This window comes from Zalophus californianus, chromosome 8, assembly GCF_009762305.2.
Source record: "Zalophus californianus isolate mZalCal1 chromosome 8, mZalCal1.pri.v2, whole genome shotgun sequence".
NCBI classification, from domain to species: domain Eukaryota; kingdom Metazoa; phylum Chordata; class Mammalia; order Carnivora; family Otariidae; genus Zalophus; species Zalophus californianus.
This window is the reverse complement of record NC_045602.1, coordinates 127,698,160-127,971,362: the sequence shown is the minus strand read 5'-3', so window position 1 is coordinate 127,971,362 and position 273,203 is coordinate 127,698,160. Positions and strand designations below refer to the sequence as shown.

Genomic DNA, 273,203 nt, shown 5'->3' with positions numbered 1-273,203 from the left:
CATATAAATCTGTGGTTCTCCTCGGTGCTGTGCACGGGGCAGGGTGTTTGGGGTGTCTGACAGGTAGAGACGGAGATCACCAGTGTCACACAGCCTACAAGGGAGCGTAAGAAGACACAAGTCTGGCCCGAGGGCCCCTTGCCTTCTATCCCACCTCCAGTGATGTCACAACACCATTGGTGATGCCCCCTGGAGCCCTTCCTTTCACACGGCCTGCAACCGCCCCAGGGAGCCTGCATCCCTGCCACCCCCAAGGGAGCCGTGGTGCTGAGCAGGGCTCCTGCAAGGACAGTGTCTTTCTTGAAAACCCCCAGAAATTTCCCAGGCAGCATGCTCAAATGCTCTGGTCTCAGCTCAAACATCTCAGGAGGCCCTTCCCCACCGCCTGGCGTACAGGAGCCCCCCTCTCTCTATTTGATGTTTTTTACAACACTTTCTGGCCTTTTGCACTTATTGACTTACATGCTGTCAGACTAGGCTATAGGCCACAAAGGGGCAACAGTCTCCCCAGGGCCTGGTCCAGAGCCAGGTAGAATGTTTCATGGCCATAAATTCCATTGCTATAATGCAACTTTGCAGCTCTTCTCATCAGGAAATGAAGTTTGTTTCTCCACCCCCTTGGACTAGTTTTGTGACTTGCCTTGACTAATGGAATGTGGTGAAAGTGAGCCTGTGCATCAAGAGGCCTCAGATGCTCAGGAGCATACTGAAGAACGAGCACATGGAGAAAGAGGCCGAGTCATTCCAGTTGTCCCAGAGCTCCCAGCTGAGCCCAGCCCCCAGCCAACTCACCAGCTGATTACAGCACCTTGAAGAACCCTTGTGAGGCAGCAGAACTGCCCAGCCAACCCACAGAATAGCAGAAAGCAACACATTATTGCTAGGTTAACCCACTATATTTGGGGGTTGTTTGTTACACAGCAATGCATCACTGAGACACCTCTCAATCCTTATGTGTTGAATGAATGTGTGAATGAATGGATGTGTGAAACTCTCAAAAAATGCAGTATAATTCATGGAATGATGTGTTTTGTGTCATTCCCCACACTGAGGTCAGGCCATGTCACTACCCTGCTGAAAAACCCACAGTTCCTCTCAATTGCCCTTGGAATTGACTCTAAGTATCTCACCATGCCTGATTTCTCTGCCCTCATCTCTCTTTTCCCTTCTTCCTCCTCGGGACTCTCCCACCACTCTGGATTCCTTTTTGTTCCCATTAAGGGCTTGGCTTATGCGCCTCCCAGTCAATGCTTCTCAATGAAGCCGGTACCAACCCGAGGGACCTTTTGAAATTTTATTGTCATGAGAGGGGAGTAGGATTGCTTGACAACATCCTCTAGAGAGCTGGACAATCCTACGTAGTCTCACGTGGCTGGAGTAGACATTCTTGGAGGTGAAAAACCTATTAATTGTCATCTGAACCTAGAACGTACATCTGCTTGACATATAAATACAAAGTGTTTTTCATAGTCTGAATATATATCGAATCTTCCGGGAATGCAATTATTACTGTAATTCAAGAGAAAACTGCATTTTGTCTGGAACTTTACCAAATGTTGTTCTCAGTTTCGAAACCACATCACTACCATTTACGCCGGCCCTGGTATTTGAGTTGTCACAACAGCACCTCCCATCAGTCTGCAATTGTCATAATCCAGGGAATTCTACTTGTAGGTTCCAGCATCTGACTGCTTTATTATATCTTTTATTGTAATTGTGCTTTGGCATTTATATACTGGAATTAAATTTGCAGATTGTACATTGCTTTCCTTTTGTTTTGTCTTTGTTTTTTGTTACTTTTTTTTAAAAAGAGAGTGAGTAGTGAGTGAGAGAGTGAGAGAGAGGGAACACAAGCAGGAGAGGGGCAGAGGGAAAGGAGGAAGCAGGCTCCCCACTGAGCAGAGAGCTTGACACAGGGCTCGATCCCAGGACCCTGGGATCATGACCTGAACCAAAGGCAGACACTTAACCAACTGAGCCACCCAGGCACCCCTTTTGTTAGCTTTTTAAAAATTATGTCTGTAGAAAGATTCTGTAATCTACAAATTTTGTTTCAGAACAGTTAACTGAGGGCTTGTGATTATAAAAAAGGGACTGTGGTGTCTATTGGGGTTGGAAAGCACATCTGGCTGATACCTTCCATCATTCTGTTTCCAGCTCAAGGTCACCCACAAGGGAGGCTTTCACCAACCTCCCTGTCATACCACCCCCACCCCCACCACTGGATTCCACATCATCTTGATTTATTTTCTTTATTGCACTGAACTTAATTTGAAATGGGGGTGTTTATTTACCTGTGTCTTAGTTATCTATTGCTGCATCATTACCTGGACCTGCAAAACTACCTGAACACTTAATGGCTGAAAATCAAACATTTTTGGGGGCACCTGGGTGACTCAGTCTGTTGAGTGTCCAACTCTTGATTTTGGCTCAGGTCATGATCTCAGGGTCGTGAGATCCATCCCCAGCCCACTTGCTCTCTCTCTCTTAAAAAAAAAAATCAAACATTTATTACCTCACAGTTTCTGTGGAATTTGAGAGCAGCGTGGGTGGTTCTGGCTCAGGAGCTCCCAAGAGTTGTAGTCAAGCTGTCAGCTGGGGCTGCAGTCATCTGAAGGCTTGACTGGGGCTGGAGGAACTGCTTCCAAGGTGCCTCACTCACATGGCTGTTGGCTACAGGCCTCAGTTATTCCCTTCACCATGGAGCTGCTTGAATGTGCTTGTGACATCAGGCACCTCACTTTCCCCAGCAAGTGACCCAAGAGGAAAAAAGGAAAGAACAGCCATAGGAAGATGCCGCAATTTAATTATGACTTCATCTCTGCGGTGGCTCGCCATGCAGACTGATCAAGGGTGCTGTTGGAGACTTGACTGTGGTTGACGTAAATGTCAGTGGTGTGGTTTTGCAATGGGGAATGACATTTGTTAAAGTTGTAGGCAAAATACAGTTTTCCCTTGATTTGCCTAGAGTTGATTTAGAAGTGAATGACTAAGTCCAGCCCACACTGAAGAGGAGAAAAGTTGGGCTCCACCTTTTAAAGGAAAGGTCTGTTTTCACATGAGTTTGCTTACCATCTCCTCTCCCCCAGGTAGAACATGCATTAATGTAGAGACATTGTCTTGTTCACAGCTCTATGGCCAGAGCACCTAAGAGGTGCTCAATAGCTATTTATGGGTGAATGGCGCTGGGTGGATTGGGGTCCACAGGATTTAATAATTTCATCAGCAAGGGGCACCTGGGTGGCTCAGGTGTTAAGCGTCTACCTTCCGGCTCAGGTCATGATCCCAGGGTCCTGGGATTGAGCCCCACATCAGGCTCCCTCCTTGCTGGGAAGCCTGCTTCTCCCTCCCCCACTCCCTCTGCTTGTGCTCCTGCTATTGCTATCTCTCTCTCTGTCAAATAAATAAATAAAATCTTTAAAAAAATTTCATCAGCAAGTTATTTGTGGGTGACTTCTGTATTTCTATGGTAGGCACAATAACGGTCCCCAAAGATAGCCACATCTCAATCTCCTGAACTTGTGAAAACTACAGAGCAAAAGGGACTTTTTTTTTTTTTTAAGATTTTATTTATTTATTTGAGAGAGAGAGAGAGAGCATGAGCAGGGAGCAGGGGTAGAGGGAGAAGCAGACTCCCTGATGAGCAAGGAACCCAATGTGGGGCTCAATCCCAGGACCCTGGGATCACAACCTGAGCCAAAGGCAGACACCCAATCGACTGAGCCACCCAGGCGCCCCTGTTTCTTTCTTTCTTCTTTTTTTAAGTATCTCTATGCCCAGCATGGGGCTTGAACTCACAACCCTGGGACAAGAGTCACAAGCTCTACTGACTGAGCCAGCCAGACACACCACAAAAGGGACTTTGAAGGTGCAATTAAGTTAAGGGTTTTGAGGGGCGCCTGGGTGGCTCAGTCGTTAAGCGTCTGCCTTCGGCTCAGGTCATGATCCCAGGGTCCTGGGATCGAGCCCCGCATCGGGCTCCCCGCTCCGCGGGAAGCCTGCTTCTCCCTCTCCCACTCCCCCTGCTTGTGTTCCCCCTCTCACTGTGTCTCTCACTGTCGGATAAATAAAATCTTTAAAAAAAAAAAGTTAAGGGTTTTGAGATGTGGAAATTATCCTGAATTATCCTGACTGGCTTAATATAATCATAACGGTCCTTCTAAGAGGGACACAGGAGGGCCAGAGTCAGAAGAAGTTAAGATGTTGGAAGCAGAGGTGGTGGTGTTATGGGGCCATAAGCCGAGGAATACAGGCAGCCTCTAGAAGCTGGAAAAGGTGGAGAAATGGGATCGAGGCCTCCACAAGGAACATCACCCTGCTGATTCTTCGTACACCTCTGCCCTCCCAAACACCTCTGCCCTCCAAATGTGAGAGAATAAATAGGTGTTGTGTTAAGCCACTAAATTTGTGGTAATTTGTCACAGAAGTTAAATTTGAATTTCAGATAAACAATGAACACTTTCTTTGAGTGTAAGTATGTCCCATGCAATAACTGGGACATTGTTATATTTCTTTAAAAAATCACTGTTTACCTGAAATTAAAATACAGCTAGAGTGTATATATACATATATGTATATATATATATAACTGGAGGGGTGCCTGGCTGGATCATTTGGAAAAGCATGCAACTCTTGATCTTGGGGTCACGAGTTCAAGCCCCATGGTGGGTGTAGAAATTACATTAAAAAATAAAATAAATTGGGGTACCTGGGGGGCTCAGTTGGTTAAATGTCTCCCTTTGGCTCAGGTCGTGATCTCAGGGTCCTGGGATCGAGTCCTGCATCGAGCCCTCTCTCAGTAGGGGAGTCTGCTCCTCCCTCTCCCTCTGTGCTCTCTCTCTCTCTCTTTCTCACTCTCTTTCTCAAATAAATAAAAAATAAAATAAAATTGGATATATTGTGTTTTATCTAACAGTCCCCTCCCAGTCTCACTTTGCCAGCAGCCATATTGGACCCATGAAGCAATCTGAAATAGAAGTTTTTCTCAGCAGAGCAACAAGAGAGAAGGTGCCTGGATCCCTGACATGCTGGAGAGTCATGCCTGTTCTGGGGTGCTTACCTATTGGCTTTTACATGAGAAAGACATAAGCACCTTTTATTTTTGCTTCCCTGTCTCTTGCCACTGAACCTAGTCCTAACTAATAAGATTGGCCACCAGAAGCGTCTGTTCTGACTCCTGCTTTCCTCTGAGTAATGTCTCAACTCGGTAGCATGAGCCAATCACCGAAGGTCCTTATGGCCATGCCTACAGCGGGCCTTTCCAGCTGCCAGTCTGGTGTCTTCCCGCTATACACAGACTCTTTATATGCCTCGCCATCCTGGATGGCCTGCCCCTGTCCCCACAGGGCTTCTGTGTGTCACTGTTCTCCTTGAAACATTTATTTTCTGTGTTTATTTTAAGGCAAAACTCAAACACAGCCTCCCCTGATTCCTGTCTCAGGGCTGAGGAGGGTGCTTGGGGCAGAAGCCCTGTTTGGTGGGGGCCTTATATTTAGGGAAAGCCTCAAAGGTAGACTTGTAAGAGTCTCTCCAAAGGAAGTTATGTATGTATCAATTGTATTCTGTTTGTGTACATGTGTCTAGTTGCACTAAAAAAAAAAAAAGTTAACTTGTGTGGTGTAAATATTTAAGACACCACCGTTGTGGGGTTTTGCTGTTTATTTGTTTGCCTCTGGATCATGGTTTGGACTCCCTGAGACAAGGATTCGAGTGTGTTCAGGAGGTGATCCCAGGATACAGCAGCAGGGGAGGGTGGATGGAGCCAATGCAGGTGTGATATCAAGCCAGTCACCACCGAGGGTAATCTGGGGCTCCATCCCCCTGGAGACCTCTGGGAGCCAATATAGAGGCAGTAGAGCTCTCATCCCAGAGAAGAGATGAGAAAGCCAGGGCATTCATTCGACTAGTTCCCATCCGTTATTGCCTAAGGGCTGCTTCTCGGGGCTTGGATTCTGACACTGTCCTGCACCCCGGCTGACCAAGCCCCATGGCCCATGGGAAGCAGCCTCCTCCAGCTAGGAGGGGTGAGGGCCCAGGGCAGATGGCTGGGGCACCGGCAATGCCTGCTATATGCTGTTTGGGTATTTCCTGTTTTTAAATATGCCAGACCCTTGGCCTGAGTGCTCTCCTGGGACACAGAGGTGTGCTCGGCCAAGCACAGGGCAGACCGGAAGTGCCAGTGGGTTGGTACCCTGGGGAGAGCCACCTAATGATGAACAGAGAGGTCTGCGGCATGTTCTACTGTTTCCCAGAGGTCCTCAGGGCTCACTGGCCAGATAGCACACCCCACCGAGGCTTCCTTCCCCTCCGTGTCTCACTTCCCTACTCGCCTACTGGCGACTCCCAAATATACCATGGGCACCCAAATCCCTACTTCAGAATGTGCTTCCGGGGAACCCAATTGCGGTATACAGAACGATAGCTGCCCAAGGATACCCATGTCCTGATCCCCGAGACCTGTGAAAACGTGACCTTACATGGCAATGGGATGAAAATAAGGATCTTGAGATGGGAAGATTATTCCGGATTATCTGGGTGGGTTTAACTATAATCACAAGAGTCCTTATAGGGGCGTTGGGGTGGCTCAGTTGGTTAAGCATCTGACTCTTGGTCTCGGCTCAGGTCATGCATGATCTTGGGGTTGTGAGATTGAGCCCAGCATCTGTGCTCAGCAGGGAATCTGCTTGAGATTCTTTCTCTCTCTTTCCCTCTGCCCCCCCCCCCCGCTTTCTCTTTCTCTAAAATAAATAAAATAAAATAAAGTAAAAAGGAGCCCTTGTAAGTGAAAGAGGTAGAGGCAGAGATCAGAGGAATGTTACCACTGACTTTGAAGATGGAAGGGGGCTGCAAGCCAACAGATGCAGGCTGCCTCTAGAATTTGCAATAGGCAGGAAAACAGATTCTCCCCTAGAACTTCTAGAAGGGAACACAGCCCTGCCTGCCAGCACCTTGAATTTGGCCCAGTGAGACCCACTTCAGACTTCTGACTTCTAGAACAAGTCAGGTAATAAATTTGTGGTATTTTACACCACTAAGTTTGTGGCAATTTGTTACAATTTACCCCAAAACTTAGCGGCTTAAGACAACGATTTATTATTTCTCACAATTCTGCGCTTGCCCAGGATCAGCTGGGTGGTTCTTCTGTCGTGCGTGGTGTTGGCTAGATCTGCAGTCAGCAGGGCTCACACAGGGCCGAGACATCCGGAATGGTTTGCTCACACATCGGGTGCCTTGGGGAGGACAGCTGAGGTGCTGGGACAGTTGGGGCAACTGGCCTCTCTCCTCGTAGACTCAGGGTCTTGTCCCTGTGTGACCTCACCACGTGGTCTCCCGGCAGGGTAGCCAGCCTTCTCATGCAGAGGCTCAGGGCTCCCCAAAGCGCGAAAACCGAAGCTACCAGGGCTTCTTGAGGCTGAGTCTTGGGAAGGTACAGCATCCTTTCCACTGCATCCTGTGGGTTAAATCAAGGCAGGAGATCAGGCCAGAATGGATGTTTGAGGAGCCACGCGGCGCATGTGAATACTAAGAAGCTGGCCGATGGAGGTCATTTGTGACAACTGCCACACTGCTCTTTCCCAAACGCCCGAGGGTCTCTTGGGACTGATTGTAGTGGAGAAATCCCACCCACTTGTTCTCAAAAGAAGAAGTATGGTGCACTGGTAAAGAGCGCAGACACCAGACACGCATGGTCTGGGTTCGAGTCCTGCCTTTGCCTACTTGCTGGCTGGGTCACCCCGGGCCAGTTACCCTCTCCCCTCCCGGTTCCTTCATCAATGCCTTCATCATGCAGGGCCTGGCTTGTGGCATCTCTTGTGAGGAGAATACGAGTTAATGTGTATCAAGCCTCTAACACATGACATGGCACATAGCAGGTATTCTGTGTTGGTTCTTACTCAGAGGGCCAGTTTTTTACTTTATCTGCAGATACTGGTTGGCAGAGCCCTGTCTGCAGTTTGGGAGAGGGTACAAAGAGGAAAAGGCAGGGTCTCCAGAATCGTATGCTCTATTATCGTTTGGGGGTAGGGGGTGGAAAATAAGACACAGTCAAGGATGAAATGACACAAGAAATAAAGTATCACGTAGGCAAATCTGTAGATACAGAAAGAGGACCAGTGGTTTTCAGGCACTACAGGGGAGGGGCGTGGAGAGCGACTGCTAATGGGAGTTTCTTTTGCAGGTGATGAAGATGTTCCAAAATTAGATTGTGGTAATGGTTGCACAAGTCTCAGTACACCAGAAAGCCCTGAATTGTACACCTTTAAAGGGATACATTGTATGATATGTGACTTCAATCTCAACAAAGCTGTTTAAGATAAAGAAAATACAGGGGACACATAAACTCCACAATGCAGAAATCTGCGAGCTAAGAGTGGCTAGCTCATCCGGTGCTTCCCACTGGCCAGGACTATTCTATGTACTTTGCTTCAGTGAACTCATCTAATCCTCACAACTACCCCAGGACATATGTATGAATATTACCCCCTTTCACAGAAGAGAAAACTGAGGCTCTCTGAGGCTTCTTGTCCAAGGTCACACCATTTAGGAGAGTCACAGAGGAGGGCGGGAGCTGGATATGGGCAGTGCTTTGGCCTAACTTGGGTGGAGAGGAGAGGGAAAGACATTTCCTTCTGTTCCATCACCTTATGGTTCTTGCATTCTGTTCTAGGCCCTGGGGATACTTCAGTGAACAAAACGCCCGAGTCCTTACCTTGATTGAGCTTAATATCTAGTGCGGAAAAACAGACAATAAACACATAGACTAATGTGGGGCTGGTTAAAGCCTTATTTGTGTATTTTAAGTTTTTACTGGAAATTAGTTGTGGTGGTAGTCTTAAAGTACGTCCACAAAATCTTTGACACTCTGCCTTGAAACTCAGTGGGCATTTGAGACTGTATCAACTCAAAAACTATGTCGCCATGGGGCTTCTGAGGCTAGGTCATAAAAAGGTGATCTAGGGGCGCGCGGGTAGCTTAGTTGGTTGTGTCGACCTTCTGCTCAGGTCATGATCTCAGAGTCCTGGGATTGAGCCCCATGTCCAGCTCCCTGCTCAGTGGGGAGTCTGCTTGTCTCCATCTCCCTCTGCCACTCCTCCCCCTGCTTGTGCTCTCTAGCTCACGTGTGCTCGCTCTCAAATAAATAAATAAAATATTTTTAAATAAATAAATAAATAGGGCGCCTGGGTGGCTCAGTCGGTTAAGCATCTGCCTTCAGCTCAGGTCATGATCCCAGAGTCCTGGGATCGAGTCCCGCATCGGGCTCCCTGCTCAGCGGGGAGTCTGCTTCTCCCTCTGACCCTCCCCCCTCTCATGTGCTCTCTCTGTCTCCCTCTCATTCTCGCTCTCAAATAAATAAATAAAATCTTTTAAAAAATAAAAATAAATGAATAAATAAATAAAAGGTGATATCGTCTCCACCCTGTTCATGGGAACAGTTGTGCCCGAACCCTGGAGTTGCCATGTAACCAGGCACACCTCCCTGAGTCCACCACACTGCGAGGAAGCCCAGAAGAGCCCAGGCAGAGATCCCCCCACAGAGGGAGCTGCCAGGCCACCCCCTGCAGAGGAAGAGTAGTGTGTTATAAACTCCAACTCCAAGACTGCGCCTTCCAGTAGATATTCTTCACAAGCAAAGCCAGCCTCCCTGAAACCACTTGGTATCTCCACTTGTCTTTCCATTAGAAGGGGAAGCACAACCCTCCACCCCACTTCCATCCTCAACCTTGGTGCAATTTGTATCTCGGCCACCAGAGGGCGACAATGTTCAAGAAGTTCAGACGGACTCACCACCTGGTCCTGTTTTACTCCTCTCTGAAAAAGAGGTGGGGAAAAGGTTTTGGCCTCATCATTTTGCCTTAGACTCCTTCTCATGAGCGGCCTTGGCGCCAGAAGAAAGTCTGATAGCGATGTCACGTGTGAGTCTGGCACTGGCTTAGGTGATCCCTCACCACAGTTTTCCATGAGCCCACCTCTCAAAGCACGGGGACTTTTCCATACATATTTTCATCACCAGCCTTAGGGGAAAATCAGCCACGTTGGATTATGATACACCCCTACGTCTGCCCTGTGCCCTCCTCCCCCATCTATGACTTTCTCTATTGTCCCCTTTCCTCTTTTCTGTGCTTTCAGCAGTGGGAGCTTACACTTTCCTCTTTGGGACAGGAAAGCAAAGAGGACTATTTTTTCTTATCTTGAGTTCATCTACAGCTGTCCCCCGTGTCTCCTTCCCTGAAATTCTCCAAGGGGATTTAGGAGCTTGCGGGGGAGGCGGCTTCTCAGAGCCTCACAGACCCCAGCCCTGTGGTACCTGCTGTCCTAGGTGCATCTTCCTTTTGTTCCTTCATGATGGTGCTTGGACCCCACAAATCTCCTGAGCTTCTGAGGGCTGCTGCTTCCTTCCCAAACATGCTCAGGTGGCAGGCAGTGAAGGGCTAATTTCCAAGCTGGCCTCTGTCAGAGGTGATGGTTCTCAAGGGCCTCTGGGGCACAGGAGGAGAGGGGACCAAACCCACCGACTCTTTTTGTTGATGCCCCAACTGGAAGAGATTATTTGGCAATAAAACCTCTGTTCCTAAAGGCACCAAGACTCTAGGAGTTGCAGACTCTGTCTGGTCTGGTAAAAATGATCTCCCAGACTTGTGAGGCATGTGGAATTCACCTCGGCTTGCTCAGGTCTCTGCCCCCCATCTGTCTTCCACAGTCAAAACCAGTTTCTGTCTCTGAGTTCTCTTGTTGCTTGTGCCTCAATTAAAGCCATTATCTTGTTTTTTTCTCCCCAAAGATTTTATTTATTTATTTGCGAGAGAGAGCACGAGCAGGGGGGAGGAGTCGAGGGAGAGGGAAAAGCAGGCTCCCCATGGAGCAGGGAGCCCAACGTGGGGCTCAATCCCCAAGACCCTGGGATCATGACCTGAGCTGAAGATAGGCACTTAACTGACTGAGCCACCCAGAAGCCCCCATTATCCTGGTTTTTGCTTTTCTCGGAGCCTGAAGCTCCTTAGGGTCAGAACCTCTTTTTGCACATCTCAGAATTCCCTAAAGTTGGGGTACCCAACATCCCCCTGCTTCACACACACACACACACACACACACACACACACACACACACAGCCTTGCTAGACTGTGAGGAGGTGTGTTGTATTATTGTCATTTTTTAAGCCCGTTCATGGTACTTTGGAAAACAACAGTGTAGTGAAATTTGCATAAATTTAAACAACTGCTGTTTATTCTGATATTTTCATCTCTTGCCCTTGTTGTGGGTAGTGGTGGTGGTGGCAGTTAACACGTTCTTTCTTCGTAAAGTAATAATGAAAATATTTCTTTGATCTTAAAGTCTTTACTTGGCGATATAAAAAGTACATCATCTTATGTAGGTTGCCCAATCATTTGTTTTGTTCTTAGGAATTTTTACTGGCCTTGAGAAGTCCAAAAGGCTGGGAGCTGTTGTCCGACCACAGCTGGTGCAGTCCCCAGAGCAGAGAACATTCAATTGCCATATGTCACGGCAATGCCACCCTGCAGTGTGTACCCAAGAGGATTGAAAACAAGGTCCACAAACTCCTGTACAAGAATGTTCATTGCGGCACTATTCACAACAACCAAACAGTGAAACAACCCAAGTGTCCATCGACTGCTGGATGGATAAACAAGATGTGGTGTCTCCATACAATGGAGAATTATTTGGCCATAAAAAGGAATGAAGTATTGGAGCACACTACCATGGGATGAACCTTGAAAACGTCACACTCAGTGAAAGACATCAGATGTGAAAGGATGAAGGTTGCATGATTCAACTTCTATGAAATATCTAGAAGGCACAAATTCATAGAGACGCGGAAAATAGGTTACATGTTCCCAGAGGTTTAGGGGAGAGGGCAATGGGTAGTGATTGTTTCATGGGTACAGAGTTTCTGTTTGGAGTGACAAAAAATTTGGACATAGTGCTGATGGTTGTACAAGTTTATGAATGTAATTGATGCCACTCAACCGTGCCCTTAAAAATGACAAATATTAGGGGCACCTGAGTGGCTCAGTTGGTTAAGCGTCTGCCTTCGGCTCAGGTCAAGATCTCGGGGTCCTGGGATGGAGCCCCACGTCGGGCGCCCTGCTCAGCGGGGAGTCTGCTTCTCCCTCTCCCTCTGCACCACCCTCCCCCACTTGTGCTCGCTGTCTCTCAAACAAACGAATAAAATCTTTTTTTAAAAATGACAAATTTTTTATTACATATATTTTACCACAATAAAAAAATGTGGAAACGATCAAAATGTCCACCAGCTCGTGAGTGGTTAAAAAAATATGGTATATCCATACACTAGAAGAGTATCGGCAGCTAAAAGGAACAAAATGCTGATTATATGAATATCAAGAAAAGGCAGATGTGGAGACAGAGAAAGGAGATTAGAGTCGCCTGGGGCTGGGGTCGGGGGGTGGGGAGTGATGGCAAACGGGCCTGAGGGATCTTCTCAGGGTGATGGCAATGTTCTAGAATTGCGGTAATGGCTGCACAACTTTACACATTTCACAAATGTATAAAGTGAATTGTAGAGTTAAAATGAGGGGATTGCATGGTATGTAAGCTACATCTCAATAAAGCTGTTTTTAAAAAAGAAGGAAATGACAAGTGTCAGTGAGGATTTAGAGAAATTGGAACCCTCGTGCATTGCTGGTGGGAATGTATAATGGTGCAGCTGCTAGGAATACAGTACGGTGGTTCCTCAAAAAAATTAAACATAGAAACTACCAGATGATCCAGCAGTTGCACTTCTGGGTATATATCCAAAAGAACTGAAAGCAGGGACTTGAACAGACATTTATACACCCATGTTCGTAGCAACATTATTATTAATTTTAAATAATTTATTTATTTGAGAGAAAGAGAGATAGCACACAAGCAGGGGGGAGGAGCAGGGGGAGAGGGAGAAGCAGACTCCCCGCTGAGCAGGGACCCCCCCCCCACATGGGGCTCGATCTCAGGACCCTGAGATCATGACCCAAGCCGAAGGCAGAGGCTTAACCGACAGAGCCACCCAGGCGCCCCCATAGCAACATTATTCACAGTGGCCAAAAGGTGAGAGCAACCAAGTGTCCATTGACAGACGAATGGATAAACAAAGCGTAGAAGAGCCATACAATAGAATATTATTCAGTCTTAAGAAGGACGGGAATTCTGACGCAGGCTACAGCCTGGATGAACCCTGAAAGACACCACGTTGAGCGCAACAGCTCAGAAGAGGACACATACTATATGATTCCACTTCTAGGAGGTGCGTGGGGGTAGTCAGACCCATAGAGACAGTAAGTGGATCCCTGGGTGCTATGGGCTGGGAGGGGGTCAGTGTTTCACGGGGATGGTTTTCAGTCGGCAAAGATGAAAAAGTTCTGCAGCTGGGTGGTGGTGATGGGTGCACAACAGAGATAATGTACTCAATGCCACCTAGCCGTAGTCTTAAAAATGGCTAAAATGGTAAATTTTATGTTCTGAGCATTTTACCACAATTAAAAATAGAAAAGTAGGGAGTAAGCAACTGTGTCACATGCTGCTGAGTGGTCCAAGTTATGGACAGATCCATCACAAGGATAGGAAACTACAGACTAATAGCCTTATGAATATAGATGCAAATATCCTCAACAAAATACTAGCAAACTGAATCTAGGAACATATGAAAAAGATTACACGCCAGAAATGTATCCTAGGAATGCGAAGTTGACTTAACATTCAAAAATCAATTAATATAATGAACCATATCAGCAGACTAACGGATAAAAACCACATGATCATCCCACAGGTACAGAAAAAGCATTTGACAATATCCAATAGCCTTTTATGATTAAAAAAAAAAACCAAAACACTAAATGATCTATGAACAGAAGGGACTTCTTCAACCCAATGAAGGACATCCGCAAAAATCCTACAGCTAACATCCTCCTTAATGATGAAAGAATGGACGCTTTCTACCTGAGATCAGGAATAAGACAAGACTGTCTGCTCTCACCACATCTAGTAAATACTGTACTGGACATTCTAGCTGGGTCAGTCAGGTAAGAAAAAGAAATAAAAGGCATCCGGATTGGAAAGGAAGAAGTAAGACCGTTCTACTTGCAAATGACATCATCTTGTATATTATGAATGGTAAGGCATTCATTTAAAAACAATTAGAACTAATAAAGCAATACAGTGAGTTTGCAGGATATGACTGATGTAAAAATCAATTAAATCTCTATAAAATACCAATAAAAACTTTTCAAATGAAATTAAGTAAAAATTCCACTTACATTAGCATCAAAAAGAATAAAGCATTTAGGAATAAATTTACAGACGAATTACAAAGCTTGTACTCTGAAAGCTACAAAACATTGTTGAAAGAAATCAGGGAAGACCTAAGCAGGTGGAAAGACATCCCGTTTTTGGGGACTGGAAGACTTAATATTGCTCTGGAGACAATACTCTCTAAATTGATCTACAGATTCAAAGCAATTCCTATAAAAATCCTAGCTGGCTACTTTTTAGTTAGCCAGCAGATCCTAAAATTCAGGTGGAAATGCAAGGGTTCCAGGATAACCAAAACAACCTTGAAAAAGAACAAAGTTGGAGGGCTCACAATTCCTGAGTTCAAAACTTAGTACAAGGCTATGGTAATCAAGACGGTGTGGTATTGGCATGAGGATAGGCATGTCAGTCAGTGGAATAGATTGAAAGAGTATAAATAAATCCTTACATTTATTAGTTAGTTGCTTTTTTTTTTTTTAAGAGTATAAACCTAGAGGGTTGTGAGATGGAGCCCCACGTCAGGCTTTGTGCTCGGCGTGGAGTCCGCTTGAGATTCTCTCTCCCTCTTCCTCTGCCCCCCGACTCGTGCTCACTCTCTAAAATAAAATAAAATAAATAAATCTTTTAAAAAAAAGTAAAAACAAAACAAAACACGGGGTTAGCATTTAACCCAGCCATTCCACCCCTAGGTGTATACCCAAGAGAAGTGAAAACATGTATTCACACAAAAAACTTGTACGTGAAGGTTCATATCAGCCTTATCGCAATAGCCAAAAATTGGAAACAACCAAAGTGTCCATCAATTGATGATTGGATAAACAAAATGTGGTCTATCCGTAAAATGGAAGATTCTTTGGCTGTAGGAAGGTATGAAGTACTGATGCATCCTACAACATGAATGTACCTTGAACACATTATGCCAGGTAAAGAAGCTAGTCACACACACAAAACATATCGTATGATTCCACTTACGAAATTTACAGAAGGTAAATGCATAGAGTCAGAAAGTAGGTGAGTGGTTGCTTAGGGCTGGGGCTGGAAGAAGGAGGTGCGACTACCAATAAGTATGACGTTTCTTTTTTTTAATTTTATTTAAATTCCATTAATTAACATACAGTGCATTATTAGTTTCAGAGGTAGAGGTCAGTGATTCATCAGTTGCATATAACATCCAGTGCTCATTACATAAAGTGCCCTCCTTAATGCCCATCACCCAGTTACCCCATCCCCATCCCCACCCACCCCCCAGCAACCCTCAGTTTGTTTCTGATGATTGAGGTTTGTCTCCCTCTCTGATTTGGAGGTATGACGTTTCTTTTGGGGGTGATGGAAGTACTCTAAAATAGATCGTGGTGATGGTTGTATGACTGCAAGAAACCAGTGAATTGTACGCTTTCAGAGGGTCAGCTGCATGGTGTGTGAATTCTATCTCAGTAGAGCCATTAAAAAATCAGTTAACAAATATGGAAAGTAGATAAAAAGGCCAAAAATGTTGAGGAAGTAGTTGTGATAGAAACTGCCCGTCAGTTAAACTTTAAAGCAAGGTTATTAAAGGAACATTTAAAAAAGCAATTGTAGGAAAGGATTTATTGCAGAGTTTAAATTCTTTTTTTAGTATGGAAAAATTTTAAACATACAGCAAAGTACAGGGAAACATATGAAAACTTCCATGTCTCTCTCACCTCGTACAGCAGTTATCAACTCATGGCCCATCTGGTTTTAGCTATACTCCCACCCACCCCCTCACCCCCAAGTTTTGAAACACATCCCAGAATCAAGTTGTTCCATTAATGCAGGAATATTGTTAAGGATATTGTCCACCACATCCCGTGTCTTCCTCATGAAGACCTGTGGGTAGACTTTCTTTTTAACCCGTGTACAGGAGAAGATAAGTATTTCATCATGGATTCCTTTCTGCTATTGTCATTAGGATGCTCAGAGACAATTTCATAGCCAGACACCTGAAAAGCCTTTGTGGATAGGCGATACTGTCGACCAGATGAACTCCTGGCTTTATTTCATTTTCTCACCTATAGGGGAAGCTACTAGTGGTTTATTTGTTATCTATTCTCCTTTCTTTCCTACTAGGAAAGAGCCCCGATTTTATTTGGGGTGACATTGAGCAGAGCTAAAAGACAGCATTTCTTGGTCCCCTATGTAGCTAGGGCTAAATCCTGGCTAATGATTTATAAATAGAAGTTTGGGGCTAGGAGTTCTAAGAGGCTCCTTAAAGAAAGCTGGGATTGCAGGGTTTTCTCCCTTCCTTCTTCCTGCTACCTGGAAGGTGACTGCAATTGCTGGAGTTCCTGTAGCCATCTTGCACCATGAGGTGGCCTTGAGGATGGAAGCCACATCCTAAGGATAATAAAGTGGGATGCTAGAAGGAGCCTCTGTTCTCAGTTCTGTGGAGCTGCCACACCAGTTCTGAACTCCCTTCCCCCAAATTTTATTTACGTAAGAGAGAAATAAACATCTAAGTTGCTGAGGCCACTTTTATTTCTGGTCACTCTGACCAGCAGCTGAGCACAATACTTTATCAGATAGACTGCTCCTTATTTTTTCTTCTCCCTGATTCCCTCATCTATTGATTTCATCTTGTACGTATTTTTATAAAACCACTTTAAATCCTTTATGGACTTAGAGTCAAAATAAATAATTTATTAAATGGCAGCATTACACAATCGAGCACATGGGTTCTTATTTCAAAGAGCAACAACAAAAACCATTTGCAGACAAAAAGTAAAACTGTGTCTTGTGATTCGCAAAACTGAAGTTTGAATCAGGAAGGAAATCCGTTGCTTATTACCAGAAAGATGGGCACCACATGGAAAATCAATTTCCAACAGAGAGAGTTTTTAAAATTTTTGAAAAGCTGAACAAAAACGGACCATATGTCCCACTGTGCAGGAAGGGTTAGGCCATCCATAGTGTGTTAAGACAAAGGAATATCAGATTGCCACAGAAGATGACAAACATGACTGTGATGTGGAAATCATGGAAGGTGCTCCCCAAGGTAACAGGAGGAGAGAAAGCAAGACCTGGCCCGTGCCCATGCCTGCTTAGTCATCGCTGTGCAAAATTATGTCTCTGGTATCATGAGGCTCAGAGGAGGTTACACAGTTAACAATAATTGGTGATTCGAGGAATGGAGGGTGGGGCTCTTATTTTGTGGAGCTATTGATAATTCAGTGTTTCCATTTAATGCGTGCGTATTGAAGAGTTAATAGATGTACCCAGAGGTGATCTAAAAAATGCGTAGCATGGAGGGAGCCTCAGTCAGAGAGTAGGGTGCCGGAGGCCCCTGCCAGCCCTGGTTTTCACACTTTAGGTGCCAGATTGTAGGACGGGCTGGAGGATCCCAAGAGAGAAGTTGAGCACATCCTGGAGAGCCAGGGAGTACTTGGGAGATTGGGAGCGATGCTCTTTATCAACCATTACAGAAGTATTTCAGTATTTTAACAACCCTTGTGGTTGTACTGGTACCAAGTAAATATCAGCTCTGATTATACGGAAGTTTAAATATTTTTTTCTTAAGTTAAAGTTTTAAAAGTGAAAACAGATTTAAATATGTGTGTAAAAGATGGAATCGTAAAATGCTACTAACTCCTGCTTTTTGAGCATTTGTTGTGCTAAGCACTTTATAATTCACAATTTCATTTAACCCTTATACCAGCAGCCCTGAAATGTGATCTTTTGGTTACAAGTGACTGAAATCTAATTCCAATTGGCTTGAGCAAAGAAGGAGAGCTACCAAGGTATGTAACTAAAAAGTCTCGTGGGATTCAGGCACGGCTGAATCCAGGGGCTCAAAGATATCACCAGAATTCAGTTTTCCCTCTCCTTCCATCACTGCTCTGCTTTCCCAGGTGTTTCTCAAGTAGACTCTCTCTCCACATGGTAGTTCTGGTGGTTTGATGCCTATACTATCCTTCTAACAACATCAGCATAAAGAGAGCTTTTTATTTCTAATCATCCTAATGAAAGTTTCAGGATTGAATCTCAGTAGATTGGCTTGGGTTTCATGCCCATCCCTGACCCAACGTCTGTGCTTGGTTCTGGAACACCACTAGAACACTCTGGCCAGTCACAAGTCCATCTCCGGATCTGGGGCGGGGTCAACACTTCTTGAAACACATGAGAGTGACCAAGTTGCAAGGAAAAGGGAAAGGCTGACCAGACACACTATCAGATGTCTACTACAAGTGTCCCCATTTTTAGTAACAAGAAAACTGAAGCCTAACTGTGTGTGGATCAGAAGGGAGGACAGCCTGGCTAGAACACAATGAGCACAGTGAGATCACTGGGAAAGGTGTCAGTAAAGGCAGGGGTGCAGGTCCTTTAGGACCTTAGAGCCCGTTGGAAGGACTTGGGCTTTTGCTCTGAGGGGGAAGGAAGGCTCAGAGCAGAGGAGAGAAGTGATCCCATAGAGGTTTTAGAAAGAATCATTCTAGCTGCTCTGGTGTTCAAATGTAAAATACTGTATTTCTTTCTCTAGCTTTTCCTGTCTAATCATGCAACAAATGTGAAATGGACATGGGACCCAGGCCCAGCCAATCAGCACTTTCCACTTCCCCGGCTAGTGATTGTGTCCGGTCCAGCAAGATCCAGTCCAGGCACTTTCCGCTGGAACTATTCAAAGTACCGGTGTGGCGAAAGATAGGAGTTTCGCCACGAAGAGCCACCACATAGTACAATTTCACCTGAGAAAGAGGTCGACACAAAGGACACAGAACAAGTGATGGGGAGGAAGAAAATCTAACCTCGATGACATCGGCTGACCTCTAGATCCAGCCCAGCGTGATGTCATTCAAGCCCTGGATTTCTTAGTTCTGTGAGTTAATATATTCCACTTTTCACTGGAGCCCTCTTGAGCTGGGTTCTAATACTTACAACCGAAAGAATCCTGAGAGGACATGGACACTGACTGAGCCCCACTGTGTGCTTGTTCCAGAGCCAGAAGCCAGGATGCTTTTGACTAGTGCCTTGCTCCCTAACAAGTTCACAGTGGAGCAAAATAAAGAACCTGTCCCTGTCTCTGTCCAGATCATAGACTCCTGGGCAAGGACAGTCTTAAAGGTCACTCCCAAGAGCATTTCGCTCTTCGTAGAGCCCTTGGTAGCTGCTCCCTAAGTGTGCCTAACAGTTTGCTTGAGGGTGGGACTCCCAACAACAACAACAAAAAATGTTAAAAATCCAGGGTGGCTGGGAAACCTGCCTGCCTTGCAGGCCAGATTACATGTCCCGGAGCCCCCCACAGACCCCTGGCCAGCACCGAACCAGGACGCAAAAGGAGGGTAAACAAGAAAAGCTTTATTCCCTTTCTTTGATTCCAAGGAGGAGTTTGCCTGATATGATCAGCACTTGGCCACCTCCTACCATCTTTCATGTCACATCGGGTTTCATCTGGGTCCTCTGAGGGCTGATCCTGCAGCCAGAGCTGTCTCCAGAGGACTCTGGTTGGCTCCCATCCTGTCCACCTGAGGCCAGGTGGATGAGAAAAACAGTTTTCCGTCTTCTGTCTCAACAGCCGACCCGGGCTGGAGCCCGCTGGGGAAAGAGCTTCTTGACTCAGGGACTGGGGTAGGGTTACAGGATCTGTCACCCCCATCTGCCACCTCGCCCTCCCCAAAAGGTGTGTCTTTGTGTGAGGGAGAGGGGAAGGGCCCCAAACGCCTTGCTCTAGTCCCCTTGGGGTGAGAGAGCAGGGAGGCGAGCCCAGTCTATTATTAGGAGACATGTGATCCCACTGTTCTTCATGTTTGTGTCTGGGCGGCTCTGCCTCCCTGATGCCCCTCTCCTCCAGGAACCCAAGCTCACGTCCTTCCCAACCTGTTCTCGCCGCCCACTGGGCACTTTGAGAACACCCTGTCTTCTCTGCCTCTGTGGTGCTTTCTGCCCGTCCGTCTTCCCTCCCGTCCTTGCTTCGTGAGCTCCCATTCATTCCTCAGGACCTAGCCCTGGCGGCACCTGTAAGGCGGTCCACATCCCAGCCCCTCTTCTACCTCTTCTCCGAGCCCGAACCACAGACACATCAGATTTTGTCTCTTGTGTGACTTGTCTAAACTCCATGGAAAGGGCTTCTCAAGTTTTGCTATCCCAGGTACCCTTTTGAAAACTTGAAATTTTTAGCTATAGACCTTAATGGATTAAATCATACGCAGAGTCATCACACGGTTTTCCGGGTAGCTACCTGGCCCTGTCCCTGAGCCCCTGGCTGCCCTGACCTCGCTCTCTTATATGCTCCTGAAGCCGCTCTTTCGCTCACATAAATGTACAATTTTCCTCTGGCACCAGCTCGTGGGCATGCCACGCCTCTGCCCTCCTGTCCACCTGCCCAGCCCAGCTCAGCGCAAGTCCTTGCATGCCCCGGCCCCTGGCGGCCACCCAGCCTCTCTCTTCCCCTCCCCCACTTGCACCCCCCACTCTTTGCCTTACCACCCAGGTATCCCTCCTCTTTCTCTGATGGCAAGCCCTCTCCTGCTTCAAATCAAGGCGTCCCCACTTGCTGTTCCCTTAGTCTTTGCCTAATTCCCACTCAGCCTTCAGGTTTCCGCTGGAATGTTACCTGCTCAAGAAGCCTTCCCTGACACCCCCCCCCCAGTCTAAATTAAGCCCCCTGGTGACACATTCATATTGCATGGGCTCCTGCGGGAAGTGTAGCAATATTACCATTTGCAATTCATGCAAGAGTTCTTTCAACTTTCTCTAAACGCTACCCTTCCCCCCCCCCGTTTTTTCATGTTAGCTGGTTACCCCCCCCCCGTTTTTTCATGTTAGCTGGTTAAGGCTTGTGTCATCCCCAGGGCTGAGCGGGGATATCAGCCCCTGGTTGAGCTTGCATTCGCAATTCAGTTCTTAGGGGGACAGATAATAAAACTTTCTGGAGGTGCCCCCCACACAGCCAGCACATCCTGCCATGCTGTTAAACTGCCTCCAGAGACTCCTTGTTTCTTTGGCTTAATCATAAATGACCCAAAGGTGAGTGTCTTTGTCCTCTACAGCGTGTCTCCCAAAGCCCCTAACGCAAGTCTGGTCACAGTGAACACTCGTCTTTCCTTTTCCCGAAACTCACCATCCCCAACATAACACACACACACACACACACACACACACACACACACACACACACACACACACACCCCTTTTCCTCTGTGGTCCATAAGGCAGGCATGGTGAGCTGGTGACAACAACTTTGGTGGGAAAACTCAAACCCCCTTTTATTTTATTTTTTTGGCTTAATTTAATTTTATTTATTTATTTAAGATTTTATTTATTCATTGACAGAGAGAGGCACAGTGAGAGAGGGAACACAAGCAGCGGGAGTGGGAGAGGGAGAAGCAGGCTTCCCACAGAGCAGGAAGCCCGACTCGACTCGGGGCTCAATCCCAGGACCCTGGGATCATGACCTGAGCTGAAGGCAGACGCTTAACGACTGAGCTACCGAGGCACCCCCCCCCATGCCTGTCTTGCCCCCTTGTTCAAGGAGCTTACAATCTAGTTGCACGGACACAATATAAATACAAAGGAATCTTCTCTTTTTTTGCTTAGGCTCACTTCCTCTGAGCGTCTCACAGCCTCAGTGTTTTGGTAAGCGGAGCCAAAGATTCTAATGTTCAAGGTACTTATTTTGTGTCCACTGTGATTACCAAGTGCAATTCAAAGTGGGGTCTATTATTATCCCCGTATTATAGTTGAAGACACAGGAGCTGAAAAAGGACGATGATCCAAAGTCCGAAACAGCTTGTGAGGGAGATTGGGCCAGAGTTGGGGTTCGGGCTGGGATCTGGATCCAAAGCTGCATCCTGGGTTCTCGTTACAGACTCCCTTCTGCAATCAGAGACTTCCTCAAGCACTTAGTGAAGGGTTTTAGGTTAAATGAACAGAAATAAGTAAGATTTTGTGGTTGGTTATTACACATCAAGAGCTGGCTAATACATCTGAGAGGTGGGCACCTGCTGGATTTGAGGGCAGCTCCATCCACATTCACTGTCTGCACAGAAGCAGGACTTTTTCCACTCATTGAACTGACAAAGGCTCCAGGTAACTCTGCAGGAGCCCTGGTTTCTCCCTTCCTTCCTTCCTTCCTTCCTTCCTTCCTTCCTTCCTTCCTTCCTTCCTTCCTTCTTAAAGATTTATTTATTTGGAGGAGCCTGGGTGGCTCAGTTGGTTAAGTGTCTGCCTTTGGCTTGGGTCATAATCCTGGAGTCCTGGGATCAAGCCTGGCATCAGACTTCCAGGGAGTGTGCTTGTCCCTCTGACCCTCCCCTCCTCATGCTCTCTCTCACTCTCTCTCTCTCTCTCAAATAAATAAATAAAAATCTTTGAAGATTTATTTATTTGAGAGAGAAAGAGAGAGAAAACACAAGCGGGAGGGGCAGAGGAGAGAGAGAATCTCAAGCAGGCTCCACACTCAGCACAAACCTGATGTGGGGCTTGATCTCACGACCCTGAGATCCCCACCTGAGCTGAAGCCAATAGTCCAGCGTTTAACTGACTGTGCCACCCAGGCGCCCCAGAAGTCCCAATTTCTTACCACCAAAGCTGAGCACTCCCCCAAGCTGGTTGTCAGCCAGGAAGTGGGTCAGGGACAGGCTTAGGCACCAGGCAGTTGAGATTTGAGTTCTGACTCTGCCATTCAATCGCTGTGCACCTTGAGGCAAGTCAACCCACATTTCTGGGCGTTGAAGGGTGGGAGCTGGTAAAATTTGGCCTAGGGTAGCCCACAGACACGTTTATTTGGATGGCACATGGTTTTATTTTGATTCGTTTTAGTTTATTTGGCAACATTAATAAGGTGTTTGTGAGGGAAGAGCCACTGATACATAACTGGCCGGAGTGGATCTTGGTGCCTCTAGGAGGGGACAAGTTGGCAAATTTATTACATCTTAAAAATGCACACACAGAAATTCTACTTTTTTGGAATTTGGCCCACAGACACACTTGCACATGTGAGAAATGATAGACGTTGGAGGTCACTCAGGCAGTATTGTTTGTAAGGCAAGAGTTCTGAAAAATAGCCCAGTGCCTCCCCAGCAGGGGATGGGTTAGATCAAATATGGATCATCCACACATTGGAATATTATGAAGCTGGAAAAAAAGTCAAGGGCACTGCCTAGGTACTGATAAGGAAACTTCTCTAGGATATACTGTTAAGTGAAAAAGCCAGGTATAAACCAAAGTTCTCATTATGTTCTCTTTTGTCTAAAGAAAAGAAATATGTATGTATATGTTACTATTTGCTTGTATAATTTTTTTTTAAAGATTTTATGTATTTGAGAGAGAGGGAGCGCATGAAAGGGGGGAGGGTCGGAGGGAGAAGCAGACTCCTTGCTGAGCAGGGAGCCCGATGCGGGGCTTGATCCTGGGACTCCAGGATCATGACCTGAGCCGAAGGCAGTCGCTTAACCCACTGAGCCCACCCAGGTCCCCCTGCTTGTACAATTATAAAGAAACCTTAAGTATTCAAGAAAAGCTGGGGTGCCTGGGTGGCTCAGTTGTTAAGCGTCTGCCTTTGGCTCAGGTCATGATTCCAGGGTCCCGGGATCGAGTCCCGTGTCGGGCTCCCTGCTCAGCGGAGAGAGTCTGTTTCTCCTTCTCCCCACTGCTTTTGCTCACTCTCACTTTCTCTCTCAAATAAATAAAATCTTTAAAAACATTTTTTAAAAAAGTATTCAAGAAAAGTCAATTAACTGTTACCTTTCGGCGTAGGAGACTGGAGTGGGAGGGAGACTTCTTCTGTTTACCTTTTCAAAATGTTTTGAATTTTGAAAAAAAAACCCACACCACACCACACTTAAAACATCAGATGTTTTCAGATTTAGATGATGTAGCAACCCTGCAGGCAAGGGCCAGCTTCAAGCTGGGTGGTGAGTGCTTCCCAGATGGGCAAACTCTGGTTTGCCACAGTCCCCACCACTCCCTGTTGTCTCCCTGACCCCAGTCTGTTGCCATCTATCATTTTGTTCACTGTAGCTTTTCTTAGACTAGAACTAAGAGAAAAGCGAAACACTTCTTATACCCAGGTCTCCATCAAAGGCGGCAGGCGCATTGCACAACGATGTGAAAGTATTAAATCACTACACTAGGGATGCCTGGGTGGCTCAGTCCTTAAGCGTCTGCCTTCGGCTCAGGTCATGATCCCAGGGTCCTGGGATCGAGCCCCACATCGAGCTCCCTGCTCAGCGGGAAGGCTGTTTCTCCCTCTCCCACTCCCCCTACTTGTGTTCCCTCTCTCGCTGTCTCTCTCTGTCAAATAAATAAATAAATAAATAAATAAATTCTTAAAAAAAAAATCACTACACTACATTTACACTCAAAAACAGTTAAGATGGTAGGGGCGCCTGGGTGGCTCAGTCGGTTCAGTGTCAGACTCTTCGATTTCAGCTCAGGTCTTGATCTCGGGGTCCTGGGATTGAGCCCCGTGTCAGGCTCTGCGCTCAGCGAGGAGTCCGCTGGAGATTATCTCTCTCTCTCTCTCTCTCCCCCTCTGCCCTCCCCCCAGAGCTCATGCGCTCGCTCTCTCTTGCTCTTTCTCAAAATAAATAAATAAATCACTAGAAAAATGATTAAGATGGGGGCGCCTGGGTGGCTAAGTCGTTAAGCATCTGCCTTCGGCTCAGGTCATGATCCCAGGGTCCTGGGATCGAGTCTCACATTGGGCTCCTGGCTCAGTGGGGAGCTTGCTTCTCCCTCTCCCACTCCCCCTGCTTGTGTTCTCTCTCTCGCTGTGTCTCTCTCTGTCAAATAAATAAATACAATCTTAAAAAAAAGGAAAGAAAATATTATAAAAAGATAAATAAAAAATTAAAAAATGATTAAGATGGTAAATTTTATGTTATGTGTATCTTACTACAGTTGGTTTTTTTGTTTTTTTTTTTCTAAAGATTTTATTTATTCATCTGAGAGAGAGAGAGAATGAGAGATAGAGAGCACGAGAGGGAAGAGGGTCAGAGGGAGAAGCAGACTCCCCGCTGAGCAGGGAGCCCGATGCGGGACTCGATCCCGGGACTCCAGGATCATGACCTGAGCCGAAGGCAGTCGCTTAACCAACTGAGCCACCCAGGCGCCCCTGTTTTTTTTTTTTTTATATGGCAGGCTCTATACCTGCAGGTAGATGCATAGATGGTTCCTAGTACCAACAAAAGTTCCAGAGCCGATTATCATCAGCCCAGCTTGGCCCGTGTGCTGGCTCTGTGGCCTGGGCGATGGAAAGGCCAATCTGCTTCTCTTACAGACATTGCCTGTGTGACCGACCCCTCGAGTTTGTAACTCTGAAGTCGGTGGTTTCACGTTCTCTCCTGCCTCCATGCATCCTGAAATGCTTTTGCCCCTAACTTGCTGTGTGACCTTGGACAAACCACTTGCCCTCTCTGGGCCTCTACTGCTCCATCTGTTAAATGAGAAGCTTGAAGTGGATTGTCTCAGAGGCTCTTCAGCCCTTAGCATCTCCCGGCTGATTTCTCCTTGAGCAGTGCTCCCGTCACTGTCTCCAAAGAGATGAAGTGGGCTCGGGCAGGGGAGTGGGGAGCAGCGGCCTTCCTCTCATGTTGGGGATGTGTGGGCTGCAGTGGGAGGTTCTCTTTTCTTACTTTCTTTTTTATTTTTTAGCCAGAAAGTTATTTTAAACCCTAAGTGGGGAGCTGCTAAAAGCTACACGCCTCAGATCTCCCATGCTACAACCTCTTCTGGGGAGAGAGTGAGCAGAATTCTTTTTTTTTTTTTTTAAAGATTTTATTTATTTATTTATTTAACTGACAGAGAGAGACAGGAAGAGAGGGAACACAAGCAGGGGGAGTGAGAGAGGGAGAAGCAGACTTCCTGCTGAGCAGGGAGCCCGATGCGGGGCTCGATCCCAGGACCCTGGGATCATGACCTGAGCCGAAGGCAGTCGCTTAACCAACTGAGCCACCCAGGCGCCCCATGAGCAGAATTCTTAATTCTTACTGTTCTCCCCCCACTCCCCCTCCCGGATCCCGAGGGAGGGGCGATTCCTTCTATTCATCCTTTGCCCTGCTGAGTCACAAAACTGAAAACACTTGTCTTCTGGTCTCTGGCAGCCGCTAGGAAACCAGCGGCCCTCAAACTTGTAGACTCAGGCGGCTCCCGGGAACTCTTGTTCAAATGCAGATTCTCGTTCAGCAGGTCTGGGGTGAGGCTGAGGGCGTAATGTTCTAGCAGTCTCCCCTGTGATGCCCATGAGCAGTGAGGTCCTGAAGGACGACGCCCCGGTTGCTGTGAGCTTAGAAAATCCTAGCTAGAAAGTCACCTGAAAACCACTCACCCGCTCCTTCTCATTTTGAATGTGCCCTGCTCCTCTATTTTAAATAATAGAGGAGCAGGGCACTTCTTCAAGCGTGTGATACATGCACAAGGCAAAAATAAATAAATCTAATGCTTCGAGAAGGCATACACTGAAGTTAGTCACCCTCTATCCTGCCCCCCATCATTTCAGAAGCACCCTTGTTACAGTCTCTTGTATGAATCCTCCTGAGAGATTATGTGCACAATGATAATTGTTAGCCTAGCTATTCTTTATTGACCAATGCCTGTGTCCTTGGCACTGAACAGAGCCCCTTATGGAAATTACTTAATTTAAGCTTTCCAACAAGCCCAGCGATGAGGACACAATTTTACAGTTGAGGAAGCTGAAGCACAGAGAGGTTGAGCGTTTTGCTCTTCATGACACAGCCAAGGAGGGCCAGAATTGGTCTGCCTGGCCCCAGGTCCTGGCCCTCTTTCAGGTTTCAACGCCCCTGTAGACTTGCCCCCCTCCACTTTTGTGACCGCCGAGACAGCATATAATGTTCTGAAACTTGCTTTCCCCCCTGACCAATTTCTCTTGGAGAGAGCTCAATCACAGTACACGAGGGAGAGCTGCCTTTTTCTTTTGACAAATAGCATAGAATTTCTTTGCAAATATAGACCTTACTCATTTAACCAAGGACCTCTTTGGGGGATGGGAGAAAGATGGGTCATTCCAGTCCTTTCACTACTAACTGCTGTAATGTGTAGGTCTGTACATATATCATGCCACACATGTGTGAGGGTATTTGTAGGTTAAACTCTAGGGCCCGGAATGGGCGTGTCAAAGGCCATGTTCCTTTAAAGTTGGATCGTTGATGTCAATGTCAGTTGCTTTCCAAAACACCTAGAGCAATAGGCTCTCACCCCAGAGCCGCACCTACACCGTTTTATAAACTTTTGGCTTTTTCTGCTGCTGCTTTTGAGCTGACCTGCAGGAAGCAGAGTTGGACGAGGCTGCCCTTCCTTGCCTGCTGGTCAAAAACACCAGCTGAGGTGTGTGGCTTTGAGATCATTTTCCATACCCAGTGACTCTGTTCTCGCGGTAAGGTTAGCCTGCTCCTCCAGAGAGCAGCATTTGTCATCAGGGATTTAATGGCTTAAAAATAAAGGGGATTGGATTGCACTCAGGAGCCCTGGGCAGCCTCGAGCCCTGGCAGTAGCTCTGAACCCTTTCCCCCAAACCGTGGGACCACAGCTAAGAGACTGGGGGAAGCCACAACGAATAATGAAGTTTGGCTTCTCAGCTCCTTGAAAGGCAGAGGGGCCCCCGACACAAAGGTGAAGTTCAGAAGCTGAAGAGCAGGGTTAAGCCCAAGCTCTGCCACCGACTCTCCATCTAAATGACCTCCCCTTACTGTAGAGTGGTGGTAAGCCTGCAGACTCAGGAGCCCCAAGACCTGGGTCCACATCCTGCTTCCTCCATGTTTGAGCTATGCCACCTTAGGTTAATGATTTAACCTTCTGTACCCCAGTTTCCCCATCTGCGAAACTGGGGTAATGATGGCTAGCATAATTGTGAGAATTAACTGCCTTAATGTACATAAAGATTTTGGAACAACATCTGGCACAAAGTACACAATAAATATTAGCTATTCTTTCATTATTCATATTATTTATTTACTTACTTGATTTTTGTTTGTCTGGAATGTTAACTCCAGGAGGGCAGAGACCTCAACTCCTTATTCCCAGAGACGTCCCCTGTCCCAGCACAGTGCCTGCACGTAGTAGGTTCTCTATCAATATTCACTGGAGGAATGAGTGAATTGGACACTTTACTTCCCCTCCTTGAGCCTCAGTTTCCTTCTTTGTAAATGAGAGATTCTTATTTTGTTCATTATGCTCATCTTTGTTTTCCTAATCTATGGTGATCATTTATCATTGCTTTTTGCAACTGGAGAAAAAAGTCATAAAAATGGATAAGCCCTTATTCATAATTGCTGAAACTTGAAAGCAACCAACATTTCCTTCACTAGGTGAGGGGATCGACAAACTGGTACATCCAGACAATGGAATGTTATTCAGCGCTAAGAAGAAATAAGCTATCAAAGCTAGGAAAGGACATGGTAGAATCCTTTTTTTAAATTAAAAAAAATTTTTAAAAATTCGTTTGAGAGAGAGAGAGTAAGAGAGAGCACGAGCAGGGGTAGGGCCAGAGGGAGAGGGAGAAGGAGACTCCCCGCTGAACATGGAGTCCGGGACCCTGGGGTCGTGACTGAAGCTGAAGGCAGACGCGTAATCGAATGAGCCACCCAGGCACCCCAGGACACGGTAGAATCTTAAAAGCCTGTTACTAAGTGAAACAAACCAGTCTGGAAAGGCTACGTAGGATATGATCCCAACTGTATGACATTCTGGAAAAGGCAAAACTATGGTGACCATGAAAAGAACAGTGGTTGCCAAGGGCCTGGGGGGAGGGAAGGAAGGGATGAACAGGCAGAGCACAGGATTTTTAGGGCAGTGAAACCATTTTGCATGATACTGCAATGATAAAATATGTGTTATTACACATCTGTCCAAACCCATAGAATATACAACACAGAATGAACCCTACTGTAAGCCATGAGCTTAGTTGATGATGTACCACTATGGCTTTAAGGTTGGCTCTCAGTGTAAACAAACATGCCATGCTAACACAAGATGTTAGTAACAGGGGGAAGTTAGGGGGGCGGTGAGCGGGTATAGGGGAATGCTCCGCACTTTCCCCTCGATTTTTCTGTACCCCTAAAATGGCTTTTTAAAAAGTCTATTAATTAAAAAAAAGTATAGGCTCAGTTTGAAAACTTTGATTAATTGGCTTTTTTTGTTGGTTTGCTTTTATAGCTATTTGACCCTCAGGGGTTCTCATCCACATTGCAGATTTTTAGAACGTGGTGACAGGGACACAGGTAACCAAAGGACAGAGCTTATTTGATGAATCTCCATCCTGTCATTACGTTTTCTAGACAACTGCACATGGATACGGGAGGGGGCATTCCTTTATTCCTAGGGCCTGGGTCAGTGCACACATCTAGAGTTCCATCTCTTCCATGACAAATTTCTGGAGCTCTTTGAGGTTCCAAAGAGCACATTTGTGAAGCCCACTGCTTGGATATGCTTGTGAATGCTGATGGCATGTTCTCTGGTCATCACCTCCTTGAGGGCCTTCTTGTTCCCAACCTTCTTTGCGGAAGCCATTCTGCCTGGCCCAGGTTGGAAAAGAAGAGCACAGTGGATTTTTGATTAACTGGCTTTTAAATCACACGCGCGCGCGCGCACACACACACACACACACACACACACACACACACACACACAAGCCCTACACCGCCCTACACTGGCAAGTATAGTTTCCAATTCATTCTTTTCATATATGCTTTGAGTTTTAGGACACGAGTTCAAGACCTAACAAAATGTTTAGACCGTGGTGATGGCATTGTACAACTTGGAGATTTCACAGATGAGAAAAATCGAGGCTTGGAGAGAGGAAGTGACTTGTCCAAGGTCACATCACGAGAAGTGAGAGAACTGAGAGAACTGAAATTTACCCCCGGTCTGCTCATCACCAACGTGTGGGCTCTGCCTCAGTTACGTCCTCTATAAAATGGGGTTACAAGAGTGTCTACGTCCTCCGACTGTTGTGAGGTATAAATGACATAATGTGCAAAGCACTTCGGAGAAAGCCTGGTGCATAGTACATGCTCAGTTAAAGCCAGCCATTATTAGTTTTCATTTGTAGTGAAGAGGAGGAGGAAGAAAGGATATTCGTTCATATTCCTCCTGTTTGGATTTTATCAGGGCAGAATCACAAGACTTTAATAAGGGTATATTTTGTTTTTATTATTTTTTTTTTTTACTTTCCATAAGCTTTGAGGTGGAGAGTGGGAGGGAGGTTATTGTTTGAAGGCCCCCCCAGTAAGGCACACGGTCCACTGTAGGCTTTCTTCCCTTTCCGCTGGGAACCCCAAAAAACTGAGGTTGAAGTCGAGCAGTGAGAGAGCAGTGGGGGTGTTGAGACCCTGTTGTGGTGCCCCCCTATTTAGGGAACTTGTCTGCAGAATGCTGGGCTTAGGAGCTGAGAAACGGGAGGTCGCAGAGATCACGTGTCCCATGATCAGAAATGCCAAAGCTGTGTTTTCAAAGAAAACTTCCCCCAAGAAACTCTAGTGAAGCTCTTCTTGAAGTCAAAGGTTCTTCAGGTGTCATCTTGTCCAACTTGCAGACTACACCAGTTACAGGGCCCTGGCAGGGAAGGTTCAGGACTGGAGCGAACTGGGGAGCATGGACTTTCCCCCGGGGGTGCTGCCTCCAGATGGCAGTGACCACCAAGGAGCAGAGCCCCAGGTGGCCGGACGCTCTCAATTTTAAATCTTGTGTGGGACAAACAAGACATGTCTGGGGGTCAGATATTGTTCCTGGGCACTTCTGAAGTCCAAGCCATCACTGGGAAAGATGGGGAAACTGAGGCCCAAGCAGATAGAGTGAATCGTTCAAGGTCCCTCAAAGCCAGTAATAGAACGCCATTTCTGTCAACCTCCTTTCACTGCTGTGCTGTTCTGGGACCAAAGGGGGGTCACTGAGAGTCTGTGATGGATTCTCTTGGGGTCACAGAGGCCTGCTCCAGACTCTTAATGTACAGAGGGGGCTGGATGGGGCCATAGGGCTGCTGGAGGTGCAGTCAACCCCCATCCTTCCTGTCGGAGAATGAGACCTCCTCTCTGGGCCCCAGTGAAGGGGCAGGGGCATCTTTTTCTTTAAAAATATATATATTTTTAAATTGTGGCAAAATACACCTAACACAAAGTTTACCATCATAACCATTTTTAAGCATTCGGTTTAGTGGTATTAAATACATTCATACTGTTGTGCAAACATCCCCACCACCCATCTCCGGAACTCTCTTCATCTGGCAGGACTGGAATCCCGTCCCCACTAAACAGCAACTCCCCAGTGCTTCCCCTGCCCGGCTCCTGGTGCTCCCCCCAACTCTACTTTCTGTCTTCATGAATTTGCCTATTCTAGGGACCTCACAGAAGTGGAGTCATACAATATTTGCCCTTGTGTGACAAGGCTTGTTCCACTTGGCATAGAGTCTTCAAGATTCATCCACGTTGTAGCCTGGGTCAGAATTCCCTTCCTTTTTAAGGCTGGATAATGTTCTGTTGTATGAATAGACCACATTTTGCTTATTGATTTATCTATCGATGAACACTTGGGTTGCTTCAGCCTTTTGGCTACTGTGAATAATGCCGCTGTGAATGTGGGTGTATAAATATCTGTTTGAGTCCCTGCATTTGTTTATTTATTAAAGATTATATTTATTTATTTGAGAGAGAGAGAGAGAAAGAGAGAGCGCGCGCGCATGTGGGGGGGAGGGGCAGAAGGAGAGGGAGAAAGAGTCTTAAGCCGACTCCACATTGAGCAAGGAGCCCGATGTGGGGCCCGATCCCAGGACCCTGAGATCACGACCTGAGCTGAAACCAAGCGTCCGATGCTTAACCAACTGCGCCACCCAAGCGCCCCTGAGTCCCTGCTTTTAATTCTTTTGGGTATATATTCAGAAGAGGAATTGCTGGATCATATGGTAATTCTATTTTTAATTTTTTGAGGAACCACCATACTGTTTTTCAGAGGCTGCTTCATTTTGCATTCCTACCAGCAAAGCACAAGGGTTCCAATTTCTCCACATCTCTACCGACACCTGCTATTTTCTCTTATTTTGATAGCAGCCGTGCTCATGGGTGTTTGATGATGCAGGGCATCCTGATTTCTGTCTGGAAGGTCCTGAAGGGCAGTTCCAGAGCAGTCATGGGGGTCTTCCGGGTGGCATCTCATGGGGCGCAGGGGGGTGGTTAGATGACCAGATCTGTGCTAAACCAGTGATGGCAGAACACCAGTGCTGGTTTTGTTGTTGTAGTTGTTTTGATTTAGCGGGCCTTTTAAAGTTTATAACAATCACCAAGTTTTCTAAGAACCTCTCCATTTCCATGAGGCATGAGTGTTTTTGTGCGGTAAAACTGTAAAGTACTTAATACAGTGCATAGGATACAGTAAGAGCTCAATAAATGTGACCCAGAGGCAGGGGTGAGGGAGGGGATGAAATGGATGAAGGGAGTCCAAAGGTATAAAGTTCCAGAGAGAAAATAAGTCGTGATGTGATGTACAGCATGGTCACTAGAGTTGCATATTCGAAAAGTTGCTGAGAGTAGATCTTACAAGTTCGGATCAGGAGAAAAAGATTTGTAAGGAGAAGAAGAAAAAGATGTGTGGTGATGGATGTTAACTAGACTTATGGTGGTGGTCATTTTGCAGCACTTACAAATATCAAATCACTATATTGCCTGCTAGAAACTAGTATAATGTTACATGTTAAGTATATCTCAGTTAAAAAAAAAAAAGACAAGACTTCAGCTCCCTACATCAAGAAAGATCACCCCAAGGAGGGATTTTGGAGGTTTGCTGGCGATTTGGTGGGGGATGTTAGGAGGCCCCGGGGTTCCGCAGAGGCTGTCCCTGCTGCTTGGCTAGTTTGGGCCCCCCTCATTCTGGACCCTGTCACCTCCTAGCACCAGGAGTAAGGGAAGATGAGACCGCTGCGGCTCCTGGGGGCCTGTCACCCAGGCCAGGGCTGATAAGCCCCCCACACCAGATCAGGCCCGTGTTCTCTGCCCTTCTATCTAGTCTGCGGCAGATTGACTCCTGGCGGACTACTCTGCTCTGTTTTCTCTCCCCCACAGTCTCTGTTTCTATCCCTGTCTCTGTCTCTGTCTCTCTCTTCTCATCCTTAACTCCTGCTGTTGTTGGGGGCAGGGAAGATGCAAATTCACCTGCTGCTGAGGGGCTCCCAGAGAGTGTGAACTTGAGAAGCTGAGGTGAAGGTCTGCCCTGTGTGTGAGCAAGGTGGTGGACGCTGAGGGAGTCTGTGCGAAATCAGGGCCCAGGAGGGCAAGCTAGAGGCGCACGCTGGGAGTACAACCGGGAACTTCCAGAGTCAGGCTGGGGATGTACTGGGATGTGAGCAAGGTCAGAGGGAGTTGTAGGAGAGGGAGCTTTGGTTCTGAAGAAGGAGACCTGAGTTTTAAGGCTCAGCTCTGCCACCAACCATAGAGCCCTGGACTTAGGACCGAATCCACATGCCTCACAGCGGCCTGCAAGGCCCTGCCGCCACACCTCTAATCTCATCCCTCCCGCCCCTCCCCCTGGTCTGCTCCGCTCTCACCTTACTGGCCTTTCTTTTCTGTTCTGCCAGCACCAAACTTGTTCCTACGCCAGGGCTTTTGCATTTGCTGTCCTTTGGTCTGGAACCCTCTTCTGCCTGGCTCTGGACATGGCAGGTTGCATCTCAAGCTACAGGCCCTCCTCCTATGTCATCTCAACTGGGGCCCTTCTCTGACCACCCTAAATTAGTCCTGCCAGATCCTTTGTTTATTTCATCCCTAGCACTTGGCATTCTCTAAAATTATCTTGTTCATGACATTGTATTCTTTTCTTTTTTTTAAGGTCTTTAAAAATGTATTTGAGAGAGCACGAGCAGAGGGGAGGGGCAGAGGGAGAGAGAGAAGCAGACTCCCCGCTGAGCAGGGAGTCTGATGTGGGTCTCGATCCCGGGACCCTGAGATCCTGACCCGAGTTGAAGGCAGATGCTTAACCGACTGAGCCACCCAGGTGCCCCCATGGCATTATTTTCTATGTGGCCTGCTCCTCACCACTTTCCTGGTCCACTGTAATGCATATCTGCTGACTGAACAGATAAACCTGCTCTATAGTCTCCCATGAGCTATTTCACTCTTCTGAGCCTCGGTTTTGTGGAAAAGTAACAAAGAGCCCAGCCTTCTCTAACCCTTGCTCAGCAAGTTGTGAAGACTTGAGAAAATTAGGGGAATGTTTTGAAAAGCACAAAGGAGAAGTCACTTGGTGAGAGCAGAGAGACCCATCTGGGGGAGAAATTGCTCATTTAACATACTGAATTTGCTTTGCAAAGTGTTACTCTTCACAGCCAACCCTCAAGCAAACAGTCTCACCTTCTTTTTACCCTTGGGGAAGTAACAACTTCTTAAGGAGATAAGAATATTGATTTTATTTACTCTGATCTGCACCTGTGAGTGGGATGGTTCACGATTTGTTGCACTCTTCAGCCAAGTCTTGAAAACTGGGGCTCTAGCAGGAACTTGCTGGGTGACCTTGGGCAGGCCTCCTCCCCTCTCTGGACTGTACCTTTTCTATCCCTTGAATGAGAGAATGAAAATGTTTGAAACTTGGGCTCTCCCAGTGCTGATATTTACGATAACACAGCCTCTCCAGGAGGGAGAAGAAACCACACTGACCCAAAGTGCCCTTGGCATGGGCCTTGGCCAACGTGTCCATTAGTAACACTGATTGTCCCTGCGCTCCTTCTCAAAGCACTTTCCCATCCATTAGCCGGGAGGGAGGTGGGGCAGCAGGCTGCTGTCTTTATTCCACTTCGGCAGAGAAAGAAGGGGGAGAGAAGCAAGACCTTGCCTGCCTGTCCAAACTCAATGCCTACCATTCTCGCCCCTCGTTGTGTCCTCAGGGCCTTTGCACATGCCCTTCACGCTTCAACCTGGAATATTCTTTCCCCAACTACCCTCACTTTATTAGCTCTGAGCTCAAATGTCTCCAGGAGGCCTTCCCTCATCACCTTTTTGAAAAATAAGAGGCCTCCAAAAGAATAAATAAAATAACAGCCCTCCCACACTTATTACTCTCCGTGCCCTTACTCTATTTTCTTTCTTTCTTTCTTTCTTTTTTTTAGGATTTTATTTATTTATTTGACAGAGAGAGAGAGAAAGAGAGAAAGCAAGGATGAGCAGGGGGAGAGGGAGAAGAAGGCTCCTCGCTGAGCAGGGAGCCCGATGCGGGGCTGGATCCCAGAACGCTGGGATCATGACCTGAGCCAAAGGCAGACGCTTAACCAACTGAGCCACCCGGGCACCCCTGTTTTATTTTTCTCAAAACTTGACTTTAGATGATGTCTCCATTTTTTAATTGTCTGTCTCCTCCCCTAGAATGTCAGCTCCGCAAGATGGGGCTTTCTGTCTGTCTTGTTCAGTGCTGTGTTTCCCAATCCCCAATGGAACAGTGTGAATGCTTACTAAATAACTGTTGAATTGAATTAATCTCCTGGGGACGCAGAAGTGGAAGTGACCTTGAAAGACAAATTTCATCTGTTCCTCTGCCACCACGCTGGACTTGGTGGCCTGTGTGGGTGTCTATTCTGGGAAAGAACCTCTCAGCAGAAATGAAGATTCTCAATGTCTTTAAGAAAACAAAGTGGTTTTAATCATGACCAAGATCTGCATACTTTCTTTGCTGGCCCTACCTTGCCTTCTTACAGAGCTTGAGAGGAACAGGAAAAAAGACAAGTTATTTAGGTTATGTGCTGCAGATGAATGATACGGGCAAACGGCTAAAAAGAGAGATTTGATTCCTTCTTGCATGGGACTGAGGGTTTCTGTGCCCCATTCTAGACTGCTGGCTGACAATGAGCGTGACCATTATATTTACATGATGATCTTCACAAGGGTTAGTGTTATGTGCAAGGCTTCATGGGCAGGGCTTTCAGTACTTCATCACTAAGCCTCAAACCAGCCCTGAAAGGTGGGGTTGCTGGGATGATTCTCCTATTACAGGTGAGGAAACAGGCACGAAGCACAGGTGCCAATGTAAGTGACCCCTGAAAACCCCCTTTCAAGGGATGAGAGGTTCAGAGCTGGGGCTCTGGAGTCAGGCTGCCTGCCTCAGCCAGGGGCTCTAGGACCTTGGGTGAATTAATAAGCTGCCTTGTATCTCAGTCTCCTTATCTGGAAAATGGGGCTAATGCTGCTGATGCTGGGGTCATTGAAGGTTTACTGACTTGAGTCTGTTGACGTGCTTAGCATAGAGACGGACACAAGGTAGGTGCTCAATGTTTGTTAGTTATTTGCATTATCATTTCCTTGTGCACTTTTTTTTCTCTCTTTGTCACCGCTATACATGCACACATACACGTCCAAGTACCTGGTGGGCTTCCTGGAGGGAGAGGGTCTGCCAGTCAGCCAGGCAGAGCCAGCTGAGCTCCAGACCCAGAGTCAGGCTTAGATCTCCTCCTCTGGCAGGAAATCCCCCACTTACAGGGAGTGACAGCCTCCTGCAGCCTTTCCCACCCTCCCCCAACCCCCACACTCATGCCAGCCTTGCACACAGGTCATGTGCCTGTCCCTCGGCTCGTGTGTGACTCAGCCCGGCAGCTGGACCAGATGGTGGGGGAGTTGGAGATGAGCACTGCCAGGGGTTGCTCAGAGAAGCTGCCTAACTGCAAAGGTCAAGGTATTGGGTTTCCTTCTTGCGCGGCGCCCTGGGAGGTACGCACGAGACCCGCAGAGACCAGGCTGGCGGTTGTCTCACCTCTGCTCCCCCCCGGGCTTCACGTTATAATTAGTCTTTTCGTGTGTGCACTTGACAGTTTGTGAGGTGTTTTCCCCACCCCTTGGGGTCCCCGGGGCAGCCAGTGTTGTTTTGATCATCCCCATGAAATGGGGCTCATCGAGGCTGAATATCTTGCTCTATGTCCCTGGGCAAGCAGAACGGGGATCCAACTGAGGTTTACAGCGTGTCAGCCCAGGGTGCTGGCCAACACTCCGCACAGACTGTCCTCAGAGCTGTATGCAAGCGTCTCTGTGTGTGTATGTGCATGCGTGGGTACGCACACATATATGGTGTGCCAAGGAAGGAGCTGACCCTCCCTGGGACGTGCAGCTCAGCTTTTCTGATGGTCTGATTTTATGTGTGAGCATTCCAAGTATGCAGCGAGTCTTTTTGTTTGTGTATCATTATACTCCAAATTTTAAATTTATTTTTTGGACAGGTAATCTATTCACAGAGTTCAAAATCCATATGGGTACAGTAAAATGTCACCCTTTCTCCCCTGGATCCCTCTGCTCAGTTCCCCTCTCCGGAGGCACTCCGTTATCACTTTCTCCTGCTGGGCTATTCTGTGTTTCTGCAAGTCAATGTGAACATAAATACCCACCCTTCCTGCAAGGTGACTCTGTACAAATGGTTGAACACTCCACTCACTGTTCTGCATCTTGCTTTTTTGTTTGTTTGTTTGTTTTTTGTTTAATAATATGTCCCAGGGGTCATTCCATACCAGCACATAAGGAGCTGCTTTGATACTTTTCATGACTGTGGAAGGCTCCACTGGAGGGAATCACCTATGTGACTGGCCCTCTATTGATGGACATTTAGGTGATCTCCAATACTTGTAATGACAGACATGGTACAAAGGATCATTTTGTATGTGCATCACTGGGTGTGTGTGTTTCTAGGGGGGATGTAGTACCTTGCTACTGAAAATGCCCCACGACCAGTAGCTGGGCATCCAGTAGGGCATTAGAACTGCAACGTCATGCGCTCCACCCCAGAACTACTGGATCAGGACCTGCATTTTTAAAAAAGTGCCCAGGGAATTTGTATTATGCACATTAAAGTTTAAGAAGTGCTGGTCTGGAAGACAGATTCCCAGAAGTGGAATGGCTGGGTCAGGAGGTAGGGTATATCAATAATTTTGACGGGTACAGCCAAATTCACATCTGCGGAGCTTGATTCAATACATTCTCACCTGTAACGCATAAGCCTCTTGCTAGAATCTTGAAAAAGAATCCATATCCAGTGCCACAAACTACGGAGAGTAGGATTCAAGGGGCCTGGGGTGGGCCTGAATTTGCATTTCATACGCTCCCCGCTTCATTCTGGTTCAACCACGTTTGAGAACAACTGGTCTAAATACATTCCTACTTCTTTTTTTAAAAAAAAAAGATTTTATTTATTCATTTGAGAGAGAGACAGAGAGAGCACAAGTGGGGAGAAGCGGAGGGCGAGGGAGAAGCAAGGAGCCTGGGCAGGGGCTCGATCCCAGGACCCTGGGATCATGACCTGAGCAGAAGGCAGATGCTTAACAACTGAGCCACCCAGGCGCCCCTCCAGTGGCTTCTTTAAAGGGTTCCTGGGCAGCATGGCTCTACTGATCTTTAAGTCTCTGTCGAGGGGGGTGCCTGGGTGGCTCAGTTGGTTAAGCAACTGCCTTCGGCTCAGGTCATGATCCCAGGGTCCTGGGATCGAGCCCCGCATCGGGCTCCCTGCTCCGCGGGAAGCCTGCTTCTCCCTCTCCCACTCCCCCTGCTTGTGTTCCCTCTCTCTCCGTCTCTCTCTTTCTCTGTCAATTAAATAAATAAAATCTTTAAAAAAAAAAAAGTCTCTGTCGAGGGATGGCAAACTCAAATGCCCACGGAGGCCTGATAGGACTAGTGACTGCAGTGGGCTGAGTTAGGTTTATATGACATCAAAGTAAAAAGAGAATTAGAAAAAGTACAAACCAGGTAAAACATATGTGGGTGGAAATTGGTCCCTGGTCCACGAGTCTGTGGCCTCGGGTGCCCTCGTGGTGCCTCTTTTTTTTTTGGTCTGTTTAGGTTAAATAATCTCGACTTGCCTGGGGAGGATTCGGGGACCCCTCCCTCACGCGTGTTGGGGACCTCAGGGATCCCCACTTTACCGAGGAGAAACCTGGGCCCGGAGCGTGCAAGGGGTGGTCTGGGTTCCCGCAGAAAAGTTGAATCCGTGTTTGGTGACTGTCAGACAGAGTGCTCAGTGTGGGGGGATGGGAGCCTGCACAAGAAGGCCCAGGTCCTCGTGAAGGGGGACCGGGGACAGCACAGAGTCAGCAAGTAGTGGCCAGCGAAGGGACAGTGAGCGATAGGAGTTGCTCCCGCGTCCAGAGGGGGTCCCTGAACCCCGGGAAGATTTCACAGAGGAGCTAAGGCTGAGAAAGTCGTTGGTGGTTTTTGGTTTTTGTACATCTCAAAAAGGGATTCAGACCGGGGTCGGCAAACGTTTCCTGTCAAGGCCAGATAGCGAATATTTCAGACTTTGCAGGACTCCGGTCTCTGTCACAACCACACTGCTGGGCTGGTCCAGCGCGGAAGCAGCCACAGACAACAGGTCAACCGGTGGGTGTGACTGTGGGCCAATACAACTTGACTGATGGACCTTCAAATTGGAATTTTATAGAATTTTCACATGTCACGAAGTGATCTTTTGACTCCCAAGTCCCTCCCCACCCAGCCATTTTAAAAATGTAAAAACCATTCGTAGCTCTCACGCCCGAAGCCAGGCGGTGGGCTGGATCTGGCTGGGGATGGTGGGGGTTGGAGTTTGCCGACCCCTGATTTAGAAGATGAGGAGGAGTTTGCCCAGCAGATGGGAAAAGGGTGTTCCAGGCACTGAGGGTGGCAGGTGCAGGGACAGGGAAGTGGCAGGGGAGAAAAAAGGATTTAACAGAGAAATTGGGGTCAAGATGCCGGGCTCCTGGTTTTTAATGTGGTGCTGTCACCTGCCCAGCTGGAAGACTAGGGTGAACAGCACTGGGGGCGGGGGGGGGGGCGGGCGGCCCCTCCTTTTCTAGCTCCTGCCCAGTGTTGCCAAATTCTTCTGATGGCCTAGGAGAAGTTGGACGCATGCTCATTGCACAAATATGCTCGAGGGCCCACTGTGTGCCAGGCTTGCTGCAGACGCTCGAGAGTCCCAGGGCGGGGGTGTGTGGGGTGGTCAAAGCGGGCTGAAGACACTGCTTGCAAACGGATGTGGGACAGATGTGAACAAAACAGACAGACCATGTGTCCTGGTGATAAATGCTCTGGGCGAAACGGAAGGCAGGGCAGGGGGTAGAAGTGTCAGGAGCGGTGCTAACTTTTACACCGGGGGGGAAAAGGGGAACCTGCGCATTCGGGTAAAGGCTGCAAAGATTCCCAGAATGAGCTGTGGGGTACCCTTTCCCCAGGAGAAGAGCAGTCCAGGCTGAGGGAGAAGCAAGCGCAAAGGCCCCAAGGAATGAGACTGCCTGGAATGTTCTAGGGACAGCGAGGGGCCTGTGTGGCTTGAGCAGAGGGTGTAAGGGGCAGACTAGAAGGAACTAAGGGCAGAGAGGTAATGTGGACAGACCATGTAGGACTTTGTAGGCCATTGTGAGGACTTTTGTTCTGAGCAGGTGGGAGCCATGGAAGGTTCTGAGCAGAGGAGGGAGATCATCTGACTTAGGTCCTCACGGTACCCCTCTGGCTGCCTGTGGAGAATGGACGGTAGGTGAGGGAGAGAGGAGGTGGGAAGGAGCCACGGGACTCTGGACATTTGCCTTTTGAAGGTGGAGCCATGTGTAGGTTGTGGGGTGTGAGAAAGTGAGATCTTACTGTGAAAGCTTCCTATATGTCACTGGTGGCAACCAAGTCAAATTTGAAATCGTCTCCCTGTGGGCCGTGAAAACCCTTCATAGGCTGCCCCTTTGCAGCCTCTTTCGATCCAGGCCTGTCTCCTGTGTTTTAACTTTTTCATTATGACTTTACCTTTTTCTTGTTCCTCTGCCTTTTCCCCAGTAGGCTGGAATCCACCCTGAATGAAAGGGAGGGGGAGGGGTGTGCCTTGTATTTCTTGGTATCTCGTGATGAAACGAGTGAGTGTGGGGTGGGTGGGTGAGGGGCCTTTTCCCTTCCCATGGTTAACCGTTCCGTAGACATTTGTGCAACATCTAACTGTGGCATGAACGTTCAGACAGTCAGGCCCTGAATGTCCCAGCCCCAGCTCCCATCCTTTCAGACTCTGTGGTCATGGCTTTTGAAAAAATGTTCCCCCTAAACCTGCTTGGATCTGTGATCCTTAAAAAAAAAAACCAAAAAACAAAAAACAACCCCCCCCAACACACACAAAAAAACACCTTTTTTTCCACCCTCCTTTCAGGTCCAGTCCAGTCTGGCCAGATTCTCAGGAGAATACTGACCATCCTGACCAACTCCTTCGCCCCGGGGCTCCGGCCCTGTCCCTGTCCTTCTGCAGCTGGCTTCTGGCTCTACGTCCCTCCCAAAGGTCCCCTGCCACAAGGCTCTCCTAGGTCTTCACTGCACTCACTTCTGGGGCTTTTGTTCTGTTCAGCAAACGGCTCTTGTCTCGGGAAACTCTGCTCTCTCTTGGTTCTGTAAAGCTGCTCTCACCTGGGTCCCCACCCCCTTACACCTCCTGGTCCTCCCCCATCTCTCCTTTCTCCAAAACACTTGCCCCTAGGTCAGCCAATGGAAAAGTCAAGGCCTGGGGCCTGGGAGGTAGAGAGAAGGACTAAAGTGAGCTGAGTGTGTTCTTTAGACACAAACACACTTTGGTTGTTAAATAAGAATAGTAGATGACACTTACTGAATATTTAACAAGGGCCCAGCCCTGCTCTAAGCATTTTGCATATGTGTTAATTCTCCTAACAACCCCGTTGAGGTGGTTATTATCATTGTTCCGGTTTTCCAGTTAGGGAAACTGAGGCACAGAGACGTTGGGTAACTAGTCCGAGGTCATACAGCTTTTCAGGGGTCGAGCCATAATTTGAATCCAGGGTGTCTGACTCCCGTGTGTCCGAACATAATCACACTCCACTACAACTTTGATGGTACCTTCTCCCCACCAGCCTCCTTTTGCCAAATCAGAGAAATTCTATCCGTTTACCATTAACTCCCCCCTACCGCTCCTCACCGTGTCTCAAGTGGACAACGTCTCGATCTCCTTGCAGTATCTGGTGGTAGAAATCCTGTCCCTTTGGCTGATTTTATTAAAATTTACGGTGTGCAGACCCTGTGACCCAATCGTTCCCTTCTTCTGGAGAGAAATACTGTGTCCGAGGGGGCAAGCACAGGATGTTCACGCCAGTAGTGCTCCTAATAATAAGAAATCGGAAGCAAACTAACTGTCCAACCATAGGGTAATGAAAAAGAAATTGTGCATATTCCTATTACAGAATGCTATGAAGCAGGCTAAAAAAGGCAATAGAGCTCTAAATATTGACGTGGAAAGATCTATGACAGGTTCCAGAGGGGGAAAAAAAAGCAAGTTGCAGAACAATACATACACTATTCTTGCATTCCACAGATATTTATGGAGCATTGCTCTAGGCCTGACACTGTCCTCGGCACTGGGAATACAGCCGTGAACAAAACAAACTCCTTACCCTAGCTGAGCTAATGTCCTACCTAGGGGGGCGGTAAAGGCAGGAAATACATGCTATGTTGGGTGTGGTAAGTATAATCGAGAAATATATAACGGGAGATGTTTTCCCATTTTTGTAAAAAGCATCGCCACAAAATAATACTATATGTGTTCTGTGGGTATTTATTTATGTAGAAAAAAGCCCAGGAAAAGGTCTGCAAGGAAGCATTCCAAACAGCTGTGTTATTCTGGGGGGGGGTGGGGGGGATGGTGGATGCCAGACGGTGACCTGTATATTACTTGTGTAATGGAAAGTTCATGGTAATAAGTAGCTGGAACCCTCACACAGTGCTGGTGGGATTATAAAATGGTACAACCACCTTAGAAAACTGATGGCAATTTCTGATCAAAATTAAACATGGGACTCGGCAATGCCCCTTCTAAGGTGTTTGCTTAAGAAAACTGAACACTGTGTCCACACACAGATTTGTCCGACGATGTTTATAACGGCTTTATGCACAGTAGCCCCAAAGTGGAGACCCAGGGTGACTGAATGCTCTGTAACTCCACACACTAGAGCACTACTCAGCAATGAAAACGCAACAAACTACTGGCACATAGGTGAATCCAAAAGCATTTTGCTGAATGAAAGAAGCCAGGCCCAAAAGAACACATATCATCTGATTCCAATTCTATGACAGGCAAAACAAATCTACAGTGCTAGAAACAGAAGGATGGTTGCCTGGGGGCGGGGGAGGGGGGTGGGTAATGGGTTGACTGGAAAGGGACCCGAGGGACTTTCGGGGCATGATGGAAATGTTCCAGATCTTGATTGGAGGGGTATACACATGATGTGGGCATTTGTCAAAATTCACTGAATCATATGCTTCAGATCTGTGCATTTCACTATACATATTTCCTACCTTAATAATAATAAAATAACCACCAGACCTTGGGGAGGCAGCTCTGACATGTTAGGAACGCTTACTTCTAAATGGTGGAAATATAGGTGATTTTCATTTTCTCCTTTATGCTCATCTGGGTTTTTCCAAGGTTTCAGCAACGCATATATTCCTTTAGTGATCAGGAAAAAAAAGTTTAAAAAAAATGACACGGCCTGTGCATTTATTAAAAAAAAAAGAAGAAGAAGAACAGGGGCGCCTGGGTGGCTCAGTGGGTTAAGTGTCTGAATTCGGCTCAGGTCATGATCCCAGGGTCCTGCTCAGCAGGGAGACTGCTTCTCCCTCTCCCTCTGCCTGTTACTGCCCCTGTTTGTGCTCTCTCTCTCTCTCTCTCTCTGTCAAATAAATAATAAAAAAAATCTTAAAAAAAAAAGAACATAGGCTTCTTTTGAGCAACTTTTATTTATTTAGTCATTTCGAGGGTTTTTTGTTTTTTGTTTTTTTAAAAAGGAAAGGAAGAGGGAAGAAGGGGAGGAAAGGAATCCTCTCTGTCATTTTGTTTTGTTTTATTTTACTTTCAACAAATATTAACTGGGAAGCAGCAATCTTCAGTGTTGAGTACTATGGAAAATGACAATCATTCCAGGCAACAGATTCTGCAATCAAGAAGCTTACAATTGTGTTGAGCTCCTGAGCAATCCTCTCAGCCCTTTTAGAGTGCTTGAAAAAGGCCCCCTCCTTTATGAAGCCTTCCTTGATTTCTCCCTCAAACTTCTGCCACTGCACACAGAACTCCTCCTACCTCCACCCGGCCCTTGGAGGACAGGGTGCTTTGCTTGTCTCTGAATCCCCAGACCCTAGCGCTGTGCTTTGCAGGAGGTGAGTTCTCTGCCCAGGCTCTGTGCACTTAGTTTTTTAGAAAGCCCCAAAGCAGGCCCCGGGGCGTGGGTAGGTCCCTAGCTTTTTACACTTTCACCCTACCCTGAACCCATCCGGGGTAGATGAGGAACCGAGAGGGTGACCTCCCAGCCTCTGGGGGGTGAGAACAGATACTTAGGGGAGTCCCAGAGGCTTTGTAGAAACTCCTGCCTCCCCTTGAAAGGTCAAGCTGGCCATCTCTGGCCTGCCTTCTCCCCTTTTCGGGTTTTCTTGACCTAGAAAGAGACACGTGCACGGGTGGGGGCTGCGACCCGCCGCAGGCAGAAGTGTCACGCGCACATCTGCCTCCCCTCCTGCCCCTCTGGCTTGCCCGGGAGCTCAGGCGCCCTAGCCTCCGGGCTGGGCGAGAGTGTGTTTGCCGGCGCAAGGGTTGGCCTGGGAGCAACTGGGCCACTCGCATTGTTTGCTGTCTCGGGCAACACAATAGAAGTTTTGCAGAGCTGCAGGGAGCGTCTACAAAGTGCCCTCCTCCGAGAGCGAGGCGCTGGGCCGCGGCGTGTCGGCGGCTTTTTATCTTTGGATCCAGGCGAAGGTGTGGAGGGGCAGGGCAAGAGCAGGGGCAGAGACAGTTGTTGCAGCGTCGGCTTTTCGCGAGGGGCGGTGGTCGGGTGAGATGCACAAGAGGCCAGGCTGCAGGATAAGGGGGCGGGGGTGGGGGGTGGGGAGCACCTCCATTCATAAAGTGGGCAGGGAGTCCCCTTCGAACCAGAGCGCTGTTGAAAGTCCCGTAGGGGAGGGAATCAGAAGGCACAGATGGGATACTGTTCCTCACCACCAGCAAGATCTTTGCTTTCTATCTCGAAATTCCAGATTCAGACCCTTCTCCATCTGCAGCATTGCCAGTCAGGGCCAAGCCAGGCTCTTCCCCGCCACGTTCCCCCCCCCCACCGCCCCCCACCATATACAGCATGGTCTTTAGCTAGTCTCTCTGTTTCCTATAATTCTGGCTCTGATTTACTTGCTGTGTGACCCTGGGCAAGTCACTTCACCTCTCTGTGCCTCACATCTATAAAATGGTAATGATTATAGTGGCACCATAACATTCTCATTGTTATGAGGATTTAATGAGGAACAGATCCTTGTATTTCAAATGAAAATATAGAAAGTATTTATTTATTTATTTTTAAAAGATTTATTTTTAGAGAGAGAGAGAGAGAGAGAGTGGGGGGAGGGGCAGAGCGAGAGGGAGAGAACCCCAAGCAGACTCCCTGCCTAGTGTGAACCCCACGCCTGCCGATCCACCACCATGAGATCATGACCTGAGCTGAAACCAAGCGTTGGTCTCTCAACCGACTGAACCACCCCAGGTGCCCCTTTTTATTATTTTTTAAGTGATCTAAGCTCAGTGTGGGGTTTGAACTTACCACCCCCAGATCAAGAGTCACATGCTCCTGGAGCCTGGGTGGCTCAGTCTGTTAAGTGGCTGCTTTCAGCTCAGGTCGTGATCCTGGGGTCCTGCGATGGAGCCCCACATTGGGCTCCCTGCTCAGCGGGGAGTCTGCTTCTCTCCCCCCTCTCCATGCTCTGTCTCTTACTCTCTCTGTCAAATAAATAAACAAAATCTTTAAAAAAAAAAAAAGAGTTGCATGCTCTATAACTGAGCCAGCCAGGTGACCCTGAAAATATAGAAAGTTTTTAGAACAGTGCTTGGCACACAGTATGTATTACAAAAGGGTTAGTTATGATCATTTTTATTATTGAGGACTGTTCTCCACTGAACAGCACAATCGTTTAAAAACCAGAATCAGGTCGTATCATGCCTTTGTTTTAATACCTCCCCTGGCTGCCCACTGCATTTAGCATGAAATCCATGCATTTACCTGTCTCCACATCACCTTTCTGACTTTTTTTGTTAAAGATTTTACTCATTTATTTGAGAGAGAGAGAGAGAGAACGAGTGGGGGGGGCAGAAGGAGAAGCATACTCCCCACCCAGCAGGGAGCCTGATATGGGGCTCTATCCCAGGACCCTGAGATCATGACACCAGTCGAAAACAGACGCCTAACCCACTGAGCCACCCAGGCGCCCGACGTTTCTGACCTCTTTTCCTACCATTCATTACATTATTCATTTCTCCCACCTCACTGTCCTCCTTGCTGTTCCTGGAATGTTCCAAGTTTTGCGCTTGTCATTTTTTTTTTTTTTTCCTCAGCTCTTCTCATGCTTTGTAGCTGGTTCTGGCTCAGCATTGAGATCTCACCTTAATTATTCCCTTCCCAGGGGAGTCATCCTGGGTCACCCTATCTAGGGATGTGCCTTCCTGTATTTCTCTATGAAAACATCTTGTATATTTCTTAGCTGTCATTGATTATGTGTTTTGTTTTTTTTTTTTTGTTTAGTATATCTCTCCCCTAAATAGAATATAAGCTTCACAAAAGATGGAACTTTGTCTTAGTCACTGTTTTTTCTCCTACATCTAGCATAATGCCTAGTACATACTGGGTGCTCAGTAAATACGAGTTGGTTAAATGAGCAAAGGAATGAGAAAATTACTCTAGGATTACTCATGAAAGAGACCATAGATGGTAATGCCATCCATCTGGTAGGACAGTGGATAAAGTCTTTTGGGGAATGTGGAGATAATTGGTTCAAGTGTGGACTTTTTTCTTTTTGTTTTATTGAAGATTAATTAACGTACAGTGTTATAATCGTTTCAGGTGTACAATAATTCTATACATTTCTCAGTGCTCAGCAAGATAAGTGTACTCAATCCCCTTTATCTATTTCAACCATCCCCTGACCCTGGGACATGTTTCTGAGGTGCCTGAGGGACGCTTGGAAAGATGTCCACTCTGCACCCCACATGGGTCTGAAGCCGTCTGAGGAGCGAAGCCATGGCTCGCGCTCTTTCTGGAAGTTTCGCCATTCATGGGATATATTCATCAGGAAAATTTTTTCTACAAGTAAATCAAGACCCAACTCCGTGTGGTTTAAACAATGGCAGTCCGAGGCTTGGTTAATTCAGTGATTCAACAGCAGCATTCAGGGATCCAGATTCTTTCTCTCTTTCTGTCTGCCAGGATGGCACAGTCTTTCCTCGTGGTTCCTAAATGGCTGCCATGGCTCCAGACATTGAGTCTTCATATAACATCCATAGGCCAGAAGAACAGAAGAGATCACTCTCCTTTCCTGTGTCCTATTTTAAGAGGGACAAACACTTGAAGCTTCCAGTGGACTTCCATGAATGAAACTGCACATTTGGGCACTTGGGTAGCTCAGGTGGTTAGACGTCTGCCTTTGGCTCAGGTCATGATCTCCGGGTCCTGGGATCAAGCCCCTCGTCGGGCTTCTTGCTTAGCAGGAAGTCTGCTTCTCTTGCTCGCTCTCTCCTCCCTCTGCCCCTCCCCACTGTTCGTTCTTTCTCTCTTTCTCTCTCAAATAAAATCTAAAAAAAAAAAAAAAGAAGAAGAAGAAACTTCACATTTATTGGCTAAGAATGTGTCATATGCCTGTTCCCTATGATTGGCTAGGACTATTCAAGATTTTCCCATTGGGGATAGAAGGGGCACATTCTCTCCAGAAGCATATGGAAGCCAAATTTGGAGTTTTGATAGAAAGAGGGGGAAATGGTTGTTGAGTTTGCAACCAATGGTATCTTCAGTGGGTATAGAAGAAGAAGTCTGAGAAAGCCCCAGGAAGTGGCAGTGGGAGAGAATGAAGAGAATGGCTGGGGTGGGGGGGGGGAGTTGGCAGGGTACCCCCAGCACTTTCCAGCAAAACAGAAGGAGGGAGAAATTCATTGTGCTGAATGCTGCTGAATAATGGAGTAAAATAAGGATGGAGAAATAGCTGTTAGTTTTGGACTTGGAGGTCCAAACTGGTGACCTTGATGAGAGCAGTTTCGGTGGAATGATGGATGTCTCTAGAATCCATGGCTGCATCCTGACTTTTGCTTCCCAACTCCGTGCTTTACCTTTGCTTTCCTGGATTCTTAGAACAGCTTCCTCACTGATCCCTGGGACATGGGAAGACCGGTGTCATGTTGCAGAGGTCTTTCCATGCCAATCAGAGCAAATTATAATTATATCAGTCAACAGTAGGGAACCACTGGAGGGACTTGAGCAAGGGAATAACTTGATCATAGCTGCCCTTTATGGAGGCTAACCTGAGAGAGTGGTACAGGCTGGAGCGGAGGCTAGTGAGACTGGCGGCCACAAGAACCTCCCTTGTCCTTTGCGTTTGCCTGCCAGCATCCATTCCCCCATCTTCTAGCGCTAGAGCCTCAGTGGACCTTTGGTAACACTCCCTCTCCACTTTCAGTCCACAAGTTTCGGGAGGAACCCACCTTCCTCTCCTCTCTAGTGGAAGACACCTAACCCAGGCCTGGCTGTTCAGAGTCCGTGATTGGACAGATGACCCAATCCTGGCTAATCACACAGCTTTGCAAAATAGGCTTTTGGGGTAAACAAAACAAAACAAAAAACCAAAACCGTTTCTTTGAGTACCTGGATCCAGCTGTACCTAGTGAAGCTAGTGTAGACTTTGTTACTTACCTGAGCCAATATAGTCCTTGGTTCACTTGAACTGGTGTGAACTGGATTTCTGCCACTTGGATCTTAAGAATCCTTGAATAGGTAATAATAATCCTTGAATAAATAATAATAATAATGAATAATCCTTGAATAAAGTAATCCAGGGATCTGAGAGATGAGAGTTCTGGATATGGACAAAGGGAGAGCCAAAGTTGACTTTGGAGAGTAATGGGGCTTCTTAAGATTGGACAAGTATGGGAAACCATTCATTCATTTATTCAACACACCGATTGAGTACCCTACACAGTGCCAGGCTCTTTACTAGACTGTGGAGAATCAGCGGTGAGCCAAATAGATAAAAGCCCTTACCTATTTGAGCCATGGCTCAGTAAACATTAGCTACATTCATTCTGTTATTATGATTATCAGCATCATCCCCATTTATCGATGCAGAAACTGAGGTCCCAAGAGGTGACATCAAACAGCCAGTGAGGGCCCGAGTGGAACTCTGACTTCATCTCTTTATAATTTCCAAATGGGCTCTGTCCACCCCACTAGGCAGGAGAGAGAAAACACACCCACGTGGAAATGACTTCACGTTCCAGAAAGAACGCCACAAATTGGTTGATGGGAGTAGAATAGGAATTTTCTACAGAGAGGCTGTGGGAATCCACTGCAGGGCAGAAATGTGATCAGAAAAGGGTGAGATTTGATTTGCAAATCATAGTGGTTTTAGAACTGGAAGAAGGTCTTTGAGATCAGATGAATCAAGCCGGCTTTCTGAAAAGAGAGCGGCTTGTGTCAGGGTCTGAAGAGAAAGGTATTGGTAGGAGAATGTGTGTGTCTGTGGTCCCCTTATCGCCCCATGTGCCACATCCTCAGTCTGACGCTCAATCAATTATTTTTTTCTTTCCTTTTTTTGTTGGCGCCTGATGAGACTGGGGAATGGAGTCCTGGTTAGTGATGACAGCTTTTGTTGCTGTTGATGAAATCATTAGCCCCCTGCCAATGGCACCCAGACCCTGCAGGTCTGCAGGCTGGAGATATACACATAATGATGCATTAAAAAAATTCTCCAACAGGAGCTGTGTGACTCATACACATTTCTGCTAGAAGAATAAAAATACTAGGAGTGAAAGATAGATTAGTCACTGGAACACAGTTTGCTTTTGAGAACTGAATCCCCCACAGTTGCCCTGTTCCTCATTAGCTTCTGAAATTTGGAAACCAAACCTGAAACTGATGCCTACCAGGGAGGTGGGATGAAGCCCGGTTAGGTGGGTGTGGAGCTTGGGGGGCAGAGGGTAGGCTCGATGGAGCAGGACTGGATTCCCCCTGGTATGACAGTTCAGTTGCACAGGTTGTGCACTGCTGGCTCCTGTTCTGATTGGTCTTTGCCTGCGCTGTTCAGTGGGACCACCTCTAAATTAAAGCCATACGTTCATTCATTCACCAACTCATTTACTCATTCAGTTGGTCTACTTCAGGCAAGGTAATGTGTGAGGCTCTGTGTGGGACCCCAAAATAGATTGAGAAAAGGAGCTTACCAAAGAGCTAAGACCAGAAAACATGACAACAATGTCTACATGGAGATTTAGAGAAAGGAGAGATCTCTTTTTCTGTCTAGCTCAGGGCTGTGGCCCACAGGCTATTGTTTTTATGAATAAAGTTTTATTGGCAACCAGTCACACCTAGTCATTTACGTATTATCTATGTCAGGTCTACAAGAGCGGAATTGAATAGTTGCAACAGAGACTGTATAAGCCTTAAAGACTGAAATATATACTAGCTGGCCCTTTACAGAAGTTTGCCGACTCTTGGTCTAGCATAAGTCAGGGATTTGCAGTTGTAAACAACAGACTCCACTTTAGTAAATTTTATTACTGTCTATGGGGGGCTCACAGAATCTCAAGGGTGCCCCGGAAGCCAGTCTTAGAGGTCATGCCCCCGAGAACAATGCCCAAACCATTCTGTGGGATGACTCCAGCGATGGCCCCACTGAGCACAGACATTCCAACCGGCAATGCCAACTCTGGGTAGCTGAATACCAAAGCTTTTGCTGTCATTGCCCCCCCAAAGCTGGATGCCTCTGCCATTGCTTCGGTCAGGTAAGCAAAATACATACAAACCCTATAGCCCAGCAATTCCATTTCTGGTAGACAACCTAAAAAACCTTGATCACAGATGCAAATGGAAATATGTGTGAGGATGTTCATTGTAGCATTGCTTCATGGAGTTAGGGTAATAGTGTCTAGCACTAGGAAATGGATAAGAAGACTATGGTTTGATTGGTTAGGGTTAATGTTAGCCATTATAATAAACACACCCTAAAATATGTAGAGTGTCAGGCCCAATGGAAGTTTTATTTTTTGTTCATAGAACAGTCCAAAGTGAATGTTACTGGTCAGTGGTCTGGCTCCCTCCATGCAGGCACTCAGACCCAGGCTGAGGGGGGCTCTGCCACCTTCAACCCATGGCTTCCAAGGTCACTCTGGAGTTGTCGTCCCAAACAGCTTAGAAGGAAAATAAACAGGGAGGAGTGGACACAGAGAGATTTCGTGGCCAGGATGGAGACAATGCACACTTCTTCTGTGGGCATCCATGGGCTAAAGCTCGGCTCTGTGGCTCCACCCACCTGCAGGGGGCCCTGGGAAATGTAGTCCTTCAGTGTGTCCTGGAAGAGCAGGAAATTGCATTTGGGGAACAGCAAAACAGTCTGTACCACAGTGATGCGCACACAGTGGAATACCGAGCAGCAGTTGCAAGTGGACATTTACAGACGGCAACAAGGAGCCATCTCGAAAACATGATATTGAGTGAAAAAGGTAAGATAGTTTCAGAAGTATAGCTCTACACCATTTGCGTAGAAATTTAAAAATAATCATAAATGACACTTTATCTTGATCTCTTTATATCTTTTTCACTATGTCTATTTGGATACACATATATCCAAACAAACGTATGTATGGCAGATGGATAGAAGGAACATACTTCAAATATACCCAAGTGGGTGTCCATGGGGGAGAGGGAAACAGGAGACGCTGAGAGGAGTGGTGAAGGCAAAACTAAGAAAAATAAAACAAAATAGAGGCCACACTAGCACACTGCTGATGGTGTGCCATGGCCTGAGGAGCATGATTAACTACTTTTTGCATCTGAGGTCCAAATTAAAAGAAGAGGTGGGGGAAAGCAACATATTAAAGGATAAAAGTAGGGGCGTCTGGGAGGCTCAGTTGGTTAAGCGTCTGCCTTCAGCTCAGTTCATGGTCCCAGAGTCCTGGGATCGAGTCCTGCACTGGGCTGCCTGCTCAGCAGGGCGTCTCCCCCTCCCGCTGCCCCTCCCCCCCACTCATGCTCTCTCTTGCTCTCTCTCTCAAATCAATCAATCAATCCTTAAAAAAATAAAGAATAAAAGTATACACATCTACTGTAGAAAATTTGGGAAATGTAAGTGTAGAGAAAAAACAAATACCTGCAATTCCACTGCTCAGATGTGTCTATTCTTGTTATTTTTATATATTTCCTTCCTGTCTTTTTTGTACGACTCTGTAATATATATTGACAATACTGACATCACAGTCTGCATGTAATTTATATTCTGCTCTTTTCCTCCCCATTTATCCATGTACCGTGAGCATTTTCCTATTCCACTGAACATTCTTTGATAGCAGATTTTTTTTTTTTTTTTAAGTAGGTTCCACACCCAGCGTGGAGCCCAACACCGGCTCAAACTCACGACTCTGAGATCAAGACCTGAACTGAGATCAAGAGTCGGATGCTCAACCGACTGAGCCACTGGGCACCCCTGATAACAGCAGATTTTTAAATGGCTAATTAATTTTCCGATTGTGAAGATACTATAATATCATTAGTGAGAATGTTGGTCCGTTCCAATATAGCGCTAAGTATCACTGTAGTGAACATCTTTGTGCATCAGAGTTTGCCTGAGTGTGTGACTGTTTTGTCCTTTAGAGTCCCCGAAGGAGAAGAACTTGGTCAAAGTGTATGGATGTAGGTGTGTCTATTTATTTTTAAGGCTTTTGGTACATTTTTAAGTTGGAAAACAGAGAACATATAGAGAAAAGGGCCTAAGACATATGCCCATAAATATGAATCAGAATACATTATTATAAAGTGAACCTCTGTGAAATCACCACCAGGGGCAAGAAATCGACCGCTGCCGGCCCCCTGAAGCCCCTGTGTGGCTCATTCAAATCCCAAGACCCCTCCTCCCCAGCCCTGGGAGGAAGCCACTGCCCTGACTTGCATGGTAAACACTGTGCTCTTTTCTTTATAGTTTTCCCGTCCAAGTGTGCGCCTCTGAGTGCTGGTCTGACGTTGTCCGCTTCAGAGCGCCGTGTGAGTGGAATCCTGCTTCACGTGCTCTTTTCTGTCCGGCTTCTCTGGCTCAGCATTATCTTTCAGAAATTCATCCATTTTGCCGCATGGAGCTATATGTAGTTCTTTCTCTGTCATAACCTCTCTTTTGTTTTCTGTGAATTGGTTTAAGTTGTTTTTTTTTTTTTTCTTTTCTTTTTTTGCTTTGGTTTCACATTTCTGAGCACCTCAGGCTGGGCGGTAGGGGAAGAAATTCCTTTCATTTGTGCAGGGCTCTTCGTGTTTGCAAGCATTTTGGGGTCTGTAAGGTCTCCATTTGTGCTTGCATTCCCTTGGAGAGCTGGCAGAGACAGGCTTCTTAGTGTCCCCACTTAACAGATGGGGAAGCTGAGGCTTGGAGCCGTGAAGGAAATGACTGAACCGGGACTGGGAGCGAGGTCATGGGAGACTCCACCGCTGTGTCCAGTCTTCTTAAGGAAGCCAGGGAAACTCAGGAAATTGGAAATGGACTCTCTCCAGTTCTGCTCTGATGTCCACTCGCTGGCTGCCCCAGCTCTGAATGTTGGTGCAGCCCGGGCCTCTGTCCTTGTCTCTTCTGCCACGTGCCCTTCCTGGGTGATCTTGCCCAATCTTGTGGCTTTAATTATCATTACATACTGACAATGCCTACATTCTTATCTATGGGCTGGCCTCCCCCGAACCCTGGGCTTGTGGATCTAACTACCCACTCAACACCTGGCTATTGATTTTGACATCTAACACAGCCAAAGCCAACTTCTCCACCTTCTCGCCCAGACCTGCCCCTCCCACAGGCTTCCCCATCATGGTCAATTCCCACCCCATCCAAGGCCAAAAACCTTGGAGTCCTGTTTAACTCCCTCTGTCACCTCCAGCACTTCAACAAATCCTGCAGGCTCTAGCTTTAGGATACATCTGGAATAGACCATTTTTCCCCCTCTCTCCTGATATCAGCCTGGTGCAAACCATCAACATCTCTTGCCTGGACTGGTGTAGTATCCTCCTCACAGGTCTCACTGCTTCTGACCTCGCCCCCTTGCTGTCTCCTCCAACAGAGTAATCAGAGCGATCCTGTTAGAACCCGTTGGATCCCACGTCTCCTCTGCTCAGAACCTCCCGTGGCTTCCACCACTCGGAGAAAGAGCCAACATCTGCACCGCTTTACCTACACAGCTCAACCATTCAGCTTCCCTGTCTGGCCTCAGGGAGTCTCCTACAGCTGCCTCGCCTTCCCCTTGCTTTCTCGGCTCCTGGCTCTTCCTGTCTCCAAGCCCCAGCACCTGCTACTTGCTCTGCCTGGAGCACATGCGGGGCCTCCTCCCTCACCTTTCACTCCTTTGCTAAAATGTCACCTCCTTTCTCTTCCCCTCTGAGGCTGTGCTGGCCCAGCACTCTCTGCTGTGTCCCCGCTCTGTTTCCCCGTGGCCCTAACTGCCATCTGGCAGACTCTGTGGTTGACTCCCAGGGGTCCTTATTCCCCACCTCTTCTGCCACTCGCCTGTCAGCTCCCAGAGGGCAAGGACCCTTGCCTGTTTCCTTCATGGCTCTCAGTGCCTAGAACAGTGCCAGGCATCCCATTGAGCTTTCTCTCAACCTGGAGTCCAAAGAGAGTCCTGGAGGTATTCATTCAGGCCCTTAACTCATATTTAGGTGTGCCTGGCACCACTTTGTGGCGGCGGAAACGAGATTCTCACAGTCCACTGGCAATACCTGGGAGTGGCTTGGCGCGGATTTCGGGTCAGACACACCTGGGTGGCCACACTCTGGCCGATCAGGTAGGAGTGGAAGTGATGTGTGAAACTGCCAGTTCGGGGGCATACAAGGACCAGGCATTCCCTTCGCCATCCCTCTTTCTCTTTCCGCTGGTTGAGATGTGGCGCCATCTTGGAGTGCTCAGTGAACACCCCATGTCAGGGATGGTGCAGCCACAAGTCGGAAGGAGCCTGGGCCCCAACATGATGGGGCCTCCATACCTACCGGCTTTGGGTTCTTCATGCCCAGACTATCACACGAGAGAGAAAGAAGCTCTACTTAGAAAAATTTATTACTATTAGGGTCTCCCATCACAGTGGCTCTCTCAATCTGAACTAATACAGTGACCCTGATTGGGTTCCTTGCTGAGCCTTGGGTTTCTCATCTGTAAAAAAAGGGACGATAATATAATAATAATTACCATGAGGGGCAGTTGTGAGAATTTGCTGCCCAATCTTACCAGCGCCTGGTGCACGGTGAGAAATGGTAACCAGTTGGCTTTAGAACTTCTTTCCTTTGCAAGGCTGCAGGAATGGAATTTGCCTAGGAAATTTGGAAGGAAGACTGGCTGCAGCACAAACGGCGTTTGGAGAGGGCGTGGCTGTTTGTGTTTCTGCTGGCTAAAGGGGAAACTGTCAGCTTTCCATAAAAGTTGCCACTGGGATTGCCAGGTGTCTGGATTTGGCCTGGGCAGCCCTATTTTTGAGCTTTCAGGCCAGGAAACAAACTGAAAAAGGAAAAAACAAAAAAACAAAAAAACAACAAAAAAACCCCAGACATATAAATGTGTCTGTTGAAAGCAGTATGTCTGTTGAAACCATCTGGCATCCTGGCTGCAGAATTTCAAGATACACCAGCCGGGTCAATCTCTGGTCTTGACTAAGTTGTAGAATTTACCTTTTATGCACCGATCTTTTTCTGAAAAAATTTTAAAAGATTTTCTTTTTTTTTTAAATTATTTTATTATTTTTTAAGTAGGTTCCATGCTAGGCGTGGAGCCCAACGCGGAGCTTGAACCCACGACCCTGAGATTAAGACCTGAGCTGAAATCAAGAGTCAGACGCTTAACTCACGGAGCTACCCAGGTGCCCTAAAGATTTTATTTTTAAGTAATTTCTACACCCACTGAGGGGCTCAAACTCACAACCCAGAGAACAAGAGTCACATGCTCTGCTGACTGAGCCAGCCAGCCATCCCCTGAAGCTTTCTTTTTTTTTTTTCTTAACTTTTGCCCCCAGTCCAGCCTTCACGTTACAATCCTTAGGTCTTTGCTTCATTGGGAAAGCAAGGTGGTGGAGAGCAGCACCTTGCGGGGACATCTGCATTTTAAGAGAGAACTGGAAAGAGCATAGTGCTTATTTCAAAGGATAGGGTGAGCATAATCATCCAAAGCAGGATGTTATTAATAATTATTTTGGGACAATAGGCACAAACTGGGGTTGTCCCATGCAAACTGGGTGTTTAGTCTTCCTTCTTTCCTTTCCTTTTTTTTTTTTTTAAGTTTATTTATTTTAGAGGGAGAGAGCAAGTGTGCACAAATGGGAGCAGGGGCAGAGGGAGAGAAACCCGAGTAGACTCCGTACAGAGCACGGAGCTGGACAGGGGGCTTGATCCCATGACCCTGAGATCATGACCTGAGCTGAAATCAAAAGTCAGACCCTCAACTGACTGAGCCACCCAGGTGTCCCTGGTCTTCCTTTCAGTAGAGGAATCAGTTCATCTAAGTGGAGAGAAATCTAGGGAAAGGGAGGCATATCGGTTGGGATGACTTTGGCTGCAAATGAAGGAAGCATGACTCACCTGGCTTAAACAATAAGGACATTTTATCATCTTTTAATACAAGAAGTCCAAAGGCAGAGCGGTTCCATGGTTGGTTAATTCAGGGGCTTGATGACATCAAAGATTGAGATTCTTTCCCTCTGTCATTTTGTCATCTTCAGCTGGTCAGCAATGACTGTCCTCATGGTGTCAAGATGGCTGCCACACCTCAAACATCATTGCTTTACCCAGTTCTACTAGCTAACACTGAATTGAGTGTCAGGCAGCATTCTAAGCACTTTGGATCTATTAAGTATTTTAATCCATACAACCCATGAAATAGGACCTCTTATTGACCCCATTTTACAGATAGACACATCAAAGCCCAGAGAGACTAAGTCACTTGCACAAAGCCACACAGTTAGGAAGCTGGTGGGGCTGGGATTTGAACCCAAGTAGCTGGTCCCTAGGGCTACAACAATGTCCAAAGCCTGGGAAAAATGAACGCATGTATATCAGTGGCAGAGCTGGGATTCAAACCAAGGGTCCTAAGCATTTCCTTCTTTGTTTCCTCCAGGCTATGCTTCCAAAACTTCCTGGCAGGAATATGATTTGGCAAAGCTCTGGAGCCCTGACTTAATCTGATATCCATTATGTTCGAATCAGATCTTGAGCCAGGGTCCTCTGGAGAGATCTGCTTCTAACAGCAAGGCTTCCTTTGGGGAAGTTTTGACCTGGACAGTCGGGGGTGGTTCACCTAGGACTATAAGGAAGGGAATATTTTGGTTTGAAGAAATGAACCCTGGCCTGTATTGAGTTCAGTTGTCCAGCTATTCCGGCCAATGCCAAGGGTGGAGTTGCCTCTCTTCTCAGAAAGCTGCTCTTGGTGCTCAGAATGGGGAAAAGACTTTCTGGGCAGTTGGCCTGACTTACTGGGAACTCATTTGCATTTGGGAAATGATTGCACTCCTGGGCAGTCCTTAACTCACTTCTCATTGGTTTGTTCAACTTGGGATGGACAAAAAACCACCCCTTGTTTTTCCTTGCTTTATCTTCTTTATTTTTTCTTTGGAGCAGAGCTTGGGAAGGCAGCCTTCAAATCCTGATCCTGCAGAATCTGAGAGGCTCATCAGGGAATAAGGAACTGTCTGATGTTTCCAAGCAGCACTAACTTTCCTGCACCTGTGAAACACACGCAGCAGAAATGAAAGGGTATTTCCCACTATTTGCAAAGTACATGGCAATAGAAACTCTAAAATTGTCCCTGTAGAAGAGAATTTCCCTATCCTTATCATCACGCCCCCCACCCTGCTCAACTAAAAGATTTTTTTTTTTCCTCTCTCTCGCTCTTTTGGGGAATGTTTCCCAGCTATAGCCTATTTTAGGCCCTACCCTGGAGACACACTGGTTCTAAGGGCTCCCTATTGAAGATCCTGGAGGGTGTGGGGGGAGGTGATGGGGAAGAAGGTAGGAGAGGTCAAGGCCGAAACATGGCTAGGAAAAGAAATCTCCCCAGGTTTGTGGTTGCTTAGTCATGTTTGGTTCAGTGAGTCGCTCTGTGCCAGGATTAGCTGGGAGGCAGCCAGGCCCTGGACCAAGGGAGTCCCCATTGATCACACCAGTGCGGAGCTCCCTGTCTGAATCATAAGACCTGGGGTAGGCAGCGACCTGAGCAGAGGCCTGGAGATGCCACCAAGAAATTCTGGAGAAGCTGACAAGATCTCATTTGTTTATTGGTTGATTATTAATTTGATTATTTTCCTTCTCCTGGAAGCAGGAGAAGGAAAGCACCAACAGGTGCTTCTGTGTTACTGCTCTATCCCAGCCTGGGGCACAGTAGGGCTTCCCTAAACACTCCTTGATTGAACAACAAAACTTGCTGTCTTTCGATGTTTCATTCATCACTGTCTGCCCCTCCCCTGCTGGAAAAATGTCAGCTCCTCGAGGGCCCGAACGTCATCGGTCACGTTCACTTCTTTAGTCCTAGCCGCTCACCCAAGGTCCAGCATGGAGTAGGTGCTTGTGGCAGACACTTCCCTCTTGAGAACAGAACCCCAAGTTGATCGGGCAGCCATGTCCCAGATGGGGCAGAGCTGCTGTAAATTGATAGTGACAAGTCTGCTCTTGGTCAGGGACTAAGTAAGGGTGATCACATGACCTGTGAAAATGTAAGAGAAAGCCTGCCTTGGACTTGTGTTGGCGGGGGGGGGGGGGGGGGGGGGAATGTTGCCATTGAAACAGCCATCTTGAGACTCTGAGGCCCCAAAGCTGGGAAGGCAAGTCACATGATGAGCATAGCAGGGTCGAACGTCCTTGGTCCTTGACATTGCGAGTCCCGAACCAGCCAGACGAACCCATCTCCTCTGGACCTCTTGTTAAATAAACAATGTCCTTACATTTGAACCCACCAGCAGCCCATTTTTCTTCTCCTTGTAGCCCCAAATGCATCCGAGTGGACTCAGCACACAATCCAAATAAAAGCCTTTACTTGCTGAGCGCTTACTGTCTGCTCCAAGCCCTTTCCACATATTAACTCAGGAATCTTTGCAACAACCTTATGATGTAGGTACAGCTATTGTCCACAGTTCATGGAAGAGGAAAAGGAGGTGCAGAGATCTTAAGTAATTTATTAAAAGTTGTATCATCTTTCAGTGGGGATGAAACATCCCAGGGGAATCGGACAGAATGTAGAAGAGATGGGAGATGGGCCAGGGGTGACCTCCATCCACAAGTGAGGAAATGTTTGGAGTCCTTTTGGCAGTGTGGGCCAACTCTTGGATGAGGCATGGGATCTGTGTGTGTGCGCGCATGAGGACAGACAGCTGAAGCTGGGAGTCACAGCTTCCGTAGTCACAGCTGGGAAGGGGACTAACATTTGTTGAGCACCTACTACGTACCAGGGGTCTGTGTCAGGAACTTTTTATCAGTGGTTCTCAACTGGGGGCGATTCTGTCTCTCAGGGGACATTTGGCACTGTCTGGTGACATTTTTGGTTGTCACAGCTGGAGTGACGCACAGGATGGCTTGCTACAACTAAGACTTATGTGGCTCTAAATGTCAATAGCCCTGAGGTTGAGAAATCCTGCTTTACGTACATGTTTTTTTTTTTTTTCTCTTATAAAGACTCCCATTTTACAGATAATGCAACTGAGGTTCAGAGGGGGTGAAGTGTCTTAGCCAAGGTCACCCAGCCGCTTAGAGTTGGAGCTGGGGTACAAACCAGTTTCATTCCACAGCCATATGTTCCCACTATGTTCTCTCCTTGTGGTAGATAGGATTAATTTAAAGATGGGACATCTGAGGCTCAGAGAGGTGCTGTGACTAGTCTAAGGTCACACAGCAGAGCTCCTCAGAAACCTCTACATCTTTTGGACGTAATCGACTCCACTACCTACACCTGGCAGACTCACCTACCGCACACCCTTTACTGCCTGCCCAGAAGAACTTCACTCACTCGAGGCCCACATCAAATGCCACCACCTTGTCCACAGTTCCAAAGACACATTTCCTAGACGGCAGAGGCCACCCAACTCTCTCCCAGAGTCCTGAGGAACTTGGAGTATTTGCCCAGGCCAACAGGAGAACAGTCTTGGGTGTCTGGAACAGAAGATAAATAAGCAGTCGTGTTCTTGCCTAAAGGATGATTACAGACTAGAGGGGGCATATGAATCATTTAATCCACTGCTGAGACAGTACAATCCCTGGGGGGGACTAGGGGAAGATTTGGGATTTCGTGGACAGTTTGGAGAATGGGGCCAGGCCAATAAGAGCAGTTTGCACATGAATAACAATAATAATAAAGGACAAACATAGAGAATTTTCTAGGTACTGGGCACTGTTCCAACTATGTCCTGTGGACTAACACATAACCCTGTGTGGGACCCTACAAGGTAGGTAGCAGTATCATTCCCATTGTATTGATGAGAACACTAAGGCTCTTGAGGCAAGGAAACCAGCCCAAGGTGACCCACTAGCAAGTGAGGGAGATAGAATTCAAACCTGAGCAGCTTACTCTAGGGCCCAGAGTTCCGTCACCTCTCCATGCCTTCCTGTGAGGCAGGTGAGGACATTAGTCAAGCGGTTCTGGTGATGATCAAGGTCACACAGAGCAGCCTAGAGCAGCAGCCGGGTTTCCCAAGGCCTTTTCCCCGGGTGGTGGGTGGTTGGGGGGGGGCGCGGACAGAGCAGCTGCTACTTGATAACTCGAGAGCAGATACTAATTCCTTCTGGGAAAGGTGGAAGGAGCAGGGTCGTCTCTTGGGGGCAAAGAAGTTCCGAAAGAAAGGGACAAAAACGGAAGGAAGGAGAGGGCAAGAGAAACGGAGGGACAGAGAGCCGCGCGTCTTCCTTCCCCAAGGTCGTGGCAGCGCCCGAGGGCACCCAAAGGGCTAAGTGTCCCAGAGGCTGGCACGGCCCGGCAAGGGGCCGCCCCCCCTTTCTTCCCGGGCCGGCGAGGTCGCGCGGGCCGGGGCGGGCTGGCCGCTTTTCGAGCCGGGCTTGTGTCAGCCCGAGCGGCGGCAGCCAGCGGCCGCCGCGGCCGGACCTGCGTGCGTGTGCCTGCGCGCGGTGGGTGTCGCGTGTGGCGGGTGGGAGTGGCGTAGCCCGCGGCGGGGGAGGGGGCCACGCGTCCGGGCGCGGAGTTGGCGCGTGGGCAGTGGCGCGCGCGCCGCCTCGGGGTCCCTGGCCTCCGCGGCGCCCCTGCCGGAGGGTTCCCGCCCGAGCGCCCCGACTCCGGCCGCTCTCAGCTTCCGACGTAGCCGCCGAGCGCCGGCGGCGCGTCTCCAAGGGGCCCGGCGCGCGCGCGGAGCGCCTCTGCGGCCCGAGAGCGGCGTGGCACTTGGCAGACGCTCCCTTGGCGGCGGGGGCGGTGGCGGCGGCGGGACCCGCCGTCTGGGAGCCCCGAGGGCCAGCCCCCTCCCGCCCCTCGTCCAGCCTCCGCGCGGTGCCTCCGCCCCCGGCCCCGGCCGCCCGCCCCCAGTCCCGCCCGCCCGCCGCGCCAGGCGCCGGGCCCGCCGCTGAGCCCGGCCCGCCGGCGCGCCCCGTCCGGGATGGGGCGCCTGGACGCCTGAGTCGCCGTTCGGCGCGACCTTCGCGCGGGGGAAGGAGCAGGCGCCGCGCGGCCGCGCTAGAATGGAGGGACCCGGCGGCAGCGATCCCAGCGGCGACGGGGCTGGGGACGGTGCCCACCCGGACCCCCGGGCCCCTGGCGCCGCTGCGCCCAGCTCTGGCCCGTGCGCGGCCGCCCGGGATTCCGAGCGCCAGCTGCGCCTCCGCCTCTGCGTCCTCAATGAGATCTTGGGCACCGAGAGGGACTACGTGGGCACCTTGCGCTTCTTGCAATCGGTGAGTGTCGCCCGGGGCGCGCGGGGACAGCTTCTGTTCCGGCCGCCAGCCCTGCTTTGGAGCGCAGGGGCCTCCAGCGCGGGGCGGTCCCCACAACCTGTGGCAGAGGTCCCTGGGGGTCGCGAGAGTCGCCTCAGGGGCGCCCTACCGGGCGCACAGACAAATGGAAAAATCCGGGCTCCTCCAGAGCTGGGCTGTCGCCTCCTTGGCCGGCCAGCGGTCCAAGCCCGGACTCGGGGTCTCCCGCACTCCGTTTCCCCTCTGCACGCTGCCCTTTTGTCTTTTTCTTTTCCCCTCCCGCCTTTCAAATAGTTTTAAAATTAGTTACATCCGCGAGGTAGGGGCTCTGGGACCCAGGCGCCGGGAGCTTGCGCTCCTGCGTCCCCCCCCCACCCCTCCGTGGCGATTTCTTCGCCACCTAGTGCACCACCGACTACTCATCCGGGACGGATCCTAGACATCCTAGAGCCCAGCGCCCCTCCGAGAGGAGGATTCAACCCAGAGCCCGGGAGAGGGATGGAGATCCCACAAACCCACAAAACCTCAGGGTAGGACCCCTTTCCCCAGTGCACACGCTTTTGCTGGAGCTTGGGGAGAGTGGGTTTCAAACTCAAGACTTGGCAGTCCAGGTCCCACCCCCATCTCTAAGTGGCAAAACCACCGCGTCAGACTCTAAAATAACAGTTGAGCGCTTACTATGTGGCAGGCACTTAACGTGTCATTAGGAGGTTTAGCCTTCCGAGTGGCCCATGAAGTAGGGACAAGTATTTGCCCCATTTTTTAGATGGGAGAGTTTAGCTCCAGCGAGGCTGAGTAACTTTTGCCCAGAATGACACAGCTGGTTAATTGGGGATACCGGGTTTTGAACCAGGGCGGTCCCAGCCGGTGCTCCAAACTACTATGGTGCGTTTCTTTTTCTTTTCTTCTTTCTTTCTTTTTTTTTTTTTAAATTCCCCCCGTGAGAAGGAGGAAGGGGCCACTTCCCTACTCTCCTAGGAAGTGAGAAAAGTGGCCAGAGGGTAGAGGGGGTGGGCCTGGGGCCAAGCCTCGCTGGAAGTTAGGAGACTCTGAGGGCTTTAATCTACATGCCTCCTGCTGGGACCTCATTTACTCTCTTCTTGGCTCTAGGAAGTCTTTTAATCCTGGTTCAGGAAGAGCTGGTGGGGGTGGTGGTTGTACCTCCAGAAACCCCAGAGCCTGGCTCTGCAGCTCCCAGTCTCTGGGGGAAAGAGGGAGCCCTCTGGCATCCTCTGGGGTCCCCATTGGCTTGGAGGTACAGCTGAGGCTGTGTGAAGTCCTAGTTACAACACAGGGAGGAGAAAGCCCTTCTCTCTGTGAAAAGAGGTGTGTGTTGGGGGGGGGCTTGGGGGATTGGGGAGTTGTGCGGTGGCATTGAAAACCATTTGGCTAAAGGACCCTTCTAGAAAGGCCTGTGAGAATAAGGCACGGTTGGCATTTCTTTCCCATCTCTCCCTTTCTCATAGTTAAAAAAATAAAAAGGAATCTGTTCAGTTTGAAGCTGGCAGTTTCTGATATAAAGATGTAGACAGCTCTGATATCTCTGAGCAATGTCAAATTCTCGGGAACTCCTTACTGCTCCTTCTGAACCACTCCCTCCTCCTCAGTCTGGAAGGGGAAGAGGAAAGACAAACCAATTTTTATATTAACGGGTAAGAAAATATACCTCTTCCTCCCACACCCTTGCCTAGATGGTGTGGTGCATTTCAGAACAGATAACAGACTGTGTTTGAGTTAACTGTGGTTTCAAATTGTCCACTTGTAGAGTCTGAGGTTGCTGGAATAATGGAAATTGATTGGAATCAACCATTCTTTCTATTAAAGAAACAGGAAAAAAAAAAACAACGGATTTCCGTACTTCCACATTATTGAGTTCATCAATTTTTGTTAGGATTGACCTGTCTGTTCTGAGATGAGCTGGTTCTTAGACCAGTCATGCTCCCTGCCGTGGCCTCCGTTTTTCCACCTGTAAACCCAGGGGAGGAGAATCCAGGCTGCTTTTCTGCCTTGTCCTTTCGGGTGTCCCCAGGCTGGTGCCGGAAACGGACTGATTGTGTAACCTGACCAGCCATACCTTGTTCTTGAGCCACAGGAGGCCTGTCTTGTTTTGTTCCATCAGAAATGCCCCCTAAACAACCCCAGGGCCTTTCAGTTTTGAAAACCCAGGGCTTAGCTTCAGGAACTGCTAATTACCAAGGCTTTCCACGCAGTGAGGCTGGCAGCCTGCAGGTTGTTCTCTTCTGTCTTCCCACTCTCTCCTCCGAGCCTTTATACTTGGTAAGGGAAGAATGCTCGGTAATCCCTGCTTTTAATTCCATGAGGCAGAGGCGGGTCTTGAAGGGCTGTCCTGGCCTTCCTGTGTCCCCTAGTTTTAAGGTCCTGTTGTCAGTAGAAATGACGGAAAAATGTGGGACATGCAGAAGGGCCAGCTCCCGGTTCCTGCCCTCAAGGAGGGGACAATCTAGTTGATGGTGGCAAAGTGGATGCTTACAGAAATTCAAATCCAAGTCTCTGGAGCTAGACTGCTTGGGTTTGAGTCCTTGGGCTGTATGACCTTAGGCAAGTGGCTTAACCTTTCTGAGCCGCACTTTCCTCATCTGTGAAATAGGAGTTGATAATAGATCTTATCTTACAGGGTTTTCAAGAGGATACGTCAGTTATATAAATATATATAAAGCACTTAGAACAGTGCCTGGCAGGTAGTATGGTATATAAATATGAGTTATCATCATTAACTTTTCTGTTATATGATGATGAAATAATACAGATGATTAGGGTTAAAGGATTCCAGCTTCCAGTGAGCAGAAGTCAGGGAGGGCTGCCTGGAGGAAGTGAGGTCTGAGTCAGCACTGAAAGGAGGACAGGGACCTGAGTGAATTTCCTTTTGACTGTCTAAACTCCGGAACTAGTGGTTTTTTTGTTTGTTTGTTTTTTCCGATTCTGGGGCTCTGTGGTTCTTCCAGAATCTCCCCACCTTTCCCCATTACCTTCAGGAACTGGTTTACACCCCTCCCCATCTCCAAGGGGGACTGATGACTTTGGTGCCATGTTTTGTGTATGTTTATGTAAGAGGCACGGGAAGGCAAGGACAGCCCTCTTGTAGAGATGCTAGATCTTTCTTGGGGGATACCACAGAGATTGTAGGAGAAAGTGCCCTGGGTTTTGACTCAGAACCTTGGATTTTAACGTTGAGAAGCCCTGGCCGTGTTGGGTGTTCCCTGTGTGTTCTTGGGCAGTGTTAACAATGATAATAACAATTCTAGTCATTACCGTGTAGGATTCATTATTGATAGTTCTGGGCACTTCACATGTACCCATTTGTTTGATCTTTCCGCTACCCCATGAAGGGAGTGTTCTTATTACCCCCGTGACACGTGAGGAAGTTGTGGCAAAGATAGTTTAAGTGGGCTGCCCTGGGCCACGTAGATAGCAGTGCCAGGCTCTGGTCGCAGGCTGCCCACCCCAGAGCGCATGTCCCTAGGCACCTCGCAGACTGTCTCTGGCTTATAAAGGGCTTGGCCCATGATTTCTTAAGGTGGCAGAACTGAGGTCTGTGTGACCCTGACCTTCTGCCTGCACATCCTCTGGTTACTTCTCCTGTGTGGCTCCTGTTCTGTCTTCTGCAGAATGGGCAGAACTCTAGAAGAATGGAAGTGGCAGGCTGCCAGCTTCCTCCTCTGTGCTCAATGTCTGTCCATGACGTGAGGGTTGAATGGGGTGCTCTGGAGCCAGGCTGCTGGTGTTTGCATCGTGGCTTTCCCCCACATTGACTGCGTGTGGGCCTGGGAAGGTCACTAGCCTGCTCAGTGCCTCAGTTTCCCCATCTGTACAATGGGAACAGTATAGCACCTGTGTCATAGCGGTGTTGTGACGCTTGAATGAACGTGACCTTGAAGCTGTTAGCACTGTGCCAGGCACATAGCTGATATGCTCTGGTGGCTTTTTCGGGGATGTGCAGCAGTGGGGGTCTGTTTGGGGTTGTCAGAGGGGATTGTCTGTTTGGGGTTCACAGTCTCCCCCCTCCCACTTAAAGAGGAAGCTGATTGAATCTTGGGCCCGCTTGCCTCTTGGTTGGATTGGTTTGGGGTCCCTGCTTGCAGGTGGGGAGACCTCAGGGGCAGGTGCCAACGCATCCTACGATTGGTGTGCCAGCCAGGCAGGGGTGGGAAGACAGGAGCCTGAGGGGATGGTAGAGAGACCCCTGGGTAACGGTTGGTCAGCAGGCTCCTGAAGGGCTGCCCTTGGCTGGGGACAGAGACCTCTGTCACTCCCACGCATCCAGAGGGTCTGCTCAATCGGCTGAGGATCGGGGTGTCGGCAGAAAGCTCCCAGAATGCTTTCTGGTTCTGCTTTTTTGGGGGTAGGAGACCAGAGCTTCTCTTCTCATTGGAGCTCTGCTTGCCAAAACAAGAAACTGTGGTTTTGTGTTGTCAGTGTTTTTTTTGAAGATTTTTTTTTGCTGCTGGTCTTGCACTAGAGAGAAATGCCAGGAGGCGGGGTGGGGGTCACATTTTAAATTCTGTAGTCACTGAAACAGAGTGACCTACTCAGTGACTTCAGGGATTTTCACGACAGCGTGTTGCAAAACGTAGGAGCTGAGAAGTGTGTATAACCACAATTTTGCTTTGGGAAAATAAACGATAATCATAGCATAACACGTGTCGTATGTAGGACACTATGGGCCCTTAGGGACGAGGATGCAAGGATGTCTATCTTGTGGAGAAAGGCAAGTGGGAAGATAATAAAGGGAAAAATCTACTCAGAAATCTCATTTATAATACTGTTTTCATATAAAATTATGCATATGTATGTGAACATATATGTTACAAAACTCTGACAGAAAGAATTCTATTTCAGCATGATTATTAGCTTAATGTAACAGCAATAATAATAATTCGCTAACACTTATGAAGTACTGAATGTTTGCAAGCCCCGTATAAAGCATTCTCTGTGTATCAACTCTGAAGTGCTAGGTATTGTGCTTCCCATTTTACAAATGAAACCAAGGCACAGAGAGGCCAAGTCAGTTTTGCAAGGTCACACAGCCTGACAGAGCTGGGATTCCAGCCTAGGTAGTCTGGCCGCATAACCCACGTTCTTGACCGCTTTCCTGAACTTCCCAAGATGATGCTGTGTTCATGACCAAAATTAACTGCCTTTGTGAGACCTCCGGCTGCCCATGTGGACAAGAATTAAGCCCAAAGGTCCAAATTATCGGAGCTTCAGGATGCCGGGCCACTTTGTATTGGACAGAACACCATTAGGAAGTCAGGGGAAATCTTTTGATGATAAAGACCTCAGTTGTCAGCAGGAGTGGTGGGGGCATCTTTTGTGCAGGGCAAACAGAGCTGTCCACAGGGAAATCCAAAAAGAAATTAGACTGCTTTTCTCAGTGTGCAGGTAGTTTGGGAACACCTGCTGTATAGTCTGGCAGCGTTCTAGGCCAGAAAAGGCAGCTGTCAACAGGGCAGATGTAGCTCTTGTCCTGCGGAGAAGGACAACCCAACAGAGATGCTACATCCCATGCATTTGAATGAGTGTGTTCTTCAAATGAGCATCCCGGGCGCCCATTCACTATTATTGGGTGTTTTCCCTCATAACCATTTATCTGTCACTTAAAAAAGAGAGGCACGGAGTTGGTGTCCCTGGCTTCAGGGCACCCCTTTCTTAGAGGGTGTCCCCCTTTATCAGGCCGCTGAGCAGAAGACCTGTTGAGCTTGGGCCACTCCCTCAGATCAAGAAACCCACATCCTCTTTGCTTCACAGTGTGCCCCCCCCCGCCCCCCAGCTTTTGTAAGAGGTGTCTCTGAAACTGGGCATGCCTGCCTGTAGAAGAACTGAACCTCTCAGATTCTTGTGATTTCTCTTCTCCAGCTCTCTGGCTGGAATCCTGGTAGGAGGTGGGTAATCGAGGTGGGCTGGTCCTCAAACCAGGGTGCCTTGTTCCTCAGGTACAGGGCTGGGCCCCAGCTGGTTCTTGCCCCAGAGTTTTGGAGACATAGAACTTGAGAGCAAGTGGCTGGGGGGGGGGGGGGGGGTTGTGGGAGGGAGGAGAGGGGCGTCTGAAACTCCTTGTTTTGCAGGTGAGACCCTAGAGGGACCCCCTGCAGAAGTTGTGGCCCCCAGAGGGAGGTGAGCTCTGGTCAAGGGTGGTGGCCCTGGGGCTGGTCAGGGTTCCATCCTGAGAATTCTGGGAGAAGAGTTCCCGGGATTTGTGTTTTAGCCTGGCTCAAAGGTCCCTCTTAAAGAGGTTCCACAGGGGGCATTTCAGCCCTAGCTGCCGGTCTGGGGCTAATCCCTCCATACTTCAGCCCTTGGCACTGCTGAAATATTGGGGCGGGATCACTGTCCATTGTGGGAGGCTGTCCTGTGCATTGTAGGATGTTTAACAGCAGTCCTGCCCTCTCCCCACTAGATGCCTATAGCGCCCTTCTCCCTCAGTTGGCACAATCAAAAAATGTCTCCAGATATTGTCACATGTGCCCCAGGGGGACCGAATAACCCCTGGCTACAAGCTCCTTTGACCACCAGCTCTGCTTTCAGACCATTTCAGGGCATTTATATGCGTATGCAGAGACACATGGAATTGCTGTGTCTGAGTGTGTATGTGCTTACCTGAGTGCCATGATAGGGTCGCTCTTTTCATCCAGCCTTGTGTCTCGGGTTCATGGATTTTAGAAGCCAAACGGCCTGGGGTCGAATCCCCGCTCTGCCCCCATGTGGCCTCGGGCAAGTCCTTTTGCCTCCCTGAGTCCTGGGCTCCCTGTCGCCGATGGAGGTGATGGGAGCCCTTAGGGGATTGCCGCAAGGACCAAGTGCAGTCACCCGTGGGAAGGGCCTGCAGAGCCGAGCGCTGAGCCGAGGTCAGGGCTACCCCGGTACCTGCTGCCCGCTCTCCTGCTATCTGAGAGGAACCCCGAGGAAGGAAGGAAGGAAGTCTTCCAGCCTCCTAGCCCTGTGTCAAGTTTATTTGTATTTTCTCGGCTCCTCGAGGACCAGAAGGGGCTCAGCCTGCTCCTCTTTTGTCTTGTGGTCGGACACTCAATCTGTGTTTACCCGCCTGGTTCCTTCCCCAGGGTGGGACTGACAGACGATCCCTTGTGTCTGGGCCAGGGGAGGCAAGGCTATTTCAGGCTGGCGGGACTAGGGCCACCAAAGTCTGGTGGAAGCAGGTGGCCATGAGCCACCAGGATCTGGGGGCTTGTATTTTCCCCCTTGCAGGGAGGTGGTGGGCAGCTTCCGTAAGGAGCTGCTCCCAGCTGCAGCAGCAGCAGCAGCGAGGCTAGGGCCAGTGGGGGCTGTGGGCGGTTGGTGCTTTCATTCACTCATTCACTTCTTCATTCCATACATGGACTCTGGGCTCGGTGCTGGCACATGGCCAGAACAAGATGGATAAGGCCCCTGCCCTCGTGGAATCTTTAGACAATACAAAGAGAGATCACTTGAATAGGTGGCGACAGATGCAATGATTATATTCACTGAGGCCCTCCTATGCTTTGTGTGGATTATCTCTTTGAGCCCTTGCAACAACTCTTGTGCCGATTTTGTGGATGGGGCAACTAAGGCCCAGAGAAATGGAGTAACTTGCTCAAGTCTACTCAGCTGGGGAGTGGATGCACCAAGAAGGAAATAAAATGAAGATGTGCTGGTGATGGGGATGGTGGCATCTCCTTGAGATGGGGTGGTCAGGGAAGGCCTCTCTGAAGAGGTGGCATCTGAGCTGAGTCCTGGGGTTGAGAAGGAGCCAGCTGTAGAGAGCGTTGAGAAGAGTGTGTTCCGGGTAGAGGGGGGGGCAGCATGTGCAAAGGCCCTGAAGCAGGACCATGCTTGGCTTGTTTGAGGAACAGCAGGAGGCCAGGATGGCGGAGTTGGGGAGATGAAGTTGGTGTGGTATGGGACTCATGCATGGTGAGCACTGTGGGTTTGATTCTCGGTGGAGTGGAGGGTTTTCAGCAGGGGTGTGGCATGGTCTCATTGATGATCTGGAAATTGTACTGCACGGGGGTCTTCCCAAGATCTCAGCAGCCACCTCCTGCCTCTGGCCTGGACACTCATCCAGGAGGGAGGACCATACCTTCCCCTCGCCAGGCGGATCCCCAGACCCTCAGGGTGGGCTGCTGTGTGACCCAGGGCTATTTCCATCCCTTCTGGGTCTCAGCCTCCATGAGTGCTGTGTCTGAGCTGACCACACCTGATGAAGAATTTGGATCCCTGTTCATGACCAGGGCGTAAGCAGGCTGTGTGGGTGGCCCCTGGTGAGAGGGCTGTTGATTTATGATGGGTCTCTGCTTCCTGTGAGAGAGGAAGGTACCCCCTGTTTTCTGTTCAGGAAACTAATTTGCATGATTAAAAACTGTTTGGCAGTACCTTTGCCTCCACCCGACTCATAGCCACCTTAACAACACTTTCCTGTGTGATATATTAGGTCTCACCTCTGCCCTGTAGTGTTGGGGAACATAGTTTTCAAACCCACTTCACAGGTGAGGAAGACTGAGGCACAGAAAGTGAAATGCCTTGCCCAAGGACACCCGGTCGAGAAGCAGCCAGGACGATTACAGTTGCCTGCTCTGCTCTCACCTGGGCCTGCCCCAATCTGCCCTCCATACACAGCCACAGGGGTCCAGTTAGAGCTTGAGTCAGTTCTCACCACTGCCCTGCTCAGAGCCCTCCCGTGGCTCCCGCCTCCCTCAGAGTAAAAGCAAAGTCCTCAGGATGGCCTGGAAAGTTCTGTCTCCTCTCCTGTTAGTCTGTCTTCTTCTTTCTCATACAGTTTTTTTTTTTTAATTGAGATATGATTCACACACCATAAACCTCACCCTTTCAAAGTGTATGATTCAGTGGTTTTGAGTATTTTCGCAAAGTTGTGCAATTATCACCGCTACCTAATTCCAGAATCTCCTTTCGCTCCTCCTCCCTCCCCCCACCCCTGCCCCCCCAGCCACACATGTCCTTTCTCCTGCCTCATGGTCTTCTCACTGGTTCTGTCTGGGATGCTCTTCTCCCACTATCCCTGTGGCTCACTCTGGCCTGTTCCCGAGGAGGTCTTTTGCTGACCACCCCTCCCCCTTTCGAAATTGTACTCCACCCCCACCTCGCTGCTTCCTATCTCCTTCTGCTTCCCTGCTACCACCTGACACACTAGATGGCTGACCGACTTACTGTTTATTGTTTGTCTCACTCACCCGAGTGTCAGCTCCAAGAGGACAGGCCATGTCTTCTGTTCCATTCACTTTGTCAGGCACCAAGAACATTGCCTGGCACGTAGTAGGTGCTCATTAAATATTTGTTGGATGAAAAAATTCACTTTTCCTCAGTATACGTGTGTATGTTTTCTTATGTAAGAGGACATAATTGTCTTGATTGATCTAACGGCTAAATGCTTTTGTGCAGACGTTTGGGGACCTGGGACTAAGACAGTCTCGTGCTCTCAAACATGACCAAAGGTGGCGTGTGGGCTGAGGGCCCGGTCTGCTGTGTTTGCTGATCGGTCCCCACCACCCAGCCCTCGTTAGCTTCGGGCAAGGGAGTAGATGAGTGACAAGGGGATGAATGAGACACAGTTTGGGTCCTGCTACGTTCTTAATGAGTGGCCTTGACTTTGGGGCATGCGGAGCCCAGTATGGGGAGTGGCTACAGACTGGTGTCCTTATCACATCAGGAGGTCAGAGGGAGCTCCCTGCGGTCCCAGCCACCAGCTGATGGCTGGCCAGACTGTTGCTGGGTGGTTTTGAAGATTTATTTCCCCTTGATCACAGAGGTAATAATATAAAGTGGCAGGGTGTGTGTCAAAAGCACATTCCCTCCTGTCCATTCAGCCACAAGCATTCCTTCATGGAGCCAAGGATGGTAAAATGTTTTGCGCGTATACCTGGCTATAGGTATTCTATATTTCTACGTAGGTGCAGAGGACTAGACACAGAACCCTCGTATGCCATATTTATGGGCAATTTCATACATTTGTTTTTAAAGTTATTTTTGGGGTGACTTTTTATTTTGACATGTCAAGAATACAGAGCCGCCTGTATCCCCTTCACCCAGATTCACCAATCCTTAGCTGTGGGCTACCTTTGCTTTTAATCCTCCCCTCCTCCTTCCCCTCTCCCACCTGCCTCCCTCAACCCCGTATAGACGCAAATGCGTGCACACGCACACGCACACACGTACGTTATTACAATTATCATGACTTTGATCCATTTGAGAATAACTGCAGATATGATGCCCCTCAGTCATTCAGCATGTATCTCTTAAGGACGCAGATGTTCTCTTTACTGTAACCATAGTACACTGAACAAAATCAGGAAATTTAACATTGATACTAGTTTATATGATCTACAATCTGTATTCAGATTTCACCTGTTTCCCCAACAGTGTCCTTTATACCTAGCTCCCCTCCGCTGTCGTCCCCATTCCAGGGTCCGGTCCTACTGCCTGGATCCTGTCCCTCTGGTGATTTTGTGTGTGGTTTTGACCCCTTGGTGCGGGCAGCAGAAACTCTTCGCTGAGATGTGGTTCTGCCAGTGCTTGTCCTTGGCCACCACTTCTCAGCTCTGTGACCTGGGGCAGCGGACTCTTGGGCCTCAGTTTACTTAGCTGTAAAATAGGCAGTTTACTTAGCTGTAAAATGGGGAAGTTGCTGTTCCTACCTGACAGGCTTGTTGTATCTTCACACACATTTTACTGAGCATCTGCTGGGCACCTGGGTCTGCTGTAGATGCTGGGGGTACTGCAGCCCAGCGCAGGCAAACATGCGGGCCCTCGGGGGGCTCCCGCTGCTGTGGCCGCTGAGGAGAAAGGATTAGCCGGGCATGGTGCTGGCTCCCAGGGGCGCCCGCCGTGTGTTGGCCATCTTTGCTCTCACCACACTCATTGTAGAACCTTGGGCGATGAGGACCCTTGCAGACGACAGCCAGTGTCACCTCTTGTTAGATTTGTCCTTGTTTGCCTTTGTTTTAGCCTGGGAGTAACCCCACTGCCCACACGATATTGTATCTTTCTCCTCTGGTCTCTTCTGGGGGATTCCTCCCAAGTTTGCACCAAGCCTTCTTCATCGCCGAGCCTCTGATGGCTTTGTAATGGTATGTGGGGGCTTCGTAGTGAAACGTGGGCTCCCCACTACCCAGGTCGGATGCTGACTCCTTAGTGGCTGTGTCATCAAGGGCCATCTGCTTCACCGGTGTGTGCCTCAGTGTCCTCTCTCCTGAAATAGTGCTGTTTTCTCCATCAGTGGGGGAGTTAGATGAAGTAACATCTGGAAAGCTCACGCAGCTGCCCAGCACACGGGGGCTGCTTCAAGTGTATTAGTTAGAATTCCAGTCATTCCACTGATAAACATGAAATATTATGTGAATACAATTATTATTTGTATTATTTTATTTATTTATTTAAAGATTTTATTTATTTATTTGACAGAGAGAGAGAGACAGCGAGAGAGGGAACACAAGCAGGGGGAGTGGGAGAGGGAGAAGCAGGCTTCCTGCTGAGCAGGGAGCCCGATGCGGGACTCGATCCCAGGACTCCGGGATCGTGACCTGAGCCGAAGGCAGATGCTTAACGACTGAGCCAACCAGGCGCCCTAATTATTTTATTTTTTTTTAAAAAGATTTTATTTATTTATTTGCAAGAGAGAGAGGGAGCACGAGTGGGAGGGGCAGAGGGAGAAGGGAGAGAACACCAAGCAGACTCCCCACTGAGCGCGGAACCTGACACGGGGCTCGACCCCACGGCCCTGAGATCCATGACCTGAGCCGAAACCAAGAGTTGGATGCTCAACTGACTGAGCCACCTAGGTGCCCCTATTATTATTATTACTTAAACATTTATCTTAGATTGTGCGTTTACATGGTTTCCAGTTTGTCAAACTGGCAGACCATGTGCATTGTCTTTGTTCAAGCTGCCAGCTCTTATATCCATCTAGTAACTGAGGGCTGAAGAAGCCTTGGTTCAAACCTTTTGGTTTTTACTAACCCAAAGAAGTCACTCACTGGCAGCTAGAGTCCTAGAATCAGCTTGTAAGAGCTGGAAGAGACCAAGACATCTTCTCACTCATTTGTCTCATTTTTCCAGAGGGAGAAACTGAGACTCAGAGCTGTTCCAAGCCTGACTTGGCCCAGGCTCACCAAGTGAGCTTGTGGCTGAGATGGAATTTGAACCCAGGTTTCTTGTCTCCTGTCCTGTGATTGTTCTGCTTTGTCCAACAGCTAAGACACCTTGGAGGACAGAGGGAGGCTTAAGTCATGTCCAGATGAGTCAGAGGGCTCCCACGTGCCTGCAGGGTTCCTGTGTCCCTGGGAAACATCACTCCCAGACTCTTTGACATGAGGGCCCTATAAGTGTGGGGTGTATGTGTTGGATTGGGGGGGGCCCATGCTGTGTCCCAGGTCCTGTGCTCACTGCTGAGGACACAGATGTGATGAAAACAGAGCTGCTTACTCTTATTCAACGTCCATGGGGCCACAGAACCTTGGGTTTCCAGCTGGAGGTCCTCACGCCGCATCAGGCCCATAAGTAGATTTTGTCAGGCATGTACAGTGTTTGAAAAATTTACTGGTTGCCAACATTGAAAAATCAAGGTATTTCATACAAAAATCCATATTTCTGGCTCTTTAATCAGAAAACTCTATGTACACCAAGTTCACATTCCTATAGGCAGGGCTTGGCTGGAGCTGAACGGCAGCTGTTCCATTCAGACAGGGCTTAAGTCTTCACTTTGCCACACTCCCCACTCTTCCCTAATGTCCCTGAAATAGAAACGAAATGGTAGTTGCCATTTATCATTACGCTTGCCCTGCTAGGTTTTTGTTTTTGTTTTTTAATATAGAGTTAAGAGAACAATGGAATATTTCTTCTAACCTTTGTTTCTATCAGATGGAAAACTGAAAGGCAAAGAAGGTCCTATGTTTTAAGAAAAGTAGGAGGTGGCAGATTTCTCTTTGGAAGAAAGATGTGTTTAATAAGCAAAAATGTGTTTAACAAGCAGAAATGTGCTCTTTTGTGAAGAGGTTGGCCGCTTTCGTTGCCATTACGAAGGACACCCATCCAGCTCTGCCTTACCTTCCGGGTGGCTGTAGGCAGCTGAATTTGAGGTGGGTGGGTGGTCCCTCTGGCTCGGTGAGGTGAGCAGAGGGGAAGAAGGAGGGGCTGCCTTAGAGAGGGTGATTCCATTACCCCCTAGCTTCCATCTCCTGGGGCCTGCGGGCAAGTCCCTCTTCTTTTTTGCAAGCTCAGCTGTTGAACTGGAGATTCCCACATTCGTCTGTCCTGCTTCCCGAATCTCGTTCTGTACTTGTGCTCCGTTGGGAGGCCCTGGGTGCAGACCGCAGAGAGGAAGCAGTGGGTTCCGGCACGGGTGTGAGAGGGCCTTCTCTTGGACTGCAGGGCCCTGATACCACCCCCGGCAGGCTCCGCGTCCTCCCGACCATGTGTAGCCCAGCAGCACCCTCTCCCTGGCCTCCTTTCTCCCACGTCTCGGTTTTGAGAGAATAACAAGAGCGAGAACAAGAACAATAATATTACTGCTGTTGCTGATGAGAGTAGCAGACGCTCATCGTCAGCAGTCCTTGGTGGCAAGTGACCGGAGGCCCAGCTCAAACTGCCTTAGCGCAAATGGGAATTGCTTGGGGGCTGGTGTCAGGGAAGGGTCTGTCCTTTGTCCTGGACTGGGCTCTGATTGGCTGCCTTGGGTCGTGTGGCTGTCCCTGACCGAATCACCGACACTTGGAGTGGCCAGGTCTGGGTGAGGGGCCCACCTGTGCCCCACGGCAGTAAGGGAACATTAACTCCAGGAAGAAACACCCCAGGTGCTGGGACAGGAAGAAGGGAAGGGTGCCGGGTGGGAGCATCTCTCCTCCTCTCTGCTGGTGCCTCCATCTCAGATTACAAGCATTTGCCTTCTCCTGAGCCGTGAGTTCCCACTGAACCCTGTTGTCACCTGGCTTGCCTGTAGTGCCTCATGGCTTTTCCAGTTCCTACCTTCAAAGCCCTGTTCATACTCTGCTTCCTTAAGAGGTCTTCCTTGACTGTTCTGGCTCTTTCCATGGATCTAATAGTAACACCAGCGTCCATAAGTATGAGGTGTTATGCTCAGTGGACGTGTCTCAAGCAGTGTGGCCTCCAGGAACCTGATGGGGAAGGTTGCCTATGTTGCCTATTTTGTACACGAGGAAACAGAGGTTGAAAAGGTTCAGCAACCTGCCTAGAGTCACACAGCATCCTTTTCTCTTCTGGCAGACCCTGCTGGATACATTCTTTTTTTTTTTAAAAGATTTTATTTATTTATTTGACAGAGAGAGACACAGCGAGAGAGGGAACACAAGCAGGGGGAGTGGGAGACGGAGAAGCAGGCTCCCCGCGGAGCAGGAAGCCCGATGTGGGACTCGATCCCAGGACCCTGGGATCATGACCTGAGCCGAAGGCAGACGCTTAACGACAGAACCACCCAGGCACCCCCCTGCTGGATACATTTTGTCTTCTCTGAGGGCACACAGCCTGGGTTTGAATCCAGGCTCTGCCCCTTCTAGGTATTGTCACCCTAGGGAAATGACAACCTCTGTCTCTGGGAGAAGAACATTCCAGGCACAGGGAACAGCACGTGCAAAGGCCCTGAGGCAGGAACATATTTCAGGAAAGAGGCTAGAGTGGCCAGAGCAGAGTAAGCCAGGTGGAGAGTGAATTGGAGGTGAAGCCAAGGAGGTAGCAGTGGGGGTGGGGAGCCTGGTGGCCAGATTGGGCAGGGCATTGTGGGCCACTGTAAGGATTTTGCATTTCACTTTGAGTGAGGTAGGGCTCCTTGGGACTTTTGAGTGGCGGAGGGACAGAATCTGCTGACTTAGTTTTCCCAGGGCCCCTTTGGCTGCTAGTGGAGAATGGACTGTAGAGGGGCAGGGTGGAGGCAGAGGGAAGAGCCTGCCATGGTAGCCCAGGGAGAGCAATGTGGCACCTGGGGCCTGGGGTTTTCTGTGGGTGGTTAGAGGTTAATTGCCTCTTCTTTGTGCTCCTGTGTTATTTAGTAGTAGTGTGATGTTGGATCCGGGCTTTATCTGATTGAGCCTCAGTTTTCTCATCTGTAAAATGAGGTTAATGATGTTACCTCTCTTATCAGGCTGTGGGGATGAATTATATGAGGTGATGAATGTGAAGTGCTTCCTGGAACGCCTAGCACGTCATAAGCGCTCAGCAAATATTCGTGGGATGAGCCAGTGAGTGAAGGACGGGGAGTTTGGGGCTACTTCAGCTCTGCCCAAAGCATCTACCCCTAAGGTCAGTTCCAGAGTGGGAAGCCTCCTATTCTCCCTGGACTCCACTCTCCTCCTCCCCACACACGGAGGTTTGAATGAACAGAACCCAGAATGTTCTGGCAACAGTCGCTCCCTCTTTCCTAGTGACAAAGCCATCTTTGTTATGTCTGGGTGTGAAATCCATTTCAGAAGTGAGGATAGTGCAGGCTCAGGAGGCAGCTTGTGAGGATGGGGAGGGGCTTGGGAGAAAGGCATCTCAGGGCCCAGTAGATGGACATCCTGCTTCCTGACAATCCTCGGTCCTCATTTGGGTCCAGAATGCTCTTGAATTGGTATTATTTTGTGGAATGAGAGCTATGTGGACATTTCTGCTGAGTAACCCGTCAACGTTACCTCTGGTAGCATTACCACTCTCCCTCTTACACGTGCAAAGTGATAATACCCAGTGTTGGCATGGCCTCTGGGACACAGGCAGTTCCATATGATGCTGGTGGGAGTGTTGACGACTGGCGTCTTTTGGGAAAAATAGTGTTTTTAGAAATAAATAAATTAAAAAAACCCACAGTACCCTTTAATTCAGTTCATTTGGGAATCTCCCCTATAAAACCAAGAAAAAAAAGCATGTAGAGACGTAAGTTACAAAGATATTTCAGTTTTCTTTGTAAATGGCCAGAAAAAAGGGCTCAGGGAAGCCACATTAACAGAAAATTCTGACTAAGATTGTTGTTTTTCCATGTGCTGGGATATCAGGCAGCTGTTGAGAAGAACGAGCTTGATCTCCTTTTGACAGGAAGGGTTGTACATGCCGTACCGTTAAGCAAGAAAGGTTAAGTTGTGAGTCAAATGTAGAGTGTGATCCCAATTTTGTAGAAAAAATAAGTACAACAAGACTCTCTCAACGGGTGTTTAGGAACGGGGAGAAAGGCTCTGTAGGACGCACACCAGAAAATTAACATTGGTGGTCTCAGGCTGATAATGAGGAGGGGTGCGGAGAAGATATTTTATCTTTGTCCTTTTTTTTTTTTTTTTTGTATTGCTTCACCAGTTATAATTAACACACTATTTCTCAAATTTGTCAAATTAAGATAAACTAATAATTTTTTTTAAAGATTTTATTTATTTATTTGACAGAGAAAGACACAGCGAGAGAGGGAACACAAGCAGGGGGAGTGGGAGAGGGAGAAGCGGGCTTCCCGCGGAGCAGGGAGCCCGATGTGGGGCTCGATCCCAGGACCCTGGGATCATGACCTGAGCTGAAGGCAGACGCTTAACGACTGAGCCACCCAGGCGCCCCAAGATAAACTAATAATTAAAAGAAAAAGATAATTACTGGCTTTTCACCTGCTGCGTGGCAGACGTGTGTGTCTGTAACATTGGGTCAAAGACATACTCCTGTGGGGCTTTGCGAATCATAGTGGGGTGGTTGAGGCCCCTTAAGTTACCCCTGGGCCCCAGATTTGACAAAGGGACGCAGATCTTTCCCTCTAGGGAGCTGATGTGCTGGTTGGCCTCAAACTGTACCTGGGACCTCGGTTCGCAGAGAAGGGCCATTTTTGCCCCCTGCCCCCACGGCGGACATTTGGCAATGTCTGCAGACCTTCTTGGCTGTCCTAACTGGGGAGGCAGGTGCCTCTGGCCTCTTGTGGGTGGAAGCCAGCGTTGTGGCTAAACGTCCTGCAGGGCCTAGGACGGCCCCTGCAACAGTGACCTGACCCGAAATGTCAGTGGTGCCACGGTCGAGAATCTGGGTTCAAGCAGTGTCTAGCACAGCGGATGCTAGCCGGTCTGCCACACTGACGACATCGGTGTCTCTGCATCGGCCACCCATCTGACAGGCAAGGCAGTCACGGCCCGAGGGGGGCCACCGCTGAGGTGGGCTCGGATCCCTTCGCGTCCCGGCAGAGGGAAGACCCTGACCCTGGGCAGACTCTGCAGACCCGGTCCTGAGTGTGGTGCTGGCTACCCCTCCCGCCCCCCAGCTCGGTGCCTGTTCTGTCCTGGCTGCATTCACTGTGACTTGGGGGGCCAAGACATGTCTTCAGTCCCTTCCCCCCATGTCAGACTTTTGTCACACCCTCCATGCCGGCAGCTGGGGAAGGTGGGGTGGAGGCGGTGGCTGGGTGGGTGGGGGTCTCTATTTCTCTATTTCTGCTCATGAAAAGCTATGTTTGACAGCAGTGCATTGTGTCTGCAGCCCGGGGCCTGGGTCGGGCGGCTCTGCCAGCCGAGCTGGGCCTCAGAGCCCCTTGCATCAGCTTTGTCCCTCTCTGAGCCTCAGTTTCTCAGCGGGGTGGTGGAGCGGCGTGGGAAGCTAACTCCTGCCCTGCTGACCTCTCCCAGGAGCAGGGTGTCCCCAGCAGTTCATTTCAGAAGGAGCTGATGTCATCGGGACTCCGTCACTCCCTGTCCCCAGCTCTCAGTCAGAGAGGCTGGCGGGCGCGGAAGCCCAGTGGCGAGGAGATGATTCGTCCCCTCTCTCCCTTGGTCTTTCGTCTTTTCTCATCCTTCTGTGGTTGAGGTCCTCTCATTCACTCCCGTGCGATGCCATCCCTTTGCTAACATTTCCTGTGCCGACCTCTGCCCTGACGTCCAGGTGTCTGTATCCCCATGACAGCTGGGCATCTCTCCCTGGGTGCCTGGTGGGCATCGCAGACTCTGCATTCTCTCCTGCTCCCCCGGTTCCGGGGCCCCTCCTGTCTAGTTAGTGGCCCCTCCGGCCTCCCACTTACTCAGGCACATGCTTGGAGCCGTCTCCACTCTGCTCGTCCCCTTAGGAAATCCCGTTAGCTCCACCTTCAACAACTACCCGGAATCAGTCCACTCCTCAGCCCTCCACAGCCGCCACCCTGGTTTCTGCCGCCATTGCCTCCTGCTGGGACTGCTGCAGTCACCTCCTCCCGGGTCCCCTCTATCATTGCCCCCTGACATCTTGTGTGAGTCACATCACATTCCTCTGCTCAAAACCCTCCCACGGCTCTGACCTCCCTCAGTATAAAAGTCACAGCCCTGAAGATGACCTAGATGGCCCTCCAGTATCTGGTCATTCCACTGACCATGTTTACCTCTCTGACCTTATCTCTAAACATACCTAACATAGTCCAGCCCCAGGGCCTTTGCATTTGCTGACTGCATGGTCTAAAGCATTCCTCAGGTATCCATGTAGTTTGTTACCTCTTTAGGTCTCTGCTCAGATATCTCACTTTCTCAGTGTGGCCTTCCCTGACCTCCCCATCTAAAAATTGCATCTCCTTCCCGTGTTCCCTTTCCCTTCTCCATTGCATTTATATTTTACTCACTTGTTTGATTATCGTCTACTCCCCACTCACTTGAATTTGAGCTCCTGGAGGGCAGGGATTTTTATCTCTCCTGTTCCCTGTTGCTCCCAGACCTAAAACAGTACCTGACACCTAGTGGGTACTCAGTAAATATTTGTAGAGTGAAGGAAGGAACACCATTCATTCGTTGTCCCTTATCTCCTGAGATTATGTTATACATCTGGACTTCTGATATAGAATATATGGATACCAGGAACAGAGCTAAATCGAACAATGGTGTGTGTCCTTAAGGAGCTCCAGTCCAGGGGAGAGAATGGGCACATAAGTAATGACAGTTCAGGGTGGTAAGTATTTTAACAGATATATCAAGATATATCAGGACTCTTTGGATTGTAAATGACAGAACCCCCAATTCAAAGGGTCCCAAGTTAAAAAAAAAAAAAGACCTTTACGGGTTCACTTTAGGAGTAATGGCTTCAGGCGTATTTGGATCCAGGTGCTCTCTGGCTTCACCCTTAGGTCATATACCCGTCCATGAACCAAGGATTGCCCATCCTGGAGCCCAGAGCTCTGACCGGTCAGGCCTGGGGTCATATGTTTGTCACTGTGGATGGAGGTGAGGCTCAGCTCCTCCATAACCATATGTACCAAGATTGGGACTCAGAACGGCTTTCAGGAGGTCACATTTCTGGGAACTGCTGAAAAGGTGGATTTCATGTATTTCGTGTATATTCTCACTGGTTTTGGGGGGGTGCATGACCCTGTGTATTGCAGGTGGTTGGGAGCAAAGTGGGGTTGCTGCAGGTTTCCTGGTGACAGGTGGCCCCCTGCCTCTCCCTGCACACACCTCCTTTGCCCCATCACCCTGCACTTTATAAATACTCCTGGTTCTCTGCCTCTCCACCATGCTCCCCTGCCTGTATCACAAAGGGGCTCCAGATGGTACGGCTCTCAGGGAGTCTGCCACGCAAATCTGCCAGGTTCCTACCCCCCTTCTCCCTCCCCTCCTGCATCTGCTGACTGTGGGCTTCTCGGATCCTATTTTGGGCCTGAGGGAGGAAAGATGCTCAGGGTCCCTGGATGGGCCTGGGGCTCTTTCTAGCCCATGGTCCCGGGAAGCTGTGTTTTACAGACTTTGGCCTTTTGGTTCCCAGGGACTCCCTGAACCAGACTGGCCTGCTATTACCAACCCATCCTGGGTCTAAACCAGGATATCTCAAATTTTACTATATAGTCAAACCACCTGGGGACCTAATTAAAGTACAGATTCTGGGTCAGCAGGTCTGGGTGGTGGGGCAGGGGGACTGAGAAGCTGCATTTCTAATGAGCTCCTGGGAGCTGGGAGGTGCATACTGCTGGCCGAGTGGGCTACAGTACCTTCTCAGGAAAGCCCTCTTTGGCTCGCCCCTTCCCTGTGCCCTAGCCTGGCTCAGATCCCCCTTTGCTAGCTCTCAGGCCTGCCTATCTTCTGTCAGAGCCCTTGCCACAGAGGGAATGGGTGATTCACACACCATGTTAGACACACTTTTAAGCTCCAGGAATCTTGTTTTCTGCTGTCTTCACAGTGTCAGCAGATATCATTTCAGGTCTTACCATTACTCCAGCCAGGCACTGAGGAAGCAGCAGGGAACGAAACAGAGAAAATCCCTGCTCTGGGAGATCGGACGTTTAAGTGGGGAGAGATGGACGATAAATAAGGAAAACCCTACAAATGACAAGCCCCATGAATATGGCAGTACAGGGATATGAATTAGAGTGTTGGGGGCTGTTTTGGATTTGATGATCAGGGCAGGCCTGTCTGATGAGGTAGGTAACTTGAAATGGGACCTGAACCCATGGGAAGAAAGGGAGGAGGTGCTGTGTTCCAGGCAGAAGGGACCGCCCGTGCAAAGGCCCTGAGGCAGGGATGAGTTCAGTGAGTTTCAGGATGAGCCAGGAGGCCAGCACGACTGCGATGGAGCGAGTGAGGGAGAGTGGGTGGGAGAGGAGATCTGAGCAGCACAGTGTGAGCTCCATCACTCGCGGCCAAGGGGAGGGGCGGAGCCTCTGTTGTAAGAGCAGTTGAGGGTTTCAGGCCAGGGAGTCCATAGTGAGTGACTTATGTCTGAGAAGAAGCCCCCTGACTGCTGTGAGGAAAGTAGGCCGGGCTGGGGGGACGGGTTCAGGATATGAGTAAAAAGCCAGTTTCCATGGAGCTGCAATTGGCCTTGGCTCTCACCTACTCAGGGGCCACACTCCACTGGGTTCCACTAAAGGATGGTTTTAGGAACCTGCTGGGTGCTGCCTTGTGGCCAGTCTGGGCTTGCTTCTGAGGAAATGGCTGATGCTGGGGGTGCAGGTCGGGGGGGGGGTGTCCCCTTTTCAGAGCTTGTCTGCGAGTGGGAGAGCCCGGCTGGCTGGGCCTGGCTTCTCAGAATGAGGCCTTTGACGTAACTGACCCATACAGAGCTGCTGAAAGAGGGGGTGTGCCTTGCCCCGCTTCCACGGTTTCCACGAAAGACTGCACTGCTCATGATACTAAGAAGTACTAACACTACGGCGGCCACTGAGCGTCCGATGCTTATGGAGTGCTTCCTGCGTACGAGCTCGACTGTGTTCCGAGCCCTGCAGTGGGGAGAACCTCGGGGGCTGCTCGCCGTAATCCTGCCACAGAGTCCTCATTGTCTCCTTTGTGCAGTCGAGAGACCCGAGGCCCGCAGGGGTGCAGGGACGTGCCAGAGACCTCCTAGTTAGTAAATGGCATCTGTTACCGTCTCCGGGATTGGTTGCATCCACAACAGTCCGGTTGCGTGTCAGGTATCCCACAGGCGTGGGTCTCCTACAGGTGGATGTTCAAAGTGTGCCGTGGCCGTTGGGGCCCCGTTTGGACGCTGAGAGCCCTAGGAATGGAGAGCCGGGCTGCTTCTGCCAGACAGGCGCCTGGGCTCCCTCTGCCGGGTGCTGGCCCTGGGCAGCTTCGACAGCCTCCGTGACCCTCGGTTTCCTTGTCTGTGAAGCAGGGGAGCGGAGGAGGAGAACCAAAGCCCCGATCTGTCTCTCAGAGTGGTGTGGTGAGTGGTCAGCGAAGACCATGCTCCAGGGGCTTGCACGGAGCCTGGCTCATGGAACGGCTCAGTGGTCGTTAGCGGCTGTTACTGTTACCCTTGTCGTCTTTATTCTTACTGACAGGTGGAGTGGTACACAGAGTGACCAGCAGCCCTGGTTTGTTTAGGACTGTCCTGGTTTCAAAACGGAAAGTCCCACATCCCAGGAAACCCCTCGGTCCTGGGTAAACCGGCACAGGTGGTCACCCCTCTGATAAAGTGCTTCAAAGTAGGTTTAGGCCCTGGTGTCAGCTAAGCCTAGGTTGGGATTCCGCTCTGCTCCTTCCCGCTGTGTGACCCTGAGCAGGTTACGTGGCCGCTCTGTGCCTCAGTTTTCCTCTCTGCTCCTTGGGGAGTGGTTGTAGTACCTGCCTCAGAGGGTCTTTGTGAAGTTTAACTGAGATCATGAGTATAAAGGGTGTGTGGCGCAGTGGTTGTATTTAAATTGTCTGGGGGGGCCCAAGTGGACTCTGGGGAGAAGCTGAGAGGTTTTGAAGGCAGGGCCTGGGGCCTTGCAGGTCTTCCCCTCCCCCACAGTGGGCTTCTGAGTCTGGCTGGCTCCCTCCTCCACCACATCAAAGCTCCCCCAGGCCGCCTTTATGGCAGGGTCTGCCAGGCCCCTGGTGCAGAGGCAGATTACAGCAAGATCCTATCCGGATACGGGGCGGCTGTGGCTGGGAGACCCTTCTTCCAGCAGGCCCTGCTCCTCCCACACAGCCTAGAGCACTGGCTGGTGCTCTCTTGGGTTTCCACCTGGCCGGCCCCTCGCTGGTCCTCTTGAGGGTGGACAGAAGCCCACACGCCAGTGGGACCCTGAGAGGCTGGTCAGCCTCTCTAAATGGGTCTGTTAGAGCCTTCCTGTGGGGTGCATGGGAGGGCCTCCCAGCTTGGACTGTATTCACAAAATTCATGTAGGACAAAACCAGATCCTGGATGATGGCATTTGAAATCTTTTACTTTGAACCAGGTAGCGCTTTGAACGCACACAGGGGTTTATGGAGCTTGCTCTCTGATCTTCGGATGCTGCAGACAGGGTGCTCAGGTGCACACAGCTTCCGAAGGGCATTTCCAGCTACTTCCTCTTTCAGTCCTACCTGGGTGTCCTCGTTGGGGGTAGCTCTCTGGGCAGCGAGCCCCGGCCACCCCCAGCCCAGCTGCAGGGTTGTCTTTTGAGAATTAAGTGGGAGAAAATATGCGGGCCCTCTAGAAGTTAGTGCTATTTCTTTTACATTGAAATTAAAATTTTATTTGGATCTGTTTCCAGACTTAAGTCAGGGTTTTGCACAGATCTGAAAAGATTTCAACTTATTCCTGGTAGGAGGACCAGATACCTTGCTTACCACAATCTAATTTAGTCAGATGACAGTAACTATAGTAGATACGTTTTACTGAGCATGTACTATGTGCCAGAACCTTGCAGGTCCTTGCTGCCCTGCAGCTGTGCCCGGGGGCCAGCAGCATTGACCTGGGCGCTTGGGCCTCCCCCAGATCAGCTGTATCAGAATCTGCTTTTTCAAGCAGTTTGTGCCGGTGAATCACAAGCATGCTGCAGTCTGAGAAATGTCAGTTTGGGTGTTATTCACTCCTTCGGTCCCTACAACCACCCCGTGAGGTAGGGCTCCTTCTTACCAAAGAGGACACTGAGGCACGGAGAGCCTCCTGTGGTTAGTGGAGTCTATAGAGAGGCAGTGGGGGCTCCCGCCCAGGCCACCCGGCCCCAGAGCCCTGTTCTGAGCACCGTGCTGTAAGCACTCAGGGGCACGCCAGCTGAGAACATGGAAAAGGAGTGGGTGATTCTGATTGGGGTTGGGTCAGGCCTTGTGGCAGCCTGATTGGGTTGGACCCTCCTCAGAGAGGAAGAAGCTCTTGCCGGCAGAGGAGCAGGCCTGCTTGGTCCCCAGAGTGCTGCTCGGTTTGGCCGTCCCTGCCCCGCACCTGGGGGGAGCCCCTTGCTCTCTGCTCCAGCTTCGGGAGCTGTGCAGGATCCACCCTCCTCGTCCTGCCCGATGGGCCGGCGCTTGAATGGGACATAATTCAAGAAGAATAGGAAATTTTTTCATCAATTAATCAAGTCCCTAATCTTTACTGAGGAGGGGAAGAGGTTCTGTCTTTGACGGGGTGTTCGGGAAAGGCCTGATCTGGGAGCGAAGCCGTGGGTAATGAGTGGGAGCTGGCGTTGTGACAGTTTGGGGTAAGGGCTCCAGGGGGAGGAGGAAAGTGCAGGCGAAGCCTGGGAGGTGGGAGAGACCTTGGTGAGTTTGAAGAGCGGCTGGTGCTGGAGTGGAGGGAGGGAAGGCCAGGAGGTGAGGGGGTGGCATGGAGCAGGGCCTGGCGGGTAAAGGTGAGGGGCTGGGGCTTCCTCCTAGTTCAGCGGGAGGCCATGGGGGCTGGAAGCAGGACAGAAGAGTGGTCTGATTTGTGTTTTAAGAGCAAGGCTGGTTGGGTGGCAGTGGGTGGCAAAGGATGGTGGTGGCCTGGGCCAGGAGGTGGCGTAGAGAGAAGATGACAGATTTAGGATGGTGATCCGGCTGGCTCAGACTTGAGTTGGTGGTGGAGGAATGTGGGTGGTGTGACTCTTCAGTGGAGGGGAAATTTGACCTTGACTGGTGTAACCTGGAAGGCTTCCTGGAGGAGGTGGAGACTTTCAGGATAGGAGGGACATTCTGGAGGTAGGGATACCATGAGTGAGGGCAAAAGTGGGTTCATGTGAAGGGTAGGAGATTGGCTTATGCAACCTCTTTCCAACCCTTGAAGGTCACCGCATGAGCTCAGTTTTCCCTGGGGTTTTGAAACTAGAGAAAAGGTTGAGGGTCAAAGGTTTGGGTCACCACCTTGAGCGGGGGGGGGGGGGGGACGGGGAGGGGAGGGGAAAGAAGGAGGCTTAGGGAAAGTCAGGACATCCAGGCAGAGGAAAGTTTAAGGCTCTTAGCACTGGCCCTGGCTGGACTGAGGTCCTGAGTGTCCTTGGGCCTCAGTTTCCTGCGGCATCAAGTGGGGTCACAGTGAGGTACAAAGTGAGCGTGCCAGTGACCTGGCACACTGGAACAGGGTGCCATTCCAGGGCCTGATGCCCCTGTGCCAGGGCCAAGAGCAGCTTGGTTTGCAAAGCAGCGCTTTCTGGGTGAGAACAGAGCTGTTTGAGGAAGGCGACAAGGAGGGGTGTGGGGGGCTCTTTCTCTTTTCTCTCTGGGGAGATCATTGAGAAGGAGCGGGCACACAGAGGGGCAGTGAACAGAGACAGCGCTGTGGGCCTCTTTTTTGGGGGTGGGGTGGGGAGCGGGAGCTAGGTCAGCTGTATGGGCCACTTAATACCCATGAACTTGCAATTAAATGCGGAAGTGGGAGACAAGGGGGTGGTAAAAGGGGATATTGTTCCCAGCTCCGGCTGGAGCCCTGGGGAAATGGCCAGCCTCCAACATGAATGAGCTTCAGTGTCCTGGGGGGGCTGGGGGGAGCAGGGGGCCGTCATTTGGCCCTTTGTCCTGCTCTGCTGGACCCAGCCACAAAGGCCAGCTTGATTCCCATTCAGCTTCTTTTGGGGGGGGGCGGAGAAGGGGGGGCTCAACCCCACTTTGGCCCCCTCCCAGGGCCTGAAGCAAAGAGTTCCCTTTGGGGCTGAGGGGATGATAGAATTTGGGGGCTCTCTAGAAATCCCTCTCTCACCATGATTGAACCTTTTCTTTTTCCACAAAAAAATTTTAATTAAAAAATTTTAAGGTGTATTTTGCATGCCAAATGCACAATATTAAATGCGCGGCTTGATAAACTTTTACATATGATTTAGCCGTATAACCAACGCCCACACTGGGTAGCAAATATGGTCAGCACCCCAAAGAGGGTCTGTCTCAGTCAGTATCCCCTAAAGTATCCACTGTTCTGATTTCTGTCATCAAGATTTTGCTTACTTTTGAACTTTCTGTAAAATGGAGTGATACAGTATCTGCTTTTTTGTATCTTTACGTTAAAAATATTGTAACTATACACGTATACACGAGTGTATATATGTGTGTGCATAAAAACTGTATATGCTGCATGAATAATCTGTTTTTTGGGGTGTGTATGGTATATGTAATCATCCCCATGGTCCAAATTAAGAAGGTATAAATAATGCAGAGTGAAAAGTCAGCCTCCCAAAACTGTGGAGACAGTCAAAAGATCAGTGGTTGCCAGGGGTTGGGTGTTGGGATGGGGAGGAGACCCAAAGGAGGATTTTTAGGGCAGTGAAACTACTCAGTATGATAGCATAATGACGGAAGCATGTCATTATGCGTCTCTCCAAACCCATGCAGTGTGCAGCACCACCAGGGAGCCCCTAATGTGAACTGTGGACTCAGGGTGATAATGGTGTGTCCAGGCAGGTTCATGGATTGTAACAAATGGACCACACTGGTGGGGGATGCTGGTAATGGGGGAGGCTGCATATGTGGGGGCAGAGGGTCTAGGGGAAATTTCTATACCTTCTGCTCTGTTTTGCTGTGAACCTAAAACTCCTCTAAAAAAAAATAGTCTTAAAAAAAAAAAGTCAAAGCCAGCTGCTGGCCCCAGTTTCACATAGGACTTTCTGATGGTCTGGACATGCCCCTTTTGTTACCCAAGTGGTGGCTCATTGTACTCACATTTCTGCACTTGGCTTTGGCCCCCTTTTCATCCTGTGTCATGGAGGTTGTTCCATAATAGTACAAAGAATTCCATCGGATGGTTTGGTTGTGCTGTTTTCTTTTTTTTTGTAAGCCGGTCCCCTTTTGCCAGACACTGAGGTCGCGCTCCCATCTTCTGCCATTACAAATGACGCATGGCAGACACAGCCACTTCATACCTGTAGGTTTACACATTTTTTTGGAATGAAATTTCTGGGTTAAAGGGTATGTGCACTTACAATTTTTTAAAAAAGATTTATTTATTTATTTGAGGTGGGGGGGAGGGGCAGAGGGAGAGTGAGAATCTTCAGGCAGATTCCCCACCCAGCGTGGGGCCTGATGCGGGCCTCGATCTCACAACCCTGAGATTATGACCTGAGCTGAAACCAAGAGTCAGACGCTCAACCGACTGAGCCACCCAGGCACTTACAATTTTTCATTCGTCTTAAATTACGTGACAGCTATGAATGTGATCTCTTTGTAGGAAATTAAGCCATTCCAGAGAGGTAACCCTCCCCTTCCTGTTCCCGGTTGCCCCCACCTCCGGTTTCTCTTGTTACTAGTCTCCTGCGCCACCTTCCAGGTCTTTCCCTGTGCTCCTGTCATTGACATACGTGAATACGGAACGTGCAAAGGGCAGGGCGTGATTTTACGTGTGTGCGTTTGTTTGGATCACAGGCAGCAGACCGAGGCTGTGGCGCAGGTGGGTGAGGCTGTGGACTCTGGAGCCCGGCTCCTGGGTTTGACTTCTGGCTCCAACCTTCACCTGCTCTCTGGGGGGAAATCGCTGTGATCACCGAGCATCCTGCGGCTGGCTTTGTGCCCCGAATGTGTATGTCTGGGTGACCTTTCTATGGTGTTTTACACCGTTCTGGCTCCTGCCTTCTAACTTCTGTCTACTGTTTTGTAGAGTGATTATGCTGGAGTTTGTATCTGTCCCGCTCTTGATGGGCATCTAGGTGGTTCTTTTTCTTCTACAGCAGGAGTTCTCAGCATCAGCACTATTGACAATTTGGGCTGCGTAATTCTTTGATGTGGGGGACTGTCCTGTGCAGTATAGGGTGCTTAGCAGCATCCCTGGCCTCTCCCCACTAGATACCTGTCACACCTCTCTCCCCAGCTGTGACAACCAAGCCTGTCTCCACACATTGCCAAATGGAGCGCTGAGAAGTGCTGCAGGGAGCATTCATGTCTAAGCCTCTTTGTGCACCTGGGGCAAGGTGTCATAAGATAAGGAAATGGAAGCCCAGAGAGGTCAGGTCATTTGCTTGAGCTCACACAGCACGTGTGTGGCGGAGCCAGGGTTTGAGCTCACGCTTCTTCCCATTTTGGGGGCACCCTCCGAGTGCTGGGAGCAGTTCTGGGCTGAGCTGGGTGTTTAGTGGGTGACGGAGCCGACCCGAGCCCCTGCCCTCATAGACGTAGTGTTCTTGTGGGAGCGACACACAGACAGTACGCCAGTCATCTAACGGATACTTGGCACATCAGGTTGTAGTTGGGGGGTGAGGGGAAGGAGGAAAAGAATTATACCAGCAATGCCAGCTGACGTTTGATGGCATTTTACAGTAATAACTAGTGTGTAGGGAGGGTTTCAATATGTCCGTTACAGAAACCAAAGAGTTTCACATGATTAACTCATTGAATCCTCCCCTCCCCCCAGCTCCCTTTGAGATACCACTAGTGTTTTCCCCATATGGCAGGTGGGGAAACCATCGCACAGAGGGGTGAAGTCCTTTGCTAGGAAGTGGCAGAGCTGGTTCTAGAACCTGGGCTGCTGGAACTCAGAGCCACTCTGCAGCCCCGTCCTCACGCCCATGCTGGCACCTACTTCCTGGGTGGTCCTGGGAGTCACCAGGGCCAAGAGTGCAACTCAGGAGTGTGGTTTGTGTGCAAGTAGAGATGGAAACTGTGAGTGAACATTTAAACTTTTATAGCAATTGGGCAGAGGACTTTTATGCCAGTTTAGGCCAATACTAAAATAATTAGGCTTGTGGTCTTTTTTTGTTTTTCAAAGGATTCGTTTTTATTGCATTGTACAAAAGCATAAGTCTCAAATGGATTGGAAAGTAAAGGAAAAAAATAGCTCTTCCCAGCACAGGTGGAGGCAGGCTGTGGGAGGGTGGGGCCAGTGCTGAGAACAGACCCTGGCTCATAGTAAGTCTTTAGTAAATATGAGCTTTATTGTCCATCTGTTAACTCTCACGTTTGGTTCTCTCCATCCAAGCTCCTTACCCCTGAGAGCTCTAGAACAAGCTGAGACATCTTCTCTCCATTTAATGGATGAAGAAATCGAGGCCCAGGCGGGTTGAGTACTTAGGGTGGTCTGGCGGGGTCTGGGTGCTGGGGATCTTCTCTCTGCTGACTGCCCCTCTCCAGCCCAGGTAGCTGGATAGGCCCTGACCTATAGGCCGCCCCTGGAGGTATGTTTGGCCAGCGGCTTGGAGCCCCAGCTAAGCAGGTCCTAGAGAGAGACTGGGCTTCTCTGGGGCTGTAGGTGGCTGGGGCCCCTCTTGGGGAACCATCCCCGGCACCTCATCAGCTCCTGTCTTTGTCTCCGTGACCATGGCAACTTGGCTGGACGCTAGGCACTCCCAGGCCCAGCCCCCAGGCTGACCAGCCCGCTTCTTCCACTGAGGCTTCCTTGGCAGCTTCTGCCTGGCTGGGGAAGCCGCCCCCACCTCCCACCGAGGAAGGACCTCAAATGAAGGCCCCTACTGGGTCTCCTCTCTTTCTCGGCCTCTCCGCTTCTGGTTTGAGGTGCTCTTGTTCTCAGTCATCTTTCATTCTTCCTTTCTTTCCTGGCTTTCTTTCCCAGCTCTGCCTCCAGTCTCCTTCTGGGGCTCTTTGTCAGCCTGAGTCTGTTCCTGCCCTTCGCTTCCCTGTTTTTCTGCCTGTCTTATTCTTTGTGCCTCCATCTCTTCCTCTCTGTGTCTGGCCTCTAATGCATCATTTGCAGGTTGGTCCTGCATGTGAGAATGGGGCTGGTGCGGAGCCCCCTACTGCAGGATGCCCTTGAGGACCCTTCCGTGCTCAGAAAAAGGGCCATGCTTTATAGGGGCTCATTTGTGGAAAAGCTGCGGCACTGTTCCAACCCCTAGCAGCCCAGGGAGATCCTGCTGCCCCAGGGCAGAGGGGAGAGGGGTCCATGAAGGGATCTTCCCATGAGGGTTGGGGTTCTGTTGTCCTGTTAGGGGCTCCTCCTGGTGAGGGAGGGGTTCCTCTAGCCTGGTGAGGTCATCTTCCCATCTGTGAATAAGGCATCTTCCTGCCGAATGGGATGGTCTCCTGGTCAGACCCTCTTAGGAGGAGGTGGGCTGCTGAGCGCCTCCCTCTTGCTCTGACATCCGAGCTGGTCATGGGAAGGGCTTGGACTTGGAAAACCCAGAATGTTTTCTTCCCATGTACCTGGGAGAGGGCCAGTTCCCACTGTGGGTCGTTAAATTCATCACTTATTAATGGTCACAGCTGTCCTCATAGATATGAATAAATAATGCTCCACTACAATGCCCTAGACTTGTAGGATCCTCGAGGACCTTGGAAGGATAGATTAAGAGTCTTCCTAGTCCGGCCTTTGACTGGAGTCCAGAGAGAGGAAATGATTTGCCTGGGCGAGGTTTGAAAACCCAGATGCCCATGGCTCTGCCGAGTAAAGCAGGCAGGTGTAAGAAAGAGCACGTCACCCCCCCCCGCCTGTGTCTTCTCTTCACTTTCAACATCAACGTGGATAGAGAGAAATATTTATGTTTAATCTCTCTGGGCCTTGGCTTCGTCATCTATGAAATGGGGATGATAACGTCTATCCCCTAGATGTTTCTTTTTTAAAAACATTTAAAAATTGAGATAGAATTCACACACCATAAAATCCACCCTGTTAAAATGTCCACTCCAGTGGCTTTTAGTATATTCGCAGGGTGGTGCACCGTCCCTGTTTTCTCCTTCCACAACATTGTCATCACCCCAGAAAGAAATTCCAAACCCATTAGCACTCACTCCCCTGCTTCCCCTCCCTGAACCCTGGCAATTGCCACTGATCTGCCTTCGGTGTCTGTAGGCCTGGACATTTCATAGAAATGGACTCCTACAGTACGTGGCCTTTTGTGTCTGGCTTCTTTCACTCCGTATCATGTTTTTGAGGTTCATCCATGCTGTAGCGTGTGCCCGTCCTTCATTCCTTTTTATGGCTGAATAATATTCTATTTATATGGCTGTATCACATCCGGTTTATCCATTCATCCAGTGACAGACATTGGCTTGTTTCCCACTGTTTGGCTATTATACATAATGCTGCCAAGAACATTCATGTACAAGTTTTTAGATGGACATAGGTTTTCATTTCTCTTGAGCTTATACCTAGGAGTGGTCTTAAGGGCTTCTTGGGAAGATCAACTAAATCCATAAAAATACAACTCTTAGGACAGGGCCGGGCTATAGCAGGTGCTGGGTGTGTGCTAGCTTTTACTGTTCCCAAACAGTGCCTCAAGCCATTGGCCTTGGTGTTGTGGGGACAGCAGGGCTATTGAACACTTACTGAGTGCTTACTGGGTGCCAGGCCCTAGTCCTGGTGGAGTGGCTCCTCTACAGATGAGGAAACTGAGGCACAGAAGCATTAAGTTGCCCAGGATCACACAATGAGGAGATGGCAGAGCCCAGATGCGAGCAAGCCCTAGTGGTCTGGTTCCAGAGCCCATGCCCCTGACCCCGGGCTTCTGAAGAATGGGAGAGCACGTGTCCGTGCCTCGAGTCCCAGGTCCCGTGTAAAGAGGGTAGCTGCTCCTCAGCCCGGAGTGGCGGTTCTCATGTGGGAACACGAGCCTGGTGTTGCCAGATCTCCTGACTTTTTAAGGATGTTTCCCAACAGCCGGAAATGTAGAGTTTTTGGTATGAAATCATTCGATTTTTAAAAGTTGGCAACTCAATCACATTTTTAACAAACACTGCATTGGCCAAACAAAACACGTCTGTGGGCCAGACCTGTGGGTTGCCAGTTTGTACACTCTGGGGGAGGGAGGGGCATATCTGGGCATTGACCTCAACAGCCTGGACCCCTGGACCTTGGGCACCTGCTTTCCCTGGGGGTTTCTGTTTCCCGTCTGGGCCAGTCCTGTTCAAATCTGGTCCCTCACTGGCACGGTAGGTTCCTTGAGGGCCCCAGGGGCGTCTGGTTATTTTGGGATCTCTCCCTTTCATCCCCAGGGTCGTAAAACCCTGGCTTGCTCATATTGGATACTGGATGGATAGATAGCCCTTGCCTCTGACTTTAGGAGTTCACTGTCTTCCTACAGCTGGAACCCCCTGGTCCATCAGGGCCTGGGATCCAGTTTCCGTCCCTGGTTCGGACTCTAGCCCTGCCACCTCTCAGCTGTGACCTCGGGCAAGTTATTTAACCGATTTGTGCCTCAGTTTTCTCATCTGTACACCTGCAAAATGGGACTGATACATTATTTCAGGGACTAAGACATAAATTGTGATCAGGTGCACGTGGAGCCCAGCATCCTGGTCAGCTAACTGTGCTGTTGCCGCAGTATACTGTGGTGACCGTAGGGTGCAGGCTTGGGAGCCCGGCTGCCCGGGTTCGAGTCCCAGCTCTGCCACTTGGCAGCAGTGTGACCTTGGGGCAAGTGACTTGACCTCTGGGCCTCAGTTTCCTCATCTGTCGAATAGGGGTCCCAGTAACACCTCCGTCATGGGGCTGATGTAGCACGTAGGATGGTAGGACGGCATCTGGCAGCGGGTAGGAACTCAGTGACGTCAGCTGCCGCTATTATTACATACGAACAAATGCACAGGCGTGCAGACACACGGTCATTGCCAAGGCTCTGCCATCTGGCAGAAACAGCGCGAAGGTGACTATTTCTGCGTGCGAATCTGTGTGCTTACCGCGGGGCGCGATGTTCGTGTGTGTGCTTGTACGAATCTGCAGGGTCCTGAGCCAGCTCGCTGGGGTGCTCTTTTCTGCATATGTAGTGCCCTGCATTAATGCAGCGTATACGTTACGTGTGCATGCGTGCCCTTTCTCTCTCTCTCTCTCTGGCACGTCCCCAGAAATAAATACACGTTGGGTTCTCCAGCCATGAGCCCAGTCACTGGAGCAGCCAGTAATGTTCCAGCTGACTGGGGAGGGTGGGAGCTGGCAGGGGCCGGTGGGTGCAGGTGATGGGTGCAGAGAGGAACTGTGAGGGCCGCTCGGGAGGTCGGGATGTGGCCGGGAGAATGTTGGGGAGCACGGAGGGCCGGGTGAGGCCTTGGGCATGAGCCGCAGCTGCTGGCCACGGCTGTGGGGAGAGGCTCTGGGGTCCCATGTTCCCCCTTCTTGTGTTCAGCACTGGTCTGGGCACAGCGCCCAGTGGGCCCAAGCTTTTCTCCGCTTGTCTTCACCTTCCCTTTCTCTGCGCGGCATATTGCAGGCACTAATTTAGGCAAACACTCCTTGGAGGCTGAGAAGAGCTGAGGCGTGCAGAAGTAGCACAACAGAATTTAGCTATCTGCAGAGGCAGCCCGGGCTACTGACTTTATCTTTTTTTTCCCTCCTGCCTCATGTTCTTTTCTCGCCCCTGTGCAACTTCTCAGATCACCTTGCAGCCCCCGCCGGCCTCGTTTCTCCTTTGAGCCTGTGGGGAGTAGAGCCTTCTCCCCTCTTTTCTCTTTTGTCCCTGGAAAATCTTTTGGAGAGGCCCGTGGAGCTTTGGGGCTGGCTGCTTCCGAAGGAAGGAGGTGGATCAGTTTGGGATCCTTCGCCTGTCCTGGTCCTAGGAGGGATTCAAGAAATGATTCTTCACACTGTTGCTGACATAGATCAAGACTTAGGGTGTATCAGACTGTGTCCTGAGCTTTCTGCAGGCATGAACTCGCTTGTTCCTCTCTACAGCCTTGATGGAGGCGTTCTTACTGTCCAGTTTCACGGATGGGGAAACTGAGGCACAAGGAGGTTCTGTCACGTGCCTTGGGTCCCCCAGTGAGGAAAGGCCGAAGCAGGATATGAACCAGCAGTGTGACTCCAGGCCCAGGCTGCTCACTGCAGCGCTGTGCCGCTTCCCTTGAGGATGGGTTTAAGTTAGTGCGTTTCCTGAGCACCTACTATGTGCCAGGCCCATTTTTCTCTTTCCTTCCTCCCCTCCACTTCATTCTTTTCTCCTCTTTCTATCTTGTCCGTCCATCCATCCATCCATCCATCCATCCATCCATCCATCCATTTAGCCAGTTAGTGTTTCCTAAAATACGCTCGTCCAGGATCGGTCTCCTGATTTCTGTTGTATTCATCTACCAGCAGCACCATTATTTCTGTAGTTTTTTGAACTTAATCTGACCTTCCTCCCTTTTTAAAAACTTTAGTCTGAAGCAATAAAGTTCAGGAGTCATGGATTTGATGTGATAGCCATAGGTATTAATATCAAAATAAGAGATGTTTGTGCATGCTGCCCTGTGTCACCTCTGCGCAGCGTTGTGGGGAAGGCCTGGGGAAGCCCGTCGTGAAGCAAGCGCAAAGGTCGCGGCTGCACACTAGGCCCAGGGTGGCTGGGGCATCTTAGATCTGGGTTTTCCGCCAGTAGTTCTTACCGTAATGGGGAAGGTCAGACAAAAACCTCCCAGCGGGCATGCAGCAGGGAAAGTGCCCGAGCTGTATGAGGAGCCCTGTATTAAAGAACTCTGGGCGGGCATCCGAGATCACCTCTGGCCAGAGTCAGGGAGAGGTGACATTTGAGCAGGATCCCAACATCAGATTTTTTTTTTTTTTTAAGATTTTATTTATTTGTCAGAGAGAGAGAGAGCATGAGCAGGGGGAGTGGCATGCAGAGGGAGAAGCAGGCTTCCCACAGAGCAGGGAGCCCAGTGCGAGACTCCATCCCAGGACACGGGGATCATGACCTGAGCTGAAGGCAGACGCTTAACCGACTGAGCCATCCAGGCATCCCCCAACGTCGGACTTTCGTTTCTGATTTGTCAAATATATATTTTAAATATTTATTTAAGTAATCTCTACACCCAATGTGGGGCTTGAACTCACTACCCTGAGATCAAGAGTCTCATGCTCTTCTGACTGAGCCAGCCGGGTATATCCCCCCCCTTTTTTTTGAACATTTTATTTTTTTTTAAAGATTTTATTTATTTATTTGAGAGAGAGAGAGAGAGAGAGAGAGCACAAGTGGGGGGGAGGGGAGGGTCAGAGGGAGAAGCAGATTCCCCACTGAGCAGGGAGCCCGACGTGGGGCTCGATCCCAGGACCCTGGGATCATGACTCGAGCCAAAGGCAGACTGGAGGGGAAAAGAATGAAGTGGAGGGGAGGAAGGAAAGAGAAAAATGGGCCTGGCACATAGTAGGTGCTCAGGAAACGCACCGACTTGCTGCATGGATTGGGGCAGGAGAGGCAGTAGACAGACCAGGGAGGAGGTGCTAGCATAGTCCAGGTGGAGGTGATGGTGGCCCTGACCAGGGAGATGTCAGAGAAGAGAGGTATTTAGAATGTGGGGCCAATAGGATCTGCTGATGGTTGGCTCTGGCGGGAGAGACGGGAGTCGACGGGAGCTGGGGTGAAGCACAGGAGGTGCTCCTTTCAGGGGCTGACCCCATGCTTGTAGGACCCTGAGGGGGAGCCCTCCTCCCCTGCAGCTGCCCTGACTCCAGGGTTTTTGGCCTGAGCACCTGAGCAGGAGGCTTGGGGAGGGAGGACATACAAAGCACTGGTGGTCCTCACTGTGGCCCCGGGATCGCCGCCTCCTCTGAGCTATGCTCAAGTGGGTCTGTGTGGGGGGCCGCCTCCTCCACTCATCTGTGGACTAATGTAGCTCATTTTCTCTCATGGACAAGAGTTTTCTTACTCTGATCCTGGTGTGAAAGAGGCTGAGGGGGTGACAGTTTGGGGGGACAGACAGTGAACAAATAAGTAAATTCATGGAGGACCCATTGGTGATGAACATCGGGAGGAGAACTAAGGCAGGGATGGGGATATTGGAGCGCGGGGCTGGGAGTGAGTTGCTCTGCTCAGGTAGGCTGAGCAGGGATGGCTTCCCAGAGACAGTGATGTGGGGAGGGTCAGGGCCAGAGCCTAATAAGGCTGAGCAGGTTGTCCTGGCAAAAAAAGGTGAATGGAGACCTCGAGGAAGCATTGTGAGGTTGGGTGAAGCTGGATGCCTGTAATTTGCCCTCAGCTGTGACACCTGAAGGACTTGTTCGTTCTGAATTGGTAGTTATTTGGAAGGGATGGGCATAGCTGGACTTCTAAGCTCCTAGCTAAAGTTAAGAGTTTTGTTTAATCCTTGGATCGGGGACTCTTCAAAAACCCAAACCAGACTGACTAAAATAAGAGAGGAAATGTCATAACTCATGAAGCTAAGACATTAGCTTCAGGTACTGTGTGATCTAGGGGCGCTATGTCCATCTCTCAGTCACCCTTTCTTTCTTTTTTTTTTTAAATTTTTTATTGTTATGTTAATCACCATATATTACATCATTTGTTTTTGGTGCAGTGTTCCATGATTCATTGTTTGTGCATAACACCCAGTGCTCCATGCAGAACGTGCCCTCCTCAATACCCATCACCAGGCTAACCCATCCCCCTACCCCCTCCCCTCTAGAACCCTCAGTTTGTTTTTCAGAGTCCATCATCTCTCCTGGTTCGTCTCCCCCTCTGACTTACTCCCCTTCATTCTTCCTCTCCTGCTATCTTCTTTTTTTTCTTTTTTCTTAACATATGTTGCGTTATTTGTTTCAGAAGTACAGATCCGTGATTCAACAGTCTTGCACAATTCACAGCGCTCACCGTAGCACATACCCTCCCCAATGTCTATCACCCAGCCACCCCTCCCTCCCACCCCCCAACCACTCCAGCAACCCTCAGTTTGTTCCCGAGATTAAGAATTCCTCCTATCAGTGAGGTCATGTGATACATGTCTTTCTCTGATTGACTTATTTCACTCAGCATAACACCCTCCAGTTCCATCCACGTCGTTGCAAATGGCAAGATCTCATTCCTTTTGATGGCTGCATAATACTCCATTGTGTATATATACCACCTCTTCTTTATCCATTCATCTGTCAATGGGCATCTTGGCTCTTTCCACAGTTTGGCTACTGTGGTCTCAGTCACCCTTTCCATTGCCTTCATTCTTGTGCCTTGTGTGGCTCAGGTGGAGGATGCGTCACCCCTCCAACCGCACTGGGGTGCTTTACTACAAAAGGGGAAAATAGAAGCCCATGGCAAAAGACACAGTGCCTGCCATTGCAGCCCGGGCCAGAGCTTATTTCAAAGAGGTGATATTCCTCTTTGAGGTGGGAGGTGGGGACGCCTTCGGGTCTCAGTCCTGTGTTCTGCAGTGGAGATTTCTGAAGGACACTTGAGGGCTGCTTCCATGACTCATTCTTGGATGAATTCACTTCACCCAGGTTACATCATATCCCCAGACATCTGCCCTCCATCCTGCATCCTAGGACAGTGCCTGCCTGTTCCTTGGGGGTAGAGAACAGGGTTCCACGGTGGATGCCGTCTCTACAGGGAAAGTCCAAGGCTTACAGAACTCTTCCCACGGGCTTTTCAAGCACACCAAGAGAATTAGAAGTTCCTTTTGGGTTTGCACACACGCTCCCACGGTCCTCCTCCGATGAGATGTTTGGTTTCTGGGTGCGTTCATCTCGAAGCTTCTGGCAGTCCGCACGTGAAGTCACCACATGGGCAGTGTTCCTAGCATTTCTTCCCTGGGTGCTTGTGACTTCCTTGATTTTTAGGTTTCTTAAAAACAGGAAACAAAACTAACCATAGTCGTATTTCCAGACCCCAGCATCTGGTGGCCACTTGTAATTTGGGATGTTTGGAAAAAAAAAGTGTTTTGATCATTTTTCAAAATTAGACTTTAAAAATGTATCGTTGGGTGTTTCTATGTTAAAAGTTTTTTTTTTTTTTTTTCCTTTAAAAAACATTTTGCAGCCAGGCTTCTTTAGGGGTTGCCTTCGTTCTTCCCCTACCCTTCAGATCTGCTTATAAAATTCCTTGTAAAAATGGGTTCTTCTTCTTTGGTTTGTTCTTTGTTTTGTTCTTAATGTAAATCTACAATGTCATGAGCAGCAGAAAGAGAAAATGAGCTAGAAAAGTGGCTCAGGCCTTTGAAACATTCTCTCATGGACCCTGGCTGGCCAGGAGCTGTTGCTTCTTCGAATACTTGTTATGTGTGATGTTGGAAAATCAGCCTTTTTTTTTTTTTTTTTTTAAATATGTAAAGGACCTTTATGATGCCTTTTAACGGAACTCACTGGACAGTTGGGACCAACTTTTGCCTGATTATAAGATTGGTATATTCAGAGGTGTTGTGTAGTGTCTGGGGTCATTATCACCAGGTTAATTACCAGGTGTCGTTATTACCGAGTTAAAAGAGTTCTCTCTGCTCTTCCTCAGGGAGGGCCCAGGGCTACCATGGTGGGGAACGAGGGCATCTCAAATGGCCTGCTGCTCAGCTTTGCTGGACCTACTGGCCACCAGCGAGGCCCAAGGGAGTGAGTCCCCAGAGGGTCATCAGCATGCGGTGCTCAGTGGGGCTTCTGAGAGGCTCTCAGAGTGTAGGGCGGGGAGTGGGGACCGGGAGGGTCATGGGTCATCGCAGGGATGCTCTGACCCTTTCCAGCAAACTCTTGCCCTTCCTGCGCCTTCTCCCCTTCACCGCCTCCCTACGCCCTTCCCCTTCTTCCTTCCTCCACTCCCCCCCACTCCCCACCCAGGCCCTCTGCCTGCAGAACCCCTGCTTGTCACCACTTCCCTTTCCACCTGCTCTGCATGGACTGTCTTGGGCCACAGGTGCTGGTGTGTCTGCAGAATCCAATCCAGAAGGGGACTAGTTTGCTTCCTCTGAGAACACATGGATTTTAGATTTTGGTAGTTGTTGCTCATTTATCCCATAAAGGGGTCTTAACACTTGCCCCCTCTCTCTGCCTGGAGCTCCCCTGCCCTCCTGCAGCTCCTCAGGCACCCCAGGCACCATCCTGCCCGTTCTCTTCCTGCTGTGGGACATTCTCCTCAGGATCTGCCTAACCTGGCCCCACCCCCCCGCCCTTGCCCCCCATCCTTGCCCCCCATCCCCTGCTGTTAGGCCTCTTTCCCCTGAAATACCCTTCTCAGGGGGGCCTTCTGTGGCCACCCTGTCTGAAAAAAACCCCATGCCTTCCCCAGCTTTATTCTTCCTGTAACAGCTTTCCCCTCCTGTTGGTTGGTTGTTTTTATTTTTTAAAGATTTATTCATTTATTTGAGAGAGAGTGTGTGCACAAGAGAGAGTGAGCAGGGGGAGGGGCAGAGGGAGAGGGAGAGAATCTCAAGCTGATTCCCCACTGCGCACTGAGCCTGTGCAGGACTCCATCCCACCCACCAGTTCAAGATCATGACCTGAACCTAAATCAAGAGTCAGATGCTCAACTGACTGAGCCACCCAGGTGCCCCTGGTCGGTTGTATTTGTCTGCTTTTGATAATCTGTCTTCCTTTACTGGAGGTAAATGCTAGGTTTCTCCTGTTCCCTGCATCTCCATTGCCTGGCCCGCCCATGGTAGGGGGCTCATAAATATTTGTGGAATGAATTTTGGGGTATGTGCTCAATTCCTTTTTTTTTTTTTTTTTTTTTTTGCTGGGGTCTTGGTTCAAAAACCAAAACTCAGAAGTGCACACATGGGCTTAAAGAAGGATCCAGAGGGGCCATTGGCTGGGGCCTGATTATCAGGGGAGGTAAGATTTTGAAGGTTGACTGTAAAAACCAAGAGGCTGGCAGTTGAGGTACGTCCTTATGGCTGCCAAGGGGCTCCAGGTCACGTCCATGGGATGAGGGGAGGAGCCCCAGAGTTTGATTCCTGAGCTTGCAACTGGCTGGGACAACAGTGCCTCCCTGGTGCCAGGCCCCCACCCTCCCCAAAGGGGTTTGGGGAGCACTGAGCTGGCATAGTTCTTGGAGCCCAGCCTGAGCACCACCAGGGAGAAGCCCTGAAGCCAGTTTCTTGGGGCAGAGTGAACAGCAGGGGGGCACCAATGGCTCTTAGCGTTCTATGCATTTCTGAGTGAGCCTTAGTGGTGGGGGCTGGGCTGCCTGCCACAGGCCGTCCCCCAGCTGACCTGTTAGAGGGGGTGGCAGGCAGGACAGCACAGGCAGGTCAACACTTCTTACAAATTTAAGCTTTCTTGAGGTATAAATCACATAAAATAAAATGTACCCGTTTAAAGCCAGTACCTTCCCAGATTTCACAAGGGTGGATCCCCTGACTGCAGGCAGGGCTGCTGATGGCTGCTTGCTGTCTGGTCTGTGGGGTGGGAAGGGGCCGCTGTGGGGTCAGTGGGCTCAGGGGAGGCACGGGCACTCCCCACTTAAGGCGTCACACCCAGCAGCCCGCTTGGCTTTCTCTTCTGGTGGGTTTGTGGTTCCTGTGGGCAAATCGGCTTCTTGACTACCCGCCACCCCCCCACCATGAAGAGGTTTCTCTGGGGAAAGGCAGGAATGCCTTTACGGAAGGAGGGCCTGGCACCCTGAGGATCCGGGACAACCTCATTGTCCAGAACGACTGGAACCAGAGAAAGGTGTGCAGCTGAGTCCATCGGAAATGGGTCATAGCAGTGATATTGGGTGTGTTGGTTAGATGAGGACTTCACCATGGAAAAGAAAATCAAGATCTAAAAAATAAGTTGAATTTCCTCGTTTCATTAATAGGATATAGTATTTAGGATACAGGAGCAACTCAGCACGGATTCTTAGAATCAGCAAAGAGGGAAATCAGTGATTGATTTTTTTTTTTTTTTGCCCATTGGGGGATGCATAATTTTTTTCATAAAAAGAAATGATTACATGATATGATGTCATTCATGTAAGGTTGCCTTTTGCAAGGTGATGATAAAGAGCATGAGGATAGAGCCATTTTGCAAAGATGCAGGAGCCCGTTTCTGTCTCTTCTGCATGTAAGTGTGTTTATACATGTAAAATGCACAGCCTCTGATCTAACTGTAATTCTACCACTTGTTGGCTCCGCAACCTTAGATAAGTTACTTGACTTCTCTGGGCCTCAGTTTCCTAATCTGTAAAAAGGGGCTAATCATAGGGTTGTGGAGAGGATTGCATGTAGGAATTTCTGTAAAGCATGTAACTGTAAAGAGTCCAGTATATAATAACTCCTCAATAACTGTTAGGTTGTTATTACCATCATCATTTTTATTTCTAGACTAGCCTTATATGTGCATCTTGAACTTTCTCGGGGCACACTTTAATCTTCAGGATTTCCCTTTGCGAAGTCCAGGGTGGTTGTGGCCATTCCCATTTTGTAAATGGGGAAACTGAGTCGCTTTGAAGTTCACTGACTTTTTGCAGGGTTCTATAGCAGAGTAGTGAGCAGTGGGCAGCCCCAGCCCTGGCAGGCAGACCACCCCTAGGCTGCTCAGTCTTCCATGGGAGTCTAAGTGGGCTGGGCCTTCCCCTTTTGAAGCTAACCTCAAATTAGAAGGGTCCTGGGAGCTGGGGCCTCCTGGTGAGTGGTTGGGTTTCCGGCATCAGGAGTGTGGGAAGTTGGGGAGAGACTTCACGGACGTGTGGCTGGGGTATGCGGGTGGTCATGGACCTGGCAAAGGATGCGGGGTCATTCCAAGAGACCTGCCTGGGGGAGGGGGGGGTCCTGTCCTTACGGACGATGGGTTCCCAGCCCTGTCTTACTCTGGTGCCCTTGGAAGCCTTAGGACCAGGTCCCTTTGGCCCTTGAAGGTTTCCCAGAGGTCCAGGGTTTGGGAGCTTTCTCCAGGATTGACTCTGAACCCCTCTGCCTTTTGTTCCCTGGAAGCCAGGTCTTTTAACTCCTTATGTCGTTTAGGAAATTAAACTCCTCCATGTACGCTGTGTGTCCACTGCCTGCCTTTCTCACCACTGCTCCTTCCTCGCTCCTCCCCAGCCTCTGGGCCTTCTTTAGGCCTCCCACAAACAGTACTCACTCCTGCCTCAGGGCCTTTGCACCTGATGTTCCCTCTGCTGGAATGTTCTTTCTTAGGTTGTCCCTTGTCTGTTTCCTTCTCATCCTTGAGGTTGGAGCCCAAGTGGCACCTCCTCAGGGAGGTCTAAGAGAATGGCCTTGGCTCCTCTCTGGATCTTCGCTTCCCCTAAAGGCTAGAAAAACCCAGTTGAAGTTAACAGAGCAAGTGTGGAAGAAGTAGTAGAATCTGGGAGCAATAGTTGTAGCACCCAGGGTTGTTGTAGTGATTAAATGTGTTCATGCATGTAGGACTCTCAAACATGGTCAGCATCCAATAAATGTTAGCTATTATTTTGTTGTTCTGTTGTTACAACAAACTCATTATCCTTTGGGGATTTGGTCTGTGTGATAAGCGGTCTCCAAGATGGCCCCCAGATCCCCATCTCCTATTATTCACACCCTGTATCTTTTTCTCTTGTTGACTGTGGGCTGGACTTAATGAGTCACTTCTGATGAATGGAGTAAGGAGGAGGAGAAAGTGACCTAGACTCTCAGTCATAAAAGGATTGTGGTGGGTGTTCTCTTTCTCTGGGATCACTTGCTCTAGGGAAGTTGGCTGCCATGTTGTGAGGCAGCTTGGTAAGAAGGTAACAGAGGTTTCCAGCCCAAAACTGTGGCAATGGATCCCTGGGCTCCAGATGACTGGAATCCTGACTGGCTGTTTGTCTGCAAACTCATGAGAGACGCAGAGTCAAATTAGCCATATTTGTAACCCTAAAAGTTAATGGCTTGAAATACTAAACATTCATATCTCACACAGTTTCTGTGGGTCAGGAATTTGGGAGCAGCTTAGCTAGGTAATTCTTTTTTTTTTTTTTAATTTTTATTTATTTATTTGTCAGAGAGAGAGAGAGCACAAGCAGGGGGAGCAGTAGAGGGAGAGGGAGAAGCAGGCTCCTCACTGAGCAAAGAGCCCGAAGAGGGGCTTGATCCCAGGACCCTGGGATCATGACCTGAGCCCAGGGCAGATGCTTAACGACTGAGCCGCCCAGGCGTCCCTTAGCTAGGTAATTCTTTTGGCTCTGGGTCTCCATTGAGGTTGCAGGGAAGCTGCCAGCCAGGTCTGCAGGCTCATCTGATGGTTTGACTGGGGGCAGAGGCTCTGCTTTAAGATGGTGCCCGCACAGGGCTGTTGGCTGGACTAGGCCTCCATGTGGGCCTCTCCGTAGGTAGACATGACGGGTGGCTCCCCCCACAAGTGTGTGGTCCCGAGAGCCATAGGTAAAATCCACAGAACTTTTATGACCTAGTCTTGGAAGTGCCATACCATCTCTTTTACTCTGCTGTATATAGTCTCTTAGTCACAACCCTGATGGAATGTGGGAAGACACTCTACATGTACCAGGTGTTGTGAGTACCAGGAGGTGGGGTTCGTTGGGGCTCATCTCAGAGGCTGCTGGTCACACAGCTCTTCCGAGCAATGTTGCTGTGAACCTTGTTGAGAAGTCTCCTGGTACATATGTGCTGGAGGTGCTGGGTCATGAGGTCCCCCTCTCTTTTTTTCCCCTTAGTCATATATCTTTTTTTTTTTTTTTTAAGATTTTATGTATTTATTTGAGAGAGAGAGAGAGCATGCGTGCACACACGAGCAAGGGGAGGGGTATAGGGAGAAGCAGACTTTCTGCTGAGCGGGGAGTCTGACGGGGGACTCGATCCCAGGACCCTTGAGGTCACGACCTGAGCTGAAGGCAGATGCTTAAATGACTGAGCCACCTAGGCGCCCCTCTTATTTGTATATCTTGGACCTTGTTCTCTACAGTACCTATGGGCTTCCTCATTCTTTTTCACAGCTGCATAGTTTTTCTTTCCTTGAATGGACCCTAATTTGTTCAGAATTGTTGAAACAGTCCTGCAGTTACTATTCTTAAAGCAATGTTTCTGTGCCTGTGTCTGAGGATGTCCTGTGAATTAGGATGTCCTGTGTCTGAGGACGTCATCTGTATGAGGACGTTCCTAACAGGGGAGCCTTTACCCATATGCAGAAGATCATTTCCCTGCCCTGCCTCCTTGCCTCGAAGAGTTCTGGGGCTCATAGAAACTGCTGTAGACAGAGTGGGGTACGGCTATGTTCATCTTGAATTTCCTTCCCCACGCATAAATTGTCAATGAAATGTCTCTGTCCTTCAGCCCCTACGTGTTGCTGTAATGAAAAAATAACACCTAACATTAGCTCATTGTAGCTTTCCTAGCAACTTCATAGGAAGGCACGCTCATCTGAGCTTCATGATAACCCCTGAAGGTTGACCCCTGCCCAGTTTTCAGAAGAGGGGGAGTCTTCAATGAGATACCACCTCACACCAGTCAGAATGGCTAAAATTAACAAGTCAGGAAACGACAGATGTTGGCGGGGATGCGGAGAAAGGGGAACCCTCCTACACTGTTGGTGGGAATGCAAGCTGGTGCAACCACTCTGGAAAACAGTATGGAGGTTCCTCAGAAAATTGAAAATAGAGCTACCATATGATCCAGCAATTGCACTACTGGGTATTTACCCCAAAGATACAAATGTAGGGATCCAAAGAGGTACATGCACCCCAATGTTTATAGCAGCAATGTCCACAATAGCCAAACTGTGGAAAGAGCCAAGATGTCCATCGACAGATGAATGGATAAAGAAGATGTGGTACACACACACACACACACACACACACACACACACACACACACACACACACACTGGAATATTATGCAGCCATCAAAAGGAATGAGATCTTGCCATTTGCAATGACATGGATGGAATTGGAGGGGGTTATGCTGAGTGAAATAAGTCAATCGGAGAAAGACATGTATCATATGACCTCACTGATATGAGGAATTCTTAATCTCAGGAAACAAACTGAGGGTTGCTGGAGTGGTGGGGGCGGGTGGGAGGGATGGGGTGGCTGGGTGATAGACATTGGGGAGGGTATGTGCTATGGTGAGTGTTGTGAATTGTGCAAGACTGTTGAATCACAGATCTGTACCTCTGAAACAAATAATGCAATATATGTTAAGAAAAAAAAAAGAAGATGGCAGGAGGGGAAGAATGAAGGGGAGTAAGTCGGAGGGGGAGAGGAACCATGAGAGACGATGGACTCTGAAAAACAAACTGAGGGTTCTAGAGGGGAGGTGGGTGGGGGGATGGGTTAGCTTGGTGATGGGTATTAAAGAGGGCAAGTTCTGCGTGGAGCACTGGGTGTTACACACAAACAATGAATCATGGAACACTACATCAAAAACTAATGATGTAATGTATGGTGATTAACATAACAATAAAAAATTTAAAGAAAAAGAAAGAAGAGGGGGAGTCCCTCACCCAGCCTCCCACAGTGAATTTGTAGCAGGGCTTGGGTTTGAACGGAGCTCTTATTTATAGCCCTGGGCCCTTTTTGCTGCAGACTCTAGGTGTGGCCATGAAAAGCCAATCAAGAGGGTGGCGCTGGGGACACCTGACTTGGGGAGTCTTTTATGTACAAGTTCAGAGAGTTTTTTTGTCTTGGGCCTCCCCAGGGAGGAATGGGGGTGTCGGCTGTAGACCAGTGTATTAGTCTGCTCAGGCTGCTATAACAAAACATCACAGGCTGGGTAGCTTAACCAGGACATTTGCTCACAGTCTGGGGTCTGGGAAATCCAAGATCAAGGTGTGGCCAGATTCAGTTCTTGGTGAGGATTTCCTTCCTGGTTTGTAGACAGCTGCCTTCCGACTGTGTCCTCACAGGGCAGAGAGAGAGCGCATGCTCTGGTGTCTGTTCCTCTTTTTATAAGGACGCTAATCCTCTGATGGGGACCCCACCCTCGTGACCTCATCTAAACCTAATTACCGCCCAAATGCCCCACCTCTAGATACCATCACATTGGGGGCTAGGACTTGAGTGTATGAATTTGGGGGAGGGTCACACATTAAGTCCATAACAACCATGAGTGTGAACCAGTGACTTGTGGGCCAAGTCTGTGGTGTAGACGTGTGCAGTTTGACCAGTAGCTGAGTTAGCTTGGCCAGCCCAGGGTTTCTGATTTTGAGATAATTTTAGACTTATGGAAAAGTTGCATACAGTACAGAGTTCCTGTACCTCCTTCATCCAGCTTCCCCTTAAGTTAACATTTTGTAGAAACCTAGTACAGTGACCAAAATGAAGGAATTAGTTCGGACATAATGCCATTAACTAAACTACAGAATTTACTTGGATTGCACTGATTGTCCCACTCTTTGCTTTTTTCTTCCCAAGATCCCATCCGGGATACCATGTTGCCTTTATGTATTGCACCTCCTCAGTCTGTTCTAGTCTCTGGCGATTCCTCGGTCTTCCTGTGTCTCTCACAACCTTGACGCTTGTGAAGAGTACTGGTCAAGTATTTTATAGATTGCCCCTCAGTTGGGTTTGAGGTTCTGCATTATTGGGCGGGGGTAGGTCAGGGGTGAGGGGTCTTTCTCAGCACGTTGTATCAGGGACCCATGGTGTCAGTATTTCCTACTAATGATATTAACCACGATCACTTGGCTCAGATGGCGAAAGCCAGGATTCTCCATGGTAAAGTTACAATTTTTTCCCTTTATAATTACTAGATTTGGGGGGAGATTCTTTGAGACTGTGGAAATATCTTGCTTTTGCTTCAATTTTCACCCACTAATTTTAGCATCCATGGGTGTATCTTGCCTGTGGCAATTCCTACTGTGATGTTCTAATGGTGAATTTCTGTTTTCTTCATTCCTTCTATTTTTATTAATTGAAACTTTTCTGTAAGGAAGCATTCCCCCTATTTACTTATTTATTCATCCAGTTATTTATATCAGGATGGCCTCATAAATCAGTGCTATCATTATTTATTTTGTCCAAGCGGTTCCAGCTTTGGACACTGGGAGCTCTTTCCACTTGGCCCCTGTGCCCTTTTGATAGACCTCCATACTTCTTTTAAAAAGAAATTAAAAAAAATTAATTAGTTAATTTATTTTTATTATCTATTTATTTAAAAAAATGTTTTCTAATTTTATTTGCCAGAGAGAGCATGCACGCACAAGCAGGGGAAGCGGCAGGCAGAGGGAGAAGCAGGCTTCCCACTGAGCAAGGAGCCTGATGTAGGACTCGATCCCAGGACCCTGAGATCATGACCTGAGCTGAAACCAAGAGTCAGACACTCAATCGACTGAGCCATATAGGCGCCCCTGCCTCCATCCTTCTAAAAAAAAAAAAAAAAAAAATTTCCTTCTCTTGCTTTTTTGCACCACATAATATTTCAGGCCCATCTTGTATTTTGTGTGTCCCAGCCCTGGGATCAGTTAGTTTTCCAAGGAGATCTGGTTCTTTTTTTTTTTTTTTTTTTGGGAGGATGGTTCCATCCATTGGCCTCGATCTGGATGCTAGTGCATGTTACTGTTCCCAGGCTCTGAGGGAGAGAGTGAGGGGACACACGTGTACGTATTACTTCGTGCATGCACACACACCTTTGTGTCTGTAGGATTCTCTCTCAACACATCTTTTAAAAAAACCCTGAGTTCGTCTTGGTACCCAGTGCGAGATTTTTAAAGATTTAAAAAAAATTCATGTACAATGAAAATGACTTTTTGGGGGTGCAGAGTTTTATGAGTTTCAACACACGTATAGAGTCGCATTCCTACACTGCAATCCGGATACAGACCACCAGAAAACTCTTTAGTGTGGCCACTGAGAGATCCCACCACAGGTGCAACCCCTGCCAACCACTCATCTGGCTTCTGCCCTTATAGTCTCGCCTTTTCCAGAACACGTATGTGCCTTGTGAGTGGAATCACAGCACGCAGCCTTTGAGATGGCCTTCCTTCACTCAGCATGAAGCCTCTGAGATTTACCCGTGTTGTTGTGTGTCTCTAGAGCTTGTTCCTTATATTGCTGAGCAGTGTTCCCTTGTTTGCATATTCCAGTTGTTTCATCCATTGGCCAGTTGAAGGACGTACTCATTCTTTTTCGCTCTTTGGCAATTATAAATGGAGTAGCTGTAAACAGTTGTGTACAGGTTTTTGTGTGAACGTAAGTGTTGATTTCTCTAGTGTAAATGCCCAGACATGGATGTTTAACCTCATGAGAAACTGCTAAACTGTTTTCCAAAGTTGTTGGGCCATTTCACATTCCCACCAGAAGCATCCGAGACCCTGTGGTTTCCCCTTCTTGTCGGCACTTGCTATTGTCAGGTTTGTTTGTTTTTTTTTTTTAAAGCCGTTCTCATGGAAGTATAGTGATATCCCACTGTGGTTTCATTTCATTTCATTTATATTCCCAAATGTCTGATGATGTTGAATATCTTTTCATGTGTGTATTTTCCATCCATATATCCTCTCAGGTGAAGTTTATGTCCAGGTCTTGTACCTGTCTTTTTTAATTGTTTTCTTCCTTTGGAATTTAGAGTTATATTCTGCATGCAGATCTTCCATCAGCTGTGTCTTTTGCAAATATTTCTCCCAGAGAAAAAAATTCTCTTTTCATTTTCTAACAGTGTCTTATGCAGAGCAACAGTTTAAAATTTTCATTTATTGCTCTTTTCCTCTCCCCGAGCTTGCTTTTGATACCCTGAGAACTTCTTGTTTCAACTCAGGTCACAAAGATTTTCTCCTATGTTTTCTTCTAAGAGTTTTATAGTTTTACATTTAGATCTGTGATCCATCGCGAGCTAACTTTTGTATAAAGTGTGTAGATTTGGTTGAGGGTCATTAATTTGCATATGACGTCAGTGGTTCCAGCACCATCTGTTGAGAAGACTGTCCTTTCTCCGTTGAAGTGCCTTTGCGTCTTTGTCAGGAATCAGATGGCCATATTTGTATGAGTCTGTTTCTGGACTCTTTATTCTGTTCCTTTGATCTAGTGTCTGACCTTTGCCTGGTTCCATAGCGTCTTGAGAGTAACTTCGTAACTTCGGTGTAATTCTCAAAATTAGTAGTGTGACTCCTCCAACATTGTCCTTTTCAATATTGTATTGGCTCTTCTAGTTTCTTTGCCTTTCCATATACATTTTAGAACGAGCTAGCACAGGGTTTTAAAAGTGTGAAAAATGATCACAAAAATCTAGATTCCCAATTTCATTCGGACAGCAGAGAGATCTGGCTGTGTTTCTGCCCCTGACAGTTGATGGGAGCGGAGTAGTGACCACCCCTTTAGATGAGCATCTGTGCTCCCATGAGCCACAGTCTTCCCCATCTCCCTTTTGCACCACCTGGTCAGCTTCACTCATTCATCCTACCTGTGTGGCTCTTGTGGGCACGGCACTGGGATTGGCAGCTCCTGGGGTAGGCTCCTGGGGGGCGTCTCCAGGTGTGGGATCTGCAGTATTGATAATCCTGATGATGACAATGAAGATGGGGCGGCAGTCTCCAGTCAGAGCTGTGTTGTTGGTGCTATTCTCAGCCTTGCTGCTGCTTCTGCTTCTTCTCCTCCCCACCCCCCCTTCTTTTTTTCTTCTTCTCGGCCTTGATTCTCATCCACAGTCTTTCCTCAGATCTTTGCTGCTATGGCGCACTACTTCATTATGTGCCCATTTTACGGATGCGGAAGCTGAGTCTGAGAGAGGTGAAACTGCAGGCCCAAGACCTGCGTTCTATCAGAGTCCACTGGACGTGGTTCTGGCTGCCTGGAGACTAAGGGCAGAGACCCTGCAGCATCCAGATTCTCCGCTTCCCCACCTGGCTCTGTGCTGTCAGGTTTGTTCTGAGATGTTTGTGATGTGACATTCAGGAGCCATTTATTTCCCCGCAGGCTCTTTCTGTAGATGACGCTGGGTGGTGGGGGTGGGGTGAATGTCCAGCCCAGTGGCCAGCCTTGAGGAAGACGGGTTAACAGCTTTCTGTGTTCCCCTGGGGGGAGGGGGGATTCCAGTGAAAGCCGGCACACCCTCCGGAGAATGGTGGGGTGTGGCTGGCAGGGTCGGGGGGGGGGGGGTCCCTGGGCCACAAGCTCGAGGCTGGAGAGTTGAACTGGGGACTCGGTGGCTTTTCCAAAGGCAGGCTTCGATTGTGATGATCAGACACTTACTGAGCACTCCGTGTGGTGCGGTGGGATTTGGTGTCAGGAACTGCAGTTTCCATTTTTTGAAGATTTTATTTATTTATTTGACAGAGAGACACAGCGAGAGAGGGAACACAAGCAGGGGGAGTGGGGGAGGGAGAAGCAGGCTTCCCGCTGAGCAGGGAGCCCGATGCAGGGCTCGGTCCCAGGCCCCCGGGGATCATGACCTGAGCTGGAGGCAGACACTTAACAACTGAGCCACCCAGGCGCCCTGCAGTTTCAGGACTATCTTGAGTACTTTCCAGGCAAGTTGCTTCACCTCCCTGTGCCTCAGTGGTTCCCCTGTAACAGGGGCTGTTCATAGTGGCCACCTGACAAGGTCGTGAGGATGAGGTGAGCCAGTGCGGTCGAGTGCCTGCTCCGTCCAGCACACTCAGTAAACCTTGGCAGCTGTTGTTGCTACTCTTATCAATACTGTAGGAATATTTGCTGGCTGGACCAACCCCAGGCCCTTTGTACACCAGGGACAGGGTGATGGCGTGGTTAAGAGGCCTGGCACGGCAGTCAGCCTCTCTGACTCTGCCCCTCGCTACGTGTGTTGCTTTACTTCCTAGGGCCTCAGCTTTCTTGTCTGTGAAATGGGGTTAGTACATAATAGCACCCACCTCAGGAGAGGTGTTCAGAGTGTTCTCTGTAAATGCTTGCTGCTCTTATTTTTGTGTGTTAATGCTGAATTCTCATGTGTCCCTCCATGGTAGGCATAGCCTCCCTTCCAGAGAGGACATGGAAGGCCCGGAGAAGCCAAGTGAACCACTCAGGGACCGAGTGCAGGGCAGGGCAGGGCAGGGAAGCCTGGGCCTCCAGTCCTGCAAGCGGTGCCCGCTGGATTTGCCGAGGGGCCGTGAGTCACGCTGCTTTAGAGAGGAGCCTGGGAACCCCCTGCCTTGACTCCCCCTCTGAAGCGGTGCCTGGCCTCTGGGCCCCAGCTGCTGGTTGCCATGGAGCCCGGCTGCCATCCCACCCCACCGTTGCTAGACAGGCGTCTGGTTGCCAGGCGCCACCTCCTCAGACACCTTAGCCTTCAGAGAGCCTGTTTCAGGCCGTCTGAGGGGGGCCGGGTCCTTGAGGGCCTAGCTGACCCTGGAGGTTCACAGTGGCCCTGAGGCTGGGGTCTGGGGTACCCCAGCCTCTCGTTTCAGTGTCTCAGCATGTTCCTCACTGGACCCCCATGGGAGCCTGGGTAGGGCTTGTGTCTCCATTTTATAGATAGGGACAGATGAGGCCCAGGGAGCTGAGGGGAAGGTCTAATGGGGGGGATGTGGGGGTTGGTGTCAGGGCTCGGAGCCCTTTGCACTGCCCTGGGAGAAATGGGGCTGCACTCACCCTCCAACCCTGAGGACTTGGATTTTTCCCTGGCTTGTCAGAGCTGCTGAGTGACCCGCCATGCTTAAATCCGAGTCCCATCTCCTTAGTGTGCCTTTTGGCCAGAGTCCGTGAAATCCGCCTCCGGGGTCACCTTGCCTGGTCCTGCCACTCACCTGTTTGCTCTGCTTCAGCCACCATGGTCTCCTCGCTGTTCCCCAGACACACCACGCAGGTCCCTGCCTCAGGGCCTTTGTACTTGCTTGGGCTGTGTTCTCCCCTGGAATCCTGTGGCTCATTCCTTCCTTTCATCTGCGTCTCCACTGGTTGTCCCCTCAGAGAGCCCTTCCCCTTCCTACCTCCCTTACCCACTTGAGTTTCTTCATAATGTTTGTATCCAGTGTAACCCCAGGGCCTAGACCAGTGCCTGGCCCTTTGGAGGTGCTAAATCGGAACTTTGTTGGGTGAGTGAATGAATGCATTCACAGTGTTATCAAGGACGCAGAAGTAGTCTGTCCCGGGACGTGTGAACAAGAAACGGTGTGAGCAAGAGTGTGGTGACTGGCTTGTAGAAACGCGGGCCAGCAGGCGCCCTTTCTCTCCAAAGCTGAGGAGAAACTGCCTTCCGGTTCCCTGCCACCCAGTCCTCTCTCCTCTTTCTCGAAGCCCCTGCCACCCCACACTGCTGCTTCACCCCACACTGCTGCTTCAGACTAAATTCGACCTCACTGTGGAAAAACACTCTTGCCCTGTGGCAGACTGGGAGGCTGTGCGTTTTCATAGTTCCTGTTCTGAACGGATGGAAAATCCCAGCAGGGACAGCCAGGGCGGCTGGGGGCAGGAGGCCCGACCGGAGCTGGTGCTGCAGGCCTGTGGTTTTAGCCCTGCGGGGCCCGGCCGCTCCCTGCCCGTCTGGGTCCAGCCTCGCACACAAAACAGCTTTCACTGGGGCTCAGGGGAGGCACGCCGTGTCAGGGGAGGGAGCCGGCAGCTCCCTCTGGGTTTCCAGAGCTTCACAGCACCCCGGAAAGTTGGCACCGTCACCCCCTTTTATAGATGAGGAGACTGAGGCATAGAGGGGTGAAGTCACCAGCTGAAGGCCACACAACAAAAAAGAGGTGGTTCTGGGACTTGAGCTTCACTCTGTCTGACCCCTCGCTTCCACCACAGAAGCCATACTGCCTTCATTCCTGGGCTCTGTCCCTGCCGGCTGCGAAGGGTGAGAGCAGACGCTGAGTCAAGTGGAGAATGCACAGAGAGAGGTACCAGTTTTCCTCACCTCCCTAGCTCTTCTCAAGCTCCTCAGCCTCTTGGCCTCAGCTCTGATGTGCCTCCTCCAGGCAGCCTTCCCTGAACGCCGTTGCCTGGGTCCCCTTGCCCAGTCCTGCTTCTTAACGCTCAACACGATCGTACTTGAATCCATATTGTGCAATGATTTGCTAACAGTCCGTCTTCCTTGCCAGACGGGCCTGCATGAAGGCAGAGACTTAAAATGTCCCTAGTTGAACTCTTGCTCTACCCCCAACCCCCAAACCACAGTCTTTCCTGTCTCAGTAAAAGTGACCTCCCTCCTGCCAGCGTCTCAGGCCAGATACCAGGGAGTCAGCCTCCACTCCTCTCTCTCACCCCCTACAGTCCCATCCATCAGCAAAGTCCAAGGGCTCTGCCTTCAGAATGCATCTGAGGATCTGACCATTTCTCCGCCTGCCACCGCCCGCCGACCCTGGGCGCGTCCGCCACTGTCTCCCACCCGGGCTGTGGCAGGAGCCTCCCCGCGGGGCTCCCCACGTCCATTCTCTCCACACAGCCAGATGGGCCTCCTGGCCACTACCCCACTAAATGTAGGTGTCAGCCCATATGTCACCTCCTCGGCAAACACTTGCCGAATGAATGCACAAAGATTCCGTCCCAGGAAAGTTACTTCCCCTCTCTGTGCCTGGCATGTGGCTCGTGCTCTATATGGTTGGTGGCGATCAGGAAAGGGGTTAGCGCGGGGCACATGGAGGCCAGGGGCAGGGCCTCAGCTCCACCAGAGGAGGCCTCTGGCAGGATGTGGGAGCCAGATGCCGGGGTGGAAAGCTGGAACTTCATAATTCTTATGGACATTCACGGAGTGCACGCTGTGAGCCAGGCCCCATCCCAGGAAGCACTCTATAGATCTTCCCTTATTTAAGTCGTCATAGTATCCCTCATGGTAGGTGTTGTTTTGCCCATTTTCCAGATGAGTAAGACCGAGGCCAGTGACAGTGGTGGCTTGCCCGTGGACACGCAGTTGCTGAGTTAACTTGTTTGATGTCTCCAGACAACTTCTCCCTCTGCTTTGGGGCACTGCCACCCAGCCGTCCCTGGCTGCCGCTTCCTCTTTCCTCAGCAAACATGGAATGATTTGTGTCACCGTCACCATTCCTCCTGCCGGGTTGTCGACTTCCTTTTCAGCTTGATGCAGTGGGAAGTTCTGCAAAGACAAAAAGGGAACTGGGGCTTCTGTTTGGAGCTCAGTAGAGGATTCTGGGTCCGTGTCTTGTGGCTGTTGGCCAGGGGCAAGATTTGGGACATTGGGATGTCGTCCTCCAAAGGCACATCTCGCTCACTGACGTGTCTGCAGACTCATGCCTTCCTTCAGTCATGAGTCCCCTGCCATATTCCCAGGGGTTTGGCTCCAGCGCTGGGCCCTGGGCTAGGGCATCCCCTCCAGCAGGCAAGGTTCAGCAGTGACATTGGGATATGTGTAGGGTCCCAGGGACAGGGCTGGCCTTAACCACCAGGAATGGCTCTGCCACAGGGTGTAGACGGATGACCCCTCTTGTCCTGTTTTGGGGGTGTGGGCACTCTGCTAGGCCATTCCTGTGCCATCTGAGAAACTTGGCCCAGCTTTCCGGAACCCTGATTTTGTTCGGGGATGTGGTTGGACACATCTATAGGAAAATCAAACACAGGTAATAGCAGGCATGAAACGTGGCAATATGAAACTGAGTGCTTGGTACACGCCAGTATGTGGGCACCCGCCCCAGCACACAGGGTCCTGCTGAGGATCACATGGGTTCATGGTAATAGAGCACTCAGGACTGTGTCCAGGGATGAGTCGGTTCTGAAAGAACATCAGCCTTGAAGGTTTCACTGTCTGGGCCTCAGTTCCTCTGTGTGCTGGTGGGGCTGCACCTCCGGTAAAGCTCAACCTCGATGCCTTTTGTGTCATTTGGGGGCAGTGACCTAGTGCAAACCCTTTGGTGGATCGTTTAGCGGACTTAACTAGCAGGAGCCTCCTAAACACGTTGCTCCTGGGACTGCGGGACCCCCCACTGGTAAATGGAGTCTAAAAAAATCCTCAGTGTGGGGAGGGGAACAGATGCTTCTGTAACCTGGTATTCATCAGAGCACCGCGTGTGAGAACCCAAGGCTGGAACAAGCCGAAAGTCCCCAAACGGCGAGGGAAACAAGCCACGCCCACTTCTTCAGTCACCGGGGAAGGGGGACACGCCAGACCACCCACAGCCTGTGAGGAGAGCCGCCACCTTCAGAACCACGCAGGAGAAGGCCCCGGGGCTATCAAGCCCAGGTATTCGCCGTGGGTCCTGCTGCATTTCCAGTTCTCTTATTATGATTGTATCTGTTCTCTTGATGAAAGGCAGCTGTGCACATTCAAACCAGATCCGACCCAGCCAGTGCTTCCTAAATCTCAGGGCCCATCACACAGGCATAGTTAAAAATGCAGATGCCCAGGCCTCTTCCATCCCACTGAATTGGAGCCTCCGAATAGCAGGGTCCAGGAATTGGCTTAGCCTGATCTTGGCTGTTTGTCAGCATCTTCTCTGCCCTCCTCCTCTGAGCAGCCCTCCCTGACCACCTGCCCTGTTTCCGAGTTCCACAGGCCCTCCAGCCCTTCGGGGTTCTCTGGGCGCTTGTACAAAGGCACAGGTTTCCTGGCTTTCCCCAGACTTCTGGAGCCAGACTTGAACTTCGCCGTGCACCTCCTGGGCAAATGAGCCTTTTGAAAAGCTCCTCAGATAATTTTTACGGCCAGTCTTTGGACCTCAGACCCAGTGACCTAGGGATGGTTCCCATCTGGCTTTTAAAGCCAGATTTCTGATTGTGCCTTTTCAATTGTAAAAGTTGACACATACTCATAACAGACCATTGAAATAATGCCAAAAATAAGTGAGTGAATCCTATGATTCTGGTTTACCTTTTTGGAGCCACAAGTAATTTATTGAGCACCTACTATGTTTGTACCAGGTGGCTGGGGATGCAGTAAGTGCACAAGACAGACAAGAACCCTCACCCCCATTGAGTTTACAACTGATAGACAGCGCAGATACTAAATAAGAAAAGTTTATAGTGTTAGTGGATGCTAAGTGCTGTGGGAAAAAGAAGCAAGGCAAGGTGTCCTGGGAAGGGTGTGGCAGTCTTAAGTAGGGTGGTCAGGGTGGGCCTCCCTGAGGAGGTGATGTTTGAGTCAGGACCTGAAGGAGGGGAGGAAATGAGTTGGGTGGACACCAGGGGACAGGTACAAAGGCCCTGTGGCAGGAGCCTGCTGGGAGTTTCCCTGGAAGGGCAAAGGGGCTAGTGTGGGAGAGAGGAGAGGGAGGAGAGCCAGAGGGGTTAGGAGCTAGTGATGTCAGGCCTTGAAAGCTGCAGTAAGGAGTGTGGTTTTGTTCTGAGAGTGGTCGCTGCTCTTGGAGTGTTTTAAGCAGGGCAGCGACGGTGAGATGGCTTGTGATGTACAGGGCATGCCCAGTGCTGCCACTCCTGGAGATACCCCATCAATTGTAGAGCAGACATTTGTGGGTGTCCTTGTGCCTGTCTGTGGTGGGTGGGGGACACCCATCAAACACCCAGATAGGATCTCCTACAGTATTCAAGGCACATCTCTCATTCAGGGGAGTTCCCCCCCCGCCCCAGTTGCCTTCCCCTCCCCTACCACCCTCGGCGTTTTTGCTTCACAACCTCAGAGCAGACTTCCTGTTCTGGCATCTTCTCGGAAGCCAGGCTGGGGGGCAGTGGTGGAGGGGTGTGTGCGGAGGGCGGCTTGTCTCTTTGGCAGTGGGCCCCACAGAAGCCAGGGCTGCGTGGATGGTGAGGGGGCCCACGTCTGCCCGAAACCAGAGGGGTGTGCTTCTGTCAGGGCCTGCGAGACCCATGTGTGCGCAAGGGGATGAACCCCTTTCCATCCCTTTGTTGAAAATAGTTTTTGGAATGATTTTTATTGCGGTGTAATTCTATACATACATGCATAAGTCTTAAGTGCACGTTGCCATGAGTCTGCCTGTACATCAGCACCAGGTGAAGCTCTAGAACATTGACTGACCCCAGAGGTCCCCTTGGGCCCCTTGCCGGTCAGTACCTGGCAAGGAAAAGTGGGGACTTTTGGTTTTGGGGTTAGAAAAGGAACAACTTTTGTAACCTCTTTATCACAGGTGTATTTTGTCAGTTTCTGGATTTTGTGGAGTGGATTCCGCAGGATGCACCCCATTGTGTCTGCTGCTTTGGCTCGGGCAGTATGTTTAGGACCCATGCACGCCGTTGTATGTGTCAGCAGCTTTTCTTCTGATTGCTGAGTGGTACCGCAGTGTGTGAACACACCGCAATTTGTTCGGCCATTCTCCTGTTGATGGGCATTTATGATTTTTAAAAAAGTTGAGTTCTTATTGTGTTCCTTTCCCTGTGCTAATTAAGCGCTTTATGGTACGCGTAAGGTTTTCCTTAATCCTCAAAAGAACCCTCTGAGATAGAGACTCTAATTTATCCTATGTTACAGATGTAGAAATGGGGTGCTCAGAGGCTTATGTGACTTCCCTCCTTTCTTCTCTTAAGAAGTCTTTTTTGAGCATCTTATATCTGCCTCATGCCATTCTAAGGGCGGTGGATACAGCAGTGAACCAGACACACAGAAATCCCTGTCCTCAGGGAACTGGCCCTCCACGGAGGGAAGGACAGCTAGTCAATGCACAAAATAACGTATAGATTGTGATAACTGCAGGCAACGTTGTTGTACTAGCGAGTGACTGGGTTGGGCTTGAGGGAGGCTGCTGCAGGATGGTCAGAGATAGGCTCTCTGAGGAGGCAACACTTGACCTGTTCTGTGCTGTAAAGAGCTGGAGAAAATGTCTTACAGGCTGAGGGAGCATCGTGTGCAAAGGCCTTGTGGTGCGAATAAACCCGACGTGTCTGAGGAGAGGGCAGACCAGCCCGTATGACTGGAGTGGTGGGAGACACTCAGTTTTGGGGAAATGTCAGGAACATACGGTGTGGTCTGTATGTTGGGGGTGAGGTTTTCCTTTATCAGGATGCACTGACACATAAAAATAATATCAGTGATGGTAACAGTAAGTGCTCACCTCTCATAAGGCCTCCTGGTGTGACGCTGAAGTTGAGGTTCATTATCTGTTTGATCTTCTGAGGTAGGTGTTTGAATCTCCGTTTACAGAAGAGGAAACTGAGGTTTACACTCTTGGGCCTTCTGCAGCGGGCGGGTGGGGACTTGGGCCAGAGCCTCCCCCACCCTCCTGTTTCCTCCCTCCTTGGGGTCCCTGGGCTGTAGTTGAGTCCCCCAGGGAAGGAGCTGTAGAAAGCCTCACTTGTAAAGTCTCTGGTGACCTGCCACTCTGTGGTGGGGCTGGTTGCTACTGGTTTGGCTGGAAGGTAGTGGGGGCTGGGAGTGGTTAGAGTGGGTGGGCCTGACCCCCCAACTCCAGAGCTGGGGGCCCTTGGGGGTTCTATTGTCTGACCCCTGCTACCCCTATTTCACAGAAGAGGGAATAGAGGATGGAGCACGGGAGTGGGTTCCCCAGGGTCACATGGTGAGTCAGTGGTAGGGCTGCATTTGGAACCAAGCCAGCAGGTCCGAGCAGTAGACATTGTGTTGTACCCATTATGCAGAGGGGAAAACTGAGGTTCAGAGAGGAGGAGTCAGTCTCCCCAATCACCTAGCTAGTGTGCATCATTTCTTGTAACGCTCATAGTGATCCTTGAAGTCGGTGCTACTATTAATACTATTTTACAGATGAGAAAACTGAGCTCCAGGGAAAGGGACATCTCATTCATTCATTCATCAAAAGTGTACTGAATGCCCGGCACTGTAGTGCTAAGTGCTGGGCCTAAAACCATGGCTAAAACAGAGTGAATGAAATAGGAATAAAACTGTGAGTAAGCAAGACCTCTGGGAGCTCTCCATTTGGTGAGGAAGACTGCTATCAATTGAATAATCTCAAAATTGAGGTTAAGTTATAGCTCTGGTGGTGCTGAGAAGGATCTATGGAGGGGCGCCTGGGTGCTGTCAGTTAAGCGTCTGACTCTTGGTTTCGGCTCAGGTCGTGATCTCAGGGTTGTGAGATTGAGCCCTGTGTTGGGCCATGCAGTCAGCGGGGAGTCTGCTTCTCTCTGACTCCCTCTGCACCCGACCCCTTCCCCCCTCCCCTGGCCCATGCTCACTCTCTCTCTCAAATAAATTAAAAAGAAGTGTATATGAAGCTCCTGGAGCCTGTGTGTGCTGTGACCTCAGTGGGAGGATGGGGGAGGTGAATGGTTGTTAACTAGATGAAGGGAGGGAAATGAGTGTTGGAGGTAGAAGGAACAGTATGTGCAAAGGCCTGGGGCAGGTGCAAGTTTGGTGTGTTTTCAGAACAGCCTGAAGAGCCTAAAGGTTGGGCTGACTGCAGCATACTTTGGTGGTAGCAGTGAGGCTGGATCCTACTTTTGGTTGTTATTCTCAGAGCAGTGGGGAGCCACTGATGGGCGTGGTGGCATTGATGGAGGGAACTACATTTGCATTTTGTAAAGATCCCCTCTTTTTTTTTTTTAAGATTTTATTTATTTATTTGACAGAGAGAGACAAAGCGAGAGAGGGAACGCAAGTGGGGGGAGTGGGAGAGGGAGAAGCAGGCCTCCCGCGGAGCAGAGAGCCCGATGCGGGGCTCGATCCCAGGACCCTGGGATCATGACCTGAGCTGAAGGCAGGTGGTTAACGACTGAGCCACCCAGGCGCCCCTGTAAAGATCCCCTCTTGACTTGCCTGTTGTCACTCCAGCCAGGGATGTTTAAATGACCTAGGCCTCCCAACTCCTGCTCATCCCACCGGGTCACCCTGCTCTCCTACCCTAGCTAACTTCGCCCAACTTCTGGACTCAAGAGGCGAAATAGTCCCCTGGGAAAGACTTGATTCTGGAGCCCCATGAGCCTGGGCTCAGTCATGGCTCCAGCCTTTCCTCCCTGAGTGACCTTGAGGAAATGACTCTACTCCATAATTGCATTTCCTTGTCTGTGAAACAGGGATAGAGCGGTTGCCTCCTCCTAGACCCTTGGCATTGATAAACAGTAAGTACTTAATACATGTCGAAGCTTGTTCTCGTCGCCATATGTATTGGAAGCACCGGGAGCATTGAGTTCAGATAACTTGGTGTCCTGAGGTTTCCCTCATCTGATCTTACCAAATGGCTCCTTGCTTTGCAAACTCAGGAATTGAATATAATTGGGTAGTTCAGGATAGTTTATAGTTTTATAAGTATTAAAATAATTATCATTATCAGACCATCTGTCCTTAATGAATATTTGCTAATAGAGACTGTGAGTAGTGGAGAAAGAAGTCATTTCACAGCTTACTAATTATAAGACTAATACATAACGTATGAAATAGGTAGCCATGCTATATAATAATATCTATTGTGTATTTGTAATAATTAACAGTGAGGTGTTAGGACTGTGTCACCTCTTACTGGAGATGCATGGAGGTTAATGATCTTCCCAGTGAGGTGGTTATATTAGTTTCCTTTTGCTGCTGCAACAAATTGCCACAAACTTGGTGGCTCAAAACAACATAGGTTTATTATTTTAGACTTCTGGAGGTCAGAAGTCTGAAATGGGACTTACCGGGCCAACATCAAGTTGTCAGGGCTTTGTTGCCCGTGGAGGCTCTAGGGAAGAATCCACTTACTTGCATTTCCGGTTTCTAGAGTCGGCCTGTGTTCCTTAGCTCCTGGCCCCTTCCATCCTCAAGGCCAGTGTCAGGCTGCACCACGCTGATACTGTCTCTCCTGCCTCTCTCTTTCATTTTCCAGGGCCCTTGTGATTACGTTGGGCCCATCTGGATATTCCGGGATAACCTTCCCATCTCAAGTTCATTAGCTTAATTGCCTCTGCAAGGTCCCTTTTACCATGTAGGGCCACGTATTCACAGGTTTGGGGATTAGGATGCAGACGTCTCTGTGGGGCCTTGTTCAGTGGACCATAGTGGTCCGGGGCAGGTAGGGCCTCTCTGTTCTATGGCATCTGCAGGCTCCCTATGCAAGGTCTCTCTGCCTTCCCCTCCCAGGCCCGGACCATGCAGACAAGGGTGGCTGCCCTTGTGGAGCAGGCTGAAGATGGGGACACCTTCAGTGAAGTGGCCCCATCATGAGTGGGATGTGGGTGAGTAGCCCCGGAAGCTGAGAGCACAAGACTAGGTCAGAGTGCAGGCAGCAGGCCAGTGTCTGGACTCTGATGGCCCAGAGATCAGATCGCAGCTCTCTCCACCTGGCTATATGTGCTGGGGCTGGCACTTCATCCACTGAGAACCTCGGTGTCCTTTTCTGTAAACTGGGGTGAGGTGGTCTGGGATGAGGTGATGTGCGAGAAGCAGTAGGGATGTTGCCGGCACACCCTAAATTTAAGACACCCCAACTGCATCTGAGTCACAAATGTCTGTGCCATCGAGGCAGACTCTGCTGTCCACCGCCTCTTCCCGAGCCCGAATTCCTTCCCTGGGGTCTGAGTAGGCGCTGGGAAAAATCAACCGGAGGAAACCTCCTTGCAGAGCCCCCGTCCCCTGGCCATGCCCTGAGTACCGCTATTTTTACATTCTCTCACTTTTGTGCATTGTTTCCTGACTCTGCAAACACAATCCCTCACAAGCCAGGGCGGCGGGGGCGGGGGGGGGGGGGGGGGGATGGGGGACTCCTTCACTAGCCCCAGGAACAATTGTTTGGGGAGAAGGAAAAAAAAAAAAACGGCTGCTCTGAGGAAAAAACAAAACCTCTTGAAAGTCATTGTCTTCAGATGTCAAGTGTCAGCCCCTTGGAGGGGAGACCACATTCCACCCATTGTCCTGCCACAGACAGGCACAGGGACCCCAGGACGTCCCGCCGCCCCGCCCTGCATCCTGGGGCCCGTGAGTGACTTGGTTTGCTTTGTCTGGGACATTCCGGCGGGAAATACCACCCAAAGCGGAGCCTGTTCCCAGCCGCCACCGTCCTGGTCACTTGAGGCTTTTCCTCGCAGCTGCCCCCCCCCCCCCCAGTACGGGCCCCTGATCAGCATAGGCTGCTGCTGACTATAAGGGCTGACTCTCGTTTTGTGTTTTCTAGCGCATTTCATCTCAGCTCAAGGTGGGCACTGTGTGTGTGTGTGTGTGTGTGTGTGTGTGTGTGTGTGTGTGTGTGTGTGTGTGTAACAGCTTAGTGGGGTATCATTCATGTACCGTATGATTTACCCACCTAAAGTGTGCAATACAGTGGTTTTTGCTATAGTCACAGAGGTGTGCAACCATCACCACCATCTAATTTAAGGACATCTTCAGCAGCCCCCCAAAAGAAACTCCATACCCATCAGCATTCAGTTACTGTACTTGTATCCCCATTTCACAGGGAGAGAAACTGAGACAACAGAGAGGCTGCCCAGGGTCACGCGGCCAGTAAATGACAGAGCCAGGATCGCGCCCACATACTGGCTCTGGAAATGTTTTCTTCACTCTGATGTAATGCAGTGGTTCTCAGCTGGGAGACATTTTGTCGCCTAGGGGAAATTGGGCAATGTTTGGGGGCATTTCTTGTCGTCACAACCGAGGGCAGCCTTTGTTACGTTACTTTGCAGGGAGAGGCCAGGGATGCTGCCAAACATCCTACTGTACACAGGACACCCCCACAACAATGAATTATCTGTTCAAATATCAGCGGTGCTAAGATTAAGAAGCCCTGCCATAATCCCACTCTGATTGAGCCCATTCTTCAGGAAAAAACGCTGAGGGGCCCAAAGGAGGGGGAGAAGTTGGGGTGAGGATAGGAAGGATCTCAGACCACGTTGCAGGTCTAGGGGACAAGAACAAGGGGAGAGAAATTCCCAACAGTGTAGAAAAGATTTAGCGGGAATGAGATCTGTGTTCCATTAGCGATGTCTGCCCCGGGTGAGGGTGTGGGGACAGTGGGCTCTCAGTTGCCGGGCCTGAATCTAGGACTAGGATCTCACACGCAGATGCTTCTGGGGCCAGGTAGGAAGATGGTATAAGCAGCAGGTTGGGTAGTGGAAAACAGTAGCGCCGGCCCTGGATAAAAATGGGAGCCGTCATGCTGGGGCCCTGCGGGCATTTGAGACCTGTGGTCAGCTTTTCCAGAAGAAGCTAGGAACTGTGATTTTAATGGGAAATCTGGTATTCAGACCTAGGCCTGAATTTTCTCAAAGCCCACTGCTGGTCAGACGAAACATGCCTGTGGGTCACCGGTTTGAGAGTGAGTTTTAGCTTGATAGCATGCAGGAGGCTCCGCCTGAGTCCTTGTTGAAGGAATGGCGGGTTGTTGGTGAGTTCAAGGAAGATCACAGGTCAGGCCCCAGCCCTGGGGTGGGGGTGGGGGGGTCCTGTGTGGGGAAAAGTGTTGGCTTCCCCTCTGTGACCCCCCCTCCCCCTATGATTGCATCAGCCTGTTCACAGCAGGTTGTAGCAACTTGGTTTTTGCTTCATCTTCAACTTCCTCCATAGTCAGGGATGAAGTGGGGCTGGGTGAGAACTGGACACCTTTTTTCAGGGCCTAGAAACTAGGCTGGGCGTAGGGCGAGTCTTTTCTAAATGATTGATGATTCATCAACTAAACACGTATGATCCACCACGTGGCAGGCCCAGTCCTGGGCTCTGGGGTACAGTGGTCCCTGGACAGACAAACATCATTGCCTTCCTGGAACTGACAGCCTGGTGCACTCGATGAACAATAGGCTGATAAACAGACGTGCATATTATGCACAGTGACAGGTGCTATGGAGAACACAGGACAGGAGCAGGGACAGATATTTTGGTTAGGATGGTCTTGGAAGGACTGAATGTGCCTCAGGGCCTTTGCACTGACAGTTCCCTCTCCCTCGAATGCCTTTCCATCGGATATCTGCAAAGCTGCTATTGCAGCTCAGTCCCCGAGTATCTGTCTCCTCAAATGCCATCTCATCGGAGAGGCTTTCCCGGACTGTGTCTGTGAAACAGCTCCCCCACCCCATCCCTCTGTGTTTCCTGATCCGGCTTTATTGTTACTCCTAGCACTCATCTGTCACTGCTGTCACATTTTAAAATCCGTGTGTAATTGGTCTTGCCGCTGCTCTGCGAGGGCAGATTTACTCAGTCACCGATACGTCATTGGCTCCTAGCACAGGGCCTGCCTGGTACACAGTAGGTGTGTAGTAAGTGTTGAGTAAATGGGTGGCTGCAGGAATGAGCGAACGTGCCTGGGGCAGGGTCATGTCCTGTGTGTCTGCAGGGTGCAGGTCCGTGCCCGGCGCACACAGGCCTGGGTAACGCTGGTTGGGCCGGAGAAGACTTGGTGGTGGCCTTCTCCCCCGAGAACATAATCATCCCCAGGATCCTGCACCCTTTTGTGGCCCAGCCCCGCTCCCTCGGCCCAGAACCCCGGCCGCTTCTTCCAGGTTCTTCCAGGAAGCCTTTGTAGTTGACAGAGTTTTTACCTGCATCATCTTGCTTAAACCTCAACTGCCTCTTTTTTCAAACAAGGATGTAGAGTCAGAGAAGGAGGGTGACTCACTGAGGCCATGTGGTTGGCAGTCGGCGGGGCAGGACGGTGACGGTGAGCCGTTAGTGACGAGGCTGTGACGGACGGCACACTACAGTTTATAAAGCCTTCCCTTCTCACTCCAGGAGACTTGGAAGCAGGCAGGCAATCACAGAACTGTTTTTATGCAAACAACAACTATCCTAAGCATTCCTCAGCCACCTCCTCGGACTTCAGCCCCCGCCCGACCCCCTTCAAGATGGTGCTGATCACCGACGTATTTCAGTGTTGTAGCAACCAGGGAGGCCGTCCTGGTTCGGACTGGGGAATGTCAGTCCAGCCTGGAGGGGCCTCTGTTAACCAGCCAGCGTGCCTTCCTTCTTCAAAGGCTTCCCTCCTGCGGACAGGGCCGTTCCAGGTGTTTCCTCCCCGCCTCAGCAAGGCCCTCGACCCTCTTTCTTTTGGAGGCCCCATGGTGGGCCCCCAGCCAGACTCGCCACTCACCCCTGCAGTCCTGTGCCTGGTGGCTTCCTCTGGCCAGCAGAGCTGCAGGGCCCACCGGAAGTGCCAGGGAATGAACACGCCCTCCCCCCTGCCCTCTAGGCAGGACGGGTTGTATAAATGCCCCAGCTCCCTTGCTGCCTCCCTGCCCCGGGGTCGCTCCCTGGCTCTCAGGGGGCCCCCCGCCCGTCGCCCACCCTGGCCCCTTGCTTGCTCTCATGCCCTGTACTGGCTGCCCTCCCTGTCCGGGCCCACTTCTCTCCTCCCTGCCTGTGTTTGCTGGAGCACCTCCCAGGTTGACTACTTACATTCAAATCCTTGTCCCGGCCGGCATCTGCTTCTGGGGGCCCAGCCTCATAAGACTCCCATCATGGCCAGGCTGCTAAAATATGCCCACAGTCCATGTCCTCTGTGCTGGCTATATGCGCAGCTCCAGGTGGAGCTGCTTGGTGCTTGACATGGTGATGTAGGTTGTGCTTGGTAGACATTTAAATCAAGATTTATTCATTTGATGACACAGTTTTCTTTTTATATTTGGAGCCAGTACTTGGATTTTTTAAAGGTCTCCGGGGTTTTGTTTTTTAAAGATTTTATTTATTTGAGAGAGGGAGACAGCGTGAGAGAGAGAGAGAGTGTGTGAACATGAGTAGGGGGAAGGGCAGAGGGAGAGGGAGAACCAGACTCCCCGCTGAGCAGGGAGCCCGATATGGGGCTCAATCCCAGGACCCCAACATCATGACCCGAGCCGAAAGCAGACGCTTAAGCCACGGAGCCACCCAGGCACCCCAAGGTCTCCAGTGTTTCTGACGGTCCGAGAATCAGCGCCTAGAGGCCAGGAGGAAGGGGCCTACTCTTGTTTAATATGGAATTAAAAGTGCCTGCCCCTTCCATGGTCATTTATTGAGCACTTACTGGGCACCCCTTGTGAGCCTGGTGCTGAGCTGGATCCTGGGGGCTCTCAGCATGGGGGTGGAGGGAGACACAGAGTTGCATTTAATCTTTAATCTTTATGTGAGCACCTTGCAAGGTGAGGCCCTGTTACCCAGGCACAGAGCCTGGCCAGCTGACTCTAGAAACCCCATGTGCTGATTTATGCCCTGGTTTCCTTTTCCCTAAAATGGGGATATTCACAGCACACCTCGTAGGATTGTTCTCAGGGACAAACAAGCTGGTCATTGGGTACTTGCGAACCCACTGACTTCTCTGTGCCAGGCAACAGTCTAGGCTTAGGGGTGAATGGTGTGTGAACAAGCCACTTCTTTCCCGGTGTAGACATGGCAGGCAGTAAATGAGTGACAAGCAAGGAAATAGATATGTGTAGGTGGAGGTGAATGCTGTAGGGCAGAAAAAGATGGCTAAGATGGAGCAAATGGAGGGGAAGGATGGGCTTCTGCTGTAAGTGGGGTGGTGGGAGAAGACCTCTCAGAAGTGACATTTGATTCTAGATGGGAATGAATTGAGTGAGGAAGGGGCCCTGCAGATATCTGGAGACAGTCTTCCAGACAGAGGGAACAGCAAGTGCAAAGGCCCTGAGGTGGGCTGGTGCTTGGTGTGTTCATGGAACAGTATGGAGGCCTCAAATGTAGCTTATTTTTAGTGCTTACAAGAAGATATTTGTCTGTTAAAGCTATAGTATGATGTAACATTATTTGTGCTGTTTTATATAATGACACAAGTTTTATATACATACGCAGAATTTATAATGTTTTATATGAGCTGTCACATGAAGGAATAAGTCTGAAGTTGCAGAAGGAATGTTATTTTCTCTCAGTCCTATCTGGTATATCTGTGACTGAATATGTAACTGACTGTGACGTCTCAAATCTGCAATTTGGGTATTTTGGGAAAGTTGTTCTGGGCAGTGGCTTTCTGCTCCTGGCACAGGCCCCACAAAAAGTGGCGAGAATGGAGTGCAGGAGGTTTTGCTCTCAGCCTGGTTGGTGGCAGGGGCTGTGGATGAGGGAAGGTCTCTCTCTCCTGCGGGCTGTGGGAGTGCCAGGCCAGCTCGTCGGGGGCTGGCCGAGATGGGCACCTTCCTGGGGGGCCTTGTGGCTTCCAGAGTCAACACAGAGAAGGAGGGGTGGGCAGCTCAGAGGCTCAGGGCAGAAGCAAAGCCTTCTCACCTCATATTTGCCTGGTTCCTGCTCTCTGCCGGCGGGCACTGCCCCGTCCACACAGCAACACACGCCGTTCAGGAGGAGAAGGCAGACTAGCCTCCTTGATGCTAAAGAAGTGATAACTTGGGTGGGCAGGAGGGCCTGGTTTGTTTAGCAACCTCTCCTGTCCAAAAAAAAAAAAAAAAAAAAAGGAAGTAACTTACATTTATGCTAGAGAATGACTTGTGATTTGAAAGTGGCATGCTCATTTTGGAAATGCGGGAAAAAAACAGAAACGAAGAAAGAAGAAAATTAAAATCACTTGTAATTCTACTCTCAGAATTAGGTTCCACGGCTAGCGATAAAACCCAAGAAAGAGTGCCTTCAATGAGATGGAAGTTTTCTTTCTTATTGAATTATAGGCAGCCTGGGGCAGATACACTGAGGAACATAAGCTTCTCTGTTGCTGCTCCATCTTCTTCGGTATGGTTTCCACTTCATGGTACAAGGTGGCTGCTTGACCTCCAGGCATCACATTGGTTATCCAATCAGCAGGAAGGAGGTATAGCTGAAAAGAATCCCCACCTGTTCTTCCCACCCCCAGGGATACCTCCAAGATGTCGTACATGGTACGAGCACTTAGAGCCCCTAGCCCAAACTTAGTCACACGGCCATGCCTAGCTGTAAGGGAAGCTGGGAAATAGTCTTTATTCTAAAATCTTGGATTCTATTTCTAAAGGAAAAGGTCAGACCAGATATTGGGGGACAGCTAGTAATCTCAGCCTTATTCTCACACAGTTTAGGTTCTTTCCTTCCACACTTCTTTTTTCTGTGCTTATGTGGAGATGATTTATTTAACCAAAAATGAGATTATATTTTATGTATTCTGTAACTTGTCCCTGCCCCCCCCCCCCCCGATTAGGGATCCATCAATGGCCTTTGTCCATACCATGAAATGGACTTCTGAAAAACCATTTCTAGCATGATCATCCTTTGTGGAGATGGACAATTTAACTAAACCCCAAGTGATAGAATTATAAATCAGATACTGAAGTTCAATCTCGATGCCATGTGTGAGATTTATTTTTTGCCATGGCATAAATGCCCAGAACTTGCACGGATAGAGCATAGGACTTGGGCATTCGAAGGAGTCAGTGGGCCTTGAAGGGTTCTCCCCAAACTCTGGCCTGTGCTGGGAGCAGGCCATGCAACCCCTACTCTGCTGCTGATATTACTGTTTTATTGTTACTGCTTGGACTCCAGGGCCCTGCTCTTCTGTGACACGCTGCTTCCCTGGACACCTGGCCACCGCGACCATGTGGGGGGATGGGCCCCCCCTTTCTCTGTCCTTGCTGTAATCTGGGGCTTCCCCACCCCCCAGCTCCCCTTACTCCTGACCGGTCCCCTGGCCCTCTCCGGTTTCACCATATGTCTGGTGAGGTCACCCTGGCCACGGCAGGGGTGTCCTTGGGGGCAGCTGAGCCCACCTGCCCCCCTCAGTGATCAGGTTGCTGGCATCAGTCTCAGAGAGCGACCTCGAGGCCTCTTTCCATCCTTTTTCTCTTCGGGGAGAGATTTGTCCTCCCCAGGCTGTGGCTGCAGGTTCCAGACAGATGGCAGCTCCCTAGAGGCACCCCGAAGGACAGCTGCTACCTGTTTTATGCTCATGTGGTTTGTTGTCTGCAGTTACTCACTGAGGATGTGTGTGTGTGTGGAGGGGTAGGCTGAGGACTCATCACCAGGCCAAACTGCCTGGGTTCGAGGCCCAGCTCTGCCACTCGCTAGCTGAGTGGCTTTGGGTAAGCTCTTCACAGCGCTGGGCCTCAGTTCCCTCCTCTGTAAAATGGGCACAGCCATAAGAGTACCTTCCTGCTATGATTACCTGAGGATTAAAATGCTTAGCGCAGTACCTGACACATAATAGGGCCCCAAGATGTAAGGGATGGTAATAACAAACACTAGTAAATGTTTTATTATTATTATTATTACTGTTATTATTCCAGTACTCCCAATTCTGTACCGGTTACTTCTGGAGCCTCTTCTGGGCCCCCCTTCCTCAGTTTCTCTCCCTGTGCCACCTCTCCTCCACACCTTTGTTGAGCACCTGCTGTGGGCTAAGGAGCCGGCAGTGAATGAAACCGCCTTCTGCCCTGAGACCGCTCCCACTCTGTGGGGGCGATGCTCCCAGACAGTGAGGTACACACATAATTCCGTCGATGAGGCCACTGCCGACAGTGATCAATTCTGGGAAGGGTGGCAGGGTTCAGGTGGCTGTGGGGAGTGTGGCAAGACCCTCCTTTCTCTGGGTCTAAGAGGAGCCCTCCCTGAGGGGGGGGGTCTCCTGTGCTAGGTGAACGTCTGGGAAGAAAGCTCCCTAGGCCCAGAGCAACCACCACAGAGGTCTGGGCGGGGACAGGCTCGCTGTGTTCCCTGGACAAAAGGAGACCAGCTCCCGTAGCTGAGCAAGGGGTGGGAGGAGCCCTCATCCTGCAGTGTCTTGTCTTTCTGGGTTTTAGTAAGAGCCTCTTCTAAGGCATGGGTTACTCTCCCTTGGCGCTACTGACATTTGGGTCCAGAAACATCTCTGTGGGGCCCGTCCCGGGTGTTGCAGGATGGTTAGCAGCATCCGTGATCTCTACACAGTAGCACTCAACCTCCCTAGTCGTGACAACCCCAGGAACCTGCAGATATTGTCCTCTCTTCCGGAAGGCACGATTACCTCTGAGTTGGAAACCACTAATCCAAGGCAAGGTGGGGCAGGTGTGAGCCTGCCATCAGGACACCTGGTTCTTCTTCTTTTTTTTAAGATTTTATTTATTTGACAGAGACACCAGCGAGAGAGGGAGCACAAGCAGGGGCAGTGGGAGAGAGAGAAGCAGGCTTCCCGCAGAGCAGGGAGCCCGATGCGGGGCTCGATCCCAGGACCCTGGGATCATGACCTGAGCCGAAGGCAGACGCTTAACGACTGAGCCACCCAGGAGCCCCAGGAGACCTGGTTCTGATCTGTGTTTTGTCACTAACCTTTTGCTTGACCTCAGATGAGTGCCTCTCATGCTCCCCGGTTTCCTCTGTGTAGTAGGAGCTCTCTGGAGATGGCAAACACACAGCCCTACTAGCCCCACCATTACCATAGCTGTGGCAGACATGACTAATCAATCATGTTGTGTCTGGGAGCCCTGGAGACACTTGGGCCCAATGAGCAGCTTCTGTGGTCCTCTGTGAGCGGCAAGCGGGAGTCACACAGTCCTGGGCTCAGGTTTGGCTCTGTTGACTTCTGGCTAGATGACTTCCTTTAGGTTACTCATCCTCTGGGCCTCAGTTTTTCTTATCTGTAGAATGGGACCAAAATACCCCGAAAGCTGATTGTGGGGTTCAAAATGAACTAATGATGGGACCGTGTGAGTCTCAGCACACGTTTGTTACATGAAAGAATGAGAGCACGTGGATCTTGTCCTAGGTGTGGAGTCGTGGGGACTCTCATCTGCTGCTGGTTGGAGTGTATGTGGGTGCGATCCTGTCACAGAGCTGTTTGGCCTTAACTAGTCAAGTTGAACATGTCTCTTAACATCTGGCCAACCATTCCACACCTGGTATACATCTGGAGAGACTTGCGTGCTTGTACCTCAGGAGATCTGGGTGTACGTTTGGAGGATCTGGAGCACCTGGGCCCCACGGACCTGCTGCTCATTGTAGCATTGTTTATCGGAAGGACATTTGAAACAACCTAAACTTCTGCCTCATGATAGTGGGTGCAATACTTTTAAGTATTCAGCAACAAAGTGAACAACTTGAGATCTTAGTGTGGGTTGGGTGCCCAGAAGCAGATCCAGAGACTGATTCAGGGGGGAGGAGTTTCTTTGGGAGGAAGCACTGAGGGACTACCGATAGCCAAGTGAGGGATTGAGGTAGGGGGTGGAAGGGGGCCACGCAAGGTGTGTCGTCAAGCGGGTTGCCATTGTGGGCCCCTGGGGAGGTGGCCTGGGTCACGCTCCTCAGGCTTCTCATCTGTCTGCCTGGCCTGCCCTGCCCTGGGAGGGGGCCCCCAGGCTCCGAGATGGGGGGCCGGCAGCTGGAAGGGGTGCTGGCGTGCACCCCAGGGGTAAGGACTGAGGGACGTGGGTGGGGTCCGGGTGACAGGTGTTGCCAGGCGCGCATAACAACATGGATGAATGTGGAAGATGGGATGTCGAGTGAGAAAAGCAAGCTGCTGAAAGTGCATCATTTATAGAAATGTTGTAAACACGCAGAACAGTGTTCTTTATTGCTTATCCATTCACATGTGCATGGTAAGTGGGCACCATGTCCAGGACGGGGGCAGGGGTGCCTTGTGGGAGGGCAGGTGCATAGGTGGCTCCCCTCTTTCTGTGGTGATTCATTTCTTCTTGTTCTTCACTGAGGTTTGATGTTCACATGGTACATGGATAAAGTACACCCTGAGGAGACTTTGCATATGCATTGGCCTGTGTAACCAGTGCTCAGATCAATAGAACATTTCCAGCACCTCCCAGGGCTCCCTTGTGCCCCTTCCCAGTCGGCACCTCCCCCAGATTTGATGAATTTCTTTTAGAGAATGGTTTAAAGCCAATTTGGGATAATGCTAGGATTTTCCAATGCTGAGTTTGTGGGTGTTGGTTGGATTTTTCTCTGTCCTTTTCTAAATCCTTCACGTATTCCATCATCATCATCATCACCAAAAGCAGAGGGGGGACTTGGGCAGGTGTGGGGGCAGGCAGCACCGACTGACAGAGATTGCGGGGCCAAAGCAGAGTCTCAGGCAGCCCTGGGAATCCTGAGAATGGCCTCATCTCTAAGGGAGGTTCCCAAGACAGAGCTGCTTTTGGCTGAGCGTTCCAGAGCTGTCAGGCTTGGACCGGGAGTCGCCCCCGAGGGTCATTCTAACCGCCTGCCTGCACGGAGGGTATTGGCACCGCCTGGAAAAGCCGGTCGTGCCTTGGGCCGCTCAAGGGCTGGGCCCAGAGCCCCTGCCTACCCATTCTTTCCGGGTCACGAGCTGCCCATTGGCCTGTTTGTGGCTGCTCTGTGGGTGGCCTGAGCCTGTCATTGTCCCAGCACAATAGTGGTGGCTTTGCTTGCTCGAAGAAACCAGGACAGGAAGCCCCGATCTAGGCCAGCACTCCCAGCTTCCTGCTGTCCCCAGCGGTGCTGGGCCAGTGGGCCTTTGTCTCTCTCCTGATCAGGAGGCTGGAGGCCGGCTTTCCCGGCAGTGCCACTGCCCTGCTGAGGCATCCTCTAGGAGCTCCTGTCCCCTGGCCCCGTGGTCCTTTAAAAGGCAAGGTCAGCAGGCTTCCAGCAGGCTCCTGCTGTGTGTCGGGCACATCCCATCCCTTCCTTTGATTGTTGAGGGCTTGCAGTATGCCAGGCACTACTGTAGGCCCTGGGGATGTAGCTGGGAAGAGAGGCAAGCCCCCTGCCCTCATGGAGCTTCCATTCACTTTATCCTGTTACATTCTTGAAAGGTAGGGCAGCAGTGCTATGATCCCCCTATTTGGGAATCGTAAACTGAGACTCAGAGAGGCTTATGCATTTTCCTGAGGTTATGCAGCAGGAAAGAGGAGGAACTCTGCTTTAAACACAAACTGTCAGTTTTTCCAAACCTGGCCTTTATCGTTGGATTGGGGTAAAGGTTTCATTCCAGCCATGCTCCCTCCTTATCTTGGCTGATGTAGATTGCCTAACCTCACTCTTTTCTTTTCTTTTTTTTTTTTTTAAGGTTTATTTATTTGACAGAGAGAGAGACACAGCAAGAGAGGGAACCCAAGCAGGGGGAGTGGGAGAAGGAGAAGCAGGCTTCCCGCGGAGCAGGGAGCCCGATGCGGGGCTCGACCCCAGGACCCTGGGATCATGACCTGAGCCGAAGGCAGATGCTTAACGACTGAGCCATCCGGGCTCCCCTAACCTCACTCTTTTCGTCTGTCAAATGGACTTTTAATGGAAGATGGGAAGGTGGGGAGTGTATGAAGACAAGGAGGGCTTCCTGGAGGAGGTGACATTTGCGCTAAGGCCTGATGGATGAGAAGCAGCTGGCCCATGGCAGAGTTGGGTAGAATACCCTGCTAGTAAGAGCAGCATGTGCAGAGGTCCTGAGGCAGGAATGTCTCCTGGCAGATGGAAGAAATAGAATGATGGTGGGGCTGAAGATTGTTGAGGTGTGGAGTGATGAAATACTGGAAGGTGTGGTGAGAGATTAACTAGGACAAGATTATGGGGGGCTTTATGGGCCGTGGAAGGATTCTTTGTTGTTGTTGTTTTGTTTCGTTTTTGTTTTTAAGCATAGTTGGAAGCCATGGAGAATTTTAAGCTGTGGATTGACAGGATCTGATTTACATATTTAATAGGATTCCTCTGGCTGTGTGTGGAGAAAGGACTTTGGGGGCAATGAGGGGGAACAGGGAGGAGGTGATTGCACCTTGGACTGGGGCAAGGGTGGCCATGGAGGTGGAGAGAAGAGGTTGGATTTTTTTTTTTTTAAAGATTTATTTATTTGAGAGAGACAGAGAGACAGAGAGGGTGCACACTCAAGCAGGGGGAAGGGCGGAGGGAGAGTGAGAATCTTCAGGCAGATTCCCCGCCCAGCGTGGAGCCTGATGCGGGGCTCAATCCCATGACCCATGAGATCATGACCTGAGCGGAAACCAAGAGTCGGATGCCCAACTCACTGAGCCACCCAGGCGCCCCCAAGGTTGGATTTTTAATACCTGTTGAAGGTGAAGCTGATAGAATTTGCTGATGGATAGAAGTGGGGTGCCAGAGAAAGAGGGGCATGGAGGGTGACTGGGACAACTGGGGGGTTTTGGCTGGAGCCCCCGGCAGGCAGCGGTGCCAGGTGGTGTGGGTTGGGGGGCGGGGAATCAGGAGCTAGGTTTTTGGATGCCCCTTGGCATCCAGGTGGAATATGTGGAGTCTTCAGGGGAGAAGTCCAGGCTGGGGACTTAAACATGGGCCGAGGGGACTGGTGGGGATGGCTGTGCCTGGCTCTATGTCCTTGACTTTCCTCCCCATGACCCACTGTGTGAGGCACCAGTGCACCGCCTCCTAGGAGACCCGAGTCTGCGGCCGGCCGGCGCCCCGCGACAGCCCACTGACATCGCTTGGGTGATGGAAAGGGTCTGACAGCCGTCTGTGGAAGGCCAGCCTCCTTTTGGCCTGCCTGGCCCTGCTTTCCTCCACCCTGGGCTGTCCCCTCTGCCTCCCCGCCACTCGGAGATCTCCCCAGACAAGCATGGGCACAGGAGACACACTCTTAATTAACCAGCAGCCGGGCTCTGTGGCGGGGACAGTGTGTAGATCCCCATCGCTGTAATCAGCTGTGGCAGGGAGGGTGAGCGATGGGCCAGCGCAGCTCCTCGCGGCTCTTTGGCCGTGACCGGCCTGAGAAGTCATTTTCACAGGGGATGTCCTAGAGCTGATGCCAGGTCAGCTCAGGTCCAGGTCCTCAAGTCGGGGCAGACCAGGCAGAGTTTGCTGTGTGGGACAGGCCTCAGTCTCCCTCGGGTGCGTCTCCCCCCGGCCACGTACTTGTCAGGAGATTTTCTGCTGCCTGCTCCATCCCAGCCACACGAGGGTCAGGCCACCATCATTTGTCATTTCTCAGGGCGGCTGCACCCATCCATTCTGGTGCCCCTGCCGTCATGCTTGACCCCTAAAATCCAGTTCCTCACAAAAACCACCAATATCTGGCCAGTATTTAAAAACTGGGAGATTTTGCTTAAAAAACAAGAAAAAAAACCCAACTTAATTTCTGGCTTCTGTTGAAAAAAATCCCAGAACATCTGGTGGTACTGGGCCGACCGGCTTCCCACCTGACCGCACTTGGAGGGGAGAAGCAGCCATCCCCCTTGGGATAGAAGCAGCCACCCCCCCCCCCCTTCATCGTTGTCTGTCACATTGCAGAGGACAGAGATGACTTCTCTGTTCTGAGCCCCTGGGAAAAGTGGCGGGACAGCTGGGGTCCGTCCATGCGGCAGGATCCCGGGCAGCTGTGAAAAAGAATGAAGATGCTCCCCGTGAAGGAAAGGAAGGATCTCTAAACAGGATTAAGTGGGAAAAGCAGGTGCCGCATGTCCTGGGTATGCTGCTATTTTTTTGTGTGTAAAAAAGGGGAAGAATAAGAAGACGTGTGCGTGTGTGTATGTGTATAAGTATATATATCCCCGTTTGTCATTTTTGCATGAAGATTCTCTGGAAGGTTACCCAAGACACTAGTAGCTGTGGTTCGCCTGGGAGGTGGGGAGGGACTAGACACCCTGGGGCCCGGGGTGTAGGAGAGAGGCTTTTCGTATTTTTGACTCTATATTTTTGACTTTTGAACCGTTTGAATGTGTTATTATTTAGAAGTTAAAGTTTTGGAAAAGAGGGGGGAAGAAGGGAAATGAATTATGGCCTGGGAGAGACCTGTGGGTGAGGAAGCAGATGGGAGGGTGTCTTCCTGAGGGTAAGAAGGCTTTGCCATGTTCCCTGCACAGGGCCTGGGGTATAAGACATGCTCAGTAAACACTTGTTGACTGAATGGGGGTGAGGGGTATTCCAGTGTGTTTAATGCAGAAGCTAGGTAGGTTTTTCCTTATTCCCTGCCCACGTCCCTGGACCGTGGTGCCTCCCGTGTCCGTCCTAGGTGGCATTGGAACTTGTGGCCCTCCTTTTGGGCCATCCCTGGGAGATCGGAGGCCTGCATGTTCACCTCTCCTTGCTTCTCTTCCTCTAGGCATTCCTGCATCGCATCCGGCAGAACGTGGCAGACTCTGTGGAGAAGGGCCTCACCGAGGAGAATGTCAAGGTGTGGACTGCTGGCTAGCCCCTTTGCAGACTGTCCTTGCTCCTCCAGGGGCGAGGCTCCGAGGGCAGAGTGGGAGGCGCACCCACCCTGCTGGCCGCTGGCTTTGCCTTCCCGCAGCTTGCTCCCTGCAGCCCCTGGGGGCTCTGCGCTTGGCGGACGTCAGGAGGACTCAGCCAAGTCGAGGCTGTGTCTCCTTGCTCACCACGGCCTCCTGGCTTCCAGCCTTCTCTGTGCCAGGCCCCCTGGCGTGGAGCCAGTGGAAAATCCCTTCCCAAACGCCCCTGGGAGCCTTGGCACCTCCAGCTGCCCTCTTGGCAGCCCTGGCCTGTGCCCCTGCACTGGGCATTGAGTGTCGAGGCAGAGCAGTTGAGTAATTGGGTCTGGCCTTCGCCTTGGCTGTGGCTCTGGGGAGTTTCGGGAGGATGTCAATAGCCCCTCTGTGTGCGTGGCGGAGGCCCCTGCACTCCCTGGGCCTGGCTTTCTAGCGTGACCTCACTCTCTGGGAAGCTGCCTTTAGTTCTTGGGGCTCCGGGGTCCTGGTCCAAGGGGAGAGCGGGGGGCAGCGTGGGGTGGGAGTCAGAAGTGCCTGACTCGTATAGCACACGAAGGACTTGGTCCAACAGGACATTCTCCCCACATGCCTTGGTCAGTCTGGACAGGAACCTTACAGTGGATAATCCTGAGTCTAGTTTTTTGGGTAAGAAAGCTAAGGCTTTAGATGTAAAGAGACCCGCTCAGGTCTCACTGCCTGGCTGGTCCCTGATAGCGCTGGGATTTAAGTATTTTATGCATGCATGTATTCTTCGTTCAGTAAATATTTACTGAGGACCTGCTGTTTATTTATTATGTGTATTTCTCACAATGTATTTCTTTGTTGCAATTTAAAAATTATTAGAATTTTGAATTGTAACATTATAGTTTTTAAAAAATTCCTTTTTTAATGAGCTAGGACTCCTTTTTTAATGAGTGAAGGGTGCATCCTAAGTGTCAAACGTGAAGCAGTTTCACATATGAACACAACCACAATGAAGACGGAGCATTTCCTGCCCCTGCGGGCTCCTCTGTGTTCCCCTCCCCGTAAATGCCCACTCCCCAAAGAAGAACCACTGATTAGTTTTGCCTGTATGTGAATTGTTTATAGAAGTGAGCTCTTTCACATCTGGTGCCTTTTGCTCACTGGTATGTGTGTGAGATTTGCCCATGTTGTTATGTGTGGCTATGATTCAGTCTCTTTAATTGCTGGGTCGTAATCCGTAGTACGAATGTCCCATAATTTACCATCCATTCTCTTGTTGACGGATATTTGAGTTATTTCCAATTCTGGGCTTTTATATATGCCCCTAAGAATGTATATATACGTTCTTTTTTTTTAATGCTTTTTATTGTTATGTTAATCACTGTACATTACATCATTCGTTTTTGATGCAGTGTTCCATGATTCATTGTTTGTGCATAACACCCAGTGCTCCACGCAGAACGTGCCCTCCTCAATACCCATCACCAGGCTAACCCATCCCCCCACCCCCCTCCCCTCTAGAACCGTCAGTTTGTTTTTCAGGGTCCATCCTCTCTCATGGTTCGTCTCCCCCTCCGACTACTCCCCTTCAAGGAATGTATATATACCTTCTTGTATATGCCTTTTGGTGGACACAGGATCTCATTTCTTTTGGGAGACAGATATTTATTTTGAAATTTTGCAGCTGTCCGTTGAAGGAGGTATGACGGTAGATCTATCCTATCTGTCTTTAACAGAAGCCGATTTAACCATGTGAACTGGAAAGGGTGAGAGAGAAACAGAACCAGATAGTGCGGGTGGTTCTTCCAGCCACCACCCTGACAAGTGTCCCCCAGGGCGAGGCAGAGGTGGAAGACACTCCCGGCTCTTTCACAGAGCAGCCTATGAAGAAGGGTCTCCACCCCTCTGCCTTCCCTGCCCACCCTCAGGCCATCTCCCTCTGCTGACTCATTCCAAAGGTCTGTGGGGTTGCTCTTCATTCCTTGAGGTCTTCGCCTCAGATGTCACTTTCTCAGAGTGACCATCCCTGGCCCTCTACCTGGCCCTGGGACTCCCTTCCTGTTTTACTTTTGTCTTTAGTGCTTCTGGCCCCCCAGAACATTCTGTTCCGGTCTTTGTTGTCTGTCCCCATCCATTAGAATGTCACCTCCGTGGAGGCATGCACTTGTTTGTTCCCTGCTGTATCCCCCTGGGCCTCTAACTGTGCCTGGCACACAGCAGGTGCTCAGTCAGTATTTGCTGAAGGAATGAACGAGATAGAAACCCTAGAGGGAACCAGAAACCTGTATAACACTGGGTTACCCCTGCTGCGAGCCCCAGCGGGATGGGTCCGGGGAGGGACTCCATTGTATTGTGTTCTAGTTTTTGAACCATGCGGGTACCTTCTTCAAAATTAAATTAAAAAAATGCACCTCTTTTTTAAAAAAGAAGGAGAAAAGAATTTATGCAGTTCAAAAGGACCTTAAGTAAGTAAATGAAAGTCTTCCTAGTTCTCTTTCCCAGAGATCCCTGCAGTTACCAGCTTGACTCTACATTCACGTAGTCTCTGCTTTTAGCCTAGAGAGGACTGGACTTTTTTTTTTTTTTAATTTCAATTTCAATTTATTTTTTTAAAAGATTTTATTTACTTGTGGGGGGCAGAGAGCATGAACTGAAGCGGGGGCAGAGGGAGAGGGAGAAGCAGACTTCCCAGTGAGCAGGGAGCCTGACGCTGGGCTCGATCCCAGGGCCCTGAGATCATGACCTGAGCCGAAGGCGGATGCTTAACCGACTGAGCCACCCAGGCGCCCCCATCCTTTCTTTTTTCGTAAACACAAATGGGCCCATGCTGGAATCTTGCTTGGCACCATGATTTTTTCCCCCTCACTTAATAATGTATATTCAGGATCATTCCTGGATTCCATATCCATATATACAGAGCTGTAGATTCTTTTTATAGGCTGCGTAGTATTTCGGCATGTAGAATTTATTTAATTATAACCAGTCCAGTTTATTTAACTATTTGATGACTCCCCCTTTGGACATTTGCCTTTTTCCCCAGTTTTTTTGCTTTTGCAAATAAGGCTGTCTTATGCCCTCGTCTATCCACCAGGCTCTTCACCTTGGCATTATTAACACTTTGGGCTGGATAATTCTTTGCTGTGGGGGCTGTCTGTGTATTGTAGGGTGTTTAATAGCATCCCTAGCCTCTACCTAGGAGATGCTGGTAGCATCCTTCCCCACCATTTGTGATGACCACAGATGTCCCTAGACACTGGCAGACATCCCTTAGGGGACACAGTTGTCCCTGTTTGGAGACCACTGATTGACAGGCTGAATTCTAAAATGTAGAACTGCTGGGTCAGATTGTATATGCATTTCAAACTGTAGATTCATATGGGGAAAAAGGCACTCATATTATATATTGTGCAAGTTTACACAGCGTATTTTGGACATCTTTCCCTACCATATTGTCTTCTGCCACATCATTTAATAGGTGCGTGGAAGTACCCTCGTTGTTTTCAAGATCAGCCTTATGATTGGACATGCTGGTTGTCTAGCCATGATGAAAACTGTGATGAATGTCTTAATATAAAATTCTCTGCCTGCTGAGTGTGAACTTCAGTTCTGCTGCTTCCTGGACTATGTGACCTTGAGAATGTTAATTTACTTTGGGTCCCTGCTCTTCATCTATAAATGGGGAATGACAGTAGTCTCTACCTCATGGGGTTACAGTGAGCATTAGGTGCCATAAGTGCACGTAAAGTTCTTAGCACAGGATTAGGCATTAATCCCGTGTAATAAACATTGGCCATATTTTGTTTCAGCATGACTTTTATTAGGGGGAAACTGGCTCCAGTGATCAGAGTGCCTGTTGCATCATTATATCCTCATCCGCGCTGGGGGTTATGTTTTGTTTTGTTTTGTTTTGTTTTGTTCTGTTTTGTTTTTGCTTGATTTTGCTCTCCCCCTATGCCTTGATTAATGTGATCCTTGGGCCTCCCTTTTCCCCATAGGTCCTGTTCTCGAACATCGAAGACATCTTGGAAGTTCATAAGGACTTCTTGGCAGCCTTGGAGTACTGTTTACATCCTGAGCCTCAGTCTCAGCATGAACTTGGGAATGTTTTCTTAAAATTCGTGAGTACAATCCCCCAGCCCCTGTCGGAGGCTGTGGCTTTGGGGAAGTGGGCTTCTTCCCCAGCTTCCCCAGGCAGGCCTGTCTGGGACATGGAGTGGCAGGTGGCAGGCAGGCCCAGCCTTTGCCCCCAAGAGCAATGGGAAGCAATGCAGGCCCAGCAGATTCGTGGTATTTTTAGTGGGCTCTCCCTCCCCTTAGTGCCATGGAGAGTGTGGCTCCCTTTTCCTCAGGGCTCCTTGCTGAATGCCTGTGCCCTGGGGTTCCCCAGACCTCCTTGTCTGGCAGGGCCCTCCTGCCGCAGAGTGACCAACAGGGGCAGCCAGTGCCAAGAGGGTGGCCTTGGGTCAGACAGACCTGGGGGTGAGTCCCAGTTCGGCCAGCCCCTCACCCATGGGGGTGTCTTAGGGTCCCACTTCAGCTGCTGCTCAGAGAGGCTGAGGCTTTTCATAATAGCTTCTGTCTTCCTGCAGGATTGCCAAGTTGCTTGGAACAGTGAGGGGATGGCTGAGGAAGGAAGGGAGATGTGGGCCCCCTAAAACCCAGCCACTGACTACTGAGTTGATCACAAACTGGCACAAACGTTCTCTTTGTGCTGGGCACTGTTCAAAGTGCTTTACATATTTTCATTCATTAAAACTTCAGAACAGGGCGCCTGGGTGGCTCAGATGGTTAAGCATCTGCCTTCGGCTGAGGTCATGATCCCAGGGTCCTGGGATCGAGTCCCGCATCAGGCTCCCTGCTCGGAAGGGGGCCTGCTTCTCCCTCTCCCTCTGCTGCTCCCCCTGCTTGTGCTCTTTCGCTCTCTCTGTCAAATAAATAAATAAAATCTATAAAAAAAAAACAAAACAAAAATCTCCAGAACAGCCTTCAACAGTGTGTACTATGATTGTTCTCACTTTGGAAGTAGGGGAACTGAGACCCAGAGAGGGTGAGTCCTAATGCAAGATTACACAGCCAGTGAGAGTTAGAGCCACTGTAATCTGGCCCCAGGGCTTCTATTTTTCACCATCTTAGATGATAAGTCTCCTGAAATACGCATTAAACACCTACTGTGTGCCAGGCACTGTACTTGGCCCTGACGATGCTGCCCTGTATAGGACGGGTTTGTTCCTGCTGCCCTGAGGCTCATAGGCTGGAGAAATGGAGGAGGCCATTTCAGATGGTGACATGGGCTGTGCAGAATATAAAATACAGATGTGGCAAGCAGTGACTCTGCTCGAGGATGTTTGAAATTGGGAAGTCAGGGACAGGGCTGCTAGAGTGAGCGAACAAGAGCACCCAGGTCATCTGAGTACATTTGGTAAATGACAGATAATTTTTTAGCGTAAGTATGTCTCATGCACTATTTGGGACGGACTTATACTAAGAAATGATTTGTTGTTCATCTGAAAGTTTGAACTCAGCTTGGTGTCGTGTTTTATCTGGCAACCCTGGTCAGGGCAGGCCTCTGGACCGTGGTGAAATGGGATGATCTTGGGGAGGGACATTCCAGAGGGAGAGACGAGCAAGGGCAGCGGCGCCAGACTGGGAACAGGCATGTACCTGGGAGGAAGGCAGGCAGCGCCGTGGGGCCGGAGCCGAGTGAGTGACGGAGGGTGTGCAGGGACGCCATGGGGGCAGATGCCACAGGGATCTTAATTCTAAGAGTTGTAGGTTTTTAGCAGGGAGGTCATATGGTCTGCATATCCCGAGCTGTGTGAATAGGCGGACGATAAGTTGGGGAAACCCTTGCAAAAGTGAGACCTGGAGCTCATGCTCCCATCCACGCCGGACATGTCTACGTGGCTAGCTCCGTCCCTTCTCTGAGTCTCGATGTTTTGGGTGTGAAGTGAGTGGTTTGGAGCAGATGGCCTCTGTGGAGCATGTGTTGCCCCCTGGGTAGCTGTGGACAACAGCCGTCACCTCTGACAATCCTGGAGCCCTCCCTGGGGGCTCGCCCCTCTTCCCCAGCTGTCCCCAGTGGGCACCTGCGTACTTCTCCCGCTTCGCAGCCCAAACCCACAGCCACACGTTCCCCACCCACCACATCTGTGTGTGCACAACTGCTTGTCCGTTTCTTCTTGGCACAGCAATCAAAGCCCCATGTGGGGCCCCTAGGAGGAAATTGAACGCTTGGGCTCTTAGCTGGCAAAAGCAGCACTTCCATGTCTGCAGGGTCCCAGGCCTGGGACACAGCGGGGATTGGGCTCAATGAAAGGACAGGGGGGTGACGGAGCTGGGCATGGTTTTGAGGAGGGGGCATTGCCATTTGCTAAATTTAACCTCTTCAAGCCTCAAGACTTTGGTCCCCTGCCCTTTTCGCAAGCTGAAGGAGAGGAGGACATTGCAGAGCACTCCCGAGAAGGGGCTTGGGATGAGGAATGACAAACCTGCAGCGATCTTATCACTCACTTACTCCCCTCTCCTGCAGCCATGGCAGACATTGCTAATCAGTCACAGCATTCTGCCTCTGGGCTCCCCAGGGGGAGCTCCAGAATTCTTCTCACCAGTGTTCCAGACAAGTGCTCCTCATCGATTGGGGTCGGCATGTGAGAATAAACAGATTTGCCTCTGCTTTCTGGCCCAACCTCTTCATTGTACAGATGGAGATGGACAGGGAGACCCTGTCACCTCACCAGGCTTGGGTCCAACTTTTCATTGTCTTCCCCCTTTCAGAGTGTGCATTTATTAGGACTGTCTTCATTGCAAGTGACAAAACCACCAATTCAAATAGGCTTAAACAAAGAAACAAAAGACTTTATGACTCATTCAAATGAAATATTCCAGTGAGTGGGCTTTAGGCATAGCTGGATCCAGGGCCCCATATGTGTTTGCAGGACTTGGTCTGTATCTTTGGGCTCTAATTTCCTGTGTTGGCTTCATTCTTGAGGGGTGGGGGGGTGTATGCCTCACAGCGTGGCAGAGGTGGCCCCTCAGCAGTTTCAGTCCGACACTCTCCCAGCTTGCAGTGACAGTTCAAAGGGAGCTTCTCTTCACAGTAATTCCCGCATGAGTCTTTGAGGGCTGTCCTTGGCCCAGATTGAGTCACATGGCCACTGCAGCCCGGACAGGCAGCTCTCTGACTGGTTTGGCCTGGGTTGTATGCTCACTCGTGGTGCCTGGGAGCGGAGCTGGGTCAGTGGGCTCCGAGTGGAGGAGGTAATTCCCAGGGGAAAACTTGGGGGCCACGACCAGAACGGGGGGGAATGGCTGCTGGCTGGGTAAAATAAGACATGGTCCAGCCAAGAGCCGAGGCTGTAGTTGCGGTAGACCAGGGTCATCTGGAAGAAGCACGGGGCCCGTGTGAGGCCTGTCAGGCCCCTCTCAGTTCCTCCTTGTGCTTTCTTGCTTTCATTCATGATGCCTGCTCGCTGCCGGGGACTCCATTCCCCACTGGGACTACAGCAGTAACCCCAGCAGATGCAAAGGCCGCCCCCATGGAGCTCACAATGCGGGTGGGGGGGGTGGAGAGGGGGGAGATGGACAGTGCACAGCTGAGGAGTCAGACGTACCGGGGATCAGGGCCTACTGTATTTCCCAGATTCTGCCCAGTCCCTTTCCCTGGTGGCTTGTTCTAAACCTGTGAACCCACTCAGCTCCCTTCCTCCCCACTCTGCCTGCCTCTTTTCCCACCATCAGAACCTACCCACCCATTGCCCCACCCTGTCATAGACCCATTCACCGTGGGATAATAAATTTGTTGAAGTTCTAATAGTGGTAATAGCAGCCCCGATAACAACAGCAGTAATACTAGCTGATACTTAGGGAGCCCTTGCTGCGCTCCGTTTTCAGCACTTAACAGTGTATTCACGTGATAATCCTCACAACCACCTTATGGTGGAGAGACCATTGTTGTCTGTACTTTATGGACAAGAATGCAGGGGCTCCGAAACATGACATGCCTTGCCCAAGGCCACAGAGCTGGCAGCCTGGGGAGCCGGACTCTGAACCTGGCTGGAGAACTTGCACTTGGACTTAACAGGTTGATGCTGATAGGCCCATGGAGGCTGTCTTGGCTTATCTATAAACAGGACTGATAGCAGGGTCTGTGGGCCCCGGGAAAGTTCAGGCTCTGCAGAGCAGAGCAGTCCCCCCCGCCCCCACACCCCTCTAAAGCTACTTACATACGGTTGGGACCTTCTGCTGTCATTCCTGTGCCAGCATTGGGAGCCCAGCCCCCGCTGTAGGACCCTGCAGACCTTCTCTGTAGGAGCAGGCTCCAGGCAGGCCACTTCCTGTCACCTTCACCCAGAAAGGCCCTTTCTTCTCTGCAGCCCACTTCACTGTGGTCTGCAGCAGAGGCCTGGCTCCACGTGCGTCTAGCAGCCCCCCTATTCACATCTTTTTTCCTTGCTTGGGTGAACCCCTGCACAGACTTCTCCTGACCAGTCTCCACTGGCCTCGATGGTCCCCTGGGCTCATTGGAGATAGTAGGAACGGAAAGAGGTCTGTGTGGGCAGTGTGGGGGATGCTGGGGTCCCCCCCTTCCCCTTCCCCGTGTATCTGCAGACACTGGGTGAGGCAGACAGTCGTCGGTGACTCGGGGAGTGTTTCTGTGTGCATGCTGACATTGGTCATGGTGTCTGGAGCACCTTGCTTGTGTGTTGTGATATTTCAGAGCATTTGGCCGCTCCTTGGAGTACGCGTCAGGTTTGTTCGTCCTGGGTCATCGTGACGTTGTTGGTTTTGGTATTTTTCTCTATTGATTCATGATTATTGGCTGTGTGTGTAGCCAATACTTTTAGAGGCTTTTGAAATATTCTCTGGAGTCCATTGTGTATCCAGCACTGTCCTTCTCATTCCGCATGGATTATTTAACCCACTAGCCGCTCGAGTAGTGGGGGGCTGTCATTATGTCTGTTGTTGTTTTTTTTTTAAAGATTTTACTTATTTATTTATTTGAGAGAGAGAATGAGAGATAGAGAGCATGAGAGGGAAGAGGGTCAGAGGGAGAAGCAGACTCCTCGCCGAGCAGGGAGCCCGATGCGGGACTCGATCCTGGGACTCCAGGATCATGACCTGAGCCGAAGGCAGTCGCTTAACCAACTGAGCCACCCAGGCGCCCCTATGTCTGTTTTGTAGATGAGGGAACCGAGGCAGAGAGAGGTGAAGCAGCCTGTGCAAGGTCCCCCGCTACTCAGGGAGCATGGGCCTGGGCTTCTGACCCAGGTGGTCTGGTTCTAGAGTCACTCTGAGCTTTTCATCATTATCTGCAGTCCCCCTCTGAGCTTAGTTTGTGGATTTGTGGCTCGCAGTTCATCCCCCTTTGCCCTTCTCCTCCCATCCCCATCCATGACTTGGAGTGAGGGGTTCCGAGAGGTTGAGTCCTGGTGCTGCCACTTCACCAGGCGTGAGCCCTCGGGTCCCTGGCTTGTCCTCAGTTTTCCCATGTGCCGCTGGGGCACATAGAGTCATTACCTGCCAGGTGACTGAGGAGTGGATGAACGGCCCCGCCTTCCAAGAGAGCAGTGTGTGACAGCGACTCAGTGCTCAGCCCACACTTGGTGTTGGCCATCGGCTCTGGCTGTGGGCCCTTCGCTGTTGAGAGTGTCTGCCCAGGTTGTGCACCCACAGCTCCCAGCACTGAGCTGGGGCGGGCTGGGGCAGCTTACTGATTCTGAAACCCATTCTGCCTCCTCTCTGGTTTGGTCTTTCCTGCAGCCACCCAGTGGCAGGATGACTGGGGCTTTGTTTAGAGACAAGATGAGTTGCTTGCTTTGCAGACCCACCTCTTCCTTCCTTAGCTTCTTGGGGTCTCCTGCCCAACCCCCAGCCCAAGGTCAAGGCCCGTCAGCCCATCCTGTCCAGTGGCCTTACCCAGGACATCCTTGTTTAGGGTTTGGCAGGTTGGGAGGTGGTGTTCTGTGAGCCTTCTGGAGCCGAGAATGTTCAGTGCAGAGCTTCCTGCTAGTCTCGGAAGCCCTGGCTGATGGCTAGAGACCTGGTGACCCACAGGTGACCTCCAGATTGGAAAGAGTCCAGCTTTGGGCTTAGGGGCATTTGGAGGTCAACAGAGCTAGCCCCTTGCCTCAAGACTGCCACTGCTGTGTGGCAGCGACCAGGGATCTCTTTTTCCCCCCAAATTCCTGAGCCTTCTCTAGATTCTTCAGGTTCATACGTACAGCGCATCGCACATAGTAGGTGTTTAAAGTCCAGCTAGTTAGCGAATGTTCATTGAGGGCCTATTGTGTGCCAGACACTGTGCCAGAATCGGAGAATACCTCAGTGAACAAGACGGAGGTGGTCACTGCCTCTGGGGGGCGGGGAGAGCTGACTGCTATGTGGGAATAGACAGATACATAACCTGAATCCTTCCCGTTTACACCTGGCTGGCTACTTTAGCTAGGGTCGTCCAGGTGTTGTTTGAGGAGGGGGGATCTGAGTTGGGGAGTAGCCAGGCTTGGGGGGAAGAATGTTCTGGGTAGAGGGTATGGCAAGTGCAAAGCCCTGAGGTAGGAATAGGTTGGTAAATTCAAGGAGTAGATAGAAGGCCAGTGAGATGGGGTCAGAGAAAGGCAGGGTCACATTATTTGGCCCTTGAAGTTCATAATCAAGTGTTGGATTTCATTCATAGTGTAGCAGAATACCACTGGGGCGTGTTCAGCGGGGGCGTGACACAGCCTGACTTGCACTTTAATGCCAAGGATGGACACTTACTGAGCACTTACTATATGCTGAAGCCTTGTGTTTTAACTCATTTAATCCCTCTAACAACCCCATGAATTAAGGACTATTACTAACTCCACCTTCCCGATGATGAGATGGAGCCACAGAGAGGCCAGGGAACTTGGCCGAGTTCATACTTGGAAATGCAGAGCCAGGATCGCAAGCCCAGGCTGCTGGCTTTGAGTCTGCGCACTTGACCCTGGGCCCTGGGCTGTGCTGCTTCCTGAAAGGTTACTCAGGCTGCTGGGTGCAGACTTGGGGCAGGAGTGGAGGCTGCGAGGCCCACAGTGAGTGCACACCCCCCTACCTGAGGTTCCTTCTGCTGTGTGGTCGCTCAGGGTCTGGGGCTCCTCCCAGCCTGGCCCAGCCATCAGCACATCTCAGAGCGTCCGCTTTCCTGCCACGGGCTCTCTCTCACAGACTCTGTCCTTGTCTTGCAGAAGGACAAGTTCTGCGTGTATGAGGAATACTGTAGCAACCACGAGAAGGCCCTGCGGTTGCTTGTGGAACTCAACAAGATCCCCACTGTGCGTGCCTTCCTTTTGGTAAGTTTACTTGTCACCCTCCCTTCTACTCTGCTTCAGGCTTGCGGATCTCTGGGCACAAGAGAGTTTCACGCTGACCCATGTTGCCTGGGTCAGCTGGGAATAACAGCTGGGGTAATGCTGGGATCACCAAATGTTTTCTTTAAGGGGCCAGATTTTTGCCTTTTTGCATCATGCACTCTTGGTCACAGCGACGCGGTTTTGCCATTGCAGCATGAAAGCAGCCATAAATAATACATAAAGGAGTGAGCATGGCTGTGTTCCAGTAAAACCTTATTTACAAAACAGGTGGCGGGTTGGATCTAGCCCTTGGGCCACGTTTGCCAATTTCTGATCTAAAGTAACGATCCTGATAAGAGTGGTAGCAAGGGTAGTAATCATTGTATTGTTAGGATTGTTTAATTATAAGTGAAAGAAAATCCAGTTAAAATTGGCTTATGCCAAATTTTTTTTTTTTAAGATTTTATTTATTTATTTGGCAGAGAGAGACACAGCAAGAGAGGGAACACAAGCAGGGGGAGTGGGAGAGGGAGAAGCAGGCTTCCCGCAGAGCAGGGAGCCTGATGCAGGGCTCGATCCCAGGACCCTGGGATCATGACCTGAGCTGAAGGCAGATGCTCAACAAGTGAGCCACCCAGGTGCCCCCCCCCCCCAGTTTTTTTTTATGGGTTCACTTTTCTGGGAAGTTTAAGTCCCAAGAGGGCTTCAGGCATAGCAAAATCTAGGTGTTCCAGTATGTCATTAAGAATGTGTTTCTTGGTTCTGCTTTTCTCTGCCTTGGCTCCATTCCCAGGGAGGCTTCCCCACGTGGTGCCAGCATGGCCTCCAGCAGCTCTGTGCTTACACCTCTCATAGCAGAGAGGCTTTCGGATAGGAAAGCTCCTTTCTCAGTAGTTAACAGCAAAAATCCTGGGTCTGGTGCTCATTGGTTCAGCTTGGCTCAAGACCTTATCCCTGAACCAATTGCTGTAGGTGGAGGGTTTGGTTGTTCCTCTGATTGGTCACTGCTGGAGCTGAGGGGCGGAGTCAACTCCACCCATACCACCAGCTCCAAGGGTGGGGTGGAGGCCTAAAGGACAGTTGGTTTGTACTTGTGCAAGTTAAGTTGGGAAGAGACATTGGTCAGACCAGACAGCAGACATCCCTGGAGGTCTTCTCTACAATTGCAGAGAGCTTCACTTGTGTAGAAAGGTTCTCATTTGTGATTTCCTGGGAGTTTTACCAGCCACTGTCTATTGTGGGTGAGTTAAGATATACATTTGTCTGCTCTGCAGACATCCCAAATAACAGTGGTTTAAACAAGGTAGACGTTTATTTCTCTGTCATGGTAAGAGTGTGGATGTAGACAGTCTGAGGCTGGGATGGGGGCCCTAGTGTCAGGGGCCAGTGCCCTGGGCTGTGCACTCATCCACTGGTCTAAGTTGACTTCTTGCTACTTCCACATTCCGGGTAGTGGGGTGCAGGAAGGGTGGGAAGGAGGGCCTGCCCTTCTCCTTTTAAGGGCACAGTAGGAAGCTGCACACATCTCTTCTGCTCACATCCAGGACCTTGCCACGTGGCTACAACCAGCTGCAGGGGAGGCTGGGGCATGCAGCTGTGTGTCCAGATGAAAATTGTGTTGCCGTGGAAGAATACAGTAGGGGACACCGCATAGCCCTTGCCAGCAGGTGATTCTGATGACTCTAAAATCTGAAGTGACTTCCCAGGAGTATGTCTCCCAAGAGACTTCCCAAAGCAATTGAGCTTCTCATGGGTTCAAATCCTGAGCCCTCACTTCTAAATCCCCAGCTCATTCAGTCAAAGACCAGCATCCCCACCCCCAAGAACGGTTTTATTTCCCAACAGCGTGTAGAAAATAAGGCACACAAAAGTAGAACAGCTAACAGAGCACAAGGGGTGTTAACCACGTGCCCAGAGGGCTAAGCTAAATGATAAAATTCTTACCTGTGCTTCTCCCTGATGCACAGTCTCCAACAAAGTATTTCCAGAATTTTGATTCAAAAATGCGTGTTTTCTTCACTAGTACATTCGTGTTGCTTGGTCCATTTTTAGGGAGCATCTGAAGAAGGGCAGATGGGTCTCAAGTGTCTTAGCGTTCAGGACTGATGCTGTTGGCCGCTCTTATTTGCATCCTTACCTTTCCGGTTTTATACTTAGATTCGTTAAAGAGTCGGGGCCAGAAGCAAAGATGAAGTCATGTAGCACAAGACCACACATGGCCCCACCTCCGTGTTCGACCTGCTGACTTGAGTCCTGTAGTTCCTGCTGCCCAGGTTCTAGGCTGCTGGCTGAGGGCCCCTCTTCCTGGGGATGTCCCCTTGGGCTCAGCTGGGGGAAGCAGGAGATGCCAGGATGGTGTTAGCAGGGGTGTGCGAAGGGAAGGGCCCACTTTCTCTTTCCTTCCTTCCTCTCTCTCCTGCAGTCTTTCTGGTGGGCCAGGCTGCTGTTTTCCCAGCAGCAGCTGAGTGGGGCTGGATCCGGCCGGGGAAGGACACGGGGGGAGGACACGGGGAGGGGGCTGTGCCAGCCCATGCCTCATCTTCCCGCCTCCCTGCTGGTGTCTCCCAGCTTTTGGCCACTGGCAGAAGAGCTGTCTTGAGTCTGTCATGGGATGTTAAGGCATTGGGAAGAGACAGGATCTGGCTTTCCAGTCACGATGTGTTGTGTGCTTGCTGAGAGATGGGTTGGGGATTTCATCTTTCTGTGACTCAGTTTTCTTGTCTTTAAAATGGGGGTAATTTATTCATTTATTTGTTCATTCTAAATCTTGGGGGATGACAGTAACCAAGGCAAGAAAAGGCCTTGCTGTCATGGAGCAGCCATTCTAGTAGGAGAAACTTACGTGTTGTATTGTGTGGTGTCAAGTCCTCTGGAGGAAATACAGTAACTTAAGGATGATAGGCTGTTGGAGGGAGTTAGGGTGGTGGTCGCTATTTTAGATTGGTCTGTGGGAAAACCGTGTCTTCGGTGTTTAAGCAGAGACTTTGGTAAAGTAAGAGAGAGAAGCAAGGAGTATCTGGGAGGAAAGCATTCCAGGTAGAGGAATTGTACGTCCCAAGGCCTTGAGGTAGGAGAGTATTTGACAAATAGCAAGAAGGCCAGGGTAGCTGGAATGCAGGAGGAAGTGAGATCGGAAGAGTCGAGAGGCCAGATAATAGAAAGAACATTTAGGCATCAGAAGGGATCTGAGATTCTTAAAAACCTTTTATTGCAGGATATAGCGACATGCACTAAATGCACTCATAGCATGACACCTCACCCAGATCAATTCTGTGAAGGAGCAGAATTTAAAGAGATAATTTTCACAAGTTTTTCCCATTGTGCTCGGAGTGTCATCTTGCTAGGATAGTGAATGGCAGCTCTGTGTGCGTTTGCCTTTTTTTTTTTTTTCCTTAAATGAAAATAAAGTGAAACAAGAATTTGGAGTATCTGGGGAGAAGTGCGATTGGCAGCTTTGACAGTTATGTGAAAACCCCTTGATCCTGGACAAAGAGCCAGGCCCTTCTCCCTCCTGGTCCTGGGGGCTTCTGGAAAGTGCTCCCCTGCCCCCAGGCTCCCCTCTCTCTGCCCGGAGCTGACATCACCAGGGCAGCTTGTGGTGAGCTAGTGCTCTGAGGACAAAGGCCTGAGTGTGAGCAGTGTGGGGCCTGGCATCTCCCAGCTGCCGCAGCTCCCATCCCCCATCTGTGCCCCGGGGGAGATGCGGGGGTGGGGGCCAGGCAGCTCCTGCCAGAGCAGGAACCTGGGCTCCCCGGGATTCTGCTTCTCCAAGCAGAGGGCCCCCTGAGCTCCCTGAAGGGCAGCAGGTTTGAGTCTCGGAGCCGTCCTTCTGCTTTTGTGTGCCAGTTTCCCATCTGTAAGAGGGAGGGAGAGAATGTCCCTGCTTATCCTGGGGCTGTGAGGAGCGCGAGGTACAGGGCCTGGCACGTGGTAGGCACAGGGCAAATGGTCTCTGGGCTTGTTTTCACTTGAATGTAAGCAGGGAACTTGGATCTGATTTGTTGGGCAGGTGCCCCAGTGCTTGGAACCATGCCCAGCCCATAGTACACGCACAATATTTCTTCGCGGAATGAATAAATGAATGAGTGAGCGAGTGAGTGACAGGTTGAGAATCCTTTTCCCCAGGAGTTCCTGTGTCATCTGCGGTCTGCCCGCGCGGTGTCGAGGAGGGAGAGAGACGGGGACTGCGGGCTGTGTGGGCAGGTCGCTCGTTCCTTAGTTTGTCCTTCCCTTCCTTCCTGCATGCATGTCAGCGTGCATGCATATACTGGGCACGTAGTGAGCCCCGGGACAGGAGGGTGGGGGGTTACGGTGGGGGACTCAGTTCATTTTCCAAATCCTGTTACCCTCCCTCTGCAGAGGTAGCCAACCCCCCGTTAGAATTTGGTTTATTTTCCTTCCATCTGTGTCTTTGTATTTTACTACAGATGTGTTCTCCACAAACAATGCCTGGTTCTGTTGTGTGTGTTTTTAAAAGCTTTGTGTGAATGGGTTCATAGCATCCACATCCTTCTGTTTGTGAGGTCCACCCATGTTGCTCTGCGATGTGCCTGGTCCCCCGTTTCCACCGCCATGGAGTGTGGCGATGTGTCAGTCGACAGGCGTATTTTTTCCGTCCTTCATTTGGTGGCTGTTCAGGTTGCTTTCCATTTTTTGCTGTTCCAAACAAGGCAGTTTTGAATGTCCCCGTTCCTGTCTCCTGGTGCATATCTGTGAAAGTGCCTGTAGTTCCTACAGACTAGTAGTTAGCAACCTTTTTTGTAAAAAGCCAGATAGTGAACAGTTCAGGTGTTGTGACCGTATGGTGTCTGTCACAACCACTCAGCTCTGCCACGGTAGCTTGGAAGCAAGCACGTGCAGGTATGTAAACAAAGGATGTGACTGTGTTCTAGTGAGACCCTGCTTACCGCAACAGGGAGCGGGCAGGATTTGGCCCAGGGAGGACAGGTTGCCAGGCCTTGATCTAGGCTTTGTGCTGGGTGACAGATACGCATATTTCCATCTCCCCTAGGTGTGACTAAATTGCTTCCGAAGTCTGCAGCTGTGTTTTGAGAGTGCTTCCCCTGCTTATTTGAAAGTGGCCAAGTCCCTTTGCAGTCCCTGGCGAGTTTTAATGAAGGTCTTCTGTCCCTTTGCAGAGCTGCATGCTTCTGGGAGGCCGGAAGACCACGGACATCCCTTTGGAGGGCTACCTGCTGTCTCCAATTCAGAGGATTTGCAAGTACCCCCTCCTCCTCAAGGTGAGACACTCACCCAACTCCTTTCTCTGTGTTTGAAGCGACAGAAAACCCAGCTTTGACTGGCTTACTTGAAAAGTAAAACTTGTTAGTTCAAGTAGCTGAGATGTGTAGGGACCACGCTGGCTTTGGGCCAGGCTGGATCCTACCAGGACCTTACCTCTTTGTGTTCAGTTCTGCTTTATATTGTGTGGTAGCAGATGGCTGTGTTACTCTGGCCGCGCACCTCATCAAGTTCAAGGGCAGTGGGAAAGCCTGACTCTCTCTTCTAGTAGCTCCAACATAAGTCCTGATAGTCACTCAGGCTTTTGCCATTTGTGGCCAGAAGAATGTGATGTTCTGAACAGTTTGGGACCAAGTCATGTGGTTTAGTTTGAACCAATTACATGAAGCCTTTGCTTGTGCCATTTACCCTTCTCCCATGTGTTTAGACTTGGACTTTACCCCAGTGGCGAGGAGCTGGGCAGTGTGGGGCTCTGATCGGTTGAGACATGGTCCAGTGCAGTGAGCTGGGCAGTGTTATGTTCTGATTGGCTGATACCAGTATTAGGTGCTCCCCGCCTGACCCAATCACACTGAGCAGATGAGCTGTAATTGGTGCAGACTTATGTCATGTGCTCCAGCCTCCCAACTAATCACATGATCCCATGGGCCACAAGCCTGTGGGTGGGGGATGCAGGACCTCCTCATCCCAATTCTGGCTATTTGTGGAAGAGGTTGGGGGCTACTGCATGGGCCCAGCGCTAACAACCACACACCCGCTGTCTTCATCTTTGATTTAGTCTCGGTAGCGCAGACCAGGGGGGATTTGCTGCTTGTGTGGCTACCCAAGAAGTCTTAATTCTCAGCGTCAGAGTTGGCTTCTGGGCAGATCCCCAGCTGGGTGGATGGCTCTGCCACCATCCGCTGCTCTCTGCCCAGGGTTTTCAGTGCTTGGAAATGGCAGCTCATTGGCCCAAGCCTCCCCTGGCTCCATCCTAAAGGCCTTGCATCTGACAGCTGTTCCTTGGGGTCTCTGCTGGTGGATTAATTTGGCTGGTGGTGCCTCATTCATGCACCTGTCACTGGGGCCACATGCATCCTCGCTCTGTGAACTGGAAGGCAGAAGGGAGGGGAAGATTACTAGGGCACTCTTGAACTTGACTTTCTGCTGGACAAGGTGGGTGACCCTTGAGTCTATGAGCTGGACCAGACCCTCTCTGGGGCCATCAGCTCTGCCTGTGAACACAGGCCTCTAACGTGTGCGGCCATGGTTGATGGGACGAAGTTCTCTCTGTACCTCCTCTGGCCTCCTGCTCTGTGTCTGTCCCTGGGATCTCAGAAGGACCGTCTGCAATCATTCTTGCAGCTGCTTTGACCCCCAAACATGTGTTTGAAATGCTGTGTATGGCTGGCTCTTCACCTTGGTGCAGGGAAAGCTCCAGGTAGAACTTGTAAATCGGTAGCCTGTGGATTGAATTGGACCTACAGACATGCTTTGTTTGATCTGTTCAGTGTGTTTTCCAAACTTGAATCACGTCCCAGCATTTAAGAAGTTGTTCTCTGTAGAGGTTTAGGGCAGGGGTTGGCAAAATGCTGGCCTGTGAGCCAGATCTAGCCCATGGCCTGTTTTTGTCCAACACATGAGCTAAGAATGATGTTTACATTTTTTAAAGCCTTGTTTAGAAAAAAAGAAACCCCCAAAAACAAACAGAGAAGAATATGTGACAGAGACCGGATATAGTCGACAAAGCTTAAAATATTTACTATTTGGCCGTTTACAGAAAAAGGCTATTGACCCCTGGATTAGCGCCAGGCTTTGCAGCCAGAGGCAGCTTGAGTTTGAATTCTAGAATGCTCACCATTTACTAGCTGCTTGACCTTGGGCAAGTCACTTCTCTCTGCCTCAGTTACTCATCTGGGGCACAGGGTTTGTATTAATACAGACAGGGTTGTTATGATGACTGAACACTTTTTCACTTAATTCTGAGAACAACTTGATGAGGGAGGCACTGTGATTAGCCCCACTGGCGACACTGAGGCATGGAGGAAGTGGCCTGTTCACGGCCAGGTAGTAGGTTAAGTGGTAGGAACCGGGATTTGAGCCCATTCTAGAGGCCCACCCTCTAACCTCTAGGCTGCACTGCCAGTTAAGCACTTTGGGGAGTCAAGCTGCCAAAGTCCTTGGGTTTTGGGGATGCTGACCTTCTCAGTGCCCTAGGTGAGGGTCTGGGGAGGTCAGTGGCCTTGTGTTTTGTGGCTCAGTGGCTGCTCTGTTCTTTCTCTCCTGGGGTTTCAAACCTGGGACATCTGACCCGTTCGGAAAAACGCCATCTGTAGTCCCGCAGCCCAGCCAGGGCTCCCTAGGTGTTAGCCCTCTGGTTTCTGGGTCTGGGAAAAGTCCGGGGTCTCAGCAGGTGCTTGGAGTGGTAGTTTCTGTAACATATTTTAACAACCAGCGGAGCTGGACCTGAGGCCCAGGCGTTTCTGAGGCCTGCTTGTCCCCAGGGGCCACAGTTCGGTCTGGTGGACCCACGGGCTCTGGATTCCCAGGAGGACAGACAGAGAGGAGCAGAACTGGCTGGCAGCCCGCGGGAGAACAACTGCCCACCGGCAACGATGATGAAGCCAGGCTGTGCGTTTGCTCTCCTGACCGAACGGCTGTTTACTCGCCCCGTTTCCTCCGTCTCCAGCTGTGTTTATCGGGAGCTCAGATAGCACCGGGGGGACTAGCCAGCAGGGCCTTAGGTTCCCGTGGGGACGTGCCATGCTCCCCGCCTGGCGGACTCGCCCAGTGTCCTGGCCTTTGGCACCCACAGCTGGAACATTTGCATCAGAACACAGCTGGGACTGAGGGCAACGCTTCATGCTCCTCCTGAGTTCCTCCTTCCTGTCACATTTTCCAGAGGATTCTAAAAGACGGTACCATGAGCCCAATCCCTCAGGCCTCTCCCCCTCTGGCCCCTGCAACTCTGACGCCCTCGCAGATGTCCCCGTGGCCCTCTGAGCCCCCTTGTTTGAGCTGAACTCCGAATCCAGTAGGCGAATGGGGTCAGTGAGCCCGGGTGGGAGAGAGAAGAGGCGAGAATGAAAGCTTCATTGGGAACGGCCCCAAAAAGCTGAACTTGAACGTTGCCTAAGAATAGCCAGAACATTCTATCTCAGCCTTCGGCCCAGGCTTGGGAGAGACAGTTGGCATTTTTAGGCTTTGTTGAGTTTTCCATCGACCTTTCCAGGGAAATGATTCAGGCTTGGGGTCACGCCCCTGGTGCTCAAGTGACAGGTGCCCGAGGGGAGGCTGACTGTCATTGTCCCTTTGGGTTGTTTCCTGGCGATGCACAGATCTCATTGGGCCACTCACACTGTGCCCCAGCTGCTGGCGTGGCTCAGGACCCGCAGTGGTGCCCGGGACAGCCCCTACCCCTCAGGCTCCAGGCAGACTGGGCCCCACGAGGGCCTGGTACATGATGGAGGCAGGTTGGGGCAGGTGGGGGCAAACTGGATGGGCACACAACTGTCCAGAGGGGGCAGCTGCCACCCCAGCCCCCCTGCTCTCCTTTGCCTCCTATACTCTCGGCCCCTTCCCTGCTGTCTCCTTTGCTGGCTCCACACCTTCTGGGCCTCTAAGCACAGGTGGGCCCAGCGCTTGGTCCTGGGGCCTTTTCTTTCTCTCTCTAGACTGGCTCCCGGAGTGGCCTCAGCCACCTTGTGGCCTTTTAAAAAAATATACATATAGTCAAAAGTTGTGCAATCTTCATCATAATAATTTTAGAATATTTTTATCACCGTCAAGAGAAACTCCAGACCCATCAGCAGTCCTTGGGCTTTTCCCTCCTGCCCCAGGCCCTGGCCACCGCTCATCCACTTCCTGTTTCTGGGGATTTGCCTGTTCAGGACCTTCCATATAGACGGGATCATATCATATGTAACCTTTTGTGTCCGGCTTCTTTCCTTTAGCACAGTGTTTTCCAGGCTTGTCCACATGGCAGCACAGATCAGAGCTTCATTCCTTTTTATGGATGGATAATATTCCATTGTATGGAACCACATTTTGTTTATCCGTTCGTTCCTTGAGGGATGTTTGGGTTCTTTCCACTTTCTGGCTATTATGAATAACGCTGCTTTGAATGTCCACGTACTAGCTTCTGGCGGACACTCCCATGGCTTTAACCCCATCTCTGTGTCCGACCTGCAGCCCGGACCTGTCTCCCAAGCTCCAGGCTTGTTTTCCTGCCCACTCAGCTTCCCCACTTGGATGTCAGACAGGCATCTCCTACCTAACATGTCCAAAAACCAAATGCTTGGCTCTCTTCTTGCCCCAGACTGGGCTCCCCTTCCCTGCCACCCTCTTGCCCCCATTTCCATAAATGGCCTCTCCTTTCTGGTTGCTCAGGCCAAACCGGAGCTGTCTTTGGCTCACCCCACATCCAGTCTCTTAGGAGGTCCTCTTGGCTCTGCTTTCGGAATCTGTCCTGAGTCTAGCCCTTCTAACTCCTTCACTCCACCGTGCTCCCGGGCCCCTGCTACAGCACCCGCTGGGTCTTCCTGCCTCTGCCCTTGTCCTCCACAGTCTCTTCTCAACTCAGCAGCTAAGCCTAAGCCAGTTCATGTCACTTCCTCACTCAGAACCGTCCAGCAGCTCCCTGTCACTCCGATTGCAATCCGGATTCCTCATCAGTGTCGCCTATAAAGTGCTACACAGTTAAGTTATGTTTCTTTCTGACCTCCTCTGCTTCTTCTCCCGCCCCTCTGGCTCTGCTCCAGCCACACTTGTCTCCTTGCCGTTCTCCGAACACAACAAACATGTTCCTGCCCTAGGTCCTTTGCACTTTATTTTTCTTCTGGGACATCATTAACGTGGATATCCTGAAGCTCACTCTCTGATATTGTCAGGCGTCTGTTGCTCGGTTGTTCCTCCTCAGAGAGACCTTACCTGACCCTCCAGCTGTAGCAGAGGCACCTCTACCATTCTCTGTCCCCTTGCCCTGTTTTTATTTTTCTTCACAGTCCCTTTCCCTAACTCACATTCTGCTCTGTAACTCTTGGTGTACGGATTGATTTTCTGAATCCTCATTAGGCTATCAGCTCGGCCAGGGCAAAGGTTTGGGCCTGTTCTGTTTGTTGCTATTCCCCAAGTACCCAGAATGGTGCCTAGCACATAGTAGGTACTCCCCCCCCACCCCCCGCAGTGACTCACTGAATGACTGGAAATGCCACCCTAGTGTTGCCAACCGTTTCTAAACCCAGAAATTGGGACTTTTATAAAAGGTGCAAGCACCTGATTTCCAAATGTCAGCCTGGTTCAAAACTTGTCAAACGTGCTGAGGCCAAATAGGGCGTGTCCTGGGAGCCGTCTGCTGGGGACAGCTGCTCTAGCGGGCTGGTGGCAGGGATGCTTTTGGCAGAATGGCTACTCAGGGTACAGCCTTGGGGCCCCGCACAGGCTCCGGCGTGTCTTGCACCTCCCACATCTGTTTGCAGGTGATGCAGCTGTCGCCCACGCTCAGCATGAAGACCTTGCCATTCAGTTGTTCCCTCTGTCTCCCTGGCCACCGGGGGTGTGGCACCCCTGCGGATGGACCACGGTCCATCACCGGGGCGGTGTTGGCATCAATTCCTCGTGTAGGGGGATGGCTGGGGAGTGGTGGTGTGTTCCCCGGAGTGGGGGCATGGACCACTTAGGGCTCTCCAAAGGATGTTAGGTGGCCCATGAAAAACCTTTATGTGCGGTGAGTGGTGGGGGAGGGAGGCGGGCACACTGGAAAGCAGTGCATCGCATAGGGAGAATGTTCTTTTCTTAGCAAATCCGTTTGTGTCTTCCTGATTCCCTCCAGGAGAGAGTTACGGTTGGTGCTGCAGCGTCAGGCGTTTGGGAGGCCATTTATTTACTCACCAACGATTGTTGAGCAACTCTTATGTATAAGGCGTCGTCCTAGGTGCTGGAGATACAAAGTGAACAAAACGGCCCAGAGCCCTACTTCTGTGGGACTGGCATTCTGCTGGGGGAGACAGACAACAGAGGGATAGATAGGAAACGAGTAGACTCGTAGAGTTGGCCTGGGTGCTGTGCAGGAAAAGTACCTCAGACTAAGAGGGTTGGTAAGGGCCAGGAGTGAGGGACTGAGAGGGTGACATTTGAGCAAAGACCTGGAGGAGGTGAGAAAGGGGGCCATACAGGTACTAGGGGGAAGAGTCTGCCGGATAGAGGGAAGAGCCAGTGCAAAGGCCCTGTGGTAGGGCCGTGTCTGAGGAACAGTGAGGTGGCCAGAGGAGGATCTGAGGGAGAGAGTGGGGGAGTGAGGTCAGAGAGGTGGCGGGGCCAGTGTAGGCAGGGCCTTGTGGGCCATTGTAGGGTCTTTGTCTACTCTGAGTGTTGTAGGTGCCTCAGGAAGCTTCTGAGCAGGGGAAGGACAGGGTCTCCCTTTGTTTCCAGATGGACTGTGATTGGGGAGTGGGGGTGGCGGGGTCCAGGGAGTTGACTTCAGCGGTCTGACCCAGGGTGGTGGTGGTGGGGGGGGGTGGTGGGTTCATTTTGAGATTTACCCCTTCACATCATTTGCCCATTTCCTGTTGAATACTTTGGGTCATTCCTCTGGAGTTCTTCTCTGACTCTGAGGTTGCGAAATGAGCTCCTTATCTGCCAGGGATCTGGCAACGACTGTGGCCATCTTGCTGTGAAGGCCCAGGAAGTGAGAATTCTCCTCTCTGCGGGCCCTGCGGCCCCAGCTGTCGTGCTCCCCCAGCCGCAGCGCCCACCCTCCATCCTGCACCTCGGGCTGAGCGCAGACACCTTGCCCACAGCGGCTCTAACACCCAGTGTCAGCTCAGGTTCTTGTGTGTGGTGAGCCGCGGTAGCCTGGGGATGCTCCCTCGGGGTGGGGCACCTGCTCGCACTTCTTTTTTTTTTTTTTTTTTTCCAAAGCTTCGGGTCACGCTCTCCTTCCCCTTGTCTGATTTATTTCGATCCTGTTCACCGCCTGGGGCTGTTGTCTGGTCCCCCCTTCCCCTGGGGGAGCACCTTTTGCCAGAGAGAGGGCTCCATCTCCCCCTTCCTTGCTTCCCCTTTGCTGTGTCCCCGGAACCTGGCAGGCGCTTAGGAAACCCTCCGGGTCCTGATGCTGCAGAACATCTGGGCCTTGGGACCGTTAGGACCTGTCCTCCAGAAAAGAGGCTGTTGGTTTTCAGGCGGGGCAAAAATGAAGTGAATGGAGAGGGAACATTCTGGGGTTGGTTTTCTGCTGGGAGCCCTCCGAACAACGCGCTGGCAGATTGCCCCCTGCTGTCCCGGCACGTGTTGTCAGAGAACAGGCTGCTGATGGCTAGCGTAGACTGAGAGCTTACCACGTACGTACTTGACTGCGGAGGTCCTTTCCCTGGAGTACTGGATTCACCGTGCCCGTGAACAGAACCAGATTCACATCCAGGCTCTCATCCACGTTCCTCCTTGTACTTTGTTGGGGCCTTGGATTATTCTGCCTCTATCTCCTTATCTGTTAAAGGGGATAATAATGGACCCCACCTCCCACGCACAGAGTAAAGGCTGAGTGGGCAGTAACTCTGCCACCCTTCTCCTCCTCACCATGGTCCTCCTTATCAGCACTTTTCAGCATGGAGGGCCACTGGCCCAAGGTCACCTGGCTACAGAGGGGCAGAGCCAGCCCTGGCACCCACGTGTGGCACGTCAGAGCACCACATCTGTGATTTTCAAGGGAGCAGAGAGGTAGGGAGATCCTGGAACCGTTAGGCACGTCTGGGTCGTCTGGTGAAGGAGACCTGTCTCTGCTGGCACGGGCCTGTCGGTTGAGTGATTCGGCTGGAAAATTTTCCCTGCAATCTTGAGGTCCTGCTAGCGTCTCCCTCCTGTTTCTCTCTCATCACACATAGCGCGTGGCAAAAGCCCTTTGATGACAACGAGCCTGGCCTTCAGCACGGCCCAGGCCTGCGCTTGTGGCGGGGGTGTGAAGCGGTGGGAGAGGGCCGTGGAATAGGGCCTGCCCAGACTGGCCACTTGCCGCGGGCCGTCCTGTCCCTGTGAGGTGGGGTCTTTTTCTACCTGTTCTACGGATGAGACGACTGGGGCTGGGTGGGGTCTGTATCTGTGGCCTGCTCTCTGACCTCCTGATCTCTGTCTTGTTTCTCTCTTTTCCTTTCTGTCTTTCTCATTTACATCTCCTCCAGCTACACTGTCTCATTGCCGTTCCTCCTTACATCCCGTAAACACTCCCACCCCAGGCCCTTTGCATTTGCCCTACACTGTCTGGCCCACTCTTCCCCAAGATTTTTGCAGGACTCCCTCCCTTGCTTTATCCAGAGTCTCTGTTTAAATGTCACCTCCTCCAAGAGGCCTCCCCTGACCTCCCCATTTGAAAGAACACCTCCCGGGGCTCCTGGGTGGCTCAGTCAGTTAAGCGTCTGCCTTCGGCTCAGGTCACGATCTTGGGATCCTGGGATCGAGCCCCAAATCGGGCTCCCTGCTCAGCAGGGAGTCTGTTTCTCCCTCTGCCCATCCTCTGGCTTGTGCTCTGTCTCTCAAATAAATAAATAAAATCTCAAAAAAAAAAAAAAACAAAAGAAAGAACACCTCCCTTCCCAAGACCTTCAAGCCTGTCTTTCTGATTTGCTTTCATAGTATTTATCAGTGCCTGACATTGTATTGTACACGTGAGTTTTCTTTATTTTGGTCCATCTCCTTTACTAGAATGTAATACCCACCAGGTGAGGAATTTTTCTCTGTTTCATTGACAGATTTGTCCCCACGCCCTAGAATACTGCTCTGCCATGAAGAAGGTGCTCAGGGGACATTTATTGAATGAGTGAATGAATGAGCAAATGAATCAGTGATGCTCCCCAGCCCCAGAACACCCGCTTTGGCTCAGGGTCAGGTGACCTGGATGCCGTGTCTGGGCCCCTCTGAGTCAACGTCTCTCATTCCTGTCCTCATCTGTCCCCTTAGGAGCTGGCCAAGAGGACTCCTGGCAAGCACCCGGACCACCCTGCGGTCCAGAGCGCCCTGCAGGCCATGAAGACTGTGTGCTCTAACATCAACGAGACCAAGCGGCAGATGGAGAAGCTGGAGGTCCTGGAGCAGCTGCAGTCCCACATTGAGGGCTGGGAGGTGCGTCAGGCGGGAGGCCTCCCGGGCTTGAGAGGGGCCCCGGGGATGCGCAGCTGCAGGTACACTGTAGTCTGGCCCCCAGATTTCAGCCTGCCATGTGTGTGTGGTTTGGCCTCCGCGGCGTTTGTGTAAAAAAAAAAAAAAAAAATTGTTATTTTCCTGTGAAGTCCACATAAAAGTCTAGATTTAAAGTTTCTTTTGAAAAATCGGTAGCCCTGGGCCCCCACTTCCCCTGACCACAGCCACTAGAGCTTCCAGTTTTTTCCTTAGTCCCCAGTGCCTCCCATTCCTCCCCAGTCTCTCTCCTTCACACGTTGCCTTGTCTGCCTGGTGTCCATAGGCCTTTGAGCTTTTGATGCCAAGGTCCACGGTAGTGCTTACCGGTCCACTCCAGGACAGAATTCTGGCCTTGACGCTCCCTTGCTGGGTGACTTTAGGCAGATGTCCTAACTTCTCTGAACCTCCTGTTTCCTCATCTATTCCTGGCATACAGTAGGTACTCAATAAATGGTAGGTGTTGCTATTACATTACTACCGTCACGCTTACGGGGGTCTGGGATTCTTGAAATCTCATTGTGCATGTGTTTAAACCTCCATGTTTTCCTTAGATTTATTTGTTTAAACCTCCATGTCTTCCTTAGATTATCAGAGATTTCCTACAAATCTGTTGAAGGAAATGGGGAAATCTGAATAAATAAAAAAAAAAAATGAGTATCAGAGTAAATGCAGCTGGAATGGAAGATCAAACGCAAAGATGAAAGACTCCTAGATTCTTCTCTGAATCATCTGCCTTTGGGTTTTCTGGCGCTTGCCACTTTTGGGATTTCCACTTCTTTGCCCTGCGTTCCGGAATCCTGAATGTGACTCCGTATCACTGCAGAGATTGAGAGTCTGACTGTAGAGAGGGGCCTGCTTTGAGGGAGGAGGCGGGGAGTGTCGATTGGCGCTTGCCACGTACCCATCCTCCTCCCGCTGGGCCTTCCCGTCCTCCTGGAGCCCGGGAACGAGGAGCTGCATTTTTCAGACCCCCTTGTAGATCAGGTTTGGGATGTGATTGGCCAAAGTCAGATCCAGCTGCTGGGGATTGGGCAGATGGGGTGGGACAGAGGCCACCCCGTGCTGTCTTTGCAGCAGAGCACAGCTGTGGTCGTGTTGGGCAGTCCATGGTAGCATCAGCAGAGGGTCCGGGCTCCAGCATCCTGGGTATCTGGAGGCATGGGACACCTGCTGGTTGTTGGTGGCATGTATCTATCAGGCAGGGGACCGGCTCTGTGGCTGGCAGTTGAGGCAGTAGCTCCCAAAGGCTAGATGCAGCCTGGTGGCATTTTCCTGGAGTATCTGCTCGGGCAGGTGTGTGTGACTCTTCCTTCTCCCAGTGGGGGCCAAGGCAGTGGCTCTGTGGGGAGTGGGCCAGATATACGGTGTTGTTGGTTTTCTGGGAGCCCCGGTTTGGATTCCTGCCTCTCCTAGACCATCTGACAATTAAGTAAGCCCCTTATTTCTTTCTGCTTAAAATATATGTAGCTTGGTTTCTATGTCCTGTGACTGCAAATTGCCGGATACTCAGGCGTGTCGGTTAGGGTGTGTTGTCTCAGGACTCATGCCGGCCCCAAGGTGTCAGAGCTCCCACTTTGTCTCCTGCAGTTCTGTTGGCCTTCCCCGCCCAGTTCCATGAGAGCCGGAGCTCCAGGCATCTCGTGTTCCAGAATTGCAGGAGACAGGGGTATGGCCAGAGCAGTTGAGAGGAAGCTCTTCTCAGTGGAGGAAAACCTTTCCCGGACGCCCCAAAGAGACTTCCCCTTTCGTCTCATTGACCGGTGGGTCACACGGCCACTTTCAGCCAACACGCCTGCCTAAAGAGCAAACAGAATGGAGGGTGTGTTTAAGCCTGTTTGGGCTTTGAGCTTCCTGGCAGCCAAGGTGAAGAGAGCTGGAGACATAAGTTACTCAATATTTATTTTCAAAAAAGGAAGACCGAGCCGTTCTTCTGGGAGACAGAGAGTTTCCTGGAAACCAGCTGAAAAAGAAATTTCCCACATGGGAGCCTGTGGAGAGGAGAGTTGAGCAAGCAGTTTGGCAGCGGGAGCAGAAGTGATTTCTAGATGCCTACTTCTGGGAAGGGCCTAGGGAAATAGGAACTAAGGATCTTTGGGGGCCCTTTTAGACCCTGAAAAATCTGCAGTTGGAAAGTGGCCCTGATTTCGATCACTGTTTCTGGGTGCTGTAGGAAATACATGTGCCAGAATAAGAATTGCTGGCGATGATTGAGCCCTATTACATGTCTCCAGGACTAAGGGGAGGTGCTCTTATGATCCCCATTGGACAGCTGAGGAAACTGAGGCACAGGGACTTGGTTTGGAGGCCCAGCCCTGTAACTGACAGATTCCCCTGCCTCAGGCAAGTTTGTCACGCTCTCTTGGCCTCCATTTGCCCTTGGTTGTCTAATTTGAGTAATAATATCTCTTGAAGGTACCTCCTGGTGTCATTCTTTTTTTATTTTTTTAAGATTTTATTTATTTGTGTGTGTGTGAGAGAGAGGGAGAGCACAAGCAGGGGGGGAGGGCAGAGGGAGGAGCAGGCTCCCCGCTGAGCTAGGAGCCCAATGCAGGACTGGATCCCAGGACCCTGGGATCATGACCTGAGCCGAAGGCAGACGCTTAACAACTGAGCCACCCAGGCATCCCTCTTCTGGTGTCATTCTCAGGATAAAGTGAAAATTGGAGTATGAATGCTCTTTGGAAAAAAGTAGAGTGGTTTTCTGTGCAGTAGAAAGGTTTCTTTTTTTTTTTTTAAAGTGTATTTATTTAAGTAATCTCTACTCCCAATTTGGGGCTTCAGCTCACAACCCCGAGATCAAAAGAGTCACGTACTCCACTGACTGAGCCAGCCAGGTGCCCCAGTAGGAAGGTTTTTAAATGCAGTTTGATCCTCAGGGTGACTTGTAAAAATAATGTGTTATCATAGCTAGAAAAAATCGCATGTAACAGTGAAGCTACTTGCAGTGGCCTCATGCTCTCTGTAGTTACAGCCTCAGGGGACAGTGTGACTTTGGGGGTAGTTTGTGGTGAACGTCAGTGGTTGCAGATCCTTACTTCTGCTAATCTTCCTGATAATTACTGATCTTTCCATCTGACCTCTCACCAGTCTGGTTAGATGGCTGCCATCTAGCTCTTGGAATATGGCTGGCAAGGGACTCATTGTGGGAGGAGGGGCAATCTCTCCTTGGCTGCTTTCTGGCCATGTGCTTGGGCTTGCATCCTGAGTTTGATCTCCGATCGCTGGCTCCTCGCCCTCCCCGCATCCTTCCTAAGCTGCTTGTCCTTTTTAGTCGTGAGACTGGTTTACTTAAAACCAGATAAGTTAATCCGTAAATCCACTTTACAGAACACGCAAGTAAATGGCAGGATGTTGCAATACGGTGGAAGTGGGTGAACGAGCCAGCCCCCTTTGCGGGGAGGGGTTCTTTGTCCTCAGTTTCCCCATCTGAAAAGTCCGGATAATCGCAGCCCCCCTTCTTGGGTCACTTGAGGATTCGGGAGGGGACGCATGTACAGCACTCAAAACAGTGCTCCTTCATCGGCTCGGAGTAAACGCTCTGTAAACGTCAGGAGGAGCAGGGGCAGAAGAGCAGGATTTCATTCTTACTTTTTTTTTAGATGAAAAATTATCATGCAACTTTAGCTACAGCTCATACCCGGTGTGGCCCGACCCTCCTGCAGGGGGACACTCGGGGAGCAAGCCCCATGGACTTTTGTGTGAAGCTCACAGTAATAAGAAATGCATGTTCTTAATAAGAAGGAAATAGGGCACACTTGTCTTGCTGGCTCTGGAAATGCTGGTTGCCCACTCACCCATGAGGGTACAGAAGGAAAATAGGAGTGAGGAAACATAAAATTTTTATTAAAAAAAAAAAAAAAGACCATAAACAGAAATGGTCATAGGTCCTTCCACCCTTCCTGGGATGCTCTACGCTCCAGGGGGCTATGGTCTCTCCCCTTCGGAGACCCCTGCTGTAGACCAGTAGTCTCATAAAAAGTCCTTCAGGTTGTCAGGTTACCTTCTAAAAGGCAGCCCTCCCTCCCCTCCCTGGGTAGTAGAGGTTGGTGGGTAGGAGAGGGGGGCCATCCTGTCTGGGTTCAAATCCCAGCTTGCTCACTGACCAGCTGTGTGACCTTGAACTAGTCACTTCCCTGCTCTGTGCTTCAGTTTCTTTATCCGTAAAATGAGAGTTGTCGTAAGGATGAACTGTACTTGTATAAAATACTTAGAACCGTAGCGGGCGCGTGGTAAGCTTTCCTCATCTTCTCTCCACGTTAATGCTTCAGTTTGAGCGAGTCTGCACTGTCCGCAAGTCTCTAGCCCTGGCTGGTGGAAGCCTTGGTTCTCAGCCTCTTCCCTGTGCATCTGATCCTCAGCACCACCCCTGACCCAGGTTCAAGGATTCTGGGGAGACTGAGGGCCATCTGGGCTTCTCAGCAGGGCTAGGGTGGATGGGGCATCCCCCTGTAGTGTCCTTGGCAGTTCAAGTGTATTTGCTAGGTGGTCTTTGGCCAAGGCTGGAGGGGCAGCTTCCCAGGCTGGGTTCACTGCTCTTTGCAGTCCCTAGACGTTGACAGAGGGAGGTCAAGTGTAGGCCTGTGTGATGTCGGGGTTCTGGGCCCTGCAGCCAGGCCAGGTACCAGATTCACATACAAGCAGCTAAAATCCCTCTTTGGAGGCTGGAAGGTGGAGGGGTGGGCATGAGTGAGGTGAGGGGATGAGGCGGGGAGGCAGGCGGCCTCCAGGAGCTGCTGAATGGCTTCTGCCCTGAGCTGACCCATGGGCCATGGGTAGAGCCTCATCACCCCAAGAGTCATGCTCACCCTGTTGGTGAGGATACTGGGGGCCCAGGGGGCTCTTCGTCATGAGAGCCCCGAGCCCTGGCGCAGCGGGCTCACTCCCTCGCTGGTGGCTGTGTGCGGAGTCCGAGGCCTGTCTGCAGCATGCAGACGTCTGTGCTCTGGTTTCTGTTAACAGGTGCACATGCCTGCCCTAGGCAGCCTAGCCCTTGACCACAAGGAGGCTGGTGTCCCAGGACCCCAAGTGGGCCCCAGAGGGATCTCTGGCATTTTTGGGTGATGAATGTGCTGTGCTCAAGGGACACAGCACGGAGCAGGGGAGACTGCAGTGGGCAGTTAGCAGAAAGCCTGATTTCTGCGTTTCTAGAACCAGTTCCCCTTCCTGGGTCTCAGAAATAACTGAGTCAGCATACCTCATCGGATGTGAACTCCTCTTTGGTTCTGGGTGTCGCGTGTTTGGGGAAGGAGACTGTGCACACTTCTCCCTCTCTCTTTCTCAAGTTCATTTCTGGGCAGAGACAGCATCATGCATCATTCTCCTCCTCTGTAATCTGTAGGTCTGTCAAACAAACCTCCCTGAACCCCTCTTTCGTGTAGTATCCCTCGGGCGTAAATGTCACAGGCACCCCACTGTCTGCCTATTGATGGGCCTGGTCCTAATCTTGATGTGTGGGTTCAAGCACCTGGTTGCCTGCCGAAAGGAGGGAAGATGGCATAAATGAGGTAGAAGTTGATTTCTCAGCAGGAGAGCAGGTGGGCGGGTGGGCAGCTCTGCTCCCTGTGGACCCAGGTTCCTGCCTGCTTCTTGCTCCACCGTCTGCTACCGTGTATGCCGTGTTCTGGTTGTCTTCCAGCCTGTGACAAGAGGGAAGGGAGGGAGAGGAGAGGAAGCTATTTTCTTTCAAGGAAATATTGTAAAAACAGGGCACACTGGCCATACTTTAGTCACATGACCCACATGGGTACAAGGGATGCTGGGAAACGGAGTCTGTGCTTGGCCAGCTGAGTGCCAGCTAACTCCATTCCTGTGACAGGTAGGAGCCTACGTGGCTGGCATCCGGGGCCCTCCCAGGTGTGTTTCCAGCCCCCTCTCATTTAGCACTTTGAGAGCTCTGTGCCCCGCTCTTGGTCATGCCCAAGCTCCAGACAGACCTGTGCCTCTCCTGACCCCACCAGCTGGAACGTCACGGAGGTTCAGGGAGCTTCACACACACGGAGCGTCGTGGCCACCTCCGTCACTTAGCATAGATGACCAGGTAGAGTTTGAGAACTGCTTCCATCTGTGTTCCTATCTGTAGCTAGGGTAAGTGCTCCAAGAATCCTGCCCCGATGGTGTTCATACTGTTTATCACCCGCTCTACAGGCATTTATTGAGTATCTGCTGGGTGCCCGAGAGGGTTACAGGTGCTTGGAAGACGGTGGCAAATGCTGACTAATGCTTGATAATGCTTCCTGTCCTTAGTGGAAGGGGCATTCTAGTGGGGTCAGTGATATCATCACAAGGTAAGACATAAATGAGGAAGGGATAGGCGAAAACAAAACAAACATGAAAAGCCCCAAACCCCAAGCAAGAACTGAACCAAAATAAAACCGGATGCCAACTCAGGCTGGGTGGATCACTTCCCCTCCCCGAGCCCAGGTTTCTCTCCTAAGAAATGGGCATCTCCATGCGCTCTTCCTGGCACTGTTCCGGCGTGCTCGACAGACAGAAGCCATTGATCAGATTGTTTGGATTTTTCTGGCTGCTGAGAGAGTTCCTGCAGTGGTGCATTTAAAATGGTTTTGGGGCGCGAGCAAGGCAGTGGCAGGTTCTGTCCCTGGGAAGGAAGCGGATATGCCCGAGTGCTCGCCTGGATTTACCAGCTCATGCCCTGCTCCCCTCGTCACTCTCTCAGGGCTCCAACCTCACGGACATCTGCACCCAGCTCCTCCTGCAAGGGACTTTGTTAAAAATCTCCGCAGGCAACATCCAGGAGAGGGCCTTCTTCCTCTTCGACAACCTCCTTGTCTACTGCAAGCGGAAATCCAGGTGAGTTGCTGGGGCGGCTGGGGGCTGGGCTGCCCAGGTGGGCCAGGAGGCAGGAATTCGGTGGGACCTTGACAGTCTCTCACGGTGACACCTTAGGCTTGTCACTTCCCTCTCTGGGCCTCCCTTTTCTGAGTTGAGGGGTTTGTTCTAGATCAGCACTGCCTAACAGAAATATAATGTGAGCCATACGTCTTATTTAAAATTTTCTAGCAGCCACTTTAAAAAAAATCAAAAAGAAATAGGCAAAGTGAATTTAAATTATATATTTTATGTTTTCCAATATGTCTCTAAATATTATTTTAATGTATACAACAAATATATAATCAATTTTTTAAAGTTATTAAAGAGATATTTTGCATTTTGTTTTGTACACTAAGCCATCAAAATTGGGTGCATATCTTACACGTAATGGCACATCTCAGTTTGTCCTAGCCTTGTTTTAGGTGCTCAGCAGCCACATGTGGCTTGTGGCTGTTGTATTGGACAGTGTGGTTCTAGATGGTCATAGAAATTTGGGGATTCTTTGTGACACTGACATCCTGTGATTCTAAGATCCAAAGGTGGGGGATTCAAGGGCAGAGGGCTCTTTCACTATTAAGCTTTTTGAGGGAAAGAGTAGTACCTTTGTCACTTTTGTGTCTTTCCCTGGAGCGCCCTACACTTTGTAGAGTCGAGGAGTGAATGGACGAGTGGTGAGTGGTAGACACATACAGGTGCATGCAAGCTTGCAAGTGTGAATGATGGGGCGTGTGGGCAGATGGGAGGCGGGATAGGTGCATTGGCAGGGGTTGGAGGATGAGTGGATGGTGGATGAAGGGGGGCAGGGAGGATTGTGGATGGATGTGCGAATTGATCTGTGGATGGATGAGTGAGTGGGTGAAGGAGCGAATGGGTGAGTGGTTGGAGGTGTAGGAGATGGCTGGCTGGAGGGATGGACAGAAAATGGGGAATGTGTGGATGTTTGGATAGTTGGAGAAGTGGATGAAGACATGATGAGCTGGCAGAGGTGCGTTCAGATGAATGGTGAGTTGGGGCCTTCAGGTATGATATTTAAATGAATGGGTAGATGGAGGGATGGTCATAAAATGGGAGATTCGTGGGTAGATGGTCGGATGGATGGATGGATGGATGGTTGGTTGATAGTTGTTGGGGTGGTTGGATTCTGGGATGGAGGGTTGGGTAATTGAACGACCAAGTGGGTGGATGGGTGGATGGATGGTTGGCGAGGGAGCACTGGGAGACAGAGGGGTAGGGGAATGAGTGACCGGCTGGCTGGCTGGCTGGGTAGCTGGGTGGATAGATTGGTGGACTGAGAGGTCCCTGCCTTTCAGTTTTCTGAAGAAGTCCTTTTTGAATCCTCCTTCCTGTTGTCTTATTTTAGGGCTGAAACAGTGACTTTCCAGAGGCTTCTTTACTCTTTTATCTAGGAAACGCTAAGGCTGAGGGGAGGTCCAGACCCTGGGCCCTACCGTCAGCAATGCCTCCACCCTCCTCTGGGCTCTAGGCGTGTCACTTACTGTCCCTGAGCCTCTGTCTCCTTGTCTGTTTCTGCTGGCCTCCTAAGGTTGTCGTGAGGAGCCTTTCCATAGGATGAATGATGGCGTTCCTTGCGTGTTTGTGGGCTTCTCTTTCTCCTCCAGCCTGACCTCTCCGAGCCTCAGTTTTCTCTTCTGTAGAATGGGGATGATAAACCCCTTCTTACAGTAGAGTTTGGTGTAGAGCCAAGCTCCTTATGGTTCACATTTCTCTGGCTCTGTGACTTTGCCTCTGTTTGCCTCAGTTCCCTTATGTGCAAAACCGGGTGAATTATCGTATGTATCTCAAAGAGTCATTGTGAAGAGCAGATGTGTTAGGCATGCCCAGTATGTAGTAAAGCTCACAAAATAAGGGTTAGCTGCTATTACCATTAGTTAACTTACCTCCATCCGTGTTGGGTTCCTGTTCACCCACAGGTGCGGCTCCAGGCACAGAGTAGGCACTTCAACCACAGGCCCCGTCCCCTCTGCCCTTCTGCCCAGTTCTGGGTTTGGTCCTTCTGGTTGAAGGCCTTGGCCTCCGTCTTCGGCCATCTCCCGGAGCGTGTCTTCTTTATTTGCTGTTTCATTGCTGCCCACTCCATTAGGTCTGTGTCTCATGTCCCTCAGCCCCCCCATTAACACCCCCTTTTCCTTCTTCCTTGCTTCCCACCTGTTCTCACTGGGCCCATCCTGAGAGTCCTCCGCCCTTCCCTGCCAGCCGCTCTGGGCTGTCTGAAGCAGGCACTTTCCCCAGAACACTGGGGTTTAGAAAACAGAATGTCCCTTCGGGTGGGGCATGTGACCTGCTCCAGCTTTGGCTGAGTTTGCTCATTATGCCCTGGTGCAGGCCCTTCCTCCGTCGGCGTGGTCGCACCTGTCGGAGCAGTGGGTCCCACGTGGGCCTTCTGGGGCTGACCCTGGGGCTGCCATGAGCTGCCTGCCTCAGTTCTGTGAGTGGGCCAGGCTGGCTGGAGGGAAAGGGTACATCTGTCTCCTGAGAGAAGGTGGCTGGCGGCCAGCATTCCTGCCTCTGGATGGGGAGCCAGAGGGCCGGGCTCCAAGAGGTCCCAGGGGGATCGGGCAGCAGTGGATGGAACTGCCGGCCTGCCGGATGTGGTCACAGGAAATGCCTGTCACTGCTAGGTGTCTGCCGATGGTTTTGTCTTTGCTTGGGTCATGTGGGGCACCGCCCGTCCGGGACATGGGTCAGGGAAGGTCTCTGACTCAGAGTGATCCTGGCCTCATTTAAAAGTCGAGTCTTCTTGGATATCAGAAGTGGAAGGAGTGTTCTAAGAGCCCACCTCCCCATTCTTCGGAATGGGAAACTGAGACCCCCAAGAAGAGAAGAACCCAAGAAGAGCTCATCTCTAATACCTCAACTGCTTGTTTGCATCTTAGAGGTAACACGCAGTGCTTAAGGACACAGAGGCCCTGCCGCTCACTAGCTGTGCGGCCTTGGGCAAGTTACATCAGCTTTTTGTGCCTCTGTTTTCCTGTCTGTTCAATGGGGATAAAAGTAGTCCCCATCTGATAGGATTGTTTTTATAGATGAAGTACGATAAAACATGTAAATTGGTTAGAATAAGGCCTGGCACGTGTATGGAAAGGAGAAGAGTTACCACTCTGTCTTCCTTTGGGGGTCTTGCACACAGCTCAGCTCACACTTAAGTTGTGTCTGGAGCAAGACTCTTCATTTTCATCACAACTCCTGCCCCAGACGTTTTCCTCCTTGAGTCTTCCTCATTCTGAGTAAACGGCACTAAGGTTTACCCAGGAGCCCAGGCCAGAACCTTAGTTGACCTTGATGCTGACCTGCCTCACCCCAAACCCACTTCTTCAGCAAGTCCTTTCCATTCTGTCCCCAGACTTTGCCAGAACTTCAGTGTCATTCCAATAAGAATTCTAAGAGGGAGTTTTTATGTACGTATGTGTATATGATGGTAACATTTACCTGGAAATACAAAAATAGCCTCTACAGTTTTGAAAAAGGACAAAGCTGGGGGCCTCGTGCTGCTGGTAGCCGGGCTTACTATTCAGTTGCAGTAATTAAGACAACGTCGTATTGGTGCCGAATCAGACAAAGAGTTTAGTGGAATAGAAGAGTGAGTTCAGGAGCAGACCCCCATGGAAGTGTTCCTTTGAATTTCAACAAAAGTGCCAGGGCAGTTCAATAAATGATGCTTGGTTCGTTTGATATCCAATGGGGGAAAATGAGTCTTGACTGTTAGCTCACACAGTAACACAAAAAAATCAACTTCAGATGGATCACAGATTGAAATGTGCTGGGTAAAGCAATTAGGTTTCCAGAAGAAGGCATAAGAGACTACCTTCATGATCTGGCGGTAAGCAGAGATTTCTTAAATAGGACAAAAAGTGTCATTCTAAAGGAAAAATAGATTCATCAAATTACATTAAAATTAAGAACACAAATCAAAAGGCACTGCGAAGAGAGTAAAAAGGTAAGCTATGGACTAGGGATCTTCGCAATCCATGTAACTGACAGGGGACTCACATCTGGAATGTATTAAGAAGTCCTATAAGCCAAATTTGGCCCTCTGTTTTTATAAATAAAGGTTTATTGGCACACGGCATGCCCATTTGTTTTGGTGTTGTCAGTGGATGCTTTCCTGCGGCAAGGACAGAGTGGAGTAGTTGACACAGAGACATGAAGCCCCCCTAACTGAAAATGTTTACTATCTATCTGGCCCTTTTCAGAAAACGTTTGCCAACTCTTGCTATAAATCATTAAGAAAAAGACAACCCAACAGAAAAGTGCTCAAGGGACAGTCATTTCACAAAAGCCCATGCATGGCCCACAGGACCAGATGGCCAGTAGACATGAAAAGGTGCTTGGCCTTGTTACTCATCAGGGAAATATAAGTGAAATGTTTAATGAGCCACTACTCCGTGCCCACCAGAATGGCCAACATGGAAATTAGCTACAGAGGATGGGGATCCACTGGAATGTTCCTTACTCTACCAGGGCAGGGAGAATTGGTGCAACGACTTTGGAAAACAGCTTGGCATTCTCTGGTGAAGCCCACCGTGTACATCCCTTGTAACTCAGCAGTTCAGCCTCTAGGTAGATCACCTGCAGAGACGTGCACGTGTGTTCTTCATAAGACGTGCAGGAATGGTCACAGCAGTGCCAAACGGGAAGCAACCGACATACCCGTTGCCATCACCCTTTGTGATTCCATGTATGTGAAGTTCCAAAACAGGCAGAGTGAAGCCACGGGGTCACAGGTCAGGATAGTGGTGACCCTTGTGGGGGGACGGGGCAGGGGTGGGGGGGGTGACTGGGAAGGGGGCACGGTGGGGGGCTTTGGGGGTGTTTATAGGGATAATAGAGGTGTGCTCACTCTATAAAAGTTAAACAAGCCCCATCCTTCTTCGGGCATTTTTTTCCTGTATGGATTTTATACTTTAATGAAAAGTTTATAGAAGCTTGTATATACGCACACCTGTATAGGTACGCATGGGTTGGCACACACAAACCATTGCGCTGCTCATTGGCTTCTAGTTCCCCCTGCTCTCTGTTGGCCCCCTCTGCGGTCCCTTCTTTGCAGGCCGCCATGGGGAGTCCTTTATAACCTAGATCAGATCATGTTCTTCCTCTGCTTAGACCCTCCATGGCCCCCATCTCACACGGAGGAGCCCATTTTTACCACGGCCCAGAGGACCCCGCAGGATCTGGCCTGTGTGGCCACTCTGAACCCTGGCCCCCCACTCGCCTTCACCCACTCAGCTTCAGCCACCAGCTGGCTGGCTGCTCCTTACAACATGGCATGGGGCCTGTGTCCTCCGCCTGGAATGTTCCTCCCCAGATACCCTTCCAGGTTCCTCCCTTGCTCCAAAGCCACCTCTTCAATGAGGCCTCGCCTGACCACCTCTCCCTTCCCTGTCCCAGTTAAAATCATGCCCCCCACCCTCCCTAACCATCTCCTTGCTTTATTATTATTATTTTTACAAACCTTCAGTATATTTTTTTTTAATTAAAAACATATACATTGCATTCATTAAACATTCTTTTCATCTAGAGCCAAGGTCTCTTCTTTGAGGGTAAGTTCACTCTTAACACAAAAGCAACTCACCTTTATCAAGTCTTTCCAAAACAGTCAACTTAATGATCAGGGAGACAACTCTCTTTCCACATTCATATGTTCTCATGTATATAATACGTAGTTTACCCAATTACAATAACAGGTGCACATCAGGCAAATAGATTTGGGAACATCACCCACCTGGAGGAGCAGAGGGGCCTGCGTGTACCACACAGTGGCCTTCGAGCCCTGAGACTTCATTTTCTGCTTTATTTTAACCACACATTTAGCACTCCTGACATAACTTGTCTTTGACTTTTCTGCTTAGCTTCTGTCTCTGTGGCCCCTGCCCCCTCGTATTGGAGGATGAGTTTTCAGAGACTTTGTTTTGTTCACTGCTGCAGCCCCAGCAGCTAGTGGAGTGCCTGGCACTCAGTAGGTATTCTCTAAAGTGCTTGTTGAATGCATGGATGAGTGACTCCCCTTGGCCCCAACTTGGCATCCTCTCCATAGGAAGCACTGGTCAGATGTTTGTTCAGTGACTGAGTGAGTGGCAGATGGACCTGAGTGAGGGAATGAATGGTGGGCAGGTGGACATGGATGGTTGGGTGGACTGCCTACTCCAGGCACCCTTCTTCTCTGGTCAGATTTCAGGAAGGTACCCCTCTGTTAGTCACTCTGAGAGCCCCGCCCCTACTTTTTAGCCAAGAGGAATGAGTTTCTGTTGCTTTTGGTTAGTTTCTTGTCAATGTAAACTGGTTAGCTATAGCTCTGTGAGGTCAGCAAGGCGACTAGCCTGATTTCCAGATGGAGGAATTGTGTCTGGAATGGAGAAGTGACTTGTTCAAGTCACCCATCCACCAACCAAAAACCCATGCTTCTGAGCCCGGTGCAGTGCTCCTGCCATCTTGGGCACCCTTCCAGATTACCGCTCTGCTTCCCTTTGCTCTTTTGAGCCCCCATTAGGTGAGACATAGGGGTTGCTGACTTCCCGCTGTCTTTCAGGGTCACTGGGGGCAAGAAATCCACCAAGAGGACCAAGTCCATCAATGGCTCCCTCTACATCTTCAGGGGTCGAATCAACACTGAAGTCATGGAGGTGGAGAATGTGGAAGATGGGACAGGTAGACCCTAACCCCAAGGCCCACCTAAGCCCCAGCCCCACCTGCTCTGTGGCTCTGTTCAGTCTTTTTTTTTAAGAGGTGGGGAGGGACAGAGGGAGAGGGAGAGGGAGAGAGAATCTTAAGGAGGCCAATGCGCTGGGCATGGAGCCCGTTGTGGGGCTTGATCTCACGACCCTGAAATCATAACCTAAGCCAAAATCTAGAGTCTGATGTTTAACTGACTGAGCCACCCAGGTGTCCCTCAGTTTTTTCTTTTATTTGAAATGTGACCTACCTAAGAAAAGTATCTAAAACATAAGCACATTGAGTGAACACCTGGGTAGTCCCCATTCAAGTTAATAAGTAAAACTCTGTGTGTACCCCCAAAGGTCCTCACACACTCCTCCTTGGTCACAGCAGCACCTCCTACATCCCAGAAGTAACTGTCCAAATTTTGTGATGATCATTTTCTTGCTTTTTTAAAAACATTTTTATCTCCTAAGTATGCATTAGTAAACATTTTAATGAAAAATTGTTTTCAAAACTTTCTTTAAAAGATTATGTCATTATATGCAGATTAAGTAGCTTTAAATATATACATGTAGTTATAGAGATATAGTGTTATATACCTATTGAAGTGTCATAAAATATTGTATATTCTTTTGCATCTCTCTTTGTGTTTCTGCATGTAGCTTTCTGCACGGTGTTGGTTCCCACTGTAAAACTCATTCATGCCTTTGGTGATAGACATTTGGGTCATTTCTGCTGTTTGCTGTTATGAACAGTGAGGCCGTGAGCAGTCTTGTGTGAACCTCTTTGTGTATGTACCCTTGAGCCTGGCGAGGGGCAGGAGTTCCTAACAGGTTTTGAGACACGGACTCCTTTGGCAGTGTCACGAAACCTGTGGACCCCTCCTCGGATTTAGGGTATGGGCAGCTTCGGCTTCCTTGGAAACTGACAGCCTGTTTTCAGAGGTTGGCCAGTCCCCATCCCAGCCGGCAGTGCATAGGGGCCCCCGGACTTGGCATTGCTGGGTTTGCACTAGGTTTTAAGTGGCCCCAGTGCCCAGATGAGATGGGCAGGGAGCTTGGGACATATTCCCAGGCTCCAGGACTCCTGCATTTGTGCCCAGACTGTGGGGTCTTGAAGCCCCTGTAGTTGATGGGTGTGGGGGGCGTCTTCGTTTGCAGATCCTCTGTTCTTTGGAGAGAATAGAGAGGAGAGGGAGTGAGCATTTGAAGGGTTCCAGGTTCAGCTCTCAGACCCTTATCCTGTTGATGCCCCTGCCACCCTGTCTTTCTGGAGCAAGACGTGCTGGTCCGTGACCTTACTTTCAAGCGTGTAGTGGGGAATGTTCAGAGTTGTGTGGCTGAGCCCGGGCTGACCCACCTTGGTCTTCTTCCCCCGCCAGCGGATTACCACAGCAACGGCTACACTGTCACCAACGGCTGGAAGATCCACAACACGGCCAAAAACAAGTGGTTCGTTTGCATGGCCAAGACGGCCGAGGAGAAGCAAAAGTGGCTGGACGCCATCATCCGCGAGCGGGAACAGCGTGAGAGTGAGTGCGCCCTCTCCTGGGCCTCCGAAGAGCGGTGGCTCCGGGGGGCTTTCCCGGGATCCTGGGGTGTGTATGGCTTCCCTTAGGCTGGTCACTTCTGCAGAGTGAGGACTATGTCCAGGGAGGGGGCCTAGGGCCCTTTCCAGAGAGGCTGGAGCTACAAGACGCAGGTCATTGAGGGAGCAGAGAGCTCTGGGGCTGGGTTATAACTTGGTGGTACTTTGGATCACCTGAGGGCATCCGTTAGAGCCCACTCGACAGATGGTGACGCTGAGGGCCAGTGGAAGGGACTTGCCCAAGGGTCAAGGGTCACATGGTTGGTCACCCTGGGATTCGTGGTACCCTTCACACTTGAGCGGTGGTAGCCAAGACATTTCCTCCATGCCTCTGTCTCCCCCATGGTTCTGTTACCTTCAACTGGGGTTCTTTGTGCTTGAGACTCAGAGTCTGCATCTGGGGGGAAGATCCCTGGGGGGCTGCTCATTAGCTGTGGTCACAGATCTCTCTGGGCCCAGGCTCCCCCGAGGCGGCTTGCCTAATACCTTCTGGGGCTGGGTGTGGTGGTTGGGTGGGGTTGGGACCTGGCTCTGGGTTGTTGTGCAGGGATCTGGGAAAAGGGAGCTGTGCTGTGTCTAGGGGCAAGTTACTTTAGCTTCCAGACCTCAGTGATGCCGTCTGATGAGTGGGGATAAAAGTTCCTGCTGCACAGGGTTGTAATGGTGCTAAATGCGGTATGGATTTGACCATACTTGGAAATTTGACACATGATCCTAAAAGCCCTACCCCCGCTCCCACCTTTGCAAAGGAGGAAACTGAGGTATAGTTTTCTCTGTATCTGCAGCCTTCCACTTGGGTGTGTCATAGACCTCTCGCACTTGCCATGTCTAATCAGAACTCCTAATTTCCACCCTGTCTTCCGCCCCAAACCTGGAGGTTCCTCATCTCAGTACCAGGTTCCTCCCTTCGCCTGGGGCCTCAGATTCAAACTCTTGGTGCCATCCCTGGTTTCTGCCCACTCCCCAAATTCAGTGTATGGGGTCCCTTTACTTCTGCCACATCTGCCCACTTCCCTTTCCTCCCTACTTCTACCCATGTGCAAGTCACCACCATCGCTCAGGACTATGGGCAGAAGCTAGATTTTAAGTTTTCAGGTGATATTTCTTGATTTTAAATTTTGTATCGAAATTTATTCAAGTGGCTTTAGGCCAAACAGACTACTGAAGCTGGCCCCTGGTTGGCAAGCTTGTGAGCCCTGAAACTGGTCAGGGCTGGCGGTGGGGCTCAGGGGTGTGGATTGGCCTGGGTGTGGCTGATCAGTGTCTTTGTGGTTAGAATGGAGGGCTGTGGTCCTTGCAGGGTATATATGCGATCACGAGTAGGGTGTGGCCTCAGTGGGCCTCAGCCGTTAGAATTGAGTGTTGTCCAAACCTTGACCTCAGGGCTGGGTTTACAGGGGTGGTGCATGCTGTGATCAGGAGCACAGATCTGGAGCCAAACTTTCTGGGTCAAAATCCTGGTGCCGCCACTTCTAGTCAGGTAACCTTAGACAGACAGCTTCATTTCTCTGGGCTTCCGTTTCTTGGGATAATTTTGCCTTACAGGTTTCTTAAGGATTAAGTGGCATATAGTAGAAGCTTCCAGCATTTTCTGTTGTTATTTGTCATTGCTGTTGTCAGGAGTGGACAGGGTCCAAGTAGAAAATGTGGGGCAGGGATCTGGTCAGGGTTCTGTGAGTATTGTCTAGAGAAACAGGCAGATTTTTCTCCCTGGCTGGAAGGAAGAACTCAGTAGGCTTCCTGATAACCTCTGAATTTGGAAACCCATGCTCAGGTTGAAGGGTTGAATGAGCTTGACTGCTTATTACCCTAGAACTTAACCTCTCTGGGCCTCAGCTTTGCCTTCTGTAAAATGGGGGCGATCAGCCTCCCTCCCCTACAGCGTTGTGTGAAGGTGCCCGAAGCAGTGGCTGACACGCAGGGAGTGCTCTATAGATGACCGCGGGGGGGGCGCACTCGGGCGGGCAGATGGGCAGCGGGCTTCCAGGAGCCGCAGGCCTGCCCCCCTCTGCTCCCCAGCGCCGGTGCTCGCCTGAGTGCTGACTGTGCGCCCCCCCCCCCCCCCCCCCCGTAGGCCTGAAGCTGGGCATGGAGCGGGACGCCTACGTCATGATTGCGGAGAAGGGGGAGAAGCTTTACCACATGATGATGAACAAGAAGGTGAACCTGATCAAGGACCGCCGGAGGAAACTGAGCACCGTCCCTAAGTGCTTCCTCGGCAAGTGAGTGGCCCCACCCAGGCCTCTGAGGGGTTCCTGTGCTGGTCCCGGGCCGCAGGTGGGCTGCTGTTCCCACCTGGCTCTCCCCCCGGAGCCCTGCAGGGCAGAGCCCCTCAAGCACCCTGAATCCTCATTTAACAGACCTCAGAGGTCAAGAAGGATGGTGGGGTCCCCATGTCAGGTCTTTCAAATGTTTCCTACCACAGCTCACTGCAGAATGTAAATTTTATGTTGTAACCTGGCGCACATGTCCACGTAACATGATTGAAGCCAGTTTCACAGAACTTACTGTGCTGGGTATGCTCTGAAAGTATGTGTCTTTTTCTGTTCTGTTTCTTTGCTCTTCTGCCTTGTCCTTTGTATGTTATTCATTTCTCCATTTGTTTTTAAAAAATAATGCGAAGCGAGACCATGGCATTGATTTCACAAACTACTAATGGGTTGCCCACCATGGATTGAGAGACACTGCCCTCACACTCAAAACAGAAGCCATTATAGATAGTTCAAGCAAAGAGGTTTTTAACACAGAGAGTTGCTGGAAGCGCCGGAGAGCAGATGTGGGCCTTCGCATCAGTCTGCGCAGGCTGCCATCCCCGCACACTGCAGGCCGAGCAGCTCAAACAGAAACTTACCGCCTCGCAGTCCTAGAGGCTGGAACCCAGAGCCCAAGGTGTGGGCAGGCTTGGTGTCCTGTGAGGCCTCCCTGCCTGGGTTACACGTGAGGGAGAAGGGGAGGCTCCTGGCAGCTTTCAGGATTTGAGGGCCTCCAATGTCTCTGTTTGGGAAATACATTCCTTCCCAGTAATAAAACATTTTACCCCCTGCCCCCATTTTATAACCAAGGATCAAGGGGGTCAGAGCACAGGTGTATCTTAAACCCAGATTTACATCTCCTTCACCTGGTGAGGGCGGCAGCTACACAGTCCCACTAAAATTGCCAGGCTGTGTGCCGCCCTGCTGTGCGCTCAACGTGGTGGTCGACACAGAGGATGCCAACCTCACGGAGCTTGTGGTCCAGCAGGGGAGAGAAGTTTGCCTGGGAGGCAGGGACTTTATTTAGAATGTATTGACTTATAACCCTCCCCCTTCCCAAAAGCTTTTGAAGAGGCCCTGGATACAACCCTCTGTGTTATGATCTTGCCCCGGACCAGGGGAGAGGTGATTTGGACAAAGGGGTCACAGTAAAGATGGGGGCAGTGCTTGCATTCTGGATCATTTTGAAAGTGACCGCATTTGCTGGCCAGGTGAGAAAAAAGGGAGCTGAGGATTGAGAGCCCCTCGAAGGCTGGAGTTGCCTCTTGCTGTGAAGGGGAAGGAGATGGATGGAGGAGCAGGTTTCAGGGGCAGGAGTAGAGCTTGGAGGCTCCTTTTGGACAGGTGCCCTTGAGACTCTTAGACACTCGGATGGAGATGTTGACTCGTTAGTTGGATATAGATCTTAACTTGGGGAGAAAAGACTGGGTTGAAGGAGTAAATGCAGGGCATGTGGGCATTTTTATTTATTTTTTAAGATTTTACTCATTTATTTGAGAGACAGAATGAGCTGGGGGGAGGGGCAGAGGCAGAGGGAGAAGCAGGCTCCTGCAGAGTGGGGGAGCCTGACGTGGGGCTTGATCCCAGGACCTCAAGATCATGACCTGAGCCAAAGGCAAATGTTTAACCGACTGAGCCACCCACGTGCCATCATAACATTTTGATGGTTTTTAAAGCCATGGGACTGAACTCTGCAAGGGGACACGCAGGGAGAGTTGAGGCAGGTGCCTTGGGGCTGCCAGCGTCTGGAGGAAAGAGCCCAAGAGGGAGCGGGCAGAGAGGTAGGAGGCACTTGGGGCAAGTGTGGCATCCTGGAAGTCAGGTGAAGAAGATGCAGAGACAGTGCGCAGCGGCAGCCAGGTTTGGATGCGCTAAGGTTGAAATGCCTGGGGATATTCAAGTGCCAGTGTTGGGCAGGCCTTTGGAGACCAAGTATGGAGCTGGGGCAGAGCTCATTGGTCACGGCCTGAGGCTTGTGGTGGAATGGGCAGCAGGAAGGAGATTTTTGGGGGTGGTTGGTCTCCTGAGGGGTGGCCGAGGACTGCCCTGGACGGGCTGCCCTGTTGCCCCCAGGGGTCAGCAACCCCAGCCGTGAGCTCCCTGGGAAGGTGTGTGGAGAGAAGAGTCTGGGCCCCAGACCTCTGGGAATCGGGGAAGGGGCAGCTTGGCTCATCTCCATCAGCTGGTCTTTAATCCCTGGGCAGAAAGGAGGTTTTTCTCTCGGGAAGGGCTTGCTTCCGGCCCCCCCCCCCCCCCCCCCCCCGGGTCAGACGACCTCTCCGCCTCCTGCCAAGCCCCTTGGGGAGCTCAGTCCAGCCGGATAGGATAGCCTGCCTGTGATTAGAGCTTCAGCAGAGTGTTCTGTCTCCTCAGGAAGGATTAGGGAGATTTCTTTTACCGCCCGTTTGAAACAGGGCCAGGATTGAAGCTTGTTTTATAATCACCGGGGCCTTAAGGACCAGACTTCCTGCAGAAGATTGTTCTAATAAAACTCTTCTCGCATAGCTCTGCTCTGTGCGCAGCCCCAGGGCTCAAGACCTTCCTCCTTCCCGGCCAGGGCTCAGCTTCCAAGTCTCCTGCAGGAGCATCCTTGGTCCCTTTGGATGGAAGGAACCTATAGCCACCAAGACATAATTATCAACCCTTTCTCTGCTCCAGGCACTGGCAGGCAGCTATGCCTTTTAACCCACAGACAACACTGTGAGGCAGGTCACTGCCATTATTCCCATTTTAAGGCTAAGAGAATTAAGGCACAGAGAGAGAAGAGGTCCTGTACAAGGTCACAGAGCCACAAGTGGGGGGCTGGGATTTGAATCCAGGACTCTCTCCCACCACACTCTGCTGTGTGTATCCATTTATATCTTTGTTTAGCACATTTCATTTTTCCTTGGTTGTTCCTTTCTCCATATATCCATCTGCACTGCTGGAGGGGGAATCTATGAATACAGAATGTGTCTGATGTATCTTTATAACTTTTGAGGGTTGGGCTTTGAGTCAGACTTGGATGCAAGCCCTGGTTCCCCCACCTTCTAGCTGTGTGATTGTGGGCAAGTTTCTTAGCCTCTCTGAACTTCAGTAAATGACCAGTTAATAGGAAATAATAAAATATGCCTCACAGGATTGTCAGAGGCTTCAGTGAGAAAATGCATGTGGCATGCTAGCCCAGTGCTGGCCAGAGTGACAGAAATGTGGAGTAGCCTGTTTCTGCTGTGCTCAGAGAACTTGCGCAGAGAATCAAGGAATAAAATCTGGATATTTGTGTGGTGGAGGCATCATGGGAGGAACAGGGCGTTGGGCAGACAGAATCGACTCATTCATGCATCCATGCCGTTCATTCAGTGTTTACTGAGCCCTTACTGTGCCAGCAGGAACAGGACAGATGAATCCCTATCCTCGTGGAGAGAACTGTCCAGTGGGGAGCCAGAAAATAGACAACTAGACAAACATCAGCACAGAGGGGATTTCAGCCAGTCGTCGGATATTGCAAGCAGTGAGTTAGGTTGATATTAAGGAGGTGAGGAAATGGGGTGATGTTTCAGCTGGGGTGGTCAGGGAGAGCCTCTCAGGGGAGGAGACGTTTTAACCAAGCTCTAGATGATAAGCAAGAGCCAGTCATGAGACGATCTGGGGGAACAGCCTTCCTGGCAGAGGGAGCAGCAGGTGTGAGAGCCCCACGGCTGGAATGAACCTTGAGTAAGTAAGTAAGGAACAGCCAGGCCAGTGTGGCTAGAGCGAGGGAGTGGCCAAGGACTGGGAGATGAGGCTGCAGGTGTTGGCAGGGGCCATATTGGGCAGGTAAGGGGGAAGGGGCCATATTGGGCAGGTAAGGGGGATCGGGGCGGGCTCGGGTTTTCATTCTGGGCGCTCTGGGAAGCCATTCAGAGTCTAAGCAGAAGAGGGGGATAAGGATGAGCTCATCACACCGGCTCTGGATGGAGGAACTGTCAGGGGACAAGGGTAATGGTGTGACTGGCAGGGGCAGTCAGGGAAGGCTTCCTGGAAGAGAATGCCTTTGGTTTCCCCCTTGCCGCCAGAGGTTAGATGTCATTCACTGGTGTCTGCTGTTGTAGAAGCTCTGAGGTGGAAGGGGCCTCATTGTCTCACCCACCTGCATGCACAGGTGCAGGGTATCCGTGGGTAGGAGCCGATCAGTCATGGTTTGTCAGATGTTGCTGCAGGAAGCTTCTACAGGAATTGTTCAGGAAGCAACTTCAGGCAGTGGAGTTACAGGGACGAACATAAAACCTCCAGTCCTCCCCTCATGGAGGCGACAGGTGAGAACAAGGGGACTGCCTTACGGGCTGGTGAGTGGTACACGGGGCCTCTGCTCAGGGGACTGTCCCAGGGAGATGGCAAAGACACACCTGTGTGTCCCCTGTGCCTAGCATTGGGCTTGACACCTGGTAGTGATTCTGGGGGTCAGGAAGGAAGGAGGGCTGAAGGCAGGCGCATGCGAACTCAACTAGTGCCCCATTGCCTGAATCTCAGACTCCGTCCCCACCGGCCTCGGCTGACCTTCTGTCTGTGTCCCCAGCTCGGCGCTCCGAGTTACATCTCTCTGAAAGGCTGGATCTTGCCGCTCTTTGTACCCAAGGCTGGCAGATTGCTGGTTTCCTTACCTTACTTCTCACTCAGGGCCTTTGTATGTGCTGATCCCCCTGCCTAGAACACCCTTCCTTGCCCCTCAGTGGAGGCAAACAGTGCCCCACTGACCTAGTGCAGTTCACGCGTGTGTTTTATGTGGGCCACATGGTGCTTTCAGGAAATTTTGGATTATATATCAACATGTAACAGTTGGGAGATTTCCCAGGAAATGCCGAATTTCCGGCTTCTCTTGGAAAGTAAGATGCTTTGGTCTTCCCATGTGGCCGCCGTCAGCTGTACGGAGGGGTGGCTCGCGTCTTCAGGAGCTGCAGTCCTGGCTGGTTCCACAGAGCCTCAACCTGGCCCTGCCTCCTCCTTTTTTTTTGAGAGAGAGAGAGAGCGAGCCAGCAAATGTGGGGGAGGAGCAGAGGGAGAGGCAGAGAGAATCTTCAGCAGGTTCCATGCCCAGCACAGATCCCGACACGGGGTTCGATCTCACAACCCTGAGATCATGACCTGAGCCAAAATCAAGAGTCGGACGCTTCGCCGACTGAGCCACTCTGGCACCTCCAGCCTAGCCCCTTGTGTTCATTTACAAGAGCTCGAGGTCCCTGTGTTAGAGATGAGTTTTATCTGTTTTGGCACACTGGGTTCCAGTTTGAGAGTTGATACGATGTGAAGGTTTACCTGCTGCTGAATCCAGAAGGCCCCGGAGTGAAGTAGTTGTCAGAACAACCATACTGAGGCCCAGAGGGGCACAGCGTCTTGCCCAAATTCGCCCAGCGAGCTATGAACTTTCCTTGTTGCTCTAAAAGGGGTAAGACCCAGCTTGGGGCAGAAACCTGGGTCACAGTTGCTCTTCTCTGGGCTGCCTTCCTTTGCCCTAGCAGAAGACACTGGGTCACTGCCTGCCCCCATCTGGCCACAGCGCCGCTGGTTGGTGCCAGAGGCGGCCCCTGATGGGACAGCTGGTGGGCAGCTGGGTGCCGAGTCTCCAGCTTCCGAGAGTGGGCGCTCAACATCTGTTCGCCTCCCTCAGCTGCTGGCAACTTTCCCCTGTCTCTGATTTTTGGGACTTGAGAATAAAACTGGGGGGTGGAGGACCTAGAACAATCTCTTCCCCCCCACCTGGGGCTCCCGCCCCACAAAATAGATCCATTTCTTCTGTGTCCCCCACCTTGGCCTGCATCCGGGGCTCTCTGAATGCCTCAGCATGCACCACTACCTACACATAGGCAGGCTTTGCTCAGCCAAACACTGGGAAGCTAAAAATAGTCCTGCCCCCTCTGGCCCTGTAATTGGAGGCGGGACAGCTGGTTTCGATAAGCGGGAGAGCTCTGTGCTCTGGCCCGCTGCCGCGTGCTTTCATTGAACACAGATTGCCTTGGTGGCAACAGCCCCATTGCCGGCTCTCCCTTTTCCTGCTGGCTTGGAGTGGGTTGCGCTCTGCGCTGAGCCTGAGGGCGCCTCCAAGAGCAGGGACCTGGGGTCTGGCTGAGCCTCTACCCCACTGGCTGGTCACGTTGGATCTGCCTGATTTCCTCGGGCTCGTGAGCCCTTCTTTCTCCTAGAGACTCTTCCTGCCGACCCTAGAACATTCCTTCTTGTTTGATGGTTCATTCCTTCATGTGTTCAAGAAATGATTATTGAGGTCTACTGTGCTTTAGACCCTCCTCTAAGGTGCTGGGGGTAGGGCTGTGAGTAAGATTGACAAAAATCCCTGTCAGCGTAGGGATTACTTTCTGGTGGGGCAGATGGCTGATAAACACATATAAATCTGTAGCAGTACAAGGATAAGTGCTCAAAAGGAAGCAAAACCGAGAGATGTGAGGATTGTGTGGGGAGCTGCTTTTGCTGAGAAGGGAGGATTTAACATGAGGAGCTAGGGGAGAGCGTTTCCAGGCAGCGGGAACAGCAAGTGCAAAGGCCCCGAGGTAGGTAGGAGTCTGATCCTTTTCAAGTAGCAGAAGATGGTGGGTGTGGCTAAAACATAAGAAGTGAAAGGTATAGGAAATGAGATCCGTGAGGTTGGCAGTTCGTGTGGGGCATTGTCATCATGGGCAGAGTTTGGATCTTTTTCTGAGGGCAAGGGGGAAGCCCACTGGAGAGTTTGACTAGGAGAATGACATGATCTGATCACCATGAGCTCTCTTGACTCTCCACAGTCATCTTTCTGGGCTCTTATTTCTTCCTGCCTGCTTGTTCTTTGTTCCTTCTGCTCATCCATCCATGTTGCCATCCATCATCCGTTTCCCCCACCCATCTGCCCGGGTCTCTCTTCACTTAGTGTCTACCCATCCCCGCCATGCTCCCCTCCACCCACTTGCCCACTGGTCTTTCCAGCTACCTACTCGTTTGTTTATCAGTTCGTCCATTCATCTGCTCACTTCCTATTCATTTATCTCCCCACTCATGTGTCCATTCATCCATCCATCCATCCATTCATCCATCCATCCTCCCTTCTTCCTTCCCTCTTATCCATCCATCTATCCATGCACCCATCCAGTGCACCTGAGTTGGGGCCTGGGGTCTGGTCACACCCAACCCTCTGCCATTGGTCTTAGGGAAAGGCACAAGGTCTTAGCGCAACCCCCGGGCGGTGGGCTCCCAAGCTTTGCTTTCCTGTGGGACGTTCTAACTCTCCTTCACAGGAGTGGGTGGGGCCAAGCCAGTTTAGTGCTGGTCCCTGTGTTCCCAAGACTGGGGAGTTTCTCTCAACTGCATCTTATGTTCCTGGCAGTGAGTTTGTTGCCTGGCTTCTGGAAATTGGTGAAATCAGCAAGACCGAAGAAGGAGTCAACTTGGGCCAGGCCCTGTTGGAAAACGGTATAATCCACCATGGTGAGTGGGGGCTGGGCCCGGGCGGGCCTGGGGTGGGGAGGCACAGGTCAGACCTCAGACCGGGCACAGTGTAGCCTCAGCACGTGGATGCCCTTATAAATCTGCTCACAGGGCCGGAAAGCCCTGTGCTCACCTGGGACACCAGCAAAGCAGGGATGCCTCGAGAAGTCCCTTCAAAAAGGGCAAGAGCCATTGATGTTTTAGCCATTCAGCCAATATTTATCGAGTGCCCGTTACGTGGCAGGCACTGCGCACGTAGCAGAGAACAGGCCAGGTGAAAACGTCTTCGTGGGGCCGCTGTTCTAGTCAGAGGGGGAAGGTAATAAACCAAAGCAGTACAATCTGTGTATCCAGGTGGCGATCGGTGCTGGGTGGGGGGAGAGAAAGCAAGGGGGTGGTGGGCAGTTTTGAATAGGGGTTGGAAGGCCTCTCTGAGAAGGTATCCTGAGCGAGCGAGGGGCCGGGTAGCACTGGGGTTCTGGGCCGAGGGAACAGCAGGTGCAGAGTCCCCGGCGGGAGAGTGAGCCCCGTGTCCTGGGAGCCGCCACGCGGGTGTGGGCGCTGCCAGGAGACGTGGTGGCTGGGCACGGGGCGGGGCATAGTGTGGAGGGAGTGGGGTCCGGGACCTCCCGAGGGATCGTGGGGTCTTCGGCTTCTGCCCGGAGTGAGATGGGAAGCTGCTGCCAGGTGCCAAGGGGACGGCAGTCCTGCTGAGACTCAGACTTGCACGGGCTCCCTCTGGCCGCCACGTGGGCAGCTGCCCGCCAAGGGGCCGCGATGTTCCAGGCGGGAGATGACAGTGGCTTGGAGCAGGGTGGGGTGTGGAGTCAGACTGTGAATGTTTTGAAGGCAGAGCCTCCAGGATCTGCTCATGGGCCCATGGTGGGGAGGGACGGAAAGAAGCAGCAAGGGCGCCCCAAGGCCATCGTATGGAGAGAGAGTTTCATAAATCCTGGTTGTGTGGCCTTGCACCCCAACACATGCTTTGGCGACCTAGCACCGAGGAGGTGCTGGGCCAGATGGGTCCCCACGCAGGCTGGGTCAGGGCATTTCTGGGCCTCGTGCGAGACCTGCGGATGCCCCGGCCCCAAGTGGTAGGGCTCAGCAGGGCCCCAGGCGGAGGAGGGGGACCTGGTTTCAGCAGAGGAGCGAGGGCAGAGGGGTTCAGCGAAATTGTGCGTGGCACAGAGCCTGGTCGAGTGCAGGGTGGTGATGGGTGGGGGTGGGCGGTGGGCCCAGCCTAACTGGCCCCCTGGGTCCCTCCAGTGTCTGACAAGCACCAGTTCAAGAATGAACAGGTGATGTACCGCTTCCGTTATGATGACGGCACCTACAAGGCCCGGAGTGAGCTGGAGGACATCATGTCCAAGGTAGGGATGCCGCCCTACCCTACAGCCCTGACCCCACGGCCACTGCAGAGCAGGCCTGCACCCCAGTGGCCTGTGCTCTTTGCCCTCCCCCACCTCCCTGCTCTGTCCCGGAGCCATCTCTCCCGGCAGCCCGGATTTGGAGGCTCCTGAAGGATGTGGCCTGATCCCAGACTCCCCCTCTTTCTCTTTCAGGGTGTGAGGCTTTACTGCCGCCTTCACAGCCTCTACACCCCCGTGATCAAGTAAGTTACTCTTTCCCTGCTCCAGTTTCACCTCTGCCTCTTTTCAGCTGTGTGGCCTTGGGCTGGTAACTTAACCTCTCTGAGCCTCAGTCTCCTCCATCAAATGGGGCTAATAATCGCGTCTACCTTCCATGTTTGTCCTTAGGGTTAAGTGAGTCAATCTGTGGGAAACTCTGCAGGGTGGTGGTGAAGGGTGTCCGTTCTGGAGCCAGTTTGGGTCTCAGCTGCTAGTTACCAGCTGCGTGGCTTTGGGCGGAGTTACTTAGCCTCCTGGTGCCTCAACATTTTCCTCTGTGGAATGGGGATGATGATAATAAGATCCACCTTAGGGCCTTTGTGCTTGCCATTCCCTCTGCCTGGAATGCTCTTCCCTTACCTCTCTGCATATTTATTCCCTCACTTCCTTCAAATGTCTCCAAATCAGAGGGACCTTCCCTGCCCACCTCTCTAAAGCAACTCCATCTGGTATGCACTCTCCTCCTTACTTCACTTTGGCTTTCTTCTTTAAAACTTGTTAGTGGTTGACATACTTACGTATTTATTTTTTATTGATATGCTGTCTTTCTTCCCCACTGAACTGTAAACTCACCAAGGACAGGGAGTTTGCTCACTGCTGTGTCCCCAGACCCTTGGCCAGCACCTAGAGCGGTGCCGTCCCATAGCCCTTTCTACACTGATGGCCGTGCTCTGTGTCTGTGGGGTCAAGGACAGTAGCTGTGAGTCACGTGTGGCTTTCAAGCCTTTGAGACGGAGGAATGTGATTTTAAATTTGATTTAATATTCACTGATGGAAAAATGGGTACATATTGGAGAGTGCTGGGCAGAGTAGCCTTCAATGAGTGTTTGTCACATGAAAGTTGAAAGGTAATTAACCTCTTTGACCTCTGATTCTTCCTCTGTGAAATGGGCATAAGAATAGCTCACGCCTCTTGGGTTGCTATGAGGATTAAATTTGAATGATGCCTGGCACATAGTGAGGGCTGTATAAATGCCAGCCATTGGTTATCTTCTTTATTATGAAGCTCATGGTTGTGGATGAAGGGACAGAGAGGGTGACCTAATTCTTACCAGCGGCAGATTCCTCTGTCCCCTGTCCTGACAGCTCTTGCCCACTCTTTTTTTTTTTTTTTTTAAAGATTTTATTTGTTTATTTGACAGAGAGAGACACAGCGAGAGAGGGAACACAAGCAGGGGGAGTGGGAGAGGGAGAAGCAGGCTTCCTGCCGAGCAGGGAGCCTGATGTGGGGCTCGATCCCAGGACCCTGGGATCCTGACCTGAACTGAAGGCAGATGCTTAACGACTGAGCCACCCAGGTGCCCCACTCTTGTTCACTCTTAGAGGAGTGGAGGGGATTCCAGCGTTTGCTGGCCTCGTTGGGGGTCCAGGCCCTGGGAACCCCTCACATCTGTAGACCTGCCTCTGCCTTCTCAGTCCAGCCTGGCCCTCGCGAGAAGGACCCCCTGGTCAGCCCCCAGAGAAGGAAGTGGCAGGGGCCAGCACTTAGTGCGCACATGGCCTACCCGGCTCCCCAGTTCCTAAAAATCTGAGAGAAACTCTCCAGCCAGACTTGATCATCAGCCTCAGCACGGCTGGCCACATAAACTCCTGTTTGCCAGCTTCCAAGCCTGAGAAATGGTTGCAGTCTGACTGCAAGGTTAGCCGACCCTTTGTTCCAGGACCCTGGGGGAGTTTAGATGCCACACACGTCCGAGCATGTGCCTAGGGAGAGACCCGGGGCCCTGATTCCCACGCCTGTGCTCCCCGATGTGCTCACGTGCACTCCGTCCCCCCCGCAGAGACCGCGATTACCACCTGAAGACGTACAAGTCCGTGCTGCCCGGGAGCAAGCTGGTGGACTGGCTGCTGGCTCAGGTGAGCTCTCCCCCCCGCCGCGTCTGAGCAGCCCGCTCATTCTGCCCAGCACTCAGGCGGGGGCTGACCGGGCTGTGGACCTTGAAATTTCTTTAAACAGTTTTTTCTCTAGTTTTTACTCATGTAAAATACACGTCACACTTAACTGTTGTAACCACTGTTCAGCACGCAGTTCGTGGCATGACATCCCCTCACATCGCTGGGCAGCCATCCCCACCCTTTCTCTCCAGAGCTCTTTTCATCTTGCAGAACTGAAACCCTGTCCCCGGTCAACACCAGCTCCCCACCCGCCCCTCCCTGCAGCCCCCCACAACCTCACTTCTGCTTTCTGTCTCCAGGCCCTTGGCCGCGCCAGGTACCCTGGGTGAGCGGGAGTCACACAGCCTTTGTCCTCCTGTGGCTGGCTGGTGGCGCTCAGCATCCTGTCCTCAGGGCATCCATGTGGTGGCCTGGGTCAGAATTGCCTTCCTTTGCGAGGCTGAAAAATAACAGTCCATTGCATGGATCGCCCACGTTTTATGTATCTGTTTTTTAATATTATCTGCCTATTAATGTCTACTTAATGGACGCTTGGGTTGCTGCCACCTCGAGGCCTCCAGTTAAAACTGGGACAGTCCCGGGTGAGCTGGGACAAGTCGGTCTCATGCTAAAGCACCAGACCGGAGCCTCCACGGGGAGCTTGCCAAGTTATTCTTTTCACATAAGTTGCCAGGGGGCAGGGGCTGGGCAGAGGCTTGGGAAGTCCAAGCATTGGTTGGTTTTGCTACAGCTTCCCGAAGGTGTTTGCTCCCATGTGATGCTATGGAAACTTCTGGCAGCCTGCCTCCAATACTTCTTGGCTCCTGCGCCCAGGGTGCTTCCTCTGGGCCAGGCCCTGGCTGGGTTTTGTGCATTACCGCGTTGAGCCCTCCAACCCATTTATAGACGGGGGGGACTGGGACCCAGAGAGACCAGGCACTTGGTTCAAGGGTACACAGCCCCGTAGCAGCAAAGCTGGGATTGGGAGGGGCCTGTCTCACCCTGGTTCTGCGAACTTTTCAGGGAGCTCACAAGAATGTTGATTTGTAGTCTGTAAAAAGAACGTATTGGCTCCAAAGACGAGGAGACAACTGCGAAATCAAAATGGATAAATGTTTAAACATTTACAGAGCGCAGCTTTATGTCAGCCTCCTTAATTGTTAAATTTAGCATTCATAAAAACCTCGTTCCATTTGAAAACAATTTGCTGGTGGGATTTTTCTCATGTCACACAATTCCTGATGATTGCCTAGAAATCGTAGCCAATCTGTAAAGTAAATGTTTCTTGGCGCCAAATAACTTCAAAAGCAGGTTTAGAAAAATCCTTGAAAAAATTTTTTTCGGGCCAAAACAGCATATTAATGTAGGATGTGGGTGTATTTTAATATGTTTGCTGTGGTGTGGGATGCTAAGACCAGGGAGGTCTTGAAACAGCCCCGGGTTTGAATTCAGTTTTGCACATCTGGAAAGCGCAGAGCGCTAACCATGGAGTGACACTGCCCTCCCCTTAGGATCCAGTGAAACCAGGCCGGAGCATGTTTTATTTATAGCCAGGCCGACGTGGGTCACATCCCAGCTCTGTGTCTTCCTAGCGGAGTGATTTTGGATAAGACTTTTAGCCTCTCTGTGCCTCACTTTCTACAAGTGAAGCTAAAACAGTACCTTCCCCGTTGGATTATTTTGAGGGTTCAATGAGTTAATCATGTAAAGTGCTTAGACTGGCACCTGGCACAGAGTAATTGCTCAGGAAACGCAACTGTTATTTTAATTCCTCATCTCCTGCACAAAGCGTTCAAGGGGGCTCCAAATCACATGCAGTGTGGAAGGCCGACGAACCTGCAGAAGGGTTTGGGGGCACAGGGGCAGTAAGACTGGGAAACAGCCCGTGTTGGGGGGAGGGGAGAGCTGATCCCCGGAGTGCCATCTCCTGAGTGTGCTGCCACAGGTGAGGGTGACGCGGGGTGATTTCTAATGTGGTTTAGGTTCTTCACTTGGGGCCCAGACACGCCTGGGTTCGGGCTCTCGGAAACGGCCGCTTCTCCCCACCTTGGCCCTCTCTGTGGCCCGAGCTCCACTGGTGCCCACAGCTGTGTGTGGGTTTCAAAGCATGATGTGGACTCTGCCCTAAGTGGCGAATCCCAGGCCTGAGTTGGGAGTGAGGTGGGTCCCCGAGATGGTGAGACGCCAGTGGGTCTGAGAAATGTCTGGAGATGGGGCACACGGGATGTACTGCTCTGGGGTGGGATGGAAAGCAAGGATGCGTCCTGGGGCCGTGGTGCCCTGGGAGGCAGGAAGTACCCTTTACAGTGACGAGAAGACAGCGGAGGAACCCGCGGGTGCCTGGGAAATCCAGTGTTCTCCTCTGGCGCGGGAAGGCGCTGCCTTTGGGGTGCCCACTGGACTTCCCAGTGGGTGGGTGGAGGATGGGGCAGGATCGGCGTGCCTGGCGCTCGGGGGGCATCTGCACCGCAGACGCTCTGTTCCTGGTCAGCTTTGGCAGTATTTAAATGAGCAGAGTCAGGAGAGGGTGTAGAGCAATTCAACAAGAGGGCTCATTAGCTCCTCCCTTTCTTTCTTTGAGCACCGACTGTGTACCAGGCACCGTTTTAGGTTCTGAGGACACAGCAGTGACTAAGACAAAAGTCCCTGCCCTCGTGGGTCTTGAATTCTGGTGAGGGCTGGGGAGGCTGTTGATAAATAAGAACAAGAAGTAAAATACATCCGTCCTGTGTTGGCTGATGCTAGTTGCCAGCACGGTGCTTGGGGTAGAGTGCGCGGGAGCCGCGGGGGCGCACTTACCCTTCACATGGGTGGGGGTGGTGCAGTTTTCACAGGGGTCCGTGAGGGCTCTCTTGAGTGGGGACATTTGAACAGAAACCTAAGGAAGGTGGGGAGTGAGCCAGGGGGATGCGTGGGGTGCAGCCTTCTCTGGGGGGACAGCAAGTTGGAGGCTCCATGTGGGGTGAGCTGAGGGCAGTGGGAGGTGTGAACAAGAGGTAGAGGTGCTGAGGAAAGCTGGTCTGTGGCCAGTCTCGTGGCATTTCGTGGGCTCTGGGGAGGGCTTGGGCCCCTTCAGGACTCTGAGAACAGAGGGGACAGCACTGACTTAGGTGGAGCACGGGCTGTAGGGGGACGGGGTCGGCAGAAGGGAGCCTGGGGAGGAGACAACTGCAGAACTCCAGGCAGGAAAACAGGGTGCCTGGGAACTGGGTGACCGTGGGGAGGGTGGGAGACATGCTCAGATTCTGGAGTTTTTGGAGGTAGACCTAACAGAGTTTATTGATGGGTGGATAGGGTATGGGAGGTGAGAGACAGAGATGTGTCTCCAAGACCCCAAGGTGCTTGGCTTGAGGCTGAGCTGGGGGCACTCAGGACTGCATCCTGGAGCTCTCCGACAAGGAGGAGAACCAGCTCCCCCCCCCCCCCCCCCCCGCCCCAAGCATCTCATCACAAGTGGAGGCAGAAGGGTGGTGGAATGAAGGTGGCAGCTGACCACACAGGTGCCTGTCACTTTGGCAGACCTGCCATGGCCTCGCCTGGTCTGAGGACACAGGGAAGCTAACTGGAGCTGACGCAGGGGGATGACTTCCATGAAATGGCTGGAAGACAGCTGGTATATGGCTCTGGGAAAGGGGCAGGAGGGTGTGTGTGGGGGCCGCTGTTGGGGAGAGGTTGGTGATGAGGAGATGTCCTTGAGGACTGGTTATGGTGAGCTTTGATTTCAAGAGTTATTCCCCCTTTGTGACTTAGCAAGGAATTCAAGAAGGAAATATATACTTGTGTAGCCTGGGAGGGTAATTTTGCTTTGACTGCATCTTCATTTTGACCTTCTAGATCATTCTAGTCCTTGGAACAAAATGTTCATTGAAACCCACTGGATCAGCTAGAAATGCTTTTGGCTGCATATAACAGGAAATCTGACTTACACAGTAAAGACCTTCTTCTCTCACGTAACTAGGCATCCCCAGTTCACGGTCCTAGAGCTCAACAATGCCCTTTACACCCGGGCTCTTCCCATCTTTCTGTTTTGCTGTTTTCTTGCCAGTTGCCCTGTGGTCAGAAGATGGTTGCCATGGCTCCAGGCATCACATCTACGTAGACCTATGGCCAAAGGCAGGCAACAGGAGCAGTTGGAGAGAGCTTTCTCGCTCTGTTTGCAGGAGGAAACTTCCCCCAGTACCACCCCCCCCCCCAGTGGTCTTCCCCTTGAGTCTCATTGGCCAGATGGGTCCCACATGTAGCCCTAAACCGCTCCCTGGGGGACCAGGACAGGGATTGATGAGAGTGGCTTAGAATTTCTCAGAATTCGTTCTTTGAGGCTGGGGGAGGGCCCCACGCCTCGGACGAGTCCGAGTTACCTTTTAACTCTGAGGGTGAGGGGGTGATGAGCCCTCCTGTAGACAGGCGGTGTTCCGTGTCTGTTCTCATCCTGTCTGTGCGCTATCATCTCATTTACTCCCCGCAACAACCTGAGGGAGGCGCAGGTACGGTTCCTGTCTTGCTGATGAGGAAACTGAGGCCGCAGGACACACAGACGTGTGGCACTCCTGTAAGATTGCGTGTGGGGGGCTGTCATGACGCCTTGATAGGAGTAAATAACAATAATAGTAGTACTAACTCTCAGTGTCGATTGGAGCCCACACTGGGGGGTCTGATCGGGGAGCACCACCCAGGGGTGGCAGAGGCCTTGGAAAATGAAGGGCAGGGGCGCCTGGGTGGCTCAGTCGGTTAAGCGTCTGCCTTCGGCTCAGGTCATGGTCCCGGGGCCCTGGGATCGAGCCCCGCGTCAGGCTCCCTGCTCAGCGGGGGTAGCCTGCTTCTCCCTCTGCCTCTTCCCTCTGCTCGTGCTCTCTGTCTCTGTCTCAGTCTCTCTCAAATAAATAAGTAAAATCTTTAAAAAAAAAAAAAAAGAAAGAAAACGAAGGGCAAAATCTGGGAATAAAAAATAACCAGCGAGGAAGTGAAGCTCGGAGAGTTTAGGGCTTGCCCACGGTCACAGCCAGGGCCCTGCAGGGATGTGAGCCTGGGGAAACCAGGTCCAGAGTTTGCTTTCCGCACTTCTCTGCTCCGTGGGTTTTGGTCTGCGCTGCCCGGGCTTGAGGACGCCCCAAGCAGCGGCCGTCAGATGGAGGGCAGCAGGTCGGTGGGCCAGGGGGCTGGGGGAGCAGGGACGGGCCAGGAGCCGGGCGCGGGAGGGCACGGGGGTGCCGGCTCCTGTGCTGGCGCAGCAGGAATGTGCCCGGAGTGCCCGCCGCACTGACCCCCCGGAGTGTTCCATCGCCCGGGCCAGCTCTGTCTCTGCCACTGGCATCCCAGGTGCTTCTCGATAGGGATGTTTTGTGGCTCCCTGAGTGCTAGATGCCGTGGGGAGATGGGTAACCTTGACGGGAACCGCTGCTGCCCATGTGGAGCCGATGTTCTAGTGAGAGACAGACCTTAAACCCTACTCACTCACCTGGAGGAACCCAAGGACACGGAATAGTTGGTGCTGATTCTCCCGAGAGCAGTGGCGCGAAGGGGTGAGTTTGTTTCAGACCGTGACAGGTGCAGCACTGGGATCCTACAAGGTCATGAATGTAACGGGGTGAACATTGGCTGAGAGGATGCACAGGGGTGAGGGGTGGGGGACTACTTTACGGTGTCCTCTGAGGAGCTGACTTGGGCACTGAGACCTAAAAAGCCAGGACAGGGCATTCCAGGGGGAGGAAAGAGCAAGTGCAAAGGCCCTGAGGTGGGGGCACGTAGTTTGTGGAAGGACTGGCAAGGAGGCCAGCGTGGCTGGAGCCCCAGCACGGGGGCTAGCGGGCGGGTGGGGGAGATGAGGGGAACGTGGCGGTGCAGTGTGCCCGTGCCTTCCTCCGGGAGGGGCGAAAACGGTGATTTGAGGTTTTCCCACAACTTGGCGGGATGTGGGGTAGGGGGCTTAACCTTTCAGGTGTCCAGGGTGGGCGTATTCCATGGTTAACTTGAGAATCCTGCTGTTGTTCTAACTTTAGGAACCTCCCTGTGGGTCACCCCAGGGCCCTGGGGGCAGGGGGGCAGGGATGGGCTGGGAGCCGGGATTGTGAGTGCCTCAGAAAGCCAGGTGGGCTCCAGACGCTTGCCGCGGCCTCCCAGGCTGCCGAGCGGGGGCCTGCTTGCCACCTGGGCCCCAGCTTTGCCTCCCCTGCTGTCCCCGCGCAGCTGGGGGGTGGCTGCTCCGGATGCAGCCTCTCTCATGGACGGCCACCTCCCCTGGTGGGGCTCTGTGCACGCAGCCCTCTGGCCGCTGGCCTGGGGTCCCACAGGAGAGATTGGTCTTCCTCCAGTCGGCCGGTGCGTGAAATCCCGAGGCCAGTGGCTGCGCCAGGCCCCGTGCTCTGAGTCTTAGCCGCAGCCTTGGCAGGCTGAGTCCTGCAGCCCCTTGGCATCTGTCTCTCCTTTAGATGGGCAATTCCCTCTCTGGCCCCTCGGCTGCTGGCAGAGGGGCTGGGGGACAGTCGAGGCGACTGCCTCTCGAAACAGCTTCTCACTTTGGGAGTCCTTTAAATGAGAGGCTGTCGGGCCCCGTGGCCATCCGAGTGTAGTCGAAGCTCACTGACCTGTGACCACAAGCTCCTGTAGGATTTGGCCCCTGCTGACAGCACCTTTCTTCCATCGCCAAATATTTATTGAGTGCCTCCTGTATGCCAGACCTGAGTTCTAGGCCCTTGGGATTCCGTGGGGAACACAGCAGATCAAACTCCTTGTCCTGATGGAGCTCACTCACCCTCTCCCTGGTGGCCAGGCTGCCTTTTGTGCCGCAGGCTTCATTCCACCCCCGGACCTTTGTCCGTGCTGTTTTCTCTGCCTGTCACCCAGCTGCTCCCCCCACCCCCCGCCCCCAACCGCACCACACAGCTCCCGTGGTTTCCCTGATGAACTGAGATTGTTGGGTTTGCAAGGACCAGAAACAGATTCTGGCTAACTTAAGGAGGGGCAGGGGGAAAGAAGACGGCTCACAGAAGGGTAAAGAGCACCCACAGAGTCACGGGGAGACCCAGGAGCCTGCCTTAGAAAGAACCGGCACCAGGCGATGCCCAGCTTCTTGGGAGCGGTAGCTGAGGGCCTCGTCTTCAGGGCACTGCTCTCGGGGAGAACCACACGAGCTGTCCCCTGTCCTTGGGCTCCGCCTCCTCCAGGTCATGTTCCCGGGTCAGGGACTATCACTGTAGCTTTGCACGGATCATGTGTCCTCAGCTTGGGTGGTGGGGGGCTTGGTGGTGGTGGTGAAAAACTCTGAGGGGCTGTCCCACCAAGACGACATTCCACATGGGAGAGTCGGCCCCAAAGGTGGGCCCAGTATGCTATGACCTTTCATACTTCAGTTTGGGGTTGGATGTCACTTCCTTAGAAAAGCCCTGAGACAAACCAGACTTCAGTTGTACTAGTTAGGAGTGTGTTCATTTGCAAGAACAGAGAACTCAACTAAACAGTAGCCCAAGTAGATAATTGTGCCCATACAGTCATACTGCGTGTCAAGAACCTTCCGTCCTTCACTCTGCTATCATCAGCACTGTCTGCCACTTTGGTCACTGGATAGCCCCTTAGCCCTACATATATCACTTCCTCGTGTGACTTTGTCCTCGGTAGGGGGGTGTGGTACTGCTTTTCCTTTTTATCAGGGAGGAAGGTGTTTTCCAGAATCCCCTGGTAGACTTCTCCAGGTGTCTCACTGACTATAGCTCGGTCAGTTAGGATTCGGACTTCATTGCTAGTATCAAAGACCCAGCTACAGAGGCTGATACAAATTAGGGGTTGATTTTCCTTTGCTATGAGACAAGCCTAGAGGTGGGTGGTCTAGAGCTGCTAGGGCAGCCTCATGAGACCTTTGGGGGACCACACTTTCTCTCTCTTCCTGCTCTGCCATCCTTAGCATGTTTTGATTCCGGGTCATACTGTGGTCTAGGATGACTTCAGGAACTCCAGCCATCACATCTTTGTTCCAAGGAGGAGGAAGAAAAAAAGAAGGGTCAGGGACAAAGCGTTTTTCCAGAGCTCCCTACTAGTGATTTCTGCTTATATTTCATTGGCCCCCTCTAGCTGCAAGGGAGCTGGGTTTTGTGATCCTGTAGTTGGATGCATCCCCATCTTCATTACTGGTGTGGTATTGGGGAAAGGGTTATTGCTAAGCAACCAACAATATTTGCCACATAAAATCTCCATTTCTTCTTTGTGGTGTTTATAACACGATACACAATGGATTTATCCCAACTATTATTAATTTATTTGTTTGGGGTTTATTCATAATAGTCAGAGGCATGTTTGGTCAATACTAGAGTCCATAAAGCAGACACAGATCCCTGTCCCAGTGGAGCCTCTGTTCTAGGGGTGATGGTGGGCTTTGCGCAGACTCACTCAGCCCCTCCAGTGTTGGTTCACCTAACACCCTCCCCTTCTTGTTCCGTTCCAGGGTGACTGCCAGACGCGGGAAGAGGCCGTGGCACTTGGCGTGGGCCTGTGCAACAATGGCTTCATGCACCACGGTAACCTGCCCCTTCCCTTCAGGCCAGCCTCCTGGGGGGGGGGTGTGTGTGTGTCCTGGAACAGAAAAGCTAGTAGGGACCCTGGTCACTGGGGCATTTTGGGGGGGCGGGACGGGGGGAACTGAGGCCCAGAGAGAGCAAATGGTGGGCTGGGGGCTGCTCAGCCTGCCCCTGGGGGAGCCCAGGCTAGATGCCGGGTCTTGGGCCTGTAGACCCAAGCGTGGGGTTTGGGGTGGCTCAGGAATCCCCCCCCACGCCCCTCCCACTTCTGCACTGGTGGCAACATCACCTCGGGTTCAGTAGGGACCAAGATGGCTGGTAATGCTTGGCTGGAAAACTGGACTGGATTTGAGGTCAAATCTGTGGACTTCCTGGGCCCTTCTCCTGGATGGGATGTGACCTCCGGGTGGGCGGTGAGACTGGATCATGCGGGCCTGGCCCACGGGCTTCCACGGGGAGGAGAGAAGAGGGGTCTGTGTGGACAGAGGACGGGCAGGTTGTGAGTGAGAGAGGAAGGGAGCCGGGCAGGGATGTTCGCACCGCTTTTCCCGGCCTGACCCCTTAGGTCACTCTCCTTCCCACTGGAGGAGCACGGAGGAGGCGTTGAGAGGTGGGCAGTCCTGAGATGATCCTGAGGTGGGAAGATGGGCAGGAGGGAGAAACCGGTTCCACTGTCACCATTTCAAATTAAAATAGAAGTTAACGCTCTCTGTGCCTGGCCTCCTCCTGAGCACTCCCCATGTATTAATTAGTTTAATCCTGAAATGATCCTTTGATGTTGGTATTAATATTATCTCTATTTATAGATGAGGAAATGGAAGCCCAGATAGTTAAGAGACCTGCTCAAGGTCACACAGCAAGTCAGAGCTGGGATTTGAACCCAGGCAGGCGGGCTTCATGGGCCACATGCTTGGCCACTGAGCTCTGTGACCTTCCCACTTGCTGGCCCTGGAGGAGCCCTGAGTCTCCTACCCTTTCAGCAGGACAGGTAGACTTTAACTCCCACCAAGGAGCCTTTCTTCTCCTTTTAGAACATTCCCCAGGGCTTTGCCTCTTGCAGTTTCCCTGGCTTGGAGTACCATACCTGCCTCACGCCCCCGACTTACTCAGTGTTTCTGTTTGGTTCGCACCTCCCGAGGCCTCCCCAAACACCCCAGCCTAACTGCTCCGCTCCTTCATCACTCCATGCTTAGCTCAGATTCACGCTTCTTCCTGGAGCTGTTCTCTCCCTGTCAGACTAATTCCATGCTTCCCTTGTGTCTTTGTTCATGCTGTTCTTCTCTAGCCCTTGAGTTCCTGGTGCAGGCACCGTGCTAGGCTCCGGGGACAGAGCGGTGAACGAGGCAGATGAGAGTCCCATCCTCGGGAGCTCACAGCCTAGTGTGTGTGCGTGCGTGCATGCGTGTACGTGAATCAAGCAATGAAATAAGCCCATGTTCTGGAGCAGTGTGGGCATGTGAGGAGGACTTTGGCTTTAACTCTAGTGCGGTGGGAGTCCCGGCAGGGTTCTGAGCAGAGGAGGGCCATGGAGGATGTCTGCGGGGGTGAGGGGGGAAATCGAGAGGCCAGGGGAGGGTTGATGTGGTGTGGGCCCTGGTGGTCCAGGGAAGGGGTGAGATTCTGGCAGGTCTTTTGGCCATTCCTCCTTCTAGCTTCTGCTCTGTGCTCTAACTCAGAGGTCAGCGATCCCTCGCTGCAAATGGCCAGATAGTAAGTATTTTAGGCTTTGTAGGTCACAGGGTCTGTTACAGCTCAACTCTGCCATTGTAGCATTAAAGTTGCTACAGGCAGTACTTAAATAAGTGGGCGTGGCTGTGTGCCAATAAAACTTTATTTAGAAACACAGGCCGTGGGCCATAGTTTTCTACCCGTGGTCTAGCTGCTGGGTTTGCTGTCCCTTCGACAGGATGAGAGCTGTGCCAGCAAGATGACAGGTCCCCAGGCACATCCCCTGCCTTGGAGCCGGCAGGCCTTGTTCGAGCCCTGACTCGGCTGACTCCCCAGTAAGCCTCTGCCCCTCTCTGGGCCTCCGTTTCCTTATCTTTCCAATGGATCCCCTCCTCCTGTGAGCCCAGCCTGCTCACAGCTCTGTGGGGTTAGGGGTGAGGACACACTCCCAGCTGCCTGTTTCACCAGCAGAGACAGGCAGGTCAGGCCCAGCCAGGGTCATTCCCGTCCATCAGCTCCTCTCACCAAAGTCCCTCATTCCCAGAAGTCACTCTGTTCCCCGCGGGGCCCTCTGACAGCTCCATCCTTCCCGCCAATCAGCTGGGCAGAACCTCTCATTTGTGGGTGAGAGTAATTAGGGGTCCACCCCAGCGGCTATTCTGGGAAGGCTGCTGGCTGAGGACATTCTGCGGGGGGGGGGGGGGGGGGGTGTGTGTGTGTGTGTGTGTGACTCCCAGGCAGCGTCAACACCCTCGGGGCCCCTCAGGGAGGGAAATTGCAGGGCGTGGCCCCTGCTCTCCTGTCCCTGCCACGACCTCAGAAATAAGCTAAAATAGGAAAGGGCTGAATCCCAAGGTTGTGGCTGCTGCAGGTTAGGGTGCCGAGTGGAGGGTGGAGGTGGGGCCCGGGGGCGCCTCCTGTGGCATCTGACCTGAGCTCCTGGGCCCCGAAGTGCTCTTTAGGGGAAACTGAGGCTCACCGTCTCATCCCCCACCCCTCTGGAAGTTGGTGCTGTTAGGATCCCCACAGATGAGCGGGCAGAGGCTCAGAGAGGCTAGGAGGAAATGAAGTCGGGCCAGGGCTGGCAGGGGTTTGAACCTGGCCAGTGGCCTTGAGCGAAGCCTACATCCAGCGAGTGGTGGGACCTCACCTGGCTGAGCTCCTGGACTCTGGGATTCCTGCTGTTGCCCCAAACGTTTCCGCCGAGACACAACATCGTGCTTCATGCTCCCACTCCCAGAGACTGTCAGCCTCGTGTTTATGGTGGAGGTGAACAGCCAGCCGGCCCCTGGGGCCTGGCTCCCCAGCTCTGGGCAAAGCAGCAATTTGTGTGTCTGTTTTCTCCAAAGAGGTAGTAGGGGCGGCTGGAGGAAGGCACAAACAGCTCCATGTCCTGGGAAAGGAGGAGAAAGAAAGGATCGCCTCCTCCTGCTTTTCATGTAGTCACCAAATCGGTGGATAGCCTCTGTCTTCAGCCATGGTGGGGACATCTCGAACCTCAGGCAGCTGGCTTTGCTTCTTTCAGGGGCCCTCTGACTTCAGACCCTGCCTTCCCCACACCGAGCCTGGTTTAGCCTCCTTGCTGTAGTTCACCCCTGTCCCCATCTAGGAGGCCAGGCTGGGCCGTATGGTGAGAAGGAGGAGCCTGCCCGCTCTGTGACCTTGTGCAGCTTATTTAGCTTCTCTGGGCCTTAGTCTCCCTACCTGTAAAAGGGGTACAGCAAATCCTTCCTCATCTGAGGAGTAAACGAACCAAAGCTTGCATCCACAGTGTGCCCGGCAGTGGTAGATACTTAGTTAAATTGTAATCTACAGGGACCAGATCACATGCTGGTTGTTGCTGGTTATTTGTATTCATTTTCCTGCCTTCTAGAACAGAGGTCAGACAGCCTCTCCTGTAAAGGCCCAAATAGGAAATATTTTAGGCTTGGTGGGCCATACGGCCTTTTGCAGTTATTCGGCTCTGTCACTGTGGCATGAAAGCAGCTCCAGACAATAAGTAAATAAATGGATGTGGCTGTGTTTCAATAAAACTTTATTTATGAAACGAGGTAGTGGGCTGGATCTGGCTTATAGGGCCTGAGTTTGCTAGTCCTCATTCTAAAGTGTCTCATTGTGGTCCGTTTCTGATTATTGGTGAGGTTGAACTCCTTTGCACCTACTTGCTGCCCACTTGGGTTTCCCCATCTGGAAATTGCCTGTTCATATCCTTTGCCCATTTATCTGTTTCTCGCTGCCTCTGGTTGATTTGTTGGAGTTTCTTGTATATTCTAGATATTTATTCCTTGTTGGCTTTAGACATTACAGTTATTTTTGAATCTGCCATTTGCCTATGGTCTTGTTATTGAACTGAAGCCCTTAATTTTATTATACTGCTTTTTTTGGGGGGGGGGCGGCGTCTTGTATGAAATCTTTTTCTGCCTTAGGACAAAGATATTTTGTTTGGTGAGCTTTGGTTTCCCTGTTCATAGTTAGGTCTTAAACCATCAGGAGTTTATTGTGATACATGGTTTGAGGTAGGGATCCAATTTTATTTTTTTTCCCCAAGGGAGTCACTTTTTCCCTACATCCTCTGCAGAATACTCCATTTGGTCGTCAGTATCATACGCTAAGTTCCCATAAACACATGGTCCTCTTATGTGATTTCTGTTTCCTTCCACTGGTTCTTTATCTGTTTCTGCCATCATTCCACACTGTTTTTGCTACTGTGGCTTTGTAATATGTCTTTATATCAGGTGGGGCAAGTTACAGACTTTTCAAGAGACGTCGGAAAGCCAGACGTCTATGCGAAGTATCCTAATCCGTTAGTGTTGGCCCATGATTCCCTTTAATAAAACTCCATGCTCGCCAAAGCAGACTTGTTCTAGGGGTTGGTTCCGGCCCATGGTTGCCCGTTGGCAGGCGCTGCTGAGCCTCCCCATGCAAGCCTGATGATGTGTTTGCAGTGCTGGAGAAGAGCGAGTTCAAGGATGAGTCCCAGTACTTCCGATTCCACGCAGACGAGGAGATGGAGGGGACCAGCTGCAAGAACAAACAGCTTCGCAACGACTTCAAGCTGGTGGAGAACATCCTGGCCAAGCGCCTGCTGGTAGGAGCAGCTCTGAAGCGCTACATCTGCCTTCCCAGGCCCAGCTGCAGCCCAGGAGCTGGGTGACCTGCTGATTACGTCTAGAGAAGTCGGGCTCAACTTGGAGCACCCGAGTATGGGAATTCCAGGGGGTGGCTGGCGACACTTCATTGGCCAAGACTACCTTCTTTATGAAGAGAGTGGGCTTGCTGGCTCCCTTTCCTCTCCTTTCCTTCTCCCCTTGCCCACCCCACATCCCAGCTTAGCGTCGTGCAGGGACGTTGGCCCCCTGACATGGCTCATTCGGGATACCAAAGCCTTTGGTCTTCTGGTGGTGCCCTGTCCATGTGCAGTTGCTGTAAATACCCTTGCAGTTGAGGGAGAACATTTACCAGCCCGTTCAGCTATTTCTCCAACGTAGCCCTCCAAATCCTGTTTCTCTGCCTACCGATGACCAGCCACCTCCATCTTCATGCCTGGTCCGCAGGAGGCGGCCGAGAGGGAGGCTCAGCAGGTTAGATCTCCTGCAACAACCAGAGTTGGGGCTAATGTCTGACTCATATGAAGATGGCACCATTAACTTCTCTCCTGTGGTACTTACGGGGGTCCCATAAATATGCAGATTCCCATTTCTCCCACTATAAAACCCACCAGTGCCTTCCCATCATGCTTGGGATGAAATCCAGTTTATCATCATGGTCTCCAAGACTCTCCCTACCTCTCCAGCTTCATCTCCTGTGTTCTCCCCTCCCTCATCCCACCCCAGCCACTCTGATCTCCTCTCTTATCCTCGAGTACTATGGGCCTGACTCAGGGCCTTTGCACATGCTGTGCCCTCTGCCTGGAACACTTCTTCCACTCTTCATAAAGTTCTGTTCCTCATTTCATTCAGGTCTCAGCTCAGATAACTCCTCCTCTGGGACCTTTGCCACACCATGGTCTATCCCCTTAAGTGCTTTATTTTAATTCAGACTATATACACTCCCTGTATCACATTCTATATTTCTTTGTTCATTTGTTTGTAGTCTGTCTTCCCCACTAGATAGTCGGCTGCAGCAGGGCAGGAACTGTCTTGTCTTGTCCAACACTGTTTCCAGTGCCCAGTAAAGCACCTGGCTCATGTAATAGGCAGCAGCTCAGGAAAGATTTGTTGAACAAATGAATGCATTTGTCGGTGTTCCCCTCACCACTGAACCCCCAAACCTCCCAACCTGCTTGCCACCCTGCAGCTTGGAGGGACTGCTCCCTAAACTCCTTTCCTATCCCCAAGTTCTTGGGGGCTGGCCACCTTTGGATCTGTTTTATTCATTAAGCCAGCAAATTCTTACTGAGCACGTACAGTTTGCCAGCAGATAGGGGGACAGTGGTGTATAACCGAGGAGATTTGGTGCTTGGGAGGAGAAAGGGGAGCTTGGGAGGGGAAAGGGGAGATAGGCAGTGAAAAGCAAAAAGTATGTGATCAGCACCAGCCTGAGGCACGAGCCAGGTGGTGTGTCTTCGCTTGACGGGTACGTATTGAGCACCTACTGTGTACTGAGTGCTCTTTGTATTTAACGTCATCCTGCCACGCACCCCTACTCCATGTAGGTCTGGGGCACAAGGAGCTGGTAGGATCACGGTCTCGTGGGGGCCATGGTGGGGCTGGCTGTAGGCCCTGCTCACCATCTCCCTGGGTTTCTCCTGCCTTGGGCCCTCAGATCCTGCCCCAGGAGGAGGACTACGGCTTCGACATCGAGGAGAAGAACAAGGCCATAGTGGTGAAGTCGGTCCAGCGGGGCTCGCTGGCTGAGGTGAGGCCTCTCAGAGGGGCCGCCCGCAATGTCCGTGCTTCCTCCTTGCTCGTTGTCCTGTGGGGGCACACTCAGGCCAGAGCGGGCTCGCCTGCAGGCTCTACGGGAGCTGCGAGGGAGCCCCCTGCTCGGGGCTGTCTTCCCAGCGTGTGTGCCCCTGGCTCCCCTCATGGCCCCGTGGGGAGGTGCAGGAGAAAAGCGGGTTTCTGAATCAGGTAGTTGAATAGGACAAGTTGGTGGCTCTGCCATGGACCTGACCTGTAGGCGAGGGAGGAGGGAGAGCCTGGGGAGGCCAAGGGTTCAGCCCTGGTCCTCCCAGCTGCCTCCGGGGCTGTGGAGGAGGGTGGGGGGAGGCACCTACCGCACCATCCGGGTGCTCCACCTGTGTCCTTGTAGCGGTTAGGGGGGCTTTGGGCTGCAGGTGGCCACGTGCTCGCCTCTCAGTGGCTGGAGCCATTACGTAGGTGGTTAGAAGATGGTGGCTGTGCGTCTCGGTTCGGGGTCAGCACCTCTGGCCTTCCTGGCCGAGGCGTCATGGTCACAGGGTGGCCGCCCCAGTTCGATGCCTTGTGTCCTCACACGGCAGGTGGGAAGCAGGGGCAGGTTAGGGCAGTTTCTCCTCAAGGAAAACGTCTTTCCCGTTAGCACCTGCAGGCTTCCCTTCAGCTCAACGGCTGGAACTGCACCTCCCCAGCCACTTAACTGCTCACCACAGCGGGGAGCGGGGTTGCCTTGGGGGGCTCAGTCTGGGCACGCTCGGTCCCAGGGCTGGCTCTGTGCTGCCTGAGCACAGCCAGGTCTCCCAGTGAGGAGAAAGGGAGGCTAGTAACCTGGTGTGTGTCTCCCCCAACACCCCCCGCCAAGATGGCTGGCCTGCAGGTAGGGAGGAAGATCTACTCCGTCAACGAGGATCTGGTGTTCCTGAGGCCCTTTGCTGAGGTGGAGTCCATCCTGAACCAGTCTTTCTGCTCCCGCCGCCCTCTGCGCCTCCTGGTAGCCACCAAGGCCAAAGAGTGAGTGTCCCCATGATGGGGTGTTGGCCCATCTTCCTCTCGGGCTGAGGAGTTGCCTGAGTGCCCGGGGCGGTGGCGGGGGGCCTGAGCTGTCCTGGTTCCCCACGGATGGGGCTCATTCTGCAGGCATGTGACATGAGGCTGCTACTTTCATTCATTCAGCAGTTGTTTATTGAGTGCCCACTAGGTGCTGTGTGTTGTTTCAGGCCCTGGGGATCCAGCCATGTCTGGGTGGACACATTCCTACCCTTCGTAGGTCTCAGTCTAGTTGGAGGGTAGGGCAGGAGACAGGCAGTAAAACAAAACAGGGAAGTAAGAGACATAGTGAACCGGGAGGTAGTAAGCCTGGGCCAGTCTCTACAGCTGGGAAAGGAGATGGGCTGTGTGGAGGGATGGCGGTCACCTCAGAACTGAGGTGAAGACCGAGGAGGGAAGAGAGAGAGTCAAGGGAGGAAGAGCATTCCAGGCAGAGGAGACAGCTAGTGCAAAGGTCCTGGGGTGGAACCATGGCTTATATCTTTGAGCAACAGTGAGGAAGCTGATGGGGTGGAGCACAGTGAGTGAGAGGGAGGGGTGGGTGATGAGGTCCACCAGACAAGGGAGGCCAGGCCTTGTAGGACTCTGTGCCCATGGTAAGGACCATGGAGCCACTGGAAGGTTCTGAGCAGAGGCAAGGCATGATGTGACATAGGTTCTGGAAGAATCCCTCTCGCTGCAGGTGGAGACTGGATTGTCAGGGGCAAAGGTAGAAGCAGGGGAGTGGTGAGGAGGCTGGTGGCCTGGCCCAGCCCAGTGTGGCAGCAGTGGAGGTGGTGAGAAGTGGTCGGATGCCAGATATAGGTGCAGGGAGAAGCATTTTCTATTTTAAAAACTGTGCATTTGGTTTTCTTTTCTGTCTTCTATTTAAGGCAGATGCTCCCGGTTTCCTGTTGACGGGAGTGATGGAAAGTTTTAACTATGATTCTTCCAGTGAGAAAGGCAAGCCAGTTTAGGGAAGATGATTGATAGTTTGGTATGTGGAAGTGGCAGAAATCACCCAAGGGAATGTGCCTGCTTAAAGTTCTGGAAACGCCTAGGGCTTGAGAACAGGCTCCCTCGATGGTTTTACCTGGCAGGTGGGGATAGGAGGATGATCCTGAGGCCCACTGTGGGGGACGTGCCCTTGACAGGGAAGCAGGTAGTTGCATCAAAGCCGCTGGATGAATGTCGCCCACCGCACGGCCCTGGGCAGGCGCGGCTCCCTCTGCTCTGGCCTTCCACCTGCGGAATGGCCAAGACCTGGCCTTTCGAACTGCATTCTCTAGGGGACACTTGTGGGCGTTTTTCTAGAGTCAGCACCAAGATGTTCTGAGTCACTTCTCACCCTCCCCTCTGTGGTTGTTGAACAAAGTATGCGCTGCCTAGGGGGCTGGTTTGACCACCGAGAGGCCCCCTCTTACCAGGAGACTGACAAGAGAAGGTGTAGGAGGGTGACCTGGGATTTCTGTGCATGGATTCAATCTCCAAGGGCAGGGCGGGTGGTTCTGAGTCATTAAAGATGCCAGAGGTACGGGCTCTGGTTAAATGAGGTTTGTCTGTCTCTTTGGGAGCCAAAAGTCTAGCATTGCTACTCCTTTGGGTGGGATTTCCCCAAAGTCTGGGAGGCAGGAGCTCCCAGGGTGGCCCCCTGGGCTATTGGGCATACTACTGCTTTCTCTTACGTCTGTTCCTACCTGGTGCAGGATCATCAAAGTTCCTGACCATCCAGAGGCTCTGTGCTTCCAGATCCGTGGAGCTGCCCCGCCGTATGTCTACGCCGTGGGCAGAGGTGAGCCTCACAGACAGAGAGGGGGACCTTGGGAGATGGGTCTGTGTGTGTGACCAGCAGGCCTGTGCTTCATTAGCCCTTCCTTTCCTCGCCTGGAACAAAGGCATGCAAGCGCTGACATCTCTGGGGGTCAGGTAGTCACAAACGGATGGCGGAGGGCAACGCATAGGGAATGGTGAGGGCTATGGCCTGGTGAGAAAAGACATGCTCACTTTAAAAGGGGTTAGTTTTCCCTCAGCTCAAGCTCATTATTGCCAGGTAGGAATGAGTTTTTAAAGGAAGCCAGAAATGAGAATTTTGGCCACATTTCTGTGGTCACATCCAGCCCAAGGGCCAACAGTCAGAGACCCCTGCTTTCGTGGTGCCTCCTTCTTGCGTGCTGCTTAGCTCTCTCCTGGAGATGAGACCAGATAGTTCTGAGGTTCTGGGCTCCGAGCCCTCTTTGTATCTGAGGGCCCCACTTTTCAAGTTGAAACATGAACTGTCCACTTTTGTGGTCAGAGTTGTACTTGTAACATGAGTTGATGAAGAAAATGCATATCACGGCAGAAAGCTACCAAGAATTCGTTAACTATTTTAAAGTGGGTTTTTATTTTCTTCTTAATGTAATGGTTCTTGACTGGGGGCCCTTTCACCCTGCAGAGGGCATCTGCACTCTCTGGAGACATCTTTGGTCGTCAGAACTGGGGTGGCCTCTCAAGGATAGAGACTAGGGAGGCTGCTGAACAGCCTGAGCCTGCACAGAGGGTCCCATGGCAGAGGCTTACCCGGCCCCCAAATGTCAGTGGTACCGAGGTGAGAAGGCCTGCCTTGTAGCATCTGCAAGAGAAGAATAGGTGTTTGTAGGTGAGCCAGGCTAAAATAGTAAAGCAGCTAATATTTCTTGAGCACTTAACTAAGGACAGGACATGGGGCTAAATGCTTTAGACGTTTAGCTCCCCAAATCTCTCGAGAACACTCTGAGTAGATATTATTAGTGTCCTCTTTTGACAGATGAGGAGCCCAAGGCGCAGAGAGGTTGGGGAGCGTGCCAGAGGTCACGGGTGGTCAGTGGCAGAGCCACGTTTTGAACACCAGCCCCTGGGTCCGGGCTGGTACTCGTCGCCATCACACCAAGCAGACCTGACCTTCTCTCAGGCGCGGATGGAGCTTGGCATTCATCTGTATTTCCAGACTCTTCCTGTTAACCACACAAAACCCTGGGGGCCAAGACCTGTAGTTTGGGAGCCATGGTATACCCAAAAAAACATGCACTTGAAGTCTGGTAGACCTGGGTTTGAATCCTGGCGTCTCCTCACTGAGTGACCTTGAGAGAGTCATTTTGCCTTTCTGAGCCTTTGTTTCGCTGTCTGCAAAATGGGGCTGATCCTGTCACGGGATCACAGGTTGTTGAGGGATTTTAAAGGAGACGAAGCTCTAGAGTGAAACGTACCCGTGTTCAAGTCTAGCCTTCCTTGCTGTGTGACCTTGGGCTCGCTGCTACTTCTCTGAGCCTCAGTTTTTTCTGCGAAATGGGAATGCCAGTCCCTGTCCTACCTACTGGAGTGGGTTGGAGAGTGGCTCTAGGGTGGAAGGGATGGGGGTGGAATGTCTGGGTGTGTGTGGGGGGGGGGGGTTGGGGTGGTGGGTGGGGTAGGGGACAGCGTTCATCTGGTTACTTGCCCTTGCTGCCGCTGCTCCAGGCTCTCTGCCTTGCGTCCACCCTCAGACACTCTTGTTCCCTTAGGCTCTGAGGCTGCGGCCACAGGGCTCTGTGCTGGCCAGTGCATCCTGAAGGTCAATGGCAACAACGTGGTGAGTGATGGTGCGCCGGAGGTCCTAGAGCATTTCCAGGCATTCCGGAACTGCCACGAAGAGGCCCTGGTGAGCCAGCCAGCAGCCAGGGAGATCAGGGGAGCCCTGCTCAGTGGGGCGGGGGGCTGAGGGCCACCTCCCTTCCTTGTGGGGAAGCCTGAAGGCACCCCAGCGCTTGGGGTGGGGTGGGGCTCCCTACCTTGCAGGGCTGAGCTGGGCTTGGGCTCTTGCGTGCTCTGTCCGCCTGAACCAGAGGAGCTGGGCCCTGATATCTCACGGTCTTAATTGTCACAGCTGTGACATGGGTGTGATAAGACCCTCTTTTCTCACTACATAGCACATTGGGCAAAGAGTTGATGGTAAAAGTTGATGTTGTAGTTGGGTTGGGGGCCGGGGTCCTGGGGTGGGTGGCACTCATTCATTGGTTCATCCAGTAAGCTGTTTATTGAACACCTGCTATGTGCCCAGCATGTTTGTGGGCCCTGGGGCTGCAGGAGAGACAGCGGGGCTGCTCCCATGGGTCTGACCTTGTTTCCAAAGGCTCCCCTCTCCTCTGGCTTCTCTGCAGAGCATAGACTCTAGAGGGTGAGGGCGGAGCATGATTGAAGGTCCCTCAGGAAGGGTCCAGAGTGGAGTCTTAGAGGACTCTCCAAAGATGGTGTCACCAGCAGGCTAGAAGCCTGGGCTTTGGAGTCAGGGAACGGTCTGCCCCTTAGCCCCATCCGTTCCTCCCCGGGCTCCTGGTGTCATGGCGCCCTCTTACTCTGCCCTCTGGTAGGGTCTGTACCAGTGGGTCTACCACACCCACGAGGATGCCCAGGAGGCCCGAACCAGCCAGGAGGCCCCCGGCGAGGACCCCCAGTCTGACTCAGGTAACGGGACAGGCGGGCCGTGTGGCTGAGACTCCAGTGGGGACTGGTCCTCTTCTGCGTCCATGCTCCTCCCTGCTCCCGGCCAGGCCGTGTTGGTGCCATGAGCTCTGTGTTACTTTCTGCTTGCAGCTGTAACACAGTGCCCCCCCCCCCCCCCCCACACACACACAGTTACTACCTCACAGCACTTGGAGGTCAGACGTCCACAGTGAGTCTCACTGGGCCATCAGGCAGGTGTCAGCGGGGCTCTGTTCCTTTCTGGGGCTCTAGGGGAGAATCTGTATACTTGCCTGTTGCAGCTTCTAGAAGCTTCCTGCGTTCCTGGGCACGTGGTCCCTTCCTTCATCTTGAGAGCCAGTGGCGTTGGCCTGAGTCCCCCTCACACTGCCCTCGCTCTCCAATTCTGACTCTTCTGCCTCTATCTTCCCCACGTAAAGGACGGTGTGGTCACACTGGGCTCGTCTGGATAGCCCAGGATAATCTCCTTATTATAAAGGCAGTTGCTTAACAAACTTAATTCCGTCTGCAACCATAATCCCCCCCTTGCCATGGCACAGCATACTTACGTGGTCCGTCCAGGGCTTAGGGCACGGGCATCTTCTGGGGGCCAGTATTCAGTCCACCGCGAGCTCCCTTCTTTATCTCTAGCCCAGCCTCAGCTCTGGACTCCAGACCCGTCTTTCTACCTGCCATCCCTGGGATGTCCAGCAGGCCTGGCACACTGAGCATGACCCAGATTGAAACCCTAACCTCCCCCCGAAACTCAGTCCTCCCCTAAGTGCCCCTGCTCCATCCTTCCATATTCTTAGGCCCCACACCTCGGAGTACGTCTCGATTGTTCTCTTTCTCCTCTCTCCCTCCACCTTGATCCCAGCAGCACGCCTGTTGCCCTGCCTTCCGCCTGCATCCAGAATCTGACCCCTTCCTACCCCCTCCGTCGCTGCCTGGCCTAAGCCACCATCATTTCTTACCAGTACCCCTGCAGTAGCCCGCTCACTGTTCTCCCTGTCCTCCTACAGGCTATTCTCAAAAAACAGAACAGAACCTTCTGGTGACTCTCACCCTCCTCCAGGCAAAGCCCGAGTCCTCCTCCTCATGGTCTGACAGCCCAGGCCTGGCTCTCCAGCCATACCTCCCAGCACTTTTCATCTGGTGCTCTCTGCTCCATCCACTCCAGTCTCTTGCTCTCAAATTCCAAATATACTCCTGCCCCAGGGCCTTTGCACTTGGAGTCTCCCCCTGCCTTGCCTGCCTCTCCTCCAGAGTACTTCTTACCTCATGCTCCTCACCTCACTCAGCTCTCTGCTCAGATGTCACCTTATCGGGGAGGCCACCTGAGTGCCCTGGTCAAGCACTCTCTGTTCCTCAGTGTCTCCTTATTCTATTTTATTTTTCTTCACTGCGAGTATTACTTAACATATCATACACCTGTTTGGTGTTTTCCCCACCAGAGCATAAAATCCACGAGGGCAGGGGTTTTGTTTGCTTTCTTCCTTGCTGGATCCTCAGAGCCTAGAACTGTGCCTGGCACATCGTAGGCACTCAGTAAATGTGTAGTTTGAATAGTAGCCTGTTTACTCCAGTGGCTTCTCTGGATTCTGCCCTGTGTTTCTGCTGGGCTGGAGGTAGAGAGGCAGAGGCTGTGGGAAGAGTAGGGGCTTTGGATACCTCTGCACCTGACACTTGTCGGCTCCTCGCTGGTCCATTCAGGGTCAGCAAGGAACAGGGTTTATGGCGTTGTTTGGGGAGCAATCCCCCTACTGCTGAAGCACACACAGCCTGGCAGAGGGATCCTGAAGGGGACAGGCTGATGGGGAGGGAGGAGAGGCCAACGGGCAGCTCTGAGCCTGCTTTATGCCCTCGGAGAGGAAAGGGCTGTGGCCTTCTTCCCCAGCAGGTGGGGGAACCCTGATAATGATGGTCAGATATGCCGAGAGGAGCTGACAGTTTCTGATCTTCTGTTCAACAAGGAGAAGCACCTGCTATCTGCCAGCCCCTGTTCTAGGAGCTGGGGGTCCATAAAAACATTGGTTTCTCTTTTACACGCTGTTTTCTGCCTGTGGTGGTTCTAGCGACTTGGAATCCGCAGTTGAAAAAGAGAACGTCTCCTCTTTGTAGATCCAACAAAAGTCCCAGACTTGACTCTCATTGGCCTGGCTCGGGTCACATGCTTGTTCCTGAATTGCTGATTGGCCAGGCCTGTGCCTCTGGGGAAGGGTGTGGTTAGGGCTTCCTTCTTCTGAGCCACAGAGACTGGGAATGGGGCACAAAGGTTGGTTCCTAGAAGAAAAATCGAGGACAAGGAGTGAGTGAGAGTGGGCTGGCCAGAATGGTCAGAGCTGCAGCACAGGCTTCATCCCCCTGTCATGTCCCACATGAGCCACTGCAGTGCTGGGTTGGGCATGGGCTGGGCTGGGGGGTGGTGCCCCCTTCTCAGCGCTGTCTGTCTCTTTGGCTTCCAGACTTCCCCCTGCTGTCCCTGGGGCCCCAGCTGAGCCTGCATGAGGACAGCCCTGTGGTCACCCTGACTGTGGACAACGTACACTTGGAGCATGGTGTGGTGTATGAGTATGTGAGCACCGCAGGTGTCAAGTGCCATGTGCTGGAGAAGATCGTGGAACCCCGTGGCTGCTTCAGCCTCGCTGCCAAGGTCTTGCTGGGTGCTGCCCTGCCCTGGGGAATGGAGCACCTCATTCTCATTTCCTCAAACTTAGCCTGGAGCCCTGAAGTCTAGTTGCCGCCCCAACCACTTGGTAGCTGTGGGATTTAGGAGAGTAGCTTTTTTTTTTCTTTCTCTTTAGCCTCAGCTTATTTATCTGCAAAATGGGCCAGTAACAGACGCTATCTCCCAGGGTTATTACTAGGCATACAGGAACCACTGTAGATAAACTGCTTAAGACCTTCCTTGGTGCACAGTGAGCGCTGAGTGGTGGTTCATGTTTCTGCAGATCCTCAAGGCCTTTGCTGCCGATGACAGTGTCTTTGTGCAGAACTGTGGGCGGCTCATGGCCCTGAACAACAACATCAAGACCATGTCCCACTATGAGTTCCGCAACATCTGTGACACCAAGCTGGAGAGCATCGGCCAGAGAATCGCCTGCTATCAGGAGGTACTTGCACCCCAGAGGGTCTCAGCCTGGGGTATTTTGGTTGTAAATGTCAAAATCCAACCTGACGTAGATTAAACAAACAGGAGCATTTATTGGTTTATGTTACTGAAGAGTCCAGAGATGAACTTTGGGCGTGGTTGCATCCAGGTGCTCAAACAGCCATCACACCATCACGGGAATGTGGCCTCTCTCTCCTTCTCATGCCTTTGCTTTCCTGGGTTGGCTTTGCCTTTAGGCAGGCCCTTCTTGCATGGTGACAGAATGGTTCCCAGTAGCTCTAGCCTTAGCGACCCCAGAGAAAAGGAACTCGGTGGGAACTCTTATTGGCTTGGCTTGGGTCCCTTGTCTAGCCCTGTACAAATCACTGCAGGATTGGGAAGGCCAGCCTTACCTATACCTCATGGACTGTGGGCTGGGGAGAGATAGTTCCTCAAGGATAGCTCAGGGCAGCTAAGATGAAGAAATGAATGTGGGTAGGTGCTTGGAGGCCTTAGATTTCTCTACACCTTCACTGAAATCTGGATGCAGTGAAAGGCAGTGTAGGGGAGTCTGCTTTTTTCCATTTGAAGCTATTGGCATTTGTCCGGGTTTGGAATGTCTGGCCTAGGCTAGGATGAAGTGGGTGCTGGGGTTGGGCCGGCGTTCCCAGGCCCCTGAATCATGACCCTATGTACCCCACTTTTCTCAGTTTGCAGCCCAACTGAAGAGCAGGGTCAGCCCACCCTTCAAACAAGCATCCCTGGAACCCCATCCGCTGTGTGGCCTGGACTTCTGCCCCACCAATTGCCATGTCAACCTCATGGAAGTGTCCTACCCCAAGACCACTCCCTCAGTTGGCAGGTCCTTTAGTATCCGTTTCGGTCGTAAACCCTCCCTCATCGGCCTTGACCCTGAGCAAGGTAACTGCATGTTTCTGTTAGATGTTGTGTTCAGGTCTATAGATACATAAATGGAACCATGTCAGGACGCCAGCAGTCCAGGGCTAGAATGGTGGCTCCCCAGTCTGTCATCCCCACCATCTCTAGATGTGGCTTCCTTCCTGAAGGATGCCTTATGATATAAAGTAGCTGCTGGAGTACCAGCCATCATGTCTGTATTCTAGTCAGGAAAAGTTTCACGGTAGTTAAAAGCATATTAGCACCAAACTGAAACTTTCTTCTCGAAGTCATCTAGTGGATTAAAAGAATATTTAACAGGGAGTTTTTCTCACTCATTGGGATCCTCGAGATAGGTTTGTATATTTCTGTCTAAGGAGTATGGGGTGCCAGGAGGCTCTTTCCAAGTGAGCTCCCCCTCCCTCCACTGTAGGCCACCTGAACCCCATGTCCTATACCCAACACTGTATCACCACCATGGCTGCCCCATCCTGGAAGTGCCTGCCTGCGGCGGACGGGGACCCCCAACACCAGGGCCTCAATGACAGCGGCTTTGGGTCAGCCAGTGAAACCACTGGCCAGGAGGACCGGGGCCTGAGCTTCCTACTCAAGCAGGAGGACCGTGAGGTCCAGGGAGCCTACCGGCAGCTCTTCACCAAACTCGATGTGGCTCTGAAGGAGATGAAGCAGTATGTCACCCAGATCAACAGGTGCGCTCTGACCCCAGAGGGAACAGGGCAGTGAGGGGGAGGGTCAGCATTTGCCAGCCTCAGCAATGGCGATATTTTGGGTAGAATAACCTTTTGTAGTTGGGGGGGCTGTCGGTTACCTTATAGGCAACTTAGCGATGCCCCTGGTCTCTATCCGCGAGATGCTGTAGCTCCCCTGGTCCGAGGTTGTGACAGCCGAAAGTGTCCTTGGACATTGCCAAATGCCCCCTGGGCGGGGGGATGGGGTGGGGTGGGCGGAGTACCCCCTGATTGAGAACGACTGCTCTAGTGAAATAATGGATGTGGGCAGCGATCATTAGGAGAGGCTGACACTATTTGGAGAAAGGTTTGGGGGGAACTGTCCTTGCAGAAAGGGAGACAGCTAGACATGTCCTTTTTGGTGTCTTGCCACAGGACACACAATGGAAATGCGTGTCCTCCAGCCAAAGTCTGGGTCTCACTACTCGGCGACGGGATGTGAGGCATAGAGGGTGCTGAAATGGCACTTTGGGAACGCAGTTGGCCAAATCCATAGGGTGGGTGATTCTAGAAGACAAGTGACCCAGTCTCTTTAACACGTAAATGGTGGTGGGTGGGGAGCAGGTACAGGATGGAGGAGGAGAGACTTGAGACACACATAAGCCACATGCAGCATCTGGACCTGGTCAAGATTCTGTTTTTAACACACCATCTGTGAAAAGACCCCTTCGAGACTGTCAGGGACATTTGAATGTGGATGGGGGTACTAGATGGTATGAAGGAATTATTAATTTTGTTAGGTATGGTGATAGCAGTCTGGTTATGTTTGAAAGAGTGTTTCTCAGTCTTGACACTAGTGGCGTTTTGGGCTGGATCATTCTTTGTTGTGGGGCCGTCCTGTGTACTGGAAGATTTTTAGTGGCGTCGCTGGCCTCTACTCATTGGAGGCCAGAAGTGCCTCCCTTGTCCCCCATGTCAGTTGTGACAAATAGAAATGGTTCTGGACATTGCTAAATGTCTGCCTCTCAGGAAATGTGCTAAATTGCTAAATGTTTCTGGGGGGCGGGGGTGGGGTGGCAGTTAAGAACGTTGCTTTAAATGAAAGTCCTTACGTAGAGACGTACATGGAAGTATTTATGAGGGAAATTGTATGCTATCTTAGATTTGTTTTAAATACTCCAGCACAGGCAGAAGCAGTGGGAACAAGTGAGGAGACAGAGGTGGGCCCTGAGTTGCCAAGGCTGCAGCTAGCTGCTGGGTACCTGGGGCTTCTCATACTGTTCCTTCTGCTTTTGGGAGTTGGAAATTGTCCATGATAAAGGAACAATAATGTAGGGTCTGGAGACAAGAGCTGTGCGACTTAGTTGCCTCACCTCTCTGAGCCTCACCTGTAAAATGGGGCTAATCCTAATACTGACCTTATTGAGGTATAGTAGGATTATGTCAGCCAGGGTTTGTTGATCGCTTGCAAGGTACCAGACATTTTTCTAAACATTTTACGTTTTACATTTTAAGTCCCCCCCTTGTTTTTTTTTTAAAGATTTTATTTATTTATTTGACAGAGACGGAGAGAGCCCAGATAGAGCAGCAGGCAGAGGGAGAGGGAGAAGCAGGCTCCCCGCTGAGCAGGGAGCCCGATGTGGGGCTTGATCCCAGGACCCTGGGATTATGACCTGAGCCGAAGGCAGACGTTTAACTGGCTGAGCCACCCAGGCGTCCCTAAGGTCCCTTCATCTTTATAGCTGCCTAGGACATAAATACTGATAGGACTGCATTTTACAGCTGAAGAAACTGAGTCTCAGAGGGGTTAAAGAGTTGCTTTAGGTCTCTAAGCTGGAAAATGGTAGCATTGTGATTTGAATCTGGGGTCTGTCTTAAAACCCCGGTGCTCTTAACCATTATATTCTGTGCCAAGGACTGACAAACTGTGACCTATGGACCAAATTCAGCCCAGCCCACTGTTTGTTTTTTTTAAATAAAGTTTGATTGGAACACAGCCGTTCCTATTTGTTTACATCTTGTCTGTGATGCTTTCCCACCACAACAGCTGAGTTGAGTAGTTGAGTAGTAGCCGACTGTACGGCCTACAAAGCTGGAGAGATTTGCTCTCAGGGCCATTTATAGTCAGTTTCCTAGTTGTGTTCTTGCGCTTTTGAGCCTCTTGCGGCTTCCCCACGACATCAACCTCACGCCCCCTACAGGAGGGACGGTGTATGTGTATCTGCTGAGTTGCTGGCCGGCTTTTCAGGGAAGGGATTAGAAGCTCCCTTAGAGCTTAGGCTCCCTGTGTTTTGGGTCAGAGGTGAGGCCCGAGGTCAGGGCCTTATCTTGGACCTCCCTGGAGGAGAGTGAAGCTGTGGACCTGTTCCTTTAACTTGACACTTTTTGCTCCCACAGGTTGCTGTCCACCATCACGGAGCCCACCTCTGGTGGGTCCTGCGATCCGCCGTTGGCCGAGGAGGCCTCATCCCCCCCGCTGGTCAGCGAGGAGAGCGAGATGGACAGGGCCGACCACGGGGGCATCAAGAAGGTGTGCTTCAAGGTGTCTGAGGAGGATCAGGAGGACTCGGGCCATGACACCATGAGCTACCGGGACTCTTACAGGTGAGGGCATCACGTGGGGGCAGCGGTGGGCAGCTTGCGGGGATCATGTGGGGTTTGCTGTGGATGGTGAGGGGGGACAGTTGAGGACACTGATCCATGGGAAGTCGGAATCGGCGGGACATTTCCTGGAAAACAGTGGGATGGAGCAGTGTTCTAAACCGTTTGGTTCCGGGAGGTTCTCTGAGCTCCCCAGAGCACATCCCAGATGCCCCCTTGGCTCTCCTGCCCCGAGGCCAGTGTTCCAGGGCCTGGCCCCTTGTGGCCCCTTGTGGCCCCTTGTGGTCCCCACCCACTTGTTTTGCCGCAGTTCCGCTCGCACTTGTTGTTGGAATGTGGGCAAAGAAGAAGTCAAGGTCTGCGGTGTGTTTTAAAACTCAACATAAGACATATGGTTCCTACAACAAACGCCGTTTATTTTTATTTGATTCAAGGAGGAAGAGTTTTTTTTTTTTTTTTTTTTCCCCCTCTGAGAGGATCCGAATTGTTTTCCTGCTGGTTAATTATAACCAGATCAGTGAAGTCCTAATTAGTGGGCTAAGTAACACTAAAAACGCAGTTTCCCATCATAAACCATATAGTGGGCAAATAGAATTTCTTATCTCGAGTAAACAAGCACTGTGGTCTCCAGTGAAAGGTTATGTAACGTTTGACCATTGTGAGTAAAGTAGAATCTTACAGGGTGCTTCAGAAAATATGGAACTGGCCAAATTGGACAAGAAAGCCCTTTGCCCCAGCCCCCCCCCCCCATTTCTTTCTGTCTTCAGGGGATCCACTGGTCCGTGTTCTGGCTTGCTGTTTACACATCGAGATGCTCTGGCTAACTGGGCGCTCTGTGTCCTTGGAGCCTCCTGTCCATAGTCCAGGAGTTCCATTTTTACATTTTTGGGTCCTCCGATTTTTCCCTTAATTGTCAAAAAGGTGAAGGAAAGAATTGTGGGATTGTGGGTTTTGATCTCCTGTGCTTTCTGAGCTCCCGGGACAGTCCCCGTCCTCACGAGGTCACAGCCAGGTTGGAGAGAGAACTAGAGCCGTGTGGCTGAGTGTGGCGCTGCAGGTGTGTTCAGGGGCAAGGCTGTCCCTCGGGAGGAGTGACAGAAGTTCCATACAGATGGAAACGATCCACTGCCCTGCTCCTGTTTCTGCATTTCTGTGCTGGGGCCTAGAAATGTTTCCCCACTGTCAGACGTGGAAAACCCACCCAGACAACCTTCCCCGTCTCTGGCGCTGGGGGTGGAGGGGCCAGGGGTTTGGTCTCCACTCCGGAAAGTGGGTTCTGGGAGCTGGGACCAGAAGGTGTGATCCAGAGGGTGGGTGACTCATCCCTTCCTCTGTGCCCCTTTGCAGTGAGTGTAACAGTAACCGGGACTCGGTCTTGTCCTACACCAGCGTGAGAAGTAACAGCTCCTACCTGGGCAGTGATGAGATGGGGTCTGGTGAGTGCAATGGCTCGGGCTCCCGGAGAGCGGGCCCCGCACCGGGATTTTGTTTTGCTTATTTTGATTTTATTATACTTTGTATTATTTTGTATTACTTTGCATAGAGTGGTGGTATATTTCCTTTCAATCACTTAGTCAGCAGCTGTTTATTGAGCACCTACTGTGTGCTGGGACCTCAGCAGTGAATGGAAAGACAAAGGTCCTGGCACTCGTGGATGAAGCGTATGGCGGATGTGATGACTGATGTCACTCAAGTAGGGTGACCTGACGGTCTCCATAAAAATGACACATGCTCAAAACCAACATTTCCAATGACCCAGAAAAGTGCAAAAGAAGTACATGAAAGTAAGTCAGAGTCTCACCCCGTCCCCCAGAAGTGACCAGTGGTGGTATTTGGAGATCACTGGTGAGCGCGTATTTCTGCACAGATGGATCTGTGGGTGGATGGCCAGCTGGACACACAGACAGAAATAATAGTTTCTAAATGAGATTAGACTGTACTTGCAGCTTTTACTGAAAGACTGAAATTTGTTTTTATTTTAGTTTCATTGATTATGGCCTGTAAAAAATTTATTTTGTGCATAGGTCATACATTCATATGGTTCCTATTTCACAAGGCACGAGAGGGCGGGTGATGACAAGCCTCTCTCCCGCCCTCATCACCCGGCCGCCGGTTCCCCAGCTCCCACTGTCCCTGCTGCCTTCTGGGCTCATCCCCAGCTTGTTGTGCCTACAGATTTAATTGTAATTATGCTTCAGTTTAACAGAAGAAAAAGAAGCTCAAGTAAAATTGACAATATTGCTGAACCTCAGATAAATATTTCATCGCATAAGATGTTTAGCCGCATAAAGTGTCCCTGGGGAGGTGTTAGGCAGGAGCTTATGTGTGGCAGCTGATTTAACTCAAACAGCTGGGAGATGAATCTGGAAAACTTGGGATCCAGCTCCTTTTCTCTGGTTTTCTGGCTCCTCATTTGTAGAATGGAATAGTAACAATGACTTGCCATTGTGTAATGCTTTAGTTCCTGGTGTCCGTTTTGCGGATGAAGGAACTGAGGCTCAGAGAGGGCAAGTGATTTGCCCAGTGTCACACAGCCAGGATCTGAGTCTGCCAGACTCCAAATCTGCCTTGGGTTTTGGAACTCTTGTCACTATACTGCCTTCTTGGCAAAGAGGTTGGGAAGGTGCGGATGGGGCAGGGATGGTTGATGGCCATGGCTGCTGCTTTCTTCCAGGGGATGAGCTTCCCTGTGATATGCGGATCCCATCGGACAAACAGGACAAGCTTCACGGGTGCCTGGAACATCTCTTTAACCAGGTAGGACGTTTGTCCCTGCCCCTGGCCTGACCTTGGGGTCCTCCCATCACCCCTGGTGAGAACAAATAAACCAGGATCTGGGGCTGTGGGTCACATCCCCTGGAGGGCTGCAGGGGCCAAACTAACCTGGAGCTTCCTGCCACCCACAGGTGGACTCCATCCACGCACTCCTCAAGGGGCCAGTCATGAGCAGGGCTTTTGAAGAGACCAAGCATTTCCCCATGGACCACAGCTTGCAAGGTGAGCAGACAGGAGCCCCGAGGCTGGGAATGGCGTCTCACACCCAGCAGGGAGATGGCCTGCCACGGGGAATGCGTGCTGGACGGGGCCGGACACCTGGGCCGTAGTCTCAGCTTTGCCCCTCTCCTGCCCGATGGTTGTGGGCCAACCCTGGGGTCAGCAGGTTCAGCTCCTGAGCAATGTCCACCCACAGCTTGTTTTGTTTTCATGAACTGAGAACGATTTTTTTTTTTTTTTAATGAAGAGTTGTAAAAATAAAGACAGAGACTATTTGTAACAGAGACCATATACCTACAAAGCCTAAAACAGTTCCTCTGTGGCTCTTCCCAGAAAAAGTCTGTGGACCCCTGGACTGGTCCTGAGCCTTTCTGGGCCTCCGTCTGCCTGTTTGTAATATGGGGGGAAGGACTGGGCAGGGACTTGCCAAATTCCCACATCCCCCCTTCATCATTTTAGCTGCATTCACAGAGCCTACTTACATCTTCACATTTTTTAAAACCATATTCATTTGTTGTCTTTGTTATTATTGACATAACTTTTTGGGAAAATATTTTCCTTTTAAAAATTTAATTTTGAAAGAACTTATTTAACCTCCCTATGTATACGGAAGACCAGTATAACATGCCATAAAATGATGATTACCGTGATGCTAAATCCAATGGAAGCACCAACCAAAAATGTCATTATACTGTCATTAGGTACCGTTGCCTGCCCAGGGCTCTCTGTGCTTTCATGAGAAGGATGAGTGAGTTAAAGAAGCATTAAGGATTTACCAGAACCAAATTGACACTTTATTCTTGAAATGACTGAGAGAAAAGGAATTGACATTTATGCCCTCCCACCAGCCTGTTCTCCTACTTACCCATCCACCCCCCATCTTTGTACTCACCCACCCACTTGTCCACACACCCACACACCCACCACCCACCCACTGTCCATCCCTCCACTGGCTCATCAACATGCCCCGCACTCACCCACCACCCACCCACCGGCCGTCCATCCATCTACCTACCTACCATCCGTCTACTCATACTCATTTACCCACATGCTCACCCATCCACATACTCACCCACCCACCTACCACCCATCCACTGTCCCTCCATTCATCCATCCATCCATTGACTCATCCACGTGCCCACCCACCCACCATCCATCTACCAACTCATCCACGTGCCCATCCACCCACTCACCTGCCATGCATCCAGCCATCCACCCGCTTGTCTACACACCCACCCACCCACCACACATCCACATGCCTGCCTATCACCCACCACCCACCCACTGTCCATCCATTCATCCATCCATCCACCCACTCATCCACATGCCCACCTACCCACCATCCATCCATTCATCCATCCACCCACCCACCCACCCACTCACCCACTTGTCTACATGCACACCCACCCACCACCCATCCACTGTCCATCCATTCATCCATCCATCCACCAACTCATCCATGAACCCACTCACCTACCTACCATCCTTTCATCCATCTGTACACATATCCATCCAGTAATTCCAAAGAACCAGCTTGTGCCAGGCCTTGTGCTGGGTGCTTGGAACCCTGAGATGGATGTGATACTGCCCCTGACCTCCAGGAGCTCTCGGTTAAGTGCAGGAGTTGCTCCTAACTAAGGGTAGGAAGTGGTGAGGTGTGGGAGTGTCCTGGCTCCTCTGACCCTCCTGCTGTCTCATGATCATCTCTCCCAGGGATGGGCCTCAACAAGCAGAAATGTCAAACTCAGAGAAACCACAAATATCTCAGAAACCTGAGACTTCATAGGAGGAAAAGAGGCCAAAGGACAGTGGCCTGGCCTTTGAATGGTCCTGCTGGGGGCCAGGTTCAAATCTGTCTCTGTCATTACCGAGCTGTGTGACTTTAGGCAAGTCTCTGTGCCAGGAATTCCCTCTCTATATAGGGAAAAGGTTATAACTCATGTGCCAGCTCAACTGGTTGTGGCTATAAGGAGGTAGTATCTGGGAATTTTTCTGTGACTATGTCCAGACTTGGGAGAAAAGGATGCAGTGATTGATTTTTTTTTAAAGATTTTATTTATTTGTTTGAGAGAGAGAATGAGATAGAGAGAGCATGAGAGGGGGGAGGGTCAGAGGGAGAAGCAGACTCCCTGCTGAGCAGGGAGCCCGATGCGGGCCTCGATCCCGAGACTCCAGGATCATGACCCGAGCCGAAGGCAGTCGCTTAACCAACTGAGCCACCCAGGCGCCCCGCAGTGATTGATTTGTGACGTCTGCATTGGATTGGTTATAGCTGTGAGAAGCAGCAGGCTCAGACTAGAGGGAAGGAGTGCTGAGATCGATTAGTGATGTCTGCCATGAGTGTGGTATTATGAATCAGTAGTGCACTTACCATGGATTTGCCCTCCATGGACTGGTTAATTCCCAAGAGTCCTGCCAGCATCCTTGATCTAGGATTCTGAGCTTTGGAATCTGGTGATGGAATATCGGCCTTTGTGCCATCGCTCTTCAAAGCTACCTCTGTCACTTTCCTGCCCCAGAGTTCAAACAGAAAGAAGAGTGTACAATCCGTGGCCGGAGCTTGATCCAGATCAGCATCCAGGAGGACCCCTGGAACCTCCCCAACTCCATCAAGACCCTGGTGGACAACATTCAGAGATACGTGGAAGGTGAGTTGGGCAGGGAAGGATGTTTTGTGGCCTTCAGCTCTTAATGTGGAATGTAGAAGGATCAGGAATGGGTCTGTCTCCATGTCCCATGTCTGTCCATGCCTAGGGGAACAGGAAGAGCGGGTGCCCCTTTCTCAGCTGAGTGTCCTGGCCTGGGCATGGCCCTGGGCCTGGGATGCACTTGACCTGGGAACTGCTGATCCTGGGTGCCTGGGGCTTCCTTGCAGTCAGGAGGCTGAGAAGGCTGAACTGGTTTCCTTCTCCGGCTCCGAAATTGTCGATTTAATTCAATTCCTTATATTTGTTATTAAGGTCACAAGCTGGGGGCCCACAGGTAGGTTTGGATGCTATCGCATTAAAAAATGTGAATCCACTGCCAGCACTTACAATCTAAGATGTCACGTAAAAATCTAGGTTTCTGGGGGCTCCTGGGGGGCTCAGTCTGTTAAGCATCTGACTCTTGGCTTTGGCTCAGATCATGAGCTCAGGGTCATGAGATTGAGTCCTGCGTCGGGCTCTGCACTGAGCATGGAGCCTGCTTGGGATTCCTTCTCTCCCTCTGCCCCCACACCCACTCACACTCTTGCTCTCTCTCTCTCTCAAAAAAAAAAAAAAAAAAATTAGATTTCTGGCTGCTCTCGAACAGTCAGAAGATCTGGCAGATTATAGGCCTGTAGTCCCACATTCATACTCGGCTAGAGAGGAGGGGCCGAGGGTGCCTTCCAGTGTCCCACACTCCCCAGCCCTCCCTGCGGCCTGGTGTCCGCTTTATGCTTGCAACGTGACCTCTTGGGTCCTTGGCAGTGTTTGAGCCCTGGCCTCCTGGGTCGGAGGGACCCTAGGGCAGCAGGAGGTGCTAGGCCTCAGGGCCATCCCCCCAGGAAGAGCAGCCTCTGAGTTGAAAGTCTGTGTTGGCCCCAGGCTGTCCCGTTTTCCAAACTACAGTCAGTTAAGAGTGTGGACTCTGGAGCCAGATTGCCGAATCTCAGCTCTCCCATGCTGGGCTGCATGGTCTTGGCAAGTTCTTTGGCCTCTGTGCCTCAGTGCCTTCATGTGTAAAATGGGCTCATAGGGCTACCGTGCTCCCATGTTGTTGCGGGAATTAAATACCACTGCGGTAAAGCACTGCGTTGGGCGCCGAGGCCGTTGGGAAGTGGTGCCTCTGTAGGCGCTCTTGCTACCATGGCAGCCCGCGCCTCAGGCCTCTCCGGGACAGAATGGCTCCCAAGAGGCCAACTCTGAAGGCCTTTCCGACTTTTCTCGTAAGCCACCTCTGGGCCCAGGAGCGAGGATGTGAGGCCTGAGCTTTGTCCATGTGTGCGCAGGGCCATGACTGCGTAGCACGTGCACAAGTACCCGAGGGCACGCCTGAGTATATGTCCACGTGTGTGTGCCCACGCGCGTGTGCGAGGCTCCTGGGCTCCGGCCCGCAAGTTGGAGGGGCTGGCTTCAGCGTCTTTTTGGTGGGCACATGGAAACAGATGCGGCTGACAAGTTGAGGTTCCATCCCCTGGACGTCTGGGGTTTCTGGAATTCACCCAGTATGCAGCGGAAGCTTCCTTAGCACAGCGGTGTGCGTGTGTGTGTGTGTGTGTGTGTGTGTGTGTGTGTGTCGGTGGGCTTCGCCACAGGGGTTCCAAGCCCCTGGGCCGTGGGGAGGACCTGGCTCCATGGTACCTTTTTTTTTTTTTTTAATTCTATTTATTTATTTGAGAGAGAGAGAGAGCGCAGAGCACAAGCTGGAGGCACAGGGCAGAGGGAGAGAGAAGAGAAGCAGACTCCCTGCTGAGCGGGGAACCCCACGCGGGGCTCGATCCCAGGACCCCAAGATCACGACCTGAGCTGAAGGCAGACACTTAACCACCTGAGGTGCATCCCTCCACCGCACCTTTTGCTGGCTCCTCTCAGCCCATCTTTTCTCTGCCTTCTCCTTCCAGATGGGAAGAACCAGCTGCTCCTGGCCTTGCTGAAATGCACAGGTGAGGCCTTTGAAGGGGCAGTGTCTGTGATTGGCACACGCCAGTGTGTCCAGGAGAGGCCGTCCTGGCGGGGGCTCTCTTGATTGCAGTCCAGGGAGACCTCTTCTGCCGGCCAAGGTCGACCTTCCCATGGTCATTGGGGCCCGCACGGGGGAAAGTAACATCATGGCCTCTAGCCCCTCTAAGAACTGCTTAGACCTCACTTCTTCCTCTTGTGTCCAAGGGACAAGTCTCAGGGCCCTGGAGCCAGGAGCCTTGTCTCTTGCCATCTTCTGGGCCTGGGTGGATCTTGATGGGGGCATGGGATAGAGGGTGATGAGTAGGGAGGCTCCTTGCCTGTAGCGCCGTCAGCCCCAGCCTGGGACTCCCTGCCCAGCAGACAGTGGGGAAGAAGAAAGGGCTGATGGTGGGCTGGGCGTCGGGGAGGGGAGGGGGCTGGAGGGGTTCTCTGTTCCTCCCTTCTTTCCAGAAAGTCTCAGCCAAGGGGCAGCTACAATAGGATCTAGGTCAAAATCGGTCACTGAAAACCAGTTGGCAGAAGCCAGTCATCAAAAATAATCTTTTCCAGAAGACCCTGTACAACTGATGGATTGAAATTGTCCAGTTCTGCAAACCGTGTCTAGAGTAGGGGCAAGGAAATTGGGCGGGGGAGGGGAGGTGGGGGAAGGAAGAAGGTCGATTTCTGAGAAACAGAGAAAAGGGTAAAGTGCATTTCTTGAAATGTGGAGCTTGGCAGACATGCTTGGTGTCATTGTCATTCTCTGTCAAGGCCGAGAAATCCCCTAACACATGGAGTAACAGCTGAGGGTAAGGGTTTCGGGGAAAGCCTTAGGAGAATGAAAAAGATTTTTTTTGTTGTTGTTTTTTTGACTAAGGCAGATGGATCGTTGAGAGAATTGAGTCTTTTGGCAAATTGGCTTGTTTTCAGAGAACTGAATTTTGCGAAGTTGGCTTTTGTTGGCTGGGATGAATTACCTTCTGGCAGGCAGGCCGCTGAGGGGTGGTCTGGTGGGGGGTGGGTTCGGGGAGGGGCGGTGGGAGGGGAGCCTGCGGCCGGCACAGGAGCGCCCAGCCCAGCGGGGCCCCTCCCTGGCCTCTCCCCAGACCCCGAGCTGCAGCTGCGGAGGGACAGCATCTTCTGCCAGGCCCTGGTGGCCGCCGTGTGCACCTTCTCCGAGCAGCTCCTGGCGGCCCTCAGCTGCCGCTACAACAACGACGGCGAGTACGAGGCCAGCAGCCGGGACGCCAGCCGCAAGTGGCTGGAGCAGGTGACGGCCACCGGCGTTCTCCTGCACTGCCAGTCCTTGCTGTCGCCGGCTGCCGTGGTGAGTGAGGGAGGCAGGAGGCGCCTCCCCGGGACGCGGTACGGGAGGGCCCTTGCTTGCTCACTTGGGCTCTCACTCACCTCGTCACTCAGTCGGCATTTACTGAGCGCCGACTGTATGCCACTGTTACAGGCACGGGGAATCCTGCAGTGAATAAAACAGTGTCCTTGTAGTCAGGAGCCGTGTATCCGTGTGGGGTGTGTGTGTGTGTGTGTGTGTGTGTGTGTGGTATGTGGTGTGTGTGTGTGTGTGTGTGGCGCGCGGGGCAGACATAAATAAGGAAAATACATGGTCTAGACCAGTCGTTCTCAGCCAGGAGCCGGATATCCGTGTGTGTGTGTGTGGTGTGTGTGTGTGTGGTGTGTGTGATTGTGTGTGTGGTATGTGGTGTGTGTGTGGTGTGTGTGTGTGTGGTGTGTGTGTGTGGCGCACGGAGCAGACATAAATAAGGAAAATACATGGTATAGACCAGTGGTTCTCAGCCAAGAGCCGTATATCCGTGTGTGTGTGTGTGTGGCGTGCGGAGCAGACATAAATAAGGAAAATACATGGTATAGACCAGTGGTTCTCAGCCAGGAGCCGGATATCCGTGTGTGTGTGGTATGTGGTGTGTGTGTGTGGCGCGCGGGGCAGACATAAATAAGGAAAATACATGGTATAGACCAGTGGTTCTCAGCCAGGAGCCGTATATCCGTGTGTGTGTGTGTGTGTGTGTGTGTGTGTGTGTGGCGTGCGGAGCAGACATAAATAAGGAAAATACGTGGTATAGACCAGTGGTTCTCAGCCAGGAGCCGGATATCCGTGTGTGTGTGGTATGTGGTGTGTGTGTGTGGTGTGTGTGATCGGGTATGTGGTGTGTGTGTGTGTGTGTGTGTGTGTGTGTGTGTGTGTGTGTGTGTGTGTGGCGTGCGGAGCAGACATAAATAAGGAAAATACATGGTCTAGACCAGTGGTTCTCAGCCAGGAGCCGGATATCCGTGTGTGTGTGTGTGTGTGTGTGTGTGTGTGTGTGTGTGTGTGTGTGTGTGTGTGTGTGTGGCGTGCGGAGCAGACATAAATAAGGAAAATACATGGTATAGACCAGTGGTTCTCAGCCAAGAGCCGTATATCCGTGTGTGTGTGTGTGTGTGTGTGTGTGTGTGGCGCGGGGCAGACATAAATAAGGAAAACACATGGTATAGACCAGTGGTTCTCAGCCAGGGCAGTCTTACCTCCTAGGAGGCACTTCACGATGTCTGGAGATATTTGAGGTGATCACAACTGAGGGCAGAGGTGGATACCGCTGGTGTCTGGTGTAAGAGGCTGGGGATGCTGCTTCCCCAGTGGATAATTCTCTGGCCCCAAATGTCAATAGTGCCACATTTGAGAAGCCCTTATATAGAGTGGTAAAGGCTAAGGAGAGAAACAGGGAAGGGGGCAGGAAGGTCTGAGGTGGCAGCAGTTGAAAGTTTTGATAAGGGGGACAGTGAGCCCTCACTGAGAAGGTGACATCTGACTGAAGAACCGCAGGGAGGGAGGGAGCCATGAGGACATTGGGGAAGAAACTTCCAGGCAGCAAGAACAGCAGGTGCAAAGGCCCTGAGGCAGGCACTTGCATGCGGTGTCTGAGAAACAAGGTGCCCAGTGTGGCTGGAGCAGAGTGAACCAGGAGACAGAGGGTGGAGGAGGCGAGTCCTAAGATTTATCTGCCTTACTTTGTGCATGGTCTTGCAGGCTGTGGTGGGGATGTTGGCTGTTACTCTGTGTGGTGGTGAGCCCTGGGAGGGTTTTGAGTAGAGGAGGGAACAGGGTCTGACTTCTCCACTTACTGAATCACCCATGCTGCTGGGTGGGGACGAGACTATAGAAGGGTAAGAGTGGACACTGGGAGGTTGGAGAGCAGACCTCTGTAGTAATCAGGCAAATAGCATCTCACTTAATCCTCATAGTAGCCCTGAGGTGGGTGCTTTACCGCCCACATTTCAAGGATGAGAACCTTGAGGCCCAGGGAGTCAGGTTTGAACGCTGCGAGTCTGACTCCGGGCCTGGTAACTCCCAGAGTGCCCTGCTTTCTCTGCGTCTCCTCTTTTATCTTTGACTGCCCTGTCCCTCCACCCTCAGGGCTCAGAATCAGGGTGGGTTCCTCTGCCAGCCCCGGGGAGGCAGAGCCAAGGCATCAGCCTTTGGGGGTGCCGGTCCCCCAGAAATGCAGCCCGCAGTGACACTTGTCTATGCTGTTTGCTCCTCCACCCCGCCTGCCCTTTGCTGGAGCTCCCCCACCTCTGTGGCTCTGAGCCTCCCAGACACTGTCCCAGGCCCCACCGGAAGCCCCCCACGCGGCGGGCGGGTTGGGAAAGTGTGGCCGTGGTGCGCCCTCTGCTGGCCAGTGTTGCAAGCGGCTGTCTGCCGGGCGGCAGATCCGCGGAAAGCTCTCCTGGAGGCCTGGAAAAGGCAGCTGGAACACCCAGCCCTTACTGTGCTCTTCTCAGATGAGGACGTGGGGCCTAGTGCATTAATTCATCAGCCCCCATGGTGTGCCAGACCCTGAGCTGAGTGCTGTGGGTCTGAGGCGCACTTTCTAGCCCAGAAAGCGGCCTGAGAAGAGGGGGTGGGGGAGGGAGTGGGGATGGAAACAAGGTGAGTTCTGCAGAAGATGGAGAAGCGGCTGAGTTTCTTCAGGTTCAGTGGTCAGAGCCGGCTTCTCTGAGGATGGGACATTTGAGCTGAGACCAGGGTAACCAGACAGCCGGCAGGGTGAATGGTTTGAGGAAGAGTATGCTGGGCAGACAGGGAACAGTGTGTGCAAAGGCTCTGAGCAGAGCCCAATGTGGCCAGAGGGGAGCAGGCTGGGGGGTTTGGGGGATCAGGTTGGCCGCGTCTGTAGGGCTTGTGACTATTCTAGGAGCAGAGGGGGAGGACTCAGAGGCTTTGAGGCAGGTGAGTGATAGAATTCAAACTAAGTTCTTGGAAGATAACTTGCAGTCACAGGGGACCTAGGCCCAGTAGCCCTGCTCTCCCTGCATCTCCGGGGTTTTCCCTGTCTGCCCCTTGCTCAGGGGCAAGGGTGGCAGGAGGAGACCCGCAGAGAGGCAGTTGTGGTCCTTGTCCTGGGTGGTGAGGAGGGTGGGAGAGATTGGTGGGTCAGGGGAAGGTTTTGGTGGCTGAGCCAGCAGGACTCAGGTGATGGTCAGTATAGGGTGAGGGGAGAGAGATGCTGAGAAGTCCTTAAAGGTTTGGGGCTTGGGCACTGGGGCCGATGCCGGTGCGCTTTGCTGCAGTGGGCTTATTGGAGGAAGGTGTGTTAGGTTTGAAATGGCTAAGATGGATTGGTGCACATTAGAACAGACATGGGTTCTGACCTTGGGAGGTACAGCATAATCCAAGAGCAAATGGGATTTCACATCCAGCCCTGGACAGCTCAGCGTGGGACCTTGTGCCTGGTGGGCCCACAGCCTGGTGTGTTGACTAGAGTCGAATCACAGAAGCTTGAAGTAAAATCCCCAGTTAGGGATGGCATCTGAGACTTCTCCACCCTGTCTTCCTCCTGCAGAAGGAGGAACGGACCATGCTGGAGGACATCTGGGTGACCCTGTCAGAGCTGGACAATGTCACCTTTTCCTTTAAGCAGCTGGATGAGAACTACGTGGCGAGTGAGTGATTCTTACCACCCCTACCGTGAGAGTTGAGAGTTGGTGTTCTGGGCCACCTTGCCACCAGGCCAGCTGCCGAAGGTTAAGCTGGGATCTAGCACTTTCAAACCTCTTGCTCCCAACATGAGTCTCAAAACTGAACCTTGGGGCACATATGGAAAAGAGGGGTTTCTTTTTGAATAAATTCAGCCATCTCCAAAAGTTCTTAGGAAGGATTAAGAGCCAATTCCCAATTCTTATTAGAATTCTACCCTAGAGATGTCTTTCTTTAGAGTAAAGACTTAAGATTTCCTAAGGGTTTATACCATAATTTTCTTCCTTTCTTTTTCTCTCTAACCTTTTACCTGCCTGCACACTCACCCATCCATCCATCCATTCATTCATCCATCTGCCCCATCTACTTATCCATTCATTCACTCATCCATCCACATGTCCACCCATCCATCCCTCCACCCATCCAATCCATCCATCCGTCCATCCATCCATCCACCCACCCATCCAATCCATCCGTCCGTCCATCCATCCATTCATCCATCCATCCATCCCATCCACCTGTCTGTCCATCCATCCATCCATCCGTCTGTCTGTCCGTCCATCCATCCATAAACCAATTTCCACTTCCTTGGGGGTAGTATCATCCTGTTCAGAATGCACTGACTAGAGTCTAGAGGGACAACAGGTGTCTTCTCAGGGACCAATTGGAATTGATCGACAGTGGCTGCCTATCTATAGGCAGAGTTGGGCTCAGGGGCAACTAGTGACTGGTTAGTGGTTTTTGCTGTGGGTGTAGGATGGGGTGTGCGTGCTGTAATTCTGCCATGCCTGCCACAAGCTCTTATGGGTGTAAATAAGCTGAGGTCCTATTCGAGGACAGCTTTGGCCAGGTAGAGGCCCTGGGCTCTCAGGTGAGGCGTACAAAGAATGTGGTGAAGCTCTGAAGACACTGACAACTCCGCAGTGGGGCAGAATCAGTGCCAGGTCTAAGAATGAAGTAGTGGAAACTAGGACCTATGGAAGGAGGTGAAAAGTCAGAGGCTGCTCTCCTGAGTGTGGGAGGACAGGGCTGTCCGAGGCTAGCCCTGGCGGGCGGGAGGACGGGGCTGTCGGAGGCTAGCCCTGGCAGGCGAGAGGGCAGGGATGGCTGACCAGTGCTCTGAGGTGGGCAGACAGGGAGGTCCTGGGATGCCTTTCTGGAGGTCTGAAGGCAGGTGTGAAGCTGGCCTAGTGAAGAGGGGGCAGGGCTCCTCTCGGGCCCACGTGGTGAGCCACCCTGCCCCGCCATGTCCTCCCACAGACACCAACATCTTCTACCACATTGAGGGCAGCCGGCAGGCGCTGAAGGTCGTCTTCTACCTCGACAGCTACCACTTCTCGAAGCTGCCCTCCCGCTTAGAGGGCGGGGCCAGCCTGAGGCTGCACACCGTGCTCTTCACGAAAGGTGAGCTGGGGGTTGCTGAGTGGGGCCCGCTGGGGATGCCTGCAGCCTCTGAGCACACTGGGACCCAAACACCTGCGCTCCCTCTTCCTTCATAGCTCTGGAGAATGAGGAGGGGCCGCCTCCTCCAGGCAGCCAGGCTGTGGAAGATTTGCAGCAGGAGATCAACGCCCAGTCCCTGGAGAAGGTTCAGCAGTATTACCGCAAACTCAGGTAACTGCCTGGGCTGCATGTTGGGGACAGGAGTCTGGACACTGCCGTGGAAGGGCGGATATTAGCGTGTGTGCTAGTGGGCCAGGCCCTCTGTGTACACCGGCTCTTCAGATCCTCCCAGCAGTCACAGTAGGCCATTCTAACCCACTTTACAGATGAGAGAACTAAGGCCCCGAGAGCCACACCCAGCTTGCCCAAGGTCACACAGATAAGACAGTGGCTGAGCTGAGCTTTGAACAGGGTCTGGTTTGCTTCAAAGCAGATTTTTCCAGTTGAGAGGAGCTGCCTATTTGATTCCGTGTGGGAGTGGGAGCTGGGGCAGGGGCCCTGGGATTCTTGAACCTGGGGGTAAGGGAGGAAGGGGGGGTGGTCCCCAGGGCCTTGGCCCTGCTGAGAAGAGAACCCCCCAGAGAGAAGTGGAGAGCAGGGGCCACCTCTGCCAGAAGGAAGCTTCAGGCCTGGGGAGGCAGCTCCCACTACCACCACTCAGCCCAGCTCCTTCCTGCTCTGCCTCACCTTCTTTCCCTGTGGAAGAGGTAGGCTGAAAATCAGTTCAGGGTTTTGGGGTGTGTAAGAGCTTTACTGTCTTGGGGCCCAGCTTTACCCTTTGGAAATGGGAGAATGGTGCTTTCATTAGTTTGTTCAGGGAAAATATTCAGCTGCATTATTAAAACTGGTGTCTCTCTGGATTGACTGATGCCATCAATCAGTCCTGTGCCATTTGTCAAGTATTTTAAATATTGCCTCTGACAGCATTCATTCATCCACCCTTCCTTTATTCAGCGCACGTTAAGCGAGAGCTTTTGTGTGTCAGGCTCTGTTCTGGATGCTCTGGAGTCAGCAGTGGCCAAACAGAGCCTCTTGTTCATGGAGTACAGATTCTAGAGCGGCAGTTGCCCTGCTTTGTCGATAAAGTTTTATTAGCACCCAGCCACATTCACTCGTGTACGTGCTGTCTGTGGCTGCTTTCGTGCTAGCGCAGCAGAGCTGAGTAGCATCTTGATGGAGACAGTCCGGTCCGTTAAATATTTACTGTTCGACCCTTTACAGAAAAAATTTGGCCGAGCCCTATTTTTGGGGGTGGGGGGGATGAGCAATAAGCCAGTAGACACAGAGCACTGTACCGTGTCAAGTGGTAACAAGTGCTCCGAGCAGAGATTCAGTAGGACAAGGGGATAGACAATGGGGAGGTCGGGTGCTGATTCTGACGGCAGGCAGGGAGAGGTGGCATCCGAGGAGAGCCTGTGGGGGGCTGCCCAGGAGCCCCCTTGTCATCCCCCTCCCCCCCACTGTTGGAGGAATAGGGGCCCCCCTCCCACCTCCCGCTGTTGGAGGAATAGGGGGCTGTGGACAGGGAGAGTAGTGCAAGGTGCCCTCAGGGAGAGTCATTGGAGGAGCAGAGGGGCAGCGGCTGCAGTGGGGCGGTGGCCCCACCCTCACCCCATCTTTCTCTCTCAGGGCATTTTACCTGGAACGGTCTAACCTGCCCACGGACGCCAGCACCACGGCGGTGAAGATAGACCAGGTGCGCGCCGCCTTCCCTCACCGCGCCGTGGAGCTTGGGCAGAGCTGGGGGCTGTTGGGGTCAAGATGCAGCAGATGGGGCCCGGGGTCCCACCGCAGCCAGAATCCTGGCAGAGGAGCCCCTGAGGCCTCTGGAGTCCCTTCTTCAGGAATATCCTCCCTGGGAGAACCGCTTCCCCATTTGAGGAAATCCCAGCTTCTTCCCCACTGGCTTTGGAATTCCTGTGATGGCTTTGTCCCCGCTGGTTCCTGCTCACCTGCACCTTCCTGCTCCCCCTCGTTTACCCGTGCGTGTCTCTGAAGCAGGCCCACACCAGATGTGGCCACATGGCGTTCTTTTTGTTTGATTGGAATTTGTTGCCTACGTTTGAAAATCAAAAGCTTTCCACTGGAATGGAGGCTTCTCGCTTTCCTGGAGAAGCGGAGGGATCTGGCTGTCCAGGGCCCACGTCCCCATGTGGCACCCTTGGCTTTCCAGGGGTGTGTGCTCCAGGCCTTCACCGCCTGCCCAGGCTCAGGCAGTCCTTGAATTTGACCGTGCTTTGGGGGTACCGGCCTTGGGGCTGGAGGCTGGGGGCTCCCAGAGAGGTGGCGGGCGCTCTGGGGGTTTGTAGTGTGGATGGCAGAATGGTAAGATGACACAGAAAGAATTGGCAGACTACCATTTAATGCCTGCGCAGGGGACTGAGAAAAGCTGGAGGCACCGAGGGCGGGGTGGGGGGGTGCTCTTCCCAGGAAGGTACTGTTTGGAGAGGGCAGGAGGGGGCACTTCTTTCAGGCTTAGCTGGGGGCACACCTGGGGCAGGCGCAAGGTCAGGCCTGAAATACAGCGTAAACACTGGATACCAGCTTGTGGGCCAGTGGGGAGCCGCAGATGGCCCCTGAGCGGGGGTCATGGAAGGTTAACTGGGTGGTAACCGTGGGAGGGGTGAGCCGGGGGGACAGCTGCAGTAACAGCTGGACGGGAGGGAGCCGATGGGGAGGAAGGCCGGGTGGGGGCCTCCTGCAAGCGTCCCGGTGTGTGTGCGCCTTGCAGCTGATACGCCCCATCAACGCCCTGGACGAGCTCTGTCGCCTCATGAAGTCCTTCGTCCACCCCAAAGCTGGCGCCAGTGGGAGCTTGGGCGCCGGCCTCATCCCCATCTCCTCTGAGCTCTGCTACCGCCTGGGCGCTTGCCAGATGGCCATGTGTGGCACGGGCATGCAGAGGTGAGCCGTGGTGACGTCCGGGGAGGAGGCGGCTGGACGGGCTCCGGGAGGTTTGCAGGCCCAGGACGAGGAGGCGGGGGCCGGGTTTGAATCCCGGTTCTGCCACTGCCTGTGGAGCCCAGTTGCGGCCTCGGCCCTCTCTCGGCCTCCATTTGGGAAGTGGGACTGCAGTAGGGGGTCCCAGGCGGCCCGTGGAACTCTCCGGCTCCCTGACTCTGGGGTTGGTGTGAATGAGAGTCTGTGCGGTGTGGTTCTGCTTGACTGGCCACCGTGAGCTCACCCCTCTCCACTGGGGCAGAACTGGCCTCCGTGCCCCACTGGACGCCCTCCTGCTCTGCCCTTTGTCCCTGCTGCTTGTCCCAGGGGCGGGGGGTAGAAGTCACCTTCTGTGATTGGCCTCCCCTGACTTCCCTGAGGGTCACAGAGTGATTCTGTGGCTGAGACTTGAATCCAAGAGGTCTGGCTACAGAGCCCATGTTCTAGAATTGTTCAGAACGGGTGGGAGTGGTGACTAGATGTGTCCGTGTCCAGCCCTGTTGACAAGTTGTGAGGCATTAGGGGAGTCACTTCATTTATTCCTTCAATAAAAATACTTACCAAGCACCTCTTCCGAGCTGGCCCACTGGGAATATCAGAAGAAAACAGGCGAAGGAAAGCTCCTGGTGCATGGTGCTGATGTATTAGAGGGTGGGCCAGAGTAGAGCAGTAAAATGCCTACTGGGTGCAGGGGAGTGCTGGCTGCCAGGAGGAAGGCTGGGCAGGGGTCGGGGGTGGACAGGAGGGAAAGGGGGTAGTGGGGGGGCTCTCAGGGAGAAGACGCCTGAGGGGGAGAGGGCATGTCCAGCAGTTATCTGAGGGCAGGAAGGGCAGTTCTCAGGGGGGAGAGGGCAGGCCATGAGGCCCGCCCCACGGCGACGGTCCCTCCCGCCCTTCCCCTGCAGGAGTACCCTGAGTGTCTCCCTGGAGCAGGCGGCCATCTTGGCTCGGAGCCACGGGCTGCTGCCCAAGTGCATCATGCAGGCCACGGACATCATGCGGAAGCAGGTGAGGCAGCCCCCATCCACCGGGGCCTCTCCAGGGCCTTGTGGGCTGAGGGCATGGTGGGTTCTCAGTCAGGGTGGGATGAAGGGCTGTGTGGATGGTCTGGGTGTCACCAGCCCGATTTGGACCTTCTCCCCACCTGGTGGGGCCCCGGATTTCAGCTTCTGGGGCCTCCGGTTATTCCCCTCGCCCCACCCACCTGCATCGACACGCTTCCTCCCTGAACTCGGGGCAGAGGCAGGTCCCGGGCCTCATGGTTCTTTCGTCCTAGGGCCCCAGGGTGGAGATTCTGGCAAAAAACCTCCGAGTCAAGGATCAGATGCCCCAGGGTGCACCGCGGTGAGTGGCTGCTCTCCCCCCACCCCTGAGAAGACCAGGACCTGGGCTTGGCATGAAACTCCCGGCCTCACGCCAGGCAGCCCCCCCTCCCCGCCACTGTGGTGTTCCTATGGGGCTTCACGTCTCGTTTATGGGGACCCACTTTGGGGAGTGACGAATACCACTCCAGGCACTGTTCATATTTCTTTACCAAACAACCACCCTGTGAGCATTCTCTCCAGGTGGCCGGTGGGGACACTGAGGCACAGAGAGGTTAAGTGTCTTGTCCCAGGTCATACAGCTAATAGATGGCAGAGCTGGGATTCTGCAGCCAGGCGGTGGGCGCCCAGGGGCCGAGCTCCCGATGGCTGCACTGCCTTACTTCTCTGTCCTGCCCCTGTCCCCGCAGCAGCCTCCTGGCTGGGCCCCCTGCTGTCCTCCTGCCCACAGCAGAGCTGTCAAGTCTCTCCTGCTTGAGACCCATGTGGTGGCTCCTTCTTCCTTGCAGATGAAGCTCAGAATCTTGCCACTGCAGACGTTAGGGAAGCTGGGGCTGTTCGTGGGGTGCCGGAGAGGTCCCCAAGATCTGTTAAGTGGAAAAGAACTCCAGGGGCTGAGCGCTGTGTCTCGTCTGTCTTTAAGTGTGGAAAAATGCAGCCCCCCACAACCTACACATACACCTCCACACACGTATCTTAACAGCCAAACACGCATGTTCAGATGCGTCTATATTGATAAACCCACTGCCAGTCTGGAGGGGGCCAGACAGCTGGGGGAAAGCATGTGCAGCCTGGATGTGTTTCACCGTGCATCTTTTTATACCTATTGAGTTTTGTTTTCTGGGCAGGGATTATGTGTTCAAAAAAATGGCCTGCCTGGCCATTCCTCATCGTCTTCACCTCTGTCCGCCAGGCTCTACCGTCTCTGCCAGCCGCCGGTGGATGGAGACCTCTGAACGTGGAGATACAGCTGCCCGGTGCTCGGCTGCATCCTCTGGAGCTGGGGTTTGGGAGGGCAAAGGGGGCCATGCTGGCCCTCTGCAGAGCTGGCCAAGGCTTCTTCCTGCTCTGGGACCTGCCAGCCTTCCCCATCCCCTCCTGTGAAGACAAAGCGGTGCCCCCACGCTCGGAGGGGCTGGCCGATTGGCCCTGGGCTGACCCATTCTCCACACTTTGGCCAAAAGCCCGAGAGGTGCTGGGGACCCGCAGAGCTAGCTGATGGGTGCAGCCAGGACCTGGGCTCCTGCCCACAAGTCCCCGGGACACGGGAGAAGTCACGGGCGCTGGAGCTGGAGGCCTGCAGACCCAGCTGCCTCAGGATGGCTCAACCTGCACTTTTGAAACCCCTGGTTTCCTTCTAAGTCTACATTCCAGGCGACACACATGTCTCCTCCCCCTCCTCACCTTAGCTTCCAGTTCACCCCTAGCCCTGTACTAACATGCTCGGTGGACTCGGAAAAGCCGGGCCTTTGCCAGGAAAGACAGAGGGACAGGGCACACCACCTGTCACCAAGAGGAAACTCGAAAGCCACACCAGCTTCCGACATGACTGCCATCAGAACTTGAGCCATCAGCCCTGGTCACGAGATTTGCTCCGACTTTATTTATATGGCGTGAAATCTCTATGGTTTATTTTGGGGTTTTTATGTTGTTGGTGTTGTCGAGATTTTTTTTTTCCCCCCCTCTGGGTTGTGTGATTATATATTTGACATTTTAAATTTCAAAGAAAGGTATATTGTCTAACAGGGGACCAACATAAGGTAGCATTGACGACTTCCCACTTCTACTAAAAAAGAGAGAAAAACTAAATTATTGAAAATTCAAAAAATGTCAGTATTTCATTTTTTTTTTTTAATATTAGGGTCTTAAGGTATCACTTACAGGTATTGACTGATTCCTTTTCCCACCCACCTCAGTTCCCCAGCAGTCGGTGTTAGCATGAATGACTCTGCTCTCTTTGGATGCCAGGCCACAAGGGTTGGAGTGGCAGCTGGACCAGGGCTGGGGGCTGGAGGGGGTGGAACCACCCACCTGAGACGCTGCCCCACACAGGTGTCTGTCCTGTGGGGCGGAGGGCCACTTGGAAACGCAGGGTGGTGGCTTCTGTAACTTATTTTTTTAATGTTAGCCCAGAGCAGGGCATTTAGGATTTCACAGGAAGCCAGCCTGCCCACCTCCTGGGCACAGGGACCCGCACTGGGATCTCCTCAGCACTCCGTCCCCTCTAGCTTCCGTATGCCCGCAGGGAAGCATCCTAGCTGAGGTAGCAGGGAGGGGATGTCTTTCTATGCTTGTCTGGTGACTGAGGTCAGGAGTGGGTTCCCCACTGCCCCTGAGGCTTGAAGCCCCACCAGCATCTTGGCCCCCTGGGCCTCCAGAGGCCAACCATCCCTCTCCTGCCACTGTGGCCTAGGTTGCAAGAGGTGGGCTTGTTGCTGGACACAGGTGACACGGATACAAATGAAGATGTGCTTTAGTCCCCCGGTGGGAGATGGAGAGGAGCCCCCGAGGGCAAGGGCCTTGTGCACTGGTTTACTTTAAAATGTACAGATCTTCTCATTAAATTCATGATAGATTTTTTATTACTATTATTAAAAGTCAGTTTATAATATAAAGATCCTGATCTGTGGAGGGTTCCTTTGGGGGCAGCCCCCAGCGGGGCGGCCAGCGACACGGGTGGAGTGAGCTCCTGCTCTGAAGGCCGCCCGGGGACAGGGACGGTTCCCTTCGATGCTGTCCTCGTCCCTGAGCCAGCGACACCTGCGGTGACGTTACCACTACGAACCTGTGTCCTGCTCTAAAATGGGGGCAGTATATGTGTTCTCTTGCGGGGGCTTGTGCCTCCCGCGGGCCGGGAAGAGAATGGTCTTTATACTGCGTTCTCCTTTACACTCCGTTCCGAGCTCCCGTTTCTCCGCAATGGTGGAACATGGGACTGTTTTTCCAGGCATTCCTTGGCTCCTCTTGGGTGTCATGCCGGGGTTCCTAGTCATACATGTGCCCAGGGGTCAGGGTAGGTCCGAGCGCCGCCACCGAGCGCCCTCCGCTCCATCCGGCAAGGCCCCCTGGGCTGTGGGATCTGGGATGGAGCTGGAGGGGAGGTCCGCTCAACACGTGGGCTTGTTCCCAGCCAATCAGAATCCAGGCTGCTGCAAGCGGGCCAATCAGGATAGGCGCCGGCGCAGACTCTGCGCTTGCGCACCTGGACCTGTGACGCGGTTCACACCTCCCTGTGCCGGGGCCATCCTAATGGAGCTTCCGGGGTCCGTCGGCCCAGCCGGAGATACGTCATTCCCTGGGCTGGGTCTGAGCTGCAGACCTGTTTTGCTGGGCTTGTTCTTTTCCTGCCTCCCTCTATCTCCCTCCCTGTCTCCTTTCCTCCTTCCCATTCCCCTCCCTCCCGGGTCCTACCTTTTCCTCTTCCCACACTCTCGAAGACCCTGACATCTATGGAAGTCTCCCTTGGTGTACCCTCCTCTTGAATCCTGCCATCCTTGGGAACCCCCTGAGCCACGATGTCTCCACCCAGTCCTGCTTTTCACACCAGCGCTCCTTCTTTGAGTCTCCTCCTTCCACGCTAACCCGTTCCAGAGCCCATTCTCTCAAGGGCCAGATTGAGTCCTTCCCAGAGAGATAGGTCCTTGTGTCTTTCAATGAGAGGTTTCAAAGACCATACTGTAATAGTTGAGAATGAATCCTGGTGGGATTTGAGGCACAGGGGTGGGCTGATTGTTTGGAATTATCTGAGGCCAGTGTTTGGACCCAGGGACGAACCCTCTGAGGGGAGAGCTGTCACCTCAGTCCATATTTGGGGTCAACAGGGAGGATCTGATGCCTTCCTTCAGGCAGGCACTTGTATGGGAAATAGCAGATTCTGCCTGTTCTATACCCGAGTACCAGAACCGAGAAAAGTGAAATCTCAGGTAGTGATAGACGGGGATGGCTTTGGTTTGGAGCTGAGAGGTAGGGTCTCTGTGGCCTTGAGCAAGTCACTTCCTTTCTCAGACACAGAGCTTTGTCTGCAAACGGAGGGGGTGGGGGGGGAGAGGGGGTAGGGTGGGGGCAGAACCTGCTTTTGTCTCAGGAAGGCCTTTCTCACTGCCCAAAATGGAGCACGAAGTGCTGCCCAGAGCCAGGGGGCATTTTATGGGAGATCTCCAACTGGTGGCCCGCGGGTTGAAACTTGGAAATAGATGTGGGTTTTGTTTTTGTTTTTCCTGATACAGTGTTTTCATAATTTTGACTTAGACACTTGAGAATTGGCAGATTTCACTTCCAAATTCTGATTTTTTGTTTCTTGTGAAAATTCAGAAGTTCTGACCCACTGGCCCACATTTCTGCCTGGCCACGTGTGGCGGTGGCTGAGGAGGGTCACTACCTTTGGGCAAGGCACCAGCTCTCCCATCCCCCGCAGCCCCACCTGGCCCAGCACATTCCTTTACCTGACCTTCTCGGCTCTGGGCTGGCCTCGCTCAGGCAAGCTTGGCCAGTGCCTGCCTCATAACTGTCCAGATCCTCGGCTCTGGAGTCACCATGGTGATGCTGGCTGAGGGAGGACCTGGTGACCGGGGTGGGTGGGCTGGTCAATGGAGCATCACGGGGAGGGCAAAACCCTGCAGTTGATGAATCTCTTGAACCTCCCAGCTTCCAGTGCCTCTGAGCCTCGGTTTCTTCCAATTGTCAAATGGAACTGACTCAGAAATGACCCCTCGGTGGATGGTGTCAGGGGCCACTCAGGAAGCCAAAGGTGGGATGGGCTATGTTGGCCACTTTATGATTTTATCTAAATTTAAATGTCTGTGTATTTACCGTCCTCCTTTCCCCCCAGTAAGAGCACCCTGAGAGCGGGAGCCATATCCCTCCTGCACGCTCTGTCCCCAGTGTCCAGCCCAGTGCTGGGCATCAGTGAACCATGGCTAAATAAAAGAGGGATCACGACTATCAGAGCCAGGAACCCATGCCACAGCTACCTGCAGCCAAAGCTCGTGTCTCTAACCGTGTGCTCTGCACCTGGCTTTGTTCTGGGGCTGGACTGGATTGTTGAGGGCTGTGAGGATCTGGCCTGGGACCTTTGAAGTCAGATAACCTCGGCCTCCCCCCTGGACCTGGGTCTTCTGTACTTGCTGAGTGCCCTCTCCTGGGAGGTCACCACCTCTCTGGGAGCCTCAGTTTCCTTTCTGAGAAATGAAGAGGTTTACCCACCTGGCTGTGTTGTTGGAAGACCAATGGTCTCCGGGGTTCCCAAACTTGACTTCCAGGGTATAATTGTGGTGCTCTGTTCTTCCAGCAGGTGGTGCCAGAGACCGGGTAGTGACAGGAGGTGTTGGTTACCTGGGCTCTTCCCCTGCCAGGTCCTGCCTACCAGCTTCCAACACACAGGCGCATTGCTGGGTGCCCACATTTGGGACAGAAGTGGCCTGGAGGCAGGGACTGGGACTGTCTGGATGATGGGCACTGGCCCCTGCCCTTCTGGGCTGGGCTTGGCCTGATGTGGTGTGGATATTTTCTCTTTTTCTTTATTTTTCCATTTTTTGTTACTTCTCTTTCTTTAAAAAAATTTTTTTTTAATTTATTTTTATTTTAAATTTTAATGAATTAATGAATTTATTTTAATTTAATTAATTTTTTACGCTATTTCTCTTTCTTGATTATTTTTGTTTTTCCCCCCTCCATTTTTCTTTCCTAGATTTTCTGTTTTTTCTTTGTTCCGTAACGTACCTGTGAACTAGACTCTATAGTCTTTCCTTTTTTTTTTTTTTTTGTTTAATTTTGTGCGTTTCCTTCTCTCTCTTATTTCCACCCTTAGATTTGGATATATGAGAAGGATGTGCAAGACCCTTGTACACTAAGATGAGATGCTAATGAGGGCTGTGGCCCGGACCCAGCCAGTTACTGATGTGCACCCCACCCTGGCCTGGAACGAGGCCCCGCCTAGAAACACTGACCACCAGGTGGCGCTGTGGCCCAGGTTGTCCTGGCTGAGCCTCCCAGAGCAACTTGGGGGCGGGGGTGGGGTGAAGGGGGTCGGGGAGTGGGGTGGGGAAGGCTCCCGCTGTAAGTCTCTAGGGTTTGGGGCTTTGTGGGGAGGTGAGTCAGAAAGCCTAGCCCAGAGTGGCCTTCTCTGGGCACTTAGTAGCCTCTCCTGGAGGGTCAGGAGAGGGCTGTGGGGCAGCAGAGCCCAAGTTGTCTTGTGTGCCTCAGTTTCCCTACCTATGATGAGAGAGGATACAACTCAATTCCTCAAAAAGGACTTATCCTCTGACCAGCCTGGACTCCTTCAGACTTCTTTGTTCTTCCTAGCAACGTTCAGAATCTCTCATGTGTGTTGAGCGCTTAGTATCTATTGGACACTTGGCTGGCATCTATTGGGCACTTGGCTGGTAACAACTCATCTGGCGTGATCCTCTTACCAGCCCTTTGATGTAGGTATTACTAAGGCTCCTTTTTACAAAGGAGGAGATGGGCTCAGATCGTTTTAAGTGACTTACCCAGGGTCACACAGCTCAGAAATACTGGGCCCTGATGTAGTTCCAGGGCCGTGGTAGCAACATTACATTTAGCAAGTGGGAAACACAGTGGCCACTGGATTTCTCAGACTCTCTGCCCCGGTGCGCCATGGGAGAATCTGACTTTGATCCCAGAACCTGGCAGAAATGGGGGCAGAGGAGGGGAAGGGTTGAGGAGGTCACCTGACTATGGAAAGGCCTGCAGGCTGTCATGGGAAAGCAGAAGGGTGCTTTGCTGCCTTCTTGCCATGGGTGCTGCCTCAGGGCCTTTGCACATATTTTCATGGCCTGGAGCACTCTTCCCTTCGCTGGCTCAGGCTTTGCTCCCTCATTTTACTCACCTCTGCTCAAATGTCTCCTCCTCCTCCATTCTTTCCTATGACCCTCTCTCCCCTCCCCCTGTTTCATTCTCCTGCATAGCATTTACCACCACCTGGCCCAAGTGATCATTGGTTCACTTCCTGTCTCTTGCACTACAGGTCAGCTCTACAGGGGCAGGGAGTCTTGTTCATCTCATTTATTAGTGACTTGCAGTTCATCAGAATGTGGTGGGAAAGGCCTTCTAATGACAGAGCAGCCTCCTGGGTCCCTGGCAGTGGGACCTGGTGGTGAAGGGTCCAGGAAAAGACCTAGAGACTTCAATGCTGAGAGGCACACTGGCTCTGGGCTGCCTCTGCCGTGTGTCCCAAAGGAGGGCAAGGAAGCCCACTGGAGGCCTGGTGGGCCCAGATGCATAGGAAGGTGCCCACTGTGGGCTCGGGCCCACCACACACACCAGCAGCAGAGCTTCATCTTGAGCACCTACTGCGTGCCTAGTGCCATACTGGGCATGTTAGTATAGTGCTCAGTCAGCATGCTGGAGGTGCCCATTATCTGCGGAATGTAACGATCAGAGTCTTGTCCCAGTAGAGTTTTCGTATTTCTTGCAGGTGTTCACTCAGTACTAGCTGACTTTAGTGGACAGAATCAGGGAGCGAGGGGTGTGGCGGCGAGGACAGTGCATCCCATTGGTGAGGATTCTGATCACTAATCCTCACCAATTCTCACGGCACCGGTGAGAAGACACAATTATTAGTCCCATTTTACAGATGAGAAAACAGGCGGAAAGTGTGACATGGCCTGCCTGAGGTCAGGAAGCCTTGGAGCTGGGACTGAGCGCCTCGGACTCCAGCTCCCCGGGTGCTTGAACACCTCCAGGGCAGGCAGAACAGCCAACGCTAAAAGGGCTCCGGCCTTTGCGGTCTCCCCCACACCCTGCCTCTCTGGCCCGCTGTCCTTTGGGCTCTCTAATCTCATTCCTTGTTCCCACCTTGGGAACTTTGCACCTGCTGTTTTCTCTGCCTGGAACCCTCTTGCCGGCTGTCTCTCCCGCGGTGGCTGGCTCCTTCCTGTTTGTTATTCAGGTCTCAGTTGCAATGCCACCTCCTCCGAGAGGCCGTCCAGATTGAGTAAAGATATCATCACGTATTGACTCACACAGCATGCTCTTTCCTTCTGCCAAAGATTCAGTCTTTATTTAGTTTCCTTTTGCATTTTTTAACCCACATACCGTTGACCTACTCCAAGCGGACCGCACGTTCCGTGAGGGCTGGGCCTGCCTTGCTCACAACGGTATCCCAGTTCCTAGTACACCTACAGAGCATAGTAGGTGCTCAAGCAGTCCTTGTTGACTTTGGTCAAATGAATCAGTGAAGGAGTGGCCGTCGCACAGAGGATTTGGATCAGTATATGGCTGCCCCCTCATGAGGTATTTATGCTAACTTAATCTTCCGGTTTTGGAAAGCCTGAGATTATGTCTCTCTTCCCTCCCTGGGTGTGATAGTTCTGGTCCTGACCTGCTTCCCTCAGAGCCCTTCTGCTTCACCCAGGCCTCAGAGCCCTTGCGAGAGGCCGGGATGGAGCTGAATGTCCCCACGAGAATGTTCTTCCATCAGGCTGGATCCGACTCGTCAGGGGCTGGGTCTGATTTGGCAGGAGGGCACAGCTGGTGATGCAAAGCCCCCTCAACCAGAATGTGTCCTCACCCAGCATCCGGCACACCAGAGGTCTGCAGAAAGCCGTATGCGACTCTAGGTCTGCTCTGCAGCCCATCTGGGCCCACCTCGGGCCCTTGCCAATATCATTTATCAAATATTTATTGAGGGCCTACTGGGTGCCCAGCCCTGTTCTAGGCCCAAAGTCACATCAGCGAAGTGCTTGTGGAGTTTATTTTCTGCTGGAAAAGATGGACAAAAAAAGCCAATAAACATATGGGTATGTAACATGTCAGATGGTGTAAATGCCAATAAGATAAATCCAGCAGGTGGGAGGTCAGGGACAGATGTGGGAGCTATCTTAATAAACCATCAGGGAAGGCCTCTTGGGGGCAGACCCTTGAATGGAGACCCAAGGAGGAGAGACTGCGGAGATTACGGATTCCATAAAGCCCCAAAACAGCCGGTTCAAAGGCCCGGAGGTAGAACGTCTCCTGGTGGGTCAGAGGAGGAGTGACAAGGCCACTGCAGCTGGGACAGTGTGTGGGGGGCGGGGGGTGTGACATCGGAGCGGGCGTGGGCCAGGGTGCATGGATGAGTGGCAGGCTTTGAAATTCATGTTTAGAATCAGGAACTGGTGGGTTTGGAGCGAAAGACAGTTTTCTCATCTAGCAAACAGAGCAATTAGAGCTCTAGGTCCCCCAGCCCTGCCCACTGGAGCGCTTTCAAAAGGAAGCTGCAAAGACTCTCCCAGAGAGAAAGTGGTACTGTAACATTTTCTTTCTATAAGGTGTTGCATATATCCTATTGTATTTTATGAAATGTGTAGTATTACCATGACATACAATTATATTTCTGTCTAGTCTGTGGACAGCCTTCTCTGATGAAGGCTGAAGCAGGGGGGAGGGTTCTTCTGGAGACAAGGTACCTGACGGATGGGGGAGTCACAGGTGTGTAGTCTGCTGGGGGCGTGGGCCAGAGAAATCCTCCAGGAGTCAGGGGTTGAGGGGGGATGGGTTACAACCGTGTGACACCAGGAGGCTGGCAAGGAGGTAGATCTAGTCCCTAGAGGTGAGGAGAATAAGAACCACTGTCCTCAGCACTTGGCAGGTGTCACCCACATCTTCCCAGCAACTCCCTGGACAACTATTTCCATTATAGAGACCAGCAAAGCTAAGGCACGTAACTCATGTACCTGAATCTCATGCTGCTGAGGCTGTGGCCCACGCTGGAATCTCTCCCCACTGCAATGCCCTCCCTCCTGCCATCTGCCTGGGTGGCCCCGTGCTTAGCCCAGGGGATGAGTCATGAGGACAGCGCTGCCTTCACAGGCACGCATGTGACCTGTGTAGTCACAAAATGCTCAGAAGGGCCCCATGATTGGCTCAAGGCTCTGTTGTTGGTGTCTTGAAATTATTTTAAAATAATTTTTTTTTTTTTTTTAAGTAGGATCCATACCCAGTGTGGAGCCAATCACGCCTGAATTCATGACCCTGAGATCAGGACTTGATCTGAGACCAAGAGTCAGATGCTCAACCGACTGAGCCGCCCAGGCGCCCCACAGTCTTGAAATTCTTAATAATTTGTGAGCAAAGGGCTCCATATTTTTATTTTGCACTGGGCCCCACACATGGTGAGGGTGGTCTTCATGAGGCTGTAAGCCGATCCTGGGATCCTACCCCTTTGCCTGTAATTGCTGGACATCGACCCACTTCTGACCAGTGAGGTGCAAGGGCCTTGTGCTGGTGGGTTCTGGGAAAATCTTTTCTCCCTGAAATGAGAGGGCTCATGAGGAACGTTTCTTTTCTCCCGTTGCCCCTTCCTTCCTGCTTTGGATGTTGGACACTTGGATACTTCTCTCCACATTTACTGCTGCCACCCTGAGCCAAACCATCTCATCTTTTGCCTAGAATATTCTGCTGTTCTTACTAGTCTCCCTGCTCCCACCCTCCTCCCCTGCAAGCAGCGTCTGGTTCTTCTGCCTTTCTGCCCAGAAGTTCTGGGGGCTTCAGCAGAGGGGCCCAGGCCGCCAGGTCAGCCCCCTCCTGGCTGCCCAGCAGGCGGGGAGGGCACAGCTATGTCCTCCTGCTGTCCTCCCTGCTGTTTCCCTGCCAGGACTTTCCATGCCCATGTTCCCAGGGCAGGGCTGTCCCAGCATCCCCAGCACGCAGCCCGTCCCTGCTGCCCTGGGTTCAGCTTCCGTATCTTTCCAGATCCTTCCTGCCCATTCACCCTCTCTCCAATCAAAGCCTACCCACCATCTGTCCCCCTCCCTCTGGCCCTGCTCCCTGCCGCGGGACATGTGCCTCATGGTGCCACAGGATTAGTGGGGGGACATCCCCTAGTTCCCTATTTGTGCTTTGCCAGGCCCTCCCTAGAGCTGGGGGCTTTTCAGACACCATGACAATGGAGAGGGGAACAAACTGTTGCAGGCACAGGAACACTGCAGGCCCACAGGCTGGAGGAGGGCAGCCCTGCGGGGGTCACACAGACTTGCCACTGTCTTTTCTGGCTTCTGGTTCAAAGAGCTCTTTGGAAAAAAGACCACGGGCATGGCCCTGGCAGGTGGGACTTGTTTCCATGGTGTGGGGCCAACCTTCAAGGACAATGGCACTGCAGGCTGCCGGGGAAGAGCCTGTCAGAGACCAAGGAGGCTTGGGGGTGTGGGTGGCAGAGCGGCCCCGCCATCCATCACACCACCTGCTGGCAGGGAGCTGGGCAATGTTCCTGGCGGGGAGGGGGCGGCCAGGGAGGGGCTGCCATGTCTGCGTCCTAGCAGGACCAAGCCAGACCTGGATCCTGTTTGCAGAGGCCCGGCTACAGAACGGGGGGGGGCCAGGAAGGCTCTGTCACCCTCACCCCCGACCCCTCTTCTCTTTCACCTGGTCCGACTTGCTGGTGGCAGCTCAGAATGTCTGACCCTGCCTGGCCCTGCCTGAGGGGCATAAAAGGAAGTCTAGCGTCCCTCCTCCAAACTGACCGATGACGGGGATCCCAGTGCCCATCCGAGACTGGAGAGTCAATATGCTGTGTAGTGTTAATTGAACACCTACTATGGGCCGGACCCAGTGTTCATGCGAACGCGTCACTTCATGGATTCCTACGACAGCCCCATGGGGGCACCGTATTCACCCCGCTCCCACTGTAGAGAGGAAGGAGGTAAAAAGGCTTCTCCCCCCGGGGGGCTCCTGGCATACCAAAACACGGAGACATGCCGGAACAGGGTTCTGAAGCCCACGGGTGGGCTGAAATGTCGAAGTGGACTAACGCTTTATCACGGTGCTGTGCAGAAAACAAGAACTGCCCTGATTTAAACGAAAGATGCTAATTCCAGGGGCCCTCAGGCACAAGGACTGGGATGCAGGGACCGGTGGAGACAGAGGGCGGGGCCTCGTGATCAACTGCTGAGCTGTGTGGCCCGACTTCCTGGGTTCGAATTGGTTTTCCCGTGCCTCGGTTTCCCCGTCTGTAGCAGGGGCTCCCAGCAGCATGTTCCTCACAGGGCCGGAGTGGGGCTGCTGGGTGAGCGCAGACAAAGCCTGTGCTGGGCGTGGGGCCACGGGGAGAGCTCAGGAGACTGCACCGACTGATGGGGCACACAGACCAGGTTTCTCTTCCACTCCCCAGGCGCCTCATTCGGAGAGAGCTCCAGAAGTCTGAGGGTCAGGCCTTTTGTGAAAGTGAGGCCCAGGGCCTGTGATAGCCTGGGCCCTGGGGACGCATTGCATCCATGTAGCTTACAAAGCGGTGTGTTTATCTGCATTTTCCACCTGAATGCTCCAGGGAAACGTTCATTTGTGAGGATGCTGCTCCCAAAATAACCGGTGATTTCATTTGAGGAGCTAATTAGGCAGAATCAATGTGGCTTACTCTAAAGAGGGTCCATTTCAGACAGAGAAGCTGGGGGATGAAGGCCTGAGCACCGCTGGGCTGGATGCAAAGCGGGTGAAGGGTTTCTCGGGCTACCCAGAACCTCCCCTGGGGAATCTCACCCGGCTGCCAGGAGCTGCAGGATCAAAGCCCAGGCCCCCTGCACTAGCGCTCCTGGCCGACACCCTCAGGGGCAGAGGTGGCCCCTGGTCCCCACGTGCTGCCGCAGCCCTCGTGGTCACCACCAATGCCCCAGGGGGACTTCAGGATGAGCCCCAAATCAGGAGTCGGATGGGCCTTGGTTCAAACGCCAGCTCGACTGGCTGTGTGGCCTGAGGTTCGTGCATGACCACGATGAGCCTCAGTGTCCTCATCTGTCAAATGGGAACAAATAACAACACTCCCTTCCCAGCGGAATTGTGAGGCTCCAAGAAGTTACCTTAAGGTGCTTGGCAAGTGCCCAACGCGTTTGAAGTGCGCAGGGATGCTCGCTGTGATTATTACTCGCCCCTTCGCTAAATGGAGAATAATACTTCGCACGCGCACATTCACCATAGAGATTATAGCCTTTATACGGAGGAGCACAAGGCCTGGCACCTGTGGGGCCTCAGTGAACGGAGCGGTTCTTCTCTGGGGGCGCATCGGTCTGAACACCCCGATGCACACACTCGGGATAAGCCGGGTGATGCTGCACCGCAAACGGCCCCCCGAGAAGAAGCCCTGCCCCAGATGGTGGAATTCTCGCTCAAAGTGCAGGTGCACAGAGGGGCGGCTGGGAGCTGTGCTCAGGAGGCTCCTCACTTGCGACCCAGGTGGTGGGGCAGCCCTGCTCCTGCGTCCCCAGGGCCTGGGCACAAAGAAGCCAGGTTGGCCAGGGGGCCTGGCACTGGCAGTGAAGCGCCCAGCCCGGGGGCGGGCAGTCCCTGTGCTCGTGGCTCATTGGCTAGAATCGGTCACGTGTCTTCTCCGCGCCCGCACCCCTCCCCCCCGCCGGGACTGGGCAGTGCAGGGGTGTGTGCCCGCAGGGTGGACGCGCCCCCGACTTCCAGAGGGTCCGCGGGAACCCAGTCCGCGTGGACGGTGGATCCTGCGCATCCGAGCACGTGGCCAGGGAGGCTGGGCCACTCTTGTCCCCGCGGTGAGCCGGGTTCAATTGCAGCCCCTCCGTGGGGGGCCGCGGGGCTTGTAGCTGATGCGCCCTGGGATCTCCTTCCCGGGGCGGCCCCTTCCAGGTCACACAGGAGCTCGTGAGGAGACACACGCGGGATCTGTTTGATTCTGCAGGAACCGTGTGCCTGTCTGCATTTCAGGTCCCAAAGAGAAGCGTTTGCTGCAGGAGGGCCTCTGTCTGATCACAGCAATTCTTAAACAACAGTCTCACTCATGGACTGTGTGTGTAGGGTGTACATATGTGTATGTGTGTATGAGTGTGTGTATATGTATGTGTGTGTATAGATGTATATGTGTGTATATGTATGTCTATGTGTGTATGTAGATGTATCTATGTGTGAGTGTGTATGTATATGCATGTGTGTACATATGTGCATGTGTGTATGAGTGTGTGCTTGTGTATATGTGTACACATGAGTGTATGAGTGTATATGTATGTGTGTGTGTGTATGTGTGTCTATGTGTGTATATGTGCATGTGTGTATACGTGCGCGAATGTGTACATGTGTGTGTCATGCGTGCGTGCGCATGTGCACGTGTGGGTGAGAGACCTTCTCAAGGCTTCCAGGCTCACACAAAGCTCCCCACGGTGCCCGGCTCTCAGAGGCCTGGCTGCACCCACGCGGGAGCCCCCGAGAGCAGCGGTGTTGAAGGAGCCCACGTGGACGCTGTTGAATTCCTGCTCACTTCGGACAGAGAACTCTGGAGTCTCCACTCTGCAGGGAATGGCAGCTCAGGCACAGAAAATTCCAGGGCACCAGAGCCGGTCTGACGGTGCACCCACATTCCCAGCCCCCCCCCCCCGAGAAGTGCAGAAGAAGGGTTGGTCTCTGGCCTCGTGCCTCATCCCTTTTACCCTGCTCCCCGGCTACCTGTGGTCGCGGGGTCCCCCTGCCGGACTTCCCGGGCTCCGGGGGCCTTCTCAGAGGCCCGAATTGCTGTGGGAAGGGGGGCCGGTGCCCTTAGCTGGGTCTCCGCTCCTCCCCCTGGAGGCCTCCCTGACTGCCCTGTCTCCTCCGAAGTCACTTCCCGTTCCAGAACGCCCGACTGTTTCCTTCGTGGGGTTTCTCCGTCCTCCGATCATCTGGCTCCCGGGATTATTGGCCGTCTCCCCTCGAGGAAGCCAGGTCCGTGAGCGCAGGAACTGTGGCGAGCCCAGGGCCGTGGCTCCAGGACCCCGCGCTGCGTGGGGCACAGTGGGTGCACTTCGCCAGGGCTCACTGTGCGCTCGAGTGCAGGGACGAAGGACCGGAAGCTCACCCTGGTACCATGAGCAGACTCCCCTCAAGCCTCACCTGTTCCATGTCCCATATCCTTCCGAGCCTGCCAATCTGAGGACTAATGAATAACTTGTGTTAATGAATATGTATTAGTTCTCTCAAGATGAGATATACATATTTAATAAGGAATGTCTAGAGACTCAGATTTTTAATCCAAGGAAGTTACCCCGATAATGAGAATGTAAAATGATAGTGATGAGAGGGTGTGGATATTTAAGGCACAGAGGCCTGAAGGAGCCATGGATCCCAGACCTGAGAAGGCCTCCAGGATGCAGCTCTGCAGTAGGCGTCAGCCCAGGACCAGGGCCTCAACCCGGCTCAGCTACCCCTGTGGTCTGACCCTGGGCAAGCCATTCCCCCTCCTCCTTGGCCTCAGTGTTGCTGTCTGTAAATTGGGATCCACCCGTCACAGGGGTGTCCGGTGCGGATGCCATGAATGTAGTTCTGGTATTTTGGAAGTTACTGTTTGCTTACTAAACGGAAGGGATTGTGGTAATGAGCAAAAGTTTTCCCACCTGTCACAGCTGGGATATTTTTCGGTTCAATAACCAGAAAACCCCCAAACATGTAGCTCAATAATAAGGACAGTTTATTACTTCATAAACCCAGGAATCCCGAGGGTATTCCAGGCAGCTCTGGGTCTGGCTGGCTCAGAAGCCATGGCTTCGGAAGGATCTGGTTCCTTCCAGCTTCTTGCTATGCTGTTGCCCTCTCATTGGCTTTCGCTCTGATGGTTGCGGGAAGGTAGCTCCAGGTATCACGTCCTCATGCAACAATGCCCAGAGGCTGAAAGAGAGAACAATATGTTTCTTCCTATTGACTGTAAGACCTGGGAAACCTTTTCCAGAAGCCTCTTGCGTATTTTCTCTCATGCTACTTTGGCCGAAATTGCATCCCAGGCTTATTCCTAGACCAGTTGCTGGCAGAGGAAATGTAAGGAACATGACTGGCCACCCTGAGGTTTCCACCAGAGAGGTCTGCTCCCTGGGGACATGTTGGAAATAGGGGGTGTTTTGGTTTGTCTTCATGATTGATGACACTGCTGGCCTTCACAGAGTGGGGCCAGAAATACGGGGTGTCCTACAATGTGCAAGGCAGTCTAAACAAGATAAACGTCGTCCACGTGTATGAAGAGCCATTTTAATTTAATTTAACAGTGTGAAGAGCACCGTTTAATCATAGAACCTATGTCAACCTGATAGCAAAACAAAATATTCTGCAAGATTTTAATGTATACTGAATATACTACTGATATTCAAGTAGCTCTTTCATTTTTCTGCCCTTCTGTTTTGGGGTGACTCCTGATCTTGCTTCTCTACACCCAAACTTATTCTCCCAATGTCGGAGAGGATCTGACTATTCATCACGTTTCCTCATGTGTCTGCCTGCTCATTTACATCCTGAAATGTGATTTATTTTATTACAAATGATTTTCCTTTTATTTCTTTTTTATAATCCACTTAAGAGCATTATAATGGGTTTTTAAGTACATGTGACATTATAGGTTAATTATTGATGACTTTCATTTCAGGGCAGTAGAGAGGTTACTGAGCACATTTCTTCTTTGGAGAGGTCACCAGGTCTGCCAGATTTGAGAACCACTGGCCTGAATCCATCACGATTCACATCCTGGGGTGGGAGGAGAGCCTGGGTTCTGAAACTTGTGGCTTCCTGGGACCTGAACCACATCAGAGTTGAGTTGAGAGTGAAGACCAGAAGCGGCCGTTGGCTTGGCAGCCATGATGTCTGGTTGCCCAAGCAATTACTCCTTCATTGCCACTGAGTCCCAGTGGACGTCCAGGAAAGAGATCCACAGAGCTCCGCAGAGAGGCATGAAGGTGCCATGAGGGCTACCGAGGCAGGGCTGGGTTTGCATTTAGCCCTGAGACCTGACAATGGAAACCTACCCACTCCTGGCCTGCCAGGTGTTGGTCATTCAACTGCATCAATTTACCTCTGGGAGAGAATTTCCTGGTGGTAATGGAAGATTGATTTATCTCCTTGAGCACAATCTGAAGAATAGAGAGGGCAGGTAAGGTGTGACCAATGCCCAACTGAGACGGATGGTTCTGGAAGAGGTCTCCGGAAGGCAATATCCTACATTCATTCATTCAGCCATCCAGATAAAATTTACTGAGCATCTATTGGGTCCCAAGACTCATGCTCCCAGATATGAAGGCTTGGGAGGCATCAGACTGGAGCCTGCCCTTCAGGGGAGGCATGCACTAGCCAGAGATAGGGCCAAGGAGGAGCCGGACAGGTGGGGGTTCTGTTCACGTGAGGCTTACCTAGAGGAAAGGGCTCAATTCTGACAGTCAATGTATTACAAATTAAAAAAATGAAATAGAATTTCAAATGCTTGGCCCTTGACCCTTGAAATGTTTTTACTAATCCATCCAAAAATATTTATTGTGTGCCTACTAAGTGCCTTCCCTCATACTGGGAACTGGAAATCACACAAACATAGAAAAAAGGAACAGGAATGAAGTGGAACCAAGTAGAAACAGGCTCCTTCCCAGGTCTGCCTAGAAGGTTATTGGAGGATATCCTTGCAAGGAACTGCCTATTTCCCTCAAGCCCCACCCTAATCATTCTTGTTGCTACTAAAGTAGGGTCAGGTTTCAGCATGTTCCAGAGGGACAAGCATAAAGTCTGACCAGGAGGAAATAGCATGCAATCCAAAGTGATTTTGGGATGTTGCTGATTTACGTTGGCAGAGAGCTGGGGAGTATGCGTAGGAATAGATTTTGCAAGAGTGTTAGACTCTGGAGGACAGCATATAACATTGGATCAAAGTAAATATATAGATCTGGGTGCACTTACAGGGATTCTGAAATCAATGGTTGGCTCGCGAAGCTGGAAGCGGCTCTGTTTGCTTGGTTGCTGACCATCCTTGGCCTCAGTGGTGGCCTTCATTTAATCAGGTTAGGATAACAGAATGTTCCTTGTATAACGTAAGGGAAGAAATCCAAAGGTTTAGGGATATAGGGATGTGGGAGTCACTTTGTCATGAGTGATATGGACAAGCACTCCTCCTAACACCCCTCTGTGCCCTCCAAAGTTCTGGCAGACACTCTGTTCACAAAACCACCGAGGCATACGTTGCTGAGGGAGCACCTGCATCCTCGAAACTCTGTGTGGCTGTTCTCAGTAGGCCAGGTGCAATGGTGGAGGTGCCAGAGGGAGGTACCAGATTGGCAGCTGTCAATGGGGATGAGGACAAGTGACAGCGAGACAGGATGGGCATACTCACCACATTCACCATATTTTCCAGAGGAAAAGAAGTGGTGATCTGAATGTCTCGGGAAATCTTTTGCATAGCTTATGCATCATGGTGTCCTCAGAAATGAACTAGATGGGCAGTGTACCAAAATGTTATTGGATCTATATAATGGAAAAAGATCTGATGGCCATAAACCACCACATGACTCTCCACGGCCTCTTGTCTATTGTTTTTAAAAACAGAGATCAGGTAATACACGGAATTTTGACTCAAGTTTAAATCACAGTGGACCCAGTGGGTATGCAGATCCTGAGCTCCTCAGCAACTGGAAGGACTCGTGGAGGAAAATCCATAATAGCGGTAAGACCCAAGTGAAACCCTCTAGTAATTTCTGTCCTAACCAGGATAGCATTTTTGGTGAATTGCAGAGATTAGTGCCACCCTGAAAGACTTGAAAGATGTGGGGGGTGGAGAATCCAATCACGTTTCCATTTAACTTGCTTGTTTGGCCTTCTGTGGGGGCAGATGGTTCTTGGAGAATGACCGTGGATTACTAGAAACCTAATCAGGTGGTAACTTCGATTATAGCTGCTGTTCCAGACATAGGATCTTTGCTTGAGCCCATCAACAGCCCCCTGACACCACATATGCAGCTATTGACCTGGCAGATGCTTTATTTTTTCTAGAGCCATCCACAAGGACTATAAGAAGCAGCTTGCTTTTACCGCTCAGAGCCAACAGTACACATTCACAGTCTTGCCCCAAGTCTATGCCAACACTTCCGCTTTGTGCCACAATATAGTCTTCCGAGATTCTTGTTCATCTTCTCATTGTACCAAGCATCACAGTGGTTCACTATGGTGTTGACATTTGGCTGTTTGGACCCAATGAACAAAATGTAGCAAGTACATTAAATGCTTTACTTAGTAAGTCAAATGTGAATCCTAATCTTGGTTCTAATTTCTGTATGAGTAAGAGTCCAGGCAGGAGACAGAAATCATGCCAGTTATTTTAACAATGAAAATAGTATATATATATAATTGTTAACTAGGTATTGAGGGATTAAAATGCAAAGAGAGAACGCTAAGGCAGGGATAGCAAATTGCTGTTCATAGGTAGGCTATCTGCCTTTGTAAATAAAGTTTTATTGACACACAGTCATGCCCATTTGTCCACATATTGTCTAAGGCTGCTTTCACACTATAAGGGCTGAGCTGAGTGGTTGCAACAGAGAGCATATAGCTTGCAAGCCTAAAGTATTTACTATGTGGCCCTTGAAGAAAATATTTGCCCATTCCTGCTCTAAGGTGTCACAGAGGTGGCAACTGCAGGAATCAGCCACCACCTTGGGACTGGGGATTTAGGTTATAATGATGAAAAAAGCCCCTTGGAAGAGGGACCTTGCAGAACTGAAGCCGTGGGGCTGAAAATCATCTAGCACTGGCTGCTTGATGCTGGTATGCCTAAAGGTACCCAGGTGACACTGATAGGACAGTAAACAGACGGGAAGAAGAAGCAAAGACTCCTCTAGTCTTGCTGGCTCCCTCTATCTAGCGCCCCCTCTTGGCAAAGCCCAACAGGGAGCGCGAGCAAAGCTAACATGTGGTTTGCGGAGGCAGCCCCAGTGTCCCAAAGTAGCACCCAGAAGGGGAGGTTTTCACGTGAGAGATAATAGTTCGAGAAATGGTACAAGGAGCAAGGCATTCCTTTCCTATTCCTCTCCGGGCAAATGAACTTAGATGGAAGACAGGGTACACATCAAATAATCGATTGTAGGTTCTATGGTTCAGACTCAGTTTCCTCATCTGTAAATGATAATGACAAATATAGTAATAATAATACACCTGTTAATGAAGATGTTTGGTTGTATTCGGTCCTGATACCCAGCAACAGAATGCAGCGTGCTCGTGGCTGGCCGCTGCCGGTGGCCAGATCTTCACGGACCCATGCCTCCGGTTTAACCACCTATGCCAGCACCTGAGAGGGCTGTGTTCACCCACACTCACTGTCACAGTCGGGTCTACTGTGTTATCTGGCTAATGTGACTCTCCCTCTCCCTATTCACTGTCACAGACTCTGTTTCGCTCACTTCACGGACCTCATCACTGTCTGAGCTTACCCAGGCAATAGGTTCCTTCCCTCGTCTGTCCTCTGTCTTCCTGGCCTCCTCTTCCCCCAGAGCGGAGTCCAGGGCTGGCCCGCAGAAGGTGGCCTACAAAGATTCCATCCAGAACTGCCCTTAATCCTCAGCCACCCGGTTTGGTGGATTTTGTTATCCTCAGTGACAGGTGGGAGGACTGAAGCCCAGAGGGGTTAAGTAACCTGCCTGAGGTCACCAAGCAATGAACGTGCACAGCTGGACTTCAAAGAGCTCTCATCCCTTGCCCTTGCTACCATGCTGAGAATCTTGCTTTCCTGTCCTGCCTTCCAGGGACCTCTCTTAGGCCACTTTGCCCCCAAGTTCACAGAGGACCAGTCCCATCTTACGTGGCATAAGAGTTTTCTCAAGACAGAAGTCCACTGCCCTCTTTATTTTGATAATGGAATGAAAGACACAAATCCAGCATTACGGGTGTGGCCAGTTGTCCTATATCTTTTTTTTTCTAAGGAACAAATTATGGGGCATCCACGCTCAGGGGTGATTATTCTCCAATAGTTTATAGTATCAAGGCTCTTTTATCCCCCTTCCCCCCCATAAATCTAAGTCATATGGACTGGTAGATCAAGCAGTGCATTTCCTGGTGTCAGAAGGCCGTGAATCATTCACAGTGCTTTTAGAAACTTGTGGAAATTAAGGTTTTACATAATGCAAATCGGGGAGAGAAGATGTTTGCTCTGCCTGTGGATGCAATTAGAGCAAGATCACCAGGAGAAATTCATTTTCCCAGGACGGAAAAAGGTCTGCTTGGTATGCAAAAGAGCACAGTTATTTGTAACACAGGAGCCTGGAACCTGTGGTTAGCAAAGCACCCAGTAACTGTTTGATTTGCAGCTTTAAAGAATTTAAGGATGAATAAAACATTGAATAAATTTTCAAAGAACCGTTGTCAGACAGCCTAAGAGCTAAGCATTTGCAGGGGGAGCAAAAAGGAAGACTCTACCTGTGATTCCAGCTCCAGCCTCTGGGAAATCCTTTATGCTACCTGGAATTTTCTCCCACCAAACTTATGCCTAATCCCGTAAGTCCCAACTCTAGCCCCCTCTTCCAGGAAATCCTCTCTGCTGACCCCAGCCCACATACCCCAGCTCCCTTGATTCATTCATTCAGCAAGTATTTCTGACCACCCACTATGTGCCAGGTGCTCACTGTCCTAAGAGCATGGCCTAGACCAGCCCATAAAACAGACATAAATCTCTGCCCTCTTGAAGCTGATGTTCTAGTGAGAGATAATAAATGAAATAGAGAAGTTATTACTATATGAGACAATGCTAAGTGCTATGGAGAAAAGAAAGCCAAAGTGGGGGTGGAGCAGAGTAGGAAACGCCTGGGGGTGGGGGTGGTTTGCAGTTTTAGACAAGCTGGTCAGAGAGGGCCTGAGATAGCAACGTTTCTACAGTTATCTGCAGGCGGTGAGGGGTGAGACCTGAAATGTATGTGGGCAAGTGTTCCAGGAGCAGGAAGAGCACGTGTTGCTGGACAGTTCGGAGGGAGGGGGAGAACGTGGGCCGCGAGTCCAGACCAGGAGTAAAGGCCAAGGTCATACGAAGCCCATTCATCCATCCGTTCCTTCATCTACCTGGTCTATTCATTCCTTCAACCAATAATTTGGTAGCCTGACTGTGGGCCAGGACTTGCTTTTCTAGACCCGGGAATCCAGTGCTGGACCCAACAGGCGAAGTCCCCTCTCTCATGCAGCTCACATTCTGGTGGTAAAATGGAGAATAAGCAAATAAACCAATAAATAATTTCAGAGAGTGATCAGGAGACAAAAGAGAGTGACAAGATAGGAGGTGGGCAGGGACATCCAATCACCACTGGTTTCCAGGAGAGCCCAGGTCTGAGAGGACACCCTAGTGACCAAGCTCTTCGACAGGCCAGGCCCTCCCAGCACCTTCGAATTTGTCCTCCAACTACTGTGAAGTGAGGACTCCTGTCATCCCCACCTGCTGAGTGGGAGCCCCCGCCCCCCAGCATGTGTTGAATGAACGAGTGAACAGGGGGTGACTGCCCCTCCTCTGCTGCCCCGGGCTCTTGGCAGGGCACAGACGAGGCCTGTGCCATGTGCAGGGAGGGGGCCGTCCTCCCTCAGGGGCTGTTTCTTCTTGGTCCGGAGGCCACGCCCGACTCTGCTCTTCCCCACGGGGGTCAGGGGTTGGGGGGCTGGGTGTCACTTTAAAACGGAAGGCCCTGCTCCCACTCACCAGGCCGCCGGTCCAGCCGGCTCGGTGTTCCCATCCTTGTGGCCTCCGAAGGCCTGGGGGAGGGAGAAATCGGATGTGACTTGGATGGGCAGAGGATGGGCAGGGCTCAGAGGGGCCGAGGCACAGGGAGAGGCCCTGGCCAGAGGCTGTTGGTCCAGGGCTCCTCCAGGCAGCCAGGGTGGACGTGGCCTTGAGTCCACTCTGCCCGGACAGGCCAGCTCGGTGGACATCTGTCTGGCTGTCTGCCCCCATTTTCACGTGAAAGGCAGGCGGGCCATGACGTGGGGGCGGGGGCGGCCATCTGCTCCTGGAAAAGCACGGTGTTGAGAGCCTTGTGCGCCACGACAAGGGTAGAGAGGCTGGCTGGGGCACAGGGTCAAGGCGAAGAAAACTAGCAGAAGGCGCTTTCAGGGCGGCTCCCGCGGAGGGCGGGCTCTGAAGGGCCGGGCTGTTCGGGGCTGTGTCACCATCTGTGCCCGTCTCCCTCCGAGGCGGCTCCGGGCTCGGTCCAGCTCAGAGGCACCCCTCCCCATCCGGGGCCGGCCGGTGCTCGGCCCTGCTCAGCTGCCCGCTGCGGGGCCAACATCTGAAGCCGCTCCATGTGGCTCCGAGGTCTGCCCAGCAGGCCATCCTGCCTCAATCGCTTGGAGGCCAGAGTGTTGGGGACGGTCCCCAGGCCACACCTGCTCAGTGGCCAGGAGGTGGCCCCTCTGGGAGGCTCCCTCCAGCTCTGACCCTCCTGGTCTGGACCCCTGGACACTCCAGCCAGAGGTGGCTCAGGATGCGGGCGCAAGCAGCAAGCAGGTGGGGGAGGGGGGACCCCCACCATCCTCTGGCAGTGCCTCTGTACGCTTGAATTTCCAGAAGGAAGAGGCTGTGGTCTTCTCTCTCTGCAGGGACTCTGCACAGTGGGGCAGTCCCCTGAGTCAGGACGGCCCGCTGTCTCGCTGCCGACACCTCCCTGCAGCCCGAATCCCAACGCTGACCTCGGAGTGATTCCTTTTCCTGGTTTTAGTGGAAACTCGGTGGGGCCCCCTTTGGAGCAGTTTTAGGGCCCCGGGGAGGAGGCGGGCTGTCCAGGACAAATGTGTGTCTGAACGGCAGCCCACGTGGCGCAGAACCCGCAGGAGCATCTGCAGGGGTTTGACTGGTGACCTGCGGGAGGGTCACCCAGACGCAGAAGGGAGAAAGGAGGGAGCTGTCTCGCTGGCGGCCGCAGGGCAGCCGGGGTCGGGATGGAAGGGAACCGCCAGGCCCGGCCATTCCTGCCAAGCTGTCTTCACTTCTCTCCCCTGCACACCCGCCCCTGGTCACTCGGCAGGAAGGCAGAGATATTCTGTTTGTAATTAAAAAGTAACTTAATTATCCACTGAGACGAGGTTCCAGAATTAATATTGCAATGAAATCTAGCTGTGCCATACAACATCTTTTCTCCTATTGTTAGAAAATCAGGAGGTTGGAGGGAGAGAAGGCCCCAGGAGGAGGTGTGAGGTTCCTTCTTTGGTAGATGCCTCAGCAGCCCAGCGCTGGGCTGCGGAAGGGAAGACATAGCCAAGGACACCCCCAGACCCATAGCATCTGTAGGATCTGGACGAGACAGGGGGGCGGATGCAGTTACCATCAGACTGTGGGGGTTTTATTGGCTCTGCCACTCAGCAGCTGTGTGGCCCTGGCTAAGTCACCGAACCTCTCTGAGTCTCACTTTCCTCCCATGGAAAACAGGGATGACCATGCTCTCTCTCATTGACTTGTTGGGGGATTCTGCAAGCCGCTTGGACTCCTATGTCACTCATGAGCAAAGCTGTCCCTGGCCACCTCGCCTGGAGTCCCCACCCAGCCCCTTGCCAGTACCTGTCTCACTTCCCTCCAAGTTCTTCATGGCACAGAGCCCCGTAGCCCACACGGTGTATTTCCTCTTTCTCTTGCTCTTTGTCCTCCTATATCAAAATAAAGGGAATTTTGATGTTGTGCTCATTGCTTTCCTTCTAGAACCCGTGATGCTTGCTGGTGCACAGTAGATGCTCAGTAAAAACTTCTTTGGGTGAGAGAGTAAATAAATGAATGGATGACTTGGCGAATGAATGAATGGGATGCAGAGCCACAGAGCCCTGACTGCACAGAACAGGCTCCTTGGGAGTGTTACCTAATGAGGCCGGCAGCCTCCTGCTTCCCTCTGTTCTTTTCTTCCGCTCACTTATTCAACAATTATCCACGGACTTCCTGCTAAGTGTCAGGACTTCCTAGGTGCCGAGTGAATACAGCCATGGGGCTGGGGGGGTGGGAAGAAAAGCCTGAAAATCCTGTCCTTTTGGAAGGTTTATTTCAGGCGCAGAAGACAAGACACTGAACCTGTAAATGGTTAAATACACAATGTAGTGTTAGGTTGGGGTAAATCGTAGGGAGAATAAGTATGTCAGGGCAGGGGATGGAGAGTAATGGTGCGCTATGTCCGCAAGGCCGGTGGAGAGGACCTCTGGGGAAGGTGGCCTGTGAGCAGAGGCCTGCGGTGCTGGGAGGAGCCATCGGGTATAGGGGTGGGTCAGGGGGTCCTGGCAGGGGGACAGAGCCAGGGCAAAGGCCCGGTGGGCACCGCCTCGAGAGTAGGGGGGCCACAGGGGCGGGCAGTGCGATGCCCGGGGGACAAAGAGGAGTTTGGAGGGGGGCCGAGGTCGTTCCTGCGGCGCCCGTGGGCCGGGGTGAGGGGTTCGGCTTCCACCCTGAGCGAGATGGGAGCCGGGATGTCCCCCCCAGGAGGGACCTGAGCAGGGTTTGAAGTCTCCCTCGGGCCACACGTGGAGCCCTGCAGGGGAAAGGGAACGAAGGGCCAGGGCGGAGGCCGGGGAGGTGGCGCACCGGCAGGACGGCAGTGTGTAAATGAGCAAGGGAGAGAGAAAGGTCGGAGAAGAGTGTGTGCGCGCGGGGTCTTGTTCTATTTCACACGTTCCCTTGTCCTCCGGACAAGCCTCAGCCCCTCAGGGACACAAAGCGCTGGGGGAGCGCCCAGGCCACGCCCCTCACACGCATTGGCCACGTGTGGCCACTGCCCACCAATCGCAGACAAGGGGTGGATCCTGTCACTGGCTCAGCCCCATGTGGCCCCCTGGGCTGGGCACGTGGCTCCAGGCAGAAGTGGGGTGTCAGCGGGCCAGTGGCAGGGGGCCGCGCGCAGAGGGAGGTGGCCCTGCGGTGGGCCGCAGCCTCGGCAGCATGAGATCCAGGACACGGAGTAGCTGTGCCCGGGCCTCCAGCATTTGCAAACCACAGAGAGCCAACCGCACCCCCTAGTAATTACTGGTAGTAACGACTCAACAGCAAGAATGCCAACTTTTGAGACCAAGATGGTGGCAGAGCAGAATCCAGGGTCTTGACTCTGCCAGGGCCCCCATCTTTATGTGCCCCACTGCCGGCCCGCCTGCCCCCCGTGGAAGCTTCCGGGATGCTCTACAGGGCCTTGGGAGGATAGGCTCGTCGAGCAGTTCAAGAACCCCATCGACCAATGGGCTGATCAATACTCTGTCAGCTGAAGCTTCCTGGCAGGGGACCGGTTCCCAGAACTGGGCTCTCAAGACGGGACTGTGACAGGCAGGCACACGGGAGACCTGGCTTCCTGGATGCCCCGGCCGGTGGGTGGGCGCAGGTCTCCGGCAGTGGCTCTGACAAGGGCCCCATCAGTCCCAGCGGGAGGATCTCGGGATCTGCCGGCAAGTGAGGGCAGGACCGCGGGGCGCATGGGAGAGCAGGTGCTCATGCAGAGGGCACTCACCGGGCCCTGCTGCTTGTTGAAGAGTGCTGTGCGTCCTGACGTCCCGGCTGTCGGGAGTGTCGAGCACCTCCGGCCCGCTCACACACCTGTGGGCTGCATGTGGCGCTGGGAGGCCTGCTGTGACCCGGGCAGTGGGCCCTTGGTAAGTAGCTGTTGAGTCGGTGGTAGAAGCGGCGCCTGGGGACGCCTGTCGCGGTGCATCATGGACCCTAAGGGCGGCGGAGGGAGGGCCTTTTCCAGGGTCTCGGAGCATCTTGGTTTGCTTGTCTTCTCTTTCTCACTCCGCCCCTCCCCGTCCCCCGCTCTCCGATCGGGCACAAGGGACACTTGAGTCCCCGAAGGTCAGGGGATGATGGGACCTGCACAGACACGTGACTGGGGCTGAGGAATGAGCAGCAGCGGTCCCTCCCCAGGCTGCTGGGGGGTTGCCCCTGCTCCTGCCTTGGGGGAGGCCGTGGCCCTCACCTGGCACGTGACACACAGCGGCAGCGGACGTTCTCCCCAAGCTGGGGCTGTGCTGGCGGCTGGGGACGGAGGGAGGAACAGACCCTGTCCCCACCCTTGGGGATGCCCAGGCCCACGAGTGTGTGAGCATAAGTCAGGCTGTGGGCTGAACCCTCGACCCCACGCTCAGGTGAGCAGGAAATCCATCCTGCCCTCCCCCCAACTTCAGCCCGCATGGGGGCTCCTGCTAAGGGGTGTAGTGTTGTGCAGTTCTGGGATCTGTCAAGTGACAAAATGTAAAGTGGGCAGATACTTTTCCGGCTTCTATCAGTTGGTCCTTGGGTGTCACAACTTACTAGTGATTCTCTCTTTCTCACACATTCCAAATTCTATCCCAGAGTAAACCATGCCAGCCCACCTTCTGCATATATCCAAAAGCCATTCACCTCTTGCCTGCTGCAAGGTGCACCCAAGCCGTTTTATGTCCCTCCCAAGTACTGCTGTGGGCCCCTCCCTGGTGTGCATCCCCCTTCACCCCACCCCTATTCCTTCTCCACATTCAGCTAGAGGGGCCCTCCTCTGCACGGCAGCCCCCTCTAAAGTCAGCATCCTTGAAGCCATCCACAAGGCTCTGCCTGATCTTTCCCGTTTGTATCTCACTCACCCTTGTTACAATGCAAGGCAGATGTATTTGCGTGTGCAACAATGGGATTGGGAGATGAGACAAAAACGAAAGCAGGCTTCTGTCAGGAGAAGATCAAGATTCTTAAGTAGCTGACTTTGGGATCCAGTGCAGTGGGAAGATATATCCCGCACTCTCCTCCTCACTCACTCCCCTCCGGCACCCTGGCCTATGTGCTGGGCCTCACGCTCACAAGCACACGGGCCGTAACTGAGCCTCAGGGCCTTTGCACTTATTCCCTGCATCTAGAATATCCTTTCCCAGATATCCAGCCTACATGGCTTTCTTCCTCAACTAACCCAGTCTTTTCGCAAATGTCATCTGATCGGTGAGGCCTTCCTTGGTCACCCACTTTAGAATTGTGTGTGCCCATGACCTCACTGATATGAGGAATTCTTAATCTCAGGAAACAAACTGAGTGTTACTGGAGTGGTGGGGGGTGGGAGGGATGGGGTGGCTGGGTGATAGACATTGGGGAGGGTATGTGCTACGGTGAGCGCTGTGAATTGTGCAAGACTGTTGAATCACAGATCTGTACTTCTGAAACAAATAACGCAACATATTTTAAGAAAAAAGAAAAAGAAGAAGATAACAGGAGAGGAAGAAAAGGGGAGTATGTCAGAGGGGGAGACGAACCATGAGAGATGATGGACTCTGAAAAACAAACTGAGGGTTCTAGAGGGGAGGGGGTAGGGGGATGGGTTAGCCTGGTGATGGGTATTGAGGAGGGCACGTTCTGCATGGAGCACTGGGTGTTATGAACAAACAATGAATCATGGAACACTGCACCAAAAACTAATGATGTAATATATGGTGATTAACGTAACAATAAAAAAATAAAAAAAAAGAATTGTGTGTGCCTGCAAACACACACACACACAAACACACACTTTCTATTCTCTTTACCTGCATTATTTTTCTCCTTAGTAATTATCACCATTCTACATGTTATTTCTTGTACTTATTTACTTCACTTACTGTCTGGCTCCCCTTCTAGAGTATCAGCTCCAGAAGGGCAGGGACATTTGTTTATTTAAGCTATGGCCATAGCACCTGGTGCTCATTTTCTTTTGATTGGATGAAGGGTGAATGGATGAGTGGATGGATGGATGGGTGGATGGATGGATGGATGAATGGACAGATGGATGGATGGACGGACGGACAGATGAGTGGTTGCCTTTGTGTTGTCCCTTCAAGCTGATCTGGAGGCCTCTGCTTTTTCTGGGTCCTATATGAGACATATAAATCTTAAGGAATCCCCCCTGCCTAATGCCACAGAGAGGTGGCCAGGGTCCCCAAAATGTATGTGGACTTTGAGCAGAGCCAGGGCCTGGGCCACTGGCTGGGGTAGAGCCCAGGGAGGCCCCAAGGCCCAAACACAGAACGACTGCATCCGAGTGTAGGATCAGCTCAGGCCCAAAGACATTTTATGATTGACCTACTTGGTGCTTTTTAAATTGTCATTTTGCCAATATTTAAAAAGCAGATTTCACACAAAAGCCCTGGCTTCTTTCAAAAGCAAAAAATTAAGCTGCATGGGGCCTTTCTTCCGTCACATAATGATTGGCCAGAACCCCCTTACACAGAGCACGTGCACTCGGCTCACGGCAGCCCTACCTCCACTCCCACCCATTCAGCACTTAGGTCACCTGCCCACCCCTGCATGTGGCTGGGTGGGCCACACTTTTCCTGGGCAGCTGGGCCTTTGAGGATGGCAGAGAGTGCCTATCCTGCAGCATAGGAGCTGTGGGGTGACTTCCGTGTGCCCCAAGTGGCAACAAAGTAGCAGAGAGAATGGCCATCTGAGCAGGCCATGGGACAGGCACAGGAGCATCTCCATGGTAATCGCCTGAGCCAACAGCCAGGACCCGGCCTGAAGGGTGGATGGCTCAGAGAGATGGTGCCTGAGGACTCTGGTGGTCCTCCCATCCCCTGAAAGTAGGTAAATCTTCAGAAAAGGAAAAGGATCAGCACGAAATTGTCTGAAGTCAAGTTTCCACCTTCTTGAAGAAAAGGGACTCAAATAGAACTAAAAATAGCTAATATGGCAGCCACTGTTCTAAGTGTTTTTACAGGAAAATGTTTTTTATTTTCTCAGTACCCTAAGTAAAAATTCTGTTACTGCCCCATCTCATAGGTGAGGAAACTGAGTCACAGAGTATTCAGGTAAAGGTGGTCAAGAGAGAGGACTCCTAAGCCCAGCTGCCTGGGTTCAAATCCCTGCTTCACCATTTTATTGCTGCATGACCTTGAGTGCCTTCCTAACATCTCTGGTACCCAGCTCCTCAGTAAACTGCACCATAATCATCCCAGCGAGTTCTCAGAGCTCTGCTAACAGAGCTGCTGCACCCCGAGGACCTGGGCCTGAGCTGCCCCGGGGAACACAGCACTGACAACAGCTGCATAGATATTATCTCCGTCACTCCTCAGTCCTCTCATCTAAGTCGGTCCCTCTGGAACTTTAATGTGACCTCAGTTTTGCCTCTTCCAGAAAGCCCTCCCTGACCACCACAGGTTCTTCGACTCCAAGAACATGCTTCTGCTCTGTGCCCCAGACCTCCCCAGTTCAGCTTGTCAGCCATGTGTCTCTGCAGCTGCTGCTGCTGATGATGGTGATGATGATGATGGTGATGATGGTGATGGTGACGGTGATGATGGTGATGATGGTGATGATGGTGATGATGGTGATGGTGACGGTGATGATGGTGATGGTGATGATGGTGATGGTGACGGTGATGATGGTGATGGTGATGATGGTGATGATGGTGATGATGATGATGGTGATGGTAATGATGGTGATGGTGGTGATGGTGATGATGGTGATGGTGATGATGGTGATGGTGATGATGGTGATGGTGATGATGGTGATGATGGTGATGTTGATATTAATGATGGTGAGGGTAATGATGATGGTGCTAATGGTGCCGATGAGGATAATGATGATGATGGTGATGGTGATGCTGGTGATGATGGTGAGGGTGAGGGTGGTAGTAATGGTGTGGCGATGATGATAATGATGGTGATGGTGATGGTGGTAATGGTGATGGTGACAGTGATGATGGTGATGATGGTGATGATGATGGTGATGATGATGATGATGATGGTGATGGTGATGATGGTGATGATGGTGATGTTGATGTTAATGATGGTGATGGTAACGATGATGGTGGTAATGGTGCTGGTGAGGATGATGATGTTGACGGTGATGGTGATGGTGATGGTGGTGGTGGTGAGGGTGAGGGTGACAATAATGAAGTATTACTGAGCCCTGATATGACCAGGAGGTACATTTCATGCTCGTGTATCACCTCGTTAAGCTGACAAAAGGCAGACATAGACTCTGCTGTCATTGCTGCACCCACCAGGCCTCCCCGCAGGAGGGAAAGACCAGAGTGCACAGCTGTTTCTAAGCCCCTGCCCACGTACTCAGCTTTTTATACACATTGACTCCCTTAACTCTACAGGATCGATGTGTCCATCATCCCCATTTCATAGATCAGCACACTGAGGCTCAGAGGGTGAGGTGACCTGCCCTGGGTCACATGGCCAGTGAGTGGCAGAGGGTGGTCATGCACTCAGGTGTGTTCGGTGCTAGAACCCAGATCTGCCCATTTCTCCCCCTGGCGTTTCCCCCAGACGTGAGCAGAAGAAGATCCCAGAAGGCCAGGCTTGCCCCCAGGTGGGCTGTTGGCTCAGAGAAGGCTGTGGTGAGACTGGGAGGTGGCATTTTGGGGTCCCCCCCCCATGAGCTCCACTGGACTCACCACACATAAGGAGACTGGGCCCCCTGAGGAGGACACGGCTCACCTGTACACATTGACAGGATGGCTTCAGGCATGGCTCCATCCAGGAGCTCCTACGGTGTCAGTAAAGATGCTGCCTCTCCACCTCTCAGCCCTGCTCTCCCTCTGTGTTGGTGGCATTCTCAGACAGGCTCTTCCAGGTGGGGGCAAACTGGTCACCAGCAGCTCCAGGCTTCCATCCACCAACGTAACAGCCTCAGCAGAAACCAGAAACCTCCTTCCAGGAGTCCAGCTGAGCCCCAGGAGGAGGTGCATCGGCCAGACCTAGGTCCCATGAGGAGGGGATGAGGCCACATGGACTGGGAGCGGGGAGGAGTTTCCACCGCTGGGCCAGGGCTGGGTGTCAGGGTGCAAGCTGGGGTGTCTGTGCCCCCGGTACGGCAGCACTGGGTCCCAGGGAGCAGTCCTGCCAGGGAAGCCGGACTTGGTTGCCGCCTGTGGAGCCTCCAAACCTGCCTCTCTGGTCGTCCCAGAGCTTCTAGAGCCCGATTACCCTGGAATCCATTTCCTTCTCTGCTCAGACCAGCTGCAGCAGTCTCTGGTCTGCCCTGAAGGGCTCGGATACTCTGACACTAAAGCCTCACTTTACAGATGGGGAGACCGAGTCCCAGAGAGGGGAGGTGAATCCCCCGGGTCACCCAGATTCAGGTGGAGGGGGACCTGCTGCCATCCACGTGCAGGGCGGGCCCAGGCCCTGAGCGAGGCTGCCCGAGGCCCCGGGGACTGAGCCGGTGCCCCTGCCGTGCTGGCCCTGCAGGCAGGAGCCGGGCCCGCGGTCCCCCCGTGGGCTGAGTGTCACTGTGTCGCGGCCAGTGTTAGTGGATGCTCGGGGCGGGGGCGGGGCGCAAAGGTGAGCTCTGATGGGACATTGATTTTCCAGCAGGACGCCGGCTCTGGCCCCAGCACATTTGCGCCTAATGGATGGGGAAAATAAAACACGGGAGCAGCGCGGCCAGGGCCCGGGGCCATCCTGGGCACCTGCCTCCCTCCTGCTGTCGGCTCTTCTGAGGCCAGAGACGGACTTTTCCGGGGGTGGCTCAGGGCGGGAGGCTCTGGGTCACATCCCCATGTCTGGGTTTCTCAGTGTCCGAAATCCCCATTTGCCCAGGCGTTCAGGCCGTTTCTACACACAGGCAGAACTGTCACTGGGTTCTGAAGCCACACCAGAGAGCCACGCCTGGTCCTTATGTCACCTGGAACTCCCCCCCCCCCCCCCCAGCGTGGCTTTTCTGCTTGGAGTCCGCTCACCTCCTCTGTCCCCACCTGGCTGGAGCCAAGTCACCTCTCCCTGGGGCACTGTGATGTCTCCCCCACTGACCTGTCTCCACCACGAGGCCTGCATGGTCCACTGTCCCCGTAGCCGCGACGTGACACGTTAAACGTGTACGTCGGTTCTTGTTACCTCTCGGCTCATCGTCCCCCATGGCTCCCAGCTAACTAACATCAAAGCTATAGCCCTGGCCTTGGCTGTGGGCTTGTGCCACCTGTTTTCCCTTTGTGCCCCATGTCCACTCTCTGTGCCTCCCCCTACTCTCTGACCCATAAGGTTGACCGAGGTGGTCCACATCATGGGGCTCTCTTGCTTCTGGCTTTGGGTCTGGTCCAGTCTGTAGAGATAATCAGCAGATTGCCAAAAAGGGGAAGATGGTGTTGGGAGGTGGTCCACCTGGCTCCCTTTTCAAGATGTTACCTTGGGCTAGCTGTGTTCTAACCTCCTGTCTATTCCTCCACTACACGAGGATGTTTCCTGCCCCAGGGCCTTTGCACTTGCCGCTCCCTCTGGAAAGCTCCTTTCCCAGCATTTCCTACACTGACTCCTTCCATCTTGCAGTAAATAGTGCAGCCATAGACTGAGCTAGGGAAGACTGAGGGGAGGGGGATCAGACTTGGGTAAGAGAAAGAGGAACTCCTTTTCAGCCCCATGGACCTGGGGGCAGAATGGGCCTTGGGGGACATGTGGAACCCAGTGCCTGGAGCTACGAGGAGAAGTCTGAGCTGGAGGCAGATGTCTGGGGTGCATGGGCTGATGTGTTTCCTTCAATCACCTCCTTAGGGACACCCTTCACAACCCTCTTGTCCTTATTGGGTGTCCTTGTTTTCCCCACAGAGCCCTAAAAGATCACGCTGTTTATTTTCTTCACCCCACTAATGTGGTCATAATATTATTTGACTCGGTTATTCGTGTGCCTGGGTTTGTCCATCTCTTCATTGGGCTGTATAATTCCGTGAGGGCAGTAAGCAGGATTTCCATGTTAACTTGTTGGTCCACAAGTGTGGAGCACAGTCCCAGGCACACAGCAGGTGCTCAAGAAATACTAGCTGAATAAGTGAGTAAATAGCAAATACACCTGTGTGCCTGAGCACACACATGCATGCTTCTACCCCTATCTGTTCACGTGCACATACACACCTCTGTGGACATGCATGGCTGTGCTCATTCATTCATTCATTCATTTGGCATATTTATGGAGTGGGTGCTTAATAATGATGGATAGTGAGCATCGGTACAAAGCCAGGTGAGGACATATTCACACATAGCCACACAATAGGCCCTGGGGCCCGCACAAATGCAAACACTCGTGTCCAGTATGGAAGAGATTGTTGAGCGGTTCCTCCCAGTATTGTTTTCCCTCTCCTCCGTAAGGAAGAAAAAATGCAGCTGTCACATAGCTGCCCAAAATAACGATTCTGTTCCTCAGCTTTCCTTGCCATTACATTTGGCTAGTAATGAAGTCATTGCCAGTGGAATGTGGATAATTTCTAGAAAGTGTCTTAAGGGAAGAGGAAAGCATGTTTTTGTACCTCCCTCCTCACTGCTGACAGAAATGTGGGTGTGATGGCTGGAGTTGCAGCAGCCATCTTGGATCACAAATTGGAAGCCTCATGAAATGTGCTGTGACTGACAAAATGGTAAGTTAGAAGGAGCCTGAATCCTTGATCAGAGTGAAGCTCTCCCATCAGCCCTGGCTGCTTACTGCTGGGCTTCCTTTACCAGAGAGAGAAATAATCTTGTGTTTTGCCTAAGGAACTTTTAAAATGGATTTACTGTCACTTATAGCTGAATCTATTGCTAATATACACACATGTCCTAGTTTCCCACTGGAAACCATTAAGAGGACCCGTTCTATCTGATAACATCACCAGAGGGGCTGCATACTGATATCTGTCTGTAGTCAGGGTCCGCCCTCCATCCCCTGCTGACGCCTGCTGAGTTAGAACAAGATATTATTTATTTAAACTCTCCCTCCTCTGGGCAGAGCATCGCCAAACCTCTGTGGATTTATGCGCTGTCCTTCTCATTTCTCCACGAGGGGCTGGGGAAGATTCATGGAAGAAATGACAGAACGAAACCCGACTTTCCAAGAGCCTGGGGACGCCACCTGCAGCACCTTCGCAGGAAGGAAGCTTTTGGGGGATGGCAGCTGTCACGTGGATAGCGTCACGTGGTCCCCCTGGGGAAGCTTTGCCCCCAGCACCCCTGCCTCCTGAGGCCCCACCTGCCAGTCTGGCCTCCTCCCGGCGGTCTGCTCTGTGGTTCCTGGTTCACGGGACGCATCTTCTCTGCGCCCTGAGCCCCCCGGGGGTCTATTTCACTTACTGTCCTGCCTCCTCCCACGTGGTCAGAACGCTGCTCGTGGCCCCCCGAGGCCCACGGTACTCCTTGGGGTCATTCCTCACCAAGGGCCTCGCTTACCAAGTCACAGCCAGGACTGTGTTGTGTCACAATTCACCATAAAAGCGCAGCTACAACTTTGGACCTTTGTAAATATTTAAAAGTAATGAAATTATACTCCAGGTCTTATAAAGATGGCCATAAATCTGCAGTCCATGTTGATTATATGTGGGTCCTCCAATGTAATAAAAACATACACATCATACATTATAAATGCACCTCTCCAGGCCCATAAATTTGATGCAAAACTAACTTATGAGCTATAACGGGCATTAAACATTTCATTAACACTAACTTTCCTTGTCTTCTTGGAATTTAGGGTGTCTATTTTGGAATAATTTGGGTGGCCCAAGACAGTGATAAAAAGCCGACAGGGAAAGGTGGCGAGTTTAGCAAGTGGGGGAGTATAAAACTCATGGGATTGTTCACTTGAAAAAAATCACCTGCAGGCTCTTCTTTTCTTCTTCTTGCTGGCGAGCTCACGTGCGAGTGCACCTGGGCGATGGGAGGTGAGTACCAAAGGTGAAGGACCTACTGTGTGCTGTGTTCTCACATTTAGCTCTCACATTTGTCTGTGAAGTGCTTTGTCCATGAAGAAAAATGGAGATTGGCATTCTCTTTAAAGTGTTGTAGTCTTTGTGTTAAACAGAAGTTGTTTTGATTGCAAAGGATGTGACCCCAATGCACAGTGACGTAAGCCCAAATGGGAAGTTAGAGGCCCAACGATGGGTAAACCCAGGGGTTTCGGAGGGGCTGGATCCAGGATCTGTAAAGTATTTGTCTCCATCCCACATCCCTGATTCTTCGATGTCTACTTCATTCCCTGGAGGGCTCTTTCCTCACAGTGATACAGATGGTCACCGACTCTCAGCCTCCTATCGCACAAGCTCAGCAACCCCGATGGAAAGACACTTTTGTGAGAGTTCTAGCAATACCCCCAGGCTGACTCTCACTGGACTAAAGTGAGAACCACTCATGCTGGCTGAAGGTTTGGCTGCTGTGATTGGCCTGGCTTAGGTGGCATGTCCACCACGGAGCAGGGTTGGGAGTCACCCTTGCCCAAACATGTGGACCAAGTGTGTGAGCTATCCGTTTGGTTTTTAGCAGCAGAAACCGAATCTGGTTAGCTGAGGCAATTGGGAATTTACTGGGTGCCAAAAGAAGGATGCTCAGATGATCGGAGAAAGCTGAGAAATAGAACAGGTGGAAACCAGCAGTGTTCCAGAATGACTCTGCAGCAGAAATTGCCTAAGTGAGTGACCTTGAGACCAATACACAGCCAATGAGCCCAGTGAGTATTTGTTGGTTGAATGAATGAATAACAAAAAGGAGGGGGCTTAGAAACTGCTCAGACAAAACCACAGATAATCCATTACATCTGTTTTTACCCAAATACTCTCCCTACCACTTATTCTGGATTATTTTGCAGGATCCAACCCTCGTACTAACTTCCAATCTCCTGATGCCCTTTACTCTCTTGGCTTCCAAGGTCCCGATGTCAGGGTTTTCTTCCTTCTTCTCTTTCTGCCTTTGCTGACTTGTCCCCTCCTCCTGGCCCCTAATTTCAACATGTTCCGAGATCCTGTCTCCTGCTCCCCTTTCCCCAGCTGCTCTCTGGGGAGCCCCTCTTTGCTTTCATCTTCAAGTATCAC

General features: G+C 51.5%; 1 protein-coding gene across 3 annotated transcripts; it reads left to right on the top strand.

The window, feature by feature from the left end:
* The first annotated feature begins 61,736 nt into the window (after positions 1-61,736).
* PREX1 (phosphatidylinositol-3,4,5-trisphosphate dependent Rac exchange factor 1) lies at positions 61,737-238,630 on the top strand. 3 transcript variants are annotated; one of them, XM_027621888.2, is made up of 40 exons: positions 61,737-62,075; positions 136,644-136,715; positions 140,727-140,849; positions 147,936-148,040; positions 153,179-153,280; positions 162,210-162,371; positions 169,105-169,238; positions 175,804-175,922; positions 177,313-177,462; positions 179,593-179,740; positions 187,095-187,195; positions 188,462-188,565; positions 188,758-188,807; positions 190,605-190,680; positions 199,130-199,202; positions 203,816-203,958; positions 205,635-205,727; positions 206,592-206,740; positions 208,462-208,547; positions 210,274-210,410; positions 211,120-211,213; positions 213,676-213,863; positions 214,162-214,323; positions 215,012-215,222; positions 215,632-215,908; positions 218,285-218,491; positions 219,836-219,924; positions 221,163-221,245; positions 221,395-221,485; positions 224,002-224,130; positions 226,068-226,109; positions 227,214-227,434; positions 230,964-231,063; positions 232,358-232,501; positions 232,597-232,711; positions 234,170-234,236; positions 235,272-235,444; positions 236,386-236,488; positions 236,757-236,824; positions 237,716-238,630. In XM_027621888.2, the coding sequence occupies exons 1-40, from the start codon at positions 61,863-61,865 to the stop codon at positions 237,756-237,758; spliced, it is 4,947 nt and encodes a 1,648-aa protein (XP_027477689.1). In that variant the 5' UTR covers positions 61,737-61,862; the 3' UTR covers positions 237,759-238,630. The 3 variants fall into 3 exon arrangements, with proteins under 3 accessions (XP_027477689.1, XP_027477691.1, XP_027477690.1); XM_027621889.2 differs by lacking the exon at positions 61,737-62,075 and adding an exon at positions 117,832-117,873; XM_027621890.2 differs by lacking the exons at positions 221,163-221,245; positions 221,395-221,485; positions 224,002-224,130; ... (8 more) ...; positions 236,757-236,824; positions 237,716-238,630 and adding an exon at positions 220,063-220,249.
* The last annotated feature ends 34,573 nt before the right edge of the window (positions 238,631-273,203 follow it).

What these genes read in the sequence shown, in the direction of transcription:
- PREX1 (XM_027621888.2), top strand. Translation starts at nt 61,863, where the DNA reads ATGGAGGGACCCGGCGGCAGCGATCCCAGCGGCGACGGGGCTGGGGAC. An exon ending in GGACCCCCAGTCTGACTCAG is followed by an intron (nt 211,214 to 213,675) that starts GTAACGGGACAG and finishes TTTGGCTTCCAG; the next exon opens with ACTTCCCCCTGCTGTCCCTG. An exon ending in GCTTCAGCCTCGCTGCCAAG is followed by an intron (nt 213,864 to 214,161) that starts GTCTTGCTGGGT and finishes ATGTTTCTGCAG; the next exon opens with ATCCTCAAGGCCTTTGCTGC.